Here is a 277,722-nt window from a genome sequence, read left to right as displayed (position 1 = left end):
ATTCCCAGACACTCAGATTTGTGTTTAGAGATCTCTAATCTCAAATTCCGTTCAGTAATTCACTGAGCGCCTGTGCTACCTAAGAGGTCACGGAGAACACTGTAAGAGATGACAGCCAAGCGGGAGCGAGACCTTTAAGAGTTCACTGTCTGGGAGGGCATCTAAGATAGCTACCAAAGTCCAAGACAAATCTGACCAGTGCTGTAAGGGAATTATAGAGCAAATTAGGATCAGAGCAGAGGGAAAGCTGGAAAGCTTCCTGAGGAGGTGGCATTGAGCTGATCTTAAAGGAGGTCACATCAATGTGACTCAACAAAAAATAGATAATATGTAAGTATATGTACGTAAACACGTACCTGTGTGTATCCTAGTAACCCCATACAAGCACACGGTTTATATTTACTTCTACATCTGTATATTTACGTATAATCTGTATATGTATTAAACATACATAAATATAAATATGTATAAAACATTATTTTATATAGAATTAAATATATAATATATATATTAAAAGCTATGAGTCCATAGTTCCAATTCAATTCCAATCCAATAGCACAGGGTTTATTCTTTCTCTGATAGTTAGAAATCTGGCTCTTGGAATTTACAATGTATTTACTTTTTTGTTCAATCCTAGTGTGCATGCACAAGTAGGTCAGAATTGCTAACTCATATCTCTGTGAGAAACACATTTATTAACCAGAATGTAGTATGTCTGTACAATCATTTTGTCTTTAGCCTTAATGGTATTTGATCAAAATACTGCTTTCTAAAGTGACTTGGGTGCATTCTTTTCTTCCCCACCTGTGTTGTGTGGTGGTGTTATTGGGGTAGGATTCGGTTAGCAGCATTTGTTAGAGAGCATATCCCATTTTGGGGTACTCCCACACCCTGGCATATTTTTGTGTACTTTACATAAAGTACTATCCACTCACTGTGGTGTGTAATTCTCCGGGTTGTGATGAATGCTTGGAGCCATGTGTCTGCCACCACAGTCATGCTACGGAGCAGGTCCATCACCCCCAAAGTTCCCTCGTGCTGCCCCTGTGGACAACCACCCCCACCCACAACTCCGGTCCCTGCCAACCAAGCATCTGTTTTCTGCCCCTATTTTGAACTTATCAATGGAATCACATAACATATGGCCTTTTGGGTCTGGGTACTTTCACTTGGCAAAATCTACTTGAGACTCATCAATGTTGTTTCAAGGATCAGTAGTTCAGTCCTTCTTATTGCTGAACAGTATTCCATTGTGCAGATGTGCCGTGCTTTGGTCCTCTGCTAACTGACTGAAAAACGTTTGGCTTGTTTCCAGTCTGGGATGATCATGAAAAGATATGATAAGCATTCATGTCTAGGCTTTTTCTGAGCACAAGTTTTCAGTTCTCTTGGGTAAATACCTAGGAGATTTTGAATTTTTTCCTCTGTGTTCCAGTTTGGGTGATTTCTATTGACCAATCATCGAGTTCACTGACTCTGTCAAGTCTGTTGCGGTTTTCATTTCTTGCATTTCAGTTTGATTGATTCTTTGTATAGTTTCCATCCCTCTACTGCAATTACCCGTCTGATCTTGCCTGTTGTCCTCCTCCGCCGCCAGAGCTTTATCTTGTTACGCAGAGGTGTTTTAGGTTCCTTGTTGGGTAGTTCTGACATCTCTGTGTATCTGAGTCTGGTTCTGTCCATTGCTTTATTTTTGAGAGAGTTGTTTTTTCTCCCCTTTTCCTATGCCTCGTAATTTTTTGTTGAAAGCCAGACAGCTTGTTTGGGACAGTAGAGATGAGGAAAATAGATTGGATGCCTGGAGATGCATATGCCTGTGCTTCTGCTGGTACTTCGGTGTGTGAATTTGGTTAGGGGTGGGGCTGAGTCTGCCATGCCCTCCCTCAGTGGTCACCCTCAGGGCGTCAGATTCCATCAGTGGCAGCATGTTTCAGTGAGGGCTGGTTTGCTGGTGGTTTGTTGGCAACGTCAGCTCCACCCTCAGCTTCAAGGCTTCCCTTTGCACTGCCCCTCGGAGTGGGTCTGTCTCCACCGCTGCCCCTCTCCCTGCAACATCCACCCCCACTTGTCACCTGTGCTCAGCTGTGAACCTGGGCCCGGGGACAGGGAGCTCTCTGTGTCACAAGCCTCAGTCTCAGGCAGGCCTGTGTGGGGGGGTGTGGTCTTCTCTGTGCTCCTGTCTCTCCCTCCTCTGGAGTTGTGGTAGATTACCCAAGCAGCCTTCCAGAGCCTCAGCCAGGGTCGGGGGGACTGCTTCCTCCCAGTTGGCAGGGACTTCCCAGCTTTGAACTGAAAGTCCCTTGTCCCTCCTAGACGAACTGGAACGAGGGCTGGAAGGTTATTTTGTTTCCCTCCTCAGCTGCCGTGGGTTTTCACCTGTGTCCAAGGGTGACAACATTTGTTGCCCTCCTCCCTCACAGCTGAAGGCTCTTGTTCCACGGGGGAGATAAAGGAGAAAGTCCTAGTGGGGTTTCCTGCCCCTTCAGCAGAGGCTGCTAGTCTGCTCCTCAGGCCTCCAAGTCCAGGGGTGCTTTCTCAGGGCACTGGATGCGGGGTTCATGGAGAAGAGCCTGCAGGAAGGTGCAGACTCTCCTGTGCCTGCAGCTCCCGGGGGCTCCACGTTCTCCCACCAGCCCACATTCAGCCTCTACCACTTTGTTAGCTATTCTGGCTGAATTCTCCCACAAACAGTGTCCAGTTGTGTCTGCCCCCAGGTAAGTAAGGGGCCATGTCTTGTCTCTCCTTGCAGATGCCTGTCTGTCCTTGGATTTGGGGCTAGTTGGTTATCCTATGACCTCAGCTCTCTGATGGGTTCAAGAAAAGTGATGAACTTGCAGTCAGCTTGACAGTTTTTGTCGAGTGATGAAGAAGTGACATTCTTTCAAGCTTTCTACATCCCTGAGCCAAATCTTTGATTTTTAACATTTGTACTAAAAAAGAATTGAATTGCACACACACAACACACACACACACTATACATTCAGTTCATAGCTGCCCCGGGTTGGTGAGTATCCTCACCGTTGGCCTGTATTAGTTGAATGTCCAGTTTAGAGCAGGTGGGTTTGGTTGTAACTTCAATGGACTATCCTGAAAATGTGTCATTTCCATGTCTCTTTTACATGCAACCCAGGAATACTGTGGAAGTTTCTTTGGCTTCTAGGATGTCAGCCACCATATTGACATTCTGTCTCCCTGGTCATCAGGCCTTGTCTTTTCTTCACAAATTGAGTTCGTATTGTTTGCTCAGCTTTATTTTTGCTGCAGCAGATTAACTCAAGTGTATGCAATAAGTACCATTGAATGTCTTACAGAGAGTAAGACATATTAAACACATAGAGTGCACACTGAGCTTTTGTGGAAAATCCCGATGTCTTATCAGTTTGGGGCCCAAGGCCATTCAGGTGATGTTTTGTGGTTTTCACCTGTGTGCAAGTTTCTGTGTTGGGAAGACTCCTACAAGCAGATTCACAGAAATCCTCTGCCCGTTGTATCACCTGCATTTCTCCACAATGGTGTATAGTCACATGTTGCCTAATGATGGGGGCACGTTCTGAGAAATGCATTGTAGGGCCTGGGCCTTGCTCACTCAGCAGAAACTACCAGTCCCATTGCAACCATGTGTCCTTCTGGCTCCCATCTGGGCAGGCAGCTCAGCTACTGGGATTTGTAACGATTTGGGCCTGGCCAGCCCGGATCCTCCCTTATCCCACGGGCAGAACATCTCATCTTAGAGGGACGCAGAGCCCCTCCATGTGAGCCACTGTTCCTAGGAACGCTGCTGGTACCAAGGACAGCCCTCTGGCAAGCATACAGGCTTTGCTCCTCTGCCTACTTAGTCAAGCTTCTCTCAGAGGGGCGGTTGTGGGTGCACACTTCCGTCCAGCTGGCCGCCACTGGACACTCCCGTTAAGTAGGACCCAGTAAACCTGTGTGTCTGGTTCGCAGTCTCCAGGTCATTTCTTTGGTCTCTCAGCACGATATCCTGCCTCCCTGGCCCCGGTGGGTTTGCGGCCTTACATGTGTCACTAAGCAAATTTGTCCTTCTGTGAACATCACAGAGAGTGCTTACACAGGCCTAGAGGGTACAGGGTACTGCAACCCAGGCTGTCTGGGGTAGCCTGTCACTCCTGGGCTACAAGCCTGCACAGCACGTTACTGTACTGAGTACTGTAGGCAACTGTAACACGGGGTAGGTACTGTGTATCTGAACATATCTAAACATAGAAAAGGTACAGTAAAAATACCATGTAAAGGATAAAAAATGGTACATCTGTATAGGGCACTTACCACGAATGGAGCTTGCAGGACTGGACGTTGCTCTGAGTGTCAGTGAGAGAGCGTGAGTGAGTGTGAAGGCCTGGGACGTCAGTGTACACTACTGTAGACCATAGAAACACGGTATGCTTAGGCTACACAATTTATAAAGAATATTTTTCTTTCTACACTAATAAATTAGCCTTAGCTTATTATAACATTTTTACTTTATAAACTTTTTAATTTTTTAAAACGTTTGACATTGTATAGCAGTACAAAAATATTTTCTTTCTTTCTGTCCTTATTCTATAAGCTTTTTTCTAGTTTTGAAATTTTTATTTTGGGGCCGGCTTGGTGACATGGCGGTTGAGTTCTCACGTTCCACTTCAGCGGCCCGGGGTTCGCCAGTTTGGATCCCAGGTGCAGACATGGCACCACTTGGCAAAAGCCGTGCTGTGGCAGGCGTCCCACATATAAAGTAGAGGAAGATGGGCATGGATGTTAGCTCAGGGCCAGTCTTCCTCAGCAAAAAGAGGAGGATTGGCAGCAGTTAGCTCAGGGCTAATCTTCCTCAAAAAAAATTTATTTTATTTTGTTTTTTTATTTTTTAAACTTTTTTATTAAAAACTAAGACATAAACACACACATTAGCCTAGGCCTACACAGGGTCAGGATCATCAGTATCACTGTCTTCTGCCTCCACATCTTGTCCCACTGGAAGGTCTCCAGGGGCGATGACGTGCACAGAGCTGTCATCTCCTTGATAACAGTGCCTTCTTCTGGAACACCTCCTGAAGGAACTGCCTGAGGCTCTTCTTGAGGAGGTGTCACTCTTCAGAAATATGTCCATGGTGGTTTGCTTGGTTTGTTTCTTTTTTCAATCGTAGATTTGCTTGTAAGCAGATAATGCACTGTGAAGATTCCTCTCTATTAATTAAAATCTTTCAGTATTGGGGTCCATGTTTTCAAACTTTTTAAGGAGCTTGGTGAGGTCTGCAAAAGCTTCTGCTAAACCCTTCCCTGTGAATTTTCTTGGGGTTTTTCTTCTTTTTCTTCTCTTGAAGTTTCCTTTTCTTTTGCCTCTTCAGCTATGCGTTCCTCTTCCAGTTTCAACAACGCCTCATTAGTCAATTCCTCAGGAACCAGCTCTAGGAGCTCCTCAGTATGATCCTCATCCACACCCAGGGTAAATTCATTTGCCATCTCAGCCACAGCCTTGATGATTTCTGCAACCTCCTCACCCTTGGCAAATCCTTTGAAGTCACGGACAAACCTCTTGAGTGTCTTCTTCCAGATGTCATTCATATATTCCTTAGTGACATCACCCCAAGCCCAAGCAAGGTTCTTGATGCAGCCATAGATGTTGTGATCCTTCCAGAATTGCATCAGTGTCTTCCTCAGTTACAGCAATAGCCTGGGCAGGTGCTCCTCAGGTGGTAGGCTTTAAAAGCTGCTAACTCCTTCATCTATTGCTTGCATCAAAGAGGTGGTGTTTGGAGGGAGAAGGACCACTTTGATATTGGGATGAAGACCACCAGTAAAAGGAGGATGTCTGGGAGCATTAGCAACAATAAGCAAAATTTTGAAAGGTATGTTATTCTCCAAACAGCACTTCTCCACTTTGCTGGCCAAGAAATTCAGGAGGCATCTTGGAAGAGGAGCTGGGCCATCCATGACTTCTTGCTCCTGTAGTACACTGGTAGTGTGTGCTCACTGACATGCTTGAAGGCCCTGGGGTTCTCCCTGTGCCACATCACAAAGGGTTTCAATTTGTAGCCTGCAACATTGACCCCAAGCAAGACTGTTATCCTGTCCTCAAAAGCCTTGAAACCTGGCATTGACTTGGCCTCCTTATGGATGAAAGTCCTTTCAGGCATCCGTTTCCAGAATAGGGAGGTTTCGTCCATAGTGAATATTTGCTCTGGCAAGGAATTTTCCTCCACAATCAGCTCATCTAGAGTTTCCAAAAATTCTTCAGCTGCTGTTGCATGAGCACTCACAGACTCAGCACTTTCACATGATGTGATGAATAATGACTCCTGAATCGTTTAAACCACCCAGAGCTAGCGGTGAATTCAACATCGTAGTCAGATACAGCCTTTTCTTTCAACACCACAAGCTTCTTGCTTTGGTCATGATTGTCATGGTGCTGAGAGGGATATGCTTCTGTGCCTGGTCTTCAATCCAGGTCATCAGAAGTTTCCCCATATCTGATGTAGGTCCTTCTCAAATTTCTATTAGTCTCGTTGGCTTCAATGAAGCAGATCCTTTAACAGCTTCCATCACTTCCAACAGCTTCCATCACTTTGTTCTTGTTCCTCAGGAGCGTAGCCCTGGTGGAATGGGACATGACTGACTACTGAGCAATAACCATCACTGATTTTCCACCTTCATAGTCTTTAATCACTTTTAATTTTGTTTCTAGTTCAGTCACTCAATGTGACCTCTTATTGGAAACATTAGCAGTAGTTTTTGTACTCTTAGGAGCCGTGATGAGCAAAACAACATGAGATTAAATCAAGCAGAGGAAAAAATGATGCAATCAAGACACACGGTAAACACGAGATGTATGAGGCTACTACTGGCGTAACACTATGTAGTGTTTTACAGTAAACTTTATTTTAATAAGTAAAAAGAGTGCACTGTAAAATAACCATAAAAAGTATAGTATACTGAATACATAAACCAGTAACATAGTCGTTTATTACCGTTATCAAGTGTTATGTACTGTACAGGCATACTTTGGAGATATTGCAGGTTAGGTTCTGGACCACCACAGCAAAGCAAATATCACAATAAAGGGAGGCACGCAAATTCCTCGGTTTCCCAGCGCATATAAAAGTTATGTTTACACTATACTGTAGTCTATCAAGTGTGCAATAGCATTATGTCTTAAAAAAATATACATACCTTAATTAAAAAATACTTTGTTGCTAAAAAATGCTAACCATCAGGGGCTGGCCCCGTGGCCGAGTGGTTAAGTTTGCGCGCTCCGCTGCAGGCGGCCCAGTGTTTCGTTAGTTCGAATCCTGGGCGCGGACATGGCACTGCTCACCAAACCATGCTGAGGCAGCATCCCACATGCCACAACTAGAAGGACCCACAACGAAGAATATACAACTATGTACCGGGGGGCTTTGGGGAGAAAAAGGAAAAAATAAAAAAATCTTTAAAAAAAAAAAATGCTAACCATCATCTGAGCCTTCAGCAAGTTATACTCTTTTATGCTGGTGGACAGTCTTGTAAAAAACATATCTTGGGGCCAGCCCAGTGGCGCAGGGGTTAGGTTCACACGTTCTGCTTCAGCAGCCCAGAGTTCACCGGTTCAGCTGCTGGGTGTGGACCTATGCACTGCTTGTCAAGCCATGCTGTGGCAGGCATCCCACATATAAAGTAGAGGAAGATGGACACAGATGTTAGCTTAGGGCCAGTCTTCCTCATCAAAAAGAGGAGGATTGGTGGCAGATGTTAGCTCAGGGCTAATCCTCCTCCAAAAAAAAAAGTAATATCTGCAAAGTGCAATAAAATGAGGAGCAATACAGTGAGATATGCCTGTACATAAATGTATTGCTATACTTTCATATGACTGGCAGTGCAGGACGTTTGTTTACACCAGCATCACCACAAACACACGAGTAATGCGTTGCACCACAACGTAAGGACAGCTACAATGTCACTAAGCCATAGGAATTTTTTCAGCTCCATTATAATTTCAGGAGACCACCATCATATATGTGGTCCATTGTTGACTGAAGCATCGTTATGCAGCACGTGGCTGTATTCTCAAATATGTACAGGTTCTCTTTACAATCTCCATCTTCATTAAACTAACTAATATGATGGTCATTATACCTACAACTGATCTTTTAATTCATAGCTATTATAATCACTATAATTATTATTTTGTTACCTAGTACTATACACATTTTTCTGTCTCATAATTATTTTCTTTAACTCATAAATATTACAAGTATATTTTGCTGCATTTTTGTAGCTATACAAAAAAATTTTTATTGAACACATGTAACCCTTTTGTATCCCTTATCTTAATATCAAAGGCACTCAATATATTTACAAGAAAATATCCTTTAAAAAGAGGACTATAAGATTTTTAACTGCTATAAGTATAATTTTTATTAAGTACATTCATTAGCATTAGTTTCATGTTGTTTTTAATAGCAAAACATTCTAAGCAACCTAAATAACAATAGAGATGGTTCTAGAATCATATATACCCACTTAATTCAAGTTTTTATTATTTTATCACTATTAAAACTTTGTTAAATTAACATACTGTAAAAATAACATTTTTTTGCTGTACAATTCTGTGTGTTTTAATGCACGTATAGATGGATTCACATCATCATGAACACAACTAGGATACAGGACAGCTCCATGACCACCAAGATTTCCCTAGTGCCACCACTGTTTACTCCCCATTTCCCACACCCTAAGCCCTGCAAACGCTCTTCTCTTTCTCCTCCCTATAGTTTTCCCATAGTTTTGCCCCTTCTGGGTGTCATTTCAGTGGAGTCACACAGTATGCAACGTTGTAGGACCAGCTCTTTTTGCTCAGTCTGCTGCCTGTGAGATCTACTGCCAGCGGGATCAACACTTTGTTTCTTTTCATTCCTGAGCAGCATTCCACTGTTTGGAGGAACCATTTCTTTCCTGTCATTTACTATCAATGGACATTTAGATTGTTTCCAAATTTTGGTGATTATGAATGAAGTAGCTATAATCATTTATGTAGTTTTTTTTCCTGTAAACATAAGTGGGGTTTTTTTTGTAAGTTAAATGGGATTGCTGGGTCACATGGTAAGTATGTTTTTAACTTTATAAGAAAGTGCCAACCTGTTCCAGAGTGTCTGTACCATTTTGGATTACCACTAGCGAAATATGAGACTTCCAGTTGCTCTGCATCCTTGTCAGCACTTGGTATTGTTCATAGGTTTTTTGGGGTTTTTTTTTTTGCCATTCTCATAGGTAGGTAGTGGTATCTTGTTGTAATTTTAGTTTATGTTTCCATGAGTGGCTAATGATGTGGAACATCCTTTCATGTGCTTATCTGTCATCTGGCCATCTGTATATTTTCTCTGGTGAAGTGTCTATTCAAATATTTTGCCCATTTAAAAAAATTGTGTTGTTTGTTTTCTTATTGTTGAGTTTTGAGAGTACATTCTGAAGACAAATCCTTTTTTGGATACGTAACTTGCCAATATTTTTTCCCAATCTGTAGCTTGTCTTTCCATTCTCTTAGCAGTATCCTTTGCAGAACAAAAGTTCTAAATTTTGATAAAAACCAACTTAAGACTTTTAAAAAGTTTTATGGGTTATACTTTTGGTTTCATATCTACACATTCTTTGCTTAACCCAAGGCATCCATGAGAAGACAAAGCTACCAAGAGTAGGCATTCATAAGCTTGAAGGAGAGAGAAAGACAGACGAGCAAAGTCAAGCTCCCATCGTAACAAGATGGGCACATTGCAGGTGGTAAGCAGGGGATGAAGGGATTTTTCTAATTGGATCTTTATGGACTACTGGTCTGGCAGTGATACACTACATGGATTGGAAGAAGGGAGGTGGATAGATCATAAAAAACACGCAGGAGACTATTGATGTACTCTAGCTTTGCAGAGCAGAGGGTTAAACCAGTGTTGTGACAATAAGCCATGGAAACAAAGGAACAGATGATAGGACAACAATTTTCGAGAAAAAAAACTAGCCCAATATTGAAGATTTACCAATATGAGAAACAAACAAGAAGAGTTAATCAAGGGTGATTCCAAGATTTTTAACTTGGCTGATTAAGAGAACGGCAGGGAAGCTGGGGAAGTTCCAGTTTCAGAAGAGAGCAGGATCAAGAGTTTACGTCAGGATGTCTTGCATGGGTTTATGGGTCATTCATCTTGGTATCCCAGTCCCTAGCACAGCCCCTGATACACAACGCACGTTCTTCCAATATGGTGCTGAGACTTTGAGACGGCAGAAACACCCCAGAGGAATTTACACAGCGCTCGTTCAAAGGTACAGAAGTGTAGGCTGGCCCTAAAGTCTGGAAACATGAGCAGATATGCAGAAGAAGTGGTTTAAAGTATTGTGTTATAACACATACAATGACATTACATGATATGTTCAATGCATTGCTCTTCCTGAGCAATGCATATTCAATGCAAAATAGAAATGAATTTTTTACAAAATGCAGCATTTCCATCAATTTCTGCACATACATGTGCCATGCATTTCCTCAGAAAATTTATATCTCTGATTTTCACTAATAAGCCTTTAACTTACCCAAAAAGAAGCAATCAAGAGAGTTCAACTTGTGAAAAAAATAAAGTAACGATTCATTTCCAGACTTTCAGCTAACAGTAGAATCCCCCATGAAAGGACAAGGCTGGAGATATAGAATGGGGGCCGTCATCAGAGAGGTTAGATTTTCAGAGTGAATATTGTGATAACTGGTGGATTCCCTTAGAGAGTCAGCCAAGAGAGAGGAAAGAGCAGGTAGTCAAGGAAACGAGAAGAGAATTGAGGAAGGATCTGGAGGTGGAATGAGGGGAGCCCGGACAGAGTGGGACCCCGAAAGTGGTGGAGTGAGAAATTTGAAGATGGAGCCGGTCACCCAAGTGGTGAACACAGTGAGCAGAACGACATGCCACAGAGATTATGACGCTTATGCAATAACTTCTAGCAGTTTCAGTGGAGTGGAGGGGAACTCAATGCCGTTGTGGAGGGAATGAATAATGAGGAAGTGGAAACATCCAGATCATTTGTCATTTGTAGAAGTTTGGGAGTCAGTGGAAGTTAAAAGATAGAAAAGTAGCTATTAAGGACCATCCAGTCAAGTTTACTTTTTTTTAAGGTAGGGAAGAGTGTGTGTGTGTGTGTCTGAAGGTGGAGCCAGTAAAGAAGGAGAGGTTGACCATGTTGGAAAAAGGGGTAGGTATTAAAATGAGGACCCTTAGGACTCGGCTGCAAGGAGATTGGAAAATTCTATTTTCGACCTCTATCTTCACCCTTATTTTCCTCCTCTGTGTTTGTAACCCACCTGTACAAAGGTTAGAGCATTTGCATCTTTCTGAAGGACTGCCGAAATACGCTGGGACACAACTGATTTAATAAGGGTATTAACACTTCTGGATCAATTTCCTCTTGTGAATTTATCCAGTTTTGCTTCTTCTCACCTTAAAATATGTATGTAATAATCTCGATCGTCATCAATTAATATTCGCTGAGAAACTCCCCCGGTATTCAGCATCATGCAAATTGCAGACTGATTGGTTTCTACTATAAATTCCTAGGAATGGCGTTTTTACTTATTAAAGCAGGGCCTTGACAATGCCTTCTTGGGACTCGTCCGTATAGATTTCCACACCTCTCAAGCCCAAGCCCAGAAATCTGTTACACTCTGAGTTTTCGTCCCTTCTATTTTACAAAATATAAAAGATGAAATTAAAGAGAAAAGTTTCCATTTAATTGGAAGACTACATGCAATGTTATATGAATAGAAAGGCTGGTCAGCACCAATGATTCTTGCAATTACTTCATAAGGAAAAATGACAAGGTGATTTAATAATTATTTTAAAGTTAAGAAATACAGTTATTTTCTTATACTTGGCAGTCGTGGCTCATGTACCTGGGATCAGACTGGTCTCTGTCTGTGACCTCTCAATGATTTCTGAATGATAATACCTATAACATAGACCTAATTAAAAGTTTGACTCTCAAGGAAATGTTAATTTTTGTTACACTTTTGAAACTCAAAACAAAATCACCTCTTTCTATGTCTTCATAATCCCAAAGATACCTAAAGATACCACATCATTAAAATAAGTGAGTGAATGCATTGTAGTTGAAGTCTATGGACTGCCAAGAGCTATTATTGATCAGCTAATCAGTGAGTTATCTTTGTATTAACACTCTGTTCATTAACAGGCTTTTGATGAAAGCAACAGATAACAGTTTAAAGGAACATACAGCTACTAGGTCAGGTTTGTTTGTTCATTTACCTAATTATTCATTAGAAAGCATTTAAAAGTGCCTACAATGTATTACCGAGTATAGAAGGCTCTGAGGAAGAAAAATGTCAACCTCATTGCAATTTGCTAATTTTTATTAGAAATAATACCTGGGGTAAGAATGGAGTGTCTTCAAGAACTTGGAAATAGAGCTTTCCTCTGAGAATTAAGTCTTGATTCACCATTAAATGGACTCCGATGGAAATGAGCAGTCTCCATACAGAGAGGGTGGTCCCAAGACTTCCAAGACAGTCTGGCCCTGATGAAGTCGTCCACACACGTGAAGGAGCAGGACAGCCAGCCCATCAGCGGCAGAAGACTGAAACAGCCACAGCCAGTCATTATGTGGCCATAGCCTCCACCCCCCAGGGCTGCTCTTCTCTCCCAGCCACCCTGGAAGTCCCACAGCCCAGCGGCTGGCTGAGCAGGGGGCATCTATCCTTGCAGCCCTCCTGCTGGCATTCTGCCTGGCTGGAGCCCCTGTTGTACAGGGTCTTAGAGATGTGAAATGCCTTCCCTGAATAATCCACTATCAACAGTCTGATCACTGACGGATCCTCAGAAGAGATAGAGTCTAAGAGGCACAGTCTGCCTAATAGCACGGTGCCCGGTTACGCTCCCTATCACAGGCAGAGGAGGCTGCAGGCTTTGGGACTTTAAGATCTCTAAACATTTAAATCCTATAGTGTTCCCTGTTCTGATTTCATGCTCACTGTCTTAGTTTGCGCTGCTGCAACAAAAATACCATAGACTGGGTGGCTTAAACAACAAACATTTATTTCTCATGGTTCTAGAGGCTAAGAAATCCAAGATCAAGGTGCTGGCAGGTTCAAAATCTGGTGAAGGCCTGCTTCCTGGCCCAAAGGCTGCCATCGTCTCCCTCACACCGCTCATCAAGCCATGCTTGATGCAGCATCCCACATAGAAGAAGTAGAATGACCTACAGCTATGTACTGGGGCTTTGGGGAGAAAAAGAAGAAGAGGAGGATTGGCAACAGATGTTAGCTCAGGGCCATCTTCCTCACCAAAAAGCATACTTTAAAAAAACACAAATGAGTGAAAATTTTCAAGTCAGATCAACTCAGCGACACTGACAACTTAGAGATTCTGAGCCTGTGTGGCTGCGGGCAGCTTCTCTGCCCTGCTAAATTCCCATGACAAACACCACCCAGGAAATTCTCATGGTGAGAGCCAGCCAGCCCTTCCAACAATTCCAGTCTGCTCACCATTCAAGAAGTGAGCAGCCTGGCGACGGAACCAGTAGAGTTGATGGAACCAAGGGTGCTGCACAGGCAAGAAGGAGAACCAAGCTCTCGACCTTCCTCCTTTTCTCTACCACTAACATGCCCGGACAAAACAGATATATATATCTTCTACACCAGCAGCCTTGACTTCCTCTTTCTGTTCTGATTTATTATTTATTTTCACCGTTCTACGGAAACTGCTCTCTCTAAGGTCATGATATGCCAAATTCGATCACTTTGTTTTAGCTTTTCTCCAACGTGCTGTCTCCTCAGCCTTCGGCATTGACCCTGAGAGCAGGGACGGGGCTCGTGCACCATATTCTCTCCAGTGTCCACCACAGATCACAGTGACTGGTTCCTAGGAAGTGCTCGGGACATTTTTATTGAAAGAATGAACAACTCTTCTGACTGACAAAGGAGAGAGAATTGTTCGCCTTTGTGCTCTCATAGCGTTTCTTTATCAGATCTCGTATCGTCATTTATATTTACTCATCTGTGTTCCCAAGGGATTGAGAGCAACAACTGTGTCTTGTACACCTTTTTCCTATAAGAAATAATGGAAATAGAGTTACTTTTGATAAAAGAGGGCAATTTTTTTACAACACTATTTTTTTTTTCCACCATAGGTCTTAAATTCCTGGGAGCTGCTGAGAAGTTAACTCCTGAGGTTGGATAAAATGGCCTTTGATCTACCCTTTTATCTGAAAGGCTCTCAAAGGAAATTATATAACAATAAACCTTCTTTCCTAAAGCCCCGAAAACACAATTAACTATAAGAAACAATTTAAGATATGTCACATATGTCTTGGATTCTATCCAAAAAAGTTTAGTTCCTGAAGCACCAGCTCCTTACAATGGCCCCACCCTTCAAGGACATAGTTGACACCATGATGAGGCTGACAACAGTTACATGAGAGCGCGGCTGCAGCATCCATACAGCTTAGGGTAGATTCTGGATACAGGGCATCAGAAGTTATACTTTATAATAGGCCATTGTGATAGAAATTTCTCCTCGTTCCATATATATATAGATTATTGCTGAGTTCAATATTGTGTGAAGACATATTGGATGCCTAAAGATTACAGCTAACATATAGTGATAAATAAATATGTGCCTGGCACTAAGTGTTGACTTTTTCATATGAAGCAAAGACATACTTTTTTAGTGTCAATGCAGGAATGTTAAATATTCTCAAACGTAGGGATAATGGAAAAATTTAGGTTTTTAGGTAGGGTAATTCCTGAGTACAGAACCTAGAGATGAGATACCTCCAGAATTAACTTAAATACATAGATTGGACACAATGTGATCAATTATTGTTCTAAACTTACTTTGTAAAATTATTACTTAAAGTCGTTGTAATACTTCATGTAAAATTATGTTCTTTAGAAAATATATTGCACAACTTGGCACGAAATCTATAGCTCTATAAAAAAATTGATACATTTGCCAAAAGGTGGTGGAAAAGGTCAGGATTTAATTGCAGCAGTTGTATATACAAACACATATAGACTTATACAGATGCTTGTCACGGTTCCATCATCCTTTGTGTAGAACAAACTACTGCAACATTTAGTGCCTTGACACAACAGACATTTTATGACATTCCTCTATTTTGAGGATCAGCAGTCTGAGCAGGCCTCTGCTGAGCGGTTCCCTTGTTCCACACGGCATCAGTGAAGCTCACTGAGAGGTGCCTAGCTGGTGGCCCGGCAGGTCTGGAGGATCCAATGAAAACCAGCAGGATTCAGCAGGGGATGCTGGAAGGCAGGGCTCAGCCAGGCCTGGTGGCCAGAAGACAGAGACAGTGGCCTTTCCGGCAGGACAGTCTCAAGGTAGTTGAACGTCTTACCTGGCAGCTCAGGGCTACCAGAGAGAGACCAGAATGGTTACGTAATCTCCCAGAGCAAGCCACTGGAGTCAGCCAGGACTCAGGGTGGGGAACTGGACTTTACTTCTCAACAGGTAGAGAGTGAAGAGTGTGAGGCTGACTCATCTTTACACACCCAGACCAACTGACGGAGCGCCTGGGCACAGCAGCCACCCCTAGATTGTCTACATCTGCAATGCTATGGCCGGACAGATGGCATTCACTCCTGCGTGGGCTCTGGTCCTCGGCCCGTGGAAGATGAATCCCAATCCCCAGGTACGAGCAGACAGTCATGTGCTCTACTGTTGCTGCAGGGCTTCTGGACTAAGCCATTAGGACCAAAAAATCTTTTTGTGCGTCTAGTGTCTATTACTTAGTTTTAGAGCTTTTCCCAGTCAGAGCTGCAAGGGGCCTTGGAGAGATACAGTCTGGTGCTATTTTCCAGAGGAGGAAATCCAGGTCTAAAGTATCTATGTGACACGCCCAGGGCACAGCCTGGCGAGGGACAGACCCACAGCCGGCACCTTAAGCTGCAATGCTTGAAGAGAGGCATCCTGTTCGCCCTATTCTTCCCCTAGAAACAGCCCATTGGCCTTGATGTAGGCTCCTGTTTCATCAAGAAACATTTAAAAAGAAACTATTTCAACTACACCGACTAATCTTCCATATCTAACCCATTTTCTCAGTCCATATTCGACAGAGGTCCTGCCACGTTGGGGCACATACACACTGCCTTCCAGAGGCGTTCCTTCTGGTTAGACGACACAGAGTTGACAGCAGTCGCCTTTCTCTGAGCAGCTTATCCCATCACGCTATTTTCTCTCTAAGCACTTCTGTAACACCTTTTACTCCTTTCGTTTACAGAACATTAGTGGGTGTTGGTAAAAGTACCACGGATCAATGTGAAAGTCTGGCTGTTACTGCTCCTTTTGCTCATCAGACGAGGTGACGATAGCTTTGACTTCGTCTAGTCCACGGGGACTCTAGGTGGCTGCTCTAAATACAGTCCTGGTAGCTTGGATTTCCTGTTTCCCTGGGGCTGGTCGTCTTTAGCTTCAGTCTTCTGCTGAGGCTAATTCCTTCCCTCCTGGACCAGCAGGAGAGGCGGAGGGGTGGACAGGTCTCGCCTGCATCCGGTGCCACCTCCTTGGATACCAGGTCCACCCAGGCCCCCTGCTCCCAGGCCGCGGGAACACTTCCTGCTCAGCTAGGAGGAGCCCCAAGCAGGTCATCCCTGCCTGGGGAGGGGACGGACAGAGATGGGGTGGGGGTGGACCGGGTAGGGTGTGGAAGAGATGGGGGAGGGGGAGGTGGGGATGGAGGAGATGGGGGGGAGAGGAGATGAAGGGGAGGCGGTGGAGGTAGGGTGGGGCGAATGGGGATGGAGTGGGTGGGAGAGGGAAGAGATGTGGGTGGAGGGGGAGGGTGTAGAGGGGTGGAGATGTGAGTGAAGGGGGACGGGGTGGAGGGGGAGGTAGGGGGTGGAGGGGGAGAGGAAGGGAGAAGGTGGAGGGGGAGGTGGAGGAGATCTGGGTGGAAGGGGAAGGAGCAGGTGGAGGAGGAGGGAGGGGGAGGTGCAGGAGATGTGGGTGGAGGGGGAGGAGGGAGACGGGGTGGAGGGGGACGAGGGCGCAGGCGGGCAGCCGACCCCGCCCGGCCCAGAGGACGTCGGTGCGAGCTGAGGCGGGCCTGGGGGAGTGGAAGCGGGGATCTCCGGCCCCCGGCGCCGCCCGCCCGGGAGGAGGGGAGCCGAGGGGCGGGCTCTCGCGGCGGCGGCCGGGCTCCTCCCCGCGCCAAGCCTCCGCCGCCCGCGCCCGCGCCCGCGCCCTCCGCGGCCATGCCCGGGCCCTAGCGCCCGCGCCCGCGCCCGCGCCTCTTCCATGGGCAACCTGCTCGGCGGGGGCAGCCTCCGCGAGCCCAGCACCGTGGAGGACTGCGACTCCACCTGGCAGACGGACTCGGAGCCCGAGCCCGAGCCCGAGGAGCCGGCGCCCGGCGGCGGGGCGGGCCCGGGGCAGGAGCCCGCGCAGCCCGAGCAGCCCCCGGAGCGCGCCGGCGGCCGGCCCCGCGCCAGCCCCGCGCCGGACGAGGACGCCGCTGCGGCGGGCGCCGAGCAGGTACGCGGCCCCCTGTCCCCGCGCCGCCCCGTCCCCAGCGCCCCCCTGCCCCCGCGCCCCCTGTCCCCGCGTCCCCCGTCCCCAGTGGCTCCTGTCCCCGGCTCCCCCTACCCCCCCGCACCCCCGGCGCCCCCTGTCCCCGCATCCCCTGTCCCCGGCGCACCCCCGTCTCTGGCGCCTCCTGACCCTCCGCCCCCCCTGTCTCCAGCGCCCCCTGTCCCCCTCATCCCCTGCCCCCCGCGCCCTCCTGTCCCTGGCGCCGGGAGGAGGGACGCGCCGAGCGACCCCCGCACTCAGGGGCAGAGGCGCCGGGTGGCTGCTCGTCCTCTGCTGCCGGACCCTCTGCGCCGGTGGCTGTCCGGCTGCCCCGCGGCCCAGGGCCCTCAGCTCCCGCCTGGGGCCTGACTGCGGCCGCACAGGGAAGTCCCTCAAGGCAGAACCCAACTTGAATGGGTGTTTTCTTGGCTGTGCGGCGCGGCTGGGAGATGCAAAGGTGGGGTGGGAGGATCCTGGCTAAAAATAGAGGCTGTGAAAACCGGTCTAGCGCGTGTTATTGGTAACAATTACCCAGAATAAGGTGGGACTGCAGTTGACGAGCAGTGGGCACTCTCCCGTCCAGGGCCCCACAGCCATTAAAAGTGTAGAAGGTCCCCGTCGGAAGTTAGAACCCACAGTTCTTACCCCAAGTACGCCTTTCAACCAAGGAGTTGGGGCACTCTGCAAAAATCTTATTTCACCCAGAAGACTTGTTGATCCAACTGTGCTTAAATCATTTGCTAATACAATTTGGAGGAGAGGTTAGTAAAGAGATAAATATCCCTTCTAACCTCTGATGGACTGAAAGTAATTCAGAAAACTTCAAGAAAGACGAACTGTATAGCTAGTCTCTGAAGAAATGTGCATGGTGGGGGTACTGAGGGTTTGCCTAGGCCGCGCCTGTACCGGCCCTGGGAACGAGAGAAAAAGCCGAGCCGAAGTCAGGTGTGACCGCGCTTCTTTGCCAGAGTGGAGGCGTCACCACCTGGGTGTCACAGCCAACCCTAACCCTCTGCGTCTTGTCCATCATCTCTGTTGAGGTCAGGAGGAAACCAAGGCTTAGTTTAGCAGGCTCTCTGCTAAACGTGTTATTGCAATCCATTGCACTTTTGGGCCTAGGGAGCTGTTTTTTAATCCCCATTTTAGAGAAAACTGCCGCTTAGCGAGCAGGGGAAGCTTGCCCAAGATCCTCCAGGGAGAGAAGGATGTGTGTGTCTGTCCCCCAGGTCAGAGCCTTCAGCCTGTGGGACGGTGACTATCCCGCTGCCCCTTGTATTTTGTTTGTCTGCTCGGTCATTTTGCACTGTGAGGTCAACCCCAGGAAAGTATGAGACACTGTATCCTGTGTTTTCCCCTTCTACCTGTCTGGCAATTAAGTAACCTTCTAAAGAAGCTTGGGATATCAAGAAACACCAGCTCAGATTCAGTCCAGCTAACCAGGTCCATCTGTGAAAACAATTTGATAGTTAATGTTTCAGTCAGTTAATTGCAACCCCAGTAAATGGCAGAGCACACTCACCCTCCCTTTTTCCCGTTGAGGATTAATTTTTCTTGTTAGGATCCCTAACTCCTAGAAAGAAATCTACTTGTTGATTTTGCATTTTGACTATCAACCCTACTTGTTCCCTATTCCCCATAGTCATTTGGAAGTTCTCCTGGAGCTACCTTCTAAGGACATCCCAGACTGACTGCTTCTGGTGTCCTCCGTTGCTGTATTCCTAGTCAAGTGAATATTTGACAAACGGTGGTGCCATTAACCAAGATGGGGAAGTCTAGGGAGAAAGCAGCATCAGCGTTAAGGCAAGAATTCTTCTGAGTTAGGTGTCCCATTAGACGTCCAAGTGGAGTTGTTGAGCAGTTCATTATGTCCGTGAGTGGAGGCTCAGTCCAGGACTGGGTCATAACATGTGAGACTGGTAGGATTTAAAGTCATGGGAAGACATGTGGTCATCAAGGAGGGATGAAGAATGTGGAGTAAGCCCTGGGCACTCCTCCGTCTAGAGCATGGGGAGAGGAGAAGGACTCGAAGAAGAAGCTGGCCGGGGTGGCTGGTGAGATAGGAAGAAGAAAACAAGGAGAGGCCCGGCATCTGACAGTGTTCCAGGAAGGAGGGTGGCATTAAACGGCCTGATGCTGCCGGGAGGTCGGCTGAGTTGAGCACTGAGAATTGGCTTGGTCAGATGGAGACTTGCTGGTGACATTCACAGAACCGTTCTGATGGAGGGCTGAGGATGAAAGCCTGACTGGGGTGGGTCATGGGAGAATGGGAGAGGAGGAGGAGGAGGAGGCAGGGTGTGTGAGCAACTCTTAGGTGATGTTTCCCCATAACAGGGAGAGAGCTCTGGAGCTGTGATTGAGGGGGGAAGTGGGACAAGGAAGGTTGTGCACGAGGGGGCAGGATCGAGAGTGCCAAGGAGCAGAAGTGAGAGGAGCAGCCACAGATGCCAGCAGGCTGGTATGTTCAGAGGTTGGAGGATGCAGCCGTGCTTGTGATAATCCTGCAAGATAGGTAGGGCATGAGTCATTATCTTCATTTCACAGATGATAAAACTGAGATCCAGTTAAGTGATTGCTTAAGGCTTCACAAATAAGTATCAGAATTAAGACTCAACCCGTCTCGAGACTCCAAGTCTTAGGCTGCTGACATTATACCAGAGTTTCTATGATGGTTCCTCCCTTTTAGTGGGGCTGAAATTGATTCTTCCAGATTAGCTGGACCTGGAGCCCAGAGCCTGGGGTTCTAGTTCCTGCGCTGTCACTAGGCCTGGGTCTTGTTCCACTTCTCTAAGGCTGGGTTACCTTGTTTCTGAGGTGGAAGCACCAGTAACAGCCAGCCAGGTGTGCTGTAAGAATCGAATGAAGTAATATACATGTAAGTGCTTATAAATGGAAAAGTGCTTTCCATACAAATGTAGGATGATGATTCATATGGTTGTAGCTTAGGGTAAGTAGATTCAGAAATTTGCTAGGCAGAGCTATTTTGAAACATGTGGCAAGGACCAGAATTCAAGCTTTTCCTTGCTTATGTAACATGACAGAGTAGCTAATGCTAAACATCGGAGAATTGGGTGTTAAAGTGTCTCTGTGCTCGTAGTAATAGTGAGAATCATGCCATTTTGAAAATGTGCGAAAATTGCTTAGAGGATGGCAGTTTGTCAACACAGGCAGGGGTAGTGGATGACGAGGAAAGGATTCGGGGCAAAGCCCTTAATGAATATTCAGTTCTGAACTTTGTCTTCTGTTTCATCCTTATCATCAGTCTCCTTGTCCTTCTGCATGACCCTGGACACAAGGCTCTCTCATACCCTCTAATAGTACAGGTAGTTAGAGAACGTCAGCCGACTATGTTGACCCGCATCTTATGCTTGAAAGATGACTTCACGGTGCTGGGAATTTTGCTTAGAATTTAAATCATATGAATAAACTACCACATGTAAGTTACTACAGTCTGAAGTTCATCCCATTTGAGAGCTTTTCTTGCTTTGTGTGTACATATTTTAACTTTGCTGGTTTATAGCGCGTGTTATCACTGAATTAGCAGATTTTCCATGCCTTTGTGTACTTGTTATGGTGTATAAAGGGTGGAGTCTAGAAAGCTGTTTAGGTTGTTTTAAAAGCCCCTTCACCTTTCATTAATATTGTTTGCCTTTCAAGTACATCTAAATGTTGCAAAATTCATGACAATTTTCTTTGTAGAATTGATTTATTAAAACTTTTTTGGTATTATGTAAAGAATTCTAAAATTAATTTTGTCATAGAATCACTTGTGTAACTTCTGGTAAAATATGGGTCTTGAATTCATTTTGAGTTCTATTTCTGATGGATATTGCTCCATAATATCTAGCCTCTGTTGGCTTTTGGTGAATAATAAAGTTTTTCATTTAGTGAAACACCTTAGGACAAATGTTACTGAGTTCAAATCAGGGAAATAGAATGCCCACGAATGTTGCTAGTAAGCATTATTAAAAGGACATTTATGATGTTTTCATTAATCTGAGCAGCTTGACACTTTTCAGGGTTTCTTTATGGATGTTCATTATTTTAAGTGTTCTGGAAATTTCTCAGTGAAATTATCTTGGTTCAACACGTAAATGGAATTTCACTTTTTATTTTAGGGTGGTGATTCCACTGAAGCAACTGCCAAACCAAAGAGAAGTTTTTATGCTGCGAGGGATTTGTACAAATACCGACACCAGTACCCAGTAAGAGTCTAGAAGGCTTTTTTCTAAGATGTACAGTGTTTCCCTTCTGTTTTTCTTATTTTGTGGTGCCACTGAGCAGGCATGCAGGAAGGGTCCTGGTGCCTTTTCGATGTGTCCGCATGCTGGGGATTGACTTATTTTTTCCTTTAGCAGAACTTCAAAGATATCCGATATCAAAATGACCTGAGCAATCTTCGTTTTTACAAGAATAAAATTCCATTTAAGCCAGATGGTAAGTGATCTGCTACCTTGGTAAAAAGCAAACTTTAAAGAATAACACACACTAGTTATTCTTTGTTTATTCCGCGGTCGGTGCCTTCTTAATGCTTTGTTCACTGACGGGCTTTGCTCTCCTCTGCAGTCTGATGTGTCCTCAAAGTGCTAGACCCTCAGTGGTGAGCATCCCCTTGGCACATTCTGGAGAGATCACTGTGCATCACCAGTGTCCAGTGGCTTTTATCTGAAAGGTAGTGGGGCCATTTCTGTGAGAGGAAAAGAGGAGATTTACAGAACTGTGCACTGTCAGATCAGGAGGGAAGACTAGAGGAGATCGAATTCAGCTTCCTCATTTTGAAGATGAGGTCACCGGGTTTTAAAGCTTGAAGGAAGGCCTCGTTGAGTCACTCGATTGTAGACTTGGATCCAGGTTCCAGTCTCCAGGGTCGTTTCCACTGTGCCATACCTGAAAATTGTTGAGAACATAACTGAAAAGCAGTGTTTACATCAGTTAGCTTTCCTGTTGATTTTCAGATTCAGGGGCCAGGGAGCTACAGCAGTCCCAGCTCAGTGTCCAGTGCCCTGGGAGCTACAGCAGTCCCAGCTCAGTGTGCGGTGTGCAGGGAGCTACAGCAGTCCCAGCTGAGTGTCCAGCACCCTGGGAGCTATAGCAGTCCCAGCTCAGTGTCCGGTGTCCTGGGAGCTACAGCAGTCCCAGCTCAGTGTCCGGTGTGCAGGGAGCTACAGCAGTCCCAGCTGAGTGTCCAGCGCCCTGGGAGCTACAGCAGTCCCAGCTCAGTGTCCGGTGTGCAGGGAGCTACAGCAGTCCCAGCTGAGTGTCCAGCACCCTGGGAGCTATAGCAGTCCCAGCTCAGTGTCCGGTGTCCTGGGAGCTACAGCAGTCCCAGCTCAGTGTCCAGCGCCCTGGGAGCTATAGCAGTCCCAGCTCAGTGTCCGGTGTCCTGGGAGCTATAGCAGTCCCAGCTCAGTGTCCAGTGCCCTGGGAGCTATAGCAGTCCCAGCTCAGTGTCCGGTGTCCTGGGAGCTACAGCAGTCCCAGCTCAGTGTCCGGTGTGCAGGGAGCTACAGCAGTCCCAGCTCAGTGTCCAGCGCCCTGGGAGCTACAGCAGTCCCAGCTCAGTGTCTGGTGTCCTGGGAGCTACAGCAGTCCCAGCTCAGTGTCCGGTGTGCAGGGAGCTACAGCAGTCCCAGCTCAGTGTCCAGTGTCCTGGGAGCTATAGCAGTCCCAGCTCAGTGTCCGGTGTCCTGGGAGCTACAGCAGTCCCAGCTCAGTGTCCAGCGCCCTGGGAAGGGAACTGCAGATATAGCAGATCTCCATTCAGCTCTGCCAAGTAAACCGCCTCCTCCTTCACAGCTCTACAGTTGCCCTCATGGCACCTTTTCTACACTTACAGTGAGAGGATGCAGCCTCCATGGTCATGAGCACATTTCACTGAGGTACCACACTGTGTGTGGTTCCTGATGGGCAGGCTAATTTATCTGGGTCAGGCCAGCAAAGCTGGCTCCTCTCCTTAGAGCCCTTAATCTCCGTAGGTGGACTGGATGACCCTGGCTCCTGCTCTTTGCTCTCAGTGGAAACAGCCAAATCCAGAGCAGTGTGAGTCAGGGATGAGGATTCTGGATTGTGGAGCTTTCCAAGTGGCAGGACCCTGCATTCCTTGGTGGCTAACTGGAGCAAGGATGTCTAAAGGCTGGGTGGAGTGTTGGGAGAGGAATTCCCTGTACGCTGCACCTGGAAACCCACCAGCTGAGAGTTAGGACTGGAGAACATTGCTGAAATGCCACATCCACTTCTTTTTAATCAGTTTTCTGGCGTCCCAAAAGTTTGCTCTGATTTGGAAGGAAAACTCTGGATAAATGCCTTGTAGTCTTTACCAGTGATAGAAACGCACTGCTTTACTTACTAATTGAAATAAGATTAATTAAATTATTCTTTTAGGACTTGGGGCAAGAAAACCTTTTTAAGAAATGCAATAGGTTGTTAATTTGACTCTGATTTGAATTTAATAAAATTTATCTAAAGGAATGCCTTTAACTATTAAAAACATTGAACATAGAGATATGACACTATTTACCTGATTTATTTTTGTATTTCTAATAGTGAATTTATTTTTGAGGTAGTAATTTGAAGTAATAACTTCAAGCAATGCATTAATTTTTTGTAATCTTTATCACGAAATTTATTTTGAAATCTCCTAAGATTGGTGGGGGTCAGAAGTTTAAGCTAAGGTCACATAAAACATTATTTTAGTTTATTTTATAAATTACATCAACCCACACACTTTCCTCCCCCATATGTGTGCACACAGACACATGCATGCACACGCTCGCAGACACTTGCCAGTGAGCCTAGACCTGCAATGATATACTCTACTTACTGAGTAGGAAGAGGGCGGGGTGGATGGGAAACACATGGGAAGTTGTGGGGGGAATGGTTCCCGTGTGTCACAGCTCTGCAGCAGACCGGCGGTCTGTGGAGGAAACAAGGAGATGAGTTATGTTTAGAGGAATATTATATTGTTGTGCTTTTTTCTATAAAATTGACTAAATGGCCATGTAGTCGGTTGTGAGGACCTGGGCAGGTTGCGAAGCAGGAGGGTTTTGTTGTAAGCAGTTCTTACAGGGGAACAGTAGGATGTGCTGAGGAGGGCTTCCTCTGTGGGAGCAGAGACCTGTGTTGTACTCGAGGTTTATTCTTTTACTCGTCTGTGACTTTGAAGGAATCCCAGTTTCCTCGTTGGTAAATGGGGATGAGAGCGCCGGTTTGGGAGAGGTGTGTGCAGGTGAAGCTGGGCGGGGTGTGCTCGCCCCTCCCCCTTCCCCTTCTTCATTGCTTTTCCCCTGGGATGCGTTCATTTTGATCCGATCTAGTATGTAAAGAGCTGTGTGACCCTCTAGGGCAGGTCACATTCTGGATGGAGATGACAGTAAGTATTTCCCGCTTTGTGGGCCATGGGGTCTGTGGCAGCCACTTGGCTCTGCTGTGTGTGTGTGGAACAGACCAGCACATGTGCAGCTGTGTTCCCGTAAAACCCGATTGACAAACCAGATGGCGGACCGTAGTTTGCCAACCTCTGCTTTAGGGCAGCACTGTCCAGTAGAACTTTCTGCAATTTGAGGTGCCATTAATTTTTTTAAAACTAGGCTTATTACATAACTATGGCATATGCATTCATTCATATGTATGAGTCTTCTAAAAGCATATTCTTCAGTGATGTTATTAAATTTTAAAAAGTTTTAATATGAAACTTAAGTGATTAAATCTTGAAATGCCTTCGACAATGTTTCAGCTGTCTGGTTCATTTTCTAAATATTTCCTGTTTAGGGGTTTACATCGAAGAGGTTCTAAACAAGTGGAAAGGAGACTTCGAGAAGCTGGAGCACAGCCACACTTACATCCAATGGTCAGTCACGCATCATCTGTCTTGAACCAACTCCTGTTTCATCCCGCATGCTTTCTAGACGCTTTAATATAAAAATATTATTTTTCTAAAAAACAGGCTCTTCCCCCTGAGAGAACAAGGCTTGAACTTTTACGCTAAAGAACTAACTACATATGAAATTGAGGTAATGCAAGCTCATTTCATTTTATACGAGATGACCAAATCATATCGTTATTTTATTGTCCTGGTAGCAACTGAATCATTTTAGCTGATTTTTCTTTTTTCATCAGGAATTCAAAAAAACAAAAGAAGCAATTAGAAGATTCCTCCTGGCTTATAAAATGATGTTAGAATTTTTTGGAATAAAACTGACGGATAAAACTGGAAATGTCGCTCGGGCTGCCAACTGGCAGGAGAGGTTTCAGCATCTGAATGAGTAAGTACAGACCCCGGGGGACATCGGGGCTGGCCGGTTATTTTCCCTTGCTTGGAGTTCTCTATGGGAACAGCCGGCAGATGGACCCAGGAATTTGAATTCAGAAGCTGCTCTGAAATGCATTTTATTCTCTGTTCTATATTCTAAAACAAACAAAACAACAACAGAAGAGAATGGGATTCCAGGTAGAAATAGGGCCGTTGAGCTCAGAGCTGACTCTCCTGACACCTCCGCTCTGCCCATGGCCCGCATGGCCTCTCTTGTGCTCTCTGCCTCGTGTCCTGGTGTTTCCGGTTATCGCTTGCATACAGTTTTACAAATTCCTTCTGCCAGGCAGTGAGCTTCTTGTGGCACGGTCTGTTCCTCACACTGCTGGGCCTGCTGCCTTTTTACATTAAATCCATGAGTTAAGCCTTTGACATATGAAAATCATCTTATAAGGCTGAAATGTGCCCATACATTTTACTAAAAAAGGGGGAGAATTGGGGCCAGCCGGTGGCGTAGTGGTTAAGTTCACACGTTCCGCTTCAGCAACCCGGGGTTCACCCATTCGGATCCTGGGTGTGGACATGGCACCACTTGGCAAAAGCTGTGCTGTGGTAGGCGTCCCACATATAAAGTAGAGGAAGATGGGCACGGATGTTAGCTCAGGGCCAGTCTTCCTCAGCAAAAAGAGGAGGATTGGCAGTAGTTAGCTCCAGGCTAATCTTCCTCAAAAAAAAAAGGAGAATTAGAATCTTCACTATTTAGGTCAAAAACAAAAGCCCATTTTTGGTCAACAAATCCCAAAACCTGTGAAGAAAGTTTTACCATAGTTTATTTGTAATTGATTTGCTGTATTCTTTTGCTTGGATATTTATAATTTTCATTAATACTTATACCCAAAGTTTATTTTTCTTCTTCTTTTCTTCACATGCAAACTGGCATTTTTTTTCTTTTTAATTATAGGGTGACTTAGGAGTGCTGGGCTGTGAAGCCAACAGCTTTAAAGCAGTTTTTAGTACATTATAATTAGCTGAACTGGGCAAGGATGAGAAACATAAATTAAAACTACCTAAGAAATTTTTCTTTGCCCAAAACAAATCAGAGTTTTGTGCATCAATTAACTAAATTTTTTGTCTTTCTGGACCTTTCATGTTGCCTGCTCGAATGAGCCTGAGGGTGACTGTTCGAGCTCTCCTTGTACTTTATTCGTTGTCATCAGCACTGTTAAGAGGGTGGGCTTAACTGAACTGCTGAAGATATGGGCAGAAAGCTTTATGACCCTAACTAGACCCTTTCACTCATCACTCAAGCTCACTCTGCTTTCACAAGGCTGTCCTCACAGCAGAAGTGCACACGCCCTGCCTGAGCCGTGCGGGCAGCTCTCTCTGGACAGTTCCTAAGTGTGTTTTGTCTGTCAGAGAAAGCTGTAAGCAAGTGGCTGTTGAAGGTGAGGGATGGCAAAAGTAAATCTCTGGCGAGGATCTGATGTTACCTCATCTTCCATGTACTCACCGCTATTATTTTAGAGAACCTCCACTCCCAGACGCTTGTTTTGGTTGAAATAGCAGTCTTGTTTAGTAAGTGTTTGTTGAATGAATAAATGATAAAACAAAATATGTTGGTCAGCTTAAACCTTCCTTGGGGTTCTATTGTCAGATCCTCTAACTGGTAGCTGGATACAAAGCCCTTCTGAGGCTTTAATTAAATGACCTCCAGGCTTGGGTCAGGAGAGGGAGCCTGAACTAACTGGCACGTCTCAATCCTTGGCCACATCACCTCCCTTTCTTTCCACCGCCTGTTGTCTCCCTGTTTCCTTTCCTTGGGTATTGCATAGAACTTTTCCAGCTGTGAGTTAGCTGCCTTAGAATCTTCCAGAAAACAAATTTCCTTTCTGATTTAGTTGCCAAAAGTGATATTGACTAGGTTGGAACAAAGTATAGGGGATTATAGGAAAACTTCTATTCCATTTTCTTTTTTCCGTTGGGCTCTTTTCTGATGTGTCCTTAAACGTCATAACTTGTGTGTGTCTTCATCTGTATGACCTTTGAGTTGTTTAGAGTAGGCAGGGAACGCCGTGTGTTGACAGTAGCCCAGGAGACAAAGATATTGGATGGAAGCGGAGTGAAAGAGCCTTCAGTGAACAAACGAGGTGAGTAGGAGGCGGTGGGGGCACCAGGGCACAGACTCAGAGGTAGTGCAGGTTCATCTGTGGTCACCTTGGGTGACAGAGCTGCAGTGTAGACCCGGCGTTCCCTCTGCCTCTTCTGTCTCCTGGTTCTTGCCCCTTGTGTGTCCTCTCTTCACGACCTGGTCTTCCTGACAACTTCAGCCCACCCCCCCGTCTGAAGCCCCAGGGACTGCTCGCCTTTGGAGGGTCTCAGCTACTCTTCTCTCTCCCATTTTGTCTTTATTTGTGGCATTGATTTCAAATCATATTGAAACACCTGATTTCTTTCTTGTATAATTTTGTTCCAGGATCCTGATCTTCATTCTCTTCAACCCAAGTTTTTATCCTTTTCTACTGTTATGTAAATATTTTTAATTGGAGAATGTATAGATGCAGATAAATGTATACGGAAATTTGAACTTGGCCATTCTTCTGGGGCTGGATATGTGAAATTGAGTTGGTTGCAAATACAGTAAATTTTCTTGTATCATATAACTCTTCCTAGGGATGAAAAAAATGTTCTACCACTTTTCCATACATCTCTTTCTCATAGACTTATGAAGCAGGTGTTTCCCAGGAGTTTTGTCACTAAGCTTTTAGAATATACCCACTGCGTACAGACGCGACAGACAAATCAGTCCTGCTGTTAGTGGCACGTTGTCTTAACTTCACCCAAATTTATATGATCTCAAAAGACTTTTGCTTCCTAACTATTAAAAAATACATATTCATAAAACTGAGACGTATCGGTGCTGTGTTCTACCTTTGGCTTTCAAAGAGTCGAACATTTAAGATACTGCTTTTTTGGTGAAGGTCCAGAAGGATGAGGACAGTATAAACTGCTGGACTGGGCTTTCCCAGGGTTTGCTTAGCCTGAATCATTAAGGGTTTTGTTTTGTCCAAACAAACATTTATTAAAATATGAGACCCTGGAACCGCCCCTTCCATCCTCGAATAATTCAGCCTCCTTGGCCGCCCTCCCCAGATGGTTTCCCAGTTGTTCCTGAGTGAACCGCTTTTGGAAGCCAGGGCAGGTACGCGATGCTCATAGGAAGTTCCGTGTCCAACGTGTGAAATGGGTTTTAGGAAGTTAGAAATAAGTGATGGTTACGGTTTGGTGGCAGTTTTGAGTAAACAAACACCTGGGCCGTTGATGACACATGTGCTTAATATGTGTAGCTTAAGATTCTTTTAGGATGCGGCCAGGCATGTGTAATGAGGTAACTACTGGGCTGAGTGAGGTAGGGGAGGTACATATGAATTGTGACACACAGGTTTGTAAAGCATTCATTTGACAACGGCCTTAGTTTTGGGACAGAGAAGAAAGATGTTAGTGCAACCTGGGGAAAAAGGCATCTTTGGAGTCAAAGCCATTAGAAGTAAAATATAAAATTCTCTGATAGGGAAAGAGGAGGAGAGAGGGGCCAGGGATGGAAGAGAATTAGGTTATCAAGTTGGGATTGGTCCAAGTATGGTGGTCCTGAATACCAAATCTTTAGCAATGGTAACAACTACAGTGTTACTGTTCAATAGTGTCTGCTACTTACTGAGTCCGACATGGCCTGCGTACGTATCAACTCGTTTGATTCCTAGAGCAGTCCAGTGGGGCGTGGGCCATTTCCCCATTTTACAGGTGAGCATGCTCAGCCTTGGGGAGAGGCCACAGCTTCACGTCCTCTGGGTGGCCGAGCCGGGGCGTGGCCTCAGCTCTGACTCCCAAGTCTGCACTCTTAACTGTCAAACTATGTTCTGCTAAATAAGTCCATTTTGCATCCTTTGTCAGAATTGTTCTAGCAAGGGAGGGGGGTTTTTGCTGCTTTCCTCTGACTTGGCTAATATGGTGGACGTTGCTCCTCAGCTGACATTAACTGGCAGCTAACGAATGTTGTGTTTATGTTCTGGTTACCTGGGACACGTACAGATACATGGGTGTTGTTGCAAATAAGTGATCTATTAGATCATTCTTCCTCTGTATTTAGTAAACAAACAACAACTCAACGTCAGTGGGAATAAATTTTAGATTTAGATATTTTTCAAATATGAGAACTAAAGAAACAAGGGCGATTTATATTGTACATTTGAGTTTTACACAGATTGGCGTTACGTTGAGGTATAAGGGTTTAATGCCTTGTAATTTATTCTTAAGTGTCAAATATAACTTTTACTAAAGTCATTACAAGGCATATGTCCATGGCTGGCAGTTCCATAAAAAATATTTTTACAGGGGCTGGCCTGGTGGCGCAGCAGTTAGGTTCAAATGTTCCCCTTCTCGGCAGCCCGGGGTTTGTCGGTTCAGATCACGGGTGTGGACATGGCACCACTTGGCAAAAGCCATGCTGTGGTAGGCGTCCCACGTATAAAGTAGAGGAAGATGGGCACGGATGTTAGCTCAGGGCCAGTCTTCCTCAGCCAAAAGAGGAGGATTGGCAGCAGTTAGCTCAGGGCTAATCTTCCTCAAAATATATATATATATATATTTTCCAATAGTTTTTATTTCTGTCCTTTCCCCCACCTGATCCCCCCCTCCCCCCATTTTATTCATTGCTCTCTTGCAGGTCCCAGCACAACTACTTGCGAATCACCCGTATTCTTAAAAGCCTTGGTGAGCTTGGATATGAAAGTTTTAAATCTCCTCTTGTAAAATTTATTCTTCATGAAGCTCTTGTGGAAAACACTATCCCCAATATTAAGCAGAGTGCTCTGGAGTATTTTGTTTATACGATTAGAGACAGAAGAGAAAGGAGAAAGCTGCTCCGCTTCGCGCAGAAGCATTACACGCCTTCGGAGAATTTCATCTGGGGCCCGCCCAGGAAGGAGCCGGCGGACGGGGCCCGAGCGCAGAGGCCGGCCGCGCCCCCCGCCGGGCCCGGTGGCCAGACCCCGACGCACAAAAGACCCAAGGACTCCAGAAGTGCCTCCTCAGCTGCTCCCGGCGGTGGCAAAACAGCCGAGGAGAAAATAGGGGCGCCTCGGGAGGCGGGAGAAGAGGCAGGCAGGCCGGGCGCGGAGCCCGGCGGCGGGGATGCGCGGCCGGGGAGCGCGGAGGAGGAGCGGAAGGCCGAAAACGCGAGTTCTCCCCCAGAAAAAACAGTTAGTAATCCCGCAGAGACGAAGGAGACTGCATCTCCTCCCGAAAAAGCTGAGGAAGGTGAGAATTACAGCCAAGATGGTGAAGATCCTGGAAATACAGGTTCCGGTGATGAGGTACCGTCACCGTGAGTTGTCAGAAAACCCACGCACCAGGTTAGGGAAGGAGGGAGAGCTCCCCGATGTACCCTGAAGAACAGAGAGGAGGCCCCTGAAGAACAGAGAGGAGGCCGCGCTTCAGCCGTCTGTCTGTGATTTCTGTTGTAAGCGTTTTGTTATTTGCTTTTTGTTTTGGATGACAATTTAATATTTAATACGAAGTTTTAAGGCGAGACCCAATGAATGAATGTACTGTGTAACACTTTTAGGATATGAGTTTTCAAATTCTGTACACAATAATTACTTTAAAATTGTTTTCAATGTATCTGGAAATAATCATGTAGTATTTGGTATATCAAATAAATTCTTTTGCGAGATTAACAGCCCACGTGAAGACGATCAATAGGATGGTGTCATTGTGTGACCTCACCTTTACCCGATTGATGGATTAATTGTTTTAAGCTGGAAGAAAGAATTTGGTCTTCTCATACGTGTTCAGGAAGTAATGTAGATTTTTTTTCATCGCAAACCCTCACCATGTTTGTTTTTAAGTTCTGACAAGTGAAATGATGTTCCTGAGGAGCGGTGATCCCCCAGCCTGCCTGTCAGCCTGCTCGCTTTTCCTCTCTCCCTCTCCTCCTGTGCCCCCTGCCATCTTTGTTACAAGCTGGCACGTGCATTTCTAGTGTCCATGCACATCATCTGTATTGAAATTTAAATAGAACGGAGGCGGACTTTCAACTGCATGACTCCGACAATTTGCTTTGTTTAAAATGGTAAAAATGTTTTTCTGTAGTAAGTGCTTAAAAACAAATTTTGATGCAAAAGTCCAAGAAAAGACTTTTACTTTCTGTGGCTGTTCCATATAAATTTGGTGCTTGTTTCTGAATGCAAATGAGTGTGAAGAATTAAAAAAATAAGAAAGGAAGTTACTCATTTTTCAAAGACGTGCCTCTTGCACTGGAAACAAGTCAGTGGTTCCTAAAACTGTGAATATCTCTGTGTTATGTGGCCTATGAAATCAATAATATTGCTTAGTCCATGGCGTATCTTTTTTTTGGAAAATACAATTTGATGCATCTCTAAGTTGTCAAACCATGAAATTAAGAACAAATTTGAAATTACATATACTGAGTGTTAGTAAGCGCTTAATGTGTTAATGTTGGTTAAGAGCAAATAATTTTATTCCCAGTATAATATAATATTATTACTAATTATTATTACACATCAGAAAAGCAATCAGGAACATGGTAGTGAGAACTTTGAAGCATATGCATAAATATAGTTAAGGAAATTAATAGAAAAAAACTTCACTGTGTTTCATTTGGAAAGGAATTGGCTTTTGTGTGTCTCTGAGGCTTTTACGAAAAGTTCTATTCACTTTAACCACCAGAGAATTTTTACTAGGTCCTAGGTTTTAATCACATCCTATCATCTTCTATTACCATTATTGATCAGAGGATTTTCAGCAGAGGATTTCTAGAAAATAAATACACTGATAGTGTGTCTTTAGAAATATAATATCATTGCTTTGAAATTTACATAAACCGTCACAGTTGCTCAAACCTGACTTTTTAATATAAATGTTAGTAACACTCGTGTTGTGTGTCATATTCCAATAAATACATTATAGAACATTTTGTCACTTTTAGTTCCCATAATATGCCAAATTTGGCTTTCCACTGTTTTGTGAAATGAGCATTAGGATTTGGGGAAACAATACTGCTTTTCATTTCAATTTCTTTTTTCTGTGGACCCGCTAATGTGGGGCTTGTATCTGCGTCCCCATAGAGCTCAATAAACACTTCCACAGGGTTAGGGCATGAGAGGAGGTTGTCACGGTAGGCCCAATTGTAGGAATACAATTAATTTAATTCAAACTATCTTACCAATTTTGCATATATGATAAAGTGTTGAGACTGATTTCTAAGTGCATAAATAGTAAAAATTAAAAACTAAGCGCAGATCTTAAAATATTGATACACAGTGGACAGATACTAAAATAAACAGATATAATATGAATTACTTAGAGATTGTAGTTTGTCAGAGCCCCTAGAAGTAAAATCATTTCGTTCAACAATTTAACTTTTAGATTATTCCTAATTGTGGGTTTGATTAGATTGTGCCACTGGATTTGAGAAAATTTAATCTCAAGGGTAAAGCTGCCTGCTTCCATTTAAAACAGTGGCCTTTCCCACCATGTTGTTTTTTAAATGCATGTTCACATGTAACAGTGTGGTTCCTACATGTAAATAACTTATGAGAGAATTATTCAGTGGAGAAAAAGGGAGAGAGGAAGTCATTCCTTTTGCAGATAAAAATTATGAGTGTCTATATTTTTTTCTATTAAGAATACTTTGTACGTTTAATAGTTTTTAAAATAAGATCTATAGATATGTATTTCTGTGTGTCTTAGATATGAAGCAGTCCCCTGGGTTTGACTCTGATGTCTTGTATTTTTAAAAATTACAGTATGCTTGCAGAAATTTACTGAGAAGCTGTTATTAAAATGTGGTGAAGCATGGCCAAATAGCTAGAAACATTATTGAATCTTTGCAAATATATAGACTTTATTGTTGTACCATGGCCTGCAAGAATACTAAATATTGGCTATTGATAAAATATTAACTTGCATTTCACGGCAAATAGATGTTATATGTACATTTCTAATGTTTTGTGCTTTCATATCTCTAAGGAGATAATATATGTGAAAATATTTTGAAATACTGTAAAGTGATATATAATTATAAGGTATATTTCTGTACACAACAGAGAAAAGTTTAACATTAAGAGTACCGTTCCATTATACATTTTCACGCTCAATCTCATAGGAAACTCAAAAGAATCATGATAGGAGTGAAAATATATCTGCTTTCTCTAAATCAAGTCTAAGTTCTCAGTTCAGAGATTATTTCATATAGTTCTATTTTGAATTTAGGTTTTTGAGACCCTCTTTCTCAGCTTCAAGGATGAAAATAAAACTTAGTACTCAGGAGTTTCTAGAGAAGTTCTACAATTTTTTGCTAAGTATAAAAAATATAAACATATGAAAATGATATAATATATATCATAGTCGTTATATTTCATATTTTGTCATATAGAATTATCTATTCTGCTTCTAGCTTTTATACTTTAAGTGAAAGTATGAACTGGGGAAAAGGGAAAAACAGCGCAGTGTTACATCTGTTACTCTTTAAAAATCATTTTACTAAGTACCTTCGATATCAAGTGGTCAAAAATTGGTTGAACGGATGGATAGAGAATATTTGGTTAATTGTTTTTGGTTTCCCAAGTTTACAGTAGAGATATGGTTGAGTTTACAATCCACTGAGTAACCAAATCAGGCAGGTTTTGGGTCTTTCTATAATTGACGCTATTCTGAAAGCTTTATTTTCTCACCTGAGAAAAGGAGGACGTTCTTGATCATGCTCTCTTGTAGTTACATCTGCGGGTCTGTCATGTCTCTTTGGGGGTGAGTGGGGATCCTTTGTTATAGGAATAGTTTTGAAGATTTCTCTTTTGTTCCCCACTTGGAAAGTTCCCCTTGCTCTTTTGGGATTTGTGTTAAATATAAGGTAGGCTGGTATTTGACGTGCTAGAATCATTTCAAATGTAGGTGCCGCTGTAGAGAAAGCTGTAGGATCTAGAAGTTAGTGTGCATAAACTGACTTCTTCCCACTTTGAGTTCTGTGCTATCTGTGATGTGGACAGATGTGTGGGGTGATCTCAGTGACCGTGAGCCCCTGCCTCCCTCCCTGCTTTGTCCTTCAGTCCACCCAGCAGGTTGTCTTCGAGGACAGACCGTCTATGTAGAAATCCCTTATTAGTGAGATTAATAATAATGTAAATATGAATGCCTGAAGGTATCTAGATGTGCCTTAACTAATGTAAATGGTTTTCAATCAGAAGTTTACATTTTTATTCCATCATAAAATCTTGCCATAACAAACTTTTCAAACCATGGATGTCGTTACTTTAGTGAAATTTACTTTGGTGCTTTTTTGTTTTGGAAAAATTTCTGTTTGTGACAACAGCATCACTTCAAAAGGAAATGTACTTGGCACAATGTTCAACAGTATATTTAGTATATTTGGCAAAAAGTATTTAGAGTAAGATGAACTACATTGTTTGTTAGATTTATTTACGCTTTTGCTTAATTTTGCTACATGCTGTAATTTTTATCTTAAACATTTTTCAGTTGCTACAAGTAATATTTCTCTGTTTTACTTCGTGTTCTTAGATGCAGATGGATGCAGAAAATGGAGTTCTATTAGAGAAATTATTTAAAAGTTTAGTTCCAGCAGATGGTTGAAGGAATCTGAAATTAATTAGAAAAACTTTTATGCCATAGTCTTATTAGACACATTTCAAAAGCACTGTTCTTGCTTTTTTTCTTAGATTAGAGACAATGTTGTCATCTTATACTGTTTTCCTGTTCTGTTGAGAAGCTTATTCTTTTGGTTGGTTGTGAGGAGTTGCTTCTTAATATGTTTGTTTTCTTGAATTAGAGTTTTTATCTGGAGGATACAATTAAATACTTTGTTTAATTGCCCAGAATCTGCCTGGAAGTAGAGTTCAGAGAGGGAGAGGTGACTAGGAATCGGTGGGCATCTGGGTGAAGTGGAGCCAACACTGGCTCCACCCTCTCCAGTAGCGTGAGGGGTCCTCAGAGTGTCCTCTGGATAATTAGAGGTTGGGCTCCATGATCTCTGACTTCTGGGCAAGGTGTGCCACCTTGGACCCCACAATTTTAATGGGTGTCAATTTTCATAAAATATGTTGTAATTTATTAGCCACCATTTTATAATTGTTTAGGAAATTGTGAGCAATTGGGCACCTGCTGTGTCAATTAGAACTGTATCTTTATAACTATCTTGGGAAACATATTGAAATAATAATCCCCCACCCCCAGTTCTTTAACCAAAAATTCTTTTCGGTTGTTCCTTTATAGGTATGTGTAGAAAGGTCTTTGCATAAAATGATTCGGTATACTTTGAAAATTGAGTAAAGGAGAAAAGACGTCAATGCTCACTTGTTATGCTAAAAGATTTTTTAAGTCAGAGACCTTATGAAAATATATTTAAGCTATGAAATTTATCATATTTTCATATTTAAATTATGGAGTTTGTGGAACAGTTTACGTTAACTAGAGAGAGTAATTATATAATAAGCTTTGGTTAAGAAATATTTGAGTTCTGTACTTATTTGTCAAATGAGCATTTTTTTCACTGTTGATGGATTTAGTTTCATGTGAAGAAGAGGAAAACACAAACGAAAGAAAAGATTGGAAACAGTAAGAAGAAACTCATTACAGGAATAAAGATATAACCAATGATAGGTTTGTGTAAGTGCCAGAATTATTGAAGCAGATGAGGAATGCTCTACAAAAGCCTATGGTGGGGACATGCTTTAAGAATCAGCTCCGTGTTATTTGTACTCAGATCAGGTATTGGTGTGGAAACAGAATCCCATTAATGCTCTGCTCTGAACCATGAATTCCACCTACACCACAGTGAAACCTTCCAGTAGACAGAAGTCATCAGATGAGCAGAGACCAAATTTAATTCCTTTGCTGGTGTGTCTCAGCAGTTGGTGGTTTTACTAACAAAAGAAACTGAGGGACTGGCTGCAGAAAGAGAAGACTCAGTGACAGGTGTTTATAAATAGTCACCATCTCCCATGTCATGAAGAGTTGACAGCATATTAACTGTGGTGTTACACTTAAGAGAATCAAACAAGAGCGAAGTGTTAGGATCTTTGACAAGCATTTTTATCCCTTTTTATAAAAAGGATGTTTACTTGTTGCCTAAGTAAGATATTGGCTCTTTAGTTGCCTAAGGAGATAGATGGCAGACTGAGTCTATTCACTACTTCATTGGAGAGCCTCTTGTGTCCTTTGCGTTTTAAGTATTTCAGGAAAATGGGTAAGAGTCTTACAAAGATGTGTATTTTACTTCCCACATGGAGTCTGACTCTCCCGTGGCCGCGGGGCCTTCCCTGTGCTCTGTATTCTACCGCAGTGTGAATTACAGAATGCTGTGCATGTCTGTCAGCACCAATACCATGTGTATGTGGTAGGAGTTGTAACCAGTTTCTGGATCTGTATGGTACTATGAAACACTCATAATTCTGTAACTGTATGGCAGTGTTATGCCAAAAATGTATAAAGAGCAATAGTTACTGTTGCTTACTGCTGTATTTTAAAATTGTTTCTAAAATAATATATTTAGAGTTCCTTTAGAGTAATTATTTTTAATAACTATTGACAAACATACATCCTGTAAGACGAATGAAAGCCACTTCATCTTCGTTAACATTTTAGCATTGTGTTAGTATACGTTATGTTGATTTTGCATGATTAAAATATTTTTAAAGAGCTGGAACAAATGACTTGCTGTTTTCCTATGATTAGACACATATTTTTTATAATTATCATTTGAGATTAACATCATTTCCTTTTATCCTCTAAAATAAATATTTTATTTTGAAGGGTGGTCTTATTTACATATGAAGTTATTTTGTGTGAGATTTTGGAGGGCAGATCACATGTATAAATACTTGATGATTATGTTCTCTCTCTTTTTTACTTTTCTCTAAAGCAGAGTTTTAAAAGTATACTTAATACACGAATGAAAATAACTAATGGAGATGACATTTTTTTCATTAGTAAGGCTAGTCTTTTTAAAAAGTCAAATTTTTAATTAAGAAGAAGGCAGTTGCAAGATGCAAGTGAAGAAGTTTCTCCTGATATCACGGGACGGTGTGGATGAGGAGAACAGCATAACATTTGAGCTTGGCTGCCCTGATCCCTATAAGCAGGGAAAGAGAGGATGAAAACACTGGAATAAATTGTGGGAAGAGTCAGAATGAAATCACATTGTGCATAATTGAGAAATTGATAGAAAAGATGGCGGCCATAGTTGTGGGTGACAGGATTTCAACTGCAGCCTTTTGAAGGCATTGTTTGGCAGGGAGAGGAATGCGCACAAACAGTTACTGTCATAAGGGAGAGTGGACACGTGCTGCTCGTAGAAGATAGCAGGGTTTTCTTTTCCCTATAGGTTGAGTGTCTGAAGGCAATGTGAAATCTTGAGAATGGGGATTCTGAGGAGAGTGAAAATGCAGAGCTGAATCTGCATTTCTTTAGGAATGTAAAATGTAATATGGGAGAGACTTTGGAGAAAAGGTTTCTAACGTGTTCCTTATTTTAACCTCAAGTGGCTGCAGCAGGAAGCTGGTGTTCCAGGGGTGGAAGGAAGCTCAGCCTGCATGAAGTGAGGACGGGCCGTTTGGCTTCTTGTGGGTGATTTAGGCCTTGGCAGTTGTGACTGACTGAGGAGTCAGACTGATGGAGCGGACATGTAAGGTTTGTCCTGCCCTAGGGACTATCCCCGTGGATACAGGACTTGTTGGAAGAGCATTTTAAAACAGGTACTAAAGAGAGAGACTAGACAGCCAGCGTGGATTGGACTTCACTTAGGAAGACTGGTTTTATTAATTTTCTTATAATAGTTAGATTCTGCTATTTTTATAACCTTATTGTATATTCAATACTACCAAGGAGTATACAAATATTTGCTTTTCAAATGATGTATAACATTTTTGTTGTGATGGAAATAGCTTGTTTTGTCTACTCTGAGCTTTGCGGAAGGAAGAGGTTAGAGGAAGAAGGAATCAACAAGCAGAAGTGGAAGACGAGCTGGACCAAATGAGATCTGACAGCTTACCTTAGAACGCTGAGGTTATCTGAGATCTTTGAGTGGATGATTTAACTGTTGTGAGAAAGAGAAATTCAAGAAAAAGCCCCGAAGGGGTAAAAAGTAAGGGCAAAGAGGTGTTTTGTCTAGTGGAGAAGAGCTGGCTTTGAGGCCAGGTAGACTCAGGTCCGTTTGGCACCATCATCACTTGCACTTGGCTGTGTGGTTTTGGGCAGGTCACATAAATCATTCTCAGGGTCTCTGTTCCCTCACTTCGTGAGTCTCTTGGAAGGATTAGATTGTGGGTGAAATGCTGGGGACATAGTGAAGACACTCCTAACAGTATCCACTAGTGTTCCAGAGAAATAAGGAGATGTTTGGTCATGACAGATACTGTATAGCGTTTATCTCAGTGGAAATCAAGCTAATCTGTGTTTACTAGGTTTATAGATGGAAACAAACATCTTAAGCTTTACTTATAACTTTAATGTAGTTCTTACTACAAAAGCTACCAGGTGTGGAATTGATGATTTTATGTTAGACATGCTGATACTGACGGGATGGAAAATGCCCCTCACTGTGCGTGTGTGAATCTACAGAACAGCCCTTGTTACTGCCTTCATGATTTTTGAACTGGTTTCCCTTCTCTGCCAAGGAAGAGCTGGAGTATGAGGCCGCGCTGAACATCGGGATCGGAGGATCGTAGTCCCTTCTAGGACCCTACCAGTATTGATTCTTACTGAAGCAGGAAATTTTAATTTCAAACCCTCCAAAAAAAATTTACTTCATATCTCAGTGGGGAGCCACTTGAAAATGAACACTATTTTAAATGTGTATGTAATTAATTCTGTGAAAATGGTGGCCTACCTGCCATTGTTTTCTTACAATCAGCTTGGAGAATGAATAATCTTGTGCTAAATAAATATTCATCTTTTAAAATACTAAATTGTAGGTATCTTCATACTGTGAAATTAAGGTGGGGTCACCAGAGGTCGTGGGTTGTCATCTTGTTTGACCCTTCTCTTTTCAGAATGCCACACATGTACCATGAATGAGTTAGGCAATAAATCCTCATGGACGTAAATAGAAGTTGAACATTTTTATTTTCTCCAGCATTCATTCATCTCAACTAGTTTCCCCCCATTTTATCTGTTTCAAAGTCCAGGTATGGTAAGGGAAATTATAGACTTTTCCAGCAGTGAGTGTAGATCCTGATTTTATAGACAATGAGGAGAGGTGACATGACTTTCCGCCCTGAAATGCTGCAGATGCCAGGGCCTGGCTGGAACCCAAGCCCCAGCTCTGTTCTGTGTGTCTGCTGTGCGTGGCCCCTTTCATCGCTGGAATGGGTTCAGAAGCTTCTGCGCGGGCGGTGGACTGACCTCTGCTGCATGTTAACCAGAGACTGGAATCTTCTCCACGAAAGAGGTTTTCTCACTGCCCAGTGCCTTTGCTCTGGCCAGCGCTGATGTTTAGCAGAGTCTGAGGCAGGTTCCAACGTTTCCATTTGGGAAAAACCCCACTGTGGCTCTGCAGATGGACTTGGAATACGGTCATCTCCGACCACGTGCCTTCCCGTGCCGGCAGCTCCTTTCCCTCTCTGGGGTAACGTGGGGCTGGCTGCACTGCTCTCCCCCTCACGTTGCTGATCTCATGGATTGGCATCACTTTAGCCTCAATAGGAAACCAGGGAGCGATCTCTGAATTTTCATTTGCCAACACATCCGATTTGACAACAATTTCTGTTGATTCTACTCGAATTTGTCTCCAATCCACCCCCTCAGTGCACCCCCATGGCCTCCATACGACTCCTAATTTTCCCTCTGCCTTCAGAGAGGATGCAGCCTCTGTATGTATCTTCATATCTTGGGTGCCTAATATAGGGTCCCGCACGTGATAAACAGTCAATAAACTCATCAAATTAGAGAAAACGTGTTGCAGTGATATCTTAAAACAAAATGCATGAGTGCATGGACAGCTATTTCTAGATACTTTTCTGAAACAGGATGTCTTCCTCAAGACAAATAGCCTTCAAAATGAATTATGTGTGTGACAGAACAACGATTTCTGTGGAAACATTTCATGAGTATTTAATGCTTTGTTTGACCAACCTGGATCGTAGTTTCCTCTTGATTTCTTGGGTCACTTAGTAACAAATATCATTAATTGGTTTGAAACTGATTTAGCAGAAGTTTCGAATTCGAGGTTAAAAGAAGGAAAGGAAGTGCATGGTCCTACTTTTCCTGCTTGGTTTGAAATTTTAAATAAGATTAAGTAATTCCAAAGTCATATTCAGTGGATCAACAAAGGACCTGTTCCATGTGTGGCTGGGTGTTATACACATGGAAACAAGCAAGTGCAAGCACAGGATGAAGTCTCTCTCTCTAAGAACGGCATCTGGAGCACTTGGCAGAATGAAGGCCATCCCCTTGCAGGTTCACAGCAGAGCTGACCTTTTTCCTCTGGTTTTATACTTTAGGCCAAAAGTCTGATTGTCTGATGGTAAGGGCCACACTCTGAGAAATGGCTTTTTCCCTTATCGTTTAGTCTTTGCATTGTATTGCTTGTTTATTATGAGCTTTTCTTTCTCTTACATGGTGACAACCAAATGAAACTAAAAGCCGACTTATCTTAAGGTTTCATTCAATGGAAACCCTATGGACATTTTCGTGGAGGGCAGTAGTGCCTGTGACCCTCGTGAGCCTTCTGTGTGAGCAGCCCTACGACGGCTCGAGGGTGTTAGACACTTAAAACCACTGGAGCTGAACTTGACCTTGTGAAAAGGGTGGTTCCTCGTTTTGTTTGTCCTTTTCTAGCTGATTGTCATGAACTCAAATTATGAAAGCGTGTTAGGTCACAGGATCACTCACACTAAACTCAGGTAGAGAAAATGTGGCACCTACTTCTTAACAGCCCCTCTGATCTTCTTCCTGATCCCACCCTGCTGATGAGTGGGGACATCCTAGACTTGCCAGTGGAACTATTTCCGTCACTTCATGTTTATATTTCTCCTTTCGGTTTGAACATCCAGACTGTTCAAAATTTGAATCAGGGCTGGAATAACAGCCTTTGGACTGATCCTGTTTCTTTTGGTAAATTACTAGTCATTCGGGTTTTATACCCGTCTCTCTTTTCTTGCCCAATATGGTGTCTGAGGGCATTGAGATGTTTTCATTGAAGATTCGTGGCAGCAGAGAACAGGTGAACAGATCTGCAAGGTGTCCTCCAGATGCTGTCTGGGCACAACCATGGAGTGGCTGGGCTGGGCTGCTCCTGAATTAGTAACTGCTAAAGTCCTGCTGGTCTCATCTGGCTATTTGGACTTAAACCAGGTGGAGCCCATGAGGGAGCTGATAGCCTTCAGTCTTCGAGTTCCTACTGAGAGCAGCGGTGTGTTTAGACTCCAAGCCCCTGCAGGGTCATGGGTGAAGCAGGCTCTCCCGGTCCCTCACGTACAATGGGAAACCAGAAGTACCAACACGAGCTCATTTTTCTATCTGCCTTCTGTGGCCATCTTGATTCTACTGCTCCAAGCCATGGTGGAAGTGGCTGCTGGAAGGGCTTCTCCTGGAGACTTCAGCCCCCACAGGTCACCTGGGAAAGTGTGACAGCTGCCCTGGTGGCTTCCAGCTTCCTTATGTGTCCGTGGATGTTTCTAAAGGCTGTAATCTGAGTCGAAGAGGTCTTTGACATAGAAAAATAGAAAGAGAAAAGAATATCACCCTACAGCGATCGATACAGAGCATGTTTTTTGGTAACACCTAGAGTTAGAATAGACTTCAGAAAGCATGAAGTCTAACATCGGCATTTACCCATAAAGAAACAGGTGTGAAGAATCTCCTTCAATTTTGTGACAATTTGCTGCTTAGGTTAGCTCTAATCTAGACCTCCCAGCCCCCAGCTCTGTGCTGTTTCCGTGGCGCAGTGTGGACTTTTCTGTGACAGCAATCTTCTAAGTGCTTTCCTGAATAGAGGCAGGTTGGACGATCTGTTAAACTGTGTACTAAAGTCTACCTTTTCCTTCACTTTTTGGTCTGAATTGATTAAACAAATACTTTAGTTTTGGCAGAATCTGTGTGACAGAGACTTGGTTCTGCGATTGATGCCACCTCTGCCATTTGGCCGTGTGGCCTAGGGAGAGGTTGCTAACACTCCATGAGCCCCAGTTTCTTTGTAAAGTGGGTAAATGATACTGTGTCAATGTCTGAAGGTTACAGAATTGCAATGTTTGTTCCTGACACAGAGTAGTTAATATAACTCTTGTTGTTGATGGTATTTCTTGAATATTTGTGGTTTCTGAGTGTTTCTTTTAAAGCCCAAAATTTAGAAGAGAGGAGGAAGGAGGGAAGGAAGAAAGGGATGAAAGAAAAGACGAAGAGCCAGATCTCTGTATAATAGCTTAGATCGCTCTGTGATTTTTCCTTAGAGTTTGTTTCCTGATTAGATTGGAACACCTAATCCTTCTTTATCTAATTTGATGGTTATGAGAAAAAAATTGATATGACAATTTTTCTTTCATAAGAAGCAGCACTGTGTAAGTTAATATATTAACGCTATATTTATCATATAATTATTTCAGGAATCTTGGATAATCTACATTTTAAATTAAGGAAAATCTATAAAATACCCATCAGGGAACTTGGTAAGAGAAATAATATTTAAGGTTCAGAAAGTTAGTTTCCTCTTTATCATCAATATTTTTGTGTGGAAAGAAAAAAGACCAGTGAGGTAGTTAGGTTTCCCAGAAGTGTTTTCAAGAGAATTTTGTCTGTCTAGATAAAACTCTGCTGATAAACGTTCCTCTCAGCTCTTCCTCGTCAGGCCTCCGATGAGCGCTCTGTGAATGCATAAATGCCATGGCTGATTCAAACTGAAGTAAGGAAATTCTGCTAAAAGAAATATCCAGCCCTAGGAAACACTGTCCAAAGTGCCCATTAATGCGATAAATCAGATAATTTGTGAGTGGTGACTCTATGCAGGTCTGTAGACTGGGTAATCCATAAGAGAGCTGCTCTCAGCCTTAAAGACCCAATGATCTTGGTGAGCACCTTCGCTGTTGACCCCATGGAGAGTGTCCACGTCTGCGGCCTCCCTTATGTGTGCATGTGAGTTGACATTCTTGCAAGTCAGGTGAAGTGAGGTTTCATAAGAGAGATTTTTTCTACTATGGTAGGGAATTATAACTGGAAATGCTTCCAATTGAGAATTACCCCTCCCCCATTATCACTCCTCCTCCACTGCCATCAATTTGAAGAAATTGTTATTCTGGGAATTAAACTAATAAAACTAATAAATAATGGATGAGATTTCTTTCTGCAGTAGTCAGCTTCTAAGACGGGCTGTCTGAAATACCTAGGGATAAATTTAACAAAATACGTGAAAGATCTTTACATTGAAAACTACAAAAGATTATTAAGAGAAATTTAAAAATACATTAAAAAGGAAAGATACCATATTCTTGAGCCGGGAAAGTCATATTGTTAGGATGTCAATTCTCCCCAAATTGATCTATATATTCAATGCAAGCTCAATGGAAGTCCCAGGACTTCTCTGTAGAAATTGGCAAACTGATTCTAATAGGTACATGGAAATGTAGAGGAGCTAGAATTGCCAAAATAATTCTTAAAAAGAGAAGTAAATTTGGAGGACCTCATTTTCCTGATGTCAGGCCTTACTTCAGAGCTACACAATCAAGACAGTGTGGCCTTGGTGTGAGGATAAACAAATAGATCAACAGAATGGAAGAAAGAGTTGAGAAATAGACCAACACGTATAGAGTCAATTGATTTTTGACTAAGGTGCCAAGGTAATTTGGTGCAGAAAGGATAGTATGGTCAATAGATAGTTCTGGGACACGTGGATATTCAACTAGAAAAAAGTGAGCCTTGATCTCTACTCACACTAGACACAAATATAAACTCAAAGTGGATTAAAGACCTAGAGTAAAATCTAAACCCATAGAACTTCTAGAAGAAAACAGAAACTTTTCAAGATTTGAGGGTAGGCAAAGATTTTGTAGATAGAGCATAACCCTGTGCATAAAAATTGATAAGTCAGACTTTGCTAAAATTAAAAACTTCTGCCCTTCCAAAGATACTACTAAGAAATGGGGAAAGCCACAGACCAGGAGAAAATGCGTGCAACGCACCTATCCGAACAAGGACTTACATCCAGAATATGCAAAGAACTCTCACAACTGAAAACAAAGCAAATGATAATTTAAAAAGAGGGCAAAAGATTTGAACAGACACTTCACAAAAATGTATACACAATGGCCAGTAAGGACACGAAAATAGGACGTGAACACACACTTAGGCACTAGGGAGCTGTAAACTAAAGCCATAATGAGATACACTAGAAACCTACTGGAATGTCAAAATAAAAAAAATTGACAATATCAAGTGCTGGAAAGGACGTGGAGCAACTAGAACTCTCATACACTGCTGCTGAGGAGGGGAAACACTAGAATTACTTTGGAAAACAGTTTGCCAGTTTCTTATAAAATTGAGCGTATACTTCCATATGACTCAGGCTTAGGTATTTACCCAAGAGAAATGAGAGCCCGAAAGGCTGGTACAGTGTGTTCACAGCAGCTTTATTCACAATAGCCCCAAGTTGGAAACAACCCCAACGTCCATTTAGAGATGAATGGAGAAACAACTTGTGGAATATTCTTACAGCTTATTCAGCAATCAAGAGGATAAACTGCTTATACATGCGACAGCACTGATGACTCCCAGGAACATTCTGAGTAAATGAAGCCAGGCACACAAGAGCACGTGCTGTATGATGTGTTTGTACGAAGTTCCAGAACAGGCAAAACCAAGCCATAGTGACAGAAGTCAGAGCAGCAGATGCCTGAGAAGAGGCCAGAGTTGATTGCAGAGTTATGAGGGAATTTGGGGAGGGGTTGACAGGAGCATTCTACACCCTGATTATGGTCTTGGTTATACAGGTAGATATGTCGTCAAGGCTCATCAAACTGTGCACTTAAAGCCAGTGCATTTTATTATATGCAAAACATGGTTCAGGCAAGTAAAAGAAAGAAAGAAATGAAAGAGACTGACTGCCCAGTCAAAATCAGAAGTAGAGCCTAGAACATCCACCTAACTTGGAATAAGTGTGAAGGGTTGGGAGGAGGGTAACCCCTTCCGGATGCCTCCGACCTCTTCATCAGAGGAGCCAGCGCCTGCACCCTTCCCAGAGCTCCGGCATTTCTGCCTTTCCTAGCTTACAAAATAGTTCAAAATCCTCATAAATATCAAATTAAGCAGTTAAAATTCAAATGCATTTCCAGTCATTTTTCTGTCACTTCAGTTTCAAGTGTTCTTTGTTCTGTCCGTCATCCTAAGTGTTATATTTCCTGCTTCATTTTTTGATTGTGGTGTCTCTAATGTAAGCAACTGGATCATGTTCAACACAGGGAAAATAATTTCTTGAATTTGTTCCTCCCTGATAATCCCTTCCACATCTGTCTTGCTGTCCTGGCTTTCTTACTACTTTAGAACTAGTCTCCTACCCCAGTCCATTCTACAAACCACCATGTGAATAATCCTTCAGCGTCTTTCCAAGACCAGATCCCCCTTCTCAGAACTCTTAACCTTGTGACCTGGATAACATCAGACTCCTTGGTTCTCCCAGTCTGGTTCTGTGCTGTCCTTCCTAACTAATCTTCCACTAGTCGCCTCTGACCACCAGTCTTTCCTTCAGGGTCTCCCTTCCTACCTCCACCTTGGCTTCTGCCCTCTTTCCAGGTGGGATGCTCTGCCCTCTGTCTTTGCCCTTCCGAGTCTCTCCATCCTCTAAGCCCGTGTGCACGTCCCCTCTCCCACCATCACCCACCCTGACGTGATCCACCTGCCCCAGCCTTCCCCTTTCCTCGCAGCTGGTCTCGCGCGACGCCGTCCACTCTTGGGGAGCTGGGGCTCAGTCTCTGACATGTTTGCTTTTCCCACAGCAGTGGCTTTGAATCTAACAGGAAAAATACGCAAATTGAATGAACAGGTGGAACGAATCACGCAAGTTCATGTGGTTGAGGAGACGAGTGACGGCCAGAACCTGTACCTCCTTATTCCTTCTCTATTACTCCTTACACCCCGGGTGTTCGGAAGATCCCCCAGGACTTTGAACAGCTTCCAGGAGAAGGACGAGGAGAGCACGTTGCTCCAGACGCTAAAACCGATCGAGGAAGCAGTACAACTGGCTACAGGGAGTCGCCCCCCGGAAGGATCAGCTTAGCTGCCGTTGCTACTTCTAGCCTCATGTGGCGGTGGGAGGAAGGGGCTGTAACGCCCGTGGGGGGGGGGGGGGGGACTTGACCCTTCATTAGCCCTTTTCATGTACACTTTTTTCCTTTGAGATAGAGTCTGGTGGGGGGCTTACGGCATATTTTGTATGTGGTCAGTGCTTTATAAATGAGTCTCAAACTTCTTTCTGTTTGAGGAATGCTGTCACCGCACAGAACGTTGGGTGGTGCTTTGCAGGCATTAGCTCGGCCTGCATGAGTCCTGGCACCCTCCTGGGCCGCCCTGGAACACCACAGTGCTGTCTGAGAAGACCCAGGCCATACACTGTCTCGACAGCTTGCCTCTGTCATTGCATGTTCCAGTAAAAACAGTCTTTCTTTGGCTCTGTGCTCACTGTAGCTCTTATACTTTGCACCAAATTGTACCTCAGTGTTCTAGCTGATAAGCAGTACCATGTGAGGACCTGTGACCGAGGCCTTGCAGTAGGATAGGAAGAATGGCGTGTGCTCCTCCCAGGCCTGGACTGTCATATGGCCATGTGCTCCTTTCCTTCCACACACTGGACCTTACATCTGCCACAGTCCAGCTGCCACCACGCAAGTCAGCACCGAGAGCAGAGGGGGGCAAACTCCCTTTGTGAAGGGCCAAGTAGGAAATATCGTCAGCTTTGTGACCATGCAGTCTTTGCCTTGTGGTGTGAAAGCGCGCAAAGACGACACATACACAAACAAACGGGCATGGCTGTATTCCAGTAAAATATCACTTACAAAAACAGGTGGCAGCAGATTTGGCCAACAGGGCTGCCATTTTCTGACTCCTGCCCTGTGGTGAAGAAACTCTATGGAAAGAAAGGGGCCTAAACGCCTGCCTGGAGCTGCCGGCAGACCAGACCCTCCCCTCGGGCCTGATTAGGAGAGAAATAAGCTTCCTGCTCTTAGGCTGCTCCGCTCCAGCCTCTTTGTTCAGCCGCTGACCAGCCAGCACACATGAGGGGCACCATCCTCAGATTCAATTCTGCTTCTGAAAGCAGGAAACTTCGGCTGGGCTGCAGCCACTTGAGACGGACTCGTCCCTGTGTCTTCCTTCCTCTCCCGAGACAGCTCTAAGCATTTCCTTCCTCTTTGTGTTTTATTTAAAGATGGATTAGTTTTCTCAGGCGCCACCTGTCTATCCGGAGTATTGCCTCGCACTTTCTTGCAATGGACAGGGGTATTCCCAGGGTCTTTTTGACGTCTCCTGACTGCCAAGCAGCAGAGTTGTGTCTAGATACAATATGCGAAGGAGGTGAAGTTTGGGAGGATTTGGGTCACTCCTCCATGTCCCTCAGATGTCTCTGTACCCTGGTCTTGGAACATGGCTCTTTCCTGGCTGTAAATTAAAATGACAGCTTGTATAACTTGACATGTCCTTCCTCTGTCCCCATTTGTCTTGTTTTCCTTTTTCCAATCATAAATTATATGTCCTTTAGAGAAAATTTGGAAAATACAGAAAAGTTTAAAAATTACGCACAGTACAACTCCCACACATAATCATGGCTAAAATCCTGATGGATTTCTATGTTTTTGGCTTGTATTTAGGCAGTTTAAGAATGCTTTTCAAAATCCGAAGGGTTGAGATTCAGGAATTAGAGCGACTGGAATCAGCCGGTTATTTCCCCTCGAGCATCAAGGAGGGCTTGATGGGGGAAGGAATACTTCGCATTGGTCTTAGGGTATAAATAGCATCATGCAGGACAGAGAATCAGGAGAAAACATGCTGTGATAAAAGAACAACACAGAAGCGTTAAACTGTACAGGTAGAGGAATAATTTAGTGGCTGACCTATTAAAATTTTGTGTTCCAGTTTCCTTGTTTATGCACTGCGGATAGTCATGTTTGTCTTTATCATTTTAGAAAATGGAATATGTTAGGATAATCCATTCTGAAGTACGTTAAACTATTCAAATGAAAGTCACCTAAAAATCTACAGTATAATTGAGGTATCAGATTTTTGTCACGCTTACTATCTATTATGATTTTTTTCACTATAGTAAGATGAAATAATTTTCCCAGTCATTTCTATGAAAAATTTATAAGGAAAAGGTGTTGCAAGTTTTTAATGAATATTTATTTGATTATCTAGATGTTTTTCACAAGGAAAATCTATTAGAAAATCATACTTATTCTAGACTGAGTGAGAACGACATTAACTTAATTTTTCTTCTGTGTTTCTGGATGTTTCTGACTGTGGCAGTGGTGCCTCTCAATGACTTATAAAGTTAATTTTCAGTTTCAATCATTGTTAATTTGACTGTCTCAAAATCAGCCTATATCTTAATCAAGTTCCACTGTTTAGTGTCATGAAAACAGATCACTACTGCCTGTTCAAAAATAAACATTTCAGTGACAGACACTGGCAGACAGCTCAGGGTATGTGTTAATTTGACAGGAGTTACATTTCAGATATTTCTGCTTCTCAGTTTTAAAAAAATAAAGCAATCTCAAAAGCAATGGAACAAAGAGAAAATATTGACAAGCAATCTGCTTGTGTGCCCACATGAAATATCATATCTGTTCTCATTATAATCTCATAATAAGCCCCCATGCTTTGGATCATGAGCAGTATAACCCTGGTTAGGTACCATGTCATATAAAATTATACAGGATCACATTCAAAGTTAAGATTGTATTCTAATGTTTATATGGACTAAATAAAAATCTACTTGTTCAGACCTACACGGAGTAATTTCACTGTCATTTTGCAAGTTGAATTTTATATTTTCACTAATTAAAATTTACTCTAAGAGTGGGGCCTGCCCGGTTTCACAGTGGTTAAGTTCACGTGCTCTGCTACTGTGGCCAAGGGTTTGCCGGTTGGGATCCCAAGTGTGGGCCTGCACATTGCTTGTCAACCACGCTGTGGCAGGCATCCCACATATAAAGTAGAGGAAGGTGGGCATGGATGTTAGCTTAGGGCCAGTCTTCCTCAGCAAAAAGAGGAGGGTTGGTGGCAGATGTTAGCTCAAAGCTAATCTTCCTCAAAAAAGAAAGACAGAAAGAAAAAAAATTACACTGAATGTGGTACACACACCATATCCCAAAATCCCTCACTACACAAGTATTAATGGGAAATGTTAAGTTGCAATGTTTATGATCTGCCGCTCCTCCCACCTCTAAGAAGAAAGGACCAATCTTTTGGCTGGTCCATCTGTCTTGGACGTAAGAAGTGCTGCCCAGGATGAGGGATGAGGGGGAGAGAGCCCAGAAGTCATCATGAAGGATACAGAAGGGAAGGCGGTTCAAGGCAGAGAGGAGCCCAGCAGGGAGGAGCTCAGAACTGGAGTCCTGCGGGAGAAGTGGGGCAGCTGACAGGACAGAGGTGTCGGAGAGAAAGCTGCCTAAGAGTGTCCGCACCACATGCAGCCATGCCTGTGTGTTCTCCTCTCCGCTCCTCCTTAGGAGACTAGGACCTCATTGGTTTCCCGGGCTTTTCTGGGTTAGGGTTTGTATCTCTCAGGCCACGTCTCTGTGTTGAGACTGTCCTCCAGGTGTCTAGTGTAGCCACTAAAGGAAAGGGCAGGTTTAGGAATAAGTCAGATATGAGCCCATACACAGTTCTGAGAATGGCTAAAAATAAAGAAATGGAAAAGTCCAAGTGGTGGTTAGGATGTGGAGGAACTGGAATGCTCCTTCACCGATGGTTCATGCAAACTGGTATAGCCACTTGGGAAAACCATTCTGCAGTAGCTGCTAAGGCAGAACATATGGATACCGCATGGCCCGGCAATTAAATTCCTAGGTGGATATCCAGCTGGAGTGCGTATATATGTGAACCAAAGGACAGACTATTCATAAATGCCTCAACCTGCCCACAAACTAGCATGAAAATTCATAAATTGTAGTATATTCGAGAACAGAAATCTACATAGAAATGATCACGAGCCACTTACAGCTGCACGGGGCAATGAAGCTGATTCCCATGCACAGAGCGCTGAGTGAAAGAGGTCAGATGCAAAGCAGCTCATACTCTGATTCTGTGCAGACGCAGCAGCGTTACCGTCGGGCTGCAGTCGCCCCTGGGGGCAGGTGGGTGACAGGAAGGACGGGCACGGGGGCTCCTGGGAGGTGGACAGTGTGGGTTTCGTGCTGTTTACATGGGTGTGGTCATTTTGTGAAAACACAGCAAGCAGTATAATTATTTCGTCTGCACTTTTTTGGTGTTTCTCACACTTCAGAAAAAAGTGAAACCAAAAAAATGGGTTTAGATTTTTGCTGTACGTTATATACTGGCTTTTTCATAAAATCAAGATTCTCTCATAAAAACATTGAGGAGAAACAGAATTGAATACTGAATTTTTTTGTACCCATCAATCCTGGTGTAAGGAATGAAAAATATCGTTAGTTGAGGAACCTGGGAAATGGAATTGTCTGTTCTTAAAGAAATCAGCATCAGGAGTTGTCTGAGATTTTCGTTTCTCCATGCAGCACAAAGATGAAGTAAAGGTTACGAGGTCATTTACAAATGACAAGCACGGTGCCTGGCATACAGTAGTGACCAATAAGTGGAGTTATCTTACGTCGACGGGCTGTAACTGTGTGGTCCAAGGCAACAAGTCTCATGTGGCTTGACCGCTGTTGCCACCTGCACCTGAGGGTCTGGACGGGATGCCAGCTCTGCTGTGTGTGGGGGGCCCAGGCGTGGTCTGTTGAGATGAGTTTGCTTTGCAGGAACCTAGATGAGCAGCTAATGTCAGTCAACATTTACTGAGGTTTCGCTTTACGTCAGACGTTGTTCAAAGCAGAGCTGATTGGTGGGAGACAAGAAGCTGGTGCACATTACCAGGAGCTAGTGATCTTGAAGGAGGCCTGGGGAGGGTGGGTATTGCATATAAGTGTAAATCTTAGGTAAAGATTTTTTCTTTTAGTTTGATGACCCTCTTGACAGAGTCTTTGGTTTTTTTTTTTTTTTGATTCCCAACCTTTGAAGTAGGTAGTATTGTATTTCACAGGGGAGGAGACAAAGTCACAGAAAGGTTAACCAATTTGCCTGATGTCATGCAGCTAATAAGGGGCCTAGCTAGGATCTGAACCCACATAGCTTGACTCCAGAGTCTAAGATGTTAGCAATCGAACTACATCATCTGAGTCGTGGTCATGTGACAAGTCCAAATAAGACAGAGCAGTGTGGGCCAGCCATGGTGCAAGGGTGGAGGGTCCAGACGTTGGAGGTTAATTCAGATGTAAATGGCGTCTAGATCATGGAGTCTTGAAAACATCTGGGAAATGTTTTGCTGGAAGGTTTCAAACATAATTCAAGTTTAAGAGTCTGAAATAGCTTCTTACAATCAATAAAAGGCTCCATCCTAATCAAGTGGATGCATATTAATCTCAAATAGTCATTTTAAGCTATTCTATCTTATTTGGAGAGTTTTTAATCAACATTGTGAGATAATATACTTAAGTTGCCATAAAATTCCTTTTTGTATTCTTTAATAATCTGATAGTATTCTTTCCCCGTCAACCAACATTTAAAATGCATTTTTTTTCCTATTAGTGGAATTTTATTCCTGTTAAGTACCATGTGGGAATAATCGAATCCCATTATGAACCCAGTGCCAACCCGGCACCCATGTCAAAGCAGTCTGCCCGCTCAGCATCAGCAGGCACGCGCTTCTTTACTTGCAGCTGAACTTTTAAGATCCTTTCGTTTTAATTTTGAGTCTGCCTTTTGGATGTAAGTTAATTGCTTTGGCAGGATCTGGACCACACTGGGGTTTGTACCCTGGGAACCTCGCTCGCTGCACCAGGTGCCTGGCATTGCGGCGTAGTAGCATTTCCTGGTTAAAGGAAAAGGAGCTTATTTTCTCCCCATTATAAAAGCAATTCATGGTCCCTGCAGAAAACTTGGGAAATGCCATGGGAAACTGATACCATGCTAAGCACTGCATACGATCACTCGTTCATTCATTCATTCAGTACTGTGGGTAGAGTGGTAGACAAGCTGTCTCTACTCTTATGGATCTTACCTTCTAACAAGGTGAATTGACAATAAATTAAATAAGCAAGAGACTTGTAGATAGCAATTAAGTCATTTGAGGAAATAATACATCAGTAAGGAGTGGGGTCTACTGAGGAAAGGGTCGTTAAATCTGAGAAGGCAGCATTTAAGAAGAACCTGAGTGATGAGAAGGGGAGAGCCACGCAAAGACCCGGAGGAAGGGCATGCCAGGAGAGGGAGAGCAGCTGCGAAGACCTGAGGCAGGAATGGCCTTAAGATAGTCGGGGAACAGAAGGAAGGCCAGTGTGTGTGCCAGAATTCGGAGACGTGGGCTGGGGATGAGGATTAGCGGAGGCGATAGGAAGGGCAGGCAGGATGGAGGTCATGAGAGCTTCGAGGCGACGATTAGCTCTACTCTAAGTCCATGGGAAGCCTTGCAGAGTGTAAGCAGGGCATGACCTGGTGCAACTGCTGTGAAGGTGCCTGGGCTGTGGTGTGGAGAACGGATGCTACGGGGAGAAGAGTGGAGCAGTTAGGAGGTGATTTCTGTAGTTCAGGCAGGAGACGATGACAGCTTTGATGTTAGCAGTGGAGGTGGCAGAGAAGAGAAGGGATGCAGGACACATTGTGGAGGGAGAGCTGGTAGGAATGGTGATGGTTTGGATGTGGGAGATGAGGAAAGATAAGGTAAGGTTTCCTGAGATGAGAAAGACCCCATGTATTCCTCACGATGGCCCTGGGAGGCGGGTTCTGTTGTCCCACCTGTCCTATGTTGTCCTATCTTGTATCGCTACATATTTCTGTATCTAATCCGTATATATCCTATATTACTCCTCTGTCACGACACAGAGGGGGAGATCAAACCTTAGGGCTCTTGGGTCACTGGGCCCGGGACATGCAATGAGAGAGCAGTGAGCAGGGCTCCAAGCGTCTTCTGCCTGGACCCAGGGTCTGCGCCTTCATCACCAACCGCCCTGAGGTCACCCTCCACTCTCCAACCAGCACCCACCACTGTCAGCACTTTTATTAATTTGCTTTCAGCCTTAAGAGGTGTTTCTATCTTTTAAAACAGAGCTGTGAAATCCAATTTTATAAACTGTCTCCCCAGTACCCACTATAATCTCAGAGTCTTATCAAACACTCTTCATCGCATCATCTTCCATGTGAGCCATCATCCTTCAGGTGTTTCTTTTCAAGAGAACAAGACTTCGAGTACCAGGTGTGGGGAGAAACAGGTGAATGGCCTAAGATAGTCTCCTCAAGGGGAGAGAAAGAACAAATGAATGTTTTGTTTCTCTGATTAGATATTTGTTTCTCTAAGATTTTTGCTGAAATATATATATATATATTTTAAAAATCTATGCTTTTACGTAAAGCATCTTGTTGCACATTATTTATTAGTAAACTCTTTTAAGAATTAGTTTTATTCTTCAAAATTACCTTCAAACTTCAAAAAAGATTTTAGCTCCCAGCTCCGAGCTGTAGAGCGGTTCACCTGTATCTCAGCGTCTAGCTTGGAATCACAGAATGCGCTAGGCCTCATGGTTTATTCCGGATCCCGTGGTCCCAAATAACAGAGACCTAATCAAGCCAGTTCAAGTAGTAATAATGGACTAAGAAGAGTTGTCCTGGACTGGGCTCGCTAGAAAGTAGAGACTGAAGCAGGCAGGAATTTTACAATCTGAAGCTCGTTTGGAAGGAACAAACCCAGGGAGGCAGAGGGGGAAGGAAAGGAAACTCAGCGGATGTGCTCCCACCCTGGGCCTGCCTCGTGCGAGCTGGCACGGGACACGGCAGGTCTTCTAGGCAAGGTGGAAGGCGTCTCAGGGTCTGCCCGCCGCCCTCCCACCCTTGCTCCCTAGGGCTCTGACTCCTCTCCCCTGCAGGTCGCATCACGTGGCACCTTCGGTGGCTGCTCGGGAAGTTGGGTGGCCAAGGGGGAGGGTGCTGCGCTGTCTCCATAAGGCAGCCATGACGCACCTGAATTTACAGAAGGGAAAATTCAAATAAGAAGAAGTGGAACTGGGATTGTCGTGTAGGAAGTCGGATCCTCGAGCTCACACCGTGACCCCCGTACTTTCCTTTTGAAAGCTCTGGAACAGCACAGGCGGCTTGTTAAAGTGATGGAAGTCCAGGAAACACACAGTGGCCTCTCCTGGGAAACGGGGTTGGAATTTGATGCCACTGGGAGCCAGGCCAGCTCAAAGTTTCAGAGTTGTGTGCCTTCGTGGCATTTCTGGTTCTTTCTGTGATGCCCACCCTTTCTCTTGCTTCGAGACGGCCCCCTCTGCTCCGCCTCTTTGACTGACGCGCAGTGACAACTTCCCGCCCTTTCCCTGCCTTCGCTGACCCCTGTTCCAGCTCATGGCGCCCTCTCATACTCTTCCCTTGTGGGGTCCTGCGTCTGTGTCCTGGTTTCCCATGTCTACATTTCTCAGAGAAGCATTGGCCTGATATAATTGTTAGAGTGTGTTGGTTGCAAACAACAGAAGATAAGTATTAAATTCTATTAAAAGTGAATTCTTTAGAGACTGTGGGTAGATCACAAGAGCTCTGTCTGGATCCTAGGAGACCCATCCATCTCTGGTAGGTCTCAGAAGCAAGCTCTGAAGGACCCCCCCAGGTATGTGCCAGCCCTGGAACGTTCTTTCTTTTCTGCCTTTGCATGACATGGCCTGTGCCCTTGAAAAGAGGGTCTGATTGGCCAAGTGCAAGTGATGGAGCAGCCCCGAGCTGTGTGAGAAAATTTTCACAAGGAAGTTAGTTGAAGCAGCTCCAGTCATGCCTGGATCCACTTCCGCAGCAGGATTCACATGGTAAGTGAGATAATTACCTTGGAGGATGTGAGGATGCTACAAGGAAGTGGGGACGAAGGTGGGGTAGACGATTCTACGGCCGGCTCATCTTTTCTCTTACTGCTGCACACCACTCATCGTTTGTTGGCTAGTCTATCAACGGGCTCTTCTGTAAAGTGGTGGCCAGGCTTAATGCACCTCAAAGGATAATATAAATGACTTTCCAACTATCTGCTATTTTGAATTATTTATTCCACCTCTTCCTTCTGTTTGCACATCCTAGATCTGATTACTGAAAATGAGTCTATTGTAACCATTTATCAGACAAAGCTTTGGCACCCTGTTTCTCATTTACAAATACTTCTTCAGCATTGGTGTTTTATTTACGTCTGTGGCAGGTGCTATGGGAGATGGAAAGGCGCTGGAGAAGATGTGATTATTACTTTCCAGGTGCTTAGAATCGAACACAGGAAACATAATACAAAATAAATCATGTAAAATAATATAAAATAGTCCATGATCAAAGACAAAAGGTACGTCTGTGTATATGGGGGTAGCGTGGTTGAGAGCACAACTTGTGCTAGCGTACCGGGAGCAAGGTGCAATGTGGACTCAAATCCTGAAAGAATGCCTTTGATCTGGGAAATAGACACATTTGTGGGGCAACTCGTTGACCCACGTCCAGGTCATGTTAATCTCATTTGTTCCAAAAGATGAGACAGAGGTCGATATAGAGTTTCCACGTCTTCCGTGTGTTGTACAACGATATTGTCCTGGGGTCATTCCCCTCGGCCACAGTCCTGCTGTGCAGCCCCGCAGGGAGGTGCCACAGCCCTGCCATGTGTAAAGGGCACAGGCCTGGCCGGTCTGTCTGCTGCTGTCTCTCCACTGCTAAGTCAGGAAGCGCCTCTGGCAGCATAAATAACTTTATTGCTAAGCTGCAAAGTAGAGCAAGTTATTAATACTGTATGAAATGCACTCAATTTTTTTTCCACTAATGGGGAGAGATCTCACTTTGTTCTGGAAAATACATCCTTAAAACTGCTGAGTAGCGTGTATTGAATGAACTGAACTAGGCAGCCCCATTGCTGCTGGAAATTTTGATTGGAAACCTGTTTTAATAAGCTCAGCTTTACTTCCGAGATGCTCATTTTCTTTAGGAATTCAGTTGATTAAGGCAGCCTGACTCTCAGCAGTATCTACAAAAAATTAGATTTTGTTGTGAAGTATAAACAGGCCCGCGATTCATGGAACAACACTGAGCGTTATCAAGCAGCGTGTGGAGGCTTTCTTGTGGGAGGTAACTGGCACTGAAAGCTTTTGAAAACGGAGGTTTACAGGAGCAGGCCCGAGTCAACGATGTTCTGTTTCATCTGAGGCATTTGAGTGAGACGTTAGCCGGCATGTTCTAACACCACGCTGCGAAGCTCACGTTTAGGCAAGATATCAACCTCCTCTACCACAGGCTGGAGTTACGTTAGAAAGGATAAAACAGAATTCCCTCCAGACAAGTGGGATTCCTCTTTGAGGAACAGAGGAAGAGAGGGGTGTACAGATACCCCGGGCTGAGCTTCCTGTGATGTGGGTTTGTTTCCCTTGGGTCGTTAACAACCGCGTTAAATTTTCTCCTTTTTTGATGTTTAAAGACTGAGAGTCTATCCTACCCTTTATTATAAGTTGATTTAAAAACAAAACCCTCTAAAAAACCTCAGATGCTGGGTTCTGGTCCTGGATCTTCCACCAGCTCACGTGAATTACAGGCTTAAGGTTCCCAGCGACAAGAACACCTGACTCGTAGTGCTGATTTGCACGATCCTTCCCCAGGGAGAGTGCAAGTCCTGGTCTCCCACCATCCAAACATCCCTGTTTTATTAGCAGTAAGCAGCTACCGTGACACACTTCAGCTGATCGTGACCTACTAGGTATCGTGACACCTGGCTCGGCACATGCAGTCTGCTGGCTACGAATGAATCGCTGAACCCCTGTGCTTCAGGACTGATACGAGATTGCCTTACCCTTAGAGCCTCTTCCAGTTCTGAGACTCTGCGAGTGCTGTCGGAGAGCAGTAACCAAGCCAACGAGGCCTCTCGACCTGTTTGTATGATGCTAATGCAAGTAATCGCCATACTCAAGTCTTATAGTCCTTCCAACCAAATTCTGAACTCCACAGTGACACTGGGATGTGACTTGGGGTGCAGAGTCCCTCTCACTGGCATTCAGTGACAGGGTTACGGCTGCTCCCTAGAAAACTGTCTACCTTTAACGTCCATGTTGGATCTCCCTGCCATTGATGCGTAATGAATAGCACTATATTACGATGTAAATATTAGAGTGGATAAATATAAAATGCATATTTACAATCCATTCTGGCCACCAGGGTACTAGCCATGAGTTCCACGAGAGCCTGGCCTTTGGCCTGGTGTGTTCACGTCCTGAGTCTGACCCAGAGGAGATGCCCAGTAATGCTTGCTGAGTCACTCACAGCTTCCATAGCAAGGACAATATAGAAAGTAGTGGTCTTGTCTTTTGTATTATCAGACTCTTTTTGTTTACCTGTGAGAGAAACTGACTTGACTGCCACAGGCAGAACCCTGGTCCTCACTGGGTGCTGCCATCAGAGACAGGCCACCTCCCTCCTTACTTGCAGTCTGGCTCCAGTTTTCACACACTCTTTATGGCGAAAGCTAGGGCAGGGCAAAGTTCCCTGGAAGGCCTTTATCCAGCATTTGTTAGCTCATGTTTAAAAGTGGGTTAAAGAAAGGAAAGCTTTAAAAGGATATTTCTTAAAGATTTTATTTTAATGGATTAAATTGCCAATCTCTGATGTAAAAGCCGAGACTTTTTTCCTTTTTGTCTGGGACTATTATTTGGAGTGCTATCTTTTGGGAAAAAACAGAGCTTTTGTGCATCTTTTCACCTGTGATTTGTTTAAAATGTACCAGAGACGCAAAGATACGTGCCATCAGTCTGAGAGTGGAATCCTTCTAGACGTCCCCCTCGCTTGTGTTGTGGACTTCCTATGATTTGACAGCTCCTTGTGTGTGTGTGTATGACTTGCCTTTGTTTATTTTCCCCAAAGCTTTCAGGATGCATTTCACAAAAACAAAACTTTCATTTCTGCTGTACTAATTTTATGTTTGTTTAATATTTAATGAAATTACATACTTACAATAACTAGAAAACTAGCATAAAGGTGTGGGAATAAATGTAAATGACTCCTGATTAGTATACAGCTCAAAAGGGGCAACTGAAGTGACGCCAACCAGCCAGTGTGCCCTGGCACCAGCTGGCCTCGTCAGGAGGGAACGAAGGACATCCGTCGCTCTGGCGATTTGGGTTTAAGGAAGGTGCCATTGCTGCCGTTGAGTCCTTACGGTCTATGGAGGGACCGACATGCACATGCAGCAACACAGAGTGCAGACTGATGGGTCATAATAAGGATCTACACTGTGGGAGCAAAGAGGAGGGAGCCCCTGATTCTGCCTGAGGGCAGGAGGCCAGCAGGAGCTGCTGCTTTCAGAACAGCAAAGGGGAGAAAGAAAATGCCAGGTACCAAAGCCGCGCTGTGTGAGAGAACAACGAAGGGCTCATGACCACTCCAACTATTGAGGGTCCCAGGTTATGAAACACTGAAGACGTGCCAAAACAGATTTATGAAAAGTGTGATATATTTTAAATATCTATATTTAATAAATTAAAGCTATTAACACACACGAAAAGTGCTATTCATGAGAAAGTACAGGATTTATTTTAAAAAGCGATCCAGTCAGTGTGAGGCAGAAACGGGCATGTCCGACATTGTATGATGAACAGTTGAGCGGTGCCTATCCTGGTAGTTGTTTATGTGACCCTATGTATGATATCACCTGGAGATAAGGCCAAAAGCCTCACTTTGAAGCGGCTGTAAATGTTCCACATGGCCAGTGACTCTCCACCATGCATGTCTCCTTGCTCACACGTACCTGGAGCATGGCGCTAAGGTGATTGCAAACCAAAAATTGTTGTGAGTGGGCGATATGTAGGTTATGCTTTAAAGACCCACATTAACGAAGCAACAATGGGAGACAAGAAACAAACCATGAAGGACCTTGCAGCCATGCTCAAAAATTTAGAATAAAGGAAACAGAGAATCCAACAGTTCCCCTCTCTGAAAAAAGCTCTTGGCAGTCACAAGCCAATACTTGCGCTTTCCCATTCTTTATATCATTTTCTTAAAAGCCAGTGATCTTCTCCTAAATATATCGAATAGGTTTAAATACCAAATTATTGTGTACCCATCAGACTGGATGACAAAATACAAAAAATCCCCTTAGTTAAGTAACACGGGATGTGGAATAATCTGGCCTTAAAAGATAAAATTTTGGCTTAGGTTGAATACGAAAAATGTTCAAGAAAATACACAACACCAGAGCTTTGCACAAATTCTGATCTAGATAAAGCATCCTACACTCTCACAGTTTCTGCTGTTCTTCCACAAGCTTCCGCCATCATCATTCACTCTGACACCTACAAAGGATTTGTCTGGCGCTGCGTCTCCCTGTGGTGCCAGCTCTACCCTGGCAGGTACGGCTCCTGGTGATAGATGTCATAAACATGCACAGACGGCCTGAATGCAGAAAGGCTGTGCTGTCTCAAAGGAAACCACGGCAGGCAGACTGAAGCTCGCCGTCAGAGAACGTGAGGGTCAGGAGCATCCTCTCATACTCGTTAATCACGCCACACTTCGAAAAGAAAGAAGGTGTGGGCTCCGGGAAACATTATCAGGGAGAATGACCTTTAATTGAAGGAAGTGTACCTGACAGTACGTCGTGGATGCTTTTTAGGAGGGCCGGATACTGCTCTAATGGGCACTGCAAACTGGGAGAGACCGTGAGGTGGTTGACAGCTTTTCCAGCATCAGAGCTTCCTGTTCGCCAGAGCCACAGAGCTCGACTCTTTCAGGCTCGGCCAGGCAGCAACAGGACTAACACGCTGCCCCTCAGCACGACTGACTGAGTGGGTTAGGAAGGGTTTAAAAATACACTTGACATTTCTGGTGGTCATGAATATGTAAAATTGTTTGAAATTTTGATTCTTTTACTTATTTATCTTGATTAATTTATTCTCCATATGGAATTTAAATTTCTAAATTAAATGATTAAACTATAAGATTTTACAGTTTAATTATTAATCGATAACATGACAGAATTTTAAAAGCCAGTGCAAAATGGTAGAGGAGGAAGAGGTAATGAAATATGAAGGTCAAACCTCGAGAGCTTTGTTAATAATTAAACTCAGATGGCTGAACTTGAATGAGGCGAGACTTCGTTTGGCTTGTTGAAGAGATGCAGGTGTGAACAGACCCCACTTGGGGCTGGTCCATTGTGAACCTGGGGTTTCTGGCTTTGCCCAGTTGGAACAGGGAAAATGTGTCTGTTCTGCCCACTAGACTCATGAATGGATCAAAGGCGTGGAATGGCGTGAATGGAATTATAAACAGACATCTTGTTATAGGTGTTTCTCCTCTGTGTCTACCTTTTCTAACTTGCATTGCCTGAGCTAAGCTTTACATTGTATCATGTGTTGAACTTCCATTTACCAACACTGGTTTTACAGATATTAATCTATTTTTAGGTGAAGGTGGTAGTTCACCAAGGGCAGTATTTTTTACTATGACCTACAATAAGAAATTTATGATATATCAATACATGTAGATACAAATTTATATATAAACATACACTATATAAACATTTCTATTTATTATAAGATTTATACAAATAACTATACAAATTATGTAAATATACATACGAAACAAAAGTCTCATAATGTGAACTTTTTTCTCACCACTAGTAATGCTCTCTAACAGGGACCAATAGGCTGTGCAGGGCTCCCAAATGAATGCGTCAGCACCATCATGGCAGCCTAGTCCACGCAGTTCCACGAACGAAACACTGTGCCAGCCAGCAAGAGTAATTCCCTCCCCAGGCCACCTGCTGGAGCTGGAGGCCAGCCGTGGGCCCCAAGGTGACCCCACAGGCATGAGTCTCAGAACTCTTTGGGGACATGTAGTTGATCCTAAGTGGGGTGCGGGATGTAGAACGGAGCATCCCAAAGGGGAGAAATAGGAAATGGGACCTGGGCGTCCCTGTCCAGCACTGCAGGCCCCCGCTAGTCCCGAGCACTGTGAGGAGGCCGCTCCGATGCATGCGGGCAGGGCCAGGAGCGGTGCCCTAGGATCTATTCTACTCTGTTGTTTCACACTTTAATAGTGTCTTAGGACTCTCTAGATTGACCCGTCTCAACCTCTGTGTGCCTCTCTGTCTCTCCTTTTGGTATCCTGGAGAGAATTTGATCCGCCCGGTTTGAATGAAGCGTCCACGCCTGCACTAATCAGCTATGGACAAAGGGAATAGGGCACAGGATCCTGTGGTCCAGATACGACCATTTTCTATCCCAGACTTTCTGCATCAAAGGGACTAATTCCAGCAGGTGGGGATCCGGTGAGCCAGGCAGCCACCCTTCGGCGTCCATTAGAGATAGGAGTACCCTTGGGATTTTGGACCCCAGTCCTAAGCTTCTCAAAGGCTTTCGTCAAGGGGATACTGACAAGTAGGAAGTAGTATCTAATCTTCCCGGAGGAGACTCCAGGACATCAAAGGACGGGTGACTTAGAGGTTCTTGGGGAGTCCAGGAAGAGACAAGGCTGGATCCATGTCTTCTTACACATGGTCTATGGCACCATGTTGCTTGTCCAATGCAATGGATGCAGGAAGCTTATTGGCATCAAAACCAATTTCTTCATGTCATTCCTTCAAAACAGAAAAAAACTGACATAATGCTAGCTAGTATGATGCTCTCCAAATGCTGTGTGCCGTCCGCAGCATTATAAAGGCTTGTTTGATCAGTGCTCTGGTGCTCAGGTAAGTCCAGTGGGCTGTAATCCTGCGACACTCCTTTTCTCTTTTTATTAGACAGGGAAAGCATTTCCCTTCTTTCATCTTCAGAGGTTTTAGTGCACCCTTTATAATTCCTCAGAAAGATTCCGTAACGGCTCTGCAGTGACAGCAGTAAAGCAATTTGTGATCCTTCAAGAAGATGCAGTGCAAGGAAAAATTATTACTCTTTCTTAACAAAGTAACATACGACACTTCATATATTTTACTCTGATCCTCATGTCCATAACTCTGGCTTTTCCAGAATTATGTCTATGAAAGCATATATTTTTTTATTTTTTGAGGAGATTGGCCCCGAGCTAACATCTGTTGCCAATCTTCCTCTTTTTTTTTTTCTCCCCAAGGCCCTGGTACATACTTGTATATGCTAGTTGTAGGCCATTCTGGTTCCCCTACGTGGGATGCTGCCACAGCATGGCTTGATGAGCGGTGCTCAGGTCTGCGCCCAGGATCCCAACCAGTGAACCCCGGGCCACTGAAGCAGAGTGTGTGAACTTAACCACTGGGTCACAGGGCCAGCCCCTATGAAAGCATTTTTTTAAAATGTGGAATAGACATTGGTCAAAGTGGAATAAAAGATTTTTATGCTTTATCTTTTCTTTTCTTTCTTTTTTTTTTTTTTTAAGTTAGAGGCAGTGGGATTATGCCCCTGGGCACTTTGGGGAGCATTAACTGCTATTGGCTGAGGACACTGGCAGCTCCAAGCTGAGACTTCTAAAATCCTGTCAGGGTCTCTGTCAGGGTCGTGGTGTAAATAGCTAAAGGCCAGGACAGGAGCCCTCGCCTGGTCTAAATCGTTATGATGGCCATCTCACACTGGCCGAGGTCTCCACAATGAAGAGTAATGCTTTAAAGGTGTGGGTGTGTATTTCAGAATAGACGTTTTCATTCAAATATAGGCGGCTGCTCCTTTTAGAAGAAGGGTCGAGTGAAGAAGGAAATGTCAGTACGGAACTCGCTAGTGTGCAGGGAGGAACTGAGCAGGGGTACCAGCTCTGCTGTGTCAGAGGTTAGCATCTGCTGCCATCCTCATAGAGGAATCTCTGGTTTCTGCTTCCAAAGTCTGGGCAGAGTTTTTACCTCTCCTCGCTATTGATTCCTACTACCTGCCTCTGCATAGAAAGAGTTTCAAATGGTTCAATATTTTCTAAGACTTACTGGATTTAGTTCTCCTCTTGGTCGCTGAAAAGATGGCAGCCAATGCATCTGTTGCCCTCCTCCAGGCCCCCAGCAACATCTCCTCTGGTTTCCTAAGAGTGAACTTGAACTTCTTCCTAAAGTTATCTTTCAATGCTACCAGGATCTGAGAGATTGAGAGGGCTGAGCAAGGATTCTTCTGCCAAGGTGAGGACCAAGCACACTCAGAACAATTCCGGGCAGAGGCAGAGGGCTCTGAGTCTGTCCATGAGCCTTTGCTGCCTGGATCTGCCCTTTCTTCAGGGGAACCCTCTTCCCTCGAGGGCCTCACTTGTCCAGCCTAACAGAGGCCTGTAGGGCTGTGCTGTTGACCTGCTGGTCCTCTCTGCAGAAGCTTTCTTTTTCACATCTAAACCGAGCACAGAAACAAGATAAAAGCGTGCAGGAAGGAAGGCAGAATGTCTGGCTGGAGGTGGTAGTCGCAGAGCACAGATGTTTGGGGTTGTCCAGACAAATTATTTATCCCAACTCACCACAAATATTCCACTAGATTCAGGGGTAAAGTTATTATTTTCTGAGAACAGTTTCCTCCAGGGAACAAGCAGTGAAGGTTTGGCTTTTCACTCACAAATGTTAGGTCGTTCCCAGGTGGGCGGGAATGTCTCCCTCAGGAAGCCATTACTTCCAGGTTGAGCTAACAACAGCCATTCCCTGTCTTTGGCCTAATTAAACCGTACACATTTGGGGGGTATAAAATGGAGATGCTGACATGCCAGCATTTATGCTGCTGACACAAATGTTCTGAGTGTAGTTGGTGCAAGTGGTGCTGACGTAAAGCTTTCTCTGTGAGGACAGCTCCAGGGGTGCTTGTCCACTGTCTTCCAGTGGGTTAACTCGAAGCACGGTCTGGGCTGACAGCTGAAGCGTCTACTACTGAGAGCCAATCCCCTATTACGAAAAATCAATCTACTTATTTTTCAATTACTTCTCTCTTTCATGCCAGTAACAACTTAAATTAGAGCATGACTTGTTTTCAAGTTCAGTATCAGATGAAGAATGCAGGACTGGTCATCTTTGGACTGGAGGCCTGGTTGGCGGGGCTCTAAAGATGACTAAAGTTCATTTAGTTTGGGGTAGAAAATGGAAGCATGATTATTATTGCATAAAATGTGTCATAATACAGATTTCATGTTAATATGACTTTTGAACTATGAGTTAACTTATAATTAGTTACCACTATTGACAATTTTGTAGATGAATGTGATGAAAGCTATAGATCTTCAGGGAGAATTGCTCATGCACTCAACATAATATACACATATGTAAGGGGGTCACGACCTCCTAAAGTCACCCATGAACCCCCAGTCAAGAACCTCCTTCAGTGGCTCCATTACATGATCAGAGATGGCATTTGATGCCTGCACTCGGGGGTGCATCATCCCCAATAAGGCTTTTAGAACATGGCATCTTCACTCACAGTATCTGTCTTTAATAGGGACAATCAAGGACTTTGTGAGTTAGCAGGATCTACAGGCTGTTGGAGGTGTCTTAGTTCAAGCCCTCTAAGAGCTATGCCAAGGCAGGGTCAGGTGTGAGACTCATGGAGGCACCCGCCTGCGAGGGGCTGAGGAGGAGAGCAGGAGTTGGCAGGGGAGCTTCAGACCCGAGAGCAGCTCTGACAGTTGAGTGAACAGAAGCGGAAGGAAGGACTGGAGAGGAAGAGACTCAGATCGTGCTGCTCTAGAAAGCTCCGGGCAGGCCAGGAGTCCCCAGACAAGGGGGTCAGAGAAGTCCCTTGGGGCAGGGTGGCCTACCTGGAGGGACCCTACCTGCTCCCTCTTTGCCTGGGAGAAGCCGGAAGGAGCCTGGCCCGGCCACGAGCCCTGCGGCAGCTGTGAAGCCCCAGCAGCTCAGGCTGTCGGTCAGACTGCCCCCCGCAAAGGGTCTCTTGAGAGAGGATGTCGGGTCTTTATGCCACCCGGCGAGGAGAGGGCCTCCTTGGGAGCGAAAGTGCCACTTCTTCTCTGACTTCCCAGCCTGTTGAGACCGCTGCTCTGGCCAGGATGGCTCTGCCGCCCGAGTGTCACACAGGGACAGATAGCACGACACCTTACATTCGTGGCTTATCTTCTCATCTCTGACTTATGGTACCCGAGCCGCAATCACTGTCCAGTGAGGCGCCGGGGTGGAGTGGACAGTAGCCGCAGAGGTTGAATACACAAGGTTTGTACCACAACCTCTGCCTTTTGTCCTGGGCTGAACAGCATCATCCTCCACACACCAGCGGGCTGGATTCGTGCAGAGCCCAGCACACTGCCGCCGTCCTACAGCAGCCATGCGAAGCCGCGTCTGCCTCAGTCTGTGGTCTCCGCGGGATTAGTTCCTAGGACTCACGTCCAGTTTTTCCTCTCCCTCTGCCACCAAGACCACGTGGGCTCTCGGCCGCCTTCTGTCACTTCCACACGAGGCCCGTGGGGGCTCCCTTCTTCCTGGATGGGGCGGCGGAAGGTGGGGCTGCATCCTCCAGGAGGGAGAGGCCCAGCAGTCAGCGGGTGGGAGGAGGCGGGGAGGTTCTGAGCCTGTGAGCACAGGAGCAGGCCGGGAAGCGGAGGAGAGCTCCTCGCAGGAGGAAGGTGAGCTGCTCCCAGGGCTGCGGTTCAGATCACTCATTCACTCGTCGACGAGTAGCTGGGGGCCAGCTCCTATGAGCCAGACTGTTCCAGGTGCTTGGGGCGCGTCAGGGGACAAAATAAAACCACCTGCCTTTCTGTGGCTTACATTCCAGCAGGCAGGCACTAACAGTACGTCAGCACTAAACAAAATACGTGGATAGATATCTAAACAACCGCATGACGTGTGAAATAGCTTCCTTAGGTTGGTCTTCAGCAGGAATCGCCTAGCAGGCCGTTCTTAGCAGAAGCAGAAGTCCCTTCCCTCTGTTTTCTTAGCCCTGTCAGGTTCTTTCATCTCGGCTTCCTGCGTCTTCCCTTGGGAAGGAAGCGCGTCCTTTGTAGAAATTCTTCAAGTGGAATTTCCAGGAAGCCGCTGACAGGGTGACATGACCCGAATGCATTATTTAGTTAATCTCTTTGATCTCTGAAAAGCTTGCTTTTTAACTAGATCTTAGTGAATTTCCCCAAGCCAGTTCAGAAAACATATTTAAAATATAATTGGTTAAAACCGAATTACAACACAAAGGTCTTCAATTCTAAGTTCAATGGAATCAACCTGCTGAGATGGGCATGGCCCCGGGTAGAGAGAGGCACCAGGCTCGCTGAACATGGTCAAAAATCCACTCGTCTTCTTGGGCTAAATCGAGGACGAGGGTAAAACGCACTCAGTGAGAGGAAGGCAGACATTTCAGCTCTCCTGCTGCTGCTCTGAACGATTCCACCTGGCAACCGGGGGACAGGAGCCCACCCAGGCTTCCAGGGGGGACTCACGTTAAACCCCGACTGGTTCCAGGCCCAGCCTTGGATCAGCTGAGCACACAATTCCACAATTCCAGCTGGATTTAATGGAAGCCTTTGTTTCTTTTGGTGGAAGGGACTATTTAAGGTCTTTTGGGGTCATCTTTTTGGAAAAAAAAGTGAGTTGATTCATATTTAGAATTTGATGGTACACTTTAGAAGAGAATGTAAATGAGTCACCAAACTACTTTCCCATCCCAGCTCCAGGCCTATCCAGAGATTCTATTTTTAACTTCTTAAATTAAAAAAACAAAAATTATCTTAGTAGCTGTAGGCAGTGGAAACTTTAATGAAAGCTGATTAACTCAACATTCAATTAAAAAACAATGTGGGTCGGGAGCAGAAATCACCCACAGAACGTGTGGAGGCCCCTGGTCCCTGTTACGACTCACGTTTCCGAGCGCCGTCACACTCGAGGTTCCGCCCTCTCCCAACGGCTCCAGGGACCCTCCAGCCCCAGTAGGGCTGCTCTTTCTGAGGTTGCGATGGCTGTGGCCCCATAGTCCTCCTCCGGCTTAGCCTCAGCATCCTGTCTCTGGGGCGTCCCGCTCTCGGAATTGCTCTCCTTTCTTGGCTCCTGAGTCTTCCCGGATGCTGCACGTGGCCTCTCATCAGATCCTTCACTGTGAACACACAACCACCTGCTAACCTCTCACATAGGGCGGCCCGTGCGTGGAGGGAGAAGTCTGAAGCAGGACTTCACCTGCTGCCCTCCTCCCACAGGGTCAGTACCCTCTGTTTATGTTCTCTCAGTCTCTTGGGCCAGAAACCTTGGTTGGAATCACCCGTTAAGTCCCATTTCTCTCTCAATCCCTGCATTTAATCACCAGTCTAATCTAATCTCTTCTATTTTCATAATCGTGAATTTCTGTTCCCAGCACCACTTTCCATGTTTAGGCTCCTATGAGACCTTCTGTCTGGATGACTCTAACAGCCTCTTGACTGGAATTTCTTTCTCTCCCTCCCTGTCTTTCTTCAACAAATACTGATCTATTTCCTATTTTGTGCCCACACCATGCTAGTGGCTTGGGAAACAAAAGGAATTAGACCAGGCTCCTTCCAAAATGCAATGGGAAGATGGGTGTGGATGATGCTTTGATGAGCATTACACACGTGAAGGCAGTCCTAGGCGGCCCGGAGAGGGGCGAGTCATTGGTTTTTGCAGCAAGTGGGCAGAAGCATTCACAAGGGCCTAACAGAGCGGGTGGCTCTGGGACTGGGCCTGGGGATGGAGAGGACTTCGTCTGATGGAGAGGCATCAGAGGGCCTTCCAGGCCAAGGGAACAGCAGCGTCAGGGTGTGGCGGTTCAGTCACTGAGCACAGCCTGTGAGGGGGCAGTGGGGGCATGTGGCTGGAGGTGGGTTGGGCCAGATGGTCAGAGCCTCCTGTGGGGCGGGTGGGTTTAGTTCAACAGGAGGTCTGGAACTGTTGGTTTCACTTTCCACATCTTACTAAATGCCAAGTTCTGAGTAGAATCAACAAACTAATGCTTGAATCTAATCCCTTTTCTCCAATTCTTATTTCTGGCCCTATTCTTGGGGGCCATTGGCCAAACTCCCTTCTGTAAGAATGAGAACATCTCTGCAGCTGATCCTCAGCATGTCATTAATAGTCTTCCCTTTCTTGTAGCAAACAAATGGGATGTGGCAATATGTGACAATATCAGGATCCATGTGCAAATTTCCTGGAAGACCAGTGATACATACATACAGATTGGGTTTTTTTTTAAAGATTGGCACCTGAGCTAACAACTGTTGCCAATGTTTTTTTTTCTTCTTCTCCCCGAAGTCCCCCAGTACAGTTGTATATTCTAGTTGTGAGTGCCTCTGCTGTGCTATGTGGGATGCCGCCTCAGCATGACCTGATGAGTGGTGCTGTGTGGGCGCCCAGGATCCGAACCAGTGAAACCCTGGGCCGCCGAAGTGGAGCATGTGAACTTAACCACCTGGCCACAGGGCTGGCCCCAAAGCTTGTTTTCATTAAATTTTCACCACAGTTCTGTGAGAAATCTCCCTCACCAGAAATTCTGCTTGTTTGTTGTTTTTGGCTCCTAGAGAATGCAGAGGTATTTCCTCACGGTCCAGCCTCCAATAACATCTTGAGTGGCCCATCCTGTCCGCCCTGAGGGATACGGTGAGAGGACAGACGCTTCTCCCTGAAGCCGTGGGTGCTGAGCGAAGGCCTCCAGGTTTGCGTGTTCGGGAGGCCCACGCCTGGCCTCCTGGAGGCTCCCAGGCTGCCCAGGCGTCTGAAGCTGTCTACCAGGCAGGCATGCTAGTGCCCTCTGCCGCCCTGAGGACAAGACGAGGGAACTGCAGAACATCCTTTGTCTAGTTCCAAATGTCCCTTGGTGTTTGGAAAATTCTGTCCCATTACTTATTACACGGAATCAGCGTAGGCCTGTCTTAGAAAAGGGAGCATCTGGAGTTTTGGAAAGATTTTAAACAGGCTCTCCCTGTGCCTCACCCAGATTATGGCGCTGGCAGACTGAGTGAGGATCTCTCTGCTTCCTGTCTTTCTTCTGTTTATTTTGCATTCTACTCTCTGGTTTTGCTGTTTAAAATGCAGATCTTCCACTTCTGTGCTTAAACACTTCAGTACACTTCCTGTTGCTTATGGAAAAAACTCCAAAATTGCTTGGCACGGCACACCTCCCTCTCTAGCCTCATCGCCATCTTAACCCCACAGCAACACGTGAACTTTCCGGAAATGACTCTGGAACCCGTGGGAGCCGTGTGGCGTGCGCCTCTGTCGGAGACTCCTGGCGTCGTGTCTGTGGGTCACCAGGGGGCCTGTGGCAGAGCTCAGGGTCCTGAACCTCCTGGGGTTAACCTTGCTCATTTCGAGTGAGCTGTCATGTAGAGCGTTTTGGGGAGAGGAGCTCCACGTCTTCCTAAGATTTCAAGTGGGTCTTTACACTCCAAGATGTTAAGAACCGCGGTAAACCTGTTGAGAGCTTGGGTACTAGACCACCAAATTTGATAGAACAACATACAAAACAGGAATGGATGACAGAGCTTCATCCAGCCACATCATCCAGTACAGAACCTCAGTATAAAACGTAAAACCGAGGCCAGGCAATCAGAACGAGCAGCCCAGGAATTGTGTACACGCTGAACAACACAATTTACATTTAACTGTGCGTTGTCTTTCCCTCCTGGGAGCTGTTTCTTATACTGACCTTATTTCAACTAGAACAGAGTGGAAGCTGCTTGAAAGCAGGCATCTTCCTTGAGGTGATGACGACGATGATTACAAAGACGATTTGGGAGGAAATTGTGATTAAGTAACAAGTCTGAGGTCATAGGCTCCTAGTGGGAATCGGACCAAGACACGAGAGGTACGCCCCACTGCATTGTCGACCTGTTTAAAGCACTCACTGTCCCTCTTAAAACTTCTAGACAGTGAGAGTTTACCGATCAATAGATCAGGCAATTTCCAAATAGATGTGGTACTTTTTAAATGAAATACTCTTGAAATGATGGGTCCACAGATCTGCAGGTCTGAGAACACTTGTTTTTCACGTTGCCGGTTGATTTACGGAATGACTCCGTTTGCCTGAGACGTCCCCATTAGGCTGTGGGGAGCAGGGAAACTCGCGTCACATTATTGTCTAACCTTGACCAGATAGCTCAGGTCTCCCCGTTGTCTGCTTTACTGATTTATAGACGGTTTTAGGAATGGTTTTATTTTGTTAGAGAACTAAAGTGCCCTCTACCGTTTCTTTTCTGTCATTACAGCCAAATGTCTATTAAGATACTTGATTTAACAGAAAAGTTGTCCTTACAGAAATAAAAGCAATAAATTTATTTCTGATAAAGCTAAACTAAAACTACAGATTCTACTTGTAAAAAAGGAAATTATTATTGACCAAGCATTTTTGAAACATTTACGTGTTTTATAATTTGATTAGTAAGTAAAATCCCAAATATTTGCATTAATCGTATTTTTGTCACTTATATTTTGTCTTAAAAATGCACATTTCACTTTATAAAGAGCACCTTCAACTTTTGGCATTGGTTTCAATTCATTTTATACAGCCTAAATTTTTTACTGTGTTGACTAATATCTTTTTTAAAAAGATGAATCAGATATATTTATAATTTAAATATTCAGAAGCATAAAATAATTAAGAAAGGCCAACCATGATTTTATTAATGTAATTAATTAAAGTTACTACTGAGTTAAAATCTCCATCTTGATAAGATGTCATGTGATTAACATTTTGAATAACTTGGAATCATCTTAGAATTTTAAGTAGTTGCCTGTTGCAAACAAATTTTGACTAATAATTATGCATATTACTTCCTTGTACTAAAAAATTTCATGTTTCATCAGATTCATTTCAACCACTGTTACTAATAGCATCTTTAAAAATTAGATAAATATCTCCAAATCCTTGCATTTCCGTCACGCCCGTGCTTAGAGGCTTAGAGTCTGTGGAGAACGTTCTTTTACAGGTTCATAAATCTAATTATTTCAGAAACACTTCTTTCTCACTGTCTTTTTTATAGGACTGTTCCATCCCTGCCAGGGTTTTTAAACTTTTCCAGCTGGGGTAGCCATTCAGTTCCTGCACAAAGACACATCCTGGCTGCCGGCCTTTTGGCATTGCTAATATTTTTGTAGACCTCAGCTGAACTTTCTCTGTTCATGGACTTCAGAGGCTGACAACGGAAGCAGCTTCTCTCTGTCTTCTTTACCCTCGACTCTCAATCCTTTCCATAAGCCACTTGAAAGCACTGTCCTGGGCCGTTCAGGGATAGACAAAAGAAGAAAACCTATGTTCCCTCCAGGATGTGTGAGTCTCCCTTCTCTTTTCATCCCGAGAAAAGCGTATTGAGCAAACATTAAAACTGGGGGTGATACTGTGCACACGACTAAGATTAACACTGGATGAGCCTCATATTCTAACTGGGTCATCTGAACCTCTCCTGTGGGCCAGAATCCACCCGCAGAACCCGCCGTCAAAGCGCCTACAGAGAGCGAAAGTGCTTTAGGGGCGCCTCAGAAGCAAGAGACGCCTGCCAGACAGTGGTGAGCTCAGGCCTGCAAAGCAGAGCTCGAGGCTGCAGGACACACAGGTCTTTCTTGGGCCGTCGGTGGGCAGTCTCGCCTTTTCTGAAGCCCTGGGAAGGACGGCTTTCAGATGACTTTTTCGCCCTCACCAGCCTGGCCTGTCCGGTTGGTGACTGGGCTGGCCCTGCTTCCCAGAAGACTGCTCCTGTGGATGGAGCCCAGACCACGCCCAGGCGCGGGAAGGCCTGTTTCCGGCAGCGGCAGCTCTGGGAGTGAGGGTCTCTTCTGCCTCCTCTGCTGTCCCTCAGGTGGGCTGTCCCGCAGCTGGGACACGGCGTCATGGCTGCTGACATAAGCTGTGGTCACCAGCCGAGTGCGACTGGCAATAATAATTCTAGGTGGATACCTGAAAAATGATAAAGAGCCAATTTATGATGATGTGACTTGTCCCGTGGATTTGCCCCCACCCTCTGAGGACACTGGTACCGGCAGCCTGTGACCCTGTTGGGTACATTCTCGGGCAGCAAGCTTTAGCACAGACACACTGCAAAGCCTGCCAGCCAGTGATTTTTTTCTTCTTTTGTTTTTTTTACCATGTCATACTGAATGCCTTCTGCAACATATGCTGTTTAATTTGCTGTGGCCAATCTTTCTGACCTTTGTGTTCTGGTGAAACTTTTAGACACATAATGTCAGGCAAAATGTATGGGAGTAGAAATGTGGAATCAATTGGAAATAAGGGAAACTTACTATGATGCAAATTAAAATCCAAGCTTTATATGGCTTTTAAAGAAACGTTTGCAGGAACGCAGGTTAAAAATAAGCGACAATTTGGCATTGGCGGAAGTTGTGTAAGGTGCTGAGGATCATCATGAGCTTCATGGCAGCCTGGGAAGATTGACTGAGAGTCATGTCAGTAGGGGGTGGGACAAAGTGTGGCTGGCTTCACAGGCTTGAAGAGAAGAGGGGAACAAGCATCAGATGTCACAAGCAGCCCATCTGCAGAGGGACTAAGCTGTCCCAGGCCTAGGATCAGCCATTTCTCCTACAAGGCTTGGTTCCTTCGAGTGGGGATCAAGGCCTGGGTGCTCGGTGTCCTCGTGCTACTCTGGTCTTTGCTTTGTGGCCCTTTCAATAAAGAGAGCTAGGGAATCTATGCATATATATACACATATGCCTACGCCTGCATACAATATACACATGCGTGTGCACACATGCATGTGTGTGCGCACAGAAACAGTCATACACATATATACACGTTCTAGAAATCTTGGGTTCACAGCCATACCTCCAGTTCCAGGCCACTCCCCAAAATACCTTCCAGCATTTCATATTTGTGGGTCCTTCCACAGTGAAAACTCTGGCTTCCAACTCCAACAACACCAGCACATTCTGTTCACTCAGCTGTTCAACCCCTCAGCACATCTGGAGTTTCAGAGCGGCCGCGCACGTGCCGTTGCAGGAACAACCTCCTAAGAAGAGTCTGGGGTTTGTTTGCAGTCCCCTCCCCCTCCGCCGGGGGGACACAGTCACACGCTGTGTTTATAAATTACGTAGATGAACTGCTCCCCCCTCCCTCCCTCCCTCGCTGGAGGGTGGCTGTGGTGTACATCAGAAATGCAGGTAGGTCTGCGTGGGCTCCCGTTCACTTTTGGTTTTAGTACCTCCTTCTTATTCTTATTGATTTAATTTTATTTTTGGAATATGTAGAATATTAACATGCTTTTAAAAGTCAAACTACCCGGAAGGTACAATCAGAGATGTGTCACTGCTTCCTGTTCCTTCTGTCCAATCTCCCCACCCCCTTGTAGGCAACGTTCACTGTTTTCTGGGTTGTGCTCCCTGTGTTCCTGTTTGTAATGACAAACCATTATATGTATTTTAAAAAATGTTCCCCTTATTTTGCACACAAAAGGTAGCATACTATGTGCTTTTTTTGCCGTTTGCTTTTATCGTTAATGATACCTGTGAGGAATCGGTCCCTATCAGCACACGGAGCTCCTCCTGATTCTGCCTCACATCTGCATGTGGACCATTGCGCGTCTGGAGCACAGTTTATCAGTCAGTCTCCTATGCTTGACAATCACAAATAATACCCTGAATAACTCTGCAAACATGTTTCCATATTGTTGGAGATGCATGTTCTGGATAAACTATAGAATGACTTCTGTGTTGAGGTTTGGTTATAATCGGTTAGGTGTTGGTTATATGGGTTAGATGTAGTTGGGTAGGTATTCTCTAATTCTCCATCGAGGCTGGACCACTTTTCACATCCACCCACAGTGGAGGGCAGTGCCTGTTTCCCCATCACCGCTTCACCAGACTGATTGTCAAGCTTTTGAATTTTGCCAATTTGATGGGCAAAAAATGGAATTTCATTGTAGTTTTAATTTGCATTTCTTTTTTTATATGAATGGAATTGCACATCTTCTCATATGATTGAGGGCTATTTTTATATCTCTTTTTGAGTTGTTTGTTCAAGTCTCTGCCCATTTTTCTATAGGCCTCTTTTCCTCAATTAAAAAAATTCTCAATAAATTAGGGATTCAACCCTTTATCTGTGACATATGCTGTGAATATTTTCTCACAGTTTGTCAGTTGTCTTCGACTTTAATGTGTTTTTTTTTGCCAGGCAAAAGTTTTTTTATTAGTACTTAGTCAAATTTATCAACCTTTTGTTGCATCTAGGGTTTTAGTCACATGGTTTTAGAGGCATTCACTCATGTTTTCTTCTGATACTTGTATAGATTTACTTTTTAATAGAGTTTTGGAGTTTTTTCGTAGGTGTGATGGAAGGAATGGATCTGCTTTTGTCTTTTTCCACATGGCTATCCTGTTGGCCCTACACTGTCTTTTAAACAGAGCATCTTTGCTACTGTGATTTGAGGTACCACTTTCATCATAAACTAGACTTTGATATGTAGTTGGGTCTGTTTATGGAGCTTTTATGCTATTCATGGATCTGATGCTTATTCTCGTGCCGGCGCTGTACCGTTTGGTTCCTCCTGTGCCCCTTCCCCCCAACAGGTCTTCATATTCAGTAATTTCCTAGCTATTCTTGTGTTTCCTATTTTTAGTTTTTAGTAAACCTAAAAATTTCATCCATACAGAGGTGGCTTTCACTCTATCATTAATAAATCATACTAAATTTGGATTATGGAAACTGCTTTTGTAAACAGGGGAGTGATAGCCATTTTATTACTGACTGTGAAAAATACTTAACCTTTTGTTTTTTTGGTAAGGAAGATTGGCCCTGAGCTAACATCCGTTGCCAGTTTTCCTCTTTTTTTCCTCCCCAAAGCCCCAGTGCATAATTGTACATCCTAGTTGTAAGTCATTCCAGTTCTTCTGTGTGAGCCCCTGCCACAGCATGGCTTCATGAGTGGTGCTAGGTCTGTGCCCAGGATCCGAACTGGCGAACCCCAGGCTGCCCAAGTGGAGCATGCGAACTTAACCACTCGGCCATCAGGCTGGCCCCCAATTTATTTAATCTCTATATGAGTTGAGGATAGAAGAAAATTATTTCAGTTTAATACAGCTTTGAAAAAAGTTAATTTATTTTGTTATCTTATTACTAATATTTCCTCATTCTTCTTGCTCTTCATTTCTCACCAAAACCCCATCCCACCAAGGGGGAAGGAAAACCATGCCACCACCATGTTCTGGTAGTTTCTGCTTCATAGACATGGAATTTGCAGTTGAAAACAACCTTGTATCTCATCACTCTTTGGTTTAATAGAACCTTCAATTGGATGTATTTGTGGCCCTAAAATGAACTCAAGACAATTGTAGTCCGCTGCTTCTGTCTTGGGGTTGCTCTACACCGAAGTGCCCCCACAGAAGGCCAGAGCAGATGAACCAGCCCTGATCCATCATGGCAACTCATGTAGCATGGATTACAATGAGCAAAACTGAGGTTAATTTCACCTGCTTCAAGTCTGTGATTCAAAACATCATATCTGCTGACCAGTGGTCCACGAAGCTCCCCTGTGACTTTTAAAAATCTAGATCTCATACAGCTTATGTTTATCATCATCGTATGCTTTCTTTTCTTTCTGGCATAATTTAACATTTTAAAAATGATATTCCCCATAGGATTTCCTAAAAAAACAGAGCCATTCTTTCCATTAATTCTGGAAGTTTTGTAATCTCAGGGTCAACCATATTGTAGTTGATTAATAGAATTTTATACTTCATTGACATAGTACAAACCTTTGAAAAAAAGCAGCTCAAAAGATGTATAACACCAACTTACTCAATTTTATGTGGCTACCATAAGCCAATGGACCATCTCATGAAGGCTTAACTTATCAATCAGAGGAGATTGCTGTCAATGGCAGAGAATTTTCATCTTAGAAGTCTTCATGATTATTCTCGCTGTTGAAACTTTTAAGCATTTTACCAGTCATTTTAATGTCTTTTGTGAATTGTCCTTTGATGTATTTTCCCATTTGTCTATTAAAGTCTCTGTCTTAATTATTCGAGTGCCTTTTGTATTATGACTACTAATACTTTCACTGTCATGTTTTGCAGGTATTTCCCCAAATTATTATTTTTTTCATACTTTGTCATATTTTGATACTTAGGGTTTTAATTATCTTTATTTATATTGGCCCTTTATCTTGTGGACTTTTGAAAATTGCCTTAGTGCTTGGAACGTTTTCTCCCATGTTCAGATCATATATATATTCACCTATTTGGCTTTTTAAAAATATTTAACTCTTTAATACAGCTATAATTTATTTTGTTACACAGTTGGAGGTGAATTTTTTTCCTGTTAACTGATTGCCTAGTACTATTTATTGAATAATTTATTCTTTATCTATTGATTTATAATGACATTTATCATGTACATAATTTTGTATACAGGCTCTCTTTTCTATTTCATTAATATGTTTGTCTACTCTTGAGACAATACTATTTTATTTTAATTATTGTGGCTTGGAAAATTTTTCAATATCTGGATAAGGCAAGTCTCCCTCAATATACATCATTAAAAATCATTTTGACTATTCTCACATATGTTTTAAAAATAGATGAATGCTAGTGTAATTTAATAAATTTTTTTTGTCCAGAATGAACTAAGTTTATTAATTTCCTTTCCACTTCCTCAGCAGACTTTGTCCTTTTCTTCACGTTGGGCTATGTAATACTTGAGTGTTTCTGCACGTCAGATGTCCGGTTGGCTTGGCTGGGTCTCTGCTCTGGTCTCACAAGGCTGAAATCAAGGTGTCACCAAGGCTGCACGGCTTTTTGGAGGCCCTGGGGATGCATTGGCTTCCAAGATCACCCATTCTGTTGGTGGAATTTAGTTGTGTGTGGTTGTAGGACTGAGGTCCTCATTTTCTTGTTGGCTGCAGGCTGGTGGTTGTTCTCACCTTCTAAGATCTGCCTCCATTACTTGGCTAGCTATCAATCTCCACAAATGATATTGGTCTACAATTTTTTGTGCTGTGTTTATCAGGTTTAGATACCGATGTTATACTTGCTTCATAAAAAAAGTTGAAAGTTATTCTTGATTTCTTATAGTCTGAGACAATTTATGTAGCATCGAATTGTTTGGTCTCTAAAGGTTTGGTGTATTCTCCTGTGCCCTCATCTGGGCCAGGTGCTGTTAGGGGTTGGGGGTGGGGGGCGGTAGCTAGAAATCCTCTTATATTTTTATAAAAATCCATCTAAGTTTTCTCTCTACTGGGGTCAGTTTGGGTACCCTGTATTTGCCTAAGAAACTATCCAGTTCCTCTAGATTTTCAAATATAGTTGCATAAAGGTACGCAAAAGTAGATAATAATGCCTTTTTAAAAAATTTCCTTTGTATCATAATTATTCCAAACTTAAATTTCTTATTTTGTATATTTGTGATTTCTCCCTCATTTCCTGATTAAATGAGCTGGTAGTTTGTGTAGTTTTGATTATTTTTCTGAGGAACCAGGATTTTGTTTAATTCGACCTACTGCTTTTCTGTTCTCCACTTCATCAATTGCTGCTTTTGTCTATAATAAATCTTTCCTTGTACTTCCACTTGATTTTCTTATCTGTTTTTTGCTTAGTGTTTTGAGTTGGCAATTTAATTCATTTATTTTTATTCTTTCACTTTTATTGATACAGGTATATAGGATTACAAATTATTCTCTAATCATTGCTGTAACTATATTCCATAATTTCTGATATGTATTCATTATTTTTCAGAAATTCAGTAATATTGTTTTATTCTCCTTTCACCCAAGAGTGGTTTGATACAAGACCTTTAATTTCCAGGTGAAGAGTCCTTATTTTTAATTTCCAGTTCTATAGCATTGTGGTCAAACTGGTTTCTTCTTACTGTACTTTATGGAAGCTACTGAAGTTTTCTTTGTGTTCTAGAACAGTGCTTGACAAACTGTGGCCCGCATGCCAGCACCTGTTCTTGTACAATTTTTAAAAAGCACAAATGGGGAACTTAATGAATTATTTTAAAGCAAACAGGAGGGTAACAATCTTGAGGGTCAAGAAACACCCCCACCTTGCTTTTTCCCACTGACCGCCTCCTCCTCTCCTTGCAGAGGAAACCACTAAACTGACTTTTTCGGCAATCACGTTCTTTCTTTTCTTTAGTTTTACTTCTTAAATATAAATTTCTAAACATAGAGTTTCATTTTGCCTATTTTTTACCTTTATGAAAATGGAATCAGTTTTTTAATTTTTTAAATTGAGATATAATTGACATATAACATTCTATTAGTTTTATGATGTGATATCTGTATATATGGCAAAATTATCACCACAATAAGTCTAGTTAACATCCATCATCAGGAATAGTTACAAAATTCCTTTTTCTTGTGATGAGAACTTTTAAGATCTACTGTCTTAGCAACTTTCAAATGTAAAATACAATATTATTAACTTGATTAACATGCTGTACGTTACATCCCCATGACATTTATTTTACAACTGGAAGTTTCTACCTTTTGACCTCCTTTGCCCATTTCGCCCAGCCCCCAGCCCCCACCTCTGGCAATCACCAATCTGTTTGCGGTTATCTATGAGCTCATTACTTTTCTAGGTTCCACATATACGTGAGATCATGCAATATTTATCTTTCTCTGAGTTATTTCACTTAGCATATTGCCCTCACAGTCCATCCACGTTGTTGTAAATGGTAAGATTTCCTTCTTTTCTATGCCTGAATAATATTCCATTGTATATACATATACACCACATCTCTTTATCCATTCATCTGTCAGTGGCACTTAGGTTGTCTCCATATCTTGGCTGTTGTGAATGATGCTGCAATAAACATGGGAGTGGAGATATCCCTTCAAGATCCTGTCTTCATTTCCTTTGGATACATTCCCAGAAGTGGGATGGGTGGATCACATGGCAGTTGTATCTTTAATTTTTTGAGGAACCTCCATACTGTTTTCCATTGTGGCTGCACCAATTTACATTCCCAGCAACTGTGCATGAGGCTTCCCTTTTCTCCACATCCTCACCAACACTTGCTATTTCTTGTCTTTCTGATAATAGCCATTCTACCTGGTGTGAGGTGATATCTCAGTGTGGTTTTGATTTGCATTTGAGTTGGGATGATTAATGATGTTGAGCACCTTTTCTTGGGCCTGTTGGCCATTCGTATGTCTTCTTTGGAAAAATGTCTATTCAGATCCTCAGCCCATGTTTTTTACTTTTTAAATTTTTTAATTGAGGTCACAATGGTTTATAAAATTATATAAATTTCAGGTGTACATCATTGTATTTTGACTTCTGTATACACCACACCATGTTCACCAACAAAAGTCTAGTTTCCACCATCACTGTACATCTGTGCCCCTTAACTCCTCTCATCCTCCTCCCACCCTCCCCCTCTCTGGTAACCACCAATATGTTTGTTTATCTTCCACATACAAGTGAAATCATACAGTATTTGTCTTTTTCCATCTGACTTATTTTGCTTAGCATAATACCCTCAAGATCCACTCATGTTGTTACAAATGGTAAGATTTTATTTTTTGGCAAGACTTTATTTTTTTATGGCCGAGTAGTACTTCATTGTGTGTGTATACACCCCCCCCCCCCCACATCTTCTTTATTCATTCTCCTGTCATTGCACACTTAGGTTGTTTCCACGTCTTGGCTAATATAAATAATGCTGCAGTGAACACAGGGGTGCATGTATCTTTTTGAATTAGTGTTTTTGTTTCCTTTGGATAAATACCCAGAAGTGGAGTAGCTGGATCATAGGATAGTTCTATTTTTAATTTTTTGAGGAACATCCATACTGTTTTCCATAGTGGCTGCACCAGTTTACATTTCCACCAGTAACAAGGGTTCCCCTTTCTCCACATCCTCTCCAACACTGTTATTTCTTGTCTTTTTGATAATAGCCATTCTGATGGGTGTGAGGTGATATCTCATGGTGGTTTTGATTTGCATTTCCCTAATAATTAGTGATGTTGAACATCTTTCCGTGTGCCTGTTGGCCATCTATATATCTTCTTTGGAAAAATGTCTTTTTAGATCCTCTGACCGTTTTGTAATCAGGTTGTTTGGTTTTTGTTGTTGAGTTGTATGAGTTCTTTACATATTTTGGATATTAACCCCTTATCAGATGTATAATTTGCAAATATCTTCTCCCAATTTTTAGGTAGCCTTTTTGTTTTCTTGATGGTTTCCTTTGCTGTGCAGAAGCTTTGTAGTTTGGTGTAGTTCCACTTGCTCATTTTTGTTTTTGTTACCTTTGCTTTTAGTGTCAAATCCAAAAAGTCATCACCAAGACTGACGTCAGAGACCTTACTCCTTATGTTTTTCCCTAGAAGGTTTATGGTTTCAGATCTTATATTTAAGTCTTTAATCCATTTTGAGTTAGTTTTTTTTTTGTAGTGTAAGATAATGGTCCAGGTTCATTCTTTTGCATGTGGCTGTCAAGTTTCCCAACACCATTTATTGAAGAGGCTCTCCTTTTCCTATTGTATATTCCTGGCTCCTCTGTCATAAACATAATTCACCATGTACATGTGAGTTTATTTATGGGCTCTATCCTGTTCCATTGATCTGTGTGTCTGTTTTTGTTCCAGTACCATAACTGTTTTGATTACACAGTTTGCAGTCAGGGACTGTGGTGCCTCCAGCTTTGATCTTCTTTCTCAAGATTGCTTTAGCTATTCAGAGGCTTTTGCGGTTTCATACACATTTTAGGATTATTCGTTCTAGCTCTGTGAAGAATGCCATTGAAATTTTGGTAGGGATTGCATTGAATCTATAGATTGCTTTGGGTAGTATGAACATTTTAACAATATTAATTCTTCCAATCCGTAAGCAAGGAATATCTTTCCATTTATTTGCTTCTTCTTTAATGTCTTCCATCAATGTCTTACAGTTTTCAGTGTATAGGTCTTTCACCTCATTGATTAAACTTTTATTCCTAGATATTTTATTCTTTTTGATGCAACAGTAAGTGGGATTTTTTTCCTGAAATCAGCTTTTTAAACAAAACATTTTATTTTGAGATAATTGAAAGTTCACATGAAGTTGTAAGAAATAATACTCTTTCTGCAGTTTCTCTCAATGGTAGCACCTTGCAAACCTATGGTGCCATTGTCACAATCATAATATTGACATTGATACAATCAACCAATCCTATTCAGCAAGATCTTTAATTTTCTCCTTTGCTTTCTTTCTTTCCTTCCATCACCTCATGTCCAAGGAGTGGAAACTTCTCTCTCTCTCTAATGTTCTCCCAGGAGCAGTGCCTCTCTGAGGCTGCCCCGTCAGGCCCTGCACACTTTTAAGCTCCTTCCCTGTAGCCAGGGCTTGAACTATCAAATCCTCACCTGTGTGGGACATTTTTGTGTTTCACTTCCTCAATTGGCTCCCCGGCCCCGACGCCCCATACTCACAGCTTTGCTGGGGTGGTTTGCAGGTATTGGAAGCTTTGTTAGAATTTTTTCTTTCTTTCCTCATAAGAGACTTGAAGGTTGCAGTGTTTTCTGTCTCCTAACAATGCTTAAGTCATGGGTCCTGTGCAGTTCTATCCGCTCCCCTTGTTGCTCTGGTGGTTATTTTGGGAATGTGATGGGGAGAGTTGGAATCAGGATACCGCTATTGTTCTTCAACCTCATTTAGTCTCTCTAACAGCTTTATAAGTTGTTATAAAGCTGTTCTTTGAATAGGAGGAAACTGAGGCCCAGAGAAGTTAAGTGATACCCAAGAAGCTGGTAAGTGGTACGCCTGGGAATTGCTGATGCACATTTAACAAACTCTCAGGACTGAAGTGGCTCTCAGGTTTCTGCTGGTTAGACCACTGCTGTAACACACACCCAGCGGCTGCCAAAACTCCTGCTTGAATATCTCCAGTGACAGGAACTCGTGCCATTCAGCTTCAGACCAAACACATGGACAGAGAAGGATAGAAACTTTCTTCTACATTCTATGCATTTTGGACTAACCACAGACGTCAGATTGCACTTCTTAAGCACTTTGATTATAACCGTAAAATTAAAGGCAAGCAAAAGAACTAAGATTAGGTTTCTGCAGGTCATGTAACACCAAGAGAGAGAGACTAAATGAAAAACACGACTTGTGGGGTTAGAGGCTGGGATGTGAGACACATCTGGCACCAGCAAGCTAAAGGAGTTAGGGCGAGTTGTTAAGTTGAGGCTGGAGTATGTTATGGCTACAAACTCTCTCCTTCTCCCTCCTCAACCCAAATCTCAGTTTACCAGAGCAAACGTTTCCTTTGTCTGTAAGTCAGTCCAAGGCTGGTCCAGCAGAGGGACGCTGTTCCACACGGTCACTCCAGGGGCCAGAGCAGCGAAGGCTCCACTGTGACAAGTGCCGCACCAACGCAGTGGGCAGAAGCAGGTGAGTGGGACATGGGCTCTGAGTGGTCCCCTGGCACTGGTGGTCACATTTCATTGACTAAAGCGACACCCCGCCCTCAGAAGACGTGGAGAAGCCCAACTTCTCACGGCCGGGAGGAGAGGAGACTGAGCTGTGTGTGGACCTCAGTGACCACTACACTTTCTTAACTTCCCCACTTCAGCTTCCTCCTCTGGAAAAACTGAGACACAGTCCCTCACTGAGAGGAAACTTGTGCATATTGCTTAATGCTTAGGAGCACATCTCTGGTCCACACTGCCGGGGCTGGAATCCCAGCTCTAAGGCTCGTCAGCACAACTTTGGGTAGTTTTCTCAATTTCTCACACCTCAGATTCTTTATCTGAAAGACAATATTTGTGCCTATTATTTGTGAGGATTAAATCAGTTAATATAATCAAATGTTTAGAAGAGCGCCTCGCACACAGTAAGGACGCCAAGTGTTTGCTTCCGGCCCGGATGTGGCTTCTGGAGCTCAGGGAATCCTTCGAGACTCCTGGCGGCGACCACAATGCTGACCAGGGCCAGAATGGGAGCCGTGTGGCTGGCCCAGCACGGACTGAGGGGATGCTTGTGAAATAAGGGGGTCAGTGAAATCCAGTCCGACCCGGCGAGTGAGCGGGAGGGGACCATCAAGAACTCAGACAGCTTCGCAGTCAGGGCAGCAGGCGCAGGCTCCACAAAACCAGACGCTCTGGGGGTGGGACACCTGCCCACTGTCCCCTGTTGTCCAGGGTGCCGGCCTGTTCCGGAGTCGGGCGGTGTCTGCGGAGGACGGTGGGCGCTCTGCAGTGACCCCGCGGGAGGGCGGCGGGGACATGGCTGCCTCCACCCTCCCAGAGGGGCTGGCGACACCACCAAATCCGAGTGAGCTGTTTTAAAATTCAAAGACTGTTTTAAGGACGTGTTTTTTTTAGGAATGTGGAAGCCTAGGTGTTGAAAGCTTCTTAGCACATCCAGAAATTCACAGTTCTCCAGCGACTGAGCTAGACAGCCAAGTCCTAAAAGCTGTGGATTCTCAGGTAATGAGTGTCACCCAACTGCAGAAATAACGGGCTCACCCTCCGAGGCTGGGAGGGTAGCACGGGATGTCCTTTCCTCTCTGAGCCAGAAAGGAAGCACTGTAAGGCCATCCTTGGCTTTTGGTGACAATGCTTTGGATGAACTCTACACTACAGAACATTTGGCAGTCACTCTAAGATCACAGGATACCTTTCAAGTCAGTCTGGAGGCAATTTTTATTCTCTACTTATGATTGTTTTTAAGATCATTCAGATCAGCACGTGTGGATCTTTCAGAACTCGGGGCTTCCAGGCAGGACCCCCAGAGGGGTGTGAAACTGAATACTCTGAAGTGTGGACCGTTCAGATCTTCCTAAGAGTAACCTGTATTTAAGAATGTGTAAGTGTATCTTGGAGGACTGCTATTATTTGGGCCAAAATTATTTTTTGTTGTGTGGGATGTCCCAGGTCTCATGGGGTGGCATTGCCCACTTATTGTCACAACCAGAAATGCCTGCACATGTCTTCCGGCACCCTCACGGGCTGCACTGTCCTCAGACGAGAAGCACGCAAGGCAGCTTGTCAGTACACGTGACCGGCTGTGTGACGCAGTCCAGGCTCTTGAATGTTGGCTAAATACAAAAGTTTCCTCAAGCTGGTGTTTGAAGTTGAAGCCTTCTTCTTTTCTTAATAAAAAGAAAACTTTAAAAGACAGTTTTAACAAGCACAGAACATTCTTTTGTTCAAAGAAAAGACAACAATTCAATCCCAATAACTATTCTAAAAATGAAAACTAAGAATGCTGAATGTACAGTGTATTCATGTTCTTGCGTCTGAGTGGCGGGGGGCTTGCGTTTTCTAGCGCAGTCCTGGCTTACCTGGCTGTGGGAATGCTCCGAGGCCCCCCGAGTCCAGCCAGCAGTGCAGCAGTGGCGCCCTCAGTCCTGGCGCGGCTCCTGACGCCCGCACGACCCCGGGGAGGTCACTTCAGCTCTTCGAGCCTGGACCTGCTTCCCGCAACACACGTGGCTGAAGAGAGGCAGGAGCGGGGCCACAGCTGCAGCCTTCCGGCCTCCGCCATGTCTTCCTGAGCTGCCAGGGATTTGGGGACGTGTCAGAAAATGGGATTGAATTGGAACTGGGAGCTTTAGAGGGGAGTGGCGCTCTGTGAAATAGTATCGCGTCTTGAAGAAAAGAGGATGCTTGCTTAAAAGTCCATTTGCTACGTAAACTTCTGGATGGTGGAACAGTTTGTGCCAGTTTCAGGGAATGTTCCTCAAAAATGTGTGCTGTTGCTCTATTTTGAGAGAAAGATGACCTGGAAGAATTTCTCTTAGTGACTGCTTGAATGAGAGTTCTACCTGTTGAATTTAAGGTCAGGTGATTTAGCTTTAATTTTTCAACATTTAGCTTTTGAAAATTTTTAATTTAATTTTTGTGTTATTAAAGTGTAATACACAATCACAAAAGTACAAAAATAAATTTTGACTTGAAGACTTTTCATCAGGTGACACACCTGTGTAACCAGTAGTTAGACCAAGTATCGACATGTTACCACTCCCCGCAGAATCCTGACCCTCGGGCCGTTTCCCACGCCCTGAGGCAACTGTACCCTGACTGCTGTCACCGTCCAGGTACACTAGATTCGCCTGTTGGAAATTCACATAAATAGAAACATACAGCATGCCCTCTTTTGTGTCCGGCTTATTTCAGTCAACATTATGTTTGTGAGATTCACTGATAAGTTCATGTAACGTTGTAAATTGTTCATTCTCCTGCTGTGTGGTATTCTGTTGTATGAATAATCCACAATGTATAAATCCTACTGTTAATGGGCATCTGGGCAGGTCCCAATTTGGGGCTATTACCAATAGCGCTATTATTCATTTCTTTTGGAGAACACTCTACAAATTTCTGTGGTAGAAAACGAGAGCTGAGACGTAGGGTATGGCTATATCCAGCTTGTGGAGATGCCACCAAGCACTTTCCCGTTGTTATGGCTGTCCCACCTAGGGCTGCCCTGCAGTGTTGCTCCACATCCTTGCCAACATTAGATATATTTTTTTCCTTTTAATTTTACGTATTCTTGTAAGTGTCTTGGCACTGAATTGTGATTTCAATTTGCATTTACTTGATAACTAATGAGGCTGAGTAACTTTTTATGTTAATTATTAATATATCCTCTTTTTGTTCCAGTCTTAGCCCATTTTTCTACTGGGTTGTCTGTCTTATTAGTTAGAAAGAATTCTTTAGATATCCTGGGTACAAGTTTGTTATATTTGTTGCAAATATCTTCTCTTCTATATATTGTCTTTTTTTTTTTTTTTTTGCTGTGGAAGATTGGTCCTGTTGCTAATCTTCCTCTTTTGTTTGCTTGAGGAAGATTCACCCTGAGCTAACATCTGTGCCAGTCTTCCTCTAGTTTGCATGTGGGATGCTGCCACAGCATGGCTTGATGAGTGGTGCAGGTCTGCCAAACCTGCGAACCTGGGCTGCTGAAACAGAGAGCATGAACTTAACCACTACACCACCGGGCCAGCCACTATACATTGTCTTTTCATTTTCTTAGTGATGTCTTTTGGTGTCGGAAATTCTTGATGATATTATTTTCCAAATTATTATTTCTGGTTAGTGTTGTCTTGTGAACTTTTAAATGAAATTTTGCCCACTCCAAGATCATAAAGATGTTCTATATTTTTTTCTAGAAGCTTTATTCATATTTGGATCTACAACCCATCTGGAATTGATTTTTATGAATGGTGTGAAGTAGAGGCCAAAAGTTCGTTGTTTTCAGTAAGGGTACCAGATTAACCTCGCACTGCTTATCGAGTGACCGTCCTCCCTCCAGTGCACCCAGCGTCGTCTGCATTGTAATGTGTCTCTATTTGTTCGTCCATCTGCTATCTGTTTGTTGCTACACAAATACCACACTATGACTTTATGACTTTATAATAGATCTTGACATGTGGGAGGGTAATTTCTCCACCTTTTCTTCAAGACTGCCTTGTTATTCTTTGTCACTTAAACTGTACATTTTAGGACTAGCCTATCAGTTTGCAAACACGAATGCGCACCTACGCGTCCGCTCAGACCTGCTTGAGGCTGCATGGAATCCACTTGACCCTCCCGGGGAGAACCAGCCACTGGACAGTGCTGAGTCCTGTTTGCCATGGCGTGTCTCTCCATTTTATTCACATCTTCTTTAATTTCAATCAATAGAGTTTAATTTCCATTGTAGAGGTCTCATAAAACTTTTGCTAGATTTATCCTTGGGGTATTTCACAGTTTCTGTTGCTATTGTATGTCGACGAAAATAATCCATAACCAATCGATAAAAGAAAATTTGGGTAAGTTGATTCTGAGCCAATATGTGAGGACCATGGCCTGGGGCCTTTCTTCCCGAAGGAAGAAAGAAAGGGCACCAAAGAAGTGGGGTACACAGAGTGGTTATATATCCTCAAAGAGGATGTTTCACATATGATTGAAATGTCCCTTTTACAATAGTTGTGAGACTGCTCTGTTGGCACAGTGATTGATGGAAACAGCAGGTAGTAGGTCTGCTGTCTCAGTGGACACAGTAGGGTGGCAGTTCTGCTGTCTCAAGCTGGGTGGTCACAGGTGAGCTGGGTGGTCACAGGTGAGCACAGCAGTCAGTTCCTAGCCTAGGGAGAGATGCTTATCCTTAAGGAAATGCCAATGTTGGGGGAAGTTGCACCTTTATCTTAAGGGCATTTGTTCTTGCCATAGCAAATGTTTAAAGCAGATATGGAATGCTTGCTCAACAGCCACAGTCAGGCCCTTTTGGAAAAAACAAAGTTAGGCCGAATTAGGTTTACGTCAAATGGCTTACTCATATTCTCCAATATATCCTATTGCTTGCCATTTCTATTTGTCAGTAAATGGTATTTTTTAAATTTCATTTTTATTTGTTTGTTGCTGATACATAGATATACAACTGCTATTTGTATATTATCCACATAGCTTTTCACTGAGTTAACCGAAACAACAACCAAGGGCCACTGTGGTGGACTGACTGGTAACCTGCCCTCTGTGGTTTCAAAATGAAGAGAGAGGAACTATATTTAAATCCAGAGAAACAGAAGCCTCAGCAGTTTTATAGAAATAGATCACCGCTAGATCTAAAAATATTTATATTACAAAGACTTACTAATTTAAACAAATAGGGACAAGGAGACCATGAATTCATAAACAAAGTACACATTAGACTTTTATTTCTAAGTTTTCATGTACACAGTTAAGCTCGCAAAGAATTGTCAGTTAGAATTTGTTTTTTCAAATATAAATGGATTTTTACACTTAAAAATTTTGTTTTTTAAAGTATTTATAGCATTTCCTTAGCAAACAACAAATACACTAATATAAATTGTTCTTAGCAGTATCTAGAAAACTATAAACTTGAACAGAGTGAGGTCTAGTTAGTAAAATTCACCTTTATTATACACGATGATAATCTGAATGTATATTTAACATGTATATAAACATATACATTTAAGCTTTTATATTATATCCCTGTTTAGCAGTATCTTCAGTAAATATATTTACATAACAGTGACCTCTCAAGCATGTTTATTAATACACTTACCTGTGTTGCAAAACAGGCTAGTAACAATGAAAACATACTTGGAAGAACAGTGCTAAATACAAAAGCTAACATTATTATGTAAATTTATATCTAGAGGTTTTTCATAAACAATGAAGTCAATGTTCCAGAATATCTAAATTCATTTAGTTAGTTTTGAAAGACTGAAAAAGGCAAGAACACCATTGACTGGAATTAGATAGTTTAGATACATACACAAACAAGATTTATGTCCCGACACATCATAGCTATCTATCTGCAGGCTCACGAGAGTAAGGATTTCGTTTCTGTGCACTGCTCTATGGCCAGCGTGCAGAAGTGGCACACAGCAGGTGCTCAATAAATACTTCTCGGATGATGGAATGAACATCCGCACGTATTCCAATAAGCTTTGAAACAGCTACGTTCATGACTGAAAGTCAAAATCAACTTCCACCAGGAATACCGAATGTTTCCCCTTTTCATTCAGGCAGAGTAACTAAAAACTATGGAAAAGCACATGGGGCATTGCTCCCCTTCCACTCTGAGCTGCTTTTGCGCACACCCATATATGCACCTCTTGGCAGAAAGCAAAACTGCAAACGTCCACAATAACCATTTCTTTGGGAATACTATAGAGCATTGTCTCAAAGAGGTCTTCCTTAAGCCTGTAGGCAAAATCTAAAAACGTTAACGACTCGCCCAAGCTGGAGGTGCTCAGCAAGCACTTCAACAATGTCTGCCACTGCTGCAAGGCCAGCTTGTTCAAATATTTCCTGGAAAGCACATGCTAAGGTAATCAAATTTATACACATTTTTTTTTTGGTAAGACTCACATAAACAATTGTTCCTATTGTCCTAGAATCTGCACTCAGCAAGGAGGTGAAATTAAAAGTTCCTCTAATACTTTAAAAGCAGTATTAAAGCAATCTTAGCTTAAATGACTGGCATATGTTGATATACTAAAACAATATATGCAAGTAATTGTGTCCAGATTTAATATTCAAAGCAGCATTGTTAGTTATTTTAATCTTTTTAAGGGCTTGCTATATTAAATATACCTTATTTAAGTATGCTCTGTGAAAACATCTAATATTAATTAGAAAATAAAACAAGACAGGGATTTAAATTTTGGGTAAGTCAAACTCTAGACCAGATATTCAATAAATCTTTGTTTTAAATTATTTACAAGGAAGAAGAAATGAAGAGCATAGTTTTTCTGGTTAAGGCTGAACCTATGAGTTAGTTCTGTAGATTCCTCTTAAAATTCTTTCCTTGCATCCCACCTGCCTCCCACACAATCCTCTCTTTTCTCAAGATGTGTAACTATATTCTGGCTTTAAATAGCAGGCCTTATTCATCCTGTTCATCGGAACCATTCCTTAAGCATACGGCTCCAAGCAGCACCCAATCCTTGACGGAACAGCAAGTCCCAGGACTTTTGCTGTCAAAACTCGGTGTAGAAATGCTGTCCAGGTTGATGCAGAATCGCTACGCTTAATGTGCAGGCATTTAATGTTTTGCTGCTTTTACAGAACAGGCCACAGAGCCCACAAAATGTAGCCTTGTGCAAGTTACCTGAACTTTTATCTCTTGGGTATTCGGCAATCTTTTTCTTTTTCAAATGGTGTTAGTTCAAAGACGATCAATCTTACAAATTATTTTATATTTGTTAGCATGAGTCAATTTACTTTTTTTCCTTTTAGAGTTAACCTCATACATAAATACCAGATAGGATCAATTACAAGCCACAGAAAAATACTCCGGATCCATTTCTCTTTAGTTGATTTCCAAGGCAGAGAGAGTAAACAGCCTTCTCCCAGCTTTCTCACTTTCCACAGCTGAGAGTGTAGGATGTTTACAGTATCTGTCACTCAGTGCTCTCTAGGGTGGGGTTGGTGGTCAGCAGCACAAGCTTCAGGAAACCCAGCATCGTTTAAAGATACCATAATGTGTTTCAGGAAAAGATCACAAAAGCAAGCTTGGGAGTGAGTTATGGCTCTTTTAGGACCCGGGCTGCATGGGCGGTGCGGAGGCCATGTGACGCTACTTTCTCGCCGCCTGCTCAGTTCTTGTTCTCGTCCTGCTCTGCACGTCCTAGGATTTTCCTGGGTCTACGGCTTTGGCCTTGTACACTCATGGATTCTGTTAACGTAGGATTTTCAATATTCTACCATTTCCCAAAATGATGTCAAAAGATTCATCCACCCCTTAAATGGCATACCTTTCCTTTCTGTGTGTGGGAAGACGTGAAACCCAGCTTCTCACTCTCTGAGCTACATGACTTTCTTCCAGCTCCTGCATTCACTGAGAACAATGGCTGAACTGTGCTTGCAGACAGAAGATCACCCTCACTTTAATTACTGAAGGTTAGTTACTTGAATTGTAGGTCATGTAGTCATAAGTTCAATCAAATGAGCAAAAGGTAAATAAGACAAGATGCAAGTTACATGCATAAAAATGATGGGTTGCAAATTGCTAACAAAAAGCTGAAATTTTAAGAATCTAATATATTTGGAAGGAAGTAATTGTGTAATTAGAGGCATATACATGAATGGAGTTAGTCTACACCTAAAGTTATTTTCTAATAACGGTTTATTCAAATGGTTCTTGAATTTCATTTGCTATATTGATCCATGATGCACAAAGCATTTGAGTGAAAAGAAAGCCATCAATACTATATATGAGAAAACAACCTCCCACGGTGAGAGACCACCCTCTAAACCAAAGTGGCACCCAATTTCAGACTGTTGATATTGTCCATGCATTCATTCAACCAACATTTGTGAGTGCCTGTCATAGGTCAACAATGTTTTAAATTATGAGTGATGAGAAATGAATGTATCAAGCTTGCCCTCAAGAAAGACAGCCTAATCTTTAAGACAGACATGTAAACCATTGTAATAAGTGTGACAAGTGCTGTGGTGGGTCCAAAGACACTTCTGAGTTGGCTGACAGCTGGGCCGAGTCTTGAAGGTTGAAGAAAGTCAGCTAGGTTGAGATGGTGCTCAGGGGCTTTGGAAGGCTTGGGCAGGGGAAGGGACAGTGTAAAGTGTAACGGGAAGGACGGTCACACAGCTGGAGAAAGAAAGACAAAGATAAAGTATGCTGAGCCCCTCAAGAAGGAAGCAGAGGTGGAGCCAAAGATGCATGTGGGTGGAGGGAGGTGAGGCCAGGGGGTGGGGCAGAGGGCAGGCGAGGGGTCCTCACAGCCCAGGCTAAGGAGTTTGGCCTTCTCTCCAACTGCGGAGGCCAGAGACAGGTGTCAGCAGGTGAGCGGAGGAGCGTGCCCGGACTCCAGTTCACTTTGGCTGTGAGGCTGCAGGAAGGAAAAAGCGACCAAGACGTGAGAGCCTCAGTGAGGGCAGTGGGAGCAAGGACACAGAGCAAACAAACATGAGACGTGAGAAAGACTAAAAGAACAGGACCCTCGGTGAGTGGCTGGGTGCGGGCATGGAGACTCAGGGGTGACTCCCAAGTCTGGCTCGGGTGGCGAGGCCTTTCGTGGAGAAGGAAGGAAGAGGAAGCGAGGCGGTGAAGGGGAGAGCTCAGAAGGACACCGACGATACCTTTAATGGATCTGGGTGCAGAGTTTATGATCCCACTTTTAAGGAATATTTAATTCCGTCAGGATGGACGCGGTGAAGACCCTCTGAAGGATTAAATCATGCAAGCCTGCTCTTTACTCTGCTGTTTCGCACCTTCACTCACCGTCCAGCTGGCAAATGCCCACCCATTCTTTAAACCCCAGATCCAGCAACCTCTCTTCTGAAGCCTCCTGTGGTCATCGCACCCTCATGCTTGCCCTCCCCCCAGCCTGGGGAGGAGCTGTTCACCCCGTGAGCATCAGCGTGCTCTGCACATCCTCCAGCACAGCACCCGCACTTTACTGCGTGATTTGCTCACCTGTCGATCTCTCCATAAAACACCATGTTTCATTTCACTTCATTTAAAAAATTTCACAATATGTGGCCAGCCGGAGTTTGGCAATACCAGAGGTTCCCAGTAAATGTTTGATGAATGAATGAATGAGTGAATGCATGATGCCACTTGCCACCTGGCAATTTGTTAACAATTTGAAGATGATTATTCAGGTTTTAAATATTTAAACAAGTACTTGCTAGTTCCTGAAAATTTGTTTTTAAACTCCCAAATAATTCAAGGTTAGGCTGCTTTACTCTCCCAAGGAACTCCTGGAAGTGCCTGCACCACAGGACATCTTTCCTCAAATGACAGGAAACCTCTTGGAAAATTAACTTTTTATGAAGGCAGTTTGAGTTATTTTATTTTCATTTTTACTTTTTGCTGAGGAAGATTGGTCCTGAGCTAACACCTGTGCCAGTCTTCCTCTATTTTGTTTGTGGGTCGCTGCCTCAGCATGGCTGATGAGTGCTGTAGGTCCACACCTGGGATCTGAACCTGTGAACCCCGGGGCCAAGGAAGCAGGACATGCCAAACTCAACCACTAGGCCCTAGGGCTGGCCCCTAGTTATTTTATTACTATTATTTTTTTTGTGATGAATTCCAAATGAAGAAAAATCAGGGTACAAATTAAGTGCAGAAGAGAAAAGTATGAAAACAGTTTAAAAATGGACAAGAAAGAAAAGAAATGGCCGTAATAGTCGGGTCTGACTATTGAATAGTCATTTACGAGCTTAAAATGTTCTAACTGGAAAGAACCACTCCCTAACTAAGTACAGTCATTAAAATCATTTTAGTTTCATAAATGATGATTTTAACCACTCAAAGACAAGTCTGGGCAGTTCCTGTTGAAACATGGAATCTACTCTTTTTGTGAAGTAGGGCTTCTGATTAAACAGGCATTTAATCACATAAAACCAATCTCAAACTAGGAATTTGGTCACTTTGAATGCCAAGTGAAAAGATCCTCATTTCAAGTGTATATTATATCTGATCACATCTGGCAGATTTGGTATTCAAAACAATCTTTCACTCTATTATCTGATTTAAAAATCTACAGTAGTGCAGTGTAGGATACACAGTAGCTTTCTCCAAATCCCATTCTTTAGGTTAAAAATGTAGCAGCTTTATAAAGCCCTGAATGACTGCCTGGAGAAAATCCACTGTTGCCACTTTGAAGCTTACTGCATCTGTGTATCCCGGACCTTCAGTGGCTCACGCCTTCCCCAGTCATGGGCATTACTGACTCCGAGTCAGGCTCCAGATCTCCCACCATTGCTGCATTCCAGCGCTGATGCGAATTCCCTGGAGAGGGTGCCTGCATCCTCTGATTATGCGTCGTATTCCATGGGCAAATCTCCTAAGCTACTTTGCCACCTGCTTGTTCCCCTCACTGAGGCCATCTATTTGCCATTTCACCTTCCATTCTGCTTTCATTTTGCTCATTGTGTTAGATGCGTTTCTAGTAGGGAAACATTACCCACTGGAACACAAAATCCAAACCTCCCACAATGTGACAAATACACTCTCAACGAATAATGAAACGATATGGAAATGTCCAGGGAACAACTATGAGAAAATCATAATGAAAGTGTGACAATATACTCTATTTTAAGCCTCTTTCATTTATAGTAGCTTTAAAGGTTCTTACTCTAGGCTGTTTGTATTTACCTGAGACCCTAAGGAAAAACTCCAGGTGTAGAATGCCTCACTACAACGTTACAGTATATGGATCATCAAAAATAATGTGACTTTAAAACAGACATCAGTTCAGAATATGCTGATAGAACTCATGGAGATTTATCCAACTCAAACATTCCACGGTGTTACTTTCAAATCGTTTGCTCCGAGAAAGTCCAGTCCACTCTCTGGTTAACTACCCTTCTTGTGTTTATCCTGGGGAAACAGCTTGCCTCTCAGACTTAGAATCTGTGACTGAAGTGATTCCCTCTCAAGTTCTCATGCAGCTTAGGTCAGGCTGTCTACAGCTAAAGTCTAGCAAATTCTATAGTGGGAGAGAATAAGCAGAAGTTCATGTCATCTTTGTGTAGAATGCCGTGAGTGGATTCAAAGAGAATCAGGAGACCAGTCAGTGTGATGTAACCCATTCAATGAGGCTTTCCTTAAAAATTCTTTGGGCTCTTGATTCCTCTATTTTAATTTTCATTTATACTTACTATTTCATTTAAGTTATTGTGCCTAGAAGAAAAGAAAAAAAAATGTGGATGATTTAATATGTTTTATTGCCTATCAATATAATTAGTTTCCTTTCAAGTATGCAAATTTCAAGGTTTTTTTTTAAACTATGCAGACTAGAGGTTTAAATGAGCATATATGTGGATTTTCAATGAAAGTGGTAGAAAAACTGGATTCAAACAAAATGTCTTTAAAGGCAATTTTTGGAGTCATCTCCCCATATATTCTGAACGAGGTTACAAACTACAGTCTGACAATTTTAGCCACAATAAGTAATTGTGGGTCCTGAGTTTAAAAGTTTGCTAATGTTGGCTCCAGCCGTGTGATGGGAGTGACTTGCTGTGACAGAGGGAAGGTGTTATGCCATGTTGCCACACCGGAACACTCACCCAGAAGACTCGAATGGTGGTCTTGCCAATATGGTAGTTAATCCGGATTCTTTACTGCAGACATCTGAACAACTTTAGAAATAACTGTCATCACTTTAGAGCGTCCAACTGTTATCATAACACTCAGTGGCACGAGCTCACGTTTAGATGAGGGTAGTCCCTCCACTGAAGAGGTTTTGCAAGTAGAAAGCTACATTTGCCAAATACTATTTTTCATGTCCCCCAAACACAATCCATATCTATATTTAATACAAAGTGTGTGTGTATTGGGGGGCAGTTCTGGAAAGCTGCACACCAAACTAACAGGGGTAGTGACCTCCGGGGAGAGGAGGAGGGGAGCAGGGCTGGGTGTCAAAGAAGATTTCAATCTTATCAGCAATAATTTATTCTTATAAAAAAGAGAACGTACTCAAGCAATAGATAGATAGACTTAGTTTCTAAATTTAAATTCAAATTCTTTCTCTCTCAAAATTAGACATACGGTTCAAAAACGTCTAGAGATTTAATCAAGCTGGTTAACTCCGTGACCTTGGGTACTCTTTAGAATCCTCTCTGTGCCTCAGCTTTTCCACCTACAAAATGATAAAATAATAGAGCATGTACCTCGTGGAGCATGCCAGGCTCATTCTCAGCAAATACACATCCACAGATTCACTTCATGGCATGTTATTTAGTCTTAATATTTCCAATTTTAGCATTTAACAATGTCCTCACTCTTCCTGCCTTAATTAGTTTCCTCCTGTACAAGGGCATGGATCTCTTTCTTAAGCCGAAGGTCGAAACGTAAGGGACACTGGCTGCTCTTGCCGGCAGGGCTTCTGGCCCAGGTATTCCACCACAGAAAGGGATACGGGGCTGGGAAGGGAGAGCCCTCTTAAGGCACAGCCTAGCTGATAAAATATTACTCAAAAAAGTTCTAGACCAAACAGAGCAAATCAGAAAATACTGTAAGCATACACCACCAGCAGGTGTCACCACAGCCTAAAGCACTGTGAGTTGTTTTTCTGTTCATTGCAAAGGAATGTGCATTGCAAGCAAACGAGCGGGGTCCCACAAGGCTGTCCCTGTCAGTAATTTATACTGTCATAGTTACTAAACCACAGTTACTCAATTCTCAATAAATGGATTACCACAAGCCTTCATTAAAAAAAAACAACATAGTGACAATGAATGCCAAATGATTTAAAATGCAGTAAGTATATCTACAGAGATCAAAGATTTCATATTCTTAGTTTTGCCTTTTGAGGGGTAAACCTGAAGAACCTGATTAGGTGATCTGTCATTTGCCTGAGATAGGTCTGGTCGGGGGTAAATGAGGAAGTCTAGCTGGCTGCCAGCACGGCTCTTGTTCTCTAATCCACACTGGGTACACCTCTTAAAGTAATAAAAAATGACGGTTGAAAGTTCTCATAACTAATAAAATTATAATAATGAATTATAGGATTTATTTTAGAGACATAATTTATTTTAATAACTACCTAGGGATTTTAACATCATTTTTATACTTTTCACCTCTTAATTTCTTGAAGACATGTGACTGCTTAAAGCAAAACAAAAAACTGTATTTTCGGTTTTAAAGTATATAGACGTAATACAAATGGCAATAATAGCACAATGGACGGAGGAGAGGTAAATGGAATTAGAGAGCTGCAAGATATGTATATATATCCAAAGTTAATTCAATAACAATTTTAGGTTGTGATAAATTAAAGAAGCATATTGTAATCTCTATAGTAACCATTAGAAGAATAATGCAAAGAAATATAGCTATAAAAAGCCAACAGAATTAAAACGGTATACTAAAAAATATTCAACACCAAAGAAGACAGGAAAAGAACAAGAAATACATGAGATAAATAGAAAACAAACAGCAAAGGGGCAGACCTGAACTCAACTATATCACTAACTATATTAAATGTTAATGGACTGAACACTTTAATCAAAAGGCAGACATTGTTGGGCGAAGCTGTATAAAAACGACAGACTCAACAATATACTATTCTGTAAGAGGTACACTTTAAATATAAAAACACAAATACGTTGAAAGTAAAAGGTTGGAAAAGATACAATATGCATAAGAAAGCTCCAGTGGCTCTACAACGATCAGATAAAACAGACTTTAAGACAAGAAGTATTACTAGAGGCAAAGACATTTCCTAACAATCAGAGGCAGTCCAGCCGGGATTTATGGCGATTGTGAATACACACCTATCCAACAGGAGAACTCAAAAATACATGAAGCAGTAAACCATCAGACCTCAACAGAGAAATACGCAGTTACGAGTAGAGTTAAGCTGATGATTCAAATATGCTTCCTTCAGTAACAGAAACAACAAGGAGACAGAAAACCAGTAATGACAGAGCTGGACAACATTATGGACCAAACTAGTTTAACTGATATTTATAGAGCACTCCACCAAACAGCAGAACATTCTTTTCAAGGACATATACAATATTCATCAAAACAGTCTATGTGGCGAACCATACAACAAGCCTCCACATAGTTAAAAGGACTGAATTTATACAGAACATGTTCTCTAATCACAAAGAAATTAAATTAAAAACAATAACAAAAAGATATCTACAAAATTCTCAAATGTTTGAATATTAAACAACCTATGTGTAAGTAACCCATGAGTCATAAAAGAAATTATAAGGGAAATAAAGTATTTTGAACTGAATGAAAATGAAAACACAACATCAGATTTGTGGGATGCAGTTAAGATATGCTTAGAGGGAAACATATAGCTTTAAATGCTTATATTAGAAAAGAAGAAAAGTCATTTCTCTTAAATGGGCTTCCAAATTTAATAACTCCAGTTCTCTTATATTCTCCTAGCTGATGATGTTGAAGGAGTTATCGCCAGCCTTCAAACATATTATGTTGGCATGCATTTCATATTCCTTTTGTGAATAATAGAGGCAGATAAGAGTCAAAGAAGTATTCACTAAGTGCCCGCTGGGCAACAAATGATGTCCTTAAATGAAACAGCTTTTTTCCTCCTGAGATTCAGTGAGTTTATCCTGAGCCACAGAGCTAACAAGTGATGGAGAAATTCAAACTCCTATCACACAGCAGGGTGCCCGAATTCTCGGTGGCTGTGCAACCTGTGGTCCACTGCAGCTCCTTTATTTCCTTTCACTTAAGCTGTCATCTGTTCAGATTATTTTCCATTATGACAGTTTGTTTCTTACTAAGTCGAGTCTCCAACAATTTGTCCATTGTCAACTTATGAAAGATAGAGCAACTGTCTATCTTTGTCATTGTGTTGTCTTCTAGCTTACAAAGTGACAATGGGCAACACTCACGTTCACTACATTACACAACCTGCTGCACAATCCTCCCTGTGGACAGGCATCACACGCACTTCATGGCGACGACAACATGCTTTATCACTTAGATATGCTTTAGGAGACACATCTGGTACAATGTGTCTGCAGCTGGAATGCCATCAACTACGGTTAACACTGAAAATTATGAATTCCTCAAATAGTTAGAAGAAGAAAATGCGTTTATTAAAATTAATTCAATTGAATTACCTGAATAAACCACATGTTACAACAGTTCTGGGTTAACATGACTGATCAGACTTTAATAATAATAGTAACATTTCTGAGTGCTTTTCATGCTCCAAGCCCTGTGATAAATGCTAATGATCATAATGCTGCAAATGAACCCATATAGATGGGGAAACTGAGACTTTAGCTTGCTCAGAATCACACAAGAGTTGAGATCTGAACTCAGGTTTATTTCTCTTATCTATGCAACATGCACGCCCCACAGAGGAAGTGAGAATGAATGGACGTGCACTCTGGTTCTAACAGCCTTCTGTGAACTTCCATTGATGTGAGAAAAGCACCAGAGGCTCAGATGTCCCTGGATACTTTAGTCTCTTACAACCTCATGGGGTATATGTGAGAGTCCAAGTTAATTCTCTGGGGATCATGCCACATCTTTATCCTTCCTTGCCTATCAATGTTTCGACACGCAATAATGGCGTCAAGAAATGCCTGCTTTCACCGCTATGGGCATGTAACTCCCAAAAGAATAAACGCAAATAATAAAATATAGAGATCACTACTTTTTTGTAACTAAAAAAATTCAAGTAAATGAATTTTCTGAGTTAGCATTTTGAAACTACTAAATTAGCAACATTTAAACATATGTACCATACAGCTATAGCTGCAGCAGATCTGCTACACTCGTGTGTAGCTAAAAAATCGGCTCTCCACCTGGTGATATCGCGTAAGGTAACATGCTAAGGAAATAAAGTCATAGAACCAAAAACTATATTGGAATATTGGTCATCAAAATGAAAAAAATTTCAACGCTAATTGCATACTATGTGGTATATCAACATAATGTAGTCATCTAAGTGATCAGTATGATTTCCAAGCACAATACTTTTTAAACAGTAGACTACTACTTTCAATTTACTATGTGACTGCATCTGCACAAACAGGCAGGCACTCAAGGAAACAGGCAAAAACTACAATATTCGGGTGTGTACAGTTGGATTATGAATCATTTTTCTTTGGTGACGTTTTGGTTACTGTTTTCTCAATCTTTCAACAACTTTTAACAAGTTAAAGGATACGAGAACACCTAGCCTAACAGTGATGAGACTTAGATAAATGATAAAATGCTTTTAGGTGGTTCAAATAAGAAACATCTGCTCACCACACAATTATTGACTGTGCTTTTAAAATAGTAGCAAAAATATTAAAAGGTCTCACGTGGCTGATTATATTCAGTGAAACCTGAATAGCGGACTCTTTATATTTTAAGAAAAACTTGAAAATGGTTTCTTTTCAGCAGCACTGAGGGTGGTATCCTTGTGTAGTCTTTTGCTGCTATTGTATATTAACATGACAGAATGTTTTCTTTTGACAGAAAACAGAACCCAGTAGAACTGAGCAAAGAAGAAAATGTGCTGAAAATTTTAAAGCAAATTAGTATTAACATATTTTGGGACTTTGTCACAGTTAAAACTTAATCTTTATGTCTTTCTAATTGTGGTTAAACACACAGAATAAATTTATCACAGATCTTTATTTTTTGATATTAAAATTGAAAGCATGTTTCAGATAAAAAAATAAACTTTTGATTAAAGTCTTATGATAAAAGAACATGTGATCTTGTTACCTTTGCAAAATCAAAACTTAGAGCCCAGTTCACTCTCTCTCTCCCCCACCAAGAAAATCTTTGAAAAAAGATGAAACACTATCATCTGAAAATTCATCTGGGAACTGTACATTTCCCTTCCAACTCAGCTGAAGGCTGAGGAGTTTGCCAGGGAAGCAAGAAAAAGTTCAAATGTCTGAACACAAAGCTGACCGGCTCCAAGGGCGTTGCTTCATGGTCAGCGCCCGAGCACCGCCAGGGAAGCAGGGGGCATCTGTGGGGTGAAAGGAGCACACTTCATACACTCGGAAGACGAGCTCCCCGCTGTCTGTCCTTCCAAAGGGGAGGAGATAAGCAGCATGAGGTACGTCTTGAGGAACAATCAGCCACTTTAGAATTAAGCAGAAGAAACGAACAGTAAAATCTAATTGGCCATTTCTTTTTCCAAAACATCCCATATTAAAAGTTTGTAGAGAAAAACTGGAGCTCTCGATTGATATGTGACCTTCAGATTAATTATCATTGATATTCTGGCCTTGTTCATTCTGATAAGGAGTTGACATATTCTGGTAAGCGGTTGCTTGTGATAAAGTTTCATGCACTGCCCTTTATGTTCACTATGCTTTATCTATAAAGACATATCAATAAATATTTATAAATTAATTTATCTCCATTTTGAGACATTTTATAGGGTCATATGAATAAATAGAGTCAGCAGATCTAAGTTCAGATCTTGGTTCCACTTAGCACTTGTGTGATCTTGAACTCTGAACTTCAATATTCCAACCTTTAAAACAATATGAAGGCAACAGCAAGTCCCTTATTAAGATAAATCTCTAGGTCCTTAATTGTCAAATTTAATAGGTACTTCTTTGTTCAAAAAAATGTAAGGGTTTCCTATGTCCTAGGCACTGTTCTAGACTATAAGAACGTAGCAGTAAGTCTTTGATCTCATTGTGTGAGTTCAAAGACAAATAAAATCAATTAAGAAATTAACACATAACTTGACAGGTGCAACAGATGCTTCCAGGGAAAGTACAGCAGGTCACGTGATCAGGCGGAGGGACGCTATTTTAGATGGAGGTGAGGGGTCAGGTAAGGCCTTTCTTACTAGAGTGACGTTTGACTAGGAAACTAAATGAAGAAAGGGGGTGAGCTGTGTGTATATCTGGCATCACATATCTGCCAAATTTCATTTAGGCGAGTTTCCACATTTAAGTGTGATACACATTTGTACAGGAAGCTACTATATAGAGAAAGAGGGGTTTGGAAGAAGCCTGGGAAGTAGAGACCAGCAGGAAAATATACAAAGGAAGAGGGGACGAAGACAGCACCCTGGAAACATTTCTTTCCTTCTGGTCAGCTGGAGAGGTCTTGCTTGCAGCTCCTGGGCCTGAGCACAAACCTCCTGGTCTGGAGGGTCCCTGGAGGATGGCAAGGAAGCTGTGCATCCAGACGCAGGCTCCTGCAGGGAGTGAGCTCCAAGGGAAGAATGAAAATTGCTTTGCCGAAGTCTTTTCTAGTGGGGCCACTAAACTTTAGACCCAGGAAGAAGCTGCACAGAAAAGGGGAAAAGGAACCAAGTTGGGGACAAAGAGGGGTCTTGGGCTGAGTACCCTGTGTTTCTCCACCTGTGGTCCTTTTGAGATCTGTGCATGGGCATGGCCGACTTTGACGTCTGTAAGAGTCAGCCCAGGTGCAGCACACACCTGAACAAGGAAGGACTTTCAGAAAACGACTAATGCAAGCCCGCCGAGCGCTCTAGAGGGACAGTGGGAGAGATGAATGTTGCATAAGCAATTCTCTGAAAACTCTCCCAAGAACATCAGACTTAGGCAATGTAGTAAAAATTGATTCATTGTTCTGCTAGGTCTTTTTTCCCCTTTGGCAAAAGAATCAAAATTCTTATATGACAGTTCTAAGTTCAAAGACATTTACTTCAGATGACAGCGCCGTTTTTATAGCATGTTAACCAGTATGTGTGAAAGCTATTGCTAGTATGCACTTGAATTACCAGCGTGAAGTCTATTAATCCTAAACGTTTTAGGAAACAAGCTGCTCCAAATTTCAGCTTCTTAGGGTTTATTTGTTGCATAGTTCAACCAGTTTCCCACTCTATCTAGACCACAACGCCATATTTCATTTTACAGTCTCAGTGGAAAGCTTCCACTTCTGCACGTGCTATTTCCCCTCTGGTCTGTCTACCACTGACAACAGTGGCTTCACACTCCAGCCCCACCCTGAAGCCTCTGAGAGCAGCCAGGCAACAGTGGACATTTCTGGGCAGGACAGGGACGATGTCTGACTTGTTCACAGCTGTATCCTAAACTCTTAGCACAGGGTCTGGTTCAGAGTAACTGCTTAATAAATATTTATTAAATGAATAAACTGATGTCTGAAATCCTGTCTTAGATCCATGATTATCTTTTATCTTTTCTGAGAAGAATCTGGGAGAGAAGGCAAGCAGGTATTTACACAATATGGTGTTGATTTTTATTTCTCCCCTTTTGATAGGTCTACTGAACAGGCAGACAGAGAAAATGTGTTAGGCAAAGTATTTTGGACCAAGTCTCTCAAGATGTGCCTTGTGGAGCAATGAAGTCTGGATGCTAATCCAACTGGGAAGATTCCTAACTGCTGAACGACTGTGCCAAGAGGGGCTGATGAAGGGTCAGAGATCAACCTGCGCAGCGTGTGGAAGGCCAGCCGTCCTCACGGCTCTGTCCTCGCTCGGGCACTTCCTATGCATTGGTTTTATTTTAATCTTTATCAATATCTTCATTAAACAAGAGAATAAAGGCTTTCTCAACTTGACATAAAAGTCAAGAAGTGAGTAATTATGTTGGATAACTGAATCAGGATCCAAAGGACTTGGACAGATTAGTGCAATGGGCCAAATCCAACTTGAGAACTGGGTAGCATGTCTAAGAAATTTCCTATGGAGGGAAAGCGACAGAGCTGCAGCTCTTGTGAAGTCTTAGAGATACATGTAAATACTGACGTAAATCCAGGTAATGGGGTGAACAGTACCAATTGAGGCAAAAGAGCAATTCATGTGAAAAAGGAATGAGTTTTAATTGACATTAAGCCCAACCTGTATAAAACTGATGATTGCCAAAAAAGCTAATGTGATTTTGGTCACCATTAAGAGAACTGTGCTATCTTTAGAAATCAACTAATGGAGCTTCCATGGCATTGCTCTAGGTCCTGTGTGAGATAGAGAAGCGTCAGGCAGAAAACCCCTGCTTGTAAGGCACATCCTAGTCGGAGGGAGATGAGCAATCGGAAACAACGTAAAATACGTGATTCCACAGCCGAATTATCAAGCTAATGACCCCTAAACACTCCCCAAACCCCACAACCAGAACTGAAAACAAAACAAAAAAAATCAGAGGCTTGAATGCACTCAATAGCCACAGTCTATTAATTGGGGTTTATAACCATGGCCCAAAGTCCCCAAGAACCTTCTGTCGATAAGGCAATAAGGCCCATGACTCTCTTATAGAGACCCAGTCACAGAAATACATTTTAGAAATCATTTTTTCTGCTTGCTAGTTGTTTTAGTTTTAAATGGGATATAATTCACATATCTGGAAAATTCAATTATGAGGATCATCTCATTCCTGAATGAGGTCAAATAAATCAGATACTGCTATGCAGATCAGTCCATAATGCTTGACAAAAGAGGGAAGGCCACGTTAGAAGTCAGAAAAACGATGTATGCACTCCAGACTCCCCACTGAGCCAAGCCAGACCTGTGGGCTCTGAGCACCCTGAGGTCATGGCACAACCAAAGACTTCAGAGCGCTGACAGGAGAGGGGAAAACAGCTGCTTCTAGGTAAGTTAGGTGTATAGTTTACCAAAACACCCCACAGCTGCCTACAACACCATGCTGCTCCTCACAGTGATGGCGCACTACCCGCCAAAACCACGGCATGCCTCCCCCTCAGGTGAGGTTTCCAGGGCACATCTCTCTCCTTTGTGCCAATACTTATGATTTTAACTTAAGGCGGGAAGTCGCAGCCAGTGGATTCATGCCTCTTCAAAGCCACGGCCCTCAGTGAGGCACAGGGTATCTTCCAGTCAGCTTTCTTTTCCACGCTTACAGCAGCTTTTCCAAACCACCTCCTCTTCCCTATTTTCATCCCTCTCAGGCGTGACCTTCCTCACTTCCTATTTCATAAAGGACATTCTGTTCCCCACGTTACTGCGTCTCAGCTCACATTTGTCCTAATGTCCACCCATCCTTTCTTCTCCACAGGAAAGATGGCTCTCCTTCTGTTTAGGGCTAATTCTTTCACCTCTTTGAAGCTGTTGATACTGTCGACTTCTCCCTCCTTGAATTCTTTGCTCTCTTCACACCTCTAGCCTCATTTTCCTCCTCCTCTCCCGGCTCCTTTTCAGGCATCTTCCTCTGCTCACCTCTGAACGTCACATTCCTGGATGCTGTCCATGGTCCTCCTCTCACACCTACCTAGGCAGCTTGCTGCAGCATCCTCTTCCTGAGCAGGCTCTGCTCTTCACCCCTCACTCCTGGGTACGTGCTGTTTATCTTTTGGGTGTACCTGTTCCACTGATCCACTTGCCCAGGGTCTGCTTGTCCTTCCACATGTTCAAAATATCTTTTGAACTGTTTCCTGATTCTTACACTAAGCTAAATAGACCTTCTCCATATGCCTGCTCTCCTAAAACCTCAACAGGACTTCACCATAGGTTCTCTCATACAATCACTCGTTTCCATAGTTTTATCTTCTTTTAAATCGCCAACTCGTTGAAATAAGAGGTGTGTTTTTCTTTGCCGTATCTCTGTGTGGGAAGGGCGCAATAAACATCTATCAAGTGAATGGATGAGTTTTGTATGTGCGAAATATGATGCCAGTAATGAGGCCCCTGGTTCAGGAGATATCCAAACGTTAACCAGATAACCAATTGGTGGGGCTGCCTTTTGATACGGATGTGGACCAAGGGACTTAATGCCCCTGCCCAGACGAAGAGTTTAGGATGTATGATGATCCTCTACTAAGTAAATCCTTTTTTTTTTTTTTTGAGGAAGATTAGCCTTGAGCTAACATCCACCACCAAACCTCCTCTTTTTGCTGAGGAAGACTAGCCCTGAGCTAACATCCATGCCCATCTTCCTCTACTTTATTTGTGGGATGCCTGCCACAGCATGGCTTGATAAGCAGTGCATAGGTCCGCATGCGGGACCTGAACTGGCAAAGCCCGGGTCACCGAAGAGGAACATGCGAACTTAACCGCTGCACCACTGCGCTGGCCCCCTCAATAACCTTCTTAATGGCACTTTTTAAAAAAAACCTAGAAATTGACAAAGTCTTAACTAGACTGTACAATAAATTTGAAAGTACATTCGTGGTATTATTTTCCCCTTCTTTTTCTTGGTAGACACTGAACACTTTTGGGTAACTTTGGTGGCATGGTTCACTGGCTAATGAAGAGCTGAACCACTCTTGAATCCAAATCTGTAAACCTAGTAGGTCTTAGAGGAAAGAGACCCATCTTTGTTCCTCCGCAGAGAGCCTCTGACTTGCTGCTGTCACTGGTAACCAACCACTTGACCTGCATGACGGGGGCACTAGACCAGGAAGCTCGTGTCTTCAGCAGCTCCCCTGGAGACCTCACACGGCTGGAAGAAAACAGAGGCTGACGACAAGAATGTCTTTTCCTCTACTTTGTGCTATTTTTATTTTTAACATAAAGATATTTCTGTTTAAGGCCTTTTAAAATACCAGGTCTTATTGGTGAGTATATGAAAAAAAATAACTTCATTGTTTCTGGCATGGTTGGAAACATTAAAACAGGTCCAGTTGTTGAATAAAATCACAGTTTTAAACCTTCCTGAAGACTGTTATTTCCTCACTAATTCCCCTTAAGCAAAATATTTAAGATCAGTATGAAGTAAGCGACTACAGCTTTTTTTCCAAGAGGATTACCTTTCATGGAAATGATAAAATGGAAAAATAATTATTCCACAAAGTCCAATAAAAGAGCTAAATCCTCCCAACAAATCTACAGATACCATTACCCTTAAATACCCTCCACTTATCAGAGTGGAGAAAAAGAAAACTTCCTTAGATCCATGCAAATATAAAAACGTTCTTTACTACATTGCATTTTATAAAATCCCATTGTTAAATACTTCCTCTCAAACTCCTGCCAAATAGGAGGATTACTGCTGAAACAGACGAGGCCTGTGTGACCTCCACCCCGCCCCTGGTGAGCATCAGGGTTACCCTCTGGCACAGACACAGATCTATTTTCTACAAAGGATGCAGCTTTCCAGAGATGTAAAGGGTCCGGAATGAGAATGCTGGCCCTCATCAGCTCACTTCCTCTATTGGAAGGGAGTCTCCCAAACAGCCCTCTACAGGGAACGCTGGGATGAAGTCACTCCTGCTCAGGAAAGTAACAGCAGCCTGATGATGTGAGTGTCTCAGAGGAGACGCAAGGCACAGTGGTTATACCGAAAGTTCACTGGGATTTTTAATAATGCAATTTTAGATAAATGTTTGCACAGATGCATACACATATTTATTTGTTCTGCTTCAACAGGACTCATCCAAGTGCTAGTTTTAAAATATAAACAGTAGGAAACTGCTGTAGTAATGACTAGCAAAATATAGCAATTATTTGCAAGAGCTGAAAACTGTTCATCTAATAAAAAGTAGGAAGCTGTGTGGGAGAAAAAGGAGTGAAATTCCCTAGCAAGCGAGGCCAGTTGGAATTTAGTAATTCACTTTGGCAATGACACCTGCTTAGTCAGCAGGCCAGCGTTCCTTCTGTGCTGCACAATGCCAGGGGCCATCTTCAACCTAAACACCCACCACGTTCAGAGAGGGCCTCTTTCTAGCCAAGCTGTGTAAACACAATCGCTGCAGCAGCCCCTGAATATATACCATTTACTACACATCTCTGAACAGATGTTTAAAGGCCAGAAAGGGTCCTTGTTAGTTCAGAGTTTAATTTGGCTGAGATGGCATCAGATTACTTGAAAATGTGTTATTAAGCAATACTTCAGAAGTGGCCTAGGTGTCAGTAGATAGTTATGCTCCAGTTGTAGAATATAAGATAGTCTCTAGACTATCCTTAGTATTATCCTTACTATTATCCTTAGTAGTTTGTATTATCCTTCGTAATACAGAGAACAAGACATGGACAGCTCTCATGGTTTTCTCTTTTTAGTAAGCAGTGTTTTACTCTTCAAGGATATTTTCCTCATCATTCTTCACTGAAATTAACTTCCTTTTCAAAAGTGAAGAGATTATAAGAGCAGGTATATATTGCTATTGCATTAAAGCAGATGGATGGAACTGACAATCATGATAACACAATTAGATTAATGTAATACCCATTATGCAAACAGCTCAAATTGATAAATAAGAAACAACTGGCCACCTACGGAAGGTCCGTTTGGGAGTCGGGAACAGACAAGTGGAAACCAAGAATACGTAGTTGCACACATGTCTGCATCCTTCTAGTCCTACAAACATCTGTGTTTCCTGTGCTTATTTGCTGGTTCTGTTTAACTCTTGAATATTACTTAATTGGTTAAATTAATACCTCACCAGGATTAACTTATTAGTTATTTATGGTAACCCAGAAGCCATTGACCTGGTTTTTCACGTAGCAGATAGTCAAATACTACAGAGCAATTATTTTTTCTTATGGTAAATATCTGGTGGAAACGTTTGTGGAAGGGAATCTAGACGTTCTTTCAGCGGAGGAGGAGAGAGAATGGCGGAGGTGAGGGGGGGGGCGGTCTTCACGAAGAGGCACAGAGCTTCACAACTCCGAGCCATGAGAGACTCATGCAGTCGGTCCCAATTTGGAATCACTTCCTTTCACCCGAAAAGTGCCTGGCTGAAACCAGGCCCACCACCACAGAGCGGTCAGGGCCCACTGAACACAGCCCGGGAGAGGTCAGGAGGCTGCGCTGCAGAGACCCAGAGTGGAGCCTGCTGGCACAGGGGGGTGGCACTTTCTGGACTGCCCAAGAGGAAAGCGATCATCTCAGAAACAGCTGAGGAAGACTAGATGTGAAGTTTGAATCTGGAGCAGTAACAGATTGGGAGATTGAAAAATCTTCAAACATGTACTAAAAGACCTGGCCGGCCAGAAAGCTCCCACACTGACAGGGGTGGAACAAAGGACACCAGGAAGGAAGAGAAGGCCAGGGGAGCCAGCTCCAGCAGGCTCAGCTGTCTGTGGAGTTGGGTAGGTGTCCTACTTGGAAGAGTGAAAGTCAGTGCCAGTGTACAATTTGATGGAGAATAATTTTGAGGTAAAAAACCTTCTTAGAAAGTTGCATTTCCTCTAGCGTTCCTCCCAGTCCTCAGTGAAGAGGGCAGCTGTGATACAGAAAAATCAGACCCTATTATGGCCACCTTTGCCAAAACAGCCTCTCCTTCCGCAGGCCTCTCTCACCCAGACCTTAGAATCTCAGGGACTAAGAACAGCTCAGGCCCTTGGGACTGAGAAGCGTCCTGATGCTGGAGAAGACACACGACGGCCAGGACACAATGGCAGCATTAGAAGGCCCTAGTTGAACAGAATATACAATTTCACTTGACAGCTGCGGAAGCTCATTAACTATGCCAGCATGAATGATTCCTTACAGCTACAAAAAGAAAGGAAAACAGCAGCCTATTTACAGATGCAGCGAGAGCCATCCCTTGTTTTCTAGCTTTCAAGAGAAACAAAACATTTCTGCATAATAACTTTATGTGATAATTCAACTCTATTTAAAAGTGTAGCTTGCCACGAGCTTAAAGAGATATTTTTGCACCACATTTTTGAAATCTCCACAATGTTCCAGCTCAGTCTCTGACTGTTGGGCTTCCCGGATCCCCAGGACCTGCTGAGGGGCCAGTGGGGCAGCGGCTGGCCAGGCCTGGCCCTCCCTGCACTCAGACATTCCTCTCCAGCACAGGGCACTTCCTCACAGCCTCAACTTGAGGGATGTGGTGCTCACGTGCCTTCCACCACCTTCCATCTTAAATTAGCTACTCTTTCCTATGCGACCTTCAGGACTTTTCATTCTTTACCTTAGCGTCTCTGCCTCTTACTGAGGGACCTTGAGCAAGTTGCTGAGCCTTTCTCTGTCTCAGTTTCTCCATCTGTAAAACTGTGACAGCATCTCTCTCACAGGGCTACGGTGAGGGTGAAACTGAGTTAGTACGGGGCATCTAGAGCAGTGGCCGGCACACAGCACACGCGCAGTGAACGTCAGCCAGGATTTCGTTATTACCGCCGCTGCTTAAGACATCTTGCAGCCACTACTTATTCACACGTATTTCGTCGACTCTACCTAAGTAAAAATTGTTCGCGGGCAAGCATTGGGCTTTAGGGGGAGTACAGTGCACAGGAGCCCCTTTCATGCTCACACCGCCTCCTCTCCGGCTCCCAGCCGCCCCAGATACAAAGAGAGGAATCTGCTGTGGGGGGCAGGTGTGCTGACATTTTCTTGGCCACTGGGGTCAGCTGAAGGTTCCAGAAGACGTGGCATAGTCTTTATCCCACTTGACAAACTTTCTCGTGTTCTTCCAAGTGGCAAGGTGTGCCCTGGAATAGGTCCCTATTTTGACCTCTTGTTCATCTTCTCAGACACTCTCTCCTTTAAGGTCTCTCACAGACATAACTGCCCGGTGTGGGCTCCAGGCTGAGGGGTGTGAAACACAGGACGCCTCCTTGCAGCCTGGCCCAGAGGGTTCTCTGTGGGCTGGAGGGGTGTTCTGCGGAGTGAGTGATTCTGCTGCTCTTCCTGTCCCCAGCACGCGTTTCCTGTGAGGGCTCCTCAGGGCGGAGGGGCTGGTTTCAGGTGGGACTCAGGCAGTCCCGGGTCACTGGTCCACGTGACATTCTCTCATCTCACCCTGATTAGCAACCACAGTGATCAAGTCTTTTTCAACTTTGTATCCTTCAGCCCTCAATTCACTATTCTGTATACAAGGAGTCATTCAATATTTGTTGAAGTGAGCTGTTATGCATCTTTTAAAAAACTATTACCCACATCCTGGAAGGGTCAGTCACTAGGACTGAAGTCCACTTAATTAAACTAAATTCAAAATTCAAAGCCTGTTTCATGATAGCAAGTGGTAATCCAGTGCTATCAGTAGGCGCTCATTGTCTGCCTTTGCTTCTTCTCCGACCCTGTCTGCCTCGCTCTGAACCTCAAGACTTCACAATTTGTGCCTGACCCAACTTCTGCTCATTTGTACTTGCTGTTCCCTCTACTTGGAATGCTTTTCCCACCAGAATTTCACAGGATGAGTTGCTTCTCATGATTCCCATCTCAGGACAAAGAAGGAGCCCACAGCATGAAGAGATGGGAGTAAGAGAAGACTTCTCCCGGAGAAATGACACGAAGTAGGAGACCTAAGTGTGAGTGTGTGTGCGTGTATGTGTGCGTGGCTATACGTGTTTGGGGGTAAAGGTGAGTCAAGCAGGAGTATTCAGTCCATGCAGAGGGGAGAGCTGAGGCAAAGGCTTTGGAATGTGAAGGAAGGGAAAAGAGCAAGGTGGTTGGAAGAACTGAAAGTCAGTCGGCTGGAGCTTGGAAAGCTGGGGGCCAGCACAAGATGCGGCGTGAGCCGAATCACAAAGGCCCCTTCGAAGAGGCTCCAAAAGGCGCAGCACAGCACTTGTGCACTGTGGCCCTTGAGTAACGTCTCCATCCAAGACACAGTTTGTTCCTCACGGGACAAACCCCCTCTGCCCTCCCTGGCCTCCTGCTCCTCCTCCCCAACCTAAGAACAACCCCACGCTCACTGTCAGCCACCCCAGGGCTCCATGCTTCCTTTAGGAGAAGCGAGCCCAAGCTCCAGGGGCCGGGGCTTCTTGCAGCCCCAAGCATCACCCTAACTTCTCCAGCACTAGTCCCAGTGTTATCTCGGGGGAGACTGAAGACGTTTCTAAAGCTGGCTTTAACTAGTTATTAGACCCAACACACAACAAGAATTAAACCTGTACCAACAATGTCAATAGATTCTTTCCTATACCAAAAAAAATAGATAAATTATATGTTAGTAAATTGTATTTTGACAAACTGAATTTATGCTATTAAAATGACCTTCCATTTCTAGAATTTCTAATAATTCATGATGATTTATTTTTAATTACTCAGAGATTTAGGAACAAGTTACAAGAAGTCAACAAAATCAACCCAGAAACTAAAGCTAAAGAGTAGAAAGCTTAGATGATTGTTCAAGATATGACTGAACGTTATTCAGTGGAAAAACAGTGTGCAAATTTCCTAATTTCTTGTTCAATATCTGACTGTCAGAATTTATTTTAAGTAAAATACAGATTTACTGGGGTAAGGGAGTAGAATGAGAATTGGAAAAAGACAACTGTATACCTGATATTACCAAGAAAGCCACTGAAAGTATATGAAAAAGAATAAGTGCTTCAAAATTAAATTTTCCAGATGGCCATTCCATAGTTGAAAGACTATAACTCCAAAGATAATTTTAATCTAACACGATAATTACAGAGTAAGGAATTTAGCAGAATCACTTCCTTAATATACCCTTACAAAGATTGTTATGTGCAAAACATGAATACTCAAAGTTGAGTATCTAAGTTTGCAATTTTTACCAATTCTCTGATTGATTTCAGCATACTTACACTCAGTGCAAATAAATCTTCATTCAAACAGGGCAACAATGTTTCTATTCATCAACATCACACATCCTGCAGATAAATACACTTCACTGTGGGCATCTTTTCTGTTAGTGCTACTCTTTTACGGCATTGAAATGTTTGTTTACATATTTAAGTGCATGCGTTTCTTTAGCTTTTACATACATTTTCCTTCATTTCTATAAGTGTTTGTTCTTTTCAGGAGTTTAACTCTTTAGCTAAAAGTCATCAAATCCAAACTTCAGCAACGGTAGTTCAGTCCCTGCAAGGCAGCACATTGCGGACAAGCAGCTTGTGATACACTGTTACACTGTGAGGCATTGCAGGTCCCCACCACGCTGCCCAGTCAAGTGTCTCATACCCTCAGGTCTCACGGTCTCAGCTTTGAAGCGAGAGCTGTGGACAGATTCTGGTTTTACTCAGAGTTGTTCGGGTACTGAAGCAGTGCATTCATTAATTCCTCTAACCACGCCAGGCACTGAAGCCTTTGGGGACAGTCAGTTCACACTTAGCGTTTGTGCTGAATGACTCTCCAGTCTGCTTCATTTTAATTTGCATTAAAAAGCCTCTATGATCAAAGTACTGCATCATTAAGTTCATATAATAATTAGACATACAAATTAGGAAAGGTAGATTAAGTATCACTGGGCAACCTTAACTAGCCCACCACATTCACACGGAAGATTTAAGAAGCATGTATTAGTGAGAGATACTTGTTCGTGCCTAACAACTGAAGAAGCCTAATAAAGAATATTTAATTCACTGACTATTATTTCTAATAATAAGCACATTCAGAGGATGAGATTTTTTTTTCATTTTATTTACTGGCTTTTTGCCATTAAGAGGAGTAAAAATCAAGGGAAAAAGCAATAATCATAAAAAACTCAATCTCTTAAATGCACATAAAGAACTATAGTACACACTATCCAACATATCTTCCACATCTGTGTAGAATACTTATTCTGATATAGTACCATATGAAGAAAGTCTTCTCCATTACTTTAGCGAGATGGCTAAGACAGTTCACTAAGAACCATCTTTAAAATTTCAGTAAGTCACTTCAAAAACTAAGAGGAATAATTAACTTCTGGTTACTCTTCCGACACAGAAAAACAACTGGCATCTTTGCATTATTATTTTTAAGCCACCACAGACTGACACCACTCAAGAAAAATTTGTTTCTCCCAATGGTAATATTCAGCTACAGTTTAGTGAAGGAGAACAAGCCCACTCTGCAGCCACCAGCGGGTGGAGAGGAGTGTCACAGAAGAGACAGCCCCATGCAGGAGCCTCTGGAGCGGCTCCCTTGTCTGCACAGCCCTCACCCAGGGTTTAGTTATTCTGCAGTGGAGGAAAGTTTCACACACAAGTAATATTTATAGATAGCATCACTACCAAATGGAGCACAGGTTCGAATCAGAGTCTTAAGGTCAGGAAAAATAAGTATCATCTAAATGAGTCACCACTGCCACTTTTAGAACCTCTTACACTTCCTTTACAAAGCTCCCTTCCAAGGACGCGCCAGTTTTTATTTTGGCAAATCATAAATAAAAACTAAACATAAAATAGTTATGACAGTTACTCAGCGTGGTGCTATTTTTTTAAACATTACAAACTTTACAGCAACGCTCAGGTTACATACATGCAGCACACATGTTGACAGTGTGTTTTCAGTGACTGGCTTACTCTGGTCCATTTCAAGAAGTTTATGTTCCAGATCATGTATGACATTTCATTATGCTGATGTGGACATGAAATTTTAAAAAATTATATAAAGAAGAAAAACCAAATGAAAACAATTAGCAATAGTTTCTAATCTATCCTAAGTATTAATTTATCTTAAGTGCACAATAGCTTTGTCTATATAGTTGTAGAAATGTAATACTCTAAATTTTAAAAGTTATTTTTGTGAAATAAAAAAATTGCATCCAGATCTTATTCCATATATAAATAGCATACTTTTGATATTAGCTTAAAATAGAATTTAGATTGTTGCTATGGAAATATGGGCACAAGACACAATAAATAATAGGTATTAATTTCAAAACTACCCAGAATGTTATCTGGAGGTTTGTATTTGTTGGCTTGAGAATATTTAAGGGGGCTGGACTGGTGGCATAGTGATGTTCATGCACTCCGCTTTGGTGGCCTGGGGTTTGCAGGTTTGGATCCTAGGTGCAGACCTACATACTGCTCATCAAGCCATGCTGTGGTGGCGTCCCACATACAAAATAGAGGAAGATTGCCACAGATGTTAGCTCAGGGCCAATCTTCCTCACCAAAAAGAGGAAGATTGTCCATGGATGTTAGCTCAGGGCCAATCTTACTCACCAAAAAAAAAAGAATATTTAAGAATGTTGTAATTTTTACAAATTAAAATATTCTCATAAGTAATTACTTCAACGAAGGAAATAACAAAATAGAAGTGGGAAATGGCAAATTTGGAGGGCAGTGATGCAAGGGAGGTGATGTAGAGTAACACAGGAGGAGAACCTAAAGAGAGTGAAGGTTAAAGAACGAGGGAAACTTGACCCATTCCTCCAAACCTAGCGTCATCTCTTTAGAAAGTGTGATGAAGGCCCCCGGGACGCAGTTGAGGTATTTGCTCTAAGTGTTTAAGTTTATCTGTTAGAAACAGGCTGCAGCCTCAACTCCAGCCCAGGGCCGGCAGATGGAAGCCGGGCCCTCCCGCCTCGTCTCAGGCCTGCTACTAACCTCTCACCACCCAGCAAGACTGAGCTTTTCCACCCGATGGCTTCACGTATGAGGGCAATTTAAAGGCATTTCTATACATCTCTCTCCCTCCATCCCAGCTAATTAGAATGTTCAACTGTCGTTTGGTCAGATTTTAAATCGTGGTATGCTCACGCTGTTTCAGTATCACCTCTTATCGACACCATCAACGTCTATTAAATGGGGAGCAGGAAATATAATTTCTACATTAATGACAATACTGCATGTTGAAAGATGCTATATTATAGAGGACAAAAGATACACCTTCATCTCCTTCCACAGTGTCTCGTTTCTACCATTTAAGCACCCAAACAAACCTGCCATGAGACAAGTGTACATTTACAAAAAAGGCAAGTTAGAAATTACGTCCTTCACAGAGATCCACAAAAGGATTGTGCAAAAATCTTAGGTTGCCTTCGAATATTTAGGCTGGTATTCGACGCATGTACTGTTTTTGGAGATATGTACTACTACATAAAGCAAAGCCGACAGTTAACTGAACGGAGACGCGGTCAACAAATGCCTAAAATACCATTCTCATCAGGTAAAACAAGAACAGATTTTCCAAGTAAGAGTGAGTTGAGGCAACATTAGTTTATTTTAGGTACTTGATTAAATTGAAAACTACTTTATTACTTACAGACTGAACCTATAAGGAAACAAAAGGGTTTAATACAAATAATGTGAAAGTGCATTAACTCTTCACTCTGGCCTTTACTTTTTTCCTTTTCAAATAACTGAGATTTTAAGAATAGAAATGTTTGTGAATGGCTCTTTAAAAATACCTATTTTGAAACCACAGATAAATATAAATAGGACAAACCACTTTTTAGAGCGATTTGTGAAACACTGCCCTAGTAAGGTTTTACAGAACAAAGATGCTCTAACGCATTTCCTCCCTCCTCTCAGAAGTACTTGCCTTTCTCTGCCTCTTCACACTGCTTCCTGCGCGCGCAGATCAGGCTCCCGCGGAGGCGCGGGGCTGGTCCGGAGCCATCCGCGGACGCCTCCCCAGCTTGCGCAGTGCGCCGCAGAGACGGCCGGCCGAGCGCGGCGCGGGGCGGGGCAGGCGGCGGCTGCAGACACCCGACTGAAAGCCCGCCGCCCACGGCTTCCAGTCGGGTGTTTACAGGCGCCCGCTGCCGGGGCGCGGGCTCCTCTGCGCTCCAAGGCCGGGTGAGCCGCGGAGGTCGCCTGGAGACGTGTCGGCCGAGGCGGGCTCCCGCGGGGGCCGGGCCGGGCCCGCAGGTGCCTGCCTCCTCGGGGAGGCCGCGCAGGGCGCGCTGGCCCGACGCAGTGGGCGCCCTGACCGCAACGCCGCGTGCCGGCGGACTCAGACGGCGAAAAGGCGAAGGTCTGCTTCCCGCGCTCCAGGTTCCGCCGAGACGGGGCTTGCGTGCTGCTGTCCTCCACCGCCTGCGCCCCGAACCCCGCTCCCGGGCGGCCCTCGTCGCCCATCGGAGAGGCCGAGAGCGAGCACGCGGCCCGCCCGGCACGAGCGCCTCGCGGATCGGAACTTGCCCTGCAAAGCGCAGCGCCTACGGCTGGACGGGGGCGCGCTCGCTGCAGATCCGCGCGGGGCGCTCCGCTCCCGTCCTCGTAGGAAGACGGAGGAGGGAGACCCGAGGCGAAGCTCCGCCGCCCTTCCCAGGGAGGGAGGACCAAGCGAGGGCCGAGAAGCGGGCCGCCTCTCCCGGGGTTTGTTTTTAGATGAAGTGACCATAGGCTCTGAAGTGGCAGAAGTCTTAGGAGTTAGTGACACCAAACCCGAAACAAGACCAAAATGCACACAAACAGTGTCTTGTTTACCCAAACTAACAAACGTGAAGAGCTCCATAAATTACTCTCTCAAAGCCAAGGGTAACTCTTTCCCATTAAGGTTAGGAAAGTTAATCTTGGAGGCAGCAGGTGAAAACAAGCTGAATTATGTTGTGGCCTTTTTCGTTATTAACTAAGGACTTTGAACTATTAAAACTTCCTAGGGAACCACATTTTCTCAATGGGTCAAGTCACAGAGGGGAACAAAGCAGACTCTATCAGTGCCCTGCAATTCTGCATTCCAGAAATTCTTAGCGCTTGGCGTCCATGTGCCACCGTGCCTGCAGCGCGAGTCAGTTCACCAGGCTCAGCACAGCTGCCAGCCCTGTGAGCTGCTCCGAGACACCCACTGCTTTCAAGTTAGTCACCGGTAGACAGGCAGGGCACTGTTTAATTAAAACAGATAAATACCAAGCCCTACACCCTGTGAAGACATTGTGTAGCAGTAACTGTTCACAAAAAGAAAATAGTTTTACTCCTATAAGATTTTCTCACAGTGACAGATCTCCTGTCCAAGTGTAAGCCTCAGAAACTTACACTTTTATATAATAACTTTAAGAATGAAAAGCAGTCACTAGTACACACTAAGTGTACAACCTCAAATAACAATTCAGTGAACACGTGAAAGAGGCAGTAAACCTTAGCACAACTTGGAAAATGCAGCCCTTTGCTCAGAGCTCTACGAATAAACAGAAAAGATTCTGCACAAAGCATGGAAGACGGTAAGATCTGATTGCAAGGGTTCATACATGGAAGGGCATTTAATAACGACAGTGCTTCACTGCCAGTACATATGGGCTGCTTTTTAGCAAGACATCAGCTAAATGAAATCTGTGTGAAAGGAAAAGCAGACCTATCCCAACAAGGGCTGAACAATTTTGTCGGTTTAAGCGAGACTCACTGTTATGTAGTTTAAGCTATTTGCTTATTTTCTGGTAACTGAGCAGGATTGGTTCCATTTGGAACAGCAATTCCCAAAATGAGAGGGCGGCAACAGAATCACCAGGACGGCTCTTCTAACCCACATGCCAGGATGGCCTCTTGCCCCATTTGCCCCATCCCCTCTTCAGTGCTCACTCAGGTGGGGAGGGTGCTCAGTGTGTATTCTGCACAAGCTATCAAATGATCCTGCTGTATCTTCCTGGCAGAGACCCACTAATCCAGAAAGACGGAACTAAATAAATTTACTTAAGACTAAAAAGTCTTGCCATTACCTGAGAAATGTGACCAGTGAATCCATTAAAAAATCATGAATTAAAAATGAATATAGTAGAACAAGATTCAATTATGTCCAATACATGAGACCCTGATTTGTCAGATCTAATCCTGGAAATGCTCACAGAAAACTACTTACTTAGTTCAAAACCACTGGACTCTTGGCTGCCTTAGCCCTGTCACACAAGGTCCCTAAAAGTCTCCCCACCCAAAAGTGCAGCTCTCATGTCTATACCCTGGTCAGGTTTTATAATCGTCCCCACATTAGTTTTAACTGTTGGAAGGATTAATTCATTCTGGTGGTGGACAGTTTAAGACTGGCCCCAGATAAAGTTTTAAAGTTTTTCTTAACTACCCTAAACCATTCAGTCTTGAACCCTCTTATTGACTCTATAATCATGCATTTTCCTAAGCTATGCATAACTAAGAACAGCTTAAAATATTACAGCCACTCAAGTTCCCCCACCTCCTTCCATTCACATACCCAGTTCTCGGGATTTTAAGATAGCAGAGTATTTACATTAAATGGCCCATACTTGAATGGTGAGATTTTAGGCACCTATCAGCAGGTTGGGGAAGTTATCATTACTTTATTTATGTACACTAGGACAATCCTTTGGCCATGAAAATGCAAAGGTGCATGTAGATGACTCTATCCCAGGAAAGAACGAGGATGCTTCTTCCCCTGGCTCCCCACTTCTCCGTATCCATCTCATTGCCACCTGCGCTGACCTCTGGATGCTTGCAGTAGGACTGTAGGAATGGGAGTGTTTCATGTCAGCAGAGGACCCAGTGTGCAGGCTCTGCTCTGCATCCTTCCACCCCCCATCTCTCTGGGGGCCAAGGTTCCAGCCAACTGTGTCAACAGTGCTGACATCTGGCCCTCATCATCTCTTCAGAAAACCCACCCAAAGACAAGAAACACAGTGGTCTCTGCTTCCTTATGTGGAAAGCACACACAGAACTGATCTGAAATCTAAGTAAAATAAATGTACAAAATTCTGCCCTTTAAAATTAATCTTCGTCTTCTTCTATTTATACTTTACACTTATTAGTCCACACTGCTTTTAGCCTAATTCAAAGGCTTCTAATTCTCATTATGTTTCTTGCTAATAGCAATGATGATGAACTTTCCCTTGATTTTTTTTTTTTGGTAATTATTAGAAATATAGACCTACCTGGGCCTTGCTTCTCAAAAATGGCTGAAGGCTGAAAGAACATTTTCCCATGGATTGTGGACACATGGGAGATTAAGAAATGCAAATTCTAGGAACAAAGCATTATCTTGGATAGTATAGAGTTTACAGAATTATAAAGAATAAAAACTCTTCTACTCTAGAAATTAATATATTTTTAATTCAATTAACATTCTCTAATAAAATGGTAATGAGAAATAAGTTGAGAAGCTAGATAAACCATGTCCTCAAGTTTATAGCCTTAACTTTACTACATTGTTTGTGTTGTATGTCCAGCAATGTCATTTTATGCACGATCTCATGGTGTCCCTTCCACGTATGATCAGTCATGTACATTACCATCAGCACACAGGTGAGGACATGGGGCTTGGAGAGGTGGAATCACTTCTCTCACTCTCTTTCCTAGTCTGATGTTTTGCTTATTATAAGCTCTTCTGAATCATCTGTGGAGTTGGGGAAGGTGTGGGTTTGAATAAATATGAAATAGTTAATGATAATTCAATAAAAATGGTGTTTTCATTGTAAATTGGGCACAAAAAATTAATAATTGAAAAAACATTTAAGAGTGGAAACAAATATCCAGATCCTTTGGTGAGAAAACAATTCATTCAGTCACTCATTCATTCATCATATTTTTATTCGTTTGCCAAACTCTGCTTTAAAATAATACTGATTACAACCTAGGCCAGCGTTCCCCAGACAGCAGCTATCCAAGCTCCTCAGAGAGCTTTTGGTAGTCATTACCCTACGCCCCCATCTGTGGGAGCCCCTCCTCTCCCACCTTGGCTGGCATTCTCTCTAGGGAGGGGGATTCCAGAGCGTCAGGGCATGCCAGCCATCAGGCTAAGGAGGGACTTTCCTCCCACTCCTCATCCCTCTCCTTCCTCCAGGCACAGCTTTGTCAGCACTTCCCAGGCTGCACCCCTCCACCACCTGCCGGCTCAGCTCTCCCATTCAGGGGTTCTTGCTCCACCGGGCTCCTCACAAGGAGCGGCTCTCACCCAGGGATGCCCTCGCAGTGCTGTTGAAATAGAAGATCATATTTCTAAAGGGACATTAGGTGAATTTAAGATGAATTTCATTATAATAATGTCAGAATTCAGAATTTATACAGTCCTTGTTTTTTAAATGAAAACTATTAGATTATATTCCCCCGTACAGTAAAAATTCAACATGATTAGTATTTATACCTTTAGAGTAATGAGACATTATTTCAGAGGAACACAAGACTATAATGGAAACTGCATTAAAAAATGTTTTTGTTTCTAAATTTCACAATTAAAAAAATCCATTTCTAATTTAGGTCAACTGTACATAAATTGAAATTTCTATGGATAGTTTAAGAAATTAAGTGATTTTGATGCTCTTAAAGAAAGATTTGAAAGTAATCTACTTAGTTCATTATTTAAAAAAAAATACTTTTAGGAAGTATTTCTTAGTAGCAGCCAAGCTTAGTTTAGAATCTTTTATTCATCATTTTGTGTAAAATAACATCAGTAATTGCCATAGAAAAATAGCCAGATTATTGACATACATAGTAATCGATCCCTTCTGAAATTCTGTAATCATTAAAATATATTTGCAAAGTTATGCACTGATACAGAACATTTAGATATCCCATCAAGTTAAAGAAAAGCCAAGAAAAATCTGTGTAAGATATAAATACCATCATTTAAAAAATTCAGAATATACATATGTAATTTTTCTTTTTTTCTGTATTTTACAAGTTTTGTTTAATGTGAATACTTTAATACAAATATTTAGGAAAAAAACTGACCCATTTCAGACCTAAGTATTAACACCTCTCCTGTCTCTAGAGTAAGGCAGACAGCACCAGACTTTTCTCAAGGACAGTTCTCTATCTGGATGAGTCTTTGAAGGGAGAGCAGGCTGCGTTCGCCTCTTCTCTGAAGGCCATGATCCTGTCTCATCTCTCTGGGTCTACTGGCGCAGTGCACAATATGCTTTACACATGGGAGGTGCTCAATATGTGCTGCCTGAAGTTTCAACGTATTCATAAGGAGATTCTTAAAATATGTTTTATTTACAATTATCCAGCATCTTTCTTTTCAAAAATTTATGAGCTCATAGCTCTTTCAAACGTGGTTTTTTTTTCTCCTTTATAAGTGATGAAATAGATTGGACCAGAAGTTAATAACTGGTCCAATTTTAGAGCTAAAGCTATAATATGAAGACGTGATTCCCCATGCTGTTGTTCATGAGAACTTCTTGAGACCAGCTGACAGTTCTGTCAAGATGCAAAGACAGGGAGCACTGGCCCTTTTGGTGGATGACTGTCATGGACAGGTCTCCGACTGTCCAGGAGCCTGTTTTCTCCTTGAATGGAAACTCGATAGCTACACTTCACAGAGCTCTTCTGAGAAACCACTGAGATATGGATGAGAAAACCATACAGATGTTAGTGATTCCCCCTTATATTACCTTCTGATTATGCACCTGTTAGGGCAGATTATTCAGAACAGTGTTTACCAATGGAAATAAACTGCTAATGTCATGTGGGCTTTTACACTAGCTACATGATCTTATTTGACCTCACTGGACATGAATTTCCTCAACTGTAGTTAAGAGAGTTAATCAGATTCTCTCTAAAAATCCTTCCAGCTATAAAATCCTATGAGTCTAATTCCTTCATTACTTGAATTTATGAGGTAGGGGTGGGAACTGGAGTGGGAAAAGGTGGGATGAATTTTTTAAAAATTAAACATACACAACTCATGAAAGCAGGCTTCCTCAACTAGTGTGACTTTTCTTAATACAGAGAAGCACCAATTACCCTGAGTTAATTCACCATCACTTCCCATACCCACACATTTTTAAAAATAGCAGGACTACAAAATAGTTTGAGAGCACATTTACAGACACAGTAGTTAGTAGCTGACTCCTGAAACTTTCTACAGAAGAATAGTTGTCTCCGACATTGTCTGGCCTGGAATTGGACTATAAGTAGCAAAATAAAAGAAGCTCATGTACTTTATACCTGGTGTTCGGTGACACAGTGTACAGAAAACAGGGACAAGGAAATTCTTATTCGGACTTTGACCTGTAAATCAGGTTGCAAGACCCCCACACCATTCCACACAGAGAATGAGCAACTTCACTTGAAATAGCTCCCTGCATCTCAAAGGTAAAGAACTTCCAGCAGAGTTTTACTGTAGTTAATGTTTGACTCACACCATGGGCTGTTAGCAACTTAGTTGCTCATATAAGGATATTTTTAGATTTTCAACAAAACAACTGTAAACTCATAAGATAAAACCACACTTAATTCAAAGTATAGTTATTAAAAGACTCATGTTGTAATTTCATCCTATTTTATTCACCTAATTAATATGTACTCATAGCAGGTTTGCACTAAATTTGAACCACTAGGGATAGCTGATGATAGAAATACCAGTGTGACTGGCCCTAATTTCATTTGTAGATTTAAGCATTAAGAAAGGAGGTAAAAAAGCTGAGGTCAACCAAATAGGGCAGCCACAGAAGCAACAGTCACAAACCAACTACTGTTTTTCTCCTCTCCTCTTGGGAGCGAGGAGAGTCTGAGAAAGCATGGGATGATTTCCCTCAGCTTCTAAAGGTCCAGCTTCCATTTCCGCCTAATTCTAAGAAAACTTGGTGTGGTGGTAATCTAGGACGTACAAATGGGGAACATTTAAGGAACAGTGGGAGAAAATAAAAATTTCCATGATTATAAGACAGGATAGACAAGTAGGGGAAGGAATGGATAAATGAAAAAAAGGACAAATGAGAAAGAAAAGTCCCTTTCCCCTTGCTATTCCCTAAGGCTAAATTAATTAGAGATTCTTGAAACGTTTGAACAGTATGTTATTGTCATGCAATGATCAAGGAAAAAAATCTTTAGTTTACTTTGTTTTACTGACGGGAATCTAATCAAGCCTGTTAAGACCAGGCCATTTCTCCACCTGAGAAATGAATGAATATTTAAAAGTAAATTAATTTCTTCAAATCAATACTTTTATCATTTAGATTAGCTCAACATTTTGTTATTTAAACTGGGTGTTTTTCACAAATGCTACTGAATAGTGTAGCTTTCTACAGAGAGCAAGATAAAGAGAGAGACTTCAGGGGCCCAAAAATGAATTATCAGAAAGTTTAAGGGTAAAACTGGCCATATATTTTGGATTTTCTGGAAGTGTCACAATTTCAATGATTCTGTCCCAATACAATCACAAATCAGTAGGAAATACTTTCAGACCTGTGATCTGACCAAGAAAAGTCATTAGAGATGATTTAAGTGAATTCAAAAAAATCCTAAATTCCCTAAAGAATTAACTTTAGTTTTACATCCTGTGGAACAAAAGTATCATACTTATATTTTACCTAAGCTATCTATTAAGAAAAGAGGACTTATACACAGGAAGAGTACTTTAAACCCACTTTTAAAAAATAGTTGATGAAAAGACCCTAATTTAGAGTCTTTGAAAACAATAAAAAAAACCCTACCACGTTGATCAGCATTCCAGAGTCTGAAAGCCCTAACTTTTCTTCTTATTTTTTCTTTCTTTCTAAAGCACTTCTTAAAAATGCCTCTGGTATTTTTAAAATGTGCTCAGGAGTCCTAGGGCTCTGGCAGTTTTTTAACTAATAAAATAAACATAGCAATCGAGTACCTGCAGCTCTGCTAACAGTGTTGTTTGTATTCTGAGACCCATCCACAAAGACTACAGAGAAAAATACCCAGTATAAACAAATATTACTCAGATACCCGTGGCATCTCAAGGCAGCACACCCAAGTCTCAAATGCGAAAGGGAGAAATTTTCCACTCCCACAGTGCAGAACGCCCCAGGAACCTCAGGTCAGGCAAAGAAAAGGAAGCTGGGGAGGGGCTGTGGGTGTAAAGCAAATCAGTAATTTTCTTTCTTCCTTGTTTTTTCACCATTTTTTCCCTCAGTATCTCTCTTCTTTTCCATGATGTCTCCTCCTTTCTCCATATTTCCTACTTTTACCTGTTCTCTCATTTTCTTCCATCCCCAATTCCAAGAGAAAACATAGCTTTGTCCTTTAACTTCATTGCTTAACATGGTTCTCTAAACCTCATACAATACACATACATAAACACTACTGAACAATATTTGCAAAGGAATACACAAAGAAAGCAGGGCAAGAAGGAGAATGTGGTGGGCTGGCTGGCGTTGAGGCTGGGAGAGAAGATTCTCCACCTGCACCAGTATTTGCAATGTGTGCAGCCGTATGCGAGGCACAGTGAGCCAGCACAGCCCCTCACCAGGCCCAGAGGCTGCTGAAGCCCACAGCAATGACCACGTCTTAGGACTGAGTGCCTCCTTTCCAAGTTTGGCCTCTAAATAGCCCAAGGCTTAAAACCAAGGAGGGAAGATGTGTTGCTCTCTAAGATTGGGCCCGGCTGAGTCCCTGACTCTTTCTATGAAGACTCATCTTCCCAAAACTCCTGCACATCTTTTTGTTGATTCTTAGCATGACTGTTAAGCTATCCATTCTGCCCACACTTAGCAGTCTCTCATCACTTAAGGGCCTACTCTAAAATAAATCTCTGTGCCTTGGTTTTCTTAATTGAAAAATGATAATAACTATATAATAACTATAATTATAGAGCTAGAGGATTAAATAAACTAATACCTGTAAAGTGTTTAGAATAAGGTTAGAACATGAAAGTATGATATAAGAATTTGTTAAATAAAATAAATTATCTGTGAATACACATATCCAGATTCAAATGGCAGAAAGCTTTTTATGATGGCAAAACAGACTTCGAACAGAAAAGAAGAGCAAATATATTGATTTTGTCAATATGTGTCATCAGTTCAGTATAATTACCAAGAGAGATTACCGGAGAAACCAGGCTTTATCTTAACATTCTGTACTTAACCAATTCTGGCCTGGTCCTGAGACACTTAGTTATACAGAAAGAAAGAAATCTATCTGCTCAAGTCACAATTCACAAAATAGAAGTGTGAGAGTTCATCATCCTTAGTCTGGGATATCCTGTATCTGACTGTTCAGCATTGCCGTCATTTGCATTCTTTACATATTATTTAGATAATAGTATTTAAGAGGCTTCATTGTATATTCTAAAACAGGATGGAGTTTGTAGTTAAATGTTTGGACTAAGGGAAAAGACTTATTTTCCTTTAGTGGTGGGGTTATAATGAAATGAAAAGGACGACTATAAGTTGTAAAACTGGGAACAGAAAGACAGGAAAAAAGATAGGACAACATGGAAGGAGAGGTGATGATGAGAAATAAGGTCAGCTTCATGAACGAGCCCATCTACCAAGCTTGCAGTGTGTAAACACACTAATGATACCACGGCATGAGACTTTTGAACAGGGAACAAAATGCATCTCAAATATGGAGCTAGGTATTTTAACAGTATAAAATCACCTCATGAAAAAAAAACTCTGGTTTAAATTTTATCTTCCCTATTTAAAAATTGTTTTTAAGATAAAAATATTTTTAAAAAGTGTCTGGAGTCTCAAAGATAAATTATCAAAATTTGGTAATCACATGTTTTTATTTTTCTATCAACATTTAGCAAAAAGTGTAGCTACTTTTCAGTGATCATTAGAAATATTTTAGAAACCTGTAAGAAAGCTAACTATATTAAAAATTATTTCCAGGCTGATTTTGTAAACTTAATACCCAGAAATTTTCAAACATTTCAGCAGATGTTCTCTAGGTGATGGTAATAAAATGTTAAGCTTTAAAAAAGAAATATATTTGACTTTTTAAAAATAAATACATCGTTTATAATAAAATAAAATTCCACTCATGGCAATTCAAGAAATATAATTAGAGTATGCTATGGAAATAGATCCTTTGAATCCTGGCTTAATAAAAAGTATTAGCACTGATAGTTTTAATCTACAAAAATGGAACTGAAAGATTTTCAAAAGTTTATCATGTTAAAAATATGTAGTGTTGAAATGTTAAGCTTCTCTAAATTTTAGCATTATACCTCAAAGAGTTCTAACTTCTGCCAGAAGAAGAGTACACTTCAACTAAGCAAGAAATTTCCATTAGTCCTATATTAAGAGACCACACCCCATACAACTAATGACAGGAAAGGATTTCAATTCAAACCTCTAAAACTATCCAGCCTGAAGCAAAGTTTAAAAAAGAAAAAGATACAAAAATAAAACACAACTCACATTTTCAGAGAAGAAAGGAAACTGTTGCTAAATAAGCAGCAATTATGCCGAAGAATTTATATGCTGAGCATGCCTGGATGTAAAACACCAGAGCAGCCAACCACAGCTTCAGCATTCTGAGTATGATTAACAGAGTGAACCTTCAAAGGTCAATTAAATGTCAACACACTTTAAAGAGAGATTCTTAAGTCTGGTCAATGTACAATAGCACCTCATAACTTAGGAGTACCCTTCTTAATTCAAGCAAAATGTGCATGTAATAATGTACATGCATATGCATCCTTGCAACATGTGACCAACCAGATCATTACAGAAAGTCATCAGCATCTATCCTAGAGTTTTGACTATTTTAATGTTTCCAAGTCATGAAATGAGTAAAAGGAAAACATAACTGCATTTATTATATAGCACCATCCAGTGAAGATGAAATGCAAAGTAAATTATAAATGCTAAAACTTAGATTTATCCAATAGTTGACCTTATCTATTCCATCATACGAAGTCATTCACAAGGATAACCCTTTATTGTTCCTAATTCATCATCCTGCTACCTTCCCTGAATGCTTGTGGCTAAAATGCCTACCAAAAAAGGCACATGGCATTCAAAGATTGTCAAGTTTAGCATTAGCAATCTTTGGAATAGAACCAGTCCTGAAGGCACTGAGTGCTCATTCCTGACACTTTCATTCAAGAACTTCATAAGAGCCCGAACCCCATCCCACATAAGGAAGACCAAGTTGTCACAGAACCTCAGAAGGAGAAGGGACCATCAGCATCACCTGGCCCAAACCTCTCCATGTTCACAGTTCAGGAAACATAGAACCACAAAGGCAGAGCAACCTTGCTTGGAGCCCACAGCTCCTCAGTAGACATCGTCTTTACAACCCACTTAGTTCAGTGCTTTCTTCCCTATATCAAGTCTATCCTATACATTTTCTCTATTAGGCGTTTAAAACCACATTATAATTGACCAAATAGCCATGGCAACCATGGGAATTCAGAGGAAGATGGGATCTTTACGGTGTTAATGATCTGGGCAGGCTCCAAGGGGGAGTCAGATGCTAAAGAATAGGCAGACGGGTGGTCTGAGAGGAGGCATCGCTACTGAGGGAAGCACGCGGGCTGAGGCACAGTCAGCCTTATTCCAGGAACTGTGGTGAGAAAGGGTTTAGAGTAGGATTAGACCCTGGTTTTAAGGCCACAGTATAACCTAGGCAGAGGGGGTTCAATCTGATAGGAGGACAAACAGAGAGCGATCGAAGGATTTTGATTTTAGAAAACTGATGTAAAGATAGCAAAGACTAGCCTAGCAATAGTTTTGCAAGAGAGAATGGAGGTGGGGAGAGAGAAATACTTCAGGTGCCTCAGAGCTGTCTGTCTAGTAATATTAATAATACTTTACAGGGCTGTTGTAAGAACAAGTGAGCTGATGTGAGAAAAAGCACTTTGGAAAGTATAAGAGCTCTAGAAAGTAAAGGTAATTTTAAAAGTCAGGGGCAGGGGCCTCTGAGCATGTCCCCAAGTCTAGACAGCATATACTTCTCTGAGAAGGCAAATTTGGGGTTGAATTCTGGATCTATTCCTATGGGGTCAAAGACAGAAATCCTTTCTCTCAATAATTCCAACAGCTAGATCCCATGAGGAGAGACAGCTGCCACCTCTAGGCCCCTGCAAGGTTGAGATGCACCAATATTAAAACGTAAAACAAGGACTAAAACTTTAAGGCAGACCACAAAATCAGTGTTTCTCAACACTGTTGAGAACGATCAGTTGGGTGTCAACAACTCAATAAGGTGGTACAAAAAGGGAGGAGGGGAGGGGAGACGGCTCCTGAGCCAGGGAGATCCAGGAGGAGCTCGGGCTGTTAGCCGGCCCTTTCCCTGTTCCACAACGACTATCGAGTGCTGTGACCTGCCCTTGTGTCCAGCCAGAGCTACTTATCTCCTCCTGCGTTGTCCTCCTCTCTTGTCCCTCTTCAACAGCAATTCTCCAGGGCTAAAAAGTAAATTTTTAAAAGTTACTGTAATAAAGTAAAAGCTACATATATGCAGTATATACTGAGTGACAGTTATCTGTCACTAACTTGTATCTTACATAATTTATAATCTTACATAATTCCCAAAACAACTCCTATGAGGCAGGTACTATTTCCTCATTTTTCAAGTAGGGAAACTGAAGCTTGAGGGTCAAGGTCTCTTAGGTAGCAAACAGCAAAGCTAGGATCTGAATCAAGTGTGGCTGACTCTTCAGCCTATGCTCTGAACCTCTCTCCTAAACTCTTCCCTTTTCTTTCAATAAACATGAAAACCCTCGCGTATATGTCCAGGATTTTACGGTTACATAGGTTACAGGAGCCATTACATGGGTTGGCAGATGAAAGTTTTGACGATAGAGGGCAGGGGGCCTGGGTTCAGCTGTAGACTTGAGTGCCAAATGATCAGCTTTAGGACTGAAATCTTCAAGCACGCATGTTGCACTGTGTCGAGGGGACAGCTTTCCATTTAGCTTTCTTACTCTGTTCTCTCAGGCCTTCTGTCCCCTGGGGTCCATTCTCAATTATTTGCTTGAAACCTCATCTCCCCAGCTGCAGAAGAAGGGGCGGCTGGGATTGCCAGTCCCACAATCAAACACATGCTGGGGTGGGGGGTAGGAGTATCCCATATTAGGAGGGGTCTCTTGGGCCTAGTGCCCTAAAGCAGCCTTAACCCTGCTTTCGGGCGGTGTCACGATTGCTTACAGAAGCGGTTCATGAGGGGCTGCCTGGCCACAGGGCCCAACTAAGAGATGAAACAACATGTCTGGTGCTGGAGGGGAAGTGACCGGAGCAGTGAGCATCTGGGGGTCCTTTTTTGACATTCCCAGAGGAAAGCAACAGTTCCCATTAAACATTGGCAGGAGAACTCTAACACTGATTCTCAGAAGTTAGTGGGATGAACTCTCCCTTTGGGAGGAGCTTGTTAAGAACACAGATCGCAGGTTCTGCTCACAGATATTCTGATTCTTTAAGTGTAGGAAGGTGCCCAGGAGCCTGAAGTTTTGCAAGCACTACAGAAGATTCTGATACACATGATCTGAGGCCCGCGTTCAGATACACTGCTCTAACCCCTACAAGGCTGCCCAATGGGCAAACCTACTGAGGAGAACACACCTACAAAGACAGCTTGTTGTTCAAGCATCAATGCTAGGTTCTAGGTTGCGTGGTCATCTTTGTGTGTGTGTGTGTGTGTGTGAGGAAGACTGTCGCTGAGCTAACATCTGTGCCAATCTTCCTCTATTTTGTATGCAGGATGCTGGCTCAGCATGGTATGATGAGTGATATGCAGGTCCGCACCCAGGATGGGAACCAACAAACCTTGTGCCGCCAGAGCTGAGCACACAAACTTAACCACTACACCACCAGCCATCTTGAGTGGTCACTTTTAAGTAACGTCATTAGGCTTTCCAGAAGTTTCCAAGCTAATGTTGGGGACTTATTTTCCTTATGTCACCAGATAGACTATTACACAGGCTCCTCAGGAAAAAGAGTATCTCGTGCATGATGCAGTCCACACAAGATCTCTCCACACACATAGCGCTTGTTTAGATGAAGACCTGGGCAAGACACTATGTCCAGTGCTTACTTTATATCTGGTGTAAGATCGAAGATAATTTTCTCCCTACAGGTTCAGTTGATTTCAAAAGGTACACTTTCCCTCATGCATCTACACTGAAAGGTTTATTTCATGCTATTTTAAAAATAAGTTTAAAAATCAGCACTCAAGTGAAATACTATGGTCAGGATTAGGCCATTTAATTAGACATTTAATCACAATGCAAACAGCTACTGATTATTTAAGAAACACACCTTTTCAAAGGTTTGTGTTCTTCAAAGAAAGCTAGGTAATAAAATGTATTATGTTAAATCAATACTGCTATCTTTCTCCTAGAAACCCTATCAGTTATGTTTGGCTCTTTCCAAATCTGTATCTTGATTTTAAGCTAGAAACTTTCAGGTCAGATACTGGAATTAAGCCCAGTTTTCCTTCCAGTTCTTTTCTTGATACCTTCTTTCTTTCCCCTAAAGCATGATAATCATTCTCTCTAAAGATGGGCAAGAAGAATTTTTAATTATTTTTATCCGGGCATTAGGAATTTTATCCAGCAAATATTTGTTAAGTATATTTATGCACTTAGAGTGAAAAAAAAAAAAAAGACCCACTCTGTGGTTTTAAGGTCCAAGAGAAGAGAAAGCTCCCAGCGGACACCTGACATCTAGAAGGTACGTCCGTGACCAGTGAGAACCCGGGGGAATTTATCATGGAGAGAACAAAACGATTGCTCCTGGATTCAGTACCCACAAGTCTACATTTAACAGCTGAACGTGAGGGAAAACGTCTGATTTCACTTTTTACCAAGAAAGCGCGTGTTCTCAGGATAACCAAGTTAGCGCTGCAGCCCCACCTGCGACCACAGCGCTTCAGCTCCGCGGCCGGACCCGCAGAGCCGCACGCCCCGACCCCGCAGGCTGGCCGGGCGGTGGCTCCTCCAGGCCCTCCAGCCAACGGCAGCGCGCGCGGCACGTGCGGCCGCCCCGCGGGCTCGGCGGCGGGACAGCGCTCAGGCCACCGGCCCAGCTCCACCCGCCCCTCCTCCTCCCTCAGGGGTCAGAGCCCGCAGCGGCCCACGCGGAGCTGTCAGTGGAAGGAAGCGACATGCCACCACCGCCACCACTACAACCACCACCAGCAGTGCCCCCTACAACTACGACCACCGCAGCAACCACCACCGTCACCGCCCCACAACTACATCCACCACCACCACCGTCACCGCCCCTACAACTACATCCACCACCACCGTCACCGCCCCACAACTACAACCACCACCACCGTCACCGCCCCTACAACTACAACCACCACCACCTTCACCACCCCACAACTACAACCACCACCACCGTCACCGCCCCTACAACTACAACCACCACCAACTTCACTGCCCCTACAACTACAACCACCACCACCTTCACCGCCCCTGCAACTACATCCACCACCACCGTCACTGCCCCTACAACTACAACCACCACCACCTTCACCGCCCCTGCAACTACATCCACCACCACCACCATCACCATCCCTACAACTACAACCACCACCACCTTCACTGCCCCTACAACTACATCCACCACCACCACCGTCATCACCCCTACAACTACAACCACCACCACCTTCACCGCCCCTACAACTACATCCACCACCACCACCGTCACCGCCCCTACAACTACATCCACCACCACCGTCACCGCCCCTACAACTACATCCACCACCACCGTCACCGCCCCTACAACTACATCCACCACCACCGTCACCGCCCCTACAACTACATCCACCACCACCACCTTCACCGCCCCTACAACTACATCCACCACCACGACCGTCACCGCCCCTACAACTACATCCACCACCACCGTCACCGCCCCTACAACTACAACCACCACCACTGTCACCGCCCCTACAACTACATCCACCACCACCACCGTCACCACCCCTACAACTACATCCACCACCACCGTCACCGCCCCACAACTACAACCACCACCACCGTCACCACCCCTACAACTACATCCACCACCACCGTCACCGCCCCTACAACTACAGCCACCACCACCGTCACCGCCCCTACAACTACAACCACCGCCACCACTACCACCATCACCACCACCGTCACCGTCCATACAACTACCAACCACCACCACCGCCGCCACCACCACCCCTACAACTACCACCGACACCACCACCCCTACAACTACCACCGACACCACCACCCCTACAACTACAACCACCGCAACTACAACCACCACCGTCATCGCCACCATACCGCCACCAGCACCGCCGCCGCCGCCGCCACACACGCCAGGCGCTGCAGAGGTGGCCCCAAGACCGGGCCCGGATGGCAGGACGGCGGGAGGCGTCCTGGCACCTGCTCGCCCCCAGACCGGCTCTCGCCCCAAGACTCCCGACGGGGCAGCGGCGCAGCCCGTCTTACTTCGGACGCGACTCGGTTACCCTGGAAAAGCCGACTGCGTCCGCGCCCGCGGGACCGCCGAGCCCGCGCTCACCTGCGCCCGGGCGCTCACCTGCGGCCGCCCCTCGCCGCGCCCGCGCCGGCCTCCCGCCGCCACCGCGCGGGCCGCCGCCGAGAAGACGCCGCCAACTTCTGGGCCCGCGCGCGGGCGGGCGCCCGGGAGCCGCATTGTCCGCGGCCGGCGGGCGGAGGCCGGCGCCGTCCCGGCCGCTGCGGGTCTTTGTCCCGCCGCTCGGCCGCTGACAGCTGACGGGCCGGCCGGGGCCGCCGCGCGCGGAGGGAGGGGGCGCTGACGGACGCGGCCGAAGCGCCGCCGCGGGCCGCGCCGCCCGACACTCGCCTGCGCCGCCAGCCCCGCCTCGCCCAGCCGGGCCGGGACCGCCGCCCACCCTCCCTCCGCGCCCGCCGTCAGGTCGGCTCCGGCCGGGCGCCCGCTCCGGCCCCGCCGCGCGCTCGGGAATCCTAGGGCCCGCCCCGCCCCCGGCCCCGCGCCCGCCAATGAGCTCGGCCCGCAGGGGCAGCGCCGGCCAATCACGTTCCGCAGTGCCCGCCAGGCCCCGAGCGGGCAGCCAATAGGAGGCTACTTCGGCGCACGCCCGCCCCGATCCTTCGGGAGCCAACGGCCGGGAGCCGCGCGCCGCCGGCCCCGCGGGGCGAGGGCAGCCGAGCCGGGCCGGACCGGGCCGGGGGCCGGAGTCGGCGGGGGGCCGGGCGGCAGCTCGGCGCGGGGACGCCGGGGGGCGGGCGGAGGCGGCAGCGCGGCACGGCCACCGCCGGGCGCCTCGCCCTCCGCGCGCTTGGACTCGGCCCGGGAAAGTTCCCGCAGGACGGGGCGCGGGCTGCGCGCACGTGGGCGCCGCTGCCGGGACGCCCCGCGGACGTCGGCGCCCAGGTGCCGCACCTGCCTGCCCGGGGCGCGCCCGCCGACGCGCGTCTTCGCCCTTGCCAGCTGCCGGAGCCCGGGCGTCCGGAAACCGCTTCCTTCTGTCCCGCCCCAGGACGCAGGCCGTCTTGCCACCCAAAACTTTTCTTTCTGGAAGGAAGGAAGTTGCATTCAAGTATGAAAATGCAGGAGTTTGGGATGCAAGTGGTCTTGTGTGAGCTTTAGTTCAGTTGTAGGGCACGGTATTCTTGAGTGCAGGTCAGATGGAAGCACTGACGCGAACGTCATACGTGTACATACAGGGAGAGAATCTTGAGTCCGCCCCTGGCTGTGAAGGAGTCTACCCCTTAACCACAGTGCTTTGCAGATAATAGGCTCTCTGTCGTTGTTGATTTGATGTGAATAGGATTACTCACTGCTTGTTGGGCATATAAGGTTTGTAAACTTTATTAAACTCTCCGCTGAACATGGACTACACCATAATGGAAACAGGTCTTGGTAACACGTTTGCCTATGTTAAAATCAAATCACGCTTATTTGTACTTCAAATAGCTGTCACGTTCAGTTTGTTTCTTCCAGCAATAAACTTTGCATGTAAACATTTCTGTACACATGTGACATGTTCCTTCTGCGTAAGTTATTTTGGTCACCAATTTTTTTTTTTTAAAGGATGATCTGTACAATAAACCACAAGAAAAAAAAGGAAGAGAGATATCAAACAAGTAAAAAAAGGCTTGTATTACTATTTTGTTTTCATGATTGAAACTCACCGCCCCTCCTCATTAGCTTCAAAGGGCAGCATGCACCCCAAGACTAAGTTTTGTCAAAAGACCCAGCTTTTGACTTGACCTTGAGCTAATCTCTAAATGACTCTCCCTTATGAAAGGACAATATCCCCGACTCCGCCTGCCTCATCCAGGTGCTGTGAGGTCCAACCAAGACAGTTTTTTGTCAATTTGTTTTCTATTAGATGTTGTACCAAGTGCCTTAAATGTGTTGTCCTCCTTCTATGCTTTTCTAGAAGCAAGTATCAAGATAATTGCCCACTAGCAGCCTATCGATATTTCCTCTGACTGCACATTTTTTTCAGTCTGAAATAATTTTTTGAGCCCATCAATTTTCCCTCTAACTAGTTGTGAATAAAACTCCTGCCTCAATTCTAGCACTTCCAGGTTTTTTTCTTTCTTTCTTTTCTGTCTTTTTTCAGTGGAGAAGGTGTTAAGAGAGAAATTTAATGTGTCCCATGACTGCCGACGTGCATAGTTTTATGTGGAAGTTGTTAATGGCTGGGTCAAATTTATACCCATCTAATCAAGTAATTTTTCAGGCATTTATTAGGGATTCACTTAAGGCATTTATGCTTAATTTTCAAAGAGGAAGGCAAATGCATATTTTTAGAGGTATTTCCATGTGTCATAATGTAATTTGTTTACTTTGTTCCAAAATTTGCAATCTAGTACAGAAGTTTAATTATTACTTCAAACAAATGTACATATGGTAACACTAGAATGTGAGATTTGCTAAATTTAATTGAACCAGCAGTTGTTATTTTCAACTAATTAACTGCGCATATTTCCTTTTCTGAGTGAAAATTGTGGAAGAATTGATCAATATGAATCAATTATGCATGACATTAATTATATTCAAGTCCAAACCAGTATTTGGTAATTTCTTGATAATTGACGAGTCCATACCCATTTATTACAGGGAATGAATATTCTATCCATTGTCTGGGCAGTCTTTGTGACTCCACCATGGTGATATTTCATTCACCAAATGATATTTTAGAGTTTTTCATCAATGATTTCTTGATGAAACAAGACAGTTGTCCAGTATGGAACAGGAGAGCTGTCACTCTTTTAGAGAGCTATCAGTTTTAACACATATTTAAACGTTCACTAGAGAAACTGTGATTTTGGGGGTAGTTTTAGCATTTGTAAGGATAATTTTTTTGAATACACAGACATAACATCTTTTATAAGTTGCATCACATGATCTGTGGTAATATGACTAATGATATTATTTTCACTGTGTGTTTACATTTAAGGTGCTGTCACCTTAAGATTACTTCATCAGTGAGTATAACAAATAACTGGATTCACTTCTTCTGGATTCTCACTATTGATATGCCTCTGGAATTTCTGCGTGTTTTGGACAAATCAATGTTTCAGGTAACTTCTCTTCAACTTACTGAGTCTAATTCACTCATTTGAAAATGATGTTATTAGGAATAGTGAAATAATATCTATATAGAGAAAATAGAAAAATAATTTGCTCCATTTCCCTTTTATTTCTGACATGGATGAGGGAAAATTTTTTTTGTGAACCACAACATCAGATCCCTTTAACTCTCCTTTTACAAAGCTTATATTTTTCTGATTTCTTGAACCTGACCGTGGAGAGTATCCTCACTGTGTGATGTATTTATGGCAAGAGTCTCTTATATGCATACAGAGAAAAAGAGAGAACACTCCAGAAAACACTGGTAATGGGCACACTAGACTTCCCTTCCCTTCTTATCTTGGCCCACAATCCCAAAGGAAAATTTCTTTTAGAGTTTAGTATTAGCAGAAATTTTGTTTCCCCTGAACTAAACCCTTACAGCGTCACCTTTTTATTTCGATTATCAGGAAGCTCAGAAGTAAATTTACAGCTCGATTTAGGAAAGTGTTATGGCCTGCTTAATTGTGATGTTTCATAAACGTAAGATTTACCTTATCTTGGTTTATTATTTTTGACTTATACATTACTAGCTTATATTTGTATGTATGCATTTTTTAAGCTATCTAAAGTACTTTCTGAAATGAGGTGAAGAATAAATGCATGAATAACATATTTTGGCCATACGTAATCCCTGGGTATGATGAGCTGAGCGTCACTTAAGCAGAACGTGTAGTGAGGGCAACAGGAAGGAGGTTGCTGTGGTTTTCCTTCACAGAGGAAGAGGAATCTGATGGAGAGGCAGAAAAGAATAGAGGTACATGATGGGGAAAATTACACTTCTTTTTTAAAGTTAAAGTTATAGGAAATATACACTTATGGAGGTTTTCTGGAAAATCAGGAGTTTTATTCAAAAATAGAATATTTGACTTAAATAGAAACTGAGCTACATATTATAAATTATGCTCAAGTCATGGTCACTTCCTTTGTTACCCATTAGTGGCCTTTATACTTAAGACAATAACCCCTAGAATATGTTTCAAATGCAATAAATCTTCTCACCAGGATCACTATACGCCTATTTCCTTCAATTTTAGTAGTCTCTTTTAGAAAATAAACAATGTATCCCCGTGTTTTCAAATAATATTCTACAATGGCTTTATTTTTAAAAGGCTTTTCCTGAGTAAGATACTGTCCTAGAACCACTGCAGGGCGTCATCTTATCATTTTGTTTTGTCTTATGAGATATATTTTAATTAACTATAAATTACAGGTCAAAAAGTCGTACGTCTTTTTAAAGTGGAGTCGTTTACACAAGGTAGGTGGCAGAGTCCCCTCCCTTCCTGGCCTGCAGCCAGCGTGCAGGAGGTCTCAGTGACATTAGGAGAGTTTCTATGGTGAGTGGTAGAAAACTCAAGTCAACCCCATTTAAATAGAAAACCTTTGTGTTAGCTCTCGTAATTAACAGCCGCTTTACAACCTAGACAAAGTAAAAGTGGATGTACAGCTAGCTGACAGAAGGTGGGGGGTGAAAGAAGGGAGCAGCAGTGGAAGAACGAATGGAGGGGGTAAGAGCCTTATTCCACAGAGGAGTGTTGAGAAACTGACTGACTATCGGACAAGAAACAGAAGTGCAAGTACATATTTCTAAATTACAATCAATAAAACTTAAAATAATAACATAATTATCAAAGTTACAGAGGTGTTGAGAAAAGGACTACAGTCAAAGAACTGAAACATCATTTAACATAGCTGAGGGTCAAGCACACAAAGAGAGATAGAGAGATGATAGATTGATAAATGATAGATAGGTGACAGGCAAAAGATAGATGGTAGATAGTTGAGACACTGATGGATGATAGAGAAAAATGAGTACATAAATGTATCAGTTATTTCATTATTTAAATTTCATATTTTTTCAAATAAGTTTATGTTTGTTTTCTGAAAGCAGATGTGGTCAGGAGACTTTTCATTTTGAGGGTGTTCAGTTGGGTGTGAGGAGGATTGTTATATTTGATTTTTTTTAAAACAAAGTGAATGTTCTGATGAAAAATTTCAATGTTACAAAAAAATCTTAGCATGAAATTTATTAAAAATAAATCATGAAAAAATAAATCTAAGGTATCAATATATGTTGGAAAACTACAATTGTAAAGTATTTAGGGTAGGATAAAATGGGATTTAGGACCCTGGTGTGCTGAAATATAAACATTGATCAGGAATATATATGGTGGTTTTGAGAAAGCAAATATAACGGAGATATAGTCAAATTATTTTATTTCCTTCACAAGCAATTCATAATATAGTGTATTTTCTTTTTTCTCCTTGAAAACAACTGTGCCTTTGGATCTCATAGATTCTAGTGCAGATTGGGTACGGGAGGATGTTTCTTAAATGCCTGTTTGTTTTTTGATGAAGTAATTGTATCATTTGAAACCATTTGACTCAGCACACAGGAAACTCAATAGAAAATGTGTTCAATTGTGGGTGTCATAGCTTGAGAAATGAATGAAAATTATGGAGAAGATTCTGTGGAAAGTTACAAAAGGAATTAGAAATCTGGAACATAGAATATTTGAGGAAATGACATTTTTGAGCTTTTGTGGTTTCAGGTTTTTCAGATAGAATTCATTGTTAATCTTCTATGCCAGTGAGGGAGAATGTTGGGACCACTGTGGAATGCTCCAGGGGGTCTCTGAGCATCAGTTTATCTTGGATAAGAGGGAAATCAGTCTGCTGGGCTTTCAGGCTGCATTGTGAATACTCAAAGGCAAGGAAAAAAGCCATTACCAGAAACCATGGAGGAAGAAAAGGTGTGTGTGGGGGGGGAATGTGTGTGCATGCGTGTGTAAGTAACCAGGCTGGATAAATGTTTGGATCACCACACAGCTGGGTCATCTGCCAGTTGATAAGGAGCAGGATAAATCTAAAAGGTAAGTCCAGAAAAATTAAACAATCGTGATAGAGTGTAAAGTTGTATTTTATAATATACTGTGCCATTTGAAGAGAGTATTTGTGGAAACTACTGAACTCTAACCAAAGCATTCTCACGTAGGTGGCGTTTGTCCAAAGTTGTCTGAAAATAAATACAGCAATACGAGTTGGATTTTCATTCACTTCTTTTCATTTGGAAAGAGCCTTGCCGCATGTCCCCACGGTGGATCCTCATAAACTTCCCTCCAGGTGAGGAGGAGGCAGCTGGGTGCAGGGTGTGGATTCCCAGACATTTGTGAGCTCTGCTACTTTGATGGGACTCAACCAGGCCACTAATTCCTCTGGGCCCATAAATGAGGAGGAGGAGAGCTACAAATGCTGTTTCTTTCTCGCTGTGCTGTTTTGAGGATGGAAGCGGCCAATTTATTTGAATGAGCTTTGCAGATGGTTATGTGCGTCGCCAGTGTTCTCATTAGCAGAGGTTCTGTTCCCGTTTTATGGCGGCTGGAAGGGAGACACAGTGACGAGATGAGTCCTGTGTTACCCGGTTAGATAAGGCCAGTCCAGGCTCCAGCGCCCCACATCTCCTGATGATTCACAAGTGCTCGTTCCACTACTCTGATCCTTGCTTTGACCTGTGGTCAATAGATACAAAATTAGAATAATCTGGTGGTTTCCTCACTTTCTTTTTTGGATTGGAGAGTTAATCGGTTACCAGAACCCTCTGACTGGAAGTCCTACGATAATCAAGAACTTGGTTCTGCAGCTCTCTCAGCACTCTCCATCCACCTGGAGGGGACGAGGTGCTGGAGGAGCCACTCTGGGCTCTGGATAGGGAACAGGGGACTTCCTGGCTCCTGAGGGCAGAGAAAGGGCACAGAGAACCAGGGAGACAAGGAGCTGGGAACTGCAACGGATGAGAGTTCCTGAAGAGCTCCTGAGGGTGGGCAGAAGGGGCCTGGAGAGAGGATTTCCAAGGTTCCAGGGCAGATGTTCAGTGACATCTTCTAACCACATAAATGGCCTGGCGTGAAGGGTTTTGTCATTGTTACTTGCTTGTTTTGTTTCAGTGGGTCCATAGGGAGCAAAGGAAAATAAGAGGCGACCATGAAAGTGTAAGACCCTCTCTTCCTTCCCCAGAATTCTCAGAAAAACTGGCAGGACTTTGGAAATCTATATCTAGATGACACATAGAATAGAACAGCAACAACAAAACGATAAGCCCTAATTGTATTTGAGGGCCCGCTTCTCTCTTATTGTTGCTGGGTTAGAGAAACAGAAAGGAAAATGGTGGCATGTGGCGATTATTGCTGAAAGTAGACAGACCAACGTCGTGTGCTTTCCTGCTGTAAAAAATTGTTGTCTGAGAAAGCTAACTATATTTATTATTGCAAACATTAGGTTTATGCCCAGCAAACATTAGGTTTAATTTCCATGAGGTGATATAAACTGTGATCTGTTCAGGATATAGTGTACGATATATTTATATGAATAAAATAAAACCTAGAAAGATCAACACCTAAATGTGGTTATCTCTGTGTAGGATGATGGTGATCCACATACTTTTTTGTATTTTCTGAAAAATCTCCAATAAACATGTTGCAATTAAAATAATAAAAAATCTCTTTAAAAGGTGTATAACCGATACAGACTTCTTCATTGCTGCATTAGTTATACCATTTATGAATAAAAAAGGAAGTGTACGCATTATATGAATTATATTAAATTATCTGTTTCTTACTGGAAATCTCTTTACTTGGACTTTTGAACCAAAAGTTTGAATATTCATTGTGATAAATAATTTAGATGATTTTCATGACCAAGTAAAACCCAGGAAGTAATATAAAGAGAAGTGGGATGAATTTTCAGTGTGATGGTTATGTCTAACACCTAAATTCCAGCTGTTTGGTCAGCCGTTTTTATTTGAGGGATATGGAAAATTTTAGTTGCTCATTAGTTCACTTTAGGTAGACTATTTAAGGACTAGTGGAATGATGGAGCAGTCAGAAGTCCAGTGTTGCAAAGACAGGAATGTTCTCTTTTGAAGACTTTGTAGTTGATAGAGATGACAGGTAACGCTCACGTGGCTCTCCGTGAGTGATGTAATTCAGACCAGAGTTCTCAACCAGGGGGATTTTTGCCCCCGGGGGACTTCTGGCAATGTCTACAGACATTTATGGCTGTCACCACTGGGGACAGGGGTGCTACTGGCATGGGCCGGGAGGCCAGGGTTGCTGCTACACAGGCTGCAATGGACAGGATAGCACCCACCACAAAGAAGTGTTCAGCACAAAACGTCAGTCCTACGAGGGCTGAGAAACCCTGCTTTACGCTCCTTTTTATGTACAAATAAACAAGATGACACCATAAACTTCAAATCTTAAAAGTAGGAAACGATCTTTATTTATATGTTTTCTTTCAAGCAGTGGAAAGTAGAAGTGATATTTCCCTTCCCAAAGGGTCAAAAGTAGAAATATCTCTAGTATAATTTTGTGTTATAAAATAATATTTAAAAATCAAGAAACCTAAGGTAGCTATTCACAGTGTTAGAGAAATCAGAACTGGAATAGTACAACTCACGGAAAACAAATGTGCTACAGCGAGTGAGTTGAGAATGGCTTTTTCTTTTTTAACATTGCTCAAAAGAATATTTTAGGTGGTAATTCAAAACGGTTGGGAATGTGAATCCAATGATATGTCAAGAACATACATTAATAATGACTGCTCTTCTCCCAAGAAATAAATGAAAACACAAGGTGCACCTTATTACAGTGTTTCCTGTGCCCTTCAGAATCACGAGTTATTAGAAAGGCGGTTCCGGGACACGGTGCAGACACAGGGCAGCCGTCCTCCGCCGCCCACCCCGATGTGAAACTTCTGTTCTCAAAGGAGGATCCTTGGGTTAAGACAACAACAACAGTAACAGGAAGTTTGGCAGCATTTGTACTGTGTTAACCCCACAACACTGAAGCATTTTTTCAGCGCATTTTAAAATATGCTTTCAGTTGGTTAGTGCGTGAAGTTCAGTGGAGGTCACTGCCGCTTTTTTATTTTCTCCCTAGAGAGGGCGTTGACCCGGTTCCCTGTGGGTAGGAATGAAGACTCTTAACTAAAGCATGCCCTTGTGGTCTTCACCACTCCTTTCCTCAAAGAACAGGGCATGTTCTCGTGAAGGATGAAATGATATGTCATGATTATATTTTGTTTTGGTTTTTAATTAAATCTGTATTGCCTAAAGAGCCACGAAATTGTCTTTGGCAGGTTAGATGAAGACGTAAGGAAGATCAAGTCACTTTATGCTGTCAGAGGCTGTCTTCTTAGTATGTGATAGAATTGACTCTATGAGATTCGTCAGAAAGACATAAATCCTGTTCTGTAAATATTCATTATATGTTTTAATTGATGTCGGGATCAGAAAGCAAAGAAGATTATAGGATTGCTTTGTAAACATTCTGTACTTCTTTATAATTTTGCAAAATTTTTTGTTAATAATTTCTTTCTGGTCATAAAAATAATATGTTTACTACTTAATATTTGGAAAATTCAGGAAAGTATAAAAAGAAAAAATACCCGCAGAGACCACCACTTCCAACCCAAGTCAACTTCCTTCCAGCTCTTCCATAAAACAGGGGGCCCTGTGTGCCCAGCCTTACCATCTGCCTCCAACATTTAGTGAAAATTTACCCATCTCATCAAACTTCTTCCAGAACAAAGTTTCTAATGTCTGTACCACGTCTCTTAAAGGGCCGCACCTAATTCAGTTATGTAAGTGGTTCTGATGTTTCTCTCCTCCGTAACACACACACATATACATTGTTCCCCTCCAATGGTTCAGATATAACATGGACAAGAAAGGCTCCGGTTGGTGCAAATTTCCTGGGCATGTGCTCTTTCTGCTTCGTCTTTTCCCTCTCTGAAAGTGAATCCTACTACGAGTAGGAAGGCCATCACCTTCAGTGTAGATGGGTAGATTGAGATAACTTCCTGTGCACTCTAGTCCATTAACTAATATATGTATATGTATTTTTTTTGGTGAGGAAGATTGGCCCTGAGCTAACGTCTGTGCCTATCTTCCTCTGTTTTGTATGTGGGTTGCCACCAGGTCATGGCTTTATGAGTGGTGTATGTCTGCACCTAGGATCTGAACTCTCGAACCCCAAACCCCGTGACCACTGAAGTGGAGTGCGGAAACTTAAGCACTATGCCACTGGGCTGGCCCTTCCTATTAGCTAATATTTAAAGTTTAGCACTTTTACCACTCATAGTGACAAATTACTTGTGACACCCCCTCCAACTGATGTTGGCTATTTTGTGCCATCTGGAGTGATTAACACTAAATTCAACTAACACAAGTGTAACACAGGATGAAAGTCCCTGCCTGCAAGTGTTCCCTGATTGTTTCTAGAGGACAGATGGCCAACAGTAGAGTATTCAATCTAAGGGCATTAATTCTTGATATAGATCATTAAAGTTGCTTTCCAAAAAAGTTGTTCCAATTTCTAATCTCACATTCCACAAGACTGGGCTTTAGAATTAAGTTTTGCCAGGGGCCAGCCCGGTGGCGCAGCGGGTAAGTTTGCACGATCCGCTTCTTGGCGGCCTGGGGTTTGCTGGTTCAGATTCTGGGTGCGGACATGGTACCACTTGGCAAAAGCCATGCTGTGGCAGGCGTCCCACATATAAAGTAGAGGAAGATGGGCATGGATGTTAGCACAGGGAGAGTCTTCCTCAGCAAAAAGAGGAGGATTGGCGCAGCAGTTAGCTCAGGGCTAATCTTCCTCAAAAAAAAAAAAAAAAATTAAGTTTTGCCAATTTGATAAGTGAAAAATATAGCCTTTAAAACAAAAGTATCTGAAATTGAGTAATTTAATCTTTTCCTTCATGTTTAGTTTTTCTTTTCTCCTTCCCTCACTCCTCCCTCCCTCCCACTCTCCCTTCCTTCTTTTTTCTTTCTTGAAGTAGATACTTCATTCTTTGCCAATTTGTCTATTGAACTTTTAAGGTTTACATTAGCTCCTTATATATTAACTATATTAAACATTTTTTAGCATAAATCTATGTCAAATGTTTTTCCCAATTTGTACTTTTTAAATTATATATATATATTTTCATGATGATGGAGGTTTCATTTCAGTTTTTGGTTCTCTTTCTTATTTTAGGGAAATTTTAAATTTTATTCTCCACAATCAAGTTTGTACTATTTTTTGCATGATTTCTTTCAATGCTTTTATAGTTAAAAAGCATTTTCCCATCCTGAGATCTGATAAGTGCCCATATTTTCTTCTAGGTTTGTGTGTGTGTGTGTGTTGGGGGGCGGGTTCAATTTTTAATAAAATATTTAATCATTCTAGTTTATTTTGTTTTATGGTATAAAGTGAGGAACTAACTTTATTTTATTTCTATTTGTTAAATAATTCTCAGACCATTAACTAATTGTCTTTTATGTCTTCACTAACTTGTGATGTCCCTTTCACACAGAGCTTTTCTATGCTTGTCGTTGTTTTATTTTTCAGTCTACTAGAATTGGCTTGTTGTCTGTTTTATTCTGTTGTTATTTCTATTTTGACATCCCACCACCATCTGGTGGGGCAAGCTTTCCGTATTAAATTTTCAAATATTTTTAGTGTCTTCCACTTATTCCTGGCAAACTTTTGCTTTGAAAAGATCCACTTTCTGACACACTGGTACTCCGAGAATGTATATTGGAATGTTGATGGTTTACATTAAGCCTATTTCCCCCGTTCACGCAAGATGTGTTCTTCTATGCCTGAAAGTCTGTTCATTCTTCTCACAACCTCTTGTAACTTTCATTTATATGTCCTGCAGAATTCTTTTAAAGATTATTCTTGGGATTGTTTGTTATGATATTTGGTTATTATTATGAATGGGATATTTTTAATTATATTTTGATTGTGTATTATTAATATTAGAAATCTGGTTGATTTTTGTATATTTATTTTGCATTTGGTCACCTCACTGAACTATGTTATTAGATCCAATGCTTTTTTCAGTTGATTCCCTTGGATTACTAAGGTAAACAATCATAGTATGTGTAAATAACTGTACCTATTCCCAATTTTTTAAAAATTAACAGATATACCTTATGTTTCTGCTTTTTGGGCTGTGGCTTCTAGAACAGTTGGAACTGTTGTAATAATGCATAATAATGTAATTAACTGCAGTAATAATGGATATTCTTGACTAGTTTATAATGCCGCCAGTGTATTGTTATAAAATAAGATGTTGGCTGTATGTTAAAGATGAATATTCTCTTTTATGTCAATGAATTATCATGTTAGTCTGAGCTTATTATGCAAGTTTTAAAACCCAAAAGAGTTTATGAAATTTTATCAAAGTATTTTCCATATCTGTTGAGATGTTTATGGGTTTATTCTGCAACCTGTGTGTGATTTATTCATAGGAATTATATACAAGAATTCTTAGGACAATCTTTAATATTTCAGGGTAAATTATTATTTTAATATAACCTTAATTAAATGTACTAATTTCTTATTCAAACTTTTGCATCTATACTAAACATTTTTAGGTTTTTCTATGAAGGTTATCCTGGCATTCTCAAGTGAGTTGGAACATTTTTCATGGTTTTTTTTCCATGCACAAGAAGAGTATGCGCCACAGGAATGATTTATTTCTACAGTTAAAAAGTACTCATTACTAAAACTGCAGCTGCCTTGAAGGTAGTTATTGAAAACTTTAAATTTCAATTCTTCAGTGGATATCGGTCTCTTTAGGTTTGGCCCACGACTGTTTTCCTTTGTTATCCTTCCTCATTATTAAGATTTTCAAATTTATTAAGCTAATTTATTTACGCTAATACTTTTAAAAACATAATCATCTTTGAATCTGTTATTAAATCCTTTTAAGATTGCATATTCTTTCTTATTTCTAATTTATTTATTTGTTTACTCCTTTTTTCTTTATTAGTTTTGCTAGAACTTTCATATCATTGTTTGTTCTCATTCTTTTGGAATTCAGTACTGTAGTTTATTCACCAATTTTGCTACTTTCCTGTTTTCTCATGTATTAATTTATGTATTTAATTTTAATATTTTCTTCTCATTTTGCTTAGATTCTTTTATTGTTCTGTTTTCACTTCTTAAATTGAAGTTACATTTGGTGTTATTATTTAAATTGTTTTTTTTAGTCAGAATAAAAAATAGTTCAGGATGCATATTTACCTTCAGACACATCCTGTAAAGTTTGATGAGTTTAGTCCTATTTTCAATATTTTAAAACAAGTTTGTAATTTTACCTTTGATTTTTTTCTCATAGATAGCTATTTAGGAAGGCATTTGTAACTTGCAAAGTGTTTGAGTTTTCGATTGTTTAAACTTTAAAAAAAAAAGTTGTTTAGCTGCACTGTGGTCTGAGAATGTATCCTCTATAATTTTTGATTTGGGTGGACATTTGAGTGGACATTTGTTGTAACTGTATTTGTTGAATTTTAATAAGTTATATTAATCTTGAAAATAATGTACATGCATGTATATTTTTTCTGTTCTTAGGATAGAAAAGTCAATATATCAGTAGTTTCAAACTTACAAATTATGCATATTAATCAAATAACTATTTATTCGGCGCTCACAGAGGTGTGTTACGTCCCCTGTAACAAGATGGTTTCTTCTTCGCATTTCTAGTCTTTCCAGCATCCTTGCTCTATATGCACACTGGTGTTGGCTTCCTCCACTTGTGCAGTTGAAGGACCATTGCTCCCTTGTGACATGTGTCCTTGTTGGTGGGTGATGACCTTTTGGTCACCATGAACACCTTCGTCTTTTCTGAAGTTAGTATTCCCTCGTTTCTTCTGTGAATGCCTGATGTATATTTGCTCATTCTTTTATGTGTAACGTGTCTGTATCAGTGTGTTTTAGAGTCTCTCTTACAAGTATCATGAGGGTCAATGTTTTTAAACTGGATCTGAATTGTTTTTGCCTTCTATTAAGGAGTTTTCAATTATTCAAATTAGTATTATTATTAATATGTTTACTCACATTTCTTTTATCTTGACTAGTGATTTTTCTCATGTTTTCTTAGTAATATTGCTTATGTCATATGCTTCTACACTCTCTAGTATTTGTTGTTTAATTGTATATATTATCTTTGAATTTTTCAAAGTTGTACTTTAATTCACATTTTTAATTATCGGGATTATAGAAGAAAAGATAGGTTTTGACTCCCTTCAAACAAAATGAGGAATTTAGCTCAGTTTTCTTCTCTGCTTTTTTCCTCACTTTCGTGTTTCCCTTACTATAATCTACAAGTTTAGACCCAGATAATTATCATTAAGTTAACATTTTACTTGCTATGTTGCCTCCTGTTTTGTAACAATATCGGCACTAGTTCTTGAGATTGTCTTTCTGTTGAACTGGTTGGACGGACACCATGACTCCCTCTGCTTGAGGCCTTTGTTAGGATCCATCTCTTGGTCAGCAGGAGCACAGCATCAACCTTTGCAAGAGACACACATGGATAGTTCATTTTCTGAGCTCCTGCAAACCTGAAAATATCTTTCTGTTTCCTTCATACCTCGAAGGTCAAATTCTCTGGGAACACAGTGCTTGAAACTTTTACCCTCACAATTTTTCCCTTACAAGATGTTGCTACGTTGATTTCCATAATTTTGTTTGTGGAAAATCAAGTCAAAAATAGCATGTGGTTCAATTTTATTAGAAGTCATTAATTCTTTTCCTTCCTGAATGCTTAAAATAGACCTTCCTAATCATTGAATTCAAAGTTTTTTTCCAGAACATAACTCAGTGTGGTTCTATTTCTTCTTTTTTCAATAATGTTTTGCCTTGAATATGGTGAACACTTTTTATCTTAATATTCATCTTTTCTACTCCAAAAGCGTGTTTTTTCTTTTTCTAGAGATTACCAGTACTCTTGGGTTGAGTTTTGGTTCTCTGCCTTCCATGACTATTGTCTCTTTTCTTAGGATTTTCATCTTTTCACCATTTTTCTCTGCCTTCTGAGAAAACTACTCAAGTTTGTCCTTACGATCCTTGATTTGATTTTCCATAGTGCAAATTTTGGGGTTTATTGCTTTTGTTGTGGATTTAATTCAACTACTGAATATTTTAAATATTCAAAAATGTATTTATATATCCATTATTTACTGATGGACATTAGGGTGGTTAACAGATATTTGCTATTACAAATTGCTGTATGATAGACATTCACAGATAGAACTCCTGGCACATTTAGATAAGAGTCTCTCTAGGATTAGGTACATGTCTATGAGTGGAATTTCTGAGTTATAATTGCAGTTTTGGTTTTCTTGTATGTCTTTTGTTTGTCTTGTAATCATGTCGTACTTTCGTTGCTTTCATTCCCCTTATAAGTTTCTGCTCCTATTTCATAGAAAAAATATTTTCTTGCATCCTATAAAGGATGACAAGTATCATTTTAAAGTAGTTAAAGTAACTTTAAGAGATATGTTTTTAATATAGGAGTTGAGAATTATGTTCCTTTTCCTTTTTCCTTCAATTACACCATTTTAAATTTATTGTGGGTTTGGGTTTTTTGGCTCTACTCACGCTTAAGTAAATAATCATATTTTTCTATGCAAATGGTATGTCAGTAGATCTTAGCATCGCCATTTTCCCACCATTAGACAGGCTAATACAGTAGCTCTTAGTGCAATTGTTACCATATGTTCTAATTGACAATTCTAGTGGCTTATGATGGAGTCTTCTTCCTAAACCTCAATTCCTAACATTCCGTCCATCTAGAAAGTTGTGGTACATGAAAAATTAACATTCCCAGCATGCTCTGCTTTCAGAGCTCCTAGTCTCTCTGTCAGTTTTGACACCCTGGAGATTCTGCCGGGATTCTGGCCCGGGTTTCCTTGAGACGCTTGGTTTCTTTGCATTGTATTTTCATCTTGTTCTTTAACTTTAAGCAAATTTGGGTGAGAAGTTGGGAAAAGCTTCATCAGGAGTCCTAGCCAGATTCCCCTTGAAAACAGGACCCTCTGTATATCTCAGACAGATCCTTCCAGGCCAGAGAGACTTGCTGTTGCCCTAATATCTCGAGTTCTGGAGGGCACTTTGGAATTATGTATCTATATTGCTCAATTAAGCAATCAATGATGAGAATGAATAATTCAAAGAATTGATCATCACACACACACCGGTTTTTCTTTCTTTTTTTTTTGAGCTTGGTGCTTCCTGCTGACCTAGTTCCTTATAAAATCACACAACACTTAGCTGGTCGTGCAGATCTTCCTGCACTAACAAGGAGTGCCATCTGTCGATGTGCGTGATTCACTCTCTAGTATCAATCCTTGATCGTTTTGTGGAACTCAAAGCACTTCACAGTTTTATTTTGTTGTTAATCTTTTTAAATATCTCGGAGTCACTGTAAGGAAAATTTAAATCATTCCCGTCTTACGGATGACCAACGTGAGGCAAAAAGCACTGGAATTGTGACAGAAAGTCACTCTAAAAATTAACAGTGTAATCCAAGTCGCATGGTCTTCGGGTAGCTGGTGTTTTCCATTCCTTAGCATCTGAGCAGCCTTCCCTGTCGTAATGGGTTTTTATAACTCTGTGAAGTGCATCCCTGGCCAGCGCTGGTTCCTCTGGGAAGGTGGTTCTCTCTGCAAAGCACACCTTTGCAAGTGCACCTTGAGGAGCAGTGGGAGGAAAAGGTTCCTTGTCCAGCTAAGTGTGACATCCTCCTGCCTGCCATTTTAGGAATAATCAATAATATCTATTAAATATTTTCATTCAATAAGCTGGCAGGCATTTTAGTGATCTTTACACGTCTTTGATTAGAGAATAATTTAGTTGTTTGCATTCAGAGGAGCCTGGCTTGTCCAGAAAATTAGAAAGAGGTCTTAATGGAGACCTGTCACCACAGAGGAAAAAATATGCAAAAATCTCTGAACTTCTGTTACATTTCTAAAAGTTTTAGTATTTTTTTTTTAGTGATTTATGCTTTGGAAAGATACATGTATCTTTGCTATTTTGTGGCTCCTAAATAAAAAGACTTCATTAACAAAGGGTATCTACACTTTCCCACTGAGGAACAGAAAGAGGTGTAGGAAAACATACGGTAATATTAGTAAGACTAACAGAAACAACTCATTTTTGTTTAGTTACTATGTGTCAAGTTCTTTTCTTCCTTTATTTTCTACCCAATATAAGATAGTTAACATTATCATCTTCATTTTACAGATGAGAAAAATGACGATAAGAATCCTTCCTAAGACCTTAGAGCAAGTGGATTTGGGGCCAAGTGACACCCAGTGCTGAGGCCAGCGCTCACACTTTCTCCACCAGGCCGTTCTCCCCCAGAGTGAGCCCAGAGATCTTTCAACCCTGCTTTATAAGCCAGGCTGGTACGTTTAGCCAACTAATTCTTGGTGGATTAAACAGTGCTCAGTTCACATGGGAGAAATTAGCAAACCACTTGCCAAAAGGGCAAATTCAAGAGAAAAGAATAGTGCTAACGGGGACGTGCTTCTTGAGATTAGTTCAGAAGTGCTCTGAGATGCCCTCCACATTCCTTCGTTCATCTCACTCCCCTGGGATGTGCCCAGCCCCCTAACCTTGGCTTCCGTGGCCTCCTCAGTGGCCCCCACAGCGGGAAATGTTATGGAAGAGGGCCGAGCGTGAGCACAGCCAGCTGGCAGCAGGAAACTCCAGGCACAGTGTGCGTCCCCTGTGAGCTTCCATTGCAGTTGTTCTTTGGCACAGACAAGTCGAAAGCTCAGCTGGCTGTCTGCTTCTTGAGGGATGACAGCTCTGCAATGTTCCAAATGTCCAAACACAACCAACCAGACTAGTCTTCGCGGACTTTGAGCAAGCTTAGTGAGTGAAAAATGTAAGCCGTGCTTGGGTCATAGGTTGCTGAGAAATAAAATCACTAGAATCGGCCAGAACAATCCTCTTTTTCTATGGCTTTGGGTCTCCCTTGGGCCCAAGGGCTGAGGGACAAGGCCCTCAGCGCAGCCGTGTTGTCTTACAACCGTGCTCGGAAGGGCTCTGCGGCTCTGGGCTCAGAGACGAAGTCAGGGCGGTCACCTGGCATCTGAGATGCTTCAGGTTCGGGCTACATCTCTTCCAGCCTCGTCCCTCACACATGCCAGTCTGTGCTTCAGACGCTGCTCAGCTGGCACAGCCACTCCATTGTCTGACGGGACGTGCATCCTGATTGGTTGGTGTTCATGCTTTGATGGGCCTTAAGTCTTCCAAATGTCAGCCCTTTTCCCACATATGCTTCATACTTTTAAAAACGAAACCCTACTTATTTCTTCTACTAGCCTGTATGCTTCTTAAGATCATGATTCTTTCTTATTCCATTTTGTATTTGCCATAATGGCAAGCACTTTCTGGGCCCATAGTAAATACTAAATAAATGTGTGGTATGAATCAAAGACTGATAAGTACTGGGAGAATATACCTCTGTGCTTCTTATCTTTCCCTGAGAAGGGAAACAGTCATGGGCGGACTAGCCTGAGAAGGAATCATGTGTGTATGTCCCAATTCTGTTGGCACAGAAATTCCCAAAGCCTATGGGAATGCAGCGAGAAATTGTGAAACCGTGTCCTGTTTCTTAGTGGGCAGGGAGCAAAGAGAACCTCCTCAGAAGCTCAAATAGTTTCTGTGGAAAAGGGAAAAGTTAGGCCAATATACAGGATCCAAGGAGAGAAAAAATTAGAGTTCCCATGACTGAGAAATATCCAAGATTTTGACTCAGGGATGATACCTGGGCACCATAGCTCTAATCTCCATGACAGCAAACATCATTGTCTTCCCAGGTGCCAAGAAAGGAAGGGAACTGATAAGTAAACAATATCTACCAGTTCCTCTTAGAAATGTTTTTAAAAGTCGATGTCAGACTTCAGTGCCAGGCTACGTGAACTCAAGTTCTGGTTCTACCATCCACTCGCTGTGCTATTTTGTGCCTCCATTTCCTCACAAGTTAAATTGGAATAATAAAACTACCTCGTAGGATGGTCCAGAGGGTTACACAGTAAATAAATACTATAAAGTACTGAGAGTACAGGCTAGTATGTAGCAAATAGCATATAAACATTTATTAATCAGAAATGTGAACACCTTTCTCAAAAAACATTGTTTTATGTGGTAGTTCATTGCAATTTTATAGGCAGTAGAATGTTCATAGTAGTCCTATCATAGTAACTCCAAACTGAAAACTACTTCAATGCCCCTCACATTAGAATGGAAGAAGAAATTATGGTATGTTCACAACGGCAGCCCATAAGCAATGAAAAAAAGACCCACTACTGCTTGCAACAGTATAGATGGATCTCACAAATATTATATTAAGTCAAAGAAGCCAGACACACAAAAAACACATACTGTGATTCCACTTATGTAAAGTACAAAAACTGGCAACACTAATCTGTGCTGTTAGAAATCAGGATAAGTCACCCTCTTGTACAGGAAGGCTGCTGGGTGCTGGTAATGTCCTGTGTCTTGGTCTGGGTGCCGGTTACACAGGTGTGTTCAGTTTGTGAAAATTCTTCAAGTATTACTTTTATGATATATGTATTTTTTGTGTGAATAGTGCACTTCAATAAAAAGTTTAAGAAATGATTCAACAGTGAAATAAAAGCAGAACCTATTGTAATAATGAGTTGATGAATGATCATAGATTAACATGTCAGCCAGGGAGGTAATTAGAAAGATAACCAGTAAAATCTTTGGAGTATGCAGATGGAGACCTGATTTGGTTTGGTTAGAACTGTAAAGTAAAATTTGCAAGGCTTTCGGCTGCTGAATTGTTAACGAAACCCATAGTTGACGTTATAGGTGAGTTTTCTTTCCCTCCTTTGTGGCCATTTCAAATTTGTATCTCTTTTACTTCCCCTGAATATTGCAATTTTACTTGACACAGGTTCAAGTGGTACAGTGGCCCTGGAGAAGTCACAATCCTGTGACAGCTGTCTTCTGCTTCATTCTATCCTCCCCACTCAGCACCGTCACAGCCCATCTCACAGGGTCACAGTGGGATCTCCCTCCTCTCCTGAAACTGCCTCCCTGACTGTCCTTGTCTCTTAGGGGCCTCTTAGCAAAACACTCCCTATGCCCAGTCAATGGCCATCCTATATTCTTATAACCACCATAGAAATACAGCTAAGGAGTTATTTATTATCATTAAAGCCACTAAATGCCTTTCATTTGGCAGCATTGTTTATCTTACAATAAGCAAGTTAGTAGGTAGTTTCTTTCTTCTCTTTTAAGAACCTTGTAGTTATCAATGCAAATAACTCAGACATCCAGAGAATATTGAATTAGTTGATGAGTTATTCTGGTAATTATATAACGTATTAATATGTTCAAGAAAGAATGTGTCTGTGAAGGAGTGACTTCAGGGATTTCAAAGTGTTGTATCGTTAGACAAAGGGATGGCAAGGAGGGTCTGCCAGTTTTGTGTTAAAGTTCGACTTCTTGGAGGAATTGGCCATTCAGAAGAGGCTGGAATGAAGGAAGGCTGTGGGTGACGGAGGGATGCAGAGATGGAGGCCTGCCCGCTTGTGAGCCACTTGTTGCTTGCATACCACATGCAGGAGGAATTAAAATCTGTGTGGCTCTTGATAATTCTTACTTGACTGAATGAGTGAATAAATACTTGAATCAATGAAAGAAATGGGTTTATCTGAAACAAAGGCTTTGAATCTGTTGATGAAGATCTTATATTCTAATCCAGTGAGAGTGGACCTTGGATTAAATCTTCAGAAAGTTAAACTCAGAACCCATTATTTTTTGGATTCTAGATTTTATATCAAGGATGTGCTCAATATTTCACAAGACTCAGAAGATCCTTGCGAAATGCAATAATATGTTCTTATTGATAGGCGTGGATACATCTAGGTACAAATTCATACAAACAAAATTTTATGGTTTCAATAAATTTTAATTATGATGAACACAAACTTTAAGTATAATGAGAGTAAAATCGTTAATCATATTTAAGGAATTTTCTTTCAAGAGATTAAATACCTGATTGTAAACATATTTGAGTTCTTTCAAATGCTAGCATTTCCAAAAAGATTTTAAAAACCTGTAAGAACACTGAAAAATTGAGAGCCCATTATCAGTTTATCCACCCCAGGAGAGAAGATGATTGTTCTTTGTCACGTTATGTTACTATTATATTATTATTTATTTACACTTTACACATCTAAGCAATCCTTAATTCTTTTGACTACTGTCTGGTAGGTATTATCATTTCTATTGTACAGATGAGAAAACTGAGATTCACGAAGTAACTTGTCCAGGTCACAATTCATCAGTGGAAGAAGCAGGATTCAAGCTAGGCCCATCTGGTTGCAAAACTTGCTTGGTTTCTACTGTGCAATCCTGTCTCTAGAGACAGCCAGACGGATGTCAGATGAATGAACACATGCACATACACACACAAATAGCAAACTTCTCTCCTTCTATCCTAATCCAAAACCTTGTATTGACATCAAAAGCAGGCAAATACTATAATTATATAGGCAATCAAAAAATGCAACAAAAGTATACTCTGAATTGGCTAGAACATGGTTTATTGTTGTAATCCTGTAGCTGAATGCAGTCACCCCGCTGACTCGGGCTGTAATTGAGGCACGGTGGAACGTTGGAAACTTCACGGTGGGTGGCTCCTTCCTCCTGCCTCTTCCTCGGTAGACATCACTGGGTGTTAGGAGCCCTTCCTCTCTGGAGGGTCCCCTTGCCTCTGTGGCCCAGTTTCTCTGACACCGTGTTTATTCCTATGATGACGGGCGGGGGGCACTTGATGCAACCCTTTGCACTGGTGTCAATGGAACGTAATGGAAGAACTTCTCTCAGGCTTCTTCAAATGGTCTCTCTTCATTTCAAACTGCTACCAAGTATGTCACTACTAAATCGAAATTTCTAGGGAAAGAAATAAACCATATGCTGCTTTTCCCTTCAGCATATTTTAACCATATGGTGCTAGAAATGGGAATGTAACACTGCTAGTAATTCAGACTCCTCATGCTCCCAACACCACCGTTCCCTCACTAATTAAAAAAAAAATCCGCACTACCTGCCAGGAAAAATTGTCTTTGCCAAATAATTAAGGAGCAGCATTAGGAGGGAAAATTTCAGAAGCCCGAAAGGTGCACTTGTGAAGAAGTGGGCCCGGCCTGAGGACGCCACTCAAGACCGTAGTTCACACACTGAACTCCTGAGAGAATGCTCTCTGTGACTTAATTCTGAAACAAAACACAGCTCCCATGTCAGTGACACAGTACCCGTTGGTGTTAACACAAGCCCTAAGCCGGCAGCATCAAATTTCATTTGATTTACGTTTACTGAATACTTCAGAAGTGACAGGAGGTATTCCTGGCAACACCGCAAAAATGTTTTCAACAGTGGAAGAACAACAACAAATATCTTTGACACAAAAAGAATAGGATTTTAAGTTTTTAAAAAAGTATATATAAAATAAAAATTTTACGCTTAGAAACTAGAAAAATTAGGAAATTAACCATTTAGAGATGTAATGTCCACTGGTCAAATACAGCTATTCCTTTAAATTAAAAAAAGATCAAATATGATACGAAGTGACTTCATGTAAACTAAAAAGATGGTTCAGAGCATTTGCAAATTTCATATTCCAGTCTGAGCTTTGTTTGTCATTGTGTTCATGATGTCTTTGGATGTGAATAATGTTCTTATTTTAATTTCAGGGTAGTCACGTTTATCAATCTTTTTTTAGTAGTTTTGGCTCAATGAGTGTCATTTAAGAAATTCTCCCGTACTTCAAATGCGTAGAGAGTTTTTTGTACATTTTCTTCTTTTAAGAGTTTTAGTTTTCTGGGTGGATCCCATCCCATAGCAGTTAAGCTTGTCACGCTCGAATTCAGCAGTGACTGGAGTCCGTGGGTTTGGATCCCAGGTGCAGACCTACACCACTCATCAGCCAGGCTGTGGCAGTGACCCACATACAAAATAGAGGAAGATTGGCACAGATGTTAGCTCAGGGTGAATCTTCCTCAGGAAAAAAAAAAGTTTTAGTTTTCACTTTAAGTATGTACTAAACTTGAAATTTATTTTTGTGTATAATATATCGGATTCTTCCCCTCTGAGGAAGACCAATGGTCCCTGTACCATTTATTGGATAATTCATTGTTTTTGACTAATTTATAATGACATGTGTTACACAATACTTTTTGATATACGTCTGGGTCTATTTCTGATCTTTGTTTTCTGTATTCTTTGTTGATTTGCCTATCCTTTGCCTAATACATCACTGATTTAATCACAGTAAACATTAAAGTTTCATCTGACAGAACAGATCCCTGTTTAATGATCATCTTCAGAATTGTCCTGGTTATTCCTGGCCCTTTAATTTTCCAAATAAATTTTAGGATAACTGTGTCAACTTCCTCAAAAATGTGTTAGAGTTTTGACTGTAATAGCACTGAATTTATGGATGAATTTGGGGGAAATGGAAACTTCCCATTCTCGAGTCTCCACATCCAAATTTTGTTAGGTAGAGCCCCAGCATCCACAGGTTTGGATGTTATTTTTGAATGGAATCTTGTTTTCCTTCGTATTTTCTTACTGGCTATTATTAGTGTATTGAACTGCTATTTATTTTGTATGCTGATCTCACAACTAGCGAACTTTCTTGACTTGCTGATATTTTAAATAATTTGTATATTTCTATGAATTTTCCATGCAGTTAGGTCATCTGCAGATAAAGATAGTCATGTTTTCCTTTCTAATACTTATATCTTTTATTTCTTTTACTTATCTTATTGCCATGGCTAGGACTCCCAATAAGATGTTAAATAAAGTGGTGATAATAGTCATATTTGTCTTGTTTCTGATTTAAAGCCATGCCTCTAAAGTTTTACAATTAAGGAAAATGCTTGCTTTAGGTTTTTCATAGATTTTCTTTATCAGGCTAAGGAAATAGCTTTCTCTTCTGAATTTACTAAAATTTTCTATTATAAATGTAATTTTTTTCTCTTTGAGACTAACTTTTAAAATCTTCATTTTATTTATTTATTTATGTATTGAGGTCACATTGATTTATAACATTACATAAATTTTGGGTGTACATCATTATATTTTGATTTCTGTGACGACTACATCTTGTTCAGCACCCCAAGTCTAATTGCCATCCATCACAGTACGCATGCCCTTTTTACCTGCAGCATTTACTTAGAGGATTGCAGTATTTCTTTCCTTTACTTGTTACTATGTTTATTACTAGTAGATTTTCTGGTGTTGAGGCATCTTGACACCTGGGGTAAACTTTTCTTGCTCATGACATTTGTTTTTAATAGACAGTTTAATTACACTTGTATATTATTTAGTGTTTTTGTGTCTATGTTTATAAGTGAGATTGATCTATAGTTTCTTTTCTTGTGCATTCTTTGGTGATATTGAGTGTTGCTTTCTTCTTGTCCTTGTGCTTTTCTGCCAGTTTATATAAAACAATCATAATTTTTTCCTTGGATTCAAGGTTACCTTGAAAACCATCGGGCTTTGGATCATTTGTGGAATCAAACAATAATCTAACTATTAACAATCCAATTTCTGTAAGGTTGATTGCCTTATTATGGTTTTCCATTTCATCTTGAGGTTTTTACTGATTCATATTTTTATAAATATTATCCATTTCATCAAAGTTGTAAATTTCACTTGCCCCCATTTTTTCCTAGTATATCTTATGACTTTTTAGAATTTTTCCAGTATCTGTGATTAGTCCTCTTTTAATTTCTAATGTTGCTTTTTACAGCACCTGCCTTTCTTTATTTCTTGAATAGTATTTCTGGAAGTTCTACCTGGTTCTCTTGATCACCTCTATTGTTTCTTAGGTTTCTATTTTATTAATTTTCTCCTTATTTTTATTATTTCCTTCCTTCTACTTTCTTTAGGCTTCCTTTTCTATTCTATTTTCGTTTTGGAGTTGAACGCTTGGTACATATTTTAAAATTCTTCTTCATTTTGTTTTGTTTTCAGTGCATTTCCTTAAGTCTGCCAACTTTCTGCAAATGCACTTTAGCTTCAACACACACGTTTTTATATATAATACGTAGAAAATTCACTCTAAATATTTTGTAATTTCCATTACTGTTTCCTCTTTGATTCAAAGATTATTTAGGAGTTTTCAGTTTCTATTCACATAGAAATATTTTAATGTATTTGTAGTGGTAATTTCTAACAGTTTATTTCTTATCTGAAAACACGTGAATAATATAATTTCTTTACAGTTTATTGAAACTTACTTTGTGGACAATATTCTTGCTTGTGTGCTGAGCATTTCTTTTTCTATTTTCTGGGCATAGATATGTACATATCTAATAGCCAACCCTGTGGTCTAGTGGTTAAGGTTTAGCCTCTCACTGCCATGACCCAGATTTGTGTCCCCATCGAGGAACCATGCCACTCGTCTGTCGATTGTTATTCTGTGGCGGCTGCATGTTGCTGTGATGCTGAAAGCAGTGGCCGCCGGTTTTGCAAATACCAGCAGGGTCCCCCATGGTTGACAGGTTTCAGTGGAGCTTCCAGACTAAGACAGACTAGGAAGAAGGACCCAGCCACTCACTTCTGAAAAAATCGTCCATGAAAACCCTATGAATAGCGATGGAGCATTGTCTGATAGAGCGCTGGAAGGTGAGAGGACGGTGCAGAAAGACTCGGCAGGGCTCTGCTCTGCTGTATGCAGGGTCACTAGGAGTCGGAATCCATTCCACACACTAACAACCAAACAAATATATATCCAATACGTATATAAAATACATGTATTTTATATTATATATATTAGATCAATATTGTTAGTACTGTTGTTCAAATCTCTCATATATTCACTTTTTTGGGGTCTACTCAGTCCCTCAGTTTCTAATAAAAGTGTGTTGAATTCTTATACCATGATTGCGATTTCGCGAGTTTCTCCTTGTTATTCTTCTTAAGGGTCCCACTACCTTTGATAAGTCTTCTCTATCAGTTAGGGCATGATCAGAGAAGCAGAACCGCTGTGAGGAATGTTGAAGGAGGGACTGGTCTAGGTGTCCGACCACATGCGACTGTGGACTCTGGGTAAACAGTCTTTGCTGCTTTTTGTCTAGGGCTCAGCCTGAGGGCAGCTGGGCAAGAGGCAGGGAGGAAAATGGACGTGCAGTGGGCAGAACAAGGATAAACTAGGACCCATGAGAACAAGCCAGAATCTGCCTCTGTGTCTCACTGCCTTCAAGCCTTGACATTTGATGATGCAGGTGGCCTGCAGGAGAAGCTGGTGCTCCGTGCTGCAGAGCTGTGTCTACGGGCACTGAAGTCAGGGAAGAAGCCTCAGGAGGAGACCCAGCAGGAGTCAGAGGAGCCTGGGCCCTGGGGCTGCCCCGGGCACTGTAAAGGCTGAGCTGCAGAGCACAAGAGTGCCTATTATTTAACTTCTGCCTTCCAAATTTCATGCAAATTTCTATTGAGGTCAACCCTAATCTGGAAACATACAGGGAAGGGAATTCTGGGAAGCCTAATTCCAGTTCAGCTAAGTTGACACAGTGCAAAGCCACCATGGGTTCCTTTTGTTAACTATTAACTATTATTTAGTTTCTTTATTTAAATAAAGAACATATTCCTTTAAATCCTTTTAGACTTTACTCTATCTGATGTTAATATTTTTACACTGCTTTCTCTTGTATAGTATTTGCTTGATAGAAATTTCCCACATCTAGAAGTTTATATATGACTTTCAGTTTGTAGGAGCCATGAAAATGCATGGCTCAGGCCTCCTGATCAGGAGCATAACTGACTGGGTGCCCGGCTGCCTCTTCTCTGAGTCCACCATCATGTTCATGATGAGGCCACACTTCCTACAGGTTGCTCCCTGTCAGAGACTGAGCATGTGGGGACAACTAATGCAGGCCAATCTCTGGGACACGTAGGCTCCTTAACCAGGTGACTTTGACTCAAGGACTCCCGAATAGAGTGTCAAAAATTTTCTTAGACCTGCTCTGCAGTCCAGGACTCTTCCCACTGGGTGCTCCCTTCCCGTCCTTCACAGGTGAATCCAGGACTCTTCCCACTGGGTGCTCCCTTCCCGTCCTTCACAGGTGAAGACCGCATCACAGCGGAAGGTGCCTACCGCTTCCTGCACCTTCCCTTTTTGTCTTACAGGTGTTTTCTCCAGTAAGGGTCCTCCACATCTAATCCTGCCTTCGTGTCTGCTTCTTGGAAAACTAGAACTAATCCATTATGTATACGTGTGCTTTTAAAGTGTGTTTTTAATAAGCACATAATTTTTAATCCAGTCCAACAAATCTTTCTTTTAATGGATGAGATTTTAGTCTATTTACCTGTATTGTGATTTATAATATATTTAGTCTTACTATTGTATTGTTGTCTGTTTGCCAGGCTTTTTCTTTACCTTTAGCTTTTCCCTTTCGTGGTGTCAATTTGACTGCTAAAGCCTGTCAGGAAAAGTTTGGGACACTGGCATGACTTTTTGCTGGCTTCAGATCAAGGTTATTTCTCACTCATTCCACAGGATCATCTTGGGCTGGCTTATTTAGTCTCTCAGAAGCCCAAACTGATGCAGGCTCCATCTCCACACATGCTTCCCTAAGAGAGGCAGAGAAAAGAGGACACACTAAAACTCACTGGGCTCTTAAAGCTGCCACTGACGAGTGGCACGGACCACTTCCACTCCCATTTGATTGACCAAGAGAAGTTACTTGCTCACATCTGAATTTAAATGAGCAGGGAAATGCAATGTGATCGTGTGTCTAGGTAGAATAGGCTGTTTGTGTATGGTCCTCTTGACTCTAGACCTTCCATTCTTTCTACTGGGTTGGAAGCTATAAAATGTGTTCTTCTTATTATAATGGTTATCCTTAAATATGTTTTAAATATACCTACTTAATCATACTTATTTTCCTAATAAAGTCTAAAATGCATGTAATACTTTTATCTTTTGCCCAAATTCAATGAAAATCTTAATGGTCTTTATGTCATTTTTTTGGCTTTGTTTTAAAAAAACAATTCATCAATTCTTTTTTTGACCATTGTTTGATATCAATGATCATATAGTTTATTTCAAGACTCCTAATTATTTTTTTCTTTTTCGTATCTACCAGTTCCTATTACATTTCTGCCTGGGTTTCTTTTTTTCCTCATAATTTCATGTTTCTTTAAATCAAGAGTCTGCAACTATGGTTCATGGTCCATATTTGGCTCACTGCCATTTCTATAAATAAAGTCTTATTGGAACACAGCCACATCCATTCATTTATGCATTGTGTATGGCTGCATCCCTGCTATAACAACAGAGTTGAGGATACAAAAGAGACAGTATGGCCGGCAAAGCCAAAAAATATTTACTGCCTGGCATGTTAAAAAAAAAAAGTTTGCAGACCCCTGTCTTAAATGAATATAAGATTTTATTTTTTTCTTTTGATCATCTTAAACATACTTTTAAAAAGCCTTTTTTTTTTTTTTAAGATTGGCACCTGAGCTAACACTTGTTGCCAATCTTCTTTTTTTTCCTTCTCCCCAAAGCCCCCCAGCACATAGTTGTATATTGTAGTTATGGGTGCTTTTGGTTGTACTGTGTGGGACACTGCCTCAGCATGGCCTGATGAGCAGTGCCATGTCCACGCCCAGGATCCGAACCAGTGAAACCCTGGCCTGCTGAAGTGGGGCACATGAACTTAACTACTCCGCCACAGGGCTGGCTCCTAAAAAGTCTTTGTCAGACTACTTTACAACATTAGTTTCATCTGGAAGGCTGTGTTTCTTCATATATTTTAGAACTTGGGATTACAGCCTCATTTCGAGTGGAAATGTTGTTGTTTGTTAAGTACCGTTCTTACTTTTTTTTCTCCCTCAGTGTCTCTCCTCCCTTCCAGCTGCTTTGTGGTGACCACCTTCGGGCCCCAGCATTGCAGTACAGAAGGTAGTCTTACTATGGCAGTTTAGGTTGGCGATGCTTTCCCTCTTGATTGACTATAGGACTCTTGAAGATCCAGTCATACAAACAGAGGAGCAGTGTCTAGTCACAAGGCTCTTCCCTCCCCCAGACTCTCCAGACTCCCTGCTTGCTGTAACCCTTCACTCCAGGCAAAGGTTTGGATTCGGTTCTGAGTCTCTTTGTACCAGAGAAGGTGGCACACTCGCCATGGCTGGGCTCCCTCTGATGCCTGGGCCAAGTCCCTGATACCATCCCAGAGCAATCCTGCTCGACTCCTTAGCGTTGCCACCTTCTAAACTAGGAAACCGCCAGGCCTGTGGCTTACTCCTGCTCATCTCTGTACTTCTGCTGTTTCTGAATCACAGAACTGTTTGCCATATTTTTAAACCTAGGTGTTATTTTTTGGTTTTCTTTAAAAAAATTCTAAACACATTAGTGGCATGTGTTTGGAGCAGAGGGGCATTTCAGAGCATGAACTTATGGCATTGATGTCTTAACCAAAAACCTCCATTATATATTTTATGGAATGATGTAATAGTATCTATTTACTGTTTATTAAAATCATAAGCATTGAGTCAAAATGCGGTTATCTGAGTGACGGTGACGAAGTCATTGTAAGAAAAGGTAGATTCAAGTTCCTTTTATCATGGGACACATCACATTTTGAAAATCCTAAGTTTTAAAAGGAATTGTTAAAGTAAATCACATCTTTAATTCAGCAGAAGAGAACTGTTTTCATAGAACACAATATAAAATTGATTTCAACAGAAAATCTTAGTTTTGCATTTGAAAATGACAAAGGAAAAGTGAAATCAGTTACTTAGAGCCGTAAGTTTTTCATCAAGGCAAAGAGGCAAAGACAATTATTTGGACAGAGAGTAACTCATGAATTATGCTGCCGGTAACGTCCATTATTAGTTTTTCATTTCATCCAAAGTCTTTAATTTTAGAACTGTGGTGGTTAATGTCCAGCTGTTAGTTTATTGCTTATGGCTAAGGAAGCAAAAAGAGTGATAATCGTTTATTTTTGAAGACTGGATTTGATTGCCTTATATGAGCTTTCTTATTCTCGTCTCGATTTCCAGACGAAGGCTGAGTCATACGTGGAAGAAACACAAGGTGGAAGGAGGCTGAGGCCCTGAGTCACCGACCCACTAGAAACATCCACATGGGACTGTTAGGTGAGTGAGAAAGAAGCTTGTGTTACAGCACTGGGATTTGGTGCTTATCTGTCACTGTAGCTAGTGTTACCTAAGCGAATGCGATGCTGGAGGGTAAGCTGCCGTCTCACACCCATTCTCCCAGCAAATTTTTTAAAAAGTGTTTTTAGCTTAAAGACGTGATTCTCTATAGCTCTAACTGATGTATGTCAGAGGAAAGCAAGAAAAGTTTGCCTTATATTCATGAGAGTCATTTCCACATTACCAATTCATGAGTGTTTACAATTGAAAACAAGCTATATTTAGATAATGGAATTCTATTTTTATTTTCCATTAAAGCAAAATAAAGACATTTTATTTATTAAGTGGTATCTTGATGATCTGTTTCTATTGAATGGCTGCTAGCTTAATTATTTAGTTAAACTTAGTCTCAAAAACTGAAATGGGATTTGAACAAAGTCTATAAGATTTGAAGGCTATCATTGGGATAGATATGCTGTGTGGCATGCTGAATCCTACAATACCAAGAACAGGGCTAGCATAGTGAAGCTGGAGAAAAACTGTTTTAGAACCAATAAAATAAAGGGGGTCCCAATTCTTATGTAAACAATTTGCACTGCACTCTCTTGAGATTGCTTAACTATTTTTTCAGACAGATATTTATTGAGCCATTTCCATGTGTAAACTACCTTGCTGGACCCTGTAGGCAACGGGAAAGAAACGTAAGTCGCCTCTCATAGCCTCTGCCCTCCAGGTTCTTACATTTTGGAGGCAGGTTGTACTTAAATACATCCCATGAAGTAGTCTATGATAAATGCCAATGCTCTTATCGTACAACATTAAGTGGTGCAAGGGCTTAGTCCAGAGAAGGGATACAGAAGGTTCAGCTGGTAATCAGAGGAGGTTTAGCAGTGGAGGCAAGATTTGAGATGCATCTTGAAAAAAGGGAAGATTTGCTGTATTTGAAACAGGTTGAACATTCACATCCAAAGTCTACAAAACAAGGCAAGGTGCTTGATGACAAGGGTGTCTTCAGACCTTCCCACGATAGTCATAGTGAGCTTGAGGCATTCTTATTAAATTTTAGAGTGACGTAATTCTGGGATTGCATGACAAATCCACTATCCACAAAAAATAGAGATTTGGGGTTCCTAGTACACATTGAGCCTGAAATTGATATCTTTCACACATTATACTGAAGATAATAAGAAGTCTAGATTTGGTATTGGAAAACTTAAGGTCAGCTTCTGACTCCACAGGATAAGCTGAGATAGTCAATGTCTCTGAACTTCAATTTCTTATGTCTTGGGATAAGTATTTGTACCCTTTCTACATGAATGGTAGTTGTGAAAATCAAATGAGAAATGTATGAGAAAGTGCTTTGTAAACTATCAAATGCTTTGAAAATGTAAAGGGGCAAAGGATGCATGGTGGATAAAGATGGACATAGATATTTTTGACACTTCTCTCATTAGAAGGTGGAGTCTTTGTCATGTCCCTTGACTTTGGGTGGGTTTGGTGACTTTTTTGAGCAACAGAACACAGAATATTGGTTTGCTGAAGTGTCTCATCAACTAGACTGTATGCTCCTAAGAAGGGACTTTGTTGAATCTGATCTCAGGGGCAGCATCTAGCACGTAACCTGAACCATGCAGGCACTCACAGATGTTCATTGATATGTAGGTACAAATCCACCACTTCAAAAACCAAAGTGGCTAATTTTCAGCAAGACCTGACCTGATCTGAACTCATTTGGCAATGAAACCTGACCTGAAGTGGCACAAAAGTACTCATAGTCATTAATTAACCACACAGAATTAACATTTATAATTTTGGCTTAAGAAACATTAACCATTTTATTGTAGGGCACTGCTCTGGGCCTCTGGGTGATACTGGGTGATACACGGTATGTGCATTATATTACTTCTCTAAAATCCTCCAAATTCTGATTCTTAAAACACACCCTGGCTCCAAGAGGTTAGGATAAGAGATTGTGGACCTGTCTCAGCAAATGAACATTTTCTCGACTGGGACCAACCGTTTTCCTCTGTGCTCATGTCGTATTTGCTTTCATCATTTACAAGATAAATGCCTTCTTGGATTCTTCATAGCCATCTTTAATTAATTTCAAACTTTCAAGAATTTAGCACCCGACTACATGAAAAGAGCATGCTTGCAATTTCAGTATCCATAGCTTGATAATAATGTGACTTTACTAACATGTAGATATAGACATTGATGGCTCTTGTTTATAAGGTTTGCCACACTAGCATTAAAGGAACACATGCAAATATTAAGATACTTTTAATCTTTAGAGCAATTTCACTGGATGAAAGTGGCTAATATGGAGGTTTAACAGAAAAATTAACTTTGAAGAAATATCTGTTTCCAGTGCCTCTATTTACGTAAGACAGAACAATCATCCTGGATTAGGAAATCATCTCCAACATAGCATTACACTGTGGGTAGATCACACACATACACACACACACGTGCACAGACAAGATCCGTGTGTTCTTTTGGATAGTACAAAGGAGGCCAGGCATCTCAGCTGTAATAATGTGACTCCATCTCTACGTGGCCCTGGTACACGTGGATTCTGGTCATACTCAGATCCATAGAGCTATTATCTCTCTCCATGTACAAAATCTTATTTAATCATAGCTAGAATGGCAATAAAATATACACAAGGGTTTTAATGAAGTCCATGCCATTCATTGCTTTCTGTTATGAGGTGCTTTATATTCTGATTATGTTGCTGCTATAAAATGAACAAAGAGTAACATGGAATTTGATAAAGACAAGAAAACTTTTATTAAACTTTTACAACAGTGAAATAAATTATTCATGCAATTTCGTGAATAATGGCATCCATGCTGATTAAATCAGCTAAAAGGAGGCAAAATATTCACGTGCATGGCGTGAGTTCCATTTTCAAACAGTTCTGAAATGAAAATGTAATATAAAACAACACAGTAGTTGGTCCCCCAAAATGGAAAGAATAAAATATAGAGTACAGTATTAATTCAAACAAGGAGGGAAAAGTTTAAAGCACTTGCACTTTTGAAATCCACTGACCAGAGGGAATTTTCAAAGACAGAAAAAATAATCCACCACTTCAAAGGAATTTAATGAAAGAGAGAAATAGCACAGATGACCAGGGTGCAGGTGAGACAGACCCAGGGCTTAGAGAAGGGAGAGACAGAGCGTCTATGCAGTGAACCATTGCTTAGCTTGCTCCATTTGGGGCTGGCCTAAAACAGGATCCTCTCCAAACTGGACTGTTGGGCACTTGCCAGCTTTTCAGGAGGCTCTGAGAAAGGAGCTGCTGCTGGTGATAAATAAGGTGCCTTCCACATCTCCTCTGCCACCTGCTTTAAGGCTTGTGACCATCACTTGTCCTTTCATCAAAATGCTCACAGAAAGGCAGAGTTCCTATTTCTTTCCTTTCCACATCACTGAGCACAGGAAATGGAGGAGAAAACCCCCGGCCCACCCACAGAATTCCGGAGAGCTGAGTGCATGAGGCGGAACACACTGAAAAAACAGGAGGATGGGGAAAATAGCTTGTGCCTGAACCTAGCAAAGACGTGTGGAGGAGAAGGCCAAACGGGGGAGGAGCCCGACCAAATGGCAGACCTCCTCCCCCAGATGTGCGAATCCACCTTCGGGAAAATTCTTCAGCCCAGGCAGCGTGCTTTTCATTATTAGGCAGCGTCTGGGATTGGACAATGACATCTGGCCTTCTGTGCCGGGAGAGGGAGAGCGGACCGCCGGTGCCTGTGGGACCCTCGCCGACAGCGGCTCCCCGCCCTCCTGATCCGTCAGTCCCGCCTGGTCCTCGCAGGTGCCACCCACCTGTTGTCTCCAACCATCGCCTGTCCCTCCTCTGAGCTTGGAGACAGAATTCTCTCTGTTCTCCCTCCGTGGCCCGTGGCCCCTCCTTCCCCGTGTGACTGCTCTCGGAGTGGACCTGCGGCCTCCTGGGCCTCTGAGGGTCCGAAGCGTTTTGGTGTAGGCGGCCTTTCTTTAGGTCCCGGGAGGAGAGGCAAAGTCGGCGCTCTGCGCTCCTCAGCAGAGACGTTGTTGTCACGGACCCTCTTTCAGTCTTACTTCCAACTTTTTTGAGAAAAGCCATCTGTTTATCACCCATTGCCCCTAGTTTCTCCAGATTTTCAAGGCTCTCCCTTTCTTTTGATGGTCAAACAGCGGCCAGAGGAGTTCCCAGCCTGCCTGACTGCAGGGGCCCAGGGCTGTCCTCGACATTAATGACCATCCCTAGTGAGGGCTCCATGCTGCAGAAAGATGCTCTGGCCTCTGCCTGTGCCTTTAACCAGGGACCACTGCTCCAAAGCCGTGCCCACCGCTCTCTCGTCATCCGTTTCCAGGCCACTGCTACCACAACCTCTACTCCCCGACCTCGAAGCTATGGTATTCAACAGAACTTGTTAAGACTTGTAGGGCAGGCCAGCCTTGTGGTGCAGCGGTTAAGTGCACACGTTCCACTTGGGTGGCCCGCGGTTGGCGGGCCGGATCCCCGGTGCGGACGTGGCACTGCTTGGCAAGCCATGCTGTGGTAGGCGTCCCACATATAAAGTAGAGGAAGATGGGCACGATGTTAGCTCAGGGCCAGTCTTCCTCAGCAAAAAGAGGAGGATTGGCAGCAGATGTTAGCTCAGGGCTAATCTTCCTCAAAAAAAAAAAAAAAAAAAAGAGACTTGTAAGGCATAAGATGGGATTTGTAATACAGAGGGGAGACCCTTTTAAACCATCACTGTCTTTCAAAGGACCCCATTGGTCTCCCTCTCTTCTTGCTCCTGACAGCTGCCACGTGTGGTACCCTGGTCTGTATTTTCTTTCTTGGGCCCTCTTGTCCTAGAACATAAAGCCCCAACCTCTTATCTCTAGGCCTATAAGAGGAAGCAAAAAACATTATTGAATATCGTCGTAATCCCAGCACTGTCATGCTACCCTCCAAGAAGGCAACCAATTCTTTTCTGAAAGATAGACTATTGTGTGCATAAATCTTGTTCTGGGGTGTGGGCCTTTGGGTGTCTCGGCAGTCAGGGGTCCCTGAGAACCATGGTTACACCTGTTTGTCACGTGTGCAAGACTGAAGAAGGCCCACGCAGCAGCTTCTCTCACACGACGGAGACTTTGCACCAAAGACAAATTTCAGCTCCACCCCTTGAGCCACTGAAAGTGGGTTTTTCACTGATGTTGAGGCTGGAGGGAATATGAGAAAATCTCTGCTGAATAAATACCTTGCCACAGAAACTGAAACAGAGAATCATTTAAAGGCTAGTGATCTCATTTCTCTTTGTACACCATGCTCTGCTGCCACTGGTGCTGGCTCTGTTATGTAATGATGCTGCATCCAAGAAAGAATGACCTTTCCCGGGTCACAGAGCTGGACTAGGCTTCATTCTTACAAAGTATAAGGTGGTACCTTGTGAGTATGACAAGACTGAACCTTTGACAATATTTCTTAAATATTGTGCTAATATTCTTAAATACGTGTGCTAAGCATTGGGCTAGGTGTTCAGGATAAAAAGATGATTAACTTGTGGTTTCTGCCTATAAGTTGCTTCTAGTCTAATAGGAGAAACAAGTACAGGGTTCAAAACAAGTAGTCATAATGGATGTAGGGTACAGTGAGTGGGTGGTCAATTCTGGGAGAGGTGAGGGGAGGAGCAGAGCAGGAAAGTTCTTCATCAAGTCACGCTTGAGTTGAATCTTGACCATGAGTGTTATTTTCCAGGCAGATGAAGTAGGGAGTGGGGTGGTGAATTTGCAGATGTGTCTGGAGTGAATACTGGGACCAAGGATGCATGTGATCCCTTGCCTAATTCTGGCAGACCACTTCCTCTCCTTGCTGCGTTACTGGGACTTTTTCCCATGGTAACTATTAATATTTCCAAAATAATATAAGATTCAGGGGTTTATGCCTTTTAAAACTAAACAGAATCAGTTTCAGTGTTCAGAATGATGAATTCCTGGAGCATATTTAGTGCTTCTTCCAGTTTTCTCTTCCCATATCCAGTTCTCTATTGTGTTATACACACCACTCTCCCTAAATGTTAACGGTGGAAACATCAAATCCATGATCAAGGCAGGGAATTGAAGATAGGGCAATTATGTCAATGAGAGATCTGTATTTACTCAGGAGAGGCATGAGTGGAATAAACTATGAACCTGTCTGTCAAACTGCACAATATATAGTTAAGGAGCTGATCTCAGAATTTATAACACATACTGCTTTTATGTGTGAACGTGTTCATAGGAGGAAAAATTTTAAGAGTCCATCCTAGTATAGATTTATAACTGCTATAGTGCTTGAAATATATTTCCATCACATCAACAAAATTTAGAAGAAAAAAAGCTAGTTGAAATATGTTTAATGCATTAAAATGCAAAAGTTGCTTGTCCCATGCTAGAGGGTTCAGGATATTGTAGAATTTCATGGTCAAGGAAAGACCACGTCCCCCATTGTATGTAGGTGTTCGTGTCTCCTGTCTCAGCCAGGTCTGTGGCAGGGAGCCCTACATTTGTTAGGGGATGTGATCAGGGAAGAAATAGGTATTGCCTCAAGAACCCAACTCCCCATAAGCTGCATTTTCTGAGCGGCCGTTGCTCTGCAGTGAGCATATGCTTTAGGTGAGAAGGCATCTACATCTCATTGGGATTGTCATAGAAAATTGTGGAAAGCAGTGAAGAAGGGGTTGCCCCTTTAAAATTAAGCAACTGTGGTATGTTGAGTAGCTTTTATATTCTCAGGACCTCGCTAAACCCTCTGAGAGATCAAGGAGAAAAATTAGTCAAGTGGTGAGCCACTCTTCTGGCCAAATTCCTTCAATGGATTCCCAACACTTGTAGCAAAAATCAAAGGCTGGAAAGCCCTGCACAACTCCTGCCCCAACCTCTGCATCTCCTTGCACCCCTCCTCTGCTCCCTCCACTCTGGCCAGACTGGGCCCCTGCTTTCCTGGGACATGAGGACACTCTGCTGCTACGTGTTGTGGTGCTTCCTGGTTTCTCCATCTCCAGGCTTTCTCACCAGGTATCCTCATGGCTCACCCCACAGTTCCTCAGTGTCATCTTCTCAGTGGGGCCTCCTCATTACTACATTTAAAATTTCAACCCAGTGTTCCCACCCTCATCACTCTCCATCCCCACATAACCTTCCATCCCCCATCACTCTCTATCCTGCATCACTCTTCATCCCCCACCACATTCCATCCCCCATCACCCTGCATTCCCTCATCACTCACCACCCCCCTCTATCCTGACTCACTCTCCATCCCCCATCACTCTCCATCCTACATAACCTTCCATTCCCCCAACACTCGACATCCCCCATCACTTTCCATTCCCCCATCACTCTGCTTCACCCCATCACTCTTCATTCCCAATCACTCTGCATCCTTCCATCACTCTGCATCCCACATCACCCCCCAACCCCATCCCTCTGCATCCGCCAATGACTCTCCATTCCATCACTCTCCATCACTCATCACCCTCCATCCCCCATCACCTTCCATCCTATCACTCTCCATCCCCCATCACTCTCCATCCCCCATCACTCTCCATCCCCCCATCACTCTCCATCGCCCCATCACTCTGCATCCCTCTATTGCTCTCCATCCCCCATCACTCTCCATCCCTCATCACCTTCCATCCCCCATCACCCTGTATTCCCTCATCACTCTCTATCCTCCCATCACTCTGCATCCCCCCATCACTCTCCATCCCCCCATCACTCTCTATCCCCCATCACTCTCCATCCCCCCATCACTCTCTATCCCCCCATCACTCTCCATCCCCCCATCACTCTCCATCCTCCCATCACTCTCCATCCCCCCATCACTCTCTATCCCCCATCACTCTCTATCCCCCATCACTCTCCATCCCCCCATCACTCTCTATCCCCCCATCACTCTCCATCCCCCCATCACTCTCTATCCCCCCATCACTCTCTATCCCCTCATCACTCTCCATCCCCCATCACTCTCCATCCCCCCATCACTCTCCATCCTCCCATCACTCTCTATCCCCCCATCACTCTCCATCCCCCATCACTCTCCATCCCCCATCACTCTCCATCCCCCCATCACTCTCCATCCTCCCATCACTCTCTATCCCCCCATCACTCTCCATCCCCCATCACTCTCCATCGCCCCATCACTCTCCATCCATCATCACCTTCCATCTCCCATCACCCTGTATTCCCTCATCACTCTCTATCCTCCCATCACTCTCTATCCTGTATCACTCTCTACCCGCCATCACCTCCCATCCCCATCACTCTGCATCCCCCCATTACTCTGCATCCCACCTCCCCCCCCCCAGTCATTCTGCACTTCCTCTCTCCATCCCCTTCTTATAGTTTCTTGATATCAGTTTTCACTCTCTGTCATACTAAATATTTTACCTTTTGTTTATTGACTCCCCCAGAATCTAAGACAGGGATCTTATCTTCCCACCACTGCCTTCCCAGAGCCTGGAATAGTATCTGGCACATAGCAGGAGCTCCATAAATTGTTTATTCAGTGGCAAAATTTAGTTGCTTCTCCCAAGAAGTGTGGTGTAAGTCCTAAAATTAAGGCTTAATATTATGTGCTGCCTTGACATCTGGTGAATGGGGGAACTTCAAAATGCCTAATTGCAAGTTTCCCTCCCCACTCTGTCTCACAAGATAACGTCCTTTCATCAAGCAACCTTCTTTTTCAAACACAGCAATGCAGCTCCTGCTCATCCCTGAGTAGTGGGTCTCAGTTTCTCTCCAGCCTGTGGATTTATTCAAACAAACCAATCACATCCTTCTGTGGGAACCGGGGGCACCTCATCCTCTTAATACTACAAAGTCTACCTCCCCACAGCCCTGGCTGTTCACTGTGTTCTGGAATGCAGCCCTGTGTTCTGTGTCGTGTGGTATCCTCCTCGCCTGGGCTGTGACTCTGTGTGACTAAGAAACTGCTGTGAGCACATCTGTCCAGGGTCGGGTGTTTGTATTCGGCCGTCCCCGTAACCCTAGGGTAGGAACCCCTCCCTCACCAGCAGGGTGAATAGGAGGTAATTAAAACAAGCAGCAAGGCAAGAGTTATACGAGAGTCAATAACATAATTGAGAGTGTCTAAGAAAGTGGAAATCAGGTCATATTAGGTAAAAGTACTGTGGGAGTTCAGAAGTATTTGCATACTTAAATAATTTTAACTTAGAAAATAAAGTCTTTTATGAAAAACTATAATAAAGACTTTGAAATTGGAATAAAAGTCTAGCAAGTGTCCTGTTTAGTGCACCTTTCTGGGTTATTTCTGCCTTCCATTGTCTTTGAGCTATTTTACAACTGTGAGTTGCAGAAAATTGATAATAGTGCAAATGACTCGTGCATAGAAATAAAAAATAATTGTATCTGGTGAAATGCAATTGGCTGTTGCCCTGTGGATAGACCCACTTTGCATCTATTTGTAATTTCACTTCAAAATTCTTTTATATATATATATATATATATATATATATACACCCACATAAGGTTCTTAGAATTCTCCTTTGAAACAGTTGTAACATTTTACTTTTTTCACCATTAATTAGTGAGTTAAATAAAATCGGTGATGTGTGTTTGTTTTATATTTGTACGAGAGGCATAATTTTATGCCTTAAAAAACCTATCCTTTAACAATGTCATTTGTACTAAAACATGAAAAATGGCTTGTACTATCCTATCCTTATTCATGCCACTTTAAATTCTGAACAATATGGTAAATTATAACAAAATCAGGCTTGTGAGATGATGACTGCTACCTGAAAGCAGACATCTGGAGGAAACGTGAAAATTTCAGGCGGCCAGAATTCAGATACTTGGCTCTGAGTAGACAGAACATCTGGTTTCTGTGAGTTGATTAATTTCCATCCGCCTCTACTATTTTGGCTTCATTCAGACACAGCCTTTGTTCTGACCCCACACCTTTTCTCAGTGCTACACAGTGTTATCTGCTGTGTAGAAAGGATCTATTTTCTACCTGTCTCCCCTCCACACAGCGTGCATGATAATAGACTATTTTTACTTAATTACTACTTAAACTATTGCTTGACGCCATCAATAAGGACAAAGGAAAATAAAGGCTTGTTTATATTTAGTGTACTTGAGAAGTAATTGTATTCTGGTCTTTGGCAAGGCAACTATAGGACGATCAGTTCATTTATTTTCATGTAATTTTGTGGGTTCTCTTTCCATGAGAGCCATTTCTGCTAAATATTCCACAAAATAACACATATACCAAAAAAATGTATCTGTCCATTTCACATTCAGCATTACACTCTTGCAAAGAGAAAAATAAGGGGAAAAAACATTGAAGACTCATGACGTGCTTCAAAAAGTACCTAAATATGTCGCATCACGTCCAGGCCGTGCCTGGGAGGCAGGCAGTGGAGCCCAAGGTGCGCCTGGCCCTCACGCGCACCCAGCGCCCGCTTAGTTCCCTCCTGGTGCTTCCAAGTAGCCAAACCAAGCTGTGAGACCAATGACTTCATTTTTACTTTTTATTACGGATTTATCACTTGGCAACTCTTACAACAACAACAACAAATCCCAAAGAGTGCAGAGAGAACTGGTGCAGTGGGTGGCCCCAGGTTATATTCAGTTTTGTCAATTTGACCTTCACAGGTGTGTAATTACTGTAATCACAGCCTGCTGGATGCACGAACAATCAAAGCAGCCCAATCTGAACAGTTCCACAATAGCCTTTTAATAGGGGTAAAACCATGGCAGAGAGACGGGCTGCTTCACTTCCAGCTCTCTCTGAAGCCACTGGATAATGGGGAACAGGTATTAAACAATTCACCCCTAACAAACAAGCTGTGCAGAGATTGTCTCCCACTCGGTTCCAGGAGACCCACATGTGAGGGGAAAGCGGGCTGCCTCCACCCCTTCGTGTTCTGATTCTTCCTAGCATTGCCTGACGATGTGGACCAAGGATCCGCTGTGAAACCTTCACTTTGAATGCCTGGTGGTGCCTATGACATCTTCAAAGGTCAAGAAGAATTAGTAATATAGGTGTGAGAGAGCCCCAAATGTACTGCTGGTATTTATCAGGGAACATGGGACTTTTCCCTGAGTTGTAGAGAGGACCTCACTGGTTTACAAGCACATTAACCTCACGCTTATGCTGCCTTTTTTGTTGTTTCCTTCTACTAATTGACACAGGTTTACCGTGAATCATCTGTGACATCTTTCTCAATACCCTGTGAGCCAAAATAGATTTTTATAAGATTCTGGTTAAGATTAGGATAGTCTTTGGTCATGAAACAGAGTTCGTGGTTAATGTTTTGTGGTTGTTTTGTATTTGCTAATAGGTTCTTCTATGAATTATAGTCTATAAATCTGTACTTGTACAATTCTAGAATGTCAAGGCTCAAAGGAAATTGGAAAATATCTAGCCTATAGCTTTAAGTTTTCTTTTTTGCCAAAGGACCTTTTTAACAAGTTAAATCAGTATTTAAAAACAGGTAAAAGCAGAGCTTCTCTGAGCCCAGACACCCAGAATCCTACCTGTCAAGTATCTCTCGCATCAACTGTTCCAGCTCCCAGCACAGCAGACCTCCAGGGCTCCATGGAACATCTTCTGAAATCTTGAGATTTAATCCTTTAATCCAAGGTTCCAAAGTCTAGAGAGATAAAGTGACTTAGCCCAGGTCACCTGACTCCTAGGGCCACCTTCCTCTGACCAGCTGAGTCAACCACAAACCAACACTAGAAATACTTTGGAAAGCAATTGCTTGGTGCTCTGCTACATTTTTCCCACTCTCTGCTCCTGGCTGTTCTGTTCCAAAAGACAATCAGGTACCTTGCTAGTGACTTCAGTGCTAGTGGCAGCAGGACTTGTCGAATCAGCAGTGTGAGCTAGTGCCCATCTTCCGCAACCAGCCTTGGGTTAAAAAGGAAGGGATGCTCATGGGATAGATGGCACTGAAGATGAGGACCAGTTTCCACCGAGGGTACCCAGTGCACACACGGTGGAACACATACAGGGTGGAACATAGACACAGTGGAATATACACACAGTGGGACATGCACCCAGTGGGACATGCACATAGTGGGACATGCACACGGCAGGGCACACATCCAGGCTGAGAAATAACCTCTCCAAATCCTGACCTTGCTCACTGCCAAAGTGCAGTCTGTGCTGGGGCGAAGAGAGCATTGCAAACTGAGTCCCCACTGTCTTTGTCGGAGCCTGTGGAAAATTATCCTGTTTGCTTGGGCAGCTCTGATTGTCTGCAAAATAATCTCACAAGCAGTGTAAAAAGTGGCCGGAGAGTGAATTCACTGGAGGTGCTCACACTTTTATTAGGAATCACTCCTTATTTATCATCAAGGAAGATAATAGTTAAGGTCCACTTGAATGTGAAGGTTGTGTGATGGACCACTTCCAAGTCCAGGAGAGAGCCGTTAAACTGAGAGCAGATCAGGGAAAACTGAATGCAAAATGTCAAAATGGAGACGACAGGTAGAGGGAAGAAGCTGAAGTAATATTTACTGAGCAGCTGCTATGTACTGCTCACTCTGCTAGGTCTTTCCTTTACACACTTCGTGAGTATAATAACCCAACCTTAGAGTCACTTTTGGCTCCAAGACACACAGGATCACAGGGGAAATGTCACCTGACTCCCTGGGTCCTGGGTCTGCCTGGCAGCAGTCACTAAAAAGTCACTTCACAGAATTATAATGGTGAGAAGTTGAATAATGTTAGTGATTTTGAGATTCATGATTCAGAGGCTATAAAGAGAAATAAAGAGTTCCTAGGATGGCCTTGTCTGTGTTCCTCAAGAACACTGCAATTTAATTAATGGCAAAAGAGCATGACACCATAAGGTCCCAGGCTGCAAGTAGATTGTTAAATAAGTTACCACCATTTAACCTTTGAGGACTAACCAGGATGTGCAATTTGTAAGCCAAAGATAGCACTATTTTTAGGACCAGTAGGTTAAGATAAATCTATAATTGGAATGAATGAGAGCTTCAATGTTTCCAAAATATTGTTCAAGGACTTGTCCCCCAAATTAAACTATATTACTTATTTTGAGTAAATCATGAACTTCGATTATCAAATAAACCTTTCTATAAATATCTAGTATCCAATGTTTCCAAAGGAAGCAAATAGTTCGAACATTTTATGTGATGTTCTACTTCTAATATATGCTAAAGTCCTTATGTTAACACTATTTAGGGCTGCTCTGGATATCTACATTTTCTCAGAGTGGTGGAAAAGTGGCCTGTAGGAAGCAGGAAAACTGATGTACAAACTGAAGAAGGAAAATTTAAATACAAAGCAATTTCACTAATAAAATGCTCAGGCAGTCTAGAGTAATTTGGGTACTTGGTGAATCATTGCTTAGCAATTCATGAACACTGTGGGTGCTTGGAATTCAATTCCATTGTCCTCTGTCTGAATTGCTTTGAAAAGAGGTCACATGAGACGGAAAGGAAGTTTTGACTTTCACATGCCTGTTATTGCTAAGGAAACCACTTCCTTGGTATTCACATATTCAGCATGTCTCCAGTTTTGGCTTCCATACAAATTACATCTTGGTACTGCATTAAGAAACAAACAAGGGTGGAGAGCACTTTAAAAACTCAACTATGACATGTTCAGAGAATAAAAAGAGGAGACTTTTCAGAGGCCCCTTTTCCTCTGAAGGACCCTAGGTGTGCCTGGATGGAGCCTCTGAGAGCTAACAGGATGTCTGAGATGCCAGGGAAGTGGCCAGTAAACAAATGAGAAGTTTACACGGCTTTGTTGTATTTTCTGATTGGCAACAACCGCTCTGAACTATCTCCTACTTGTAGTCTCGGACAAAGAAACAGGAGACGAATTACCATGTTCCAGGACTGAGTGTTCCTTTCAATTCAAACGGCAATGAGAAATAAAAATGCTTAGTCTTCCAGTACGTAGATTATGTAACTTGTCTCCTCTGCTTTTGTTTTGTTTTTCGTCTTTCAAGGAGAAAAAGAATAAAATGAAAGGATATTTTAGAATGACTGGGACCATCAGTGGACCTTATTGCAAATACAGCTGAACTCAGAAGTGGCAATTTTGGCTAAAGTGGATCTTAACTATTTAGTGGTTTCCTTGCTTTTATTTATATTTCTATTTTTAACCCAAATAGAAAGATCTTGTGTAAACTTCCTCTCTACCCATTGTAGAAATCCGACTATACTTAATTCTCCCTGCTGCTGAGAATATTGATTAGGACCCAGAAGATGACAAGTCTGAGATGGCTGGGGTCCATCTGTTTGAATATCCTGATTCTCTCTCCCAGTACCAGGATTTATGGTTCATCTCCTGCCTTTTAGTTCTCAACCTTACTCATGAATCATAGGTTCAGAACTAAGCTGCATTGTTATTTAGAGCACTGTTCAAACTCTACAGTGAGCTTACAACAGAAGAGCGCTCAGCTGATATTACATAGCGGCAACTCTGAAAGAGGCTACACTTAGTTACAAGCGAGTAGAGTGCTGGGGGAGGACATGAGACATTTAACACCCACAAACAATAGACTTAGTATCAAGGCGGCCCTTAAAAGTTTAAAATGCATTGCTTTAGAAATCATGGATTTAATTTTTACATTAGTGTATAAGAAAGCTAAATATTTTTAGGTTGACAGAGAAAATACGGAAAGATGCTTATTTGCTTATTTGTTGATGATCATCTATGCACCCTCCTCAGAAGTTGCTGTAAAGCACTCTATTTCTGGGTTAACATTACAAAAAAGTTGCAAACACTGTAGTATGCTTTGGTTTCAAAAAGGACTGGGATGATGATGACGATGACAACAATAATGGAAACAGCTAATGTATACTGAGGATTGAATAAGTACCAGTCACTAGGGTAAGCATTTTACCTTATTTTCTCACTTAATCCTTGCGACACCCCTGAGAGATGAGTGCTGCTCTTGTCCCTGATTTCCACCTGGAGAACTGAGATGCAAGGAAGTTCAGGAAATGCTTAAGTGACTCATTTAAGAAGCAGCAGGGCTAAGACTTGAAAACTTGCTGTCTCTCCCCGGAGTCTGAGCTCTTACTCACTGAGCAGGTGTCTACAGAGAGAAAGCCTGTGATGCAGACTTATCTGAGATGCCACAAGGCTGCAGTGAGGAAAGGACCTTGCCCCTCCTGCCCCCGCAGGCAGGTGTGCCGGTATAGCTCCTGTGTGACCCTTTTGAACCTAAAGTGGCAGACACCGCAGACCTCTGGATAGGGAGGGGTCATCTTCGGCATCAATCATCCAGGAAAGAAGAGGCCTGGCACAAGAAAAAGGGCATCTTGGCGGCAGGTAGACGAGAGTAGAGGACTTGGCCTGAGTGTTTGGGTGGCAGATATGCTACTATAATATAACAGTGACTGCCAATACCCCACCATCCCCACCTCTTGGGGACAGACTAGGAATTTAAGGGATTCCTGTGGTGGACAGCAAGCTGAGGAAGATAAGTTATATCTTGTGAAAGTGGAAAATCAAGTTTCAGGCCATGCCCTCCAACAATTTCCTTGAGTAAAGTCACGCTTAAATGTCCACTCTGTCAAAGATGCCCCAAGGATGCTAAGGTAAGGGTCACGTGGCCGGTCTGTTGAAGCAGCTTTCTAGGCCCAAGATGGAGCCACTCCTGCCCGGGCTGCCCCATTAGCAAACCAAAACTTTGATAGCTTTTGTGTTCCCATAAATACTCCACTTGACCAGAAAGGCTGGAGATCCGGTTAGCCAATCCCAAATGCCAGGCTGACCCTGGGCCTTCTCACCCCAAACAAGGTGGACTACACGGCCCTGGCTAGTCAGATACTTTCTGTGCATCACTTCCTTGCTCTTTATTCTTTATCTTCTAAAAGCTTCCTGCCTTCCATCCCATTTAAAGTTCTCTTAAAGGAGACTGTCAACTTCATGGAGTGTTAAAGTTTGTTTGTATCACCAAAATTGTCTTCTTGAATCATTTTTTTTAACAGTTTGGATCTAACATTAAAGGGAAATAGGGATTTCCCCTACCTTCTCAGTCTTCGGGCCAAATGGTAGGATTTCACCAGGGGAGGAGTGAGTCCAGTGGGCAGACTAAAGCTCCAAGGTCAGATGACCTTGTGCCAAGAGGACACACACCTCTCACGGACAAAGTGAGAAGAATCCATCTTTCTCTCTCCCTTCCCTCCTGCCTCCCTCTCCCTCCCTTCCTCCCTTTCTTTCCTTTTTTTTTTTTTCAAGAGGGAGACATTGTCTCAAAAACATTTCCCCTCCTGGTTCCGCAGCTCCCCAGGTACTCCTCATCCTGGGCGGTGGCATTAAAGGCCATGGGCAAACGCCAGTGCCGTTGAAGAACCATAACTGATGTCCAGCCTAGTGCACCAAATGACACCCACCCCCACCCAGTTGCTGAAGCCAAATCTTATTTCTTCATGATTCTCTCCTCCCTTCCTTCAAGTTAGCATTAGGAGGTGTCGAGGCGACACTGAAGCGTCCTGAGTCCACCTTCCTCTCTTTCTTACCAGGACCTCTCCCCTGGGCTGCTGGGCTGCAGTGCTGACCGTCCCACTGCTTCCACACTGTCTCCTCTTAATTCATTCTCCACACATCTGTGGGGTGAGCTCTTTGCAGTTTAATAGGAGTGCCTCACTCCTCTGCTAAAATCCTCTGGTGACTTCCCATCTGCTAGGAACAGATCCCAGACTCCTACCCTGACTTTGAAGCCACGTATGATCTGGACCCACCTGCTCCCCAAGAGGCTGCTCCTACTGCTGGTCCCTTCAACCCTGTGCTCCAGCCGTAACTCTGGTCTATTGACTCTTCCTTGACAGTATCAAGCTTATTCCTGCCGTAGGGCCTCTGGGTGCGTTGTTCTCCCTTTCTAGAATTTTCCTTATCCTTGTCTTCACATGGCTGGTCCCTCATCATTCCAATCTTGCTTTCAATGTCTCCTCTTTGGAGAAGACTTCCCCAGCCTCCCCACTGAGGTGGCGAGTCCCTCGCATCATTGCCGTTGCTTCCTGCTAGGAGGTGGGCTTCACGAGGCAGGGCCGGCTCTGTCTCGTTCACTGTGTTATACCTGAGGCCTCAAAATACGCCGACACAGCAGAGGGTCTCACTGACACTGGTGGAAAGAGAAGCAAACGCTTGTTATCAGCCATCCTTGTTTGGTTCAGCTCAGAGTCCAGCCAAGCCCAAAGCTGAAACTGAGGCAGTGGAGCACAGGGATGGGGGCATGGGGGTGGAGATAACCGAGTCCAGTTCCATCTGCTTCACAATTCACGTGGCGCTAAAGAAGGGCAGTGGGGATGTTGATATGAAGGATTCTAAAGTTACTGTCCCCACCTCAGCACTTAGTGTCACCCAGTCTAAGCCGCAGTGTGAATTCACTGTCTACACCTGTCAGTCAGGACGGGCTGGATTAGGGTGGGGTGAGAACAAACTACCCCAGATCTCTCAGTGACTTAGAATGATTGGGGCTCTTTTCTTGCTCCTGAGATACAGTCATCACTCTGCTTACCGGGGCCCTCAGCTGCCCCTCCAGATGGAGGAGCACCGTGTAACCTGCCGGTGACTGTGCCAAAAGGAAAGGAGAAGGAAGAGAGCAGGAGTCGCCTGCTACTTCTTCCACCCAGAGCTGGCACAGGCCACCCTGCTCACAGTGAGCAGTCAGAGCTAGTCACATCATCACCCACTGCGTTCAACTGGGTGGAGAAGGGCAGAGAAAGCCAGAACAGCACTAACGTCTTCCAGAAAGGGGGAGAAAAGGAGACGCAAGGTGGGCTTGGATCCGCAGAAGCTGTAGGAACCTGCTGGGCAGAAGCAACAGCCCGGGTGGTGGGCAATACTGCTTGACAAGGCTGAATTCTTCAACTTGGAACTGATGGGCGGCTCTCCTGCTTTTGGCCAATAGAAGATTGGGGGCCCTGGGATCATTTAACTGCAAGCATCCACTTTTTTTTTTTAAAGATAGGCCCTGAGCTAGCATCTGTTACCAATCTTCCTCTTTTTAAAAAAATTCTTCTGCCCAAAGCCTCCAGTACATAGTTGTATATTCTAGTCGTGGGTCCTTCTAGTTGTGCTATGTGGGACGCCGCCTCAGCATGGCCTGTTGAGTGGTGCCATGTCCACGCCCAGGATCCAAACCGGGAAACCCTGAGCTGCTGAAGCAGAGCGCGAAAACTTACCCACTCGGCCACGGGCCAGCCCCCAAGCACTCACTTCTTTATTCAGGGCTATTCCTTCTTTGGGGGTGCATCTCTCTTAAACTCTTAGTAAGTTGCTGTGCTGGTTCTCCTCTGTTGGCCCCACCAAATGCTCCTTTTTCTGCCTTCTTCTGCCCAGAGCTGACCTCTGTGGACCACGTTATCCAGGTCCCCAAGCCCCCTGGCTTTTTGTTGGCTTGTTGAATGGGAAGCACAGTGTCTCTGTCTGTTGGGGCTGCTGGAGCAGAGTGACACAACACGGGACATGTGTTGCTCGCAGTTCTGAGGCTGGAAGTCCGAGGCCAGGGTGCCAGCACGGCCTCTGGGCCACGGACTGCTCGCTGTGTCCTCACCTGGCGGAAGGGGCTAGGAGCTGTGTGGGGTCTCTTTTACAGGGCAGTAGTCTCAATCCTGGGGGCATCACCCTCACGACTTAAGCACATCCCAGAGGCCCCATCCACAAATACGAGCTTTGGGGGTTAGGATTTCAACCCATGAATTTGGGGGGGACGTAAACGTCCAGACAAGAGTGCACAGTGAGAAGCTGGAGGGCAGGATCTAGGGGAGAGATGCTGGAGCATGCCCCATCCTGACGCCCTTCCCTGCGTTAGGGCAGTCCCTGCAGTGGCTGCCCTCATCTGGTCCCGGGTCCTCCTTGAGCCTTGCTTCTGAGGCTCCAGACCTCATCAGGACCCTGCCCACTGTGCCCAGCTCTGCTCTTCAGGCCTTGGGGTGGTGGAGGTTCCCGTGGTTGCCAGACCCTCTGTTTCTCTTCATGCCTAATTGATACTTAACTCCGACTTGCTCCTGTAAACCCCCTCGGTATAAATTCCCTTCCGTTAAGTACTTTGTGTATCATCCACTTCCTGCCAAACTGACTAAGACAGAGTCTTACCTATTGGACCCCAGACAGTGGCACGTGTCCACAGCCACCTACAGTTCTTCTCTCGACATACTCCTTACACTTGCCTTCTTACTCCGGTGCCTTGCCTTCTCTCTTAATTTCTTTATTTATTTACTTTTTGCTGAGGAAGACTGGCCCTGAGCTAACATCCATGTCCATTTTCCTCTACTTTATATGTGGGATGCCTAACACAGCATGGCTTGGTAAGCAGTGTGTAGATCGGTGCCCAGGATCCAAACTGGCAAACCCCGGGCCATGGAAACAGAGCGCGTGAACTCCATGCTCCGCCACCAGCAGCCCCTCTTTCTCTTAATTTTGAGAACTTTGAGTGCTGTGACAGCTGGTCCAGGTGAAAACACTGGCTTTTGCTGGAACACCTTATCTCCTTCAGCAAGGTGACGGCCATTCCCTTTGTGTTAGTTTGCTCAGTGGCCGTAACACCGAACCTCAAACAGGGCATTGTAAACAGCGGAACTTTATTTCCTCGCGGCGCTGGAGGCTGCACGTCTAAGGTCAAGGTGTCGCAGGGTTGGTTTCTCCTGAGCCTCTCTCCTTGGCTCACAGGTGGCAGCCTTCTTGCTGTGTCCTCATCTGGTCCTTCCTTGTGTGTGGGCATACCTCAGGCCTCTCTTGCTCCTTATAAGGACATCGGTTTTATGGGATTAGGGCCCCACCTTAATTTACCCTAATCGCCTCTTTAAAGGCTCTGTCTCAAATTAGGGTCACGTTCTGAGGCACTGGGGTTGGGACTTCAACATAGGAATTTTGAAGGGACACAGTTGATCCCATAACATCCTTCGTGTGACCCTTGTCCCGAGTCGGCCCTCGTGCATCCCAGCCCTTGGTTTTCCCTTTTATATGTTCGAGAAGGGAGGTTGCCTCTTCCAACCCTGAAGGTTCCCAAATTTCTGGACACTTCCTATTTTCTCTTGTTGATGTTTGCAAACCACTTGTTTGTTTCTGAGTCACCTCTTTCTGTGGTGCCTTGTAAAATACAGCAGTTGGTGATCAATGCATGCCGTTAACACTGCTTTCTCATCTTTTTCTCTAGAGCCACATTTTTGCCTTCTGGGTTATCACAGGCAACAATTTTACCAAACGTTTTGGTAAAACATGCATATTACATTGTTCTCGTCTCCAGTGGTGGTTCACTCACCGTCCACTGCCAGCCCTCAGCCGCTGCCTGTGCTGGACGCTTACCTGTGGTGGTGGCTCCCCACGTGTAGGTACCAGTTTTGGTGTGATGCAAGATTGGTTAATTTTGCTGCAATAAACATGCACATTCATCTCTTCTTATTCTACGTGTCCACAAAGTCCACGATGGGCCTGGTAGTCGCTCAGGACCCAGACTGATGGAGCAGCCACTGACGTGTCCAGTTGCCAAGCCCGAGGGGTGAGAGCCACTTCCTCGCAAGGTCTCTGCTAGCACGACACACGTCGCTGTTTTGCAGTTCACTGCCTGCGGTGGGTCACCTGGGCGCTTTTATCTCTGAGAGGACAGGGACGCGCTGCTCCACCATGCGCTGGGAAGAGAGTCAGAAGGTTTTGGTGAACAGCACTAATGTTTACCACACAGCATCAACCCTCAACATTCGGTAGTTCTGGAAATTAAGACTATAACTGGGGAAAAACAAAAATTAAGGCTCACCTGTGGCATGAACTGTGGGTCCAGGGTAGTGTTTTTGTTTTCTAAACACTGTGCCACCACTTCTCCATCTGCACACACGACCATCCCGCGAACACCATGGAATGACGTGTTCGACTCTGTGAGTGTCAGCTGCCTGTCACGTGTCACTTGGTCATTTTCATACCTCTTCTTTCTTTCTACTAAAGAAGGCTGAGAGGCTGTGTAAGAAGGGTCAGGTGCAACCGTGGTGTGCTTCACTGTGCGTGTGGTATGCATGATGTGTATCACGTTCCCTTCCCAATGAATTTTAAAATGAAGTCATATTTAAATTTTGTCATTTCCATAAAGCAAGAAAGATATTTATTGTCGTGCACTGCCAAGCAGAGTGGCAGATGCTGTTAACGGATGGTAAAAAGTTCTTATATGGTTCATTATTTCCGTAAAAACAAACGACTTTTCAGTTATCATTTCTGAAACAGAATATAAACTCAACTATAAATGACAAAAAAATTGCAGTGGCCATCAAATCCCCGAGCAGTGTGTCTCTAGGAAGGTCCTGAGTGAGGGAAGTGACTCTCAGTCCCTCCGAATGTAGTCCTGGGGACCTGTTAAAGTAGTTTCCAGTGTGAAATAGACGTGTCTAAGGGGAGTCACTCACAGTGGGTTAAAAAGGAAGCCAGGTGTAAAGCAGACGGTGAAAAAAATGTGCATAAAATTAGATTGTTTGGATTAGGTACAGTCTTTTCTCAGAAACTTCTCCGGGAATCAGTTATTTTGTTTGAAATCTTTCCCCCATTGTTCCATCCTTTTCTCTGACTCCAAGTGATTTTCTAAAATACAAATCTGGTCATGTCATCCCTCAACCTAAAATTAGTCTGTCACCATCAGGAGGGAGTTCTGACTCCTCAGCTCCTTGAGGTTCAGAGTCGCGACCTCTCCAGACCACTCATCCTATGAGCCCCCTGCACGCACTATGCCCTCATTGAGCGAGAGCCCCCTCCCAGCTCCCTCCTAACTGCGCTGGGCTTTCAAAGCTCCACTTGAATGTTCCCTCTGCTGGAAGGCCCCTGAGTTGTCTTTATTTAGGCCCTGACCCCTCACCCCGGCCTTCCCCCACCTTGCTCATCCACGTTTGCGATGTGGTTATTTCCCGACTGCAGGCTTTTCTGTTCCATATTTGCTGTGAGCTCTGGTCTAGGCAAGCCCTGACTGCCCTTGTTTCCTGGCTGCTGACTCACAGTTTGCCCCATCCTTTGGAGTATGGGACCCTCTGGATTCCCGACAGTGAGGCCCCGGCCTCACCAGTACTTCTGGTTCCAGCATGTTGTTGGTCCTGACACCACTGGACACCTGATCCCTTCCCCATCCCTCGAGATCCTTTGCTGATAAGCTGATTATTGTGCAATCCTGGGGAAGTCATTTAACTTCTGAGTTTTCCCATTTTACAAATATGAGTCTAGATAAACTGCAACTGCCCCCCGGGGCTGGTGAGGATCAAGTAGAGCGAAGCGTGTGAAAACACCTGTTGTGTGCAACGTGCTCAACTCATTGGAGAGCTTATTTTTACTGCAGTGCTGTTTTCTCTGAAGCATCATTCCTGACGTTCTTCTCTTTGTACAGATCTTTGTGATTCGAACAGTGTCTACTGCTGGTTCGATGGACTGGCACGTAAGTAAGAAGGAAAATAATGTGACTACTATTCTTGACCACACACCATGTGCCACGTACTGTGCTGGCTACTTTCTCTGTCTGTGATCTAATTAGTCTTTCCATCTGCTTTGCAGGGAGACATCGCTATCTCCATGTTACAGCTGAAGAAACAGAGGCTCAGAGACATACGGGAATGTGTCCAAGCCTACACAGTCTGTAGATCACAGAACAAGGGAGTGTGTTCACTTCTGTTTTGTTCCAGAGCTGTGATGCTCCACACGTATCCTCCTAGAGGGATGGTGTGCTCCCCGGGTTTGACTTTTTTCTGGTCCTATGTGCCAATCTGATTCTGCCCCATGGCAATCCCGGTGTAGCAGGCAGCCTTCTAAGATGGCCCCAGGGATCCCCACCTCCTGAGGTTCACGCTCTTGTGGAATCTCTTGTCCTTGAGTGTGGGCTGGACTTAGTGACTTGAATGTAAAGAATAGAACCCAGCAAAGGGGATGGGATATCACTTCTGAAATTAGCTTACAGGAGACTCTGACTTCTGTTTTGCTGGCATTCTCTTGCTCTCTGAATTTCCTTGTTCAATTTGATTAAACAGCTGCCATACTGTGAGCTGCCCTGTGGAAGGGCCCCGTGGCAGGGAACTGATGGTAGCCGCTAACCAGAGCTTGCCCAGGACCTGAATCCTGCCAACAACTAGTGAGTGAGCTTGGACTCACATCTTATCCCGGTTGAGCTATAGCTTCAATTGACACCTCGATTATATACTGTGGGAGACTCTGACCTGGGGAACTCAGCTAAGCCAGCCTGGCTTCCTGAGCCACAAAATTGTGAGAAAACAAATGTTGTTGTTGTTGCTTTTAAACTACTACATTTTGGGATCGTTTGTTACACAGCAATAGGTAACCAACACACATGCTGTGTACTGAGAAGTGCTATTGATAGGGATCTTTCGTACCTATGACAGGTGAATGAGGAAATTAGCTGTGACATACTCGACTTTCTCACCTAATAAGAGCTGAGATTGGAATTCATGTCACTCTAAGTTGTTACTGGAGGGCACGTGCATTTTTACGGGGGCCTTTGGTAGGAGATGGAGGTGGCGAGGCTGTTGTTTTGGTGCTCACATACAAATGAAAAAAGATAAGAATTTTATATCTGAAGATAGAATGGTAAGGAAGAGTTTGGGGACCACGGATTGTAGGGGGTTTCCTAAATGTTATTGGGTAAGTTAACCTTGTTCCACTTGGATATATAGCCACTTTAACCTAAAGCAGAGGTCAAAATTCTCCTGCAAAGAATTGGATAATAAATATTTTAGACATTGGAAGCTATATCATCTGTTGCATATTCTTCTTTGTTTTTTTTCTTCAAATCCTTAAAAATGTAAAAGCTCTTGTAGCTTAGAGTCTTAAGAGCCTTCGAGCCTGTTTTTAAACAGGCTGTGAGTCATATCTGTCCCAGGCTGTAGCTTGTCACCTCCAACTACAGTCAAGGTGTTCCTCAAAGACTACAGATTAATCCTAGTCTGGTTCCCTATGGGATTCCAAGAGGGAAGTAAGCCCTCGTGTCCCAAAGTGTCCGTTGTATGTCATGAATCAACTTCTCTCCTGCGGGTTGAGAATGGTATTTGCTGTGTTCATACTTGGGAGAACTGAGTAAATAATCACTCAAAACATTTCTGTGCTCTGTGGTTCAGATGACAAGCCTTGGTTGAGAAAGGCCGGTGGCACCGATGCTCACACACTTATTCATTCAACAATCATTAAATAGGTACTAACTATGTGCTCAGTGTTGTGCTATGTGGTGTGACAGCAGAGATAAATGAAACGTGCACTTCCATTTACCTCAAAAACATCATGCTGAGTGAACTACAAGAAATTATGAAGATAATTTCTGAAGTCATGCGCAAGCAGAAACAACATGAGGACCCGGATAACTATTTCTTTTTCACTAAAGTGATGTCCTTGCAATCAAGTGAAAGCATTCCTTTCTCTCCACAGGGCTGTGATCTGTGCCAGCAGACCTGTTGACAGCTGTCTGAGACATATCAAGACCCCCTGGGTACACCTAGGTCAGAATCCGTCCTTGCCTGCCACGGACTGTGGGACTTTGGGCAATTATTTAACCTTTCTGAGATATTATTTCACCATGAAATGGAGAGAATCATAAGACTTACTTCGATGAACTGCTGTGTAAATTTAAATGAAATAAGACCTACAAAGCCCTCGGGTGATGTGAACACCTAGAAAAACAGAAGTAACTGCGAGCACTATTGCAGGCTGAGTTCTGTGGTTTCAGGGGCATCAGATACATCTCTTGATTTTTTTTTTAAGTCAGACCCACATGGCATACCCACTTGGTCTCTGTGGGATGTCCCCCTGTGAAGGAAGCCTGTACAGTCTTGTCTGACTGTGCCAGCCTCCCCAGAGGACTGGGCCCGGTTACGGAGGGTAGAACACACCTACTAGGGAATCTGTTTGTCTTGAGAACACTCCAGTTTGTAAGGATGGGTTGATCTCGTCTCAACACATCAATCGGCTGCATAGGGTGGGGAAAGGGGGGAAGGGAAGCATCACCTTTGTAAACTCCTGATTTTATTTTCTCCATTCTTTTTGAGAGCTTCTTCAGGCAGAAAAACACCTCTTGCTCTTCTGGATTCTGAGGTAGGAATAGCAGAACGGCCCTCAGTGAGCTGCTTTGCACCAGGCTCTGCACACTGAGCCCTGGCCAGCCTGTGGGATGGGGACTATTTTATCGCTCACCAGTTACTTAGAAGGAAACTTCACTCACACATGCCCACATACCTTGCCCAGGGTCACACGCTGGCGCGTCAGTGTCTGGTTTAAATGCCGGTGGGTCTACTTTGGAGCCCAACTCTGAACTCCGCTGCTCTGCTACAGGGCTGTACAGTAGGAAGATTTTGTGAGTCACATATGCAATTTTAAATTTTCTTGTAGTCTCATTTTAAAAAGGAGAAAGAAACTCTGCATTGAATTTTAACCATATATTTTATCTAACCAATTATGTCTAAAATGTTAGCATTTCAATATGCTATCAATATAAAAGCTTGAATGACATATTTTATATACTTTATTTCATACTTCGTCTTTGAAGTCGGTGTGTGTTCAACTTTCTGCCTGTCTCAGTTAGGAGCAGTGTCCTCTCCAGTGCTCCATAGCCACAGGTGGCCGTGGCCTCCACGCTGGCGAGCGGCTCTCTGCCACACACTCAGTGGAAGTTACTGGACTTTCTGTTTATGGCTCCCTGTTGACATAATCTTTATTATTTTTGTTTTGGCCATCTTCAAACCTGTAGAGATCTTGAGTACGAAAACTGAAAGTAAGTTTAAAAAAAAAGGAAGAAAAGAAACGGTTGTAATATTGTCATTGTTTGGACATTTCTAATCGTGCTTGGAAGGCCCACGTTCGTCAGTGCTTCTGTCGGATTGCTGACATGTTTTGAGTTCAGCTGCATGCCCATTTAAGAACATAAGGTTCATTTACCATATTTTCCCCTTGGCCAAGCAGAAATCTAAAAATAAACTCTCGAGTTGTTAGGTTTGACCTAACTCTTTGTATAAATATCCCTTTGCAGTTGTTTTAGCAAAAGAAAAATCCAATCCCCTAAGTGGTTCTAAAAACTTTAGGAAACTGTTTTCTCCCCTGAACACTTCCTTCCCCTAAACCACATATATAAACTGAAAAAAAAAAAATAAGGAAGTGAAAATGAGATTTTATTTTGCTTTTTTTTCTTCCCCCTACAAGAGGACAAAACAGTCAACCCCCACATGAGACACTCTTTGCTGTTTCCCTTCCCACCTCCACATTTTAAATGATGATTAGTGTCTGAAATTAGCCCTGAATATAAATCTCTACTCTTACACTCCGTGCAGTTCTGGTTTCAGGAGTGATGTCCCATCAAGTGTGGAAGTGCCTGTGGGAAGTCTCCACCTCACACAACTGATTGTGTCTCAGGTGATGTCCCCATACTCGACACACGGTGGACAATGGGCAGTAGCGTTTGCTGAATTAAGTTAATTTTAATTAATTGCGGGAAAGTCAAGAAAAGTTTCTAGAGACTCTTATAAAAGAAAAGTGGCTTATTATTCCCAGACATATTGATGGAAACGCTTAGGAGCTATATTTTGATTAGGAAGGAACGGCCTGTGAGAAGGCGGTGACCTAATGACGTGGCGGAAACTACTGGAACTTAGAAGGGTGATTAACCTATAGAGCTTCCTCCTTGAACCCATCTTTAAAGGAAATTTTGACATGAACAAAATATAAAACTAAATGTAAAAATAAAAGTAAACATAAAAGAATATTTGTAAAATTTTGGTCCAGGGAGAAAACTTAACGTAGGAAATTCAGAAAGAAGACAGTATATTTAATCTCTCTCTCTTGAGCACGTTTGTGTGTGTGTGTGTGTGTGTGCATGTATGCATATGTGAATACATGTTTTAGTACATATCTTATGAAGAGCAACTATTTGCAAGAATACATGCAATTATGGGGCTGACCCCGTGGCCGAGTGGTTAAGTTCGCGCGCTCCGCTGCAGGCGGCCCAGTGTTTCGTTGGTTCGCATCCTGGGCGCGGACATGGCACTGCTCATCCGACCACGCTGGGGCGGCATCTCACATGCCACAACTAGAAGGACCCACAACGAAGAATATACAACTATGTACCGGGGGGCTTTGGGGAGAAAAAGGAAAAAATAAAATCTTTAAAAAAAAAAAATACGTGCAATTAGAATATCATCAGAAGACAGATAATGTCACTATTCCTAATACACAAATGGCTACCCAAAAAAGCAAGTTATAAATAAAAAAAGAAAATGGACAAAAAATTTTCTTCCACACTAATGAGTCAGGGAAATGCAGAGTATACAAAAATTAGATCAAATTTTTCACCCATCACCCACAGTAGTGAAGCAGGCCCTTTGCACAGCCGCTGGGAGTGTGAATTGCTTGGGAGAATGTAGTAGACCTCACAGAGGCTCCTGTTCAGTGATGCTGACTAATAACATTAATCCCAGCTGTATATGCTCAGAACATTTTAGCAAAGTATCTTTCAGAAATGTATGTAGGGTGAAGGAGAATTACATTCACTATTAAATTCATAAATATCTATATATCTATTTATATAGATATATACAAGTGCCTCATATATTTTTTAAAATTTAAAGTGATATTAACCAGGTTGATAATTTGCCTTATTCAAATGACATTTAGTGGCTTCAAATCAGATTCTGCCTTTCAGGACTTTGCTGTGTCACCATTCAAAAGAACGTGATGCTGGCTTTGAAGGTAATTCCAAAAGAGGAGTTTCTGAAAATATTCAGACAATGATAACATCAATCGAATTAGCCCACAGCCTCTAAAGGTGACTGCTGTAAGTGAAACACGTTTATCTGGATGCATAAATTCTGGCGTGCCTGTAGAAGTCAGGAGTACTGCTTGGTAAGCGGACTCAGGACTGAGCAACAACATGCAGGGAGCAGTCCAGGAGTGTGGGGCTTCTCCTGGGGAGGCCTCTGGCGTCCTGATGGTGTTTAAATCACCAGTCCCTGGCCTTGTTCTGAAATACTGGTGCCTGCATTTCTTTTCTCATTTATTTCTGTGCTTACTCCCATTTTCAGGCCAGCAGTTAAGTTATTTTATCAGTTCATTTTCACCTGATCTCAAACAAAATATTTTAGACAAAACTTCTCCCTAATTTTACTTCCCAGTTGTTCTCTTCTTGAGAGTCCTTGATGACAGTTCCTAAGGCAGATGTTTTCCAATAAAAGTTAAAGTGACTGTTTTCCTGGGTTTCCACTCAGGCTGCTGTGTGGCACCACTCCATGGATGCGTCCACCTTCCTCGTTTTGAACGGCCTGCATCCCACCGCTCAGGCCCAGGAAACACCAACGACGCCTCCGGGCCTGGGGTGCCGCCGCCCATCTACCTTACTCTTATTTCGTCTGCTCTCTGTCGATGTCTTTAAGGTTCTGCTCTACAGGAGAGCTTTGCTTAGCTGTGAGTGCGCAGTTCTAAACACTTAGTCCACAGTGCTTTAAAAGCAACTGTTATTTCCAGTGAGGTTACTTTAACTTAATCGTATTTCATATTTTACAGAGGAGTACGCTATTTATAAAATGTTAAGCTAGAAGAAAGTGCTACTTATTTTCCAAAAGACATATCTCCTTGGGCAAATGTTGAAGCTCCCATGTAATGACAGAGTCAGCTGACAGTTCCACATCCACTGTTGGCTTCTCGAGTTGGAAGGCTTTCTGTCCCAGTGAAGCCTTTTGACTGACTGTTCCCGTGTCAGGGACAGTGTTCAGAAGTAGCCATGGTCACTCCCACAGGCCCCACTCTTGTAGTTCCGTTTGCCTAGATGACCACTTCGCCAGTGGGCTGCGGACAGAAAGGACAGGGAGAGCTTCAGGCCAAGGCTGCTGTGGACTCCTCCCTCTGCCCTGATGCAAGGCCTGGAATCTGATGCTCCAGGTGGTGCAGCTACGAGAGCGAGGGAGCTTCCCCATGGCATCGGGCTGGGACAGGGGCCAAAAGGAAGCCTTTACTGGGCTACATGGCTGAGATTTGAGGGTCAACTTGTCGTCATTGTGGTCTAGCCCAACCTAACTCAGACAACAATAGTATGGTAATTTTTAGGGACTACAAAGCATATATAGACTATATGGAATTTGGATGTGGTTAAACGTATTGTGTTTTCTTTCTAAGTCTCCTACCAATTGTAAGTTCTCTCCCTTGACCAAACTTGTGCAAATTTTCTTCTATATATTCTTCTGTTTTTATTTTTATATTTAGTGTTTACATTTTGTTCATATTAAAATTTCATTTACAGCATCTGGATGTATCTTACACACAACAGCACCTAGGAGTGGATTAAATGTTTTTGATAATTTGGAAGCATTCTTTTGGTTTTCTATCACCTTCGGGCTATGATTATACAAACAGATTTTCACTGATCTGTGATTATACTTGTTAATAGAGCGCCAGGCCACGGTCCTTCGAAGTGGCTGCACCCACCTGAAATCTATTCTTACACCTGCTCTAACACTGTCCTGAGTCCCCATTCTTGGGAATTCCGACCCATTACCTGCTCTTCCATTTCACCCTCATCTTTCACATGGGATTTTGCCCCCGACATTGCTTTTCCAGCTATAACTGTTGGATCCCTAGAGCGCTGTTCTCAAAATGTGATGGATGGGAGGTTCTGATTCTCCTTCTCCACCGTGGCCTCAGGCCCCCAGACTGCAGCCTGAGGCCCAAGGCCCTTTGCGCCCCCGAGCCTCCTGCTGTGTTTATTCAGACTCCTCAGTCATTCACTGTAAAAACCTCGGTGGCTTGGGGAGAAGGGTCAGTACTCTCAGATGGTAACAGCAACAGAGTGCAAAACCTGCACCATCCCCTCTTTTCCAAGGTTAAGGTTAATAATCAAACATCATAGCACACTGCGAAAATTCTAGGAATACTTGGATTCTTAAGCAATTTCCACAATAATTGGACTTTTCATGGGTCCTGAACTCTCAAGTGAACAGAATTTGAAAAATTCTTGTTCTTAAGTTCATTATTAACAAACAGGTGACTTTTAACATACCACACATAGTTTCACAGACGCCGGCAGACCGTCTGGAAGCCACCAGCTGATACTCTGAGATCCTGTAAGAAGTGAGTACCTCACAGAGGAAACTTTTTTTCTAGAGTGCCAGGTTAGTTATATTTTAATAATTTGTCTTTTTAAAGATAACGTGGTAGTTTTTTTCCTTAGTTAAAATAAACTGAAGTTTCACCAAAAAAGTTCTAAATGCTCATCAATAAAAGAATAGTTACATGAGTTTATTTTTTATCTGTGTAATGTAATCTCATGCAACTATTAAAATAAAATCTAGAAAGGCAATGTTGATACATGGAAGATTAGCATGAAATGACGCAAAGAGAAAGAGCATTTTTTCTATACTTCAAAGTTAAAACCCCATCCATAGCTCCCGAGTGAGGACTTTATCTGTGTAGCTGTTTTGAATTCAGACTGATCAATGAATATTCTTCATTTCTTGGATGACTAACAAGGGAGCGGGTGCTGTTGGGGATTCTATTTCCTTGAGAAGATGAATGGTTTCCTAGAGAGGCGATGGTTGAACATAAGGGGTTCATGGTTGATTTCAGTCACTGAGACTTACAATAAAGATGGAGAAAGGAGGATGGAGGGTGCACAGGGGCTGCGTGTTGCCCTTGGGAAGTTTACTGGGTAGACACCATAGAGAGTCATGGCACATACGCTTTATGTAGGGACACTGATAAAAGTTTGGGAAGGGGCAGGGGGTGAGAGTGGGTCAATTTTGAGTGCACAATTTAGTAAATACCACTTGATATTTTCTTCAAACACAACCTCTTCTATAGCCTTTTCTCCCCATTCCCAAGCACTTGTGCCAAGTTTGTAGTGAAGCATAAGGGTGTAATATAAAGAAGGTAAAAACATCCTGTTCTGTGTTCTAAAAAGGGGTTTTAATAATGAAGAGGAGGACCGTTTTTCTTATTTGGAGCAGGAGAGGTTTGTATAGGTGTGAGGCCAGAATCACGTTCATCACAGGGACTCAAGCTAGGGCCAGAGCAGATGGAACTGGACAGCAGAGGGAAGTGTAATGGCCATTTGGAAGCACACGGCTCCTGAATTAAAGGGAGAAAATGCATCTCCGCACTGTGTCTTTAGAGTGTCTCTTCCCTGCTGTGGTCTGGGGAGACATGAGTCACATAACCACATAAGATGGGCATCGAAGATGCCAAGCAGGGCTTTTCTCAAAGTCCTGGACCCAGTGAGAGTACTTTGAAATTGGAGACTGTAGACTTCAGGTGTTCAAAACGTGGGCTTGAGAGCAGGACGGGTGGGCTTGAACCCTGGCCCCCTCCTGCTGTACAGTCTTCTGTAGATTCCATTAACCTGATGCTTTGGTTTCTTCATGGTGTTGTTGTGAGGATTAAGTGAGCTAATACATGGAAAATGATCAGAATAGTTTCTGGTACATAAAGTTCAGCTGTGAGGATGGTGATAATGATTGTGATGATGATAATGATTAGGGCTCACAGCTGAGGAAAAGGAAGCCATATCATGATCCATATGTAAAAGAAAATATTCAACACTTGCATCCAGGCATCTCTAGACACCAAACAGAGGTGGTGGAACTGGCCTTGTAGCCCCAGCGAGCCCCTCAGAACTCTTCGCCTTCCCTCACAGACATATTAGGTCACAGGTTGGGTGCTTCCAGGTACTGTTAACAAAATGCAGAAGAGTCTTAACACAATAGTGTTTTTTTCTTGCACACATAAAGTCTATGTGTGTGTTTTTGGTCAGAGGGTGACTTTCCTCTGTGGAGTCATTTAGGAACCAAGTTCCTTGCATGCTGTGTCTTGACCATCTCTCAGGGCAACAGTTCTTTGCATCCAACTGAAAGAATGAGGAAGAGAAAACAAGAAGTCACCAGCTCCTTAAAAGCCTAGGCCTGGAGGTGGCACATGACGTCCCTTCTCATTCCCTTGGTAAGACCAAGTCACACAGGAGCCAGCCCCATGGCATACTGGTTAAGTTCATGCACTTTACTTTGGCCGCCCAGGGTTTATAGGTTTGGATCCCGGGTATGGACCTAGCACCGCTCGTCATGCCACACTGTGGTGGCGTCCCATAGAAAGTAGAAGACTGGTACAGATGTTAGCTCAGGGTTAGTCTTCCACAGCAAAAAGAGGAAGACTGGCAACAGATGTTAGTTCAGGGCCAATCTTCCTCACACACACACACAAAAGACCTAGTTGCATAGTCCCACCTACATGCCACTGGGGCTGGGAGCAGAGTCTCTGACTGAGTCCTGATGCCCCAGAGACGTGAGAGGGGGAGCTGCATTTTCACAGATAGCGAGCTCTCCTTTCAAGAAGGGAAGAGGGAGAGAGGTTTAGAGAAAACTGAATGTCAAGAAGGGCACACGAGCCATCTCATTCTGAACTAAATGCTTGTTGAGCTGCAGAACTGACGGAGCCACCCTGGGCACAACCCCTGAGGCAGAAGGAGAGGGAGAACGTAGGAGATCTTGAAGTTTGTCATCTCAGGTTAGGGGCCTGATAGGAGCATGGCGACCAGGGCCTGTCTCTCCCCCGGCGATTTCGTCAGGCAGCAGTCTCGCTTGAGCAGCTGGATCATGAAGTGGGTGGTAACTCTGATTTTGGATACAAGGGAATAAAAGGCAGACAGGCTCCCAATCCATTGGAGGGCCCACACAAGGAGCTCAGGCATTCCTGTGGCTCTACAAGAAGGCACTTTAACGTTAGAGGAAGAGGCAGAAGGCGCGGAGCTCTTCAGGCAGCTGCCGGCCAGGCAGAGAGGGGTTTGCAGGCATAGATTCTGGTGCAGCCAAAAGGGAGATGTGGTGGACCCTGTCTGAAGGGTTCCTCAGTAAAGCAGGAGGTCAAGGGGAAAATGAAGAGTGCCCTAAGAAATCAAGCACAACGTGTGTTCAGAGACCACCACATTGGTGGAGGCCCCAAGGAGTAGATTTTAGGGTTTTGTTCTCCTATCAACAGGCAACCAGCTACATCAGACCCCTGGCACTTTTTCTATTTTGCCTTCCTACATGACAGCTCATAGGAAGAGGAATGGGATGAGGAAAAGGGCAGACCACATCTCCTTAGAACTGCAGGTCCCACAGGCTAAAGACTAAGCTTGAACTGTGGGAAAGGGAAAATGTGAGAGCAGAACTTAAAATGAGAAGAATTGAATGATGCTATTCTAATATCTGTAAGGACCAGAAAGCTAGAGGATCTTCCAGAGATAACAAGGGATTGAAAAAGGAAATTCCACAGTTTATGGTTAAACACAATGATAAGAAAAAACAAGGAAATCAACATGTCATGTGTGACTGTTGGGTAAACTGGTTTTCTAAACACATAGGTGTAAAAGCAGGAAGCAGGGCAGGAAGACACCACTTTTCCTCTAGAATCTGTGTGATGATTGACTCATATGAGGCTCATCGATTGACTCATATCTGCCAACACATGTACCATGGGGAGGAAGTGCACTGTGTGCCTGTTAAGCTTTGCAATATTTCAGAGCCCGAGGGGTCTTGCTGTGGGACAAAGAGGGGAGCAAGGGAGGGAGGGAGGAGAAAGCAGCCATATTTTCCTCCCTGCAGGTGGCATGAAGGACTTGGGGCTGGCATGAAAGGCAAAGAACTGCCCTTTGAAGCAGCGGCTACAAGGACAATCTTGGGAATTTAAATATTTAGGAGGGACTTTTTAGGAACCAGGAGCTCCTGCGTGAGCAGCGGAGGCCTTAGAGCTAATGAAAATCAGTTTAATGGTTTAACTATGGTCATTCGTATTTACAAACTGGGGAGACCAGGAAACATGTGGGTTTCAAAGATGAATACTTAAGAGCAATATTTAATCATTTTTATTCAGAAATATGTGTTGGGTACCTGCTCTGTGTCACTCAGTACGGTAGATGCTGGACATACAATCGGGAGTAAAATATCTAAGCTCTGCTGGGCTAAACTTATGAAAACAAAGGCAAGAAGCTTTAAATGAGCACCTGATCTGGTCTGAGGTTGCAAGAGAATGGCTCAGGGAAGTGACCGTCAGTGACCAGGCAGTGTGTAAGAGTATCGGGAAATAGTGCTTTTCATGTTTAGGAATTCCTTTAATGCTGTTTTAGTACTCTTTTCATAGTAAATAGCAATCATAAAAGGAAAGAAATGAAAATCTTGGCACGGTGAACCAAAGGGACAATTGCTTTTCTCTTTCTCTTTAAAGTCCAAGTAAATTAAAGATCATTGAACTCCGATGGAAAGACTTCATCACCTCATTTCTGCTTTCGCTGCTTAATCCAGAGAACGTCTCCCATTTGTTCATTTCTCCTTTTGTTCCATTTCATGCAAGGTCCTGCCACATCCTGTTCATTTCCCCTTGAAACAAATCATGTTAAAGATTTCCTCTTGGTCTCTGTTACAATTTCAAAATCCTTAAGTAGTTCCAGAGGAAGACTATTAAACAAACTTGTAGATCTATCGCCCTTCCTTGTTACATCCTGAAAAGTTTAAGAAAAAGAGAACTGTAGTAGCTTTTAAGAAATGAATCAAGTTGTTGCTGAGGAACTCAAAAGACAAGAGTGATTTGAAAGCAAATTCTGAGTCTCTCGTGATTCTCAAGTGAAGCCTGAGAAAGCAGATTTAGATGCCCAGGTGGGTGGAGGAGCAGGCTGAAAAGGCTCTGATATAGGCGTTTAAGGTAAGTGTGAATTAGAGCGTGCCCAATTCACACCTATTCCTTACACACACACACACACTCCTACGCACGGGGATTCAAGAAGTAAAAGAGATTTAACACTTCCAACTAGCCTGTGGACAGAATACAGGCTAAAAACGTAAAATTATTAATAAATTTAGACCTTGATAGAAACATTTAAGTGGCTAGTAACACAAAATTTTCCTTCAGAAAATGAGTTTTCTGTTCATTTCAATGTAATATCTTGAGCAGTCCGCCCTCCATGAAGTATATGTGATTCTCCCAGCTTCTTGATACAGATATCAATCTAATCACAGGAATATGAAACCAAAATATCAAAGTCAAACTGGAGCGTTCTCACGGACCCACTTGTGCTTGAATTGAGGAGGCCCTCGACGGTTTGCGCAATCCCAGGCCGACTTCTGTCCAATAGGGGTCGGAGTCCACGACAGTGGCTGCCACTAAGGAAGTGGGACTTTGACCATGGTTTCAACGCACGGGACAAAGCGTGGGGCGAAGTGAGAGACACACAGATGAGGAAGAACGACCAGCAGGTGCACTCCCTCCGTGGTGACTAGATAAAATAGACAAACGCATTTATTTTTCCCTGAATTGGCTCAAGGGCTAAATAAAATTTTCACCTCACTTCTGAGGTTCCATTTAATAATCTAAATTCAAGTAATTATAGAGACAAGCAATATATTTTGTAGAAAAGTTGCTGTGGTTGTATGCTAGGCAGGAGGTCTTTGCTTAGAACACCTATTGGTTTGAAAATATGATGTGACGTATTTCAGTAGGGAGAGAACAACTAAAACGTGAAAAAAATCTCATGAACATCAATAAAAATATTCATGAATATGCATAAAATTGACTTAGCTGGACACTTAATGCAATGTTTAAAATATAGAATTTTTTGTTACTCTTTTCACTTAATGTGGTCTCAAGGACATTTTCTTGTCTTAACCTCAACTACTTTCTTAGCAGGTATATTTCTTCAAACCTGGCATCTAACTGTCTTGGTGTCCAGACAGGAGGGTGTGTGGACACTTGCCAGGATGTTTCTGTTAATTAGGTTATTAATTGGTTTGTTGGACACTGTTGGGGTCTTGGGAAGGAAGATAAAGATTGACAGGTGGAAACCCAAAATACTGTGAAAGTTAGAGGTTGTACTTTATGCGGGATAATTAGTCCTGCTCACTGACCCACCCTATTTGCCATGCAGGAGCCAGGCAGGTCTCCCGGCTGTGGGGCCTGCCAGGTAGGACCAATGGATCGAGGGCAGAGGCCTCTCTCCCAAACACGATGGAGGGTGGAACTGAGCTGAGCATGCCAAATGTATTATTAAATTCCTGCCCTGATAAATTACTCCACTTCCCGGAGGCAGCGGGGAGCAGTGAAGGGGAGGGAAGCAGATGGAAGGGGTTTAGGGAAAATTCCAAATTCCTCTTCACTGAAACCAGAACAGCTGAGAAAATGTGTTTCTCTAGTGGATATGACTCCTTAATGCTTTCAGATTTTTTCACCTCACACTCTTTTTTTTTTTTTTTTTTGAGGAAGATTAGCCTGAGCTAACACCCGTGCCCATCTTCCTCCACTTTATATGTGGGATGCCTGCCTCAGCATGGCTTGACAAGCACTGCATAGGTCCATATCCGGGATCTGAACCGGCGAACCCCAGGCCACTGAAGTGGAATGTGTGAATTTAATTGCTGCACCACCAGGCCGGCCCCTCACCTCACACTCTTGGTGGCTGCTGCACATGGTTCAAAGTGGCTATTACAGATTAAGCATCAAAAATTTAAGACGTGTAATGCAGTTCAATAGGTGGTACTGCTTGTATTGCTTCGAATCCTAATGTTTTCTTTCGGGTCCTAGGCCCAGAGCTGGGCTGATATGCTTCGATGGATTAAGTTTATTATAAACTGACCAGCTGGTAAGAACACTGACAAATAAGCCACTGAGATCTTCATACTTTGCTTTAAATGGTCCAGTTCCACAAACAAATCAATGACACTTTGTCTTTCTCTACAGATGTTTGTTCAAGCACATCAGTTACATCATCGTTAGGAATTTTACATCCCAGATTTCACTCTAAACAAAAATGAAAGACTTCTTAGAAACATGGGGAATGTGGTATTTTTATAAGATACAAACACTAAAATTCCTGCAGGCATTTCCATTTCTATCACAATATAAACCAAAGAACAAACAAAAAACCATATATGTGCATGTGTGTGTGTGTGTGTCTCCATATATAGACACATATAGGCTGTTAATACTGTTGTCTATTACTAGGATCAAGTGGGTTATGATTGCCCAAAAATTGAAGCTGTTTTTAGTAAGAAAAGCAATCAATGAGAGATCTAAAAGTTAAACTATCTGTCTCTATGCCAAATCAACATATTATTTTTACAAAACGTACAAATCTTAGTTTTCAAAATGATATTGAAGAAGGAAACAGGACTGAAGTACAAACGTGGTAGGTGTTACGGCCTCAGTTCCTCCTGACTTCAAATAAACTAGTTTGAAACAAAAGCAGTGAGGACTTTAAATGAAACCGTCTGAGCGGGAGTCTCAGCATTCAGTGATTTGGTGGCTGCTAGATCTCTTACAGTCTGGAGGAGGGAAGTTTTCTTGGCTGAGATCCGCGAGTCCATGCAGGCAGTGAGGGAGGCTGACTCGAATTCCAAAATGAAAGTGTGTGTTTGCCACACTACGTCCAACACTATACGTCAAGGCTGCCCTGTCATTGGGACTGTCTCCCCTCCGTTTCTAGAACGGTGCGAGGGTGCCCTCTGGGGCTCTGGTGAAAGCTCTTCACACACTGGATTCTCTGGGCCCTCAAGTCAGAAACCCCAAAAGCCAGTGGTGAGGGTTAGCCAGCTGCAGCCAGGCCCGAGCAGTGTAGCAGCTGCATGATTGCCAGGCTTGCCAGTGATTGCCACTGCCACCTCCGACTGTCCCCTGGGCGCTTCCTGACCACGTGTGGCCTTGGCGTGCTGCTGGCCCCATCTCCTCAACGAGAACATTTTACAGCTGCCTCACTGACAGGTGGACTTGCATTCTGACTCTTACAGCAATAATAATAATGTTCCTCAGCCAAACCACACAAGACTGTTCCCTAAAGTGTCTTCGAGTTCACATCACGTAATTGTTGCGCTAGCCAGAAAAGCTGCAGAATCTGAGGGCTGGAAGAACACTATAGATTATATAATTTAACCTGGTTGTTCTATCAAAGAAGAAATGGAAGATTGGGACTAAAGTAACATAATTAGCAAACCACAAGATTTGAATCTAGAACCCAGTTTCCTGAACCCCAGCTGAATTAAGTTTCTGTTACATAATGTTTATGACCAATATGTGAGTGATTCAGGAGAGGCATTGTTTCTATTTTATAGATAAAGCTATTAAAGATGATGGAGTTTGAGTAACTTATTCAGGGTCACACGACTAAGCAGGGACAAAGCTAGAAAGGAGCCCAGTTCCTTGGCATCATGTTGGGACGTTTTATACCTACACGTGCGTGAACACAGCCTCAGAAACTGAGACACGAGTCTGCCCCTCACCAGCCAGTGTGCTATTCATCAAACACCCGCTGAGTGTCAGGCACTTTCCTGGCCACGGGGGATGCTGATGAACGAGACAGAGTCTTGATGTCCAGGATGTATAGCCAGCCTCCAAGACAGGCTCCCAGTGAGTTTTCCTCCTGGTACTCATGCCCTTGTCCAGTCCCTTCTCACACCAAGCAGGGATGACCAGTGTAATCAATAGGGTATTTCTGGAAGACTGTGTGTTACCTCTAAGTTAGGTCTTAGAACATGCTGTATGTGGTCTCGCTCTCTCTTGGATCATTTGCTCTAGGAGAATCCAGCTGCATGTTACATGAACACTCCAGCAGCCCTGTAATCCAGCTGCATGCTATATGGACACTCCAGCAGCCCTGTAATCCAGCTGCATGCTATATGGACACTCCAGCAGCCCTGTAATCCAGCTGCATGCTATATGGACACTCCAGCAGCCCTGTAATCCAGCTGCATGCTATATGGACACTCCAGCAGCCCTGTAATCCAGCTGCATGCTATATGGACACTCCAGCAGGCCTGTAATCCAGCTGCATGTTATATGGACACTTCAGCAGCCTGGTGGAAAAGTTAATGTGTAGGAACTGAGACCTCTGCCTGATAACCAGCAAACACCTGCCAGTCATGTGTGTCAGCCATCTTGCAATCAGATTTTGCAGTTCCAGCCTTCTGATGTTGGCATCCAACTGCAACCTCACATGAGACCCCAAGCTGGAACGATACAGCAGAGCCATCCACAAATTCCTAACTTATAAAAGCTGTGTGAGATAATAAATGTTTGTTGTTGTCTTAAGTTGCTAAGTTTTGGGTAATTTATCATGCAGCAATTTATAAGTAATATAATATACTAAATTAATAAATAAAATAATTTCACTTATCAATGTTATAAAGAAGAAAAAAGGATGAATGATAGAGGGATGATGGAGGAGCTGCTCTGGTGTGGGTGGGAAGGGAGGGCCTCTCTGAGGAAGTGACATCTGAATAGTGACGTCACTGTTTCTAAGGTGGTGACCATGGAGAGATCTGAGGGAAAGAAACCCAAAAAGAAGCAGCAGTAGGTGCAAAGGCCCTGAGTCAGGAAAAAGTGAGGCATGTTTGGAGGACAGAAAGAAAGCCAGTTTGGCCGCCATGCAGTGAATTAGGGAGAAAGTTGAGGAAGATGAAGTAAGAGATACAGGCAGGGCCAAGTGACCAGAAGCCACTGAGGACTGGCAAACGGAAGAGAGCCACTGTCGGATTCACACTTAGCAGGGTCTCTGGTTGCTGCCTGGACACTGGATGGCCGTAGGTGGGAATGCACCAGGAATGCCATCAGAGGCCGCTGTGGCTGAGTGAAGAGTCGCCACTGGAGTCCGGGTGGCGGGCCAGAAGCAGAAGAACTGGTCAGACGTGGGATTCATTTCGATGATCACGCTGACAAGACCTGCTTCTGGGTGGGGTTTGGGGTGTAGGGGAAAGTGGAATCAAGGACAACTCCTATTTGTGAGACCTGGGCCTGAGAAACCACTCTCAGCTTCGATGTTTTCACCCGGAAACAAAAAAAGAAAGGAAAAAAGGTAGTAACTGAAGCCATCCTTGTGAAACGACTCGCTCTGTGGAAACTTTCTTTAAGAAGTGTTCAGCAGGCTGCAGCTGTAAGGCATTCTCCCCACCGGCGACCTCACTCAGTTCATAGAGCTCTTCTGCTTGAGAAGGGCAGCGGAGGCTGGCACAGACTGGCTGGAGGACGAACTCGAGATTCAGGAGTCCTGCGAGGAGAAAAGCCTCATGAACTGCTGTGTGCAAACTGCCTCGTCCCCAGGGGCGGTGGACCAGCGGGGTCCGAGTCCGGCATCGAGTCGGATTCCTTAAAGGAGAAACTAATTTTCAGAGAAAGGAGTATGTTTAGGGTTACAATTACAGAGCAGCTCTTTTCTCTTAAACTTTCGTGTTTTTTGGAGACTTTGATGCAAGATTTTCTGAGCATTAGTTGTAGTTACCGCTTCATGAAGATAACAGTAAAGAGCAGCTTATTTTTCAATTGTTACATTTTTTTTTTCCACATAGGAAATTTGGTTCCTGTAAATATTAGAATCAAAAGGCAGTTTTCACTGTTGTGCGGTCAAGTCCTGTACTTGGGAATTCAGTCCCTATTTTTAATGCCAGCATGTACTTCTAGGAATAACACATCTTGATTTGAAAATGATAAGCACACGAATGTGTGTACTGTGTGTGTTTGGGAAACTAATAAAGGGCTCTGTCACATTTTATCCCACAAGGCGGAGACCCTCGTGGGTTACCGTGGCCATATCATGCTGCAGTCCTGGGACACGCTCTGTGTCAGCTGTTCGCTGGCTCGTTCACACACCCAGACCCTAGCTACTCAATATACGGTTAAGCACATTTTCTAAACAAAATGAAAACTTATTCAAACACCGAGCAGATGTGAATAAAAAGAAGAGGGTAGTTTAAAAATATTTCTGTTGCAGTCAGCAATGATTTTGTCTCGTGACTGGCATTGGCTGTTGGCGTGGAATGTGGATAAGGCTGGTTTGGTGGCTGTGGAAGTTGGAACAGTAACAAGTCTCCTATTTTCAGTCCATGGGGTTGTTTACTGAAAGTTCATTATGCGTTTTAACCTATATTTTAGAGAAAACATCAAATCAAAGTGGAAAGTGGTTTCCATAGATCAGGAAATGATTTTTTTTCTACACAGTCCCATAGATAGAGTCATATACAGATGCTTTTAAAATACTTTTTGTGAAATATTTCCTATATCTGAAAATAACTATATTGCTCTCTTTATTTGATGAAAAACTTTCCCCTTGATTCACATTCAACCAGACACTTTAAATTAAATAATTAGAAATTTTTTTCTTTCATAAGGCACTATTTTATTTAAACACCACTGGTAGATTACCAGAAAATTAGAAAACATAAGTGTACTCCAGCAAACTGATTGCATCTGCCGATGATTTTATAATTCAGAGTAATGTGAGGAGATCTGATAGGTGGAAATAAACTTTTCAAGTACAAAACTCTTCCTGAATAGGGGCATAGCATCATAAGGAGCCCATCCAAACGAAATATCAACCAGGTCAAGACAAAGAAACACATGGTGACAAAGGAGTGGGGGGAAGTGACTATGGCATCTGAAACAAAAACTCCTCCTCACAGAAGGCTGGAGTCAGAAAGCCTGCCTGTCACACTAACTATGAAAGATGCTGGGCCATGTAGACGTCTAACTTATGTGCAAAATAAAACGTGCCACAGAACTGTGTTACTGTGAGTTCTCCAGAGAAACAGAACCAACAGGGTGTGTGAATAGAGAGAGATTTATTTCAAGGAATTGGCTAAACGTTATCGTTGAGTTGGCAAGTCCAAAATCTGTGGGACAGGTGGGCATGCCGGAGACTCAAGGAAGAGCTGATGCTGCAGTTTGTGTCCCAAGGCCATCTGCTGAAAGAATTTCTTCTTCTGAAAGGTCAGTCTTTTTTTTTAGGACCTTTAACTGACTGGATGAGGCCCATTCACATTATGCAGAGTCATCTATTTGCCCAAAGCCTATGGATTTAAGTGTTAATCTTAAGTAAAACATACCTTCACAGTGACATCCAGATATGTTTGACCAAATATCTGGTACCGTGACCTAGCCCAGATGACACAAAACATTAAGGATTGCAAGGACATAGAGAATCAGTTACTCTCATGCACTGACGGTGAGTGTATGAACTCTTCAACAATTTTGGAAAATAATTTGACCATTCTATCAAGAACTTCAAAGTGTTTATAGTCATTTTTACCAAATAATTACATTTCTGCATTATAGAAATAAATCTAACTGCAGACACAAAGAGCATAAACCATGAAGGAAAACATCGATAAATGTGATATATTAAAATTAAAAATTTGTCAATTTAAAAATAAACAAAGTTAAAAACAGGCTATCAACCAAGAAAGATATTTGAAACACATGCGGCAGGTAAAGGATTCGTAGCCAAAATCCATGAGCTCCTACAATCAATGAGATAAAGACTTAAAACCCAACTGAAGAACAGCAAAGGTTAATAGGGTGGTTCTTGGAAGAAGACATCTGAATGGCTGATAATCATGTGGAAAGATTTCAGCCTGTTTCAGCAAACTGTTGTTTGCAGTATTGTTTATAAATGCAAAAAGCACAAAAAGTTAAATATCCACCAGCAGAAAAATCAATAAATCAAAGAAATATCCATTAGTAGAGAATAGAATACTGAATGGCAGTTTAAATAACCAAACTAGATTTACACTTATCAGCATGGATTTATCATGAAAACATGTTAGGTGAAAAAAAGCAAGTTACAAAATTTTATATATATACATATATATATTATAACTTTCTTTATGCCACATTTAGATACATTTTGTTGAGAAAGTCAACTATAAGTTTAAGAAATCATTAACAGTATACTATACATATGGATGCAGTAAAATTAGTTTTTAAAACGTGGAGTAAAAGGACACCCACCAACCCTAAAAATGTTGTTTTCCTCTACAAAGATTGTGAGGGAAACAGGAGGCTGTGTGTGTGTGCACACGCACCTGTGCATGTGCAAAAAGAAGAGAGAGGGAGGGGACACAAGGGCTTTATGTGGATGTGTAATGTTTTTTTCTTTCTTAAAATGAAAGAAAGTTAAGCAAATATGGCAAAATAAAATGTTGAGAATGTACAACTCCGGGAGTGAACTCTGAAGCAAACTGTGGGCTCTGGGTGATGATGACGCATCAATCGTAACAAACGTCGCACCTGGCGGGGTGTTGGCCGTGGGTGCTGTGAGTGTGTGGGGGCAGAGGGTACATGGAACTCTCTGTACTTGCGTCTCAATTTTTCTGTAAACCTAAAACTTCTCCAAAAAGTAAAGTTTATTGATTAAAAAAATATGTCAAGTCTAGGTGGGGGTTACATTTTAAAAGCTGTTCTTTGTGTATTAATGAATGTTTGAAAATGTTGATAATGATAAAATATAGTTTAACAGTTCTAGGTCATTTCAAAACTTCTATTTCACCTGCATGTATTACTGTTATATTAAATATAAATATATATAAACTTGAAAACGAAAATTTTCTTCTCAAAAAGCTGAGGATGAACTCAGTGTTATTTCTTGAGGATAGGGCATGTTAGATGATGTATGCACATATATTTATCATTTATATACGCATACGCATATTTTGATTTCAGAAACATACTTTCTATTTCAATTTAAAATATTGAAGTTTAAAGTTTTTAGGCCAAGAATGAAGGGTGTACATGTCAAGTCTTTGCTTTGTAATCTTTGTAAGAAAAACATATGATTTCTTAAACTTTTCGTTGACTTTCTTACTCTACAGACTTTGTAGAGTTCCGCAGTTTCTCCCCAAACTTGAGTCACCATTTCTTTCTTGCTGAGGAAGTGCCTCAGGATAAAGTTAAAATTACATCTAATTGTTAGAAAAAGCAATTTTTTTTTTTGGTTCATGCCAGAAAAGTCACTCAGCTGTTGGCCAGGAAGGCTTGGGGACACTCCAGCTGAGGAGCTCTCACACTTGGCTGCACGTTAGAATCGTCTGAGAGTCTTTAAAGATCCTAATGTCCAGGCACACCTCCTGCCAGTTAAATCAGAATCTCTAGGGTGGGCCCAGGCATCAGGTTTTTTTTTTTTAACTTCCTAGTTATGCAACCAAAAAATCTCTTGATATTACGACAGTTCAAAACCATACTGTTTTTCTTTCCTCTTGAAGATAGATTCATCCCAGGAGATGTTATGGCTAGATCCCCATGGCAGCCATGCTGCGGCCTGGAACTGGCATGGTCTTCACAGCTTTGAGCCTCCTGTGAGGATTCCCGGGTCACGCGTGGGAACCATTATTTTGTCAGATATGTCTTACGGATACTGCTTGAGTTATGTATTCTTTTTGTTGCTAATGGTAACAGCACCAACTGTTTCAAGCTTTGGCCAAAAATAATATTACAAAAATAGATTATTTTGGAAAAACTCAAATACATACCTACAGGGGCTTTTAAGAATGATTAGTTCCTAGATACAACTGAAAAAATGCAGTTAAAAAACCTCATTTGCTTACATATTTGGATGATATTTATGATATTACTTATACACATCATATTCAAATTTTTCATTGATTTCATCATTTCTTGGACATCAGGCTTTAGATTTTCTATCACTGATTCATATTTTTCTTTCATTAATGAGACAAAACCTGCAGAGGGGGCGATGAGGATGCTTCACGAGGCAAACCATCCCTGGTGCGTAACGTGTTCCGAGGAAGCCTCGTCACTACTGTTGGACATGACAACTCAGTTTCAGGAACTGCCGAGAGACTGGACTCTGATTCAGGGTTTCCAGCTCAGGTTGTAGAGCTCCAGGCCCCTCAGTCTGTACACAGGTGTCAGGATGTGCACTGAAGTATGAAACCTCACCTGCGGGGTAGTGAGGTGCTTTAGATATGACCTGTCATTTGAGAAACTGACCTTGTAACCAATCACCACAAATTTAAAGGGCATGAAAGGTGGGCCAGATTATGTGCTGTGGTGGAACATGCAACTACTGAGGGAGTGTAAACTAAGCGATGCTGTAAAGCTAGCCTGTCATCATTCTCTATTTATTTGTTTAATAAAATTATCTCTGTTGAGCACTACTTCACACCATACTTTGTATCCTCAGATGATCTGAGTTGCACCGTTACTGCCCTTCTTTGGAAGAAGGCATGGGATCTCCTTGGCTTCAGCTAAGAGGAAATTTGATGCGGGTAATGAAAAATCTTTGTACCTATTTGTGTGTCGGCATGAATTTATTTCACAAATTGATTAGCTGCTATCCAGAAAAACAGAGTTCAGAAAACAGGGATGTGTGAGGAAAAAGCACAGGGTTCTACCACAACTGTTTTACATATTTACAGACTCTGCCCTTTGTTAAGACTCTTCTCTTCTCATATGCATCACAATCATGTTATAATTTTTTACTTCTACTTACTGTCAACCTTGTAAAAGAAGTGTTCTACCATAGTGTTTTCATGAACAATTCACCTTCAAAAATTAATGTATTGATTTTGTAAAAATGATATATGACCATTATAAAAAGAAATGTAAGCAATTCAGAAAAGTAAAAAAAAATCTCAGTCTTAACAATCTATCTCCCTAAAATTACCACCATAAACGTTTGAGGAATGTCACTCAGGAGCTCTCTTCATGCATAAAACAATAGAAAGATAAATTTTATAATCTTTGAAAAATTGGATCATCCTATTCATGCTCTTTTCAAATTAAAAGTTTTCAATTGATTTATTTTTCTTATTAATTTTATTGAAGAATGTTTTATTATAATAAATACATTGATTAGGTGTGCAACTTAACAAAAGTTGCATACATTCATGAAACCACCATTTAAAAAAGATACAGCAATTTCATCACCTCCAAAAGATTCCTCAGGTCCCTTTGCATTCCATGCCTCCCTCTGCCCCCTCCCCAGGGAACCACTGATCTGTTTTTTGTCACTACAGATTCTTTGCATTTTATATAAAAAGAATCACAGAGCAAATACAGTCTGTGTCACTCATAAAGAGGTTTTCTGAATACAGTGATGCATAAATATCAATTAGATCAATCGTGGTAGTGTTTGTAAAGATTTTCTAAGTATTTCCTGATTTTTTAGTCTAGTTTCTCTATAAATTGTTCAGACAGGGCTGTAAGATTCTCCTTTTATAATTGTGGAACTATTTATCCCTCTAATTCTATCAGCTTTTGCTTCATGCATTTTGAGGCTCTGTTATTAGGCACATATGCCTTTATGATTGTTATGTTTTCTCAGTGAATGGAATGCTCTCTTATGATAAAACGCTCCTCTTTACTAGTACTCTTTGTCTTGAAGTCTGTTTTTGAATTTCTCTCGGGTGTCATTTCCCCTCAGTCTCTTGGATTTCCTTTAGTATTTCTAGTAGTACAGATCTGGAGGCAAGCAGATCCCTTAGAGTTTTTGTCTGTCTTAAAATCTGAAGATATCTTTATTTTACCACCATTCTTGATAGATATTTTTTGCTAGATCTAGAATTCTGGATCAACAGTTTGTTTTCTTTTCACACATTAAGGATATTGTTTACTGTTTTCTAACCTCCGTGGTTTCTGATGAGAAGCATGTGGCCACGTGGGTCATCATTCTCCTGTCTGTCATGTGTCATTTTTCTCTGGCCATTTCCACTATATTTTTTTATCTTTGGTTTTCAGTAGTTTGACCATGATGTACTTTACGGTTTTCTTCTAACTAATCTTGTTTGGAGTTTACTGAGCTTCTTGAATATGTAAATTTATGGTTTTCACCAATTTTTTCAATGCTACCAGGCATTATTTCTATGAATGTTTTTGCCCAGCCTCATTCTCCACCTGCTGTCCTTCTGGGACTCTGACTACCCATGCATGGGCCTTTTGAAATTGTCCCACAGACCCCAAGGCTCTGTTCTCACTTAAGAGAATCTCTCTCACTCTGTTTCCTCTTCCCCCGCCTCCTCCCCCTCCTCCTGCTCTTCTTGTAATTGAATGATTCTTTTTGATCCATCTTCAACTTCACTGACTCTTTCTTCTGTTACTTCCGCTCTGCCATTAAGCATCAAGTACATTTTAAGTTTCAGATATTTTATTTTTCGGTTTTGAAATTCTCATTTATATCCTTTTTACACTGTATAATTTCCCACATTTTCACTTATGAGAATATGTGCCTTGATCTCACTGAGTAGAATTATAATAGCTGTTTTGCAGTCCTTTCTGAGAATCTCAACATCTGGGTCATCTCAGAGTTGGTGTTTCTTGAGTGTCTTTTTCCTTGGAACGGGGTCATACTTTCTCGACTCTTTCTTTGTTGAATAATTCTGGACTGTATCATGGATGCTGTGGTATCATGTTGTGTAGACTTTAGATTCTGTCATATTGCCTCAAAGAGCGTTGAAGTCTTTGTCTTAGTAGACAACTGACTTGGTCAGACTTGAATTACACACTTTCCTGTCTGCAGTGGTTGATGACTCTGCTCAGTCCGCCCTGAGTGGCAGCTGCTTTCTGTCTGTCCCCTGAGTGTGCAGTTCAGAGGTCAGCTGGAGCCGCAGGCTGAGTTTAAGTAGGATTTTGGGCTTACTTCTCTGCCTCTCCACTTTCTTGCTTTCCTTCTCACCCTCCAGCAAACTCGGTGGCTCTGAGGCTTCTTCCTCTGGGGTAAGAAAGATGAGGAATGTTTCTGTAGGAGTTTTGCCATTTTTCTAGTCACTCAAGTTTGATTGCCCAATCACTGTTGAGTCTGCCTTTTTTATTACATCTTTTACCTTCTGTTTCACAAGTACAAATTCTCACTGTTTTGGTTTTTTTATCTGCTATCTTTCGTAGGGATGCATTTCACCTTGTGAGTTGTAATTTCTGCCGTAGGTTGTACGAGGAAACTTAGAGAGTGATTTGCGTTTGCCTCTGGAGCAGACTTACAGATTTCCACTGGCCCCAGAGTTCTCAAGCAATTTTTCAGAAAGTGGTTTCTATACCACATGGGTTGCTTTAGTTCAGACTACACAGGCGTGTGTCACAGGTCTGCTCTTCATATTCCTCACAGAAATATTTTCTACCCACAGCTCTGGGAAGTTGGCAAGCCGTTTAGATGCTCTCCCAGGTGTAGTGGGTACAGGTTGTCTCGTGTCTGTCTCACCAACAGAGAGCCCTTCCTGACTCTGGGCTGTTTGTCAGCAGTTCAGCTCCAGCTCCCAGGGACCTTCCTAGGGCCAGGGTTAATGTCCATCCCAGGTCTTCTGTTAAGCCTTCAGATTCGCCTCACTGTTGCCACTCTGACTTTTATCCAGCTCAGCTACGGATTTATTTTGTGGTTGTGCTGTTTCTTAGCGGTTAAAATAGGAGAGGGCGTTTCACTCAGCATCCTACGCTGCCACGTTGATGAGAAGTCTCTTTTATATTCTTCTCCCAAATGCAGTCAACTGATGAAGTCTGGCTTTTATTACCCCTTTGTCACCTTTCTTGTAGCGAATATTTCTTTTTATTCCTACTCTGTTCTCTAGTTCCCAGCCCAAGCTCTTGTCCTATCACACTAGATTAGTGCATTCACTTCTAATTCCTCTCTCTACGGCCATTGTGTCTCTACTCCAGTCCATCTTAGACGCTGCTGTCATAACATCTGTCATGAAAATCAGCTTTGATCATGTCACCGCTCTCCACACAAGTCTTCAGTGGCTTTTCAATGCCAAGTCCAAACTCTTGCCAGCATAACAGGATTCGAACATCTTTTTAAATCTCTGTCGCTACTCTTAGCATACACTTGGGGGTTAGGGTGAAGTTTCTCATCTCCCTAGTTAGGCAACTTCCCCTCATCACCATTTTACCTTTGTTCAGACTACACCCCAAATGTGGAAAAATGTGGAGTGCCTTGCCCAATCAGCATGCTCTTCCAAATAATATTCTTTCTTTTGGGCAAAGTTGAAGGCTCTCTCCACACATGGGTCCTTTTCTGTGGTTGTCGTCTGTGTAATTCTAGTTCCAACAGCTGCCTCTGCAAATCTGCTGGTATTTCTCCTGGTTTCTCTCTCTCTCTCTTTCTCCTTGTACGTAAGTTCCTTGAAGGCCAAAAAGGAGGTAAGAAACTTTATTGTATGAGGAAAATTTTGTTTTTAAAGTTTACTTTTCATAGTTAAAGTGCCTTGCACATAAAGTATTTTTTGATCTAGGAAATGAGAAGGTACATTTTGATGTGAGAAAAGGGTATAAAAAGGGACAGGAAGTACAATCATGATTGTCACTAAAGTCAAGAGGAAACTTGAGACACTGTTTGGAGAATAAAATCTTCTGAAACCCCAGCTCTCCGTGTTCGCATACTTGATCACCTGCTGTGCTGGGGACAGGCCTCAGGAGCCCGCAAAGGCATTTTCATTTAAAACACAACAAACACCAAAAATACAGGAAAATGTTATGTAACTGATATTTTTAAGAACGATAAATTATAATTTGTTTTAAATAGCCATTGGCTTTGCTGTCATTATTTTCAACTTTTCTTACACAAAAGACAAACAAATAAAAAAAATCTATTATTGCAAGTGCATTATTTAGATAACACAGTGATAAATTTTATCCATCAGTTTCTAATTCTTGATAAAACACAAAGACTTTCTTGCTTTGCTGCAGACCATGTCAAAAATAGCCCAGATTTTGGCTGACCACAAGCTTAGCATCAGCACCCAGAATGATACGGCAAAATAAAAAACTAGACAGCATTGAAGAATTCATGCTTCGATCTGGGCCACCGCCTCATGCCCCCTCACTAAGGATGGTGACCTGTTGGATGCAGAATGGTCACTGACAAATTCCAGAGTCTTGAGGAGGAAAGAAAGTTTGATAAATGTGTTGCTAATTTTCTCATGTGAGAAATGGTGAGAGGAATTTAGAGAGAATTGATTAATTTTCTTGTTTGTAGAAGAGGAAATAAAATGCCAATGTGTTGCTCAAAGATGCAAACTAAGGACCACTGTGGGGTTGCTGCAGAGAGGCAGACTTCAGCTGGGATGACAGCTGTGGCAGACATTGTGATGTTTTCCACACACTCAGCTCCTCCCCTGTGTCTCCTGGTCCTCTTGAAGTTACACAGTGCCTGTGTCTTCTTCTGGCCAATGAAATGCGAGGAGAAGAGTCGGCTGTGACTTCCAGGCTGAGGGAGTAAACGCCCATGATTCTCCAGTCCCCCCCGTGCCCATCAAAGAAGTGTTCCATCATGTCACCAGCCAGGAAGTCGTGCAGGCTTGTCAGCTTGTGTCCAAGAGAAAGCACGTGAGCAGACTCCTAAAACCACTGCCGTCCCATCCTTTCTCTCTAATGAAGGACTTGCGGCAATGTACATGCTGTTCTTTTAAGCCACTAAGACTTGTGAACTTGTAGATTAGTATAAATTGCGTTTCTCAACTATTTTTCACCAAGGAGACTTTTAAGGTATTTTTTTCCTGATCACTCTGCACCCTCCACCCCCAACAGTGAAGTTTTAATACCACAGGTACACTGTAGAATGTTTATGCACATATATTTATACAGAAGAGTCAGATCTTTTTGGCTCTCCCTGAAGAATTAATTTCCCCCATGTTGGGCACAATAGTGTCCCCACTGCGTACGCAAGATAGAACCTATACCTTGCATGGTTTAGCATAGGACTGGACTGCCTTCGAGATGAGTTCCCCATAACAGGAAAAGCTCACTCAGAGGCCAGAAGGACATCTGTCAAAGATGCTTAAATAGATGCTTTCTAGTGCAGGAGACTGAACTCGGCAAATTGGGTTCTTTGTAGCTCTTATATTATGGGACTTCTTCCTTGTTCCTGGAAAATTTTCCTCTGACTTCTCTCATTGTAAGCCACATAATTCTTGATATTTCTACTTTTTACATCTTCTCCTTCTTTCTGTGCTTCTCAATTGTGAGTCTTTTTTGAGGCTTGGTCTCCTGTGGTCTGTTTTTCCCTGTCCATGTGCATGATTAATTCAGTCTCAAGGTTTGCTTTTAACTCTGTTTATATAAATCCCAAATTTATTACTCCAGCACTGACCTCTCATTTGGACTCCAAGTCCATATCTCTGCTTGAGTAAGATGCCTCTGCTTAGGGGTCCTGTTATCATTGCACAATGGCCCTGTTTAGAGGAGCTCAGCTTTCCCTCCCAACTCTCTGGAACTCACTCGAGCCACCGTCCTTGTGGTCTGGCGTCAGTGTGGTGTTACGAGCCCAGGAACACATTCCACTGGCCGAAAGTATTTTCAAAAGGGTTGAAATTACTTTCTTTTGGTCATTAAACATAATAAAACAATATGTTGTCCACATAAATCCTTCTTAAAATCCTGTTTTCCTCTCCCATTTCCTTTGCCTCCACCTCATGCAGCAACTCCCAATTATTTCTTTTCGCAAAAGGCCGCTACTCCTTCAGGAAATCTAGGTCACTCTCCAATCTCTGCTGTCTTAATTCTGCATCACAGAGTCTAAATCGCTCTTTAGAAATAAAATATCCCTCCCTGGAAGGCGTGGAAGAGCGAGAGCCTGAGCATTCAGAGCCAAAGATCTCTTAGTCAACTAGGAGCAGGGGAAAGCTGGACACCCGTGTATGTAAATTTTGCCATTTAACATCACCTGTTTCTGTCACCTGTTGTTGACAGATCTCAGCCCTGAAATCTAAAAGTCTTTTTAAACTCTACTTTTGATCAGGCTCCTGGTGGACATCTGTAGGGGTGTCTGCCCAGCAGCACACAAGGAATCCCATACTTGTCTCCCTCCATCACACGGAGGGACTCTTGGCCATTTTATGTGACATCATCATACAGGCCCTGGTCACAGACAACAAGACCCAAACTCAGACTGGATCAACCAGAAGCTGCTTCCAGGGAGTTTCTGAAATAGGACTGAGAGCTGTCTCTCTCACCAGCTGGATCTATAACTTGTAAGCTCAAAAACTGCTTGCGCTGCCAGGTGTCAGGTGGAAATGATGCTCAGAGTAGGGCCATCCCTCTTCTGCCCTCCACGCCTCTACTAGAAAAGCTCGAATGGGACCCCCACATTTGCTGAGTGTGATATTGTGATCTATAATACGAAATATGTATTTGGTCTTCATCCCCATTTCTGGCACAGACCTCCTAAAACCCTTGGAGAATTTCCTAAGTGATAAGAGTCACAAGGGTGTCTTGATGCTCATGACAAATCCTTTCAACCACATCTGAGTTTATGTGAGTGAGGTGACTTTTGGAAAGCACCTAAGGATGGGGCTGGTCACCAGAGGAATGAACCATACGATTGGAGAGTTGGAACTTTCAGTCCCACCCCCCTGACCTCCAGGGAGGGGAGAGGGGCTGGCTGGAGGTTGAATCATAGCCATTGGTCAACGATTTAATCAATCATGCCTGTGTGATGAAGCCTCCACAAAAACCCTAAAGAACAGGATTTGGAAAGCTTCCAGGTTGGTGAGCATATGGAGGTGCTGGGCAAGTGGTTCCTGGAGAGAGCACGGAAGCTCTCTGATTTTTCCCCACACCTTCCCCTACGCCTCTCTTCTATCTGGCTGTTCCTGAGTTATATCCTTTTATAATAAACTGGTAATCTAGTAAGTAAAATGTTTCTGAGTTCTGTGAGCTGCTCTAGCAAATTAAGTGAACCAAAAGAGGGGGGTTGTTGGAACTTCCAATCTATAGCTGGTTTGTCAGAAGCACAGGTGACAACCTGGACTTGCAACCAGCATCTGAAGTGGGTGGGGACTTGCAGGACTGAGCCCTGAACCTGTGGGATCTGATGCTCTCTCCAGGTAGACAGTGTCAAGATTGAGTTGAATTATAGTACACTCTGCTTGTAGCGGAGAATTTTTGAGTGGTTCGGGGCAAAGCCCCACACTGAAACAGGTGCAGAATCACAGGGTGAGGCTGCCTCTCCACGGCTTTATGCCCCATTTGGAGAATTTAGGTGTGAACCCAGGGACTCAGTGCAGACCCATCTCGCTGTAGTGTCCATGCCTCTAGTGGCAGGGGTCAAGTAGAAGCCTTATTGGCTCTCCTTTAAGACCCTTTTCTTACTCTCCTAATACTTACAGCTTTGATGGGAGCATCACGAAAAATCATACGTGGTCCACAATCCTGTTTATGTCAACTACCAGGAAAGCTCCATGGCTTCGTGCATCCCTTATCTGACTCCATCTCCTTCCTGCCCTCGACATCTAAACCTCTCATGATGCCCTCTGGAGCTCTTGGTCAGTCAACAAGGAAATCTACCTCCCCACCCTGTTTCCTGAGTGTTCCCTTAGTCTGGTTCTAACTGACACCTGCTTTTCCCCTGAGGACACGTTTTCTTCCCAACCCCTCATGCCCCTGGTCTGGGAGGGAGAATAGACAGCCTTCTTGCTCCTCATTGCCACTTCTTGACCCTCGCCTCTCTTTCCTGGAAACCTCCAGCACTGTTTCCCATCATATCTCCTCCCCAGTCCTCACTTCAGTCGTTTACCGGCCTCTGGGTCACTCTCCTCCTTTCTTAGACTGCAGCTCCTGGACCACTGTCACTCTCCAGAACACACACCCATCACACACCTTGATGCTCAAAGTCCCTATTACCTGGCCTTTCAGGAACCTGACCTCTCCTCCATTCATAAAATGACTTTTTTAAGTCTTAGTTTCCTCTTGTCGGTCAAAGAGATAAAATGATGACTTCCTCTTAAGTATTGTAAGAATTATTAAGTGATGTTGAAAAAGCACACTGCATAGAGGCTGCCTGAAGTTGAATCTGAATGGCCTAAAATAGTCATTCTCAATGGTCCCTAGTCAGCTTGGAAACTGTCTTAAATGCAGTGTCAAGCAGAAGCCCCAAATGGGCAAAAGTGGAGCTGTTTGTTGAAATGGGGGAGGGTGGTGAGAACGGGGGTTTCTGTGGAGGACAAGAAGCTGAGCCTGGAGGCCCCAGCAGAATTTCTAGGTCTCAGCCCAGAACAGTTTGAAAACCTCTGAACTACGAGCCATTTTATCCTTGACCTCCTCTACGTGTGACCTATGTATCAATTGGAATCATTTACCTAAAAAATATCCTTTAGTGCCTCAAAAACAGTTTTTCACAAGAGGAAAGCTTAACATGTATTTTTTGGCTGTCACCAGTAATAAATAAAAGCTGGTCATACGATAGATTTTTGGTATTTTTGGAAAACTTTTCTAGATTGTAATATACTTAGTTTTTCCTTCTATAGACCTTGAAACAATCAATCTTTAGAGACAGTGTTGAGAAAATGCTTGTCTTTTTGAATGATTACACTTCCTTTCGCTGGACATTTTATATATATTGTGATTTGCTTTCTCGTCTTGCCTGGTAAAATTTGTACTAGCTCTTCTTAGCCTAATTTTTTTTCTGACCCAACTATTTTAATATCTCCTCACTCGGATTATGATGTTTTATCCTGATAGCTTTAAAGGCACAAATTTTACCGTGAACACTTTCAAAACCTTTTGGCAACAGAAACAGAAGTGGATTAAAACGAACACGATCTAAGTAATAACGTGTAACTAACTGCAGACCAACCAGAACTCAATTCTGTTAGATACTTACATTTTAAACTATTTATTAACATTTAAACTTCCAGCAGATGAAAATATTGCTTCAATTCTTCTTGTCCAGCCTTCTGGGAGGGGGCCCTCACGGAGTCAATGGTGCATCCTGAGGAATTCCAGAAATCTTGGCATCCTTGTCAAGGGGCCACACCTCAGCCCACAAAGATCTTCCGACAAGAGAAGAGAATGGGGACAGGTTAGACTCATGGCTCCCTTCCGTGTGACAGGTATCAAGTTAGTTTATTTAGAATATTTGAAAAACAGGTTCTGGTTTTATAATGTCTAACGTTCATTTCAACAGAAAGGGCAAATGTTAACTTCTAAAACAAAGTGCCAATAAACAGCACCCAAACTCTGCTGTTCTGTTAGTAGGTCATCGAGAAACTGAGAGCTGACGATTTGCTGCTTACATCCAGGACGCTGGAACACAAATGAGCGGTCTTCTACAATAATTTTATAGGAATCTATCTTTTGACAGATTTATTTCAAATGGTTCATTCAGAAGATTACATAACAAATAGCATTAATGTGATCCACAAGTGCCTTGTAACCTCTGCTCTAAGCACATTCCCGTCTCAAAAAACTCTCCCAGCAAAACAGAAAAAAGAATTATGGAGTTTTAAAGAAAGATTGGCATGGAGTTTTGAATTTTAAGTACAGAAGAAAAAAAAATTGTTTCACAAATAGAAATAGGCATCTAGAAGAAAATTTCCACGTCTGAAAACAGATGAGACTATAAAAACTGACATTAGTAATGGGTTGTAACTAAGCAACGTAGTATGGTCTGGTAAAAATAATGAACTTAATCCTTCCGCAAATAAAAGAAAGAAAAAATATTTTGCTTTAAATGGGAAGGCAGGGGAGAAAACTTGACCTTTTGTATTTATCTGAGTAAGTGTCTATCTGGCACATTTCCAGAAAGACTTTGGATGGAAGAAAATAGCTGCAAAGCAGCCCGTGTTTAAACACCACGGTTGTGACACGCACTGACACACGCCAGGCCGTTCAGCCTGTCGCTCTCCCAGCTGAGGAAAGCATCAGAGACCTAGAGGGACAGTGGCGGGTCCCTCGGAATACACAATTTTCTGTCTTTTGTCACTATGTCACACATTGTATTTCTTTAAAAATTCTGCTTTTATATTTTATGCAAACTTCTTATGGATCTGGGCATGTGACAAGCAGTCTAAAAAACAAAAAAAATTAAAACAAAGATAGTGGTGAAGTTTTAAAATATATCCCTGACTCGGTCCTAGCAGGTGACAGGAGATATGTCAGTGTGGGCAGCATCCCGGTGCCGCTGTTGGCAGGACGGGCGAGGTGAAGGCGCCAGCCTTTCACGTTTTCCATCTGTCTGAAATCAGAGCTGGACTTGTGCAGTTTACTTCCATCTCAATATTTCTACCACCATCAACGGGTAAACGGGAGAGACAATAGGTCAGAGATTGCAAAAGAAATTGCAGCATGAAAAAGTGCTTGGCTATTTTGCCCAGTGTTTTGCCCAAATATTCTAAGAAAGACTGTCTGACCCAGAGCAGCTAACTCTGCCGCTGACCGTCAGAGGACAGGAGGGTCTGCTCTGGGAATGACGCCGAGCACCCTACAGCCTTCTCAGACTCGGTCGTTCCATACTCAGTCTCCCGCACAGAATGCTGTGCACACCTGGCTCAACTTCGCTTCCGCACTTCGACCGAGGAAATCCTGAGTCACCCGTCTATGACCAGGGGCCTCAGTTACACAGACCACTTGCAGTCACTGCTGTGGTCAGGGCTGTGCTGACCGCGAGGGAAAGAATGAGCTCAGACTGACTAGGCGTTTGCTGTCTCCTGTTTCTGAAAACTGCAGATCACGCGGCCCCAGGCCAGACCCAGATCTCAAATGATGTTATCAGCAACCTCTTCTTTTGCATCTTTTGGTTCTGCTTTCCTGTGTTTCTTTCTTAATCAGACAGGTTTCTCCCAAGCGCTAGCAGAGTGACCAGCAGATCCAGGCTTCCGTCCTAGTGGTGCAGCAAACTCCGCAGAAAGAGGTCTTCTCTTTCCAAAAAATTACAGTAATGTTCTTAGCTCTCACTCATTAGATGGATTTGTGTTCCCTGCCCATTTTGAACCAGTCATCATGGTCAGAGGGTGAAGCGCTGATCAGCCAGGCTTGTGTCATACTCCCAGCCCCAGAGAGGGGCTTGGAGGGGGTGGAGAAGGGTGGGGTTTGGAATCAGGTCAGATCCACACAACAGCAGGTGGAGAGGGTGAGAGGGGATGGTTTACCAATGGAAAAATACCTCCACAGCAGTGCAACCTGGCCACCCCCAATACTGCCCACACTCCACTGTTAAGATAAAAAAGGGTTTCTGGACTCTTAAGGGAAAAGAATCATATTTGACTGGTTAAATGAGAATTCTCAAGACGTCCCATAGTTGTGGTCTTTACACCTTTAAATGATAATTCCATCCTACAAATACCTGATATACAAGTTCCTGGGAATCACACATGCACAAATTGGTACTGTTGGCATAAGCCCTGTCAATTAAGGGTTAGTCTCCACTCTTCATATATTTTAAATCCTTATAAAGAAAAGTTAGCAAGCCACACAACTGGTGTAACCAGACCAACGGTTCCATAGAATTAATGCCAGCTAGTTGTTACTCTTTTCACACGGGCTGAGAGAAGAGTCAGAGGCCGGGACAGTCTGGGTCCAACGAGGACAGTCACCACACGTTAAGCTGAACGGTGAAAGTTTATTGTGAAGAATTATTAGTTATGACAGGGGATTAGAGTCCAGGGGTCGGGCAGGAAGAACTGAGGAATGCGGGAACCGCAGGATGAGGGGCAGTCAGCACCCGGGCTGAGGTATATTTCAGAGGCAGGACTGAATTTCAGACCAGTTTTATGTCGTTGTAGTTTTCTCAACAACCCAAGGGAAGTTACTCATGCTTTCCCGATAGAGGAATTGATTCTCAAAAGAGTTTAATAACTGTTACTATATATTTACCTCAGTGCATGTAAGGGTTTATTATTACACTTTTAAGAATGTCTCCTAAACTTCTAAGAAATGTTTTTTTTTTTTAAGTATAACCTGTAAGCATATCTTAGCACACAACTTGATGCATTTTCATAAACTGAACCTGCTTATGTAACTGGTCCTCAGGGTTTCATAAACAATTCAGGTGCCAGAAACTCTTGAGAATATGGAGAAAGTTGAGGCTTCTTGCTCCTGAATGTGCTCAAACACAAAACGTTTAGCTTGAAGTTTCAAAGTTCTCCCAGAATCCGAGGTGAGAATCCGACATGGAAAACATGTGGGTTTTCCCTCCCTGTGTGAGCAGAGAGGCTGCTCACTGTGCCTCAGCTTCTCAGCCCAAAGAACAGGGACAGCTGATAACGAAGGACCGGTCCCATGGATCTTTGGAATCACTAAATGATTTTGTGTGTTTTATGTTTTATTTTTATTTTATTTATTTATTTTTGAGGAAGATTAGCCCTAAGATAATTTCTGATGCCGATCCTACTCTTTTTGCTGAGGAAGACTGGCCCTGAGCTAACATCGTGCCCATCTTCCTCTTCTTTATATGTGGGACGCCTACCACAGCATGGTGTGCCAAGCGGTGCCATGTCCACACCCAGGATCAGAACTGGCGAACCCCAGGCGGCAGAAGCGGAACGTGTGAACTTAAGTGCTGTGCCACCGGGCCAGCCCTGTGTGTTTTACACTTGAACTGGCAATATATATTCAATGATAAAGTGGTACTAGTTATATTGCCTTGATTAAAAATAGTAGTGGATTTTTTTGCTGTTTTTTCATAATAAATATATCAATACATTTTTAGATGAACACAAATTTCTCTTGGAAGATAGTTGAGGAAATACTTTTTCTATACTGGATTTTTGCCTCTTTTTCAAATCCAGTTTAAACAACAATTTATTAATCATCATACTTCTTGAAAGAAGCTAATAACAAGTAGGAATAGTGATGTTTTTGAGACTACATTTATATTTAAGTTCTTCAACTATTTGGACCCAGTTGGACATTTCCAATTCAATTAATTTTCAATTCATTAATCGTAAACACAGATGCTATTAACTGGAAATTATTACTTTGGCCACCAGGTGGAGCCAGCACTGTGCCAGAAACGCAATGGATCCAGGCATTTCCACGTTTTCCCACCAGCTCTCAACCTAGGAGTTTTGTACTTGCCTCCAATTTCCTCAGGGATTCCAGAACTATTATTATTAATTGAACATGTTCTTGTTAACTGAAAGCTATTTCCACTATTTCCTATAAATAAACACCTATATTTCTTGTGTGACAAACGGATTGTTTTAGGTGACTTTTAGTTGTCTTCCTAATTTAGAAACCTCTCGTACGTGATGAGAACGTTTGGAGAGCTCCATTTGAACTCCGTTACGCCACTTAGGTGGCATTCTTTGGTATTTCATTATTTTTTGATATTCATGATCACGACATCAATACTGATGCTGTGTAGGAGATTTAAAGCATGGGGTAGGGCAGAGGATGGAGAGAAACAGGTGAGACAGAAGACTCTGATGGCATCTGTCAGGAGAGCCCACGAATGTCTGCACAGGGCCAGTTCAAACACCGAGCCTCCTGGTCCAAGGAAGGGCATGTGAGTTCCATCTTATATACATCCTGGCTCCTGGCGCACCTTGCTTTCCCTTCCCGCCTAGTGTACATAACAAGCATCTGTCTTCAAGAAGTTGATTTGTATATTTTTTTGTAAGTTTCAACTTCACTATTTTTCTGTTCACATACTCTGGACAAATCAGCGTTGGTGCCAAATCTGACCGTGAAGTTTCTGGTGAAGGGAAATTGGGGCTGAGGGGACAGGAATCATCCCCAGGGTGGCACCAAGGTTTCATTCACAGGAGGCCAGGGTCTAATTTCAGGAAGGTTGTGTGTGTCGGTGGCCAGGTGGTGACAGAGCTCAGCGACCTTTCAAACTCAGTAACTCTGGGGCCTGGAATTCACACAATTAGCCCAAGCGTGTAGTGTGAGAATGGGATTGACAACACGTGAAAGGCAAGAACGGAGGCTGTAATTGATTTCAGTGATAAGAGGCCGGAGAGGAAGCTGCAGAAGAACAGGAGAAGTCCAGCGTTTGATGTCATGTAAACTTAATGGGCATAGTTTGCAAACAGCATGGTTTCTAGGTTACTGTCAATTACAACTTAAGAATGGGGAATGGTGGCTGTTGCTAGGATGGTATCTAGATTGAGTTGTGCGATGAGTAGGCTAATGGGATATAAAGGTGTTTTGGGGGCACGTTCTGTAAATGTGAAGTTGGCTACAAGCAAGGATGAAAAGGAACAAGGAAGTAGAACTGGTGGCTGAAAACACAGACTCGCACACGGACTCGCAGTGGAACTGTGGGTTCTAACCCTGGACCGTGACTTCCAAGTTGGGTTAAGTCAACCCTATGTTGTTTTCTCCTCTAGATGTGTTTTTTCATCTGGAAAATGGGATAAAAGTGATCCTATTGAAGTGGCTGTTGTTAGGATTAACTGAGACGAGGTGTAACACTGCTCCATTTGTGATTTATGCCCCATAAGCTAATGACAGTAATATGAATAATATTAATACCTCCAGGCGGTCTGTTCCAGGAGATACTCGGACGGCAGTGAACCACCAGGACACCTCAGAGAAGGAGACAGTTTGTCCTAGTTACTTAGGCAAGGAAAGAGCAGGTGCCTCAGGTTTGCCAAAGGTCTAAGTGCCTCTTAGTATGGCAGGAAAAGCATTCCACTCAGGGAATGGAGTCCCTGGGGAGGAGCTAGGAGGACAGCTGCTGCCTCCAGGGCGTGATGTCCTGAGGGCTGGCCGGCGGGTCCACGTTCCTGTCCCTGTGGATTAGCAGGGGTCCTCCCGAAATGCTGCTCAAGGAGCTGGGAGGTGTGGACAAGAGTAGCTCCCGCGGCACTCTCTAAAGCCTTGTAATTCGGGAAAGGGTATAATTCTTAAGAGTGCATTTCACTGAAAGAAATGTTATTTATGGAGGAAAAAGACACATGCAAATGTAATTATCTGCCAGAATTATAATTCTGCTAAATGCCAAATGTCTGAAAATTCTTGCCTTTTCCAGGAAGAGATTTCATGGTTCAGCAGGAAGAAGAAACAATGATAAAATGAGCGGAAACTTCAGACTAACTTTCGAACAGATGCTGCGCTGTGGATGGCATGTGGTTAGACGGCTGGAATGGGTCTTGCCACTGTGGGGCCCCAGCACCTCCAGTCGTGAAGGAGAACACGTGCGGGGGCCCCAGCAGAAGCTCCCTTACTACTCAGGGGTTAGGATATGGGGTGTGTCAATTTGCTTTGAGGTCAGTCTTTAAGAAACGTAAGAAAGCAATGACGTATGCTCCCCATTTACTTGGGAAAACCAAAGTAAACTTACGTTCTTAAAAAAGAGTATCTTTCCAGCTCCAGTGCATTCGCACACTGCTGACACCCTGTCTGCAAGCTCCTGGGTGTGGATTTGGCCTCTTATACTTGTCTCCACAGAGAAACACCCGGGATCCTATGGGAGTAGCTGATTCGATGTCACAGGCAATGGAACATTCAAAATCAGCAAAGAATGTCTTATTGTTGCTGGAAAGCAAGGGTTCTTTTAGAGGACATTGGGGGTAGTGCTAAAATACTCAGCAGCAACTTAAGAAAGCTCCGTCTGGACAAGTTGTGACAATTTGATCAGAATTAATGGAAATAAATGTTAAAAAAAATCCTTAAAAAATCAAGAAAAGTTAATATAAAAGGCACAATAACTCTCACGAAAAGAAAGGAAAATGTAACGGCATATGTTTATTGATTTTAACCAGGAGAGGAGTATTTGTATTTGGATGTATAGATTTTGTTGTTAAATTTATATTTATAAATCTCGGTCTGCACTTTTATTCTGTGTAAGTAGGAAGTGAGTGAGCCAAACAGCCTCAGGCCTAGAGGGGAACTTCTGGTGCTGGTTGTTAAGCATGCTGACCCGCCAGGGGAAGGGGGCCTCGCACACCTGAGAAGGGGCGGGCCACACAAGAACCAAGAAAAAGAATACATATTGGGGATCCTCAGATAATGAATTAACTAACTTATTAACAACTTGTCAATAAAAATCAGTAACGGAGCCAACTCTACACCTTATATCCTGGGAGACGAAACCTCCAGGGGGCCTCTAATAACAAGACGTAATGGAACATGTTGGGTTTCTGACAGTGCCGGCAGACTGGATCTAGAGAGCATGATGACAAACAAATGGCCAGCAATAGGATACATCAGAGTATATGAGGAAGCCATTTGGTATAAACCTAATTCTGACTGACCTAGTTTTTCCAAAAGGGCCTGACGTGGCCGGTGAGCATGCATTTCATATCTGCTTTATGCATTTGCTATGTCCAAAGGAGCAAATGGCCTTAAAATTAAGATGCAACTTCTCCCCACACTGGCATTTCCTTAAGGATAAGCATCTCTCCTTAGGCTAGGAACTCATTGCTGTGCTCACCTGTGACCACCCAGCTTGAGACAACACACCTGCCACATCGCTGTGTCCACCGAGACAGCAGACCTACTGCCTGCTGTGTCCATCAGTCGCTGTGCAGACAGGGCAGTCTCATGACTATTGTAAAAGGGACATTTCAATCATATGTGAAACATGCTCTTTGACGGTATACAACCACTCTATGCACCCCACTTCTTTGGTGCCCTTCCTTCCTTGGGGAAGGAAGACCCCAGGCTAAGCTAGTCCTCAGAATAAACTCACCCAATTTTCATTTATAGATTGGCTATAGATTATTTTCGTCGACAAGGATGAAAGTGGTGGCTAGATGGGCTGCACCAGCCATGTGGGAGTTAAAAAAACATGTAAGAGGGGAGACGCCAGGCTGCAAAAAACGGAGGTGAAAGATTGAAGTTGAAAAGTCTCAGAGACTGAAAAAAGTGGAACATAACTATTAAAGCAAATCAAACAAATGCAAGGCTCAGACGGATGATGGCCGGTTCACACGGAGCTCATGTGAGAGAAGCGCCGGCTTCCTCGCCTTCTCCCAGTTCAGGAAATCCCGGAAGTTCAGTGGACCTGCCCTGTTAGTTGGGGGAGGGGTGAAGCAGGTTAGGTTTAAAAAGGTGTTATAACAAAAGGAGCCACACAAACAAAAACGAGAAAAATATAAAATAATGAATACTGAGAAAAATAAATCTGGGGTCTTAATTTTTACAAAATAACTATAAGTGTAGAGATAAATTTTATACTCATTGCATTTGTACACATTTTGTTTTTAGAGTTATTTAAATATTTGATTGGAGTTAGTTAATATTTAAAAATATTCAAAAAATTAGTCATAGTAAACTTACAATTGTTTAAGAGATTTTAATTAAGACTTCAATTGGTGTGTAACTTTAAGTAAATTTAATTTTCATAGTTTTGGTAATTAGGTCTAAGTGTAACATGTTGGACATTCAATAAAATAAAAATGCCAATGAATGTTCCTTTCAAAGCACAAAAGAGTTCTCCTAGACATTAACTAATGTAAGCAGTAAGCTAATCAAATCATTAATTTAGGTCAATAATTCAATTCCCACACTGCGGATAGAGGATTGAGGACTACGAGAACCCAGGCCTCAGGGCTCGGGCGGGGCTGTAATTTCTGCAGATGGTGGCGGGGCTGGCGAGAAGCGGCGCAGGAGGGCGTGCATCAGGCATCCCCTCGAGCTCTGCCTGAGGACGCGCGGCACCGAGGGGAGGGGAGGGGAGCGGAGGGGAGGGGAGCGGAGGGGAGGGGAGGAGAGGGGAGCGGAGGGGAGCCGAGCGGAGGGGAGCGGAGGGGAGGGGAGGGGAGGGGAGGGGAGGGGAGCGGAGAGGAGGGCGTGACCCGCGCTGGGGGCACCCGGGTGGGAGGCCGAGGCACCTGCCAGCGAGCTGCAGGACGGATCCGCGTGAGCGGATTTCAAGGCACATTTCCTGAAGCCGCCCTGTGTTCTGCACGGGTAGCCTTTCAATTCGGATTCTAAGTGTGACGCTTGATCTGTCATCCCCACAGACGCAGCGTCATTACTTTTCTGCCTCGCGTCGCAAAGATTTTCAGCAGCTTGAATCTAGTAACGAGGAAACTCTCCCTGTTTCTTCGCTATTTCAATAACCTCATTTTTATGAGAAAACCTTTAACTTCTCTTTCCCAAGCCCTCTGAGAAAGCAGGCAAATGGCTTTCTTGTTCCTAAACTCCACAGCCTATTCCCAGAGTTTGTCCTCAGAACCGGTCTCAGTGCTAATGGTTATTTTCCAGTCAAAGGGCTGTGTGGTCAAATAATTTTGGAAACTATTAGATTAACACAATTAAGAATATTTTCTCCGCTGTAAGACTGTATGTGGCCAAGGAGCCATTTTCGGGCAGCTTCTTACTGGAAGCCGTGCTGCGCGGAGCCCAGGCGATGGCAGCTGCCTCCAGCGCCCCGCACCTTCCCGGGGCCGGGATTCTGGGGGAGGCGAAGAGCGGATCAACAAACAAAAACTTAAGAAAAGAAGGTTAAAAGTAAACAAGATCCATCTATTTTGTGATTATGAAAAATGGTCAAAACAAAGCAAGATGAAAGCAAACGACCTCCTCCCCTCTCCTCCACAAAAGCAGCAACAGAACGTCGCCTCGGGCGGTGCAGAGCCGGCCGCACAGGTGCGAGCTGCTCAGGGACCAGGCGCGCCTGCAGGGGTCCAGACTCTCCGGGACCCTGGGTTCCTCACCCGCCCACTGAGCCAACAGTGCCCGAGTCCTTATATCTTGTTTTATGTTTTCTTTTTCAAAGCACTTATTTGGTTTCTAATGTACTATACGATTTTCTTATTTATTATGTTTAATGCTCATTGTCTGTGACATTGGGCAAGGACCTTTGCCTGTTTTGTTCACTGACACATCTTAGGGGTCTAGAAAACGTCTGTGGCACACAGTAGGTGACACTCAAATATTTGTGTGACGAATGATCTCTCGGAGATGAAGCCCGTGATCCTTCCCACTGTATGAGCATCATCTCAACAATGGAGAATCCAGCAGGTCGGGTTATCTGTTCAAGGACACCCCTTACCAAGAGACTTCTTCGATGAAAAATACTGACGCTTTCCTTTCTAATCTCCTTCCATAGCTGACTGGCTCCTTCCTGACATGTTCTCATGTCCTTCCTTTACGGAGAGAAGAATCTTTCCACATGTAACAACCAATCCTAGCAAACCCAAAACTAGTATCTTAAAGAGATTTTGTACATCTCTGTTTTCTGTTGAGAGTGGTCTTCGATCCCAGTAGTTGAGGAGGGGGACACATTTCATGATACCCCATAAACTGCCAATATCTCAGTGCCCATAAACCCTTGAAAAGTAGCAAATTTTCAGTATTGTATTTTAACTAAAGTTTCCCGACAGCTAGAAATATCACTAAGTTTCCTGTCAAGCCTTTTGTCCAGGCTCTGGTGTGGGAAACATAGTTGTTATGCAGATGGGTAACTCTAGTCCAGGCTCTGGTGTGGGAAACATGCTTGTTATGCAGATTGGTAACTTTCCTCCAGGGCCAGGTCTTTTCTTTGCACGTTTTGAGCAGATGATAAAACCACTAGCGCCTAAAGGCCCTAAGCTGAAAGGAAGTGGTGTCTGCTCCAACCAGCTAGCAGCTCGTTCAAGCGAAGAGGCCAGGACAAAGAAGAAGATGTTCTCCCCCATGTTGAGAGAACTAAGGATCCTCCTGGTTTGCTCTGGGGAGGCTGCAAGGGAAGAAGCAGTCAGAACTGTGACTAATCTCAACTTACTACGAAGTTATTCTTCAATTATGTTCTCATTTTTCACACAGTCTGCTTTGAGGAGAAAAGGGGCAAATGTCATGGAAACAATTAGGGAAAAGTGAAAATATTTAGCTAAGTGCAGTAGATGTCAGCTACTTCTTTTCTCCTGTCCCATAGCCCTTCCTTAGGAGAAGAGCATGAGGATGTCAACCATGTTGTCCTCCTTTTCCCACGTGGGTGGACAGATGACGAGATGGCTAACCAGTCTTCTCTCCTCCCTGACACAGAGATTGGTCCAGTTGTGGGTATGGAACTCAAGTCAAGATAGCATCCATCTGGTGGCTTGACATGGACCCTAGGGAATGGGGGTGTGGTCTTTCCTCTGAAACACCACTTCTAAGGAGGACGTGAGGTTGGAGGTCTCAGATGCAGGGAAGAGACCTGCCTAGGAATTGGGCCATCTCTGAGGAAAGCAAAACCAAGAGGCCAGAGAGAAAGAATGAGATGATTTGAGCCTCCAGAGCTGGCTGTGGCCAAAGAGCTTGCCCCTTTCCTTGGACTTTGCGATTCCATGAGCCAAATCAATTTCCTCTCTATTTTTCCCAAGCTGGTTTGATTTGAGTTTCACTTCTCTTGCCACTGAAAGAGTCCTGACTAATAAAACAATGTTTCCCAATAGAACCACTTCAGTGCTCTTCATCTTACTCAATTACAACTAGAATTTATGTATAAAATATAACCTGATACTCTAGAATAACAAAGGAAAGTCAATTATGCTTAGGTTTCTTTTTTTCCTTTCCTCTTTCTTCTTCCCCTTCCTCTCAGCCCCTGTCTTTATTTCAAAAGGTTTGAAACTGGCTGCATCCACTACATAAAACGACAGGAAAGTGGACATTATGAGAAGATATTCGGTGTTGACGGTTATACCCACAAATCTAATTATTTTTCATTACTATTTTCAGAAAATTAAAGAGGGCAGTATCCCATTTCCCAAATGCCCTGTCAGCTGGTTGACAGATTTTACTGCCGAATGGGGAGAGTCGCTCCACAAGATGGCTTTTTCCCACTTTGCACTTACTAGTTGTCTCGCTTGATCAAATTATTTAGCCTTTCTGAGACTTAGTTTCCTTCTCTGTAGATGAGAATTATGGTGTCCACCTCGAACGCCCCCGAGGAGCCGTAATGTAATAAGATGATGCGTCTAAGCTGCTGTCCCGGGGAGCAGCCCCATCAGCGCAGCTATTTTTACATTGTCACCATCACATTACTTTTGCCCACTATTCTTAGAATCGGGAAGGAGAATGATGTAAAAGGTGTCCTTATTCAGACTTTAAGAATAGCTAAGAAAAATAGGACATTGCTAAGTAAGCAAGAAAATTTGTGTCTCTGTTTCATGCCTACAGTAGCAATAATGTGAAATAGCTACAAAATCAGGTCTCTTTTGTGGTGGTCTCCGTGTTTTCGATCCTGTGTCAGTGATTTCAGATTTTCTCATATTTTAAAGGTCCTGTCCGATTGGTAACACTGGGGAGGTGTGTCAGCAGAGCGATAAAGTCCCGAGGGGACAATGTCTTTACTCACAAGCAGATGCAGCCTTTCCTGGAACGGAGCAAGCCAAGCTTCACTGGGGTAGCTGCACATTCCACTGCAGACGCTGCCCTGAAGCTGGATCTTTACCAACCACGACAGTGGCATCTATTTCTGTTGCATCACTGCCAGTCAAAAATATATATAAATTCTCAGTGGCCTAAAACTCTAAGTATGCAAAGTATGCAACCAGGAAGGCTGCGAAGATGCCGAAGGAAGACTAAGAAGGAAGTACGCCGTGACTCTATCTTATCAGCTTTTCTTAGGCAAGGCTCTTTGGGGATTTTTTTTCCTTCCAGTGACTGATTAAATGCTCATGGCCATGGGGATCCTTAAACAGAACAGAATACTGTAAAGTACAGAGTTTTCTGTAACCATGCAGCATGGTCTTGAATTAATCCTCTCCCTCTCTGTTTTGAAATTGTACAGTTTGAGGCTTAACATATTCAAGCATTTTGCCAAAGATCACAAAATTAGTAAGTGACATTTCTGAGATAGGTTTTTGGGTCTAAGTGCAGTACCTTTTGGCTATACCAGATTTTAAGGTTATTTTTTTATGCTTATGTATTTATTTTATCTGTTTAAAGCATTGAACTTGAATATCTGCTTTCTGCTAAGAAATAATCTCGCGTGAATACAAGAGAACTCCTTTGTTTCCATTCAAGAGAAGGAGGAATCATTTTACTTTACTACCAAATTTCCTCCTATGTGATGCTGACCTGTGCCTCATCTGTTAATAAACAGAGTGGCTATTTGGAAGTATCGGTAGCTGCTTACAGTACACTCACTCCGCTCCCTTACCAACTAAAATCCTCATTCCAGGCATACAGAGTCGGGCAGGACACTGTGTAGCAATGGCAGCACATCCTTGGAGCCTGTGTTTTAGAGCAGCTCTGAATCAGGAAACCCTATGAAAGTTTCTGTGTCCTAAATTATTGAAGCCTGATAAAATAGGTGAGAGACAACGTAAGTGTCGCATATGCATTATTTCTGTATCCATCTTTTCTTCTTTCTTCTTGTTGTGTATTGATAAGAACTGGATGATAAGGTATTCTGTTAAACTATAATGTCTGGAAAAAACCGTTTGGACTAAGGATGCTGGACTGAAAAGAGGAGAAGTGCTGATATTACTGTCACCACAGATTCTATGCACTGAGTCTCCCATCCAAGTGCACTCTGTCCCCTTCCTTTTTTCCACCTTTTTTACAGTAAAGGACCTTCCTTCTTGTTTGATATCTATCTAATTTCTCTCTCTCCAGCCACAGAATATCATTAGCTGCTACCCAACAGTAAATCCAGCCTTTTATCTCCAGATCAACTGGTCAGAGGAGGTTATAAACTCCCCAGGAATGAGTGAGAGACATTCTGCTGCATCTCAGCTCCCTGGGCATTTGCTCCAGCCCTATTACCGTTAGCAAGGTTCATGTGGAAACCACAAGTCCTAAAAAGGAAATGAAAGTGCAAGAGATGCGTGAGACTCAGTGAAAAGACCTAACATTTGGGTAACTGAAACTTTAGAAAGCAGGAACAGAGAGGATGAGGTGGATGGAATAGCTCCGGAAATGAAAAAGGTGAATTCTGCAGAGGAAGCCCTGCCAACCTGAGGCAAATTCATGTCATACTGAAATGGCTAAAAATCAAAGACAGAGCTGAGAAAATAAAGGATCAGGGAACCACTGACAAACATGACTGGTCTCCATCAAGGAACATCCCCTGTTCTTACAGTTGTGGGCTTGACAATGTGCGCCGCGCAGGGTGGCATTATTATTAGGGACCAGTGACTGCTGTCTGCCTCTGATCCTCTCTTTGGAATGCGAGTGTCTGGTTGAAGTTGTCCTTTCCCTATCTCACCAATGTATGTTGGAAGTGCCAGGTGAAAATAACTTAACTAGTGAGTTCACAGATCCGATGTTTAAGAGGAGCTGTTTCTAAAGGATGCACTTGAGAAAATTCACCTTCGAAGCCTAATCTGCATCAGGACTGCATGCAGATCACTAGATCCTGGATTTTGAGCCTTACGCAGTGACTGGATGAGATTTTGAGGGTCTAGGGTGGGGCTGAGTATATTTTACATGTGGCAGAGATACGAATACATGGAGTCGAAAGAAGGACTAGGATGGATTTTTATGATAGCCCCCAATGAATCAAGCCTCCAGTATCCAGCATTATACATTCCCCTTTCAGTTGGGTGGGAGATTGGCTGGATGACTTCTGGCCAACAGGATATCAGCAAACATGATGCCAGTGGAAGCCCAATAAGAGCTTCTCCATTGAGGTCTGCCCTCTTGCGATGCTTCCTGACGAGCCCTGGATGGAAGATCACGTGGAGAGATTGGCCCAGCCCACCTGTCCCAGCTGAGCCCATCCTCAGGTTCCCCACCAGCTGAGGGCACCTGCTTAAGTAGGCTCAGACTAGACCAGTAGAAGAATCAACTGGTCGACCCTCAGGATCGTAAGAAATAGTAACTGTTGTAGATTTGATAGTTGGTCCAAACTCTTACGGACTGTGTCAGTTTTGTAGATTTCAGAGATCCTGCCTTTTGATAGTAACTCTACCCCCTTTAAGAAGTCTGAGTTATCGCTTAAAATGAAAAAAGAAAAACTCCCACAAGATGATTTACTGTTACCTCAATTGTTTAGGCCCTCTTTGTCCCTCCCAAGAGCCATTATTATGAGCCTCATGATGGGCCCAAGGGTAACAACTGAGGCTGGTTAGACTATGAACATTTCTGTAGAATGTACAGATGGTTTCTCTCTAACAAATTGTAGAATTGCATTTTTTGGAGAACAAAACTATTATGGTACCAAACCATATACATCTCCAGAAGTATACACAAACTAAGAACGCAGTTGTCACACTGGAGGGGAACTGTGTGTCTGGGGATAGAGGGACTTTCCTTTTATTTTATGGCATTTTTTACCTTTTCAATTCTGACCATGTGCATCTATTACGTAGTCATAACAAATAAATAAAAAAGAAGGAAGAATCCTTGGAATTAGGCCTGGATTCAAATACTAGTTCTGCCCCATAATCAGTGCCTCGGTTTCTCCTCTATGAGATGTGGACGGCAGCATGACTTTTGCTTAACTGCCGTGAGGGCTGAGGGAGGTAGACGTGTGTCACGTTGGGGACACGGTGCCCGATCCTCGAGGAGCCCTCACTCACTGCTGTGCTGTCTTAGGTGTGCTTCATTTACAACCCAGCTGTGACCGCTCAGCTGCAGGGCTCTCAGTGAGGCCCCTGTACTTATACTTCTGTGTCTAGGTTCTCTATTCTCAAGGCATATGGTGCTTCCTTAACTTTCTGCCACCCAAGTTCAATGATTCATATTCCGGGTGCTCAGGAATGTATTCCCATGTCACCACTGACATCACTGCTTCAGGCGACCAGAGCACAGATTGTTCTGAGTCACCTTAATCCTTGATGGGCTTCATTGCGCCAGTTCCCTGAGACCGTGTTGCCTCTGCCTCTTGCAGCCTTTAGGAGTGACTCCTAGACACCCCTTCCTTGGACTCTGCTGTTAGCTTAAGCTTTGCTGGGCAGGGTTTAGAACAAAACTGAGTAGAAGGAAAGACCGTAGGCAGAGAAGATGGGCAAAACAATTGGACCGATTTCCTTCTGGGTCCGTAGGTTTCTTCTGAGATCAGTTCTGAAATCAGTTGATTGATGGTTTAGGTGTGTCAGGTCAATACTTGTTTAGCTGTGACATTATAGTACATGTAATCAATGCATGATCACTTTTTAGTCTCCTCACTTTATACCTTATAAGAAACAGGAGAGACTTAATGAGAGTTAAAGCAGTCTGCTGTAAGAATCATCATCGCTCCTAAAGGCACAGTGCAGAATTTGTCCGTGAGAAGGAATGACATCATTTTGATTAAACTTTGAAGCTTTTTGACATTTTGAAGCTAAGAATTCATAAAAGGTCAAAGGATCAAAAATTAATTCTAAATAAAGGTTGGTTCACGCATTTTAAGGTAGGTCGGCCTCATACAACATGTACTGTGGCCAGTGACGCTGCCTGCACTGTGGAGTGGAAAGGTTTAGAAGGAAAACCTTTGAGTTCTGTTGATTCAGAACCATTCCCAACGTGCTGTCTCCCATTCTCCTCCGCTCCCTGTGTCTTCATATTGCCCTCGGATTCTCCAAAGTGGGCTTCATTAAGGTTTGTACTTGTATTTGACAATTTTCTTCTTAATCCAACATATTTAAAGTAACCACATTTCCAATTAACTATATCAGGACGAAGTTATACTTTTGACCAAGATTTAGTAACAGGGACTGGATTTACTCTCTGGCCTGAAACAAACAAAAAAATGTACAAAGTATATGAAACAATGGTTTCAAGACTTTGGACATCAGGCAATGGAGTACAGTGATCCCTGAGAAGGGGCAAAGGGATAAGATGACCCATGTAATTGCCCCATATTAGGGCCTTGAGAGTGTCTCCAGGCGTGACCCCGTAAGCTCCCTGGGTTGAGGAGACAATGCTGAGAGTCAGGAGAAGAAGGTTACCAGAGTTTGCTGGACAGAGTATCAGACAGGAGAGATCTGTACAGAGAAAGAGTTCTGGAGAGCCACTGAAGGCGCCTCTTGGATATTCAGGAGAGTCCTGATCAGTGTATTCAAGTGAACAAGCTACTCGATGTCCGGAGAAGAACTTCCTGAAAGGATTTGAGATAACAGTGCCCGACACTCACCTAGGGCCAGGAACAGAGCCAGCTGCCAGGCTGGAAAATGTCATAATTAGTAGGGAACCTGCCAAGGACACAAAGTTCTTCCTTCAGCTGTGGGGATGATTAGCTGGAGACGGAGTACTGCTCCAGTCCTGCCTAAAAAGCCTTTGGAATGGTCAAACTGCTTGCAAGTAAGTTGGGTGCATCCTAGAACAAAAGCCAAGAACATCTGCAGAAATGCAAAAGTATCCAGCACTCAACACAGTAAAACTCACCACGTCTGGAATCCAATAAAGGTTACAGTGTATGCAGAGAAGCAGGAAATTATGATCCATAATGAGGAGAGTAGTTGAATCAGTTAAAATGGACCCAGAACCGACAAGACAATAGCATTAGCAGAGGAGGACATTAAACATTATTATGGTTGTATTTCACATGTTGAAAAAGTCAAGTGAATACCTGGAAGATATAAAAAAGACCCAAGTTGAATTTCTAGAGGTGAAAACTACAGTGTGAGGTGAAAGGTACACTGGGTGGGACTAATGACCAATCAGACTATGCAGAAGGAAAGATCAGTAGAACCGAAGTCAAAGCAACAGAAATCATCCAAAGTGAACCATAGACAGAAAAGAGAATCTAAGAGTATTGATGACTTGTAGGGACATATTAAGTGGCCAAGGTAGGTATGCAATTGGAGTTTTTTCAGAGAGGGGAAGTGAAAAAATACTTGAGAAACTAATGGCCAAAATTTTCCAACTTTGGTAAAAACTATAAACCCACATATCCAAGAAGTTCAAAAAGTCCCAAGCACAAAAATCATGAAGAAAATGATACAAAGGAACATCATGATCACATTCCTAAAAACTAGCGATAAAAGAAAATTTTAAAGGCAGAGGGAAAAAAGATACATAGTGGAGAATAAAGATAATATCAGATTTCTTTTTATAAAGAAACAAGTGAGAAGATAGCGGAGCAACATTTTTAATTATTAAAAGAAAAAACCCATTAGCCCAAAATTCTACAACTAGTGAAAATATCTTTCAAAACAAAAGTGAAATAGCGACCTTTTAAGATATAAAACGAGCTGAAAGAATTCATCAGCAGCAGACGTGCAGTCCAGGAAACATTAAAGAAAATCCTTCAGGGCAAAGGGGAAGGACACCGGATGGAAATATGGATCTACACAAAGAAAAAGGGAGGATCGATAACAGTAACTGCATGACGAAAAATAGGAGAATTTTCTTTTTATTTTAAAAATTTCTCTAAATACCCATGGACTGTTTAAACAGAAATAATAGCAAGGTAGGTGGAACTTACAGCAAATGTAAAATGTATCACAGTAACAGCACAAAAGCAGTGACGGGAGAAACAGAAGCACACTATTGCAAGGCGCTCACACTATAGGAAGCGATGCAACGTAACTTGAAAGCAGAAGCAGGAAGTTGAAGACGTGTCCTATAAGCCCGACAGCCACCAGCAAGACAGCAAAGCGAAGAGTGAACACTAACGAGGCAACAAAAAATGCATTGGAACCATGTAAAATATCCCATTAATTCCAAAAAAGGCAGAAAAAGAGTAAAACAGCACAAAGAACAGATGGAACAAATACAAAATAAATAGTAAGATGATGGATTTAAATCTAACCATAACAATAATCACAATTAATGTAGATTATCATCTAAATACTTCAACTAAATCAGAGATTGCTAGATTGAATAACAAACCAAGCCCTAACGCCAGGCTGCCTATGAAAAACATTTTAAATACGAAGACGCAAATAGCCTAAAAAGAAAAGCATGGAAAGCACATACCGGCAAACGCTAAAAAAAGAAAGTTAGATTGGGTATATCAGTATTAGAAAAACTAGATTTCAGAGCAACAGACACTCCTAGGGATAAATAATGTCATTTTATAATGATAGTCAATTGATCAAGAGAACACACTAATCCTAAATGTTTATGCCCCTAATAAAAGACCTTTAAAATATATGAAGCAAAAACTGAGAAGTGGAATCTACAAAAAATTACTAGGGTGAATAAGCACTTTTGGCAAGGTTGCTGGAAACAGGATTAATTTTTTAAAAATCAGCTGTATTTCTATATAGTAACAGTGAACAATCTCAAATTGAAATTAAAAATACCATTTATAATAGCATCAAAAATATTTAATACTTGGGGATAAATCTGACAAAAGATGCCTCAGGCCTGTACACTGACAACTCCAAAATGCAGCTGAGAGAAACTCAAGAAGACCCAAGTAAACAGAGAGATATGACAGAACAAGAGTCCAGACTCAGCACTGCCAAGATGTCAGCTGTCCTAGATTGGTCCCCAGAGTCAGCTCCATCCCAGTCAAAATGCCAGAAGGGTGCTTTGTTCACTTTTCATTTTTGCGGGGAGGAGGAGGGTAAAAATTGAAAATCTCGTTCTAAAATTTATAGGGCTATGCAAAGGGTCAACAATAGATGAAACAATTTGAAAAAGATCCAAGTTGAAGAAGTAAAATTCCCTGATTTCAAGACTGCTCATAGAGCTGCAGTAATGAAGACAGCGGGCGCTGACATAAAGATGGGCAAACAGAAACACGGAGCCCAACAAAGAACCTAGGAGTGGAGCTGCACAAATCCGGACGAAGAATCTTGACAGGTGCAAAGGGATTTGGTTGAGAAAGACTCTTCACCAAATGGTACTGGAAAAAATAGTACATCTGTACGCTGAAAAATGGGCTTCCATCCATAAATTTACTCAAAATAGATTGTACAACTAAATGTAAAACCCGAACTATGCAACTTACAGAAGAAGGCACAGGAGAAAACCTTTGATACCTTGGGTCAGGTACAGATTTCTTAGATAACACACCAAAATAATGACAAATTAGACTTCACCAAAATTAAAAACTTCTGCTTTTTCAAAGACATGGCTGAGGTCGAAAAGAAAGCCACATATTTGGGGAAAATATTTGCAAATCTGATAAAATATTTGTATCCAGATTATATAAAAAACTCTCAAAACTCAATATTAATAAAACAAACAATTAAAAAACTAGCAAAATGCTTGAACACATATTTCAGCAAACAAAATATAAGGATAGCACGTAAGCACGGAAAGTGATGCTTGACATCGGTGGGCCTGGGAATCCTGTGCTGAGCAGATGGACACAGAGCAGACAAGGGTGAGTGCTAAGGTTTAATACCACCTCGTTCTTACTCATGGGCCTTTGGGGCCTAAGCACATTCAAGTCACAGAGTATCAAGGGATAAAATTAATGAGAAAGGCTTGGTCTTCACCTGACTGCACAAGGCATGTATTTTGGTTTCTGCTTGCCCTCTCAGACTTGTGTAAGAGCAAGATATACACATGTATACACACATATTCTCATAGTATGGTGTTCTAATCAGCATTTTATCAGGAGAAATAAAATATGGCATAAAAGCTATTAGAGGTGCTGGAAAGTCACATAAAAAATGTACTCATTTCTAAATTAGTTAGATTTTTGTCATGTTTTATCATATAAGCTCCATAGAGAAAAAAGTCTTTTTAGTAAGTTTAATACATGTATCTGACATTCCTTCAATAATTCATAAAGAAGAAGCCTTGCTAAATTTAGTATAATGTCCAAATAGATTTATTACTACCAAATGTGAATAAGAACATTCAACTCTTTAATTACCCTTCCCAAATAGGCTGTAAAAACAGGGCATTCCCGTGGAACAGAATGGTTTTCGACCCCTGTGCCACAGAGCCTTGGGGTTCCTCAGAAAGGTGTGGCAAGGGCGTGGGGTCTGGGAGGGTGAGTGGAGGGCAAAAGATCCCTTCTCACTTTTTCTGTGATTCCAAGTAAGATTTCGCTTGAAAAAGTGATTCTGCTTTTGGAAGAAGTAAAGAGAACAAGAAGGAGTGAAAAGCACCATCGTAACCGCATGGCCAACCCAATGGGATGGCGAGTGTTGTGTCACTGGGCCAGGGGACAAGCAGATAGCTCTAGGGGAGTGTGTGAGGGTGCTTCTGCACAAGATGAGCGTCTGAATCGGTGGACTGAGAAGAGCAGTCGGCACTCCCTGGTGTGGGTGGGCATCATCCAATCTGCTGAGGGCCAGAATAGAACAAAAAGGCAGAGGGAGGTTGAATTCGCTCTCTGCCTGACCCCGTGAGTGGGACATTGATCTCCTCCTGTCCTCGGAGCTCTTAGCTCTCAGACTTGGACTGGAGTCCATACCATTGGCTCTTGGGCTGTCAGGCTTGGAACTACACGGCCAGCCTTTCTGAGTCACTGGCTTGCAGAGGGCAGATCGTGGGACGTCTCAGTCTCCATAGTCACTTGGACCAATACCTTATAATCAATCTCTTGCACATATATATATTTTTATATATGTAAGTATCTCCTACGGGTTCATTTTCTCTGAAGAACCCTAGTACACATGGGATGTTATCTAGCTATGCGATTTTGAGCAAATTATTTACTTTTTGAATTCGGCCTGCAAAGATTAAGAGTAATGCAGTTTTTTAGCAACCACAAAATGACCCTAGAATAGATCAACAGGTGATGCTGCTTTCAGCTTAAAAAAAATTGATTATCTGAATTTCAATACCCTAGTTATGTTCAAACGACTACTATTAAAACATTTTCTCTCAGTTAGAGCAAATGTTTGCTTTTAAAATTATGCTAATATCATGACCTTGCCTATCAATAAAAGCTACCATTTATTGAAGCATTATTTTATTTAATTAAATCCTTCCAACAGCCGTATGGGTTGGTATTGTCTCCATTTTACTCATGAAGGACAATGAAGCTCAGAGATATTCAATGACTTGCCAAAACTCCAGGCTCTCCAGGCCTTTGTGGGCCCTGAATCCTGCCTTTCTACACCCAGGCAGCCTTGTCTTAGGATAGCTTTGAGCCAGTGATGTGGCTTATTTGTGGGATCAGGACCTGAGTATTAGGGACACTTTTGGATTCTGTTATTTAATGAATCATTGTCGACTTGACTCAGAGTCTGGAAAAGGACGTATACACGGTAATCGTGTGGTCAAGATTTTCTTGAGTAGACTCAGTTGCAAGTGTGTTCCCCCTTTGCTCTATTAAAGACAGTATTTTGTTAAATATAACTCAGCCAGGTAGTGGCAGAGCGAGGATTCAACCCCCATAGGTTCCTTCTAACAGCCATGCTTCTGCTCCCAAACACTTTTCATCCAGTGAATTTCAACACAGCCCACAATGAACACTTTAACTTCAAAATAGTAATGCAGTTATAAAAATCTAACCTCCAAGGGTCTCGAAGTTGCTGAACTTCTTCCTCCTTCCCTTTTAGCACTCAACTCGTTTAAATGCTGCACCATTAACCCAATAGAGATTTTGTGTCTGAACAGTTTCAAAAATATTCACTGTCTGTATTAATCCATTCTCTAAATTAGTGGTGTCTGGATTAATGATGTATATTTATATATACACACATAGTTATGTAAAATACTGTGCATCAATAAAATGCATTTATACAGTTTATTAGGCTTTCCCATTCTTGGGTTATTTAGTGGTTGCTAGAAAAACTACATTAAATGATTACTTTAATTATTGACAATTTGGGGCAATGGGAAAAGCACACCTCTATTTGAATCGCAGCTCAAGTTATCATACTCAGTCAATTACACTGTTTAATGATTGCTACTTTAATTTTGCTTCTGAGGTGGAAAGTTATTTTTCCTGATTATTACACCAATATTACAGCTGGGTCTAAGCTATCACAGAGCCCCTGAGCCTAAATATTTAATATTTTATGCTGGTTAAAATGCAGAGTGGCTGAGCCACAGTCAGTCAGCCTAAGACTGCCATGTGGGTTTTCATTCTTTCCTTCTTTTTTCGCCTAGAAATGAAACACCATAGCAGAGGCCTATTGACCTCGGTGCTTCCTGGTTACTGGATTTCTGTTTCACAGCGAGAGAAAGCTCTGCACAGCACTCGGTGCACGGCAAACGAGCTTGCCATTGTTCTAAGGAAACATCTTATAATTGGGCCGTATTTCATAATATCCAAAGCTGACATAGGAGGAATTAGAGCACAGGCTTTTACCCTCAAAATCCAGAAGTGTATTAATTACTAGCGTTACCAGAATTAGTGTTCCTTATTCACGTCCAAAACAATTATTAATTTATATTGTTATGACCACTGTCCTTTGCAAGGCCCAAGACACATTCACAGGGTAAGTCTCCCTACGCCTCTGGGACAGGGGAGGAAACTTGCCAGAAACCTTCTCATCCTGATCCATTCTCCAGTGTCAACGGTCTAAATAACATCATGGAAGAGTTGTATTTGCAACCATGACGGGCCAATGGTTATCCATTTTATCAAATTAATATTATTATGTAATTACTTGAAATTGACAGATTGAAAAGCAATGTATTGATTATTTATTAATATTATTAAGTACTTTTAGGGAGGTAGTTTTTCATAAGAATTAAAAAGTCGTTCTTTTTTCAGACTGCCTGAGTTTGAATTCCAGTGTCAGGACCAAACAACCTTGATGGATTAATTACAGTGAATATAGATGACCTCTCTCTCCTTCCTCCGTCCGTCCCTCTCCCTTTCTCTATAGGGAACACTATAAGGGCCACTCTACCCTGTGTCACAGTGGACTTAGGGTAGCGTTCCAGTGATGACCAGGCTGCTCAATTTCTAATTCCAGCTCTGCATCCCAACCCACGGCATGATTTTGGCTTCATCTTTAAAATAAGGGGATACATCGAACATGGCTTTTCTCTGCTCATTCTGAACCCGTGCTGCCAGTTCAGCTGTCCCCTTACATAGATGCTGTAAATATCGCTCAGCTGCTTTCCACAGAATCCCCTTGGTACAAACACCGTTTGGATCTTGCACTAAGATTGGAATTACAGTGCTTCCTGCTGTGCTTTGCCTGCCTTCTCTCTTTGTTTTTTGGCTTTATCAGTTTGTTACAACAATTATGACACTAATTCCAAAACCTACTTACTCAAAGACATGGCACAGCAGATCGTAAACAGCCAGTCCAATCAGGACTGTAGCCCGCTCATCCTCAACAATGTCTTTGATGAGCATCAAGAAAGAAAGTCAACAGATACACGTGGAATCATGTGACTAAACAATCACAAGCATTTGCACTAACAAGATTCATACACAATGCGGCCATAATACACAGCAATGCTAAGTGTACACTGTCGGAGTCTGGTGCAGGGGAAAGAAGACAGGTCTGGGGGTCAGAATGTCAAGCTCTGATTCTTAGCTTCTCCTTAGTGCTGATTCTCGTCTTGAATTTAGTCAGTTCACATCCCCCTCCTGGGCCTCAGAAGCACAGAAGAACCATTTCAAGACTGGCTACAGTTTGAGCAGTAACAGTGATGGCTACACATCTCATTCATCCAACCCAGTGGTTGGGAGTCCATCTACTCGTTAAAATCAGCTGCAAAGGTTCTAAAACGTGCTGACACCTAGACCCCTTCCCCAGAGGCCCCTGTGCAATTGGACTGAGTTTGGGGCCAGTCATTGATGGGCTTGCAAAGCTCCCCAGGTGACTCTAATATGCAGCCAGCTTTCAGAATCCCCGCTTTAAGATGTAATCAGAGTCCTTCTCTCACTGGGTTGTCATTCAGAGTTGCAGCTCCACTGAGTCAGTTCTGGAAGCTTAGTACCATTGTCATTTTTTCTGCTAAAAGTTTGAATATTATCCCTGAATATAACTGCCCTTTTTGTTTGGGAAGACAACTCACACTTCCTTTTAATTATAAAATAATCATCATCATAATAAAGACCCTATGGCTAATTTGGGTGGGAGAGTTTAAGACCAAAAGAGAGAGAAAATTACTCTGCAGAATAAAGTAATAAGATGCTGAATTTTCTGATGAGACCCATATGGCTGGTTGGAGGACTTCACTGGGACCTGAAGAATTGGGGGAAAGATCTTCGGAGGAAACTCCGAGTCCAGCAGATGGCAGCAGGCAAGAGCCTACAGAATTAAAGACCAATGAAGGACAAGGGAGAGGACTGCCAGTGAATGAAGACAGACATCAAAGATCGAGGTCAGAGCCCAGGGAAGTAGATGGTGGGAGTGGTGGTCACCACCAACAGGTGACTTCTCTCATAAAAGTTAAAGAGCCCTGGGCTCGGTATGGCTGTCTGAGAGGAACTTAAATTATTTTGTCTGGGAATGAATGGCAAAGTAAAAACATTATTTTTCTAGTTTAAGGGAATGAACTAGGCTCTTTTCCAGTGGCAGAAAATTTTGTAATTTAATTGAATGCATTCCTACCCTAGGTTTGAACAAAAATTTCTAATTATGGATCGATCGATTGATCTATCTACCTATCTATTGACCTATCTATGTGTCTATATCAACAGTGATACCTTTATTCTTATTTTTTCCAGCTGGTGACTGAGTTTTACCCAAATTCTCCTCCTGTCATGCCTCCTTATATATATTTTTTGTTTTTACGTCTTTTAGTTTTATTTCCCCTATCTTGTGTAAATAGAAGACAGTCCTCAAGAAGGAATTATTATTAATGTTGTGTTATTAGACTGAAGGCAGGACCAATATGTCAGAAGCACATCTTGTAATGAATAAAAGGCAGCCTTACAGAAATGTTCACAAAGCAAACATGCAAAATAGAAATGTGCAGTCCTACCAAGGAGAGAAGGCTGAACAGGACCCCAGCAGCTGTGCTTTGTGAGTCTGTTTTCCCTTTTGCCATTAACTTGGGGTAAATGATTTAAAGTTGTGTCTTGATCTCCCATTTGTTGAGGAAAACCAATACCAACCCCATTTAAATGGCATCACGAGAGGTGCTGCTGTACAACGTGGGCGTAGGTAAACCAGGTTCTTAGTAAACTTGAACACAACCCAAATCTTGAGGCAGTTAAACCCAGGGATAATCGTCTGCCTTATCCAACAAGTACTTCATTTATTTGTTAAGTCCAGACTAAGAACGTCAGTAGACACATATATGAAGAAAAATATCGTGGACAAGTATAGGGGACAGAAAGCTTCATAAATATGCTATATAACAATGCAGAAGGCAATGTGTGCTTCAAATGGGTACCACATTCTAGAGGAACTGAGAGGGACAAGCATCAGGGACAATTTCACTATTTCAATGGCAATTTAACCAGAGTAAACTGAGTTGGCAAATTAAAGAAGTGAATCACAAAATTTCAAAACCTGTGAGAAGTCAGACAATATGGCTCTTCTTTAAGGATGTCTCTTGTGATTATGTGGGTGGTATGTTGGGTAGCCATATAATTTGCCTTCTAAAAGAGGGCAATTTAGAGAATGAAATGATGCATATTAATAGCCATTCTGTGTCATAGATGTAGATTAGGGCTATCTTGGGCAATCTGTGATGTAACTCGAAGTCTGAAACTGGGCAGAGTTTGAGATAGTATCCCTCTTGTGAGCTAACAAGTTAGTCTGCTGCAGCCACTAGACACACACTCACACACGTGTATACAGTCACGCGCTGTATAGCGATGTTCCCGTCAAGGACGGACTGCATAAAGGATGGTGGTCCCACAAGATTAGTACCATATAGCCTAGGTGTGTAGTAGGCTAGACCATCTAGGTTTGTATAAGTGCGCCCTATGATGTTTGCACAATGACAAAATCACCTAATGATGCATTGGTGCATTTCTCAGAACATATTCTCATCGTTAAGCCATGTGTGGTTGTATATATAAACTGAGATGGACAGAGAGAAAGCTTATGGGGTGAGAGTAAGCCTCTTTCCTACAAAAACTGTCAGATCTGGAGACATTCACATTTCCAGAAGAGAAAATCTGATTGGAATAGAAAGTGGCTGCCATCTCTGTTTGGGCGGAGACCGTGGCCTGCCCTCAAGTTGTCTCTCTCTGGCCTAATGCGGGGTGACCAGGAAGGCGTGGCCAGAGAGCGTGGCTTGTGAACACCTTCACAGAAGGAGTGGCCTGGACCGAGTTACCGAAGGCTCATGACTCATCCCCACCAGGTTCCTCTGACCAGAGCAGGAGCCACAAGTCAGGACTTGAGCCTGGCTCTGTGGTTTGAAGGATCAGCGACCTTAGGCATTATTTCCTGTCTCTGAGTCTCAGTTTTCTCGCCTTTAAAATGAGGCTATCAGCCCTAAAGGAAAACTGTAGTGACAATCCAATAAGACAGTAGACATGAAAGAGTTTTGTGATTGGTGAAGCTGTGCAAAAGGTTAATGCTGTAAGGTTTTTAAAAGACTTGGGTAACATTAATAATTAAATAGCCAGCACTTCCTGAATGCTTCTGCTCTAAAATCTTTATGCATATTATTTTAATTAATCATCAAAATTACTCTACGGGGTATATACCGTTATTGTTCCTATTTTCAGATGACACATCTAATATATGCAACTTGCTCGAGGTCATACAGCCAGTAAGTAAAGCTAAGATGTAAACCCAGGTGATCTGGTACCAAAACCAGTACCTGTTTTACCCAAGTCTCCAAGACTCTAATAAAGCTGCATGGCAAGAGACAACAGAAAACATGTAAATTCATCCATTGGGTAGAGGAATCAGAGTTCTGCCCTGTCCCAGAATGCTAGTGACAACCTTAAGAAGCTGTGGAGTTCTTGTGTGAGAAATTCTCTGCTTTATGCACCTGATCTGGCCAAGGTTTTGCCACTCATTGGTTTAAAAGATTGCCTTCATTTATTTTCTCCCGTTTCCACATTTTGATCAGGAGGGTCTCTTTATATTCTTAGCAGGACCCACCCGTGTTAGTGGACTCTTCAGCCAAAAAATTAAATCCTTTGATCTTTTGTAAAGAAAACAGCTCCATAACTGTCAACTCTTTTTGTTAAGAAGTCTAGTTCCTTTCAAACATATGCCAAAGCAAACCTTGATTTTTCTGAATTCCAAAACTTTTCTAATTTCCCCAGTTAATACTTTGATGTATACATATAGATTTTCTGAAAATAACAGAAAAATTCTATTGCTCAAAACTGTTCCTATTATAATTACGCTACGCAGCTTTTTATAACTGAAAGGTTTGGGGGGGTGATTCTAATTTTGTGCTTTTTACTTTCACTTATTTTAGTTTTGAAAAATTAACGTGCATGTCATAAATAGTTGTTTTTTAAATTAAAGAGTGTAAATACCTTACTTCATTCTCACTGTCCACAAACATACAGTCCAAAAGCAGGGAGAAGAAGCAGGCCTAATAACTATTAGTACTGTTGTTGTTTTAGTAGCTAACAATCGTCAAAGATTTACTATGTTCTAGGCACTGTTTCAGTGCTCCACATGCATGATCCATTTACTCTACACAGCTGCACGGCACTGGTGTGGCAGCGATGACTGGGTTTCCCTCCAATTTTTAGTCTCCTGTGTGATAGAGTAACAGAAGTTTTAGCAAGGTGTATGGCATCCTTTGACACTGGATGTGGCCATTGACCAGCTTCTGATCAATGGGATGTGGGGGTAAGTGACGTGGGGGACGGTCCAGATCATGCTTTTAATGGAAATGAGGGCTTACTCCCCTTTCTCTTACTGTTCTCCTGCTGGCTAGAGAGTGGACATCACGGTGGGAGCTGGAATAACCATCATGGTCCAGGAGATGGGAGCAGAAGAATAAGACAGAGGAGACTAACCCCACCGAGCTCTGGAGCCACATCATTAGCCCCACACTCCTCCAGCAGGGAGAAGCAAACTTCTGCTTCATTTAAGTGGCTGTTAGTTTTTCTCTCATTATGACACAGTCAAACCGCTATCTGAACTAAGGCAGTTAGTATCATCACCATTCTCACTTTAAAGTTGGGTAAACTGAGGTACATAGAGGATAAATGATAGAGTAGTAAAACCAGGATTTGGACCAGAGTCTGGCTCCAGAGTCTTCCCTCTCAAGCACAGCACTCTGCTGCTCCTGATAGAGTGTGATATATGTTAGTACTTAGCTCATTTTAACACATGCGATTTTCTGCCGTTTGTGATCCAGGGATGAGGGTCAAGGAGTTTTTCTTTGTCTTTCTGCACTTGGAACAGGTAAAGCGTGTGGCTGAAATCAATCTGGATACGGCCAGACCCATGCAGGGAAAGATAGTAAGGCTGATCATGGGAACCAGGAAAGCAGCAGCACAAGGGATGGGGAGGTAGTGAAATGGAGAATGGAGCGTGGTGACAGGGGTCGATTCTTCCACAGCTGATGAGGGGAGCAAAGGGCAAGTGTGGTGAAGAAGATGAAATACAACGAATGTGTTGATATCTGTGGCTCCCCTGGCTCCATGTCAGGTGAGACAAGGCTGCCCGGCATCTCGCTGTTGATCCTATCAGCCACAAGTTCCATAGGACAATAACGACTATCTTCCTGAAGCCCTAAAAGAACATATGATGCTCTTAACGCTTGAGTTTCAGTGTCACGCTCTCCACAGCGGTCTTCAGTTTTAATGCCTCCTGGATTCCTGGACACCCTCAGGAGCGGCATTTCACGGAGCAGCAGTTAAGGTTGCTACTTCACTCTCCTGTCTCTCCTGGCTTCTCCTTCCATTGGCTTTTTGATGGCAGCGGCACTATAACCCTGGGGATTAGAAAGGCATGACGCTTAAAATCAGAAGATTCTGGAACCATCTCCAACTGACACTTTGCTTTCCTTATAGGAGGTTCTAAATCCATCTCAGGACAGAAATGTTTCCTCTTGCTGCATAATTTTTGACCATATTTCTTCACTTCTCTGGATTTATTGTTCCTAAGTGTGAACAGAAGGCTTGGACTGAGCGTGGAATAGCCTTCCAGGGTTCCCCCTTCTTCGGAGCTTCAAGTTCCCAAAACACTGAGAAAGAAGTTAGAGAGCATGTGTCTTCTTGGATATTCCCTCAACTCTTCACTGCCCCAGTTACTTAGATAATTGGAAGTTTTATGCATTCATGCCTTTGTCTAAGAAACCGTGAAAGAGGCAATGTCTCATTAGGAAAGCTGAGTTGTGTTTGTTTACATTAAAAGACAGCTCCATCTTTGGGAAAGTGAATTGTTCCAGGAAGAACAAGAAGAAGAGGCACCTGGAGTCCACAGTTCTGCCACCCAGGGGAGCCTTCTCATTGAAACAAGAATTTCCCAACTTCTAACTTCGTGAACGTTGCTCCAGGAGAGGAGTGGTATTGATCCACACCAACAAAGACTGCAAGATGATTCAGAATATGCCTGATGCCAATCATCACCAAGTTTGGCAAATTGCTTTCACAATGCAAAGCCCCTGCCCAATGTGGGTGAGACATGAGTAAGATATGATGCCTGCTCAGAAAGGGTCCATAATCCAGGGTGGGAAATAGACACATGCATCAATAATTCTAACTCAAGACAGACCCTGGAATGTGCTTTATCGGAGGTACAAAAGAAACGCTAGGAGGACAGCCAGAGGGGAAGACTACTTCCCATGGGGTTGTAAGTGAAGCTTTCCTGGAAAAAGCGAGAATTTGTCAGCCCTATTGCTAATAGTAGACATAATCTGTCACCTACTTTACATAGATTATTTCTTTTATGTCTTTTAATTCCCATGACAATGCAATGAGGAAGTGGGGTGTGAACAAACACTGGAACATGCAGGGGATTTATTGGGTCACAGGTATGTGGCAGGAGCTGATGCTGACACTCACACTGGAGCAAAACACACAGAGCTGTCATGTGAGAAGCATCTAGAGTCTAGATCGCTGCCAGTAACTGCAGAGTGTGCCCTTGGGCTTTTGATTTGGGCTCACAAAGTGGATTTTATGCATGCTTCATAATCTATCTTGTAAATCTGACCATCCTAACACGACTTTCAGATTTGGAAAAGATCCTTCTCAAGATTTTTACATAATATGGTAACCAAAAAATGGAAAAATGGAATCTTCATTTTATTATGTTGTGCCACATGAAATTGTCATCTCTGTAGGAAAATTGATGGTTTCAGATAGTACCTTGGGCAGCCATTATTTGACTTTTGGCCAAAGAGAGACACAGTCAGATTTGGGCCTTGAATGGGTCAGTCTGGGAAGTCTAGAAGATGCACTGGAGTACAAGGGCCCAGAGGCAGAAAAGACAGAATCTGATGAGTGGTCTTGGTGAGAGATGATACCACCTGAATGGATCGGTCTCCCCCGTGCGGTGTGGGCTTCTCCAGGGCAGGTACCACGTCTCTGGTGAATGTCTGTAGGTGCCCAAAAAAGAGTTATTAAGGGAATGAGTGAGAGGGTGGCAGTAGAGAGGAAAGAAAGGACACAAGAGATATTCCAATTGTAGGATCAACAGATTTTTGCCCTTGATTGTGGAGAGAAGGATAGAGAGAAACAGAACAAGAGGGGCTGGCCCCATGGCCGAGTGGTTAAGTTCGTGCTCTCCGCTACAGGCGGCCCAGTGCTTCGTTAGTTCGAATCCTGGGCGTGGACATGGCACTGCTCATCAGACCACGCTGAGGCAGCGTCCCACATGCCACAACTAGAAGAACCCACAACGAAGAATACACAACTATGTACCGGGGGGGCTTTGGGGAGAAAAAGGAAAAAATAAAATCTTTAAAAAAAAAAAAAAAAACAGAACAAGAACGCTTTCAAGCCTTTAAGCTAAGAAGGAAGCGTATAAGAAGAAAGGAAGAATCGTCAAATAATGCCGATGCTTTGCCTTCCACTAGTGATTCCTCCAGATTCTTCCATTGGCTGATGCCTCTGACAAGGAAAAGTTAGAATCTTGAAAGACTTCGCAGACACTGGAGGCATGACTCTGAATGCTGCATTCCTAGATGTTGTTTCCAAGTGCACAGAGTCCCTGAGTATAACTCTCCCCACTTCCCTCTGGCCTTGCTGATCTGGAAGCTCCTTGTCCACTGGTGTGTTTCCTTATTGGCCGCTGTGTGGCAGAGGGGGCCACGTCTAATAACACTGTCCTTTAAGAATCCAGCACTGGAAATAGCTCTAGAGAAGAAGCCAGAACGGTGTATCTCAAAGTTTGTTTCTATTCCAGAGGATGGTAATAAGTGTGAAATATTTTTAAAATATTTTATGTACAAATAAATTTTGGAAATGTTGAGCCAAACAAAGTTTAAACAAGTTTTTCCTTTTTGTAGACACTGCTTCTCTCAGATTTCTGTCAAGTGCATCGTGAATCTCCAAAGTGGGATACACATGTGAAAGGATCCCTAACCTTATTTTACGACTAAACTTTCTTCTTAATGAATACTTCATGAGTTCAGTTTTTTTTGGCACACACTTAAGGAAAGGTTGATCTAAGATCACTTATCTGATATATTTATTAACCTTTTAGTTTGGGGCTGTTGCCTTACTGTCGACACAATTTATTTTTTCCATATGATAAAATCCTTCATGTTTTTATTTTATTGAGGTCATAATAGTTTATAACACTGTGAAATTTTAGTTATACATTATTTTTTGTCAGTCACCATATAAACGTGCCCCTTTACCCCTTACGCCTACCCCCCAACCCCCTTTCCTTCTGGTAACCACTAATCTGCTTCCTTTATCGACGTGTTAGTTCATCTTCCACATATGAGTGAAATCATATGGTGTTTGTCTTTCTCTGTCTGGCTTATTACCTTTAACATCATACCTTCCAGGTCCATCCATGTGGTTGCAAGCAGGATGACTTTAAGTAGTATTTAAAGCAGGATGATTTAAGTAATATTCCATTGTGTGTGTGTGAGTATATATGTATATATATATATGTGTATATATGACACATCTTCTTTAGCCAATTATCAGTTGATGGGCACTTGGCTTGCTTCCACGTCTTGGCTATTGTGAATAATGCTGCAGTGAACACAGAGGTGCATAAGTCTCTTTGAATTGTTGACGTCAAGTTCTTTGGGTAAATACCCAGTAGTGGGATAGCTGGGTCATATGGTCATTCTATTTTTAGTTTTTTGAGGAATCTTCATACTGTTTTCCATAGTGGCTGCACCAGTTTGCATTCCCACCAGCAATGTATGAAGGTTCCTTTTTCTCCACAACCTCTCCAACATTTGCTATTTTTTGTCTTGGTGATTATAGGCTTTCTAAAGCGTATAAGGTGATATCTCAATGTAGTTTTGATTTGCATTTCCCTGATGATTAGTGATATTGAGCATCTTTTCATGTACCTATTGGCCATCAGTACATCTTCTTTGGAAAAAATATCTGTTCAGGCTCTCTGCCCATTTTTTTGATTGGGTTGTTTGTTTTTTTGTTGTTGAGATATGTGAGTTCTTTATATGTTTTGGAGATTAACCCCTTGTCAGATATTTGATTTGCAAATATTTTCTTTCAGTTGGTGGTTTGTCTTTTCTTTTTGATCCTGGTTTCCTTTGCCTTGCCGAAGCTCTTCAGTCTGATGAAATCCCATTTGTTTACTTTTTCTTGTTTCCCATGCCGAGTAGACATGATATTCGAAAAGATGTTTCTAAGGCCATGTCAGAGTACTGCCTATATTTTCTTCTAGGAGTTTTATGGTTTCATGTCTTACCTTCAAGTCTTTGATCCATTTTGAGTTAATTTTTGTGTATGGTAAAAGATAATGGTCTACTTTCTTTCTTTTGCATGTAGGTGTCCAGTTTTCCCAACATCATTTATTGAAGAGACTTTCCTTTCTCTATTGTATATTCTTGGCTCCTTTGTCAAAGATTAGCTGTCCATAGATGTGTAGTTTTATTTCTGGGCTTTCAATTCTGTTCCATTGATCTGTGTGCCTGTTTTTGTACCAGTACAACGCTGTTTTGATCACTATAGCTTTATAGTATATTTTGAAGTTGGGGATTGTGATGCCTCCAGCTTTGTTCTTTTTTTTCTCAGGATTTCTTTAACTATTTGGGGTCTTTTGTTGCCCCATATGAATTTTAGGATTCTTTGTTCTATTTCTGTGAAGAATATTGTTGGGATTCTGATTGGGATTGCGTTGAATCTGTAAATTGCTTTAGGTAATACGAATATGTTAACTATATTTATTCTTCCAATCCATGTTCAGGGAATATCCTTCCATTTATTTATGTCATCATCACTTTCTTTTAACAATGTCTTACAGTTTTCATTGTATAGGTCTTTCACCTCCTTGGTTAACTTTATTCTGAGCTATTTTATTCTTTTGTTGCGATTGGAAATGGGTTTGTATTCTTGAGTTCTCTTTCTCTTAGTTCATTATTAGAATATAGAAATGCCACTGATTTTTATAAGTTGCTTTTGTACCCTGTAACCTTACTGTAGCTGTTGATTATTTCTAATAGTTTTATGATGGATTCTTTAGGGTTTTCTACATATAAAATCATGTCATCTTCAAACAGTGAGAGTTTCACTTTTTCATTGCCAATTTGGATTCCTTTTATTTCTTTTTCTTGCCTAATTGCTCTGGCCCAAACCCCCAGTACCATGTTAAATAAGAGTGGTGAGAGTGGGCACCCTTGTCTTGTTCCTGTTCTCAGAAGGGTGGCTTTCAGTTTTTCCCTGTTGAGTACGATGTTGGCTGTGGGTTTGTCATACATGGCCTTTATTATGTTGAGGTACTTTCCTTTTATACCTATTTTATTGAGAGTTTTTTTTATCATAAATGGATGTTGGATCTTGTCAAATGCTTTCTCTGTGTCTTTTGAGACAATCATCTTGTTTTTATTCCTCATTTTGTTAATGTGGTGTATCACATTGACTGATTTGTGGATGTTGAACTATCCCTGTGTCCCCAGTCTAAATCCCACTTGATTATGATGTATGATCCTTTTAATGCACTGCTGTATTCAGTTTGCCAATATTTTGTTGAGGACTTTTGCATCCATGTTCATCAGCAATATTGGCCTTTAATTTTCCTTCTTTATGTTGTCCTTGTCTGGCTTTGGGATCAGGATAATATTGGCCTTGTAAAATGTGTTGGGAAATGTCCCATCTTCTTCAACTTTTTGGAATAGTTTGAGAAGGATAGGTTTTAAATTTTCTTTGAATGTTTGGTAGAATTCTCCAGAGAGCCCGTCTTGTCCTGGACTTTCATGTTTTGGCATGCTTTGATTACTGTTTCTATCTCTACTTCTGATTGGTCTATTCAGATTCTCTATTTCTTCTTGGTTCAGTTTTAAAAGGTTGTATGAGTCTAAGAATTTATCCATTTCTTCTAGGTTGTCCAATTGGTTGGCATATAGTTTTTCATAGTATTCTCTTATAATCCTTTGTGTTTCTGTGATATCCATTGTAATTTCTCCTCTTTCATTTCTAATTTTATTTATTTGAGCCTTCTCTCTTTTTTTCCTAGTGAGTCTAGCTAAGGGTTTGTCAATTTTGTTTATCTTCTCAAAGAACTTTTGGGGGGGAGGTCAAATGCATTTATTTCTGCTCTCATTTCTATTATTTCTCTCCTTCTGCTGACTTTCGGCTTTTTTGTTCTTCTTAATTCTGTTAGGTGTAGTTTAAGATTGCTCATTTGAGATTTTTCTTGTTTGTTGAGGTGGCCTGTATCGCTGTGAATTTCCCTCCTAGGACTGCTTTTCCTGCATCCCATCTGAGTTGGTACGGTGTATTTTCATTTATCTCCAGATATTTTTTGATATCTCCTTTAATTTTTTCAGTGATCCATTGGTTGTTCAGTAGCATGTTGTTTAGTCTCCACATATTTGTCACTTTCCCGACATTATTCTCATGGTTGATTTCAGAGCATTATGGTCAGAAATGATGCTTGATATTATTTCAATCTTCTTAAATTTACTGACACTTGCCTTGTTTCCCAACATAACAGCTATCTTCGAGAATGTTCCATGTTCACTTGAGAAGAATGTATACTCTGCTGTTTTTGGATAAAGTGTTCTATATATATCTATTAAGTCCATCAGTTCTAGCTTTTCATTTAATTGCACTATTTCCTTGTTGACTTTCTGTCTGTCTGATCTATCCATCAATGTGAGTGGGGCATTAAGATCCCCTACTATTATTGTGTTGTTAATATCTCATTTTAGGTCTGTTAATAGTTGCTTTATGTACTTTGGTGCTCCTATGTTAGGCACATAAACATTTATAAGTGTCATTTCTTCTCAGTTGAGTGTTCCTTTTATCATTATATACTACCCCTCTTTGTCTCTCGTTTTTTTTTATCTTGAAGTCTACTTTGTCTGATATAAGTATGGCAACATGTGCTTTCTTTTGTTTGCCATTAACTTGGAGTATCATCTTCCATCTCTTCACTCTGAGCCTATGTTTGTCTTTAGAGCTGTGTTTCCTGGAGGCAGCATATTGTTGGGTCTTGTTTTTTAATCCATCCAGCCACTCTGTGTCTTCTTCTTCTTCTTCTTTTTTTTTTTTTGAGGAAGATTAGCCCTGAGCTGTCATCTGGCACCAATCCTCCTCTTTTTTCTGAGGAATCCTGGCCCTGAGCTAACATTTGTGCCCATCTTCCTCCACTTTATATATGGGATGCCTGACACAGCATGGCTTGCCAAGTGGTGCTATGTCCACACCCAGGATCTGAACCGGTGAACCTCAGGCCACTGAAGCAGAATGCGCAAACTTAACCGCTGAGCCACCAGGCCAGCCCCAACTCTGTGTCTTTTGATTAGAGAGTTCAATCCACTTACATTTACAGTGATTATTGATATATGAGGGCTTCATGTTGCCATTTTATCACTTGTTTTCCAGTTGTTCTGTAATTCACTTACTTCTCATTCTATGTATTTTGGATTGCCATTTCAGTGTGGTGATTTTCTATGATTTTTTTTCAGTTTTATATTTACTTTTCATTTGTGTCTCTGTTCTGATTATTTGTTTAGTGGTTACTGTGAGGTTTGTATTAAAAATCTCATAGATGAGATAGTCCATTTTCTGACAGCCTCTTATTTCCTGAGTCTAAGCCAACTCCATCCCTTACCTCTTCCTCTTCTAAGTTATTGTTGTTGCAACTTATTCCATTTTGGGTTATGAGTTTGTGGTTAAAATGATAAGATTATTGTTATTTTTGATGTTTTCCTTCACTTTATCTTTAATGTTATAACTGTTTGCTAACTGTTCTGATATAGAGCTGCCATTTTTTAATTTTCTCTGCCTATTTATCTCCTTGCTCAAGGATTTATAAACCCCCTTTTTTTTTTTTCCAGGTATGAGGGCCGTCTTGATCATTTCTTGCAGGAGGTTCTTGTGGCAATGAACTCCCTCAGCTTTTGTTTATCTGGGAAAATTTTTATTTCTCCATCACATCTGAAAGATATTTTTGCTGGCTACAGTATTTTGGCTGAAAGTTTTTCTCTTTCAGAATTTTGAGTACATCATTCCACTCTCTCTTAGCCTGTAAGGTTTCTGCTAAGAAATCCACTTAAAGCCTGCTGGGGGTTCCTTTCTAAGTTATTTTCCTTTGCCTTGCTGCCCTTAATATTTTTTCTTTGTCATTGGCTTTTGCCAGTTTTGCTATTATATGCCTTGGAAAAGGTCTTTTTACATTGATCTAATTAGGAGTTATATTTGCTTCTTTTACTTGTAATTCTAGCTCTTTTCCCAGGTATGGGAAGTTCTCAGCTATTATTTCTTTGAGCATGCTTTCTACCCGTTTCTCCCATTCTTCTCCCTCTTGAATACCTCTAATCCTTATGCTGCATTTCCTAATTGAGTCAGATAGTTCTCAGAGAATTTCTTCATTTCTTTTTAGTCTTAGTTCTCTCTCCTCCTCCATCTGAAGTATGTCTCTATTTCTATCCTCAAGACTGCTCATTCCCTCCTCCACAACATCAGCTCTGTTGTTCAGTCCAGAGTTTTCTTCATCTCATCCATTGTGTTTTTCATCTCCAACATTTCTGATTGGTTTTTCTTTATAGTTTCAACTTTTTTTGTGAAGAATTTCCTCTGTTCATTAATTTTATTCTTGATTTCATTGAACTCTCTTTCTGAATTTTCTTTTAACTCATTGAGTGTTTCTTTTTATGATAGCTATTTTGAATTCTCTCTCATTCAGATTGTAAATTTCTGTGCCTTCAGTATTGATTGCTGGGTGCTTCTCATTTCCCTTCTTATCCGGAGTATTAATGTACCTCCTCATATTATTTGATGCAGTGGATTTGTGCCTTCACATATTGGTGGCATCTGGTCACAGATTCCACCTGCCACCACTCCTTCCACTTCCTCGGGAGGGTCCAGCATCTTCACCTTCAGAAGTATAGCTGTGTAGGTCTCTCAGATGTCTATTGTGTTGTGTGAATGTCCTCTGTTGGTTTATGAATGTCCTTTTCATTGTATCTTAGTAGGGAGAGTCTAAGGGAAAAGCTCACTCTGCCATGGTGCTGACGTCATTCTCCTCTGGAATCCATCTTCACACACAAAGCAGAGACTTGGGAAACCTCTGAATCTTCTGTGAGACTTTTAATCCTCCTTCTCTCCTCCCCACCCATTTGTCAGAGTCGCTAAATGCATGTTTAAACCAAAAATCTAATCTTCTCCTTTCACTGCTCAGAAACCATCAAGGGCCCCACTATGTACAGGGTCAAGCCTGACCTCCTTTGTGGGGGATGAGGCCCTTTACAGCTGTCCCAAGTGGCCCCCCAGGCCCTCTCTTTCTTGACTCAATTTTTAATAACAACTTTGGGTGATTACAGCAGAAATCCACCAAAAACTTAGAATTGGGTATACAAATTATAATAATGTTAAAAAAATCCATCTCTAGGGGAAAAAGTAAGAATTATTCCACATTATCAACAGTAGTCCTTTTAGTATAATGTGAATATGTAATTGTTTTCTTTATTTCTTTCTCAAATACTATGTAAGGATACGTCTTTAATAGAAATAGAAAAAACATTAAAAAGAAGGAATTAAAAAATTAAAAAGAAGAGTGTTGCAGGAGAAGCAAGAGGGTGAGACCCAAATCTTTGAAGATTTTCCTGTGAAGGTTTCTTTCATTTCAGTTTTCATGACTGCGTACATCGCTGTTCTTACCTTGACCCTCAAGATCCATGGCATAGTTACTCAGAGACACTGTTGGGTGCGGAAAGGGCCTAGGATTGGCAGATTTAGAGGATTTAGGCTTTAATCCTACCTTTCCTGCTTAAAAAAACCCAGACTTTGGTGAGCCGCAGTCCTGTATACACCACTGTATTCTTCTGGTTTATTCACTGCAGTCCTGTGGTCTTAATAAGCCACCTAATCTGAGCCTCAGGCTGCTCATCCCTTAAGCAGTCACCTTTCTCATTAAGTAAATATGTAAACCCACCCTGATAAACATAAAATGTGATATTTATAGGGTACAGTTTTTAAAATATATGCTTATTATGAAAACAATGCATATCCACTGTGGGTGACTTAGAAGGCAGAGAACTACCCAAAGGATGATGAGCATCACCCATGACCTTACCACCTTCAGCATCCACACTGCATGCACTGTGTTGAATCTGCTTCTTGCCTGCCTGCTGCAGCTCTGTTGCACTGTGAGAGAGGTGAGAGCGGGGAGTCCACCTTCTTTTGTCCTGCCATGTGTTCCCAGCACTTGATACATTTGTTGAATGGGCAAGATGAAAGCATGGTTTCCTTAGTATCGTCCCCAAACTCCTCTTATTTACAACTTATGCTGAATCTATTCCATGCCCTAAAAACAGGCCTTCTCACATTTTCTACCCTTCACTTTTTTCATAGCCTGGCCACTGTTTACCACCTGGTCCCCCAGCCATGTAGTGAGGTTTCTGTTACAGCCTTCCACGCCCCAGGGTGCACACGCAGAGTGAGAGTTTCAGATACTCACAGGCCTGGGGAACCCGCTCTTCTCCTCCAGTTTCCAAGAGAGGAATCCAAGACATCCGGAAGGTGCTGGGTCGGTCACAGGGATGGCTCTGTGGACTCCTCAGTCGCTTTGAAAGTCCTACAGCCCCTACATCAGAACGCAACATTTAGCACTTGTTTACACAGCCCATCCCGAGACACTCCTGTCCACCTGCAGGGAATTTAACTGGCGGAGGTGTTTCATTTACACCCCCACTTCACTTATGAGGCCTTTTTCTGCTTATACAGGGCATGATATGGATTTTGGAGGTCCCCCTGCACTGACACTGCCAGGAAGAGCCCAGGGCTCATCTTCACAGCTGCATGTTGGTCTCTGCTGACTTAAGTTTCCCTCTGCACGCTCTGCTTGCTCCCTTTGCCTTCTTTCAATGTCAACTTTAAAAAAAAATGAAATGTTCTATTACCTAAGTGATGAGGATCATCTACACTCTGTTGTGTGAGCATGGTCTTCAATATCAGCAATGGCAGGAAAGCTGAAGGAGCCCAGCGGCAGCCCCGTTAGAAAGCAGCTCTTGCAGGGGACTGCCTTATTCCCTAGCTCTGAATCTATTGTGTCCATTTTAATGGGATTGGAATAGTTCTGGCAAAAATCGGGATTATTTTGGTGCCCAGCTCCACAAAAAGCTTTCCCTATAAAATTAATGATAGATAAGTTTTCAGTTGCTGAGATTCAGCACAGAAAGGCAGGCGAGTCTGTTCTCTTGCCTCCTTGGCTGTCGGTTGTCTGTTGTGAAGAGAGGGGCAGCTGGTGACCTTGACCACAGGATACTCCAGCCCTGTGTGGAAACACCACCAGGGAGTCTGGCTCCTAACAACTGGCAGGAGTTCGAGGAGAGTTTAGAAACACTCCTGCACGGCGGACTGCCTCAGTCACAGAACTGCCCGCTTCTAAAGAGTCCTTGCCTGCTTTTGGACAACAATCATGCTTCTAAGACACAACTTGTGTGTCGTTTTCATCTCACAACATGGTGCAGTTTCACATAAGTGTAGATTTTTAGTACTATATTCGAGGTCAGGAAACAATAAAGGAAGGGGATGCACACATCCTCAAACACACCATACCTTTCCAATTATTTCCTCCCAACCCTAGAGCTAACCAGAATTATTTTCACATGTAAGGGGCGCTTTAAAAACACTAAGGAAAAACAGGAAACGGAAAATGCAGCAACATCTTTCTGAAGGGCTCTTTCAGCAGCGAATAGCCGTGGGGACACCGCGGTGACAGCACCCCCAGCACCCACCGCCGCCAGCTGGACAGCCTGTGCCCTCCCCGAGCTCTGGGTGAGAGCTGGGCTCTCGCACCTGAGCGCAGCAGGTGGGGTCCCGCCCTGGCCGCGTCCCTTCTTCCTCCCGGTGTCGTCGGGGACCTGTGCGGGGGAGCAAATGGGAGCTTCTCAGGCCAGTCGGGTCCACTGCGGCCCGAGGAGAGGGGAGGACCTGGGCCGAGGCCCCCAGTGCGCGTGGAGTGTCGGCCCGCGCACCCCCGGAGGGAATTCCAGTCCCACCTGCAAACCACAGGCCCAGTGTCCTGGCGAAGCTCCCAGGACAGTGCGTGGCCGCCCCTCCCCAGAACACTGGGGCCAGCCGCGGGGTCGCAGGGGTCGGGGGGCCAGGCAGCCCTGAGCCTCCAGGCCTGGCCACCAGAGTTCAGGGCCACAGAATTCTAACCCCACTGCCGAGAGCCCACCACGGGCCTTCTGCACGATTCGCTAATTTTCTCTTTCAGATCTGCAGCAGTCCTTTTCCCACTGTCCGCACTCCTGATAAATAGCCTTTTTATGGAATGTCTCACTAGATTTTGGGTCCGAACTTCCACAACCTACCTTATTTGTAGTGTCCTATAATCCAGGTGCTGAAAAATCCTCAGAAACACTGCTGGCTCTTTGAGTACACTTGGGGCATCCCCCTTCCTAGGGCTGGTGTGTTTGACTCAGTGTCAAAAATGTGACAGTGACCGTGCAGCGGGAATTCCTCTTGATCATGGAGCCTTTGCCCCGGCAGCACACAGCATGAATCCCCTAGGAGCACGCTGGGGGATTATACTGTAATCTTGTTAATTAACATACTTCCCTCCTCACTTCTGTGAGTCAGGATCATGTGACAACTGCTGAGAGTTAGAAATAAAATTCGGGGCACACGCCTTTTCTAAATGGAGATGCTTCCGCTCCACCCCCATCCCGATTTCTCTGGGCATTGTGAGTCATACTTTAAAACTGTGTAACTACTAGAGACCGGGTCATACCAGCGAAAAAGTTGCTAATTTGATTTGGTTTTATTAATTCAGCTAATTAGCAAAATAACAACAATAATAATAATGATAATAATAATGATGTGAAATGCTGAAATATGGTGACCAGTTCCTTTTGCTGCCAGGGAGCAAGGCCTGAGTGGGGCGGGACCGGAGATGACAGAACAAGGATGAGATGGCCGGCCAGCATGCGACGCTGAAGGAAGGGCTGGATCTCCAGCTTCTCCCTCCCCCTGGAAAAGAAGTTGGCTGAAGGTGGCCCCTGCTGCCCAGTGTGGACCAGGGAGGGGTGGGCAGTGGGAACTTGCTGCTGCCATTATCCCCATCTGGCACTTTCTTCACGGCTGGGTGCTCTTACCTCTCCAGCAGGCCTGGGGCCCAGCCCTCCCTGGTCTACCGGGACGTGTGCTCCAGCAGGAAAGTCTTCCCAGGCTTCGGGAGCAGAGAGGTGGGACTATGCCTCCTTCTCCTGTCTTGTCTCCAAACAAGTGTCTGACCTTTTAAAGTTCCTGAAGTCCTCCCACACCCCCCACCCCAGCCATGCAAATATAGGAAATGGGGAAGTCACAAAGTGAGATGCTATTTTTGTAAAATTTGTAAATTTTTGTAAAATTTGCCTGGAATCTGATCAAGTGCGTTGAATTTGGAGGCAACTTGTAGTGGGAATTTGCCTGGTTTGGAGCTTGTAGACACCTAGCTGGGGAGTGATTTAGCTCTGTAAGCCCACGATGGAGCTGATGCTGTTTTATCCCACTCACCTCTCAGGCTTGTGGTGAAGATTAATCCGATCTCATAGAAGCACGGATGATTTCTAAACTGATACCATCCGGCTGTAGTCACACAAAGATGGGAAGCAGCATAATGGCGGCAGTCAGGAGCCCGGAGTCTGGAGCTGGGCTGCGGGGTTCTCGCCCAAGTGCTGCCGTCTTTTAATGGTGTGTCTTTGAGAAATTGATTAGCCTTTCTTTGCCTCAGTTTCTTCCAATGCAGAATTACAATAGTAATAATAATAGTGATTATCGCCAACTCAAAAGATCCAATGAATTAGTACCAGGGAAGTATTTGAAGGCGTCCCTGACACACAGAGAGACTCGAGACTCGGATCTGCAGCTCGTGTGTGAGGAGGCGAGGGCGGGAGGCACGTGCATGGGGGTGGAATCCGGGTCCCTGGGTTCCAGCTCGGGCCCTGGCGCCCATTACAGCTGTACGGTAGGCAGGGCTGCGTCACAAAACCGTTTCAGGCCAGTTTTCTCCACTTGTAAAATGGCAGTAATTGTGACCCCTATTTCACAGGATTGTGGTGGAAATAACGCGTATCGAGCCCTGCAGGGCACTAAGGGGCCGCAGTGACTCTTACTTCTCCGGCGCCTCTTCTGAGCTGCCTTGCTTTGGGCACAGTTCATGCAGGAGTGGGGAGTGGAGGAATAGCGACTCCTGCTTTGGGAGTTGCTGTGAAGACTAAGTTAAAGAATAGAGGGACTTGGAACAAGGCTGGGCTCGTGGTAAACGCTCAAAAATGTTATGTTGTTACCCAGAGAAGTTGAAGTCGCGCCGGGGTTAGAGGATGCCGCGGGAGGCAGACAGAGGCCAGTCTCCCAGGACCCAGTGGTGAGGGAGGAGGGCTCAGACTCCCTTCACGTGGCTGGGACTCTCGCTCCTCCTCTGTGTCTACTCTCCACTTCCAGGCTTTGCCATCTGTCTTAGTCCGTTTGGGCTGCTATAACAAAAATACTATAGACGGGGGGGCTTCACGCATGTTTATTTCTCCCCATCTGGAGGCTGGGAAGTCCAGATTTGGAGTCTGGTGAGGTCCCACTTCCTGGTTCATAGAGGATTATCATCTCACTGCTCACTACAGCCTCACATGGTGAGGGGAACGGGGCTCTCGGGGGTCCTTTCTATAAGGCACTAATCCCATTCGGAGGGCTCCACCCTCATGGCCTAATCACCCCCAAAGGCCCCACCTCCAAATATCATCACGCTGGGAAGGAGGCTTCAACATTTGCTCTTGGGGGCACCTGGACGTTCAGTCTACAGCGCCACGCTAGCTCGTACTCTGACCTGAGGGAGAGAGTGATTGGAGGGCCCTTAACTGAAGACTACAAGACATGCAGAGGACTCCTACCCTGAAGAGGCAGAACCATCCCTCCATGTAAGTGCCACGGAGTGATCCCTGAGCCTTGGGTCTCCTAGGACGTCTGTGCTTCCGCCATCAGGATGACTCGTCCCTGAAATCCACCTTCTAGTTTGTCACTTCAGCTTGAGGCTACGACACTTTCAAATCACACAAGCCTTGGGGAGGATGAACACTTTCAAGTTGTCTTCAGTTGACATTCATCCATTTCTTCACCAGCGTTGGCTGAGCATCCGTCATGAGGAAGGTGGGGAGCTGGAGTCCAGGGATGCGGAGGAGATGAACAGAGCAGTACTGGTCACCCCCCTTTAGACGTCAAATGTGTAGTTCCAGTCATTTATCAGCATTTATTGTGCAGATTTGGTGTGGGCACAGAAAAGAAAATGGGCTGAATTTTCCCTGCAGGACGGAAGGCAAGGCCAACGGGAGGAGAGGAGTGAAGGAGGATATCACAAAGGCCTTCCTGGACATCTTTCCAGGCGAGCTGGGTTTTCACAACTGGCTGCTTAAACTGCAGGTGGGGCGCGAGAGGAAGGATTCTCTCCTGCCACTTTCCTAAAGTTTCCTTATTGTCCCGAAACGGGAATCATACGCTTCTGAGGGGGCACAGCTCAGAGTCTTGTCTGTGAGGTTGAGGAGGAAAAGATGCACTGCTCCCCTTGGAGAAGGCTGCTTCTCGCTCTTACAACTAAATGGTTCTCTCTGAAGTGGTTTTGAAATAGTACCAGATTTGTGTATTTGGCATCATGGAGTGGGGTGGTGATGGGGAAGATGAGAGAGAATATTTTCTACCATAAATTTTTAAATGTTTAAAATATAGTTAGATGTCAAATCTCCTTGGCTGATGAATTCTTGGTTCAACTTTCTCTTTATTTTCACTAAAATGGAAGGTTTTTCTAAAGACAGAAAGCACAGTACTTTCTAACGTCTAGTACTAGATTTCTGCATTATTGGTCAATGTTTTGGGGTTAAAATGGAACGTATTTTGGTCATGCGAGTGAGCAAAAAATCTGACAAGTTCAGTTTCTAGGGAAACTTTTTTTTTTAGGGACGAGGAAAGATGGAAATGAGCAGTAATTCCCTAGAAAAATCTGACAAGAAGGCTGCCTGTGGGATATGAATACTTGCTTCCTGAACACAGGCCGGCTGCTGAGTGTTGTAGATCCAGCGATTACACAATCTGTTATCATATAAGCAGATAGCAATTTTAAGCTCAAATGGATTTTCCTAATGGGTCATGTATAAAAGCTTTTTCCAAATGAGAAAAAAAACCTGATTGTAGTTAACTGAAATATTTTAGCTGAATAGATCTATGAAGAGACTGATTCTGGGAAAGAACTTAACCTGTTTTCCATATGGTGTTTTTTTCTGAAACAAAAAGCAAAAACAAAAAGCTTAACAGGCTTAGTGACCCTGGTGATCCCGGGGAAGGCCTCCGTTATGCTGGTGATAATATTTGTGTAGAAAGGGTTGAGAGTTAAAACACTTTTTCTATTAAAGTTATTGTTTTACTTTCATGGGGAAAAAACCCAATGCACACTGAATTTGGTTGTCTGTAAGCAAAATTCAGTTAGCAGTATTGTAGGAAAGAGTCAGATTCCTGGCAGGGCCTGGCAAGGAGGGCTGGGGTCCTCAGACACCTGCACGGACCCCTTAGCTCTCATGTGTAACACATCACAGAGGTGCCGGACTCGTGCAGCACGGCTGCTAATTTACAAAGAAAGCAGAGGAAGGCTTTGACCCAGGCTCCTGGACCATTTGTGTGGCTGCTGTTTTGAGCTCCAGGGAGACTCTAACAAAAGGCAAGGCCTTTCAGAAAGACTCGCCAGCTCCACCCTATGGCGTCTATTCACTTGTGGAATTTTGAGGTGACGTTAAATAATTTATGATTTTCAGCAGCGTTTAATTAATTTTCCGCCTCATTACTGTTTACGAATGCTGTCTACTGTTGAATAATGACTTCGTGTTTGTTTGTTTGTGGGATATACCATTGCAGTCAGAATGCAAGCTGCAATTTTGCAAATACAGAGAAGTGTTGTTTGAATAACCAAAAAAAAAAAAAAAAAAAAATGGAAGGGCTCAGTTTATTCTATGGCCTTTAATTGTGTTAATTAAGAATTTTCATAAAAATTTAAAACAGAGGTTCTTAACCTGGGGTCTACAGTCAATTCTTAAGCTGCAATAGAATCTGTGACTCCACTGGTTTTGTAAGCAGAATTTCAAATGTGTGCGTCTGTGCTTTTCACTAGGTACAGATTCTCCCACCTCTGTCAGATTCCCAACAGTATTCAAGATTCAAAGAATGATTTAAGAATTATGCATGTTAAATTGTAAATAAAAATAAAGGTAGAGATAATTAACAAGTTTCCATATAATTAATTTTGTCTCAAACGATAAAGTTGTTAGAGAGCATCTCTTCAAATAAATATGTTTACTTAAGTGTTTATTACAAGCAAAGAATACTCTGCACTTCATTGGCATAAAGTACTCATTCTAGTATTTAAGGCATGGGCTTTGCTTCATTGAATAATGATAGCCATTTGTAAAACTGATGGCATGAAGAAGTGGAACAAACTTCCTATTTCACAGAGAATTGAATATTTGGTATAAAAAAATTGTCTGATGTAATTTAATAAACATGAAGCAGTAAATTCCACTAATTTGATATAATGTTTCTCCTTCACTTTTGCTTAGCACATCAGAGTTCCCCAGTCACTTTCAGATCCACTATCTTCTCTGATCTTCAGATTATCTTTTGAGGCACATGTGGCACGGATATCATGCTGTTGTCATAGAGACGCAAAGCAGAGTTATTGCCTGAGTTGACCACAGCTAGTGTGAGCCAGACTTGAAGGTAGGTCTCTTGACTTCTACAATTGTGTGTTGTTTTTTTTAATTGCAACATGTTGCTTCTTTATATGGAACAGTAGCAGATATTATTCTTACCTTAATAATTCAGAGAGCGCTGTAGGAACACGTCGGTTATTCCTGTGACTACTGTTATCACTGTACAGTTCAAAATGAAACTTCTCAGGATTTAAGCCTTCTGGTAACTTGAATTCTAAACAAGGTTAAAGCAGTTGTAAAATAAAGCTCACTTTACAGCATGTGGCAAGTTTCAGAGACGTTTTTAGTCACGTCAACAAAATCGCTAACTTCATCACCTAATTCCTAACTTATCTACACTAACACTTTCCCACGTTTTGTTTATACGTCACATAAAACAAGAAAGGATATTAATTTCTGGAAAACAGCAGCATAAAATGCGTGTTTATGGAATAGAAGTGGGAAAATTATTCAGATAATTTACATATGCTTGTTTTGTGTTATAAAATTTTAAGTTTGGTTCAGAATTATTGATTGAGTACCTAAATCACCCGACACAGTGATTGCTTCCGCTGGCCACTGGCCAGCTTCATGCTGTGGGGGAAGCTGCAGAAAGTCAGTGAGTGGTGTTTCCTGTCCTCAGTGCTTTGCACAGATGGAAACTTTCCCCCTGGGGACAGGAAGTTCTCTGCTATGAACGATCTTCATTCACGCAGACATTTGACCAGCTTCTGGGAGGGTTCTAAAGGGATGCTTAAACATCAGTGAATGGCCATTTTAAGGAAGGCTGAAGTTTTCTTCCAATTCTGAGATCTTGTGACTTTTGACAAATCCTTTAACTCAGTGCTGCCTTCAGTTTCTTCACGTTTTGAAGTGAACTAAAATATTTAATCTATCTACAATATAAGATTGTGATAGCCCTGCTAAATAGTTTGAGAAATATATAGTGGTATAAAATTGCCGAAGAGGAGGAATTTGTCTTGCAAACTTTTTGCTTACTTACAGTTTTACTTTCTAGAAAAATAAATCAGTAGTTTATATACCTCTCCAAACTAAAAAAGCCCATATTGGCAGTTTCTTGACAAAATTTCTTGTTACTGCTGAAAAAAATCATTAATATAAACATTAAATTTACTTTTGTTATTAATTTATTTAAGGTAATCTGGAAGGAAAATAAGAATAGGTATTCATATGGTCTTTTTTAAAATAGATTTTTAAGCCTTATTATAATTTACACAATAAAATCTCCCTTCATGGCAATGAAATGATTTGTAGTAAATTTATAGAATTTTGTATCCACTGTCCAAATCTAGTTTTATAACTTTTCACCATGCACAAAGATCTGTCAGATCCATTTGCCATGACTCTTTCTTCCAGACCCCAGGCTGAGGTATCACTGATTTGCTTACTGTTTTTATAGATTTATTCTCATTGGAAATTTAAGATACAGTCATGCAATCCAGTCTTGAGAGTATGGCTAGAGGGGCAGCTATGTTACTGCATTTATTAGTATTGCATTCCTTTTTATTGCTGAGTAATATTCCACAGTATGGAGATGCACATTACTTGATGGACATCTGAATTGTTTCCAGTTTTTGACTATTAAGAATAGTGGTGCTATGAACATTCATGTGCAAGTCTTTTTGTGGACATTTCTCTCCAGTAGGAAGATATCTAAGAATATAATTACTGGAATGCATAGTAAATTTATGCATAGTATGTTAAGAAACTGCCTTCGCTGTTTTCCAAAGTGTCTGTACCTCTCTCGGTCCCACCAGCTGTGCTTGAGGGTTCTGGTTTCTCCACATCCTCCCCAACACTGGCCTTGTCAGTCTCTGATTCTAGAAATTCTAGTTGATGTGTGGTTATACCTCATTGTAGTTTTATTTTTCATTTCCCCAATGGCTAATGATATTGAACATATTTTCAATATTTTGTAACCATTTGTATATTTTCTTTGGTGAAATATTCAAATATTTCACATCTTTTTGATTGGGTGGTTTATATTCCTATTGTTGAGCCGAAGGACTTGTTCTGGAGACAAATTCCTTGTCTGACTCTGATTTGATAATGTTTTCTCCCAGCTGTGGCCTTTCTTTAATGTTGGTGGCAGGGCCTTTGACAAGCAGAAGTTCTTAATTTTGATGAAGTCTGATGTGTTACCTTTAGTTTCAGGGATTGTGTGTTTATTACTGTCACAAATCAATCTTCGCCTAACCTTAGTCATCAATGATTTCTTGTGTTTTCTTTTAGACATTTTATAGTTTTAGCTTTTCATGTCTGTGATCCATTTTGAGTTAATTTTTGCATATAATATGAGGTGATATTTAAGTGTTTTTTCATTTCTCATATTTTTTTAACATGTGGAAATCCAATTGTTCCTGTACCATTTGTTGGAAAAAAAAAGTCTATGCTTTCTCCACTCAATGGCTTTTTTACTTTTGTTAAAAATCAATTGTTTGTAAGTGTTTGAATCTATTTCTGGGAAGTCTACCACGTTCCATTGATCTGTTTGTCTGTCTTTACGCTGCCACCACCCTGCTCGATTTCTGTAACTTTATAGAAAGTTTTGGCATCAGGCAGTGGAAGTCCTCCCGTGCTATTCTTCATTGTCAAATTTCCTTTGGCTATGCTATATCCTTTCCATAAAAGATTTTAGTATCAACTTGTCAATTTCTAACAAGTTTTCTGGGATTTTTGAGGAGGATTGTGTTGAATCTATAAATTAATTTGGGATAATGGACTTCTTAATATTGAGTCTTCTGATTAATGCACATGGAATATTCTACATTTAATTAATTATTTAGTTTATTATTTTTTTGTGAGGAAGATTGGCCCTGAGCTAACACCTGTGTCAGTCTTCCTCTATTTTTTGTAGGACGCCACCACAGCATGGCTTGGTGAGCAATGCTAGGTCCGCGCCTGAGGTCTGAACCTGCAAATCCTGGGCCACTGAAGCAGAGCACACAAACTTAACCACTAGGCCACCAGGCCAGCCCCTATTTAATTTATTATTGAATTTCTCTCCTCAATGCTTTGTAGTTCTCAGTGTACCAGTCTTTCACATCTTTTGTCAAATTTATCCCTAACAATTTCATATTTTTAGATACTATTATAAATGACATTATTTTGAAAATGCCAATATGATAGTTTGTTGCTAAAATATATAAATATAATTGGTTTTGATATATGCATGTTGAATCCTGCAATTCAGGTAAACTTACTTATTAGTTTTCATAGTGTTTCTTTTGAGATTTCATCAGATTTTCCACATAGATGATCATGTCTATGAATAAAGAAATTTTAATTCTTCCTCTTCAGAGGTAATGCCTCAGATTTCTTTGTATTTCCTTATTGCACTGGCTAGAACCTCCAGTAAAATATTGAATAAAAGTAATGAGAGTAGATGTCCTTGTCTTGTTTTTAATCTAAAAGGAAAACCCTTGGTCTTTCACGTTAAATGCAATGTTAGCCAAGGCTTCTGGCTGATGTCTTTATCAGACAGAGGGGACTCCTTTCTATTCCTGGTTTGCTGAGACTTTTATTAGGAATGACTGTGGAATTTTGTTAAATGCCTTTTCTGTGTCTGTTGAGATGATCATTGTGGCTTTTCTTTATCTTTTAGTTTGTTAATATGGTGAATTATATTGATTGATATTTGGATGTTAAACCAACTTTGCACTCTTAGGATAAACCACTTGGTCACAACACATTATGCTTTTTAAATATTGTCAGATTCAATTTGCTAAAATTTTGATAGAAAATTTTTATCTATGTTCATGAGGGGTATGGGTCTATAGTTATCTGTTCTCATAATTGTTTGGTTTTGGTAGCAGGATATAGTATGAGTTGGGAAGTATTCCCTCCTTTTCAATTTTCCTGAAAGAGTATGTAGAGAATTGGTATTATTATTCTTAATAATTGTATCATCTACTCTGCTGTTGAATCCCTCTAGGGGATTTTTCACTTCCAGTATTATATTCTTCATTTCTGATTGGTTCCTTTTTATATTTTCGAGTTCTTTGTTGATGTTCTCCCTGTGTTCATCCATTCTTCTCCCAAGATCAGTGAACATCCTTATGACTCTTTGTTTGAACTCTTTTTCAGGTAGATTGTTTATCTCTGTTTCATTTAGTTCTTTTTCTGAGGTTTTGTCCTTTTCCCTTACTTGGAATGTATTCCTTTGCCTCCTCATTTTGTCTCTTTCTCTGTGTTTATCTATGTATTATGTAGGTCAGCCACATCTTCTGATGTTGGAGAGGTGGCCTTATGTAAGAGATGCCTTATGAGACCCAGCAGTGTGCTTCCCTCTCATCACCAGTTCCAAATGTTCCAGGCTGGCCCCTGTGTGGGCTACGTGTGTCCTTCTGTTGTGGGAAGGTTGCTCTTGCTGCAGGTATGGAGGGAGGCTAGGCTGTCCCCCTGGCCAGCTGGTTGTAATGCTCAGCTGCTTGTAACTACTGTGGACCCTTCAGCCACTTTATCAGGTATGGGGAGACCCAGCACAGTTGGCTGCAAGGTCTAATAGCACATTCCTGTTGCAGTTTTTCTGTTAAGTGAGTAAGCCTCCAGCGTGGCTGTTTGCTAGGCTCAGGGGCTTACAGTTGCTGCAGGTCTCCACAGCCCAGAAAGCTATTGTCAGCTCTCTCAGGAGTGTAGCTGAGTGGGGCTGGACCTAGGCATGGGAGCACCCAGTTGTCTCAGGCTTTGGAAGCAGAGGCCCATCCCTTATGTGGCTGTTTGAGAAGTACAAGTCTGCTGCAGCTGACTGACCCCACGACCCACAGGGCCACACACCCCATCAATGCAGTTCTGCCCCTTGCACCTGCCCCAAGCCCCTGAAGTGGACTCATTTGCCCAGCTGCAGAGGCCCTACACACTCCACCAATGCTGCACACACTCTACCTGCTCCTTATGCACAGCTTGCCCCTGCAGATGGGGACTCACTTACCCGGCTGCAGAGGATCCAGGCACCCCACCTATTTAGGCCCACCAGTTTCCAGAGGGCTTGCTCTTGGGTGGGGCCAGTCCCTAGGGTGTGCTGCCTGCCCTGGCTGAGCTGGATTAAATCGGTGCTCTGATGGGTGGGGCACACCCCTGGGCTAACAGGCAGGGGAAGAACTCCAATGGTGTCTGCCAGCATCTGTGGCAGCACAGCTGTACTCAGTCACAACAATGGCTGTTGCCAATGTCTCAGTCCCTGAGGAGGCCTCACCTCTCACTGAGATGCACCCAGAGACTATCAAGTGAGTCTCTTTTCACCTAACGACTGTGCACCTTTCCTTCTGGGGATTTTAGGTTGCTTTCCGAATCAGGTAAATTTGTGCATGGGCCCTTGAAGAGCAGGCTTTTCTTTCTCTTATGTCTGATGGCTTTTCTGGGGGTATCCACATTGATGTTAGTAGCCAGCAAAGCCAGGTATTATGACACTCATCTCAACTGTGCTGAGTCCAAAGGATGCTTGTAGAGTTAACGCTCCCTGCTCAGGTCCCCACTCCTCCAGGGAAGGCTGCGAACCTTAGGGTTGCTCCTGGCCAGCCATGAAGCTCCACGGCTTGTGAAGGTGGCTTCTTTTCTCTCCAGAAGGAATTTCTGCCTCTTCCACCTCAGTCAGCACTGTCCCTTGATGTGGGGGTTCTTCTTACCCAGTTTCCAGTTCTCTCTCAGTGGTAATTGTTCCCAGAGTAGTTGTAAATTTGTGTGTCCATGGGAGGAGGTCAGTTCAGAGTCCACCTATGCCGCCATCTTCAAGACTTGCTCTCTTCTTAATAATCGGTAGTAATTGGTAACCCACTGGGACTGGAGTTTTCATTGTGGGAGGGTTTTAAACCTCAAATTCAATTACTTTAAAATATGTCTGGTTATTTGTGTTATTTTCTCTTCTTTGTTGAGCATTGATAGTTTCTATCATTCAAGCAATTTGTCAGTTTCATCTAGGTTGTCGATTTTATTGGCGTAAAGTTGTTTATGTTATTTGTATATTAATGTTCCTATATTACCCTTTTAATACCTGTAGAGTCTATGGTTAATACCCTTTATTGATCTTGATATTGGTAATTGTCTCTACTGTCTTTTCTTCCTCATCAGTCTGGCTAGAAGTTTATGAATTTTACTGATTTTCTCAAAGATCCAGCTTTTGATTTCATTCATCTTCCTTATTGCTTTTCTGTTTTCTATTTCATTGTTTTTCACTCTAAACTTTGTTATATCCTTTATTCCACCTATGTTGGGCTTAATTTGATCTTCTCTTTCTAGTTTCTTTCTTTCTTTTTTTATTTTTTGAGGAAGATTAACCCTGAGTTAACATCTGCTGCCAAGCCTCCTCTTTTTGCTGAGGAAGACTGGCCCTGAGCTAACATCCATGCCCATCTTCCTCTACTTTATATGTGGGACGCCTACCACAGCATGGCGTGCCAAGCAGTGCCATGTCCACACCTGGGATCTGAACCGGTGAATCTCAGGCCGCAGAAGAGGAATGCGCGAACTTAACTACTTTGCCACTGGGCCTGCCTCTCTAGTTTCTTAATGTGGAAGCTGATGATGGATCCTTTTACCTTTTTTAGGTCTGAAGAGGACTTTGTTTTGTCATCCTGTTGGATTCTGGGTGTAGAATTCTAGGTTATATCATGTACTTTTTATTGTCTTTTAGTATTTTAAAGATGCTGCTTGACTCTCGTCTCACTTGCATTGTCTCTGTTGAGAAATTGATGTCATCCTTACAATTGTTTCTCTGTAGGTAATGTGTCTCTTCTCTGGCTACTTTTAAGATTTTCTCTTTATCACTGGCTTTGAGCAGTTTGATTATGATGTGACCCTTGGTGTAGTTTTCTCCCTGTTTCTTGTGCTTGGAGTTGATCAAACTTCTTGGATATGTGGGTTTATTGCTTTCAACAAATTTGGAAACATTTTAGACATTGTTTCTTCAACTGCTTTTTCTTTTCCCTCTGCTTTCCTCTCATTCAGGGATTTTGATTGAAATTACCCCACACTCACTGATACTCTGATCATTTAAAAAATTTTTTTGTGTTTCGTGTTGGTTAGTTTCTAGGGCTATATCTTCAAGTTCACTAATCGTTTCTTCTACAGTGTTTAATATGCCACTCATCCCATCAGTGCATTATTCATCTCACACATTATAATGTGCTTCTCTAGAAGTTTGATTTGGGTCTTTGAAAAGATAGCTTCCATATTTCTTCTTTACTTTTAAATATATGGAATACAGTTGTAATGACTGTTTTGATGCTCCTGTCTGACAATTTTAACGTCTACATCAGTTCTGGATCAGTTTTGATGCACTGATGTTTTTTTCGCATTGGGGTACTATTTTCTTGCTTCCTTCCATGACTAGGAATTTTTTATGGGTTCTCAAGCATTGTGAATTTCATCTTATTAATCGCTGGATATTTTTATGTTCTTGTAAATATTGTTTAGGCTTATTATGTGACACAGTTAAGTAACCTGCAGACAGTTTGACCCTCTCAGGCCTTGATTTTTGGCTTTGTTGTGTGGAATAAGAGCATGTTTAGTCCAAGGCCAGGTGTTCACACTGTGGAGGTTAGATCCAGGATGCCCTGTGAATTATGAGAAGTTCCTGTCTGGCTGCTGTGAGAAAACACAGAGTTTTTGTTCTGATGTGACCATGTGTACTGTTCCCATTAATCCTTTTGAGTAATCCTTTCTCCAGCCTAGAATAATTTCCTCGCATTCATGCACTGAACAGTCCTCAACTGAATCTTCCAGGGAACTCTTTGCAAACATCTAGAATTCTCTCCGCGACTCTGTGCTCTCCAGTACTCTCTCCTGAGAACTAAGTGCTTTGGTCTCCCCAGTTTAGCAAGTCACTGGTCTCCATTTGGTTTCCCCTCTCTGCCCCTGACCTGGGGTCTGTTTCAAGTCAGTAAACTGGGGCAGGCATAGGCTCGCCTCCTTTATTTCCTGTCTGTCAATGTGCATTTTGGTGCCCGAGGTCTAGTCTTTTGAAAAACATTTTGTATATTTTGCCTTATTTTTATGACTAGAGGGTAAATCTGGTCCCTAATACCCCAAATTTGCAAAGCATAAGTCTCTCTCAATCTTCCTTTGTAATAAAAATCTCCTTATTTTCCAATAGACAGGATTAGGGCTTATTTGGGTTTACAATTTGCTCTGTTCACATTTCCTTGCAAAGACAATTTTCCGAGTTAATCTCTTGAGGAGTCTTCTTGATCAATTTTCTAAACAGTGGCAAATGTCTTTTCTTTAATGCCTATTGATCCTTTTAAGAACATAACATGTAATTGATGGCATTCATTTGCTACCTGGTTTTCAGTTAGTCCCGGCTGCTCTCTTTCTGTGGCTTTTCTCCTTTATGACTCGATTGCAGGGCCAGCAAAGAAGCCCCGCTCCTTCTGGCAAAGACACCTCTGAGGGAGGTGTTTGGGGCTGACCAGCCTAAAGATGGTTTTTTCCTGCCTCAGTTTACTGTTGAGCTGAAGGAAGAGCCTGGCTCATTTGTGCTCTGGTCTCTAGGACAGCACGGCCTCCCTCAGCAGAGCGGGAAGTCAAGGTCAGCTGCAGGGCTTCAACTTCAAAAAAATGGAAAAAGGAGGTTTTCAGGAGAGGGCTTAGGTCCTTTGCTTCCTTTCCAACGCTGACAAGAGCTTTTGTTTCCAATCTCAGGGCAGACTGAAATCATTATTCAGTCTTATCCTGGGGGGGCAGGAATCTAGCTAAATACGCATTTAAAGATATTTCCTTTTCTTAACATGTACAATCCTCAGTGGATTTTGTGAGGATTACTGAGCTCCTGTTTTCGTTTTTGTTTTTCTTTCCCTTTTGGTAACACAGGCCAGGTTCCTTAGAGGAAAGTAATTCAATAAAATCCTTGTCTGAAGTGTGAGGTTTAGCAGACATCTGTCTGAGATGGCTAGACAGGAGAGAGGGGCTCACACGCCAAGGCTCCTGTGGACAAGCATGCCCACTCGTTTGTGGTGAAGACTTACTGGCAAGTCCATCAGGCTGCAGAGGTGGCTTTGGACTCTGGGCCAGGCTGCCTGGGTTCAAATCCTGGTTCTTCCCCTTACTGGCTGAGCAATCTTGGCCAAGTTACATCACTTCTCTGTATCTCTATTCCCCCCACTGTAAGGGGGGGGTAGTAAGAACACCACTCTCACAGGTTCATTTGAGGATAATTCAAGTTAATATTTATAAAGCATTCAGAGTAGTTCCTGGTGTAGGAAGTCCTATAAGTGTGGTATAAAATACACGTTCTAAAATATATTTACTGGGAAATGTAGCTATTTGCTGACCCAAGAATGGCCCCATATTCGGAATTGCCATTTTATGCAGATGTTATGAAGGCTGAGCTCTAGTGGGCAGTGTGCCTCGAGTTTCTGTAAAAGGACCTGCATAGGAGAGTCTCTTGTCTCCTGCCACAAGGAATTAACAAAGCATTTTTTTCTGCAAAAATCTATTGAGAGCTTCCTGGATATTAGGCACCATGCAAGGTGCTAGGAATTTAAAGATGAGTAAGGCCTGAGTGTCACTCAAGGATCATTGCAATTAGCAGACGCATAAATGGATCATTTTAAAGCAATGTGCAGATGCAGTAGCAAGACTATTTCTAATGCGCAGCGATAAAAGTTCCCAATCCAGGAGTGTGTGAGGGGCTGGGAAATTAGGTCAAAGAAAACCTGCTGGAGTTGGTGTCAGTCAGTCAAGCTGAGGAGGAAAAAGAAGGGACTCCTGGTGGAGGGAGAGAAACGGCACTGTGACTCAGGGAACAAGCCAGTCACATGATAGCATTGCTGGAGCCTAAGAAGGAGGCAGGCTTCTGTGATCCTGGGAACACTACCCTTCCTTGCTAACACTTTTTACAAGTGATATCTTTGGATAGGGCGATGTCATATTTAAAGAGCTAGTAAGCAAGAAAGGGACAGTGGCTGCTGCTGAGGAGGCTGGGTCCTGCGGACGGGCCATAACCCCATGGGTCCCTCTCGGTTCTGGGCCTGGACTCAACCTCTGAAGCCTGGGACACAACTTCATTGCTTCTCCTACAGGGGAGCAGAGTCTCAGGGTTGACACATAATGACCAGACTCATAAGAAGCTGATTTCAACCAGATATTGTACTCTAAGTATGCACAGACCTCTAAATCTTGCATAGTAGCCAACCAACCACATACTCACAGTGCCTCCAATCCCCACCTTGTTGGTCAAATCCATTTAGGAAATCATTAGAGATCAGAATGTTGATGGGTCAGCATCACAACTCAACAAAGGTTGTTCACTCTCTTGGGGGATGTGGATCCCTACTCTCTTTTCCATCTGCAAATATCTCTATCTCAATGACGTATTGTTCCTGAAGGGTGAGAAGAAGCATCCTCTTCTGGAAAAAACTGAACAAAATCTGGTAATTTAACTGCTTCCTAGTTTTAGAATCAGTGCACGATTATGGATTTATTTTAACATATCCTTATCTCAGACTGTATTACATTATTATTGATTTGGCAGCAGATTTCTCTGACACCAGGTCCATAATTACATATGTTGTGTTAAACACTGTGGTCTTCTTGACTGCATGTGGTGGCTTCTTGCTTTATTCACCGAAAAATGCTATAAAACCTTCCTCACTAAGTTACTCCTGTGCTAAGTTACAGGAGTCAGTGACTCCCGCCGTGTTGATATCATCCATCATTTGTTGATTTTTGTTAGATTTCAAAGGATAATTTTTTTCTTCTTTCTATCTCTCAATTCAGAGAGTTTTTTGTTTTTTGTGGGGTTTTTTGGGTAGACTGCTTACTAACTACAGCCTTCAGATGTACTTCTGGGGCCAGACAGTGAAGGAACTGATTAAACACGCAACTCCGGTGAGCAGAGTGTATTAGGATTAAAGCTGAACAATAAAAACCAAAATGCTATTAGAAAGTTACTGTACTCCATTTGCAAACTTCAAAAGCAGAAAAGAAAACCCAAATGTCCCGTATTTTCATGCCTTGAGCCTTCCTCCTTTGGTCAGTCGCCCAGGCCAGCGAATGCCTGGGCTCCCTCAGCACCTTCAAGTCAGTCCCTTGGATATAAGCTCATTGAACATTTTCCATGTTTTGTGAGTTTTGTCTTACTTTGGTCAATAAATCACAATAATTTCTTGAGTCCAGCAGTGTAATCTCTATCATATGGGACTAACAATTATCTGTAAAAAGCATAGTTGGGGAGACACTATACAATGCATGAAAAAAAATCAAATATATATTTTTTACTAACAATGAACATATAAAATTTGTTCAATTAGAGAGTAAAATCACTCTTGAGTTTTTAAAAATAATTATAACAAGAATTTAGAGCAGTTAAGGTTTAATGGTTCAGGTGAGACGTGATGAATCTTAAAGAATGGATTGATGAATCAAGTGGTGACACAGAGACATTTTAGAAAAAGAAAATCATGAGAAAAAGCAGAGACGGGAAGAGAGGAGTGTGTGTGTGTTATTGAAGAGTGGGCTATGATAAGAAGTCATCCTGTTGTGAGGGGAGTGTTCCCGTTATGAAATACATGCAAATATATTTGAATAGGTAAAAATAGCTACCATTTATGAAGTGCTTACAATGCTAAGTGTCTCATTTCATTCTTAAGCAAAAACCCATGAAGTATGTACCACTATTTTCACCCCTGCCTTACAGATGAGGAAGCTGAGGCCTCATACCTGAGGTCGCATGGCCAGTGAATGGTGGAGTCAGGACTGCTACCTACAAAGCTTGACCACTGAGCCCAGGCTACTTCTACCAGGAGATCAGGCCACACGTTTCAGGGTCTTAATGATAAGAAGCACGAGTCCTGACTTGCTGCCTTAAGGTGACAGAAAGCCATTCTAGGCATCTGAGTGACATGATGAGAGTGCTGTCTATGAGGAGCAGTGTATCAGGTGCACATGGCTGTGTGGGAGGAGCTCATGAAGTCACTGGGGAGAAGGGTCGAGAGTGAGGACAAGCCAGCAATAAAAAATATCACCCTCTTTGGGGCTGGTCCCATTGCCTAGTGGTTAGGTCCAGTGCACTCCACTTCGGTGGCTTGGGTTCAGTTCCCAGGTGCAGACCTACACCACTCATCAGTGGCCATGCTGTGGCAGTGACCCGCACACAGTAGAGGAAGACTGGCACAGATGTTGGCTCCGGATGAATCTTCCTCAGCAAAAATCATATATACCACTCTTCCCCTCTCTCTCTGCATTCTTTGCCTCTACTGCTGACACGTGTTTTGGATTTGGTACAAAGTTGAGTGGTATAGACTGCCCTCGCTGCCAACACTATCCGTTTCCCCTCGAGCTCTTGCTGATTGAGCTGAAGGAACTAGACTAGGCCTCGACTGTAGGCACTTTAAGAGGTTTGGGTAATTTGGCCAGCTGGGAGGAGATTATTCTGTGAGCCAGGAAAGCAGGTGAATAAGACCTTTGGTGTCTGGAGTGGGTGTGATTTGTTGCTGAAATGTGCATCAAACCCCTTGAGACTCACCTGGCCTGCTGTAAGTCAGGATGCGCCGTTGTTCCTACGAATGCACACCATGCCCATGAGCGTGTTTCCTGTCTGCTGAGTGTGGCAGTGTGATCTGACGTCTGACTTTCCATTTTCTTCTTCCACTCACACCTGGCTCTTAATGAAACCCCACCTCAGGGATGGTCATTTTGAACGATTCGTGCTTTTAATTTTTCTCAGAGTCCAACGTGCTTTGACAACAGCAGTTCCATAAATCAGTGAAATAAGTGGAGAAATTAGTCCAAGCAGCAATAAAATTTGTCTTTTGACTACAGCAGACAGAAATGGTTTACTAACTTCCCATCAACCCAATACAGAAAAGCATATTCTTGATAAAGTAGGAAAAAGTATAACTGATGTGTGTAGTCCTTTTATTTAGGTGCTGCAGTCTCTGACATTTTCTGTAACAAGAACAACAACAATGCTTTTGGTGTATATATAGCCGAGCCTTAAAGCTCAATGGGCAGTATTATTGCTAAGAGTAATTAAGTTATTCGGATTTTGACCAGATGGAATATAGTTATAATAACTGCTTTAATGTTCTTTTCCTATAAATTCTTTCATCTGTGCCATTTTGGAGGCTGTTTCTATTGATTGATTTTTTTCCTTCGTTGTGGGTCATATTTTCCTACTTCTTTGCATATCTTTAATATTTTATTGGATGCCAGATATGAATTTCATGTGTTGAGTGCAGATATTTTTGTTTTCCTTAAATATTCTTGAGCTTTACTCTGGGTTGCAGTCAAGTTGCTTGGAAAGCGTTTTGTCCTTTTAAGCTTAGTTAAGTGACATCAGAGTAGCCTCTAAATGTAGGGCTGAATGTCCCCCACTGCTGCCACAACATGTCCTCTTCTAAATCCTCTGCCAGGTGCCTTTTGTATTAGGAGTCTGTTTCTATTCTGGCTGGTGGGAATATGCACCATCTTCCGCTCTGTGTGCGCTCAGGAGACGGTGCTGTCTGCTCCTTCCTGGTGGCTCTCTCCCTCACGCACAGGTAGGCTCAGCCGTACCCTGCGGAGAACTCGAGGGGACCCGTCAGCTGCCCTCGCTCTCCCTGTTTCTCTGTCTCTCTCTGCAGTTTTCCTCTCCTTCCGCACCTTGCTCCTCCCCAGTATTTCGCTCTGCAAATTCTACCTGCCTCCGCCCCCTCGAGTGCTCACCTCTGTCTCCTAGCTCAGGAAGGCCCCCGACTCCCTGCACTCTGGCCTGGAAACACTGCCGACAATAAGCAGGAATCCTGGGGCTCATCTTGTTTGTTCCCATCTCCCAGAGGTCACCTTCTTCTGCTGTCTGTTGTTCGTTGTCTAAAAGCCATTATTCCGTATATTTAGACTTGTTTTAGTTGTCTAAGAATGAAGAGTAAGTCTGGTCCTTGGTTGGAAGAGAAAGTCCAGTTATTCAGAATTTAGATATGCCAAAAAGTGTGCCAAAAAGAGATAAAAATCTGAAAACTTTTGGTACTAATTATAAATTACGAGAGCCTTCCTTGTGCTCAAAACTGAATCTGGAATCGTTTAGATGTTCTCTAAGCCCTGTGGACAGAACGTGGGTCTCTCCCAGATGCTCATTATGTCTCTTCACTGCAAGCATT

General features: G+C 42.6%; 1 protein-coding gene and 3 long non-coding RNA genes across 9 annotated transcripts; 3 read left to right on the top strand and 1 right to left on the bottom strand.

Moving 5' to 3' along the window:
• The first annotated feature begins 17,052 nt into the window (after positions 1-17,052).
• Positions 17,053-31,246, top strand: OGFRL1 (opioid growth factor receptor like 1). 4 transcript variants are annotated; one of them, XM_044776984.2, is made up of 7 exons: positions 17,053-17,507; positions 21,659-21,745; positions 21,899-21,977; positions 25,308-25,386; positions 25,483-25,549; positions 25,656-25,801; positions 30,509-31,246. In XM_044776984.2, the coding sequence occupies exons 1-7, from the start codon at positions 17,271-17,273 to the stop codon at positions 31,170-31,172; spliced, it is 1,359 nt and encodes a 452-aa protein (XP_044632919.2). In that variant the 5' UTR covers positions 17,053-17,270; the 3' UTR covers positions 31,173-31,246. The 4 variants fall into 4 exon arrangements, with proteins under 4 accessions (XP_044632919.2, XP_044632918.2, XP_044632920.1 ...); XM_044776983.2 differs by having other exon boundaries at positions 21,896-21,977; XM_044776985.2 differs by lacking the exon at positions 17,053-17,507 and adding an exon at positions 17,792-20,976 and having other exon boundaries at positions 21,896-21,977.
• Positions 31,247-137,022: 105,776 nt separating this feature from the next.
• Positions 137,023-186,780, top strand: LOC139045807 (uncharacterized). Of its 2 annotated transcripts, none has more exons than XR_011504908.1 (5): positions 137,023-138,180; positions 138,423-138,550; positions 162,316-162,411; positions 184,749-184,796; positions 184,913-186,780. It is a non-coding gene; the product is annotated as an uncharacterized lncRNA (long non-coding RNA). The 2 variants fall into 2 exon arrangements; XR_011504907.1 differs by having other exon boundaries at positions 137,025-138,300.
• A 22,586-nt stretch (positions 186,781-209,366) lies between these two features.
• Positions 209,367-221,011, top strand: LOC139045806 (uncharacterized). The gene is made up of 3 exons (XR_011504904.1): positions 209,367-211,255; positions 216,783-216,942; positions 220,819-221,011. It is a non-coding gene; the product is annotated as an uncharacterized lncRNA (long non-coding RNA).
• On the bottom strand, positions 216,150-258,423 carry LOC123288412 (uncharacterized). 2 transcript variants are annotated; one of them, XR_011504905.1, is made up of 3 exons: positions 258,245-258,423; positions 256,384-256,509; positions 216,150-216,882 (listed from the first exon to the last, which is right to left on the bottom strand). It is a non-coding gene; the product is annotated as an uncharacterized lncRNA (long non-coding RNA). The 2 variants fall into 2 exon arrangements; XR_011504906.1 differs by lacking the exon at positions 216,150-216,882 and adding an exon at positions 247,471-247,867.
• Between the last annotated feature and the right edge of the window lie 19,299 nt (positions 258,424-277,722).

This window comes from Equus asinus, chromosome 8 (genome assembly GCF_041296235.1).
Source record: "Equus asinus isolate D_3611 breed Donkey chromosome 8, EquAss-T2T_v2, whole genome shotgun sequence".
NCBI classification, from domain to species: Eukaryota; Metazoa; Chordata; class Mammalia; order Perissodactyla; family Equidae; genus Equus; species Equus asinus.
This window is presented reverse-complemented; position numbering and strand designations above follow the sequence as displayed.

What these genes read in the sequence shown, in the direction of transcription:
- OGFRL1 (XM_044776983.2), top strand. Translation starts at nt 17,271, where the DNA reads ATGGGCAACCTGCTCGGCGGGGGCAGCCTCCGCGAGCCCAGCACCGTG. An exon ending in CTGCGGCGGGCGCCGAGCAG is followed by an intron (nt 17,508 to 21,658) that starts GTACGCGGCCCC and finishes TTTTTATTTTAG; the next exon opens with GGTGGTGATTCCACTGAAGC. An exon ending in AATTCCATTTAAGCCAGATG is followed by an intron (nt 21,978 to 25,307) that starts GTAAGTGATCTG and finishes TTTCCTGTTTAG; the next exon opens with GGGTTTACATCGAAGAGGTT.